General features: G+C 57.7%; 2 protein-coding genes across 2 annotated transcripts; both read left to right on the top strand.

The window, feature by feature from the left end:
* Positions 1-48,440: 48,440 nt before the first annotated feature.
* ADAMTS2 (ADAM metallopeptidase with thrombospondin type 1 motif 2) lies at positions 48,441-210,337 on the top strand (the record flags this gene model as incomplete). Its single annotated transcript, XM_080699349.1, has 24 exons — positions 48,441-48,642; positions 48,691-48,956; positions 49,247-49,948; positions 106,126-106,285; positions 157,025-157,227; positions 171,850-171,933; positions 182,317-182,473; positions 184,929-185,034; positions 185,765-185,908; positions 186,082-186,214; positions 187,004-187,117; positions 188,332-188,477; positions 190,135-190,310; positions 191,269-191,402; positions 193,519-193,642; positions 194,695-194,775; positions 196,882-197,048; positions 198,480-198,639; positions 200,281-200,413; positions 200,805-201,012; positions 202,249-202,378; positions 203,014-203,103; positions 209,528-209,967; positions 210,020-210,337. The coding sequence occupies 24 exons, from the start codon at positions 48,441-48,443 to the stop codon at positions 210,335-210,337; spliced, it is 4,578 nt and encodes a 1,525-aa protein (XP_080555475.1).
* Positions 210,338-251,579: 41,242 nt separating this feature from the next.
* On the top strand, positions 251,580-263,910 carry GRM6 (glutamate metabotropic receptor 6; the record flags this gene model as incomplete). Its single annotated transcript, XM_080699350.1, has 10 exons — positions 251,580-252,053; positions 254,330-254,546; positions 254,925-255,060; positions 256,075-256,229; positions 257,267-257,407; positions 257,561-257,761; positions 258,896-259,041; positions 259,115-259,738; positions 262,120-262,431; positions 263,716-263,910. The coding sequence occupies 10 exons, from the start codon at positions 251,580-251,582 to the stop codon at positions 263,908-263,910; spliced, it is 2,601 nt and encodes an 866-aa protein (XP_080555476.1).
* Between the last annotated feature and the right edge of the window lie 17,154 nt (positions 263,911-281,064).

The raw sequence follows: 281,064 nt of genomic DNA on the forward strand, positions 1-281,064 counted from the left end.
GGAGTCTGCGAACCGCGATCCTCTGGTCTCAGCCTCCGGAGTGCTGGGATTACAAGCGTGTACCACCATACCCGGTTGTGTGTAGAGTTTTGACCGCTGTGGGTGTAGACGGAGGGATTTTCTCACCTGAGCAGAGAGGAGCAGAAGATGCTGGGCACGTAGAGTCTACAAACAGGAGATTTGTGTTAGAAATAGAAATGGAGGAAAAGCCTCAGGGTGCGAATTAGAGCCAATGGGAGAGGCCCTGCCCTGGATATTGCGTGGGTGAAGATGAAACCACGGAGGTGTCTAGGATGGGAGGGAGGCTGGAAGGCGGACCTCTCATGGGCGTAAGCTGGGTCAAGCAGGTTTTAAAGGCCGCCTGGGTAAACCTAACAAGCTATGGCGGTGCCTGCTCGCCCAGGAGGGCCCGGGACGCGGCTCTAGGGACGGCGGGGTTTGGGTGCCAGGCTGCGCATTCCGATTCCCTGATTTCCATCAGAGCCTGGTAACGGCGGTGAAAAGTCTCCACGCTTCACAGCGAGTCGGTTGAGTAAACTTTGGTCATTAAAAAGCAGTAACGAGCAGGTACTGATGTGAGAAAACGCTCCTGATCAGCTATGAAGCGGGGAAGGCGGCCATAAAACGGCGGGAACAGACGAGCCTCGCTGCGCAGAGGCGGGACGGCGGGGCTGCCCTGGGTGCCCGGCTCTCTGGGCCAAGCCCACCTCTCCCCAGGACCAGCCCCTACACGGGAGCTGGTGCCTGGGCCCGGGCCTCTGCCCTTCAGCGGCCTGGCGGGGAGGGACCTGTGCCAGGAGGCCGTCCTGAGCCTCCACCTGGTCCCGGCCTCGGCCTCCGCCCTCCAGGTGATGAGCAAGGGCGCTCCCATCTGGTCTATTTGTCCCATGTTTCATTGGCCTCCCGGCCTCCAACTTCATTTTCAAAATTACACTCGATTAATTTGGGTACTGGGGACTGAACCCAGGGGCATTCTATCTCTGAGCGACACCCCAAGCCCTTTGTATGTTTTTATTTTGAAACCCAGTCTCACTAAGTTGCCAACGGTCTCACTAAGTTTCTGGGGCTGGCCTTAAAGCTGTGATCCTCCTGCTGCGGCCGCCCAAGCACCAGGTTACAGGCGTGCGCCACCGCGCCCAGCTCTGCAGCTTCCTTTTTGACCCCTGTACTGGGGATTGAACCCAGGGGCACATTACCACTGAGTTCCATCTCTGGCCCTTATTATTATTATTATTATTTTTTGCCCAGCTGGCCTTGAACTTGAGAACCCCTGCCTCAGCCTCCTGAGTTGCCAGGATTTCAGGCGTGAGCCACTGCGCCCAGCCTCCCTGTCGTCTCCTTGAGAAGCTCTCGGCGGAAGGACGGCAAGGTGGAGGATTCCTCAAGCCCACCGTGAGGTTTCCCTGTATTTTTGAATCTTTCCTTTCTGTTTTAAAGTTCAAAAAGCACAAAAAGGTATATAGTGAGAAATATGGTTTCTAACTGTGCCTTCTGGCTCAGGCACCGATGTTACCAGTTTCTTTTGCAGCATTCCAGGGATGTTTTATTTAGAACTTTTATAGTTATCCAGACAAATACGTGTGTGCAATTCCTCCTCCTCACCACTTGCACGGCAGCGGCAGTGGCTGAGCAGCGCGCACAGCTCTGCGTCCTGCTTGTCCCCGGGTGGATGGTGACTCCTTGCTCACCAGCCCTGAAGAGTTCCCCTTTTATGGCTGTGTAATACTCCACCACACAGAATATCATACAGTCAGCCTTCTGTTTCTGTGGGGTTTATGTTGTAGGTTCAATTAACCTTGCAGAGAAAGTAGCGGGGATGCCAAGAACAGTGACTTCTCAAAATCTTTGATCTTTGAAAAACAGTTAAGTCAGGTGTGAGTGTGGTGGTGCACACTCATAATCCCAGTATTTGGGGGAGGCTGAGACAGGAGGATTGCAGATTTGAGGCCAGCCTTGCAATATAGGGAAGCCTTCAGCAACTTAGCAAGACCCTGTTTCAAAATGAAAAGTAAAAAGGGCTGAATCTTAGAGTAGTCCAATTCTGTTAGTGGTCACTCTAGAAATCACTGTCCATGTCCTTAACTTACCAGAGCCTGGGCTCCATCAACACCCACGTCTCCTTCCCGGATGGCGCAAACGCCAGAGCACACCCCGCGCGCCCCGTCGCCAACCCACGGGCCCTTGTGCTACATTCGTTTTGTGTGTGGTACTGGGGGTGGAGCCCGGGGGCATTCTGCCTCCAAGCTACACCCCAGCCCTATATTTTAGTCTGTTTATTTTTGAAGCGGGGTCTCCCTGAGTAGCGAAGGGCCTCACCAAGTAGCTGAGGCTGGCGCAGCGCGATCCTCCTGGCTCCGCCCCAAGTGCTGGGATCCCGAGCGCGCCAGGCCTGGCCTTCCAGCCCCTTTCAATTCTCTCCCCTTCCTGTCACTTCTAGAATCTGCTTATTATGAAATCAGCTCCTTGTCAGTGATAGGAATCACAGCTATTTCCCGGTCCATCCCTTTTTACAGCCCTGATTTAGCCCTAGATGGCTTTTTATATTATTGTGCAAAAACATAAGAGACCCGCGGGTGGAACACCCAGAGCCGCCCTCGCTGCAGCGGCGGAGGTCGGGATGACGTCCGTGTCCTTTGCATTGTCATTTCTTTTTATGGAGGGTGTATTAATTTTATGATTAAGAAAAAACTCCAAACCCCAGATGTTCACGCGCGACAGGGCCGTCTGGGGCCCCAGGTGGCCTTGGGTCCCGCCTCCCCTCTGCCCAGGGCCCTGCCCCGGGGCCCTGTGGGGTCTCTCTAGCCTCAGGCTCCGCCCCATGCAGCCTTGGACCTTCCCTCCACGCGGGGACACTCTGGAGGCAGCTGGGTTCCCCCCACTCTGAGTCACCTCTTAAAAGGCTGAAGCGGGCCGGCGTGATAGGATTATGCACGCTTGTAATCCCAGCATTTGGGGGGCTGAGAGATAGGAGGATTGCGGTTTCGAGGACAGCCTCAGCTACTTAGCGAGGTCCTCTGCAACCTAGTGAGACCTTTTCAAAATAAAGAATGAAATAGGGCTGGGGGTGAGCTCGGAGGTAGAATGCCCTGGGTTCCTGCCCTGGTGCCACAGACACACAAAATAAATAATAAAATAAAGTAGAAGTGGCAGCAGGCGGCTCTTCTAGAAGAATCTCTCCCTTTCCTTTTCAGTCTTCATGTCCGCAGGCTGTACCCAGCAGGGGATTAATAAATGCCTGCAGGTTAAATAGGCGAGGGAGTGCAGATTGGGTCCAAGGAGTGGATGGGGCTCTGGCGGGGACTCCACCCCAGGGGGGCGGAGGAGGGGCGGCTCCGGCTCTGGGCAGCTCTGGGACCCCGTCCTCCGTCCTCCGTGTGGGCAGAGCCGCCACCAGCCCAGGCTCGGGCAGTCCAGCCTGCTCCTCAGGGGACGCCGGGAGCCCGCGGCCTGCGCGGCCTCCCGCTCCCTCACTCCCGGCACGGCTCCGTCCCCCATTCTCCTTCTTCTTCTGCTCCCACATTTAATTTATGCAATCTTGTTATATGTGTGTATCCTCGTAAGTACCTTCAATCCTTTCCAGAAGCGTTGGGTAGAAATCATAAATACCATTTCTATCTTCATCCGGAGTCTGGGGGTGGGTGCATCTTAGTGACAGTCAATCTTCTTAACCCTTACCTGGGCGGGAGCAGGGCCTGGGGAGGAGTGAGGAGCTGGGCTTGCAGAGGGGCCGCGGGGGGAGCTGTGGGGTGCTGCTGAAGGCCTGGGCCTGGCTCTGCTGGGGACTCCGCAGCCACAGCCCCTGCTGGCTGGAGAAGGGCGCCATGGCCCCTGCTCTGCGAGCTGGCACCGCGGCTGACCCCGTCCCCGAAGGGCGCTGTCCTGGGTCCAGCGGTCTCCAGGTCGGCTGTGGGAGAGGCCCGCGGAGGGGCGGCAGAGGCTCCTGGCCGTGGGCGGGCCCCTTGCTGGGAAGTTCAGGCTGGTGGAGCTGAATGGGCAGCCCCGGCTGGTGACGGGCGCTGAGCTCTCGCCTGTGAACTCTGCCTGGTTCTCGGCCATTCTCACTTCTCCTGGGGACAGTGCTCGGCCGCTGGTGGGGGCCTGTCGCCCTCCCACTCTCAAGCCTCGTGGTCTCCGTAGGGTCCCCCTGCTCTGAGCTGCCCTGGGTCCACAGTAGGCTCCCCACCACCAAGGTGGTTCCCTCGGACTGTGCCCTGGGCCCGCGTGGGGACCACTGGGAAGGAATGCTTTCTATTTTTTTGAACTTAAACCCGGGAAGAGGAAGGCCTGGAAGTGGGGGCAGCACATGGCCACCATGAGGATGCCAGAAGCAATCCTACCTGGAAAAGAATAGAGAAGAGGGCCTGGAGAGGGCCCGGGAGGGGCTCCTGGGGAGGGTTTTAAGCTGCCGGCCCAGCTGTGCCTGAAGACAAGTTCTTGGTTTATGTAACCGAAGTCCTGGGGGGATGTGGACTCCAGGAAAGGCTCGATGGAGCGGCTCAGTTTCCCCTCTACTTTTGACCTCAATGATGTTGGCATCGGCCCAAGGCTAGATCTCCTCTTGCTGGCAGAGCGAGCGGCTGCCAGTGCAGATGCCATCATGCTCTTCTCACACAGAGCAGAGGAAGAACCTTTTTTCTCTCTCCTTAAATGCTTCTGTAGAAGAGGCAAGTGTCACTCCTGGGAGATCTGAGCAGACAGTGTGTAGAGTGTCAATTGCCCAACTTGGGTCCCGGGACCGCGCCTGGGCGTCCTGGCGTCAGGGAGCCGAGATGTCCTGCTTGACTGGTTCCAATGGGGGCCCACGGTGAGGCTGGACATCTTGGGTCTGCTTAGAAACGGGAAGAGGTGTGCGGGGGAGGAAGCTGCTGCCTGGTTCCTCAGTCGCCCTTGGGGAGCGGAGCCCAGAGTGGCCGCCGCCACTCCCTCGCTGGGGCTCCCCTGACCTCTTCCTTCAAGAGGGACCTCGTGGCCTAGACTCTTCTCTGTCTCCGATCAGTCTTTGGTTCTGAGCCCATTACGGGGCGATGGTGAGGACATCGCCATGTAGTGGGAGGTTGTGGTGTTTAGATATGGAATATCCCCTGAACAGCTCAGGCTCTGGCATTCGGGGTTGCTGTGATTAGCCCTGGGGGCTATGATCTCATCAGTGGATGGCTCCATTGTGATGGACTTACTGGCGGTCACCTGGGGCTGGGGTGCTGCTGGGGAGGGTGGTCCCTGGTGCGCCTGGCGACTGTGCTGCGTCTCTGAACCCCTGGCCGGCTCTCTGGCTTCCGGCCTCCGTGATGTGAGAGCAGAGCCTCCCTCTCTCCTCCCTCTCTCTGCTCCCCACCGCCATCGCTGAGCTCCGCAGACCTGGCCTCACGTGGACTGATGCTCCCAGATCTCCAAGAAACTTCGAGCAAATAAAACCTTCCTTCCTCTGAGCTGCGCGGTCAGTTGTTTTGGTTACAGCAGTGAGAATGTTGACCCGGATGGAGGTAGAGTCAGGACCCGCTCGGAGTGAGGCTCCGAGGAGCCGGGTGGGCGGCTGGCAGGGGAGGAGACGAGTTCTTTTGAGGAAGGGGAACTACACCCACAGTCTGGAAGCAGGAGAGTCGCGTCCAGAGCCCTGGGCCCGCACTGTCTTTCTTACTCCACAAACTCTCCTGAGCTTGTGTGACACACACGTGACAAAACTTCTCTGGAAACACGAGTGAGTCATCGCCGAGGCTGACACGCCTTGCTCACATGGGGCGGAATTAGCAACCACGGCTTCAAGGCTCTGGATGCAGATGCAGCTCATCTGCCCAGGCCCAGGGCCACACTGCGGCCAGCGCAGGCCACCGAGGGCGGTCAGGGCTGGGCTGGACGGCCAGCCTGCTGCTGCTTCCTGGGAGCACCACCGTGGAAATGAGCCAGGGCTGCGGGGTGTCGTGTCCGCGGTGGACCGCAGGGAGTCGGGTGGAGACTGGGGGTGGGCCGGGGGTGCGGTCTCTGGTGTTCAGATTGCAGGCGGCCACGGGGCTGCCTGGTTCCGTCATGAAGCGGGGCGTGTGCCTGCACTGGGCGCTTGGGTCGGGGAAGTTCAGGCCAAGGCTTGTGCTGGGACTGAGCAGCCAGGAGGTGCCCATGCCCGGGACTTGCCCCTGGGCCGGGGAGGCTGCTTTGCTTGGCCTGAGCCCGTCAGCCCACTCTTGGGGGGGCTGGGGCCTCGAGGTCATCAGCAGGGCCAGGGCTGAAGAGGGGCACCTGCTGTGGATTCTGACTCTACAGACGGAAGACCCTTATCTGAAATGCTGGAGACAGGCAGCATTTCAGATTTTCTATTTTGGGGGGAATTTGGACATAACGAAATATCTTGGGATGGGACCCAAGTCCAGACATAAAATTCACTCACGCACGTAGCCCGAAGGCAATCCTGGATGACGCTGTCGCACACCTGTGCTTTCTCTGTGGCCCCTCCGTGAGGTCAGGGGTCAGGGGTATTTCATATTTGGCCTGTTGGACGGGGTTGCTCCCCCGTCCCGGCAAGCGAGAATCGTGGCACTCACACCTGTGTTTAGGCCCCGTCCTCTGGCCCCCCGCCCGGCTCGGTGTGTGGCTGCCCCCATTTTACAGCCGAGACAGCTGGGCTCGAGGCAGCAAGGGCCTGGGAAGGTCACAGGAGCCAGGAGCGGTGGCCGCACGGGAGGCCAGGATGCTGCCAGCTCCAGGCGCAGGCCCCGGGGGAAGGCTGGCAGGAGGCCAGCCTCCTGGGAGGGGTGAGGAGGCTGCGGTGGGAGCTGCCCACGCCTCTCAGCGCTGGGCGCTGGCCAGCCCGGAGGCCAGGACAGAGCTGCAGACCTGGCGGAGTGTCCTCTTTGGGGCGTTGTTTTTTTCCATTGCAGTAGAAGAAGCTCGCTCCTTTGAGCGGGGCTGGGGCCGGGGCCGGGGCGGCCTCCCCCGGCCTCTCCCGGCCTCCAGCATCTGAGTTGCCCCCGAAACCCTGACCGGCTTGGGCCCCAGAAGGCGCCACGTGCACCTCATGCAGCAGTTGGCCCTGCCCCCGGTGCTACCTCAGGGACAGGCCCAGCCAGACGCCAGCCCTGGGCAGGGGTCCGGGGCTGGCTCCCTGCTCCTGTCTCTCCGCCAGGGCCGGCTGTGGTCTCTGCCTTCACCCAGCTCTGGCTGCTCACGTCGGCCTGACCGGGGCCCCATCCTGCGGAGCTGCAGCGCTTCAGCCAGAGCTGAGCTCAGGCACCGGGCCTGCCGCTTTGTGGGTCCTTCCCCTGGCCCTGCCTGCCCCAGGGAGAGAGGGGAGAGGAAGGAGGCCTGGCCAGCCTGCCGCCCTGTCCCCAGCAGTCGCAGCCTGGGCCCTCCTCTGGCTGGGGGCCTGGGCTCACCTCCTGCCTGACCCAGGCCGGCGAGCCTTCCTGTGCACCAGTCAGCCAGGTCCAGCGCTCACCTGCTCCTGGTGCCCGCCTTGGACGTCCCAGTCCTTGGCTCTCCAGAGAAGACGGCCTGGTCCCCGGAGCCAGCCCCTGGCTGGCCAGAAAGCCACAGACCTGTGCCTGCTTCTGTCTGCCATCACCGCGGCTCCCCAGACCCCGGCCCCTCCAAGACTCCTCAGAGAATGCTCTACAGAGAGCCCCTGGCCGGGCACAGCCAGGCAGAGGAGTTACAGGGAGCCGGTTTAGGGTGTAATCCAGCCCCAGGACTGTGCACAACCCCCTCTGCGGGCCCGCTTTCCCACCCCAGACCTCATGCCTCTCCCGAGGCCCTGCCTTTTAAAGGCACCCCCTTGACACGCCCCAACTGGGATCCAAGCTTCCAGTGTGTGAGTCCTGGGAGACACCCTAAACCCTACTCAAGCCATAGCCCCCACTCCGTCCCTTCCCCGGAGGCCCCGTCTGCCGTCTTCTTTGTGTTGGGTTTAGGGGCAGCAAGGGGCTCAAATTCCTTCCACGGGAAGTAGCTGCTCAGAGTAGCTCATTTATAAGTATCTGTGAGGCCAATAAGCCAATCAATAAATTAGTGACGGCAGCAAAGAGGAAAAAGTATCAGTCTTACAGACAAGGGAGAAAATAAAATAAAAAGCAGGCGAGAGCCAGGCTCTGTGGTGCGCACTTGTAATCCCAGAATTTGGGCAGCTGAGGCAGGAGGGACACAGGTTCGAGGCCACAGGTTCAAGCAACTTAGGGAGACCATTTCAAAATAAAAACAAACAAATAAAATAGGGCTGGGGTGTAATTTCAAGGCAGAGTGCCCCTGGATACTCTCCAGTACCAAAAGTAAAAATAGAAATGTAGATGAAGCCGGGCATGGTGGGCACGCGTGTCATCCCAGCACTCGGGAGGCTGAGACAGGAGGATCGCGGTTTGAGGACAGCCTCAGCTACTTAGTGAGGCCCTCCGCAACTTAGTGAGACCCCGTTTCAAAATAAAGGATAGAAAATAGGGCTGGGGTGTAGCTTGGAGGGTAGAATGGCCCTGGGTTCAACCCCTAGTTCCGAAAAAAAAAAAAAAAAAAAAAGTAGATGAGAACCAGGGCAGTGACATAGGCCTGTAATCCCAGTACTTGGGAGACTAACACAGAAGGATCCTAGGTTCAAGGCCAGCCTCAGCCACATAGTGAGACCCTCAAAAACTTAGTGAGATCCTGTTTCAAAATAAAAAATAAAAAAGGGCTGGGGGCGAAAGGAGGTATAGTTCACAGGTATAACGCCCCTGGGTTCTACCCCAGGGACCCGCTCCATGGTCCGGTCAATGCCCTTACCTCGCCCCTCCCACCCACTGTCCCACCCCACCCCAGCCGTGACATAATTGCTGGCTCAGGGGAAGCGTGGCGACGTGTACACAGTCCAGCAAAGTCCTTACCACGACTCAGGGGAATCGTCCAGTTCTCCACCCTCTTTCCCCGGGACTGGCTCGGGAGCGTCTAACTGCTCTCCCAGGTACTCAGCAAGTGCGTGGACGCCAACAGAAGGCCAGGCCCTCCGCTGGCGAGCCCGGACTCCGGCTGGCCAGACAGTCCTGCCCCCGGGGCCCATATGTTTGACACATTATCTCAAAAGTTGGGGCCAGCAGAGCCAGAAAGGCAGAGGCCTGGCTGAACCCCGCTCGGAGGACCCCTGCCAACACTTCAGCAAGGTGCGTGGTAGGAAAGAGTGAAGCCACAGTGTGTGGTGTCGAGGACTGGACCCCGCGCTGGCGTCTCCAAGCTTCCCGCCCCCCGCCCACGTGTTTCTTTATTCTTTTTTCTTTTTGCAGTACTGGGGATGGCACCCAGGGGCATTCTACCTCTGAGCTCCACCCCCAAACCTATTTTTTATGCTTAAGTTTGAAACAGGGCCTCACTGAGTAGCTGAGGCTGGCCGCGAACCGTGATCCTCTGGTCTCAGCCTCCCGAATGCTGGGATGACAAGCGTGCCCACCACGCCCGGCTTGTTTCTTTATTCTGAAACCAGATCTCAACCAAGTTGCTACGGGTCTCCCTGAGGTGCTGAGGTCTCCCTAGGGCCCGGCCTCCCGAGCCCTGGAGCCAGTGTGAGCCGGCACTCAGCCCTCTCGAAGGCCTTTGTAGCTGTGTAGTTAGGTGCCGGAAGCCCACGCGTCGTCTGATTTTCTTCCCCTCTCAGGCTCTGCCTTTAGAAGGATTGGCCATGGGTAAGTGGCGACTCTCATTCAGTCCTGCTGTGCCCTACGCCCTGGTTCGCCGCTGGTGCTGGGCCGCGAGGGGAGGAGGGAGGGGAGCACGGAGGTGCTTCAAGGCATCGCCCAAGAAGGTTAGGGTGCTTGGGCCACACCCAGCGGGCTGCGTGGCCCTTGTGGCTCCCACAGAGGGCTCCAAGTTCTCTGCCCTCAGAGAGACCAGAGTTCCAATCCTGCTCCACCTCCTCCTGGCTGGTTGAGATGGCTGCCCTCTTCCCTGCGCCTTGATGTCCTCCATGAGGTGGGCTAACACCGCGGGCCTCCGTGAGGGGCCGGAAGCCACAGTGGGGCGCCAGACCGCCTCGGGCACGGCCATGCTTATTAGGAAGTTGTCTGGGATGGTGGCCCTGTGAAGAGGGAGGCTCTGTGGCCAGGCAGGGTGGGACCAGCTAGGGTGCCCAGCCGTCCTGTCCTCCTGCGCCCACAAGCCCAGCCCTGCCGCCAGCCTCTGGGCAGCCTGGAGTCGCGGAGGCGGCCATGACGTGAGGGGTAGTCTCTGGTACGTCTGTGTGTTGTGTCCTGTGGACTCAGGTTTCAGCAGAGGCTCCGAGGGAACCCAAACAGGCCCTCGGGAGGATGAGGAAGAGGCCCGGAGCTGGAGGGATTCCCCACCATCCCAGCGTCTGCCAAGGACGTAACGGGCACAGCCAAGACCTGCCCACCGCGGAGCCGTCTGCAGCTGGCTTCTGCCCACAGTCACCGACCGACCATATCTGTGCACCGGCCTGGCCTGTCCTCTGGCCCTCCCCAGAGTCCAGTGGAGCTGGGCCCCGGACCCCCACCGGTGGACCTGCATCCCCGTTGCCAGACCAAAGCCGGCTTTGATGTCCCCGCTGCCGTCTGCGCCGGGGCCTCGGGGACCCCGGCCTTCCCCAGATAGGCCTCCGGGAGCGGCTTGTCACGATGGAGAAACTTTTTTACAGATGGAAGTACTAATTAAGACGTTTGAATATCTTCCACATCGCCAGTCTTTGTTCTTTCCTTTATGTAATAGAGACGATCCTGCCTAGCTCATTACCAGCTGGTGGAGTAAACATCTAGAGACTAAGGGTTTTTATTTTAATTGCCTGAGCCTCAGGATTATGGAAACAAGATGGTGGGGGAGGGCCTCGCAGCGAGGCTGGGCTGGCCGTGCTCCCTCGGAAGACAACAGCCGCTGGGTTTCCTCTGCTGTTTGCTGGGCTTAGAGTTTTTGACCCCGACCCAGGAAAGACCGAGAAGAATTTGAAGGCTGCAGTCGCTGCCGGCTGACGCAGGCGCAGGTTCCGAGCCAGTCCATTAAAGGCATTTCTCCCTGATAAACGCGGCGGCGTGGCCGGCGGCGTGGAAACGTGCTCGTTTTCGAGTTGCGTGAATCAGGCTGGCGCACGGCTGAGAGGCGAGGGCTGTTGCTCTGCGACAGACTCGCACGGCGTCCTGACAGGAGCGCGGCTTTCCAGAGCAGTTGTGGAGCCGGCCGGGGCGCCCGGGGTGGGCGAGGGTCTGCCTTCCCTCTGGCCCCGGAGCCGGCACCTGTGGTGCTCTATGGAATAGAGCCTGGAATGGAACCTGGCTCCCTTCCGCTGCCCGCTGCCTAGACAGGGAAGCTGAGGGGCAGTGTGACCCCGCCAGTGTTATTAAAATAGGGTCCCAACCATCCCCGCGCAGGCGGAGGAGCCCAGGAAGACGCGGGGCTGGTGGCCTCCCGTGGTGTCCTGGCGGTCATTCCCTGGTCTGGGGCTGGAGGAGCTGCAGGGCCACGTGGCAGCCCGGCACCAGGGCTCGGAAGGTGCCGGCCCCTCCTGGCCCGTCGTGACTCGCCCAGATTGGCCACAAGCTCCTGGGCTGGTCATCCTCCCGCCTCAGCTCCTGGTAGCTGGGACCACAGGTGTGTGCTACTGCGCCCGGCTGGGTGCGTGGTTCTCAAAGTGGGTTCCCCGGAGCCGTTGTGGCAACAGGCGGGCAACTCCTGGAATTGCCACCCGGCCGGCTATCACTGCCCTCCAGGACCTCCACGCACCCCCCTCTGGAGTTGGCTGGGATGGCCCTGGGCCCTTTGTGGTGGGCAGGGCTGTGGGAAGAAGAAGAGAGGGGTGCCCGCGTGGAAGAGGTCACACACCCGCGTGGATCACCTCGGCATCCTGTCCCACAAAGGCTGCCCCGCCCCGCGGGCACGCGTCTCCCATCAGCGAAGAGTCCCTGCTCTGCCTCGTCAAGACTGGGGTCAGCACACGTGTGGCGCACACCTGTAATCCCAGTTCTCGGGAGGCTGAGACGGGCATCGGAGGTTTGAGGTTAGCTTCAGCAACTTAGGGAGACCCTGTTTCAAAATGAAAAATGAAATAGGGCTGGGGGTGCAGCTCAGAGGTAGGATGCCCCTGGGCTCAGTTCTCAGTACCACAAAAAATAAAAATAAAAGAGAGAGAAAGAAAGAGTGAGGGCTGGGGGTATAGCAAGAAGGAAGGGCGGGAGGGCAAACCTGGGGTCCAGCATCAACGCTAATCCCCATTCTTGACCCCAGCTGCGCGCCTAGGGCTGAGGAAGCTCATTAGGGCCCAGGGAGGACGTGCGGGCTCATTAGCGAGGCCAGCCAGCCAGGTGGTTTTAGGTGAAAGTCACGGCGGCAGGAGAATCAGCAGAGCAGTGCCTTTGAATCCCCAGAGGGGCTTTTCTTCCAGTTTTGGAGCCCACGGGCCAGGGTATTTCATGGGAAAGGAGCTACCCACTGGATCTTGTCATTTATTTATTTATTTATTTATTTTGTGGGTCTGAGGATGGACCCAGGGGCATTTGACCTCTGAGCTACACCCTCTGCCCAATTTTTAATTCTTTATTTTGAAAGGGTGTCACTGAGTTGCAGAGGCCTCACTAAGTAGCTGAGGCTGTCCGCGAACCGCGATCCTCCGGTCTCAGCCTCCCGAATGCTGGGATGACAGCGCGCCCACCGCGCCCAGCTTGGATCTCGTCTTTTAATACATTTTTTCTTTCAGTACAGGGGATGGAAGCCAGGAGCACTCTATCTCTGAGCTACACCCCCAGCCCTATTTTATTTTTATTTTGAAACAGGGTCTCACTGAATCGCTGAGGGCCTCACTACGTTGCTGAGGCCGGCCGTGAACCTGTGATCCTCCTGTCTCGGCCTCCCAAACACTGGGATTACAGGTGGGGGCCACCGTGTTCTGCTGAGCAGAGTCTTGGGGACAGAGTTCTGCTGCCGGAGGTGCCTCCGTCCTGCTCTCCCCAACTTTTGGTTGGGAAGGAGAGATGGCGGAGGGCGGTGGCCATGCTGGAGGCCACGAGCCTCTCGGTTCGAGGTGGGGCGTGTGGAAGCTGTGTGGGATGTAGACGGGCCTCCGGGGATCCAGACTCAGCCTGCCTGGGCTCTGGTAAGGTCCTGGGTCATGGGCATGAGCTCCTCCCCAGTGCTTCCAGGAGACGTGGCGACTGTGGGTGTCGTCCCCCACGGGGGCCACTGGTCACGCCCACCGCCCGAGCCGGAGACCCAGGACTCGCCGCCCCGGTGATTCTCGAGAGGCGCATCCGTGAGTGCCTCCTGAAGCCTGGACCCCTGGCGTGGAGTTCTGCCCCGCTGGCCAGGTTAGCGTGATCACATGCTTGGGCAGGCGCTCAGGAGGCTGTGTGTGCATACGTGTGCACACGTGTGTGATAAGCAGGCCTGCCCTGGCTCCAACTCTGGACGCATCCCTGCCTCGCGTGCGCTCCAGACCCTCCGTGGGAGCTCTGCACACGGCCTCTCTGCAGGGCCCTCACTGGCTCCTCGGAGCCCCGGCCTGCTCTCTGCCCCGGGGCTTGCTCCTTCTCGGCTCCTTTTCTGCTCCCTCCTTTATCCAGTCTTTTTATTTTTTATTTTATTTTATTTTATTTTTTGTGGTACTGGGGGTGGAACCCAGAGGCTTTCTACCTCTGGGCTATACTCCCAGACCTATTTTTATACTTTATTCAGAAACAGGGTCTCACTAAGTTGCTGAGAGCCTCACTAAGGAGCTGAGGCTGGCTTCGAACCTGTGCGATCCTCCTGTCTCAGCCTCCCAAGCGCGGGGATGACAAGCGTGCGTCAACACGTAGCCAGTCTTTTTTGAATGGAACCCAGGGGTGTTCTACTTCCGAGGTACATCCCCAGCCCTGTTTTTTTTTTTTTAATTTATATTTTGAAACAGGGTCTTACTGAATTGCAGAGGGCCTCATTAAGTAGCTGAGGCTGTCTGTGAACCTGTGATCCTCTTGTCTCAGCCTCCCAAACACTGGGATTGCAAGCAGGCCTTCTCCTCCTCATCCCCACGTTCTCCTGGCCAAGTCATTCTCCTCCCTCCGACTCTGAGTCACCTCGAAGTTATTTCCCCATGTTTTCTTTTAGTGTGTGTGTGTGTGTGTGTGTGTGTGTGTGTGTGTGTGTGTGTGACTGGGGTTTGAATCCCAGGCAGGGGATCAACCTCTGAGTTACGCTCTAGCCCTATAGCCACATATATCCATATATATATATATATATATATATATATATATATATATATATATAATTTTTTTAATGTTGAAACAAAGTCTTGCTAAATTGCCGGGGCTGGCCTTGAACCTGTGGCCTCCTATCTCAGACTCCCAGGTACTGGAAATAGAGATGTGTACCGCCGCATCTGCCCATCCAGGTCTTCACTCTGTTTCCAGTTAGCGTCAAGCACACACTCCCAGTGCCGAGTGCATGCTCAGTTGACCTTTCGGCCATGGAGGAACAGTCTGTACAGGACCCCTGCAGGAGCTCTGCTTCTGAAGTGTATTGCACATGGCAGCAATTAGTAGAATTACTTTTTTTGGTAATATAGGTCTACTGATGAAACAATAAAATTTTATTTTGGGGGGAGATAATTTTTTAGTTTCTTGGGGTTCAAAGTTGTGCTCCCCATCACCGAAACCTCTTCCACATGCTGACCAGTCACAGTGCTTTAGGTATTTCATCTTTGAAATTGTCTTTTCACAGAGAAAAGGTGCTGATAAATACTGACACAGTCCATAAATACATGACTTCCACTTGATTTTTACTGAGGTATTGAAACAGGGGGTTTCTTGCGAGAAAACCCCGGCGAGTTCTTGTCTACGGAGAGCGAAGAATGACACCCGCAGACCTCAGGAAGGGGAGTAAAAGGTTTATTGGAAGCAGCAGGGAATGGGGCAAGGGTGGCTGAACACCCCCAAAGGGGCTGGAACTCTGGGTCCAGCAGCTGCCTTCAGGACAATACTTGAGAGTAGCCCAAGCCAATTGCCTTCAGGTGCAGGCTGCTTTCTTCCGGAGTCCACGCGATCTGCCAGAAGGGAATAGAGAAAAGTGGCCAAACACCCCTAAGGGCTGTCGGGTCTCTGTTGTCCAGTAGCTGCCTTCAGGTCACTACTCGAGTGTCGCCCGAGCCAAGTGCCGTCAATTACAAACTACCTTCTCCCAGAGTCCACGCGATCTGCCAGAAAAGAGGTACAGGTCACCCCTAGGGGCCTGGTCAGCCATGATGTCCAGCAGAGGCCTTCAGGTTACTACTCGAGAGTTGCCCAAGCACGTGCCCTCAGATGCACTCTGCCTTCTCTCAGGGCCAACACGACCTGCAAGAGAGAGAACAGCTCCCCAAAAGGGGAGGGGGTCCCGAGTGGGAAAGTGACCCACTTTTGCCATCTGACTGGCTGATGCCTGACCGCTTGCAAGTCCGTTTGTGGTTGTGGTGACTCCAAGGAGAATTTGCATAGGACATTTGCAAGTCCTTTGAAGGGTCTCCTTTCAGGAATGCCAGACTTGCTGGGTGGGTTTGTTGATTAGGAAACTCAGGATGGCTTTGTGAAGCTCTGGCCTTCTTATCTCCTGAGCCTTTGGAATTTCAGGCATTTGTCGCCCCTCAGGAAACTCAGGAAATTAGCTTTTTTCTACCAAGGCCTTTTTCCTATCTGCCTATTTCCTTTCTATCTCCTCAGTATAATCTGCACGACGTTTACCATTTAAAAATGCGCATGCCGGCCATCGCGGTGCACTCCTACAATCCCAGTAAGTAGAAGCTGAGACAGGAGAAAGAATGATAGGTTGGAATCAGCATCAGAGCTTGGTGAGACAATTTAGCAAGACCCTGTCTCAGAATAAGAAAGAGCAGGGCTGGAGGCCTAGCTTGGAAATAGGATACCTTTGGGTTCAATTCCCAGCACCCTCCCCCAAAAAGTACACAGGCCAGTAGTCTTTGCATATTCACTGTGCTGTGCGGCATCTATTAACACATTCTAATTCTAATTTGGGGTATCTCATCTTCGGAATTATCTTTCCGAGTTTCAGAGTGCAGCTGCCTCATTCTGCTCTGTGATGAAGGGGGTCTGTTGTTTGGAGATGCAGTGGGTTTTTTCTTTTGGTACTGGTGTGGAACCCAGGGCCTTTTACCTCTGGGATACACCCCCAGACCTATTTAGTTTATTTTATTTGAGAGCAGTGTCTTGCTAAGTTGCTGAGAGCCTCACTAAATTGCCGAGACTATCTCAGCCTCCCGAGTACTGGGATTACGCGTGTGCACCGCCGTGGCCGGCCTGCAGTGTATCGTTTATCTGTTCTTTAGCTGATAGACACTGCAATTGTTTCTCCTTTGTTTTTATTTTTTATTTTTAGTTGTGAGGATTAAACCTAGGGGCATTCTACCCCTGAACTACATTTCCAACCCTATTTTTTAAATTTTGAAACCGGGTCTCACTAAGTTGCAGAGGGCCTCACTAAGTAGCTGAGGCTGGCCGCCAACCTGTGATCTTCCACGCCCGGCTCGTTGTTTGTCTTTTATTTATTTTTTTGCCATTGTGGACAATGCCTCTTTGAAACTCACATGTGAATTTTCATGTAAAGATATCTTCTCAGTCATCTTTGCTATGACTTGCATGTCATTGTCCCTAATGAAATTCTTGTGGCAACTGGATTCCAGTGGAAGGTGTTGGGAGGGGCCGTTAGGGGGGATCTGAGCCCCGAGGCTTTACCCTCATGAATGGGTTCATGTCTTTCTCTGTTTCTTGTTGGAACTAGGGGTTGGACCCAGGAGTTTTTTTTTTTTTTTTTTGGTGGTACTGGGGTTCCTGGAAGCCCTTCTACCTCCGGGCTACACTCCCAGACCTATTTTATACATTTTTATTTGGAAACAGGGTCTCCTAAGCCAGCGCGCGGCTGGCTTTGAACCTGCGCGATCCTCCTGTCTCTGCCTCCCAAGCGCGGGGATTACAAGCGTGCACCACCACGCCCGGCTGACCCAGGAGTATTCTGTCTTTGAGCTACACCCTCGGCCCTATTTTATTTTATTTTATTTTATTTTTTGGAAACAGTGTTTCACTGAGTTTCTGAGGGCCTCACTAAATTTCTGGGGATGGCTTCAAACTTGTGTTTCTCCAGTCTCCGTCTCCCAAGTGGATTGCAAGTGAGCGCCACCACGCCCAGCTTGGGTTGCCATGGCTTTTTAGCAAGTCTTGAAAATTCAATACTCAGAGTCTTCCTCCAACTTTGTTATATTTTTTAAAAAAAATCCTGTGCCAAGCTGGGCGTGGTGGCGCACGCTTGTAATCCCCGCGCTTGGGAGGCTGAGACAGGAGGATCGCACAGGTTCGAAGCCAGCCTCAGCTACTGAGTGAGGCTCTCGGCAACTTAGTGAGACCCTGTTTCCAAATAAAGTATAAAATAGGTCTGGGAGTGTAGCCCGGAGGTAGAAGGCCCCTGGGTTCCACCCCCAGTACCACACACACACACAAAGAAAAATCCTGTGCCTTTGCCTATATATTTTAGAGTCAGCTCCTGCTTTCTCTCTTTGCGCCAGTTGCTGTGTCAAAAATCTGATGGCCAGCCGGGCGTGGTGGGCACGCTTGTGATCCCAGCACTCGGGAGGCTGAGACCAGAGGACTGCGGTTCGCAAACAGCCTCAGCTACTTAGTGAGGCCCTCTGCAACTCAGTGAGACCCTGTTTCAAAATAATAAAAAAATTAGGGCAGGGGGTGTAGCTTGGAGGTAGAATGCCCCTGGGTTCCAGTCCCAGACCTGAAAACAAAAATCTGAAGACCTTGGGGCCACCACGTTAGCAGGAAGTTCATGTGGGAGGGTTGTGTCTGTGTCGTGGGAGTGCTGAGGTGCCAGACCTGTGGATAATGTTGCTCCCCACCCTCCAGAGGCCAAGGCCAGCTGAGGGACAGAGTCACCTTCTGCCCATTCGGAGGAGGACCGCCCAGCTCAGGTCAGCTACCTCGGCAACAACAAGGCATTGTTACTGTGAGGTGACTACGTTTAGAGCTGGCTATGAAGCAGGACCATGCAGAATGGAGCTATTTACTCTTTCTGTCTTTTCTTGTGTCATATCTGGCACCTTGTGGGTTTCGAGTAACTTGTCGATTTAATCTAAACGGTTGCATTTATTACCATAAGTTTTTTTGTGGCATTCCAATATTGTTTTTAGTATCTGTTGGAGCTGTAGCGATGCCTCTCTCCCGTGTTTTAAGTGGGTGTATACAGTATATATAAATTATGTATGTGTTATTCATCATAAGTATATATCATTTTGTTGGTCAGCTTAAAAATAAAATTTTAAGATATTTTGGAAATTTTGCTTTTTTCCTCGGTAAATCTTTCTACACCCTCAGACCTTTTTAAATTTTTGGTGGTACTAGAGATTGAACCCAGGGGTATTCTATCTCTGAACTATACATCCAGCCTTTAGAATTTTTTTGTTTGTTTTGAAAATCTCACTAGGTTGTTTAGAGTCTCACTAAGTTGCTTGGAAACGTAGGGAGACTCTAAGTATACCTGGCTTTAAAAAAAATTTTTTTAAGCCAAGTATGGTGGCACAAATCTATAATCCCACTACTCGAGAGGCTCTCAGGAGGATCACAGGTTCAAAGTCAGCCTTCGAAACTTAGTGACATTCTCAGCAACTTAGCGAGACCCTGTTTCAAAAAAAAAAAGTAAAATAATGGAGGTCTAGCATAGAGGTAAAACGCCCTGGGTTCAATACCCAGTCCCCCTCCTACCTCTTTCACACACACACACACACACACACACACACACACACACACACACACCTTTTTTCCTTTTGGTGGTAGTAATGGGGATTGAATCCAAGATCATTCTACCTCCGAGCCACAGCCCAGCCTTTTAAAATTAATTACTGAATTATGGTACTGGGGATTGAATCCAGAATTAAACTAAGTTGCCGAGGACCTTGCTAAAGCTGGCCTCAAATCTGCAATCCTCCTGTTTCAGCCTCCCAAGTACTCCCAAGTACTAGGAGCACAGGCATGTGCCACCAAGTGGTTATTTGGTTGTTTTATACTTTGATTAATTTTGGCTCCTTATGATTTCTTTCCTTCTGTGGGTTTGGTATATTCTTCCTTTTTATATTGTTATTGTATAAATTCAAACTACTAATTTTAAATCTTTGCTTTTTTTTCTGTTGTGGACACTCACAGTTATAAATTTCCTTCCCAGATACTGCTCCAAACACATTAGATAAAAATTGATTTTTAAAAAATTATTATTGCCGGGCGTGGTGGCACACACTTGTAATCCCCGTGCTTGGGAGGCGGAGACAGGAGGATCGCACAGGTTTGAAGCCAGCCTCGCTGGCTCAAGAGACCCTGTTTCCAAATAAAAATATAAAATAGTTCTGAGAGTGTAGCCCGGAGGTAGAAGGATTCCATCCCCAGTACCACAAAAAAAAAAAAAAAAAAAAAAAAAATATATATATATATATATATATATATATATATATATCAGCTAGAATACTTTTTAATCTAATGTGGTGCTGGGGCCTGAACCCAGGGTGTTCTAGGGGTTCTTGGGCGCCAAGCTGCACCCCAGCCCCTCTGCCGATTTCTTCTTTCTCATCATATGAGTTATTTAAAAATATGTTGCTTATTTTCCAAATGTTTGGAGGGATTTTCTAGATGCTGTCTTGATATTGATTTCTAACTTAATTCTACTGTGATTAGAAAACATATTCTATAAGATTTTAATCTCTTGAAGTTTAGATAAAATTCATTTTATGGCCCCAAGTATGGTTTATTTGGGTGAACGTCTCAGGCACTCTCAAAAGTAACGTGTGTTTCCCAGTTGCGCAATGAGATGTTCCAAGGATGCTAATTAAGTCAAAATTATCGATAGTGTCGTCAAACTTTTATACCCTTTCTTATTTCTGCCCCCTTGTTGTTTTTGTTAAATCCCCAGCTATTGGGAGGACGGTCTGTTTCTCTTTCTTGCAGTCCGCTTGCGCTTTGTGCCTCTGGAGGCCGGCTGTGGATGGAAGCGGAGCGGGCCGAGGGCTTCCCGCCTGGGCCGTGTCGGGGCAGAGGCCCCTCTACCTGCGGCGTGGCCTTCATCTTGAAGCGCTTCTTGCCTCATTCTAATATAACCATGCCTGGCTTCTTACTGGTTGGCATTTCCTTTTATGTTAGTCTATCTGCGTCTTTATAGTTTATATTCTTTTGTGCGTGTGTGGCACTGGGGATGGAATCTAGGGGCATTCTACCTCTGAGCCACACCCCCAGCCCTGTTTTATTATTTATTTTGAAACAGGGTCTCACTAAGTTGCCCAGGGCCTAAATCCCTGAGGCTGGCTGCGAACCTTCCATCCTCCTGTGGCAGCCTCCTCAGCACTTCCACGCCTGGCTCTATCTCATAGTTAAGCTTTTTACTGGGGGTGGAACCCAGAGGCTTTCTACCTCTGGACTACACCCCAGACCTATTTTGTATTTTATTTGGAAACAGGGTCTCACTAAGTTGCTGAGAGCCTCACTAAGAGCTGAGACTGGCTTCGAACCTGCGCGATCCTCCTGTCTCAGCCTCCCAAGCGCAGGGATGACAAGCGTGCGCCACCACGCCCGGCTATTTTTTATTTTGAAGCAGGGTTTCACTAAGTTTCAGAGGGTCTTGCTAAGTGCTGAGACTGGCCTCCAACCTGCGATCCTCCTGTCTCAGACTCCCAAGAACTGGGATGACAGGCGCGTCACCACATCCAACTGAGTATTGCTTTAAATTTTTTCTAACAATCACCACCTTTTAGTTGGTGCCGAGCTTACTTATACCAAGTTGTTGGTATGGCTGGCTCACATCCCTGGCTGGATATTTGCCCATCTGCTCCACCTCCCTCTTCCTCCTTTACAGCCTCCTGCAGAGACGATTTTGTTGTATTCTCTTTAACACCCTCCCAGGGCACTCTACCTCTGAGCTGCACCCCTGCTCTATTTTTTATTCTTTCTTTCTTTCTCTCTTTCTTTCATCTCTTTCTTCTTTTGTGTGTGGTTCTGGGATGGAGCCCAGGGGCATCCTACCTCTGAGCTGCGCCCCTGCCCTATTTTTTTATTTTCTTTCTTTCTTTCTTTCTTTCTTTCTTTCTTCCTTCCTTCTTCCTTTTTTCTTTCTTTCTCTTTCTTTCATTTCTTTCTTCTTTTGTGTGTGGTTCTGGGATGGAGCCCAGGGGCATCCTACCTCTGAGCTGCGCCCCTGCCCTATTTTTTATTCTTTATTTTGAAGCAGGGTCTCACTGCGTTGCAGAGGGCCTCAGTAGCTGAAGCTGTCTGCGAACCGCCATCCTCCGGTCTCAGCCTCCCAAGTGCTGGCCTATAGGCGTGAGCCACCAGGCCGGGCTCATCGTGCTTCTGAAGCCGGCTTGTCCAACATCCTTGGTTGTCATCTTCCCCGTCGTGAGTTTCTCGCCAGACCACCTCATGCGCCATCTCCGCGTGGCCCGCTGCGCTCTGTGGCTGCGCCCTCCTGTGCCCGCCGCCCTCTGCTCGGCTCCTGGTCCTCGCGGTCGTGGCCCCGCAGTGCCGCAGCGCGCTTACCAGGTCTCTGCTGCAGTGGCCCTCGGGGCGCGCTGAGTTTTTAAGCACGTTTGGGGAATTTCAATCATGATTTCTTCAACATGCCTTTCCCTTCCGTTTGCCCTGGCTCGTTCCCTGAACCTCGCGTCAGGCCTGTGCTGGGCGTTCACTCTGGTCCCCGGTCACCAAAGTCCTGTTCATGTTCTAGAATTATTTTGTACCTTTTCGATAAGAGTGCAGATCTGTTCAGAGTGGAGATCTGTTCAGAGTGCAGATCTGTTCAGAGTGGAGATCTGTTCAGAGTGGAGATCTGTTCAGAGAGTGGAGATCTGTTCAGAGAGTGGAGATCTGTTCAGAGTGGAGATCTGTTCAGAGTGGAGATCTGTTCAGAGAGTGGAGATCTGTTCAGAGTGGAGATCTGTTCAGAGTGGAGATCTGTTCAGAGTGGAGATCTGTTCAGAGAGTGGAGATCTGTTCAGAGTGGAGATCTGTTCAGAGTGGAGATCTGTTCAGAGTGGAGATCTGTTCAGAGAGTGGAGATCTGTTCAGAGAGTGGAGATCTGTTCAGAGAGATCTGTTCAGAGTGCAGATCTTCTGTTCAGAGTGGAGATCTGTTCAGAGAGTGGAGATCTGTTCAGAGTGGAGATCTGTTCAGAGTGCAGATCTGTTTGCATCGATCTCTACTTTATTGGCTGCTTCTCCTGCCTGGTAAATTTTTGATTTTTCATATTTTCTTTCAATTTCCGGTTGTCCCTTTCACACAATTTCCATTGCTTTGTGGAAATTCTCTACCTTTTTACTCACTAAGATAGGATTTTCCTTTAAGTTCTTAAACATATCTTTCCTCCTCCCCCTCCTCCTCCTCCTCCTCCTCTCATTGTTGTCACAATGGGGATGGAACCCAGGGGCATTCTACCTCTGAGATACACCTTCAGCCCTTTTTATTTTTTATTTTGAAACAGGATCTTGCTAAGTTGCTGAGGCTGTCCTTGAACCCAAGCTGGGCCGTGCATGCCTGGCTGCCAGTTGCTGGGCTAGACATGGCTCCTCACTGCCACTGAAGGGTTAGGCAAAGGTGGGATTAAAAGAACCCCTCAGCGCCCTGCGGGACCCGGGCCGTAGCCCTGTCTGGTGCTGTGCTGGGCTCCCCGGCGTCCCTGGGTGGACCGTAGGCCACAGCGCCTGCCTCTTCCTGCCCTGCCTGAAGCCTCTCTCGCTGGCACGGCTGCGCCTGGAGGATGTTTGTTTCCAGCTGGGCTCTGGCAGCGGCCCACGTCTGGTGGCTGGTGGCCCTGTGGGGACAGTCCACAGCCGGGATCCCCAGGGATCCCCAGTGGGCCTGGGCCGGCGTGGGGCAGAGGCTTGCCCCCGTTGGGCTCCACTCGGGACCCCGGGGACCCTCCACTCAGCAGTCCCTGACATTTCACATACTGTGGGTGCTCAAAGGAATGAGCCTCCCCACTCCTGAAACTCCCCCGGACCCTTGATGGGGCCTGCATCCCGGCCTGTGTCCAGGGCCCTGCACCCCAATCGGCCAGTCTCCCCCAACCTCACCAGCTGCTAAGTGGGGGCGAATATTTTCCCAAACTACCATGTGGTGTCTAAAGTGTGCTTTACTGGAACAACGGAAAATTGTGGTCAGACTTAGGACACCCAAGCCTTCCTCTGAGATTCCTGACAAGAATTCTCCCAGGGTGACACCCAGACCTCGCTGGCTGCTCAGGCCCAGACGCAGACGCGCTCAGGCCCAGACGCAGACGCGCTCCAGCCGGAGCCCCAGCCCGCGGCCCCGCCAAGCGCACCTGCCGCCCGCACAGGAGCCCGCGGGGAGCCCAGGGTTTGTTCTCTCAGAAGCTGCAAGCTGTTCTGGTGCCAAGCTCCTGGCTCCTCCCGCAGCTGCTCTGAGGGCCTCGCCCCCCCCCTTGTTATGTAAACGGGACCTGAGACATTTTTGTGGTCCTGGGAAAAAGTACAGGATAGCCCTTCCTGCTTTCATTTTTCCTTTTCTTTCTGTCTTTTCTCCTCCTTCTCTCTCCCTCACTTCTTCCCTTTCTTCCTTTGTACTGGGGATGGAACCCAGGGTCATTCTACCTCTGAGCCACACTCCCAGCCCTTTTTATTTTGGAACAGGGTCTCACCAAGTTGCCGAGGGGGCTCACTAAGTAGCTGAGGTTGTCCTTGAACCTGTGATCCTCCTGTTAGCTTCCCAGGGACTGTGACACCTGGGCCTGAGGCTGGCTTTTCTGAGCCGCCTTACCCCGGGGGGGGGGGGGGCAGAGTGCCAGGAAGAAGAGGCTTCGGGTCAGAGGAGTGTAGATGACCTGTCCTCCTCCGGGCAGTTCCGCGGCCTCCGTGTGGCCTCTGGGAGGCCGCCCTGCTCCCAGCTCTTGGTGGCCGACCTCTGCTCCCACCTGCCCCCTCCTCACATCACGGCATCCCGGGAGGCACGCAGCCACGCCTTTCTCTACCACCAAAGCTGTTGAGCCTGCCCTCCCTCCTCCTCCTCTCTCCCCTTCCCGCCCCTCCCCAAGACCCCCCACTCTTCACTGGTCTCTCTGCACATGATCCAAGTCCGTCGTTTCCAGTGTTCTCTGGGCTTGCGCATGTGAGAGGACACACAGCCCTTGACCATCTCAGCACAGCATTCTCTAGGCCCACCCTTTTTCCTGCGAATGACACAATATTTCTCTTCTTCAACACCTGGATTGGGGAGGGAGCACATCCCATCCCTGCCTCTCCCCAGATTTATGTTCTCCTTGTATGCAAAATATATTTATTCCATTCTTTTTATTTTTATGGTACTGGGGATGGAACCCGGGGCATTCTACCTCCAAGCTACACCCCCAGCCCTATTTTTTATTCTTTATTTTGAAACAGGGTCTCACTGAGTTGCAGAGGGCCTCACTAAGGAGCTGAGGCTGGCCTTGAACCGCGATCCTCCTGTCTCAGTCTCCTGAGTGCTGAGATTACAAATGGGTGCCACCACGCCCGGCTATTGATTCCATTCTAATAGCCCGTAAAACCGTAACTCATTCTAGCATCAACTGATGAGTCTAGACTCCAGCCTGGCGTGGGGGCGCACACCTGTCATCTCAGCTAGTTGGGAGCGAGGCAGGAGGAGCGCAGTCTAGGCCTACCCTAGGCAATCTGGCAGAGAGCCTGTCTCGAGATGAAATCAAAGGGGCTGAGGATGCGGCTCAGTGGGAGAGGACTAGCCTGGCATGGGCAAGCTTCTGGGTTCAATCCCTAGAACTGAAATCAATAAGTAGATAAACAAGAAACAGAATCCAAATTCCAGATTCTCATCTCAAGCAGATGGGTGAGACAGACTGAAGGCACATGGTCCCTCCAGCTGTGAGCCCATAGAAAGAAGACTGGCTCACCTAAGGGACCGGGTCAGGAGCGACCCCACCCACCCCGCCTACCGGCTCCACCCCAGGCCACGCCCTCCCTGCCGGCTCCCTTCAGAGTCTCTTCCAGAAGGAAGTGACCCCAAGCCTCAGGTCCAATTAAAAGTCACGGGGAAAATGCTGATTGGCACTGACAAAATATAAGGATAGTTCGTCCAACCCCTTCAATAACCCGTCCAATCCCGCGCGGGGGCGGGGCCCTGTGCTTGTGTGCCCCCCCCAGCCAGCGTTGTGCGAGCACCAGAGGAGGAGGGTTGAGCGGAGCCAGGACTGCGCATTATCTGTGCCCACCCACCTGCACTAGGCTCCCTGGCTTGCAGCTGAGACCCTCCTCACAGCTGCCCAGCTGTGAGAAGGAAGATGAAGAAACCGCCATGCCGTGACTTGGTACACGCCAAACCCGAGGGCCGCAGTCATTGCCTGCAGGCAGTGCCCTTGCGCCTGTGGTGGACGGGCCCGTGCCAGGTGCTTAAGTTAGCAACGCTGGCCGGGTGAGGTGGTGCTCGCCTATAATCCCAGTACTCGGGAGGCTGAAACAGGAGGACCACAAGTTTGAGGACAGACTCAACAACTTAGTGAGACCCTGTTTCAAAGTAAAAAATAAAAAGGGCTGGAGGTGTAGTGCAGAGACAGAAGGTCCCTGGCCTCAATCCTCAGAATGAAAAAGGCAGCGACTCTGCACAGGAATGAATCTTCCCGCGGGATGACTCTCCTTTTCTGCACAGAGAGGCCGAGGCTCAGAGACTCACAGACTTCAAGAGGCTGGCCGACTGCCAGCCTGGCCCGGCTGCGGGCTCCAGACCCGGGGCTCTCCCTCCCCAGATGCCCCCACAGGACTCATCAAAATACAACAGGAGCACGTCAACAAAAACCGGACATATAAGAAAAGAGAAAGAGCCCGGCGTGGTGGCGCACGCTGGTCATCCCCACGCCTGGGAGGCGGAGGCAGGAGGATCGCGCAGGCTCGAAGCCAGCCGTGCTGGCTTAAAAGACCCTGCTTCCAAATAAAAAAAAGTATAAAATAGGTCTGGGGGTGCAGCCCAGAGGTAGAGGGGCTTCCAAGAACCCCAGTACCACCAAAAAAAAAAAAAAAGGAGAAATCAATGAGCCAGCCGCAGTCAGAGCTGTGCTGAAACAGGCTGAGGACCGCAGCAAACCACAGCGCGGAGGCCGGGGGTGGGCAGCGCACGGACAGGCCAGCACAACGGCAGTCGAGGGCTGCCGCGGACCCGCGCATTGCACAGCGGGAGCCCGAGGCGGCACCCCGGGCAGGTGCCTGGCTCCCTGGCTCTGGAGCCGGTCGCCGACCACCCACGGCCAGGCCATGTGACGGCCGGCAGGGAGTGGTGGGCCGGACTCTCCGCACCCGGGGCCTCAGCTCCCGAGGCAGCCCTTGCAAGTCGACGCAGGGAATTAATAGCTCCCGATTCTGGGGTGCCGCATGCCTCCAGGGGTCCTGAATGTGCACTGATGTATGTATGTATGTATTTGGTGGTACTGGGGGTGGAACCCAGAGTCTTCCTCCTCCGGGCTATCCTCCCAGACCTTTTTTTATATTTTATTTGGGAACAGGGTCTCACTGAGTTGCTGAGGCTGGCTTCGAACCTGTGCGATCCTCCTGTCTCAGCCTCCCAAGCGCGGGGATGACAAGCGTGCGCCACCACGCCCGGCTCGTGTACACTGATTTAGAACCTCTCCTGTGGCAGACAGGGCTTCCCACAGCTGGCCCATCGCAGAGGGTTAACTGGCCACCAGGAGGGGAGCCCGTGATGGCCGCCTCTCCCAGACTGGCCTACTGGAGGTGTCTGGCCCAGAAAGTGAGCAGAGGAGCCTGGGCCCGCCCCGTGCAGTCGGCCTGGGTGAGAGCGGTGTCTTCAGCGTCCTCTCCGGATGGAGCCTCAGGCAGGGATGTGCGTGTTGTTGCTGGGATACGGCGGAGCCCCGGGAAGCGCGGTTCAGCTGCTCGCTGGCAATGGCATTGATTTTTACCAAGGGCTGTGCCGTGTCCGCGGCTCTGCGGCGGGCACCTGTGCTTGGGCAGGCCTGGGGCCCGGGGAGCCAGAGGGCGCAGCTCTGAGCTCAGCACAGGGGGGGGGGTGGCTCCTGGGGCCGCCGTCCTTAAAGGCCGTCCTCGTGTGCCATCTGTCTCCGGCTCCTTCTCTGTGTCAGGAGTCAAGGATGGTGCCATCATACCCTACCCTCAGGGAGTCCACGTTCAGGGGGAAAAATAGATGAAATGAAAGACATAGGCACAAAGGGGGCACACAGGAAGAACAAGGGAATGCAACTTCAGTACGGGAGCCGGTGTGTGGGGCTGACAGGTCTTTACTCGCCACCCCGAGCACTGTTCACCATCCTCCAAGAGGGGCCGGGCACCGGACAACAACAGAGACCACAGAGGCTCAGGGACCGTGGCGGGCCCATGCCGGGACTCAGTTCCAAGACCTTGAACTCTTAATTACCCGGCAACCGTTCAGCTGGAGAGATGTACTGGGCAGAGGACAGAGATCACACAGACTCGTTTCCGTGGACACTGGTAACCACCCCAGGACCCCGGTGGTGCCCAGATCTGTGCCCAAGGGGCTGATGTCGCCCCACGCCCCCCACTCCTTATGAGAGTCTCATAGGAAGGAGCTGAGAGCCAAGGTACCTTCCACCCTAGGGTGCCCGCGCTCCTGTGCGTGTGTCTGCCTTACTTTTCCAGATCCGTCTCTATGTCTTTGACTGGCTCTGCTGAACTCTGCCACCACGTGAGCGAAAGACCCCGCCCGTCCTGCGCTGTATCCCTCTTGCTCCTCCACTGGGGCCAGGTCCACAGGATCCGCCCTTCTCCCGGGATGGGTACACATTCGAGGGTGGTGCTGAGAGGGCCGTGCAGGAAGGAGCAGCCCAGGTGCCTGTCCTGCAGCACAGGAGGGACTAGGGTGCAGCCATTTATTAGGCACGCTATAAAGAACAGAGAGAAGGCGTTTGCAGGCTCCCAGTTCTCTTGGCTAACGCTCTCACTGTTGGGTCCACAGCCACTGGCCACGCAACTAGAGGAAGGAGGATGGGTCTGCTCACAGCTGTCGGAGAGTCGAGGGTTCAGTCCAGGTGAGGCCGGGTCTGCGGAGCTCAGGGATGGCGGCGGGGAGCAGAGGGAGGGAGAGAGCGGCTCTGCTCTCACATCATGGAGGCCGGGCAAGAGAGCCAGCGGGGGGGTCAGAGACACAGCACAGTCCCCAGGCCGCAGCCAGGGCCACCGCTAGGTGCCCACCCAGTAAAGAATTTACCCATTGCACTGAATTTCCCCACTGGTGAGAGTAAACCCTCATGATTTAATTCTACCAACTCTGAACATTCGCACATGAGCTCTTCAGGGCGTTCTGCATTCACTATACCACAGTGCAAAGGATGACGCTCGTCTGAGGACACGGGAACGCTCACTGCCCTGAGCTGATCAGTACACACTGTGCACAGATGTCAGATCACCATGCTGTGCCATAAACAGTCACGACGTGTTCACCATGCCGTGCCATAAACACAGTCACGACGTGTTCACCATGACGTGCCATAAACACAGTCACGACGTGTTCACCATGACGTGCCATAAACACAGTCACGACGTGTTCACCATGACGTGCCATAAACACAATCATGATGTGTTCACCGTGCCGTGCCCATAAACACACAGTCATGACGTGTTCACCATGCCGTGCCATAAACAGTCACGACGTGTTCACCATGACGTGCCATAAACACAGTCACGATGTGCTCACCATGACGTGCCATAAACACAGTCACGACGTGCTCACCATGACGTGCCATAAACACAATCATGATGTGTTCACCATGCCGTGCCATAAACAGTCACGACGTGTTCACCATGACGCGCCCATAAACACAGTCACGACGTGTTCACCATGACGCGCCCATAAACAGTCACGACGTGTTCACCATGACGTGCCCATAAACAGTCACGATGTGTTCACCATGACGTGCCCATAAACACAGTCACGACGTGTTCACCATGACGTGTCCATAAACACAGTCACGACGTGTTCACCATGACATGCCATAAACACAGTCACGACGTGCTCACCATGATGTGCCCATAAACACAGTCACGACGTGTTCACCATGACGTGCCATAAACAGTCACAACGTGTTCACCATGACGTGCCCATAAACATACAGTCACGACGTGTTCACCATGACGTGCCCATAAACAGTCATGACGTGTTCACCATGACCTGCCATAAACAGTCACGACGTGTTCACCATGACGTGCCATAAACAGTCATGACGTGTTCACCATGATGCGCCCATAAACAGTCACGACGTGTTCACCATGACGTGCCCATAAACAGTCACGACGTGCTCACCATGACGTGCCATAAACAGTCACGACGTGTTCACCATGACGTGCCCATAAACAGTCATGACGTGTTCACCATGATGCGCCCATAAACAGTCACGACGTGCTCACCATGACGTGCCATAAACACAGTCACGACGTGCTCACCATGACGCGCCCATACACAGTCACGACGTGTGAGTTTTAAATAGGAAAAGTAGTTGAGGTAGTTACAGTGGCGAGGACGTCAGTGCTACGTGGCTGGTGACTCTGGATCTCAGTTTCGGTTTTTCTCATCTGCAACCTAAAATAAGAATAATTAAAAATAGTTAAAATAATAATAAAACACCTGTAATTTTAAGTAAGATAAGACAGACCATCGCCTCCTGCGTAGCCTATGGTTTGGATTTAGAGCGTCCTCGCGAGGCAGCCATGCTGGGCGGGGCTTGTTGCTGGGGAGAGCCCCTGGGGCGCCTTGGGGACTGTAGCCCTCCTCCCTGCTCCCTCTGCTTCCGACCACACGACCTCCTGACCTCACGTGGACGGAAACCTGCGGCACTGTCAGCAGTAACTCTCTCCCTCTGAGTTGTGGTCAGCAGGCATTTGGGGCCACACTGTGGGAACGCTGACTGAAACACACAGTAAGCGTTTGACCAGTACTATGAATTGTAACACGCTCCTCGGTTCATCCCGCTGCAGTCTTAACTCTGGGTACTCAGCACGTAGAGAGCAGTGCAGGGAGGTAGGGCACGTCCGTTTGTGTTTTCTGCAGTGCTAGGGCTCAAACCCAGGGCCTTACGTGCTAGGCCAGCACGCCGCCAACCACTGAGCTACGCCCCCAGCCAGACATAGGGCTTTCGAGGGTGATTGAGCTAAAGAGAGAGCATCAGAGCGCGTCCTAATCCAACAATCTCCTGTCCTTATAAGAAGAGGAGCTGGGGACACAGACATCAGAAAGGGAAGCCCAGGTGAGACCGGCGACAAGAGGCATCTCCAGGCCAAGGGGCAGGCCCCAGGCACCCAGCTGCCCACTCCTGACCCGGGCTCCAGGCTCCAGAGCGGCGAGAGAGTAAACTCCTGTGGCGTACGCCCCAGTCTCTGGACTCTGCCATAGCAGCTCTAGCAAACTAATACTGCTAATAAAAAGCAGCTCCGTAGCCACTCCCAAGCCCCTCCTCCACCCAGGGCAGTTCCTTAGCAGGCTGGGCTCTGTGACCCGGACCCTCGAGTGTGAGAGCCGGTGGCAGAGGAAGGCCCGGGAGTGAGGGAGCGGTCAAAGGTGTGCACGTCACGATCAATACCAATGTCGCCTATAATCACAGGGCACCAGAAACTAAAACTAAAAAAGAAAAGGTGTAGTAACAGTCCAAAGTGCCGCGGCAAGGGAAGCCTCAGCCCGCGGGTCCAGGAGTGCCGGGCGCCCGAGGCGCGGGGAGGGCGCGAGTCACCCGGGGGGAATCACAGGCCTCTACAGCGCCGCCTCCCCTGCGCTGGTGTGCTAAAAAGTGCCACGGAAAGCCCAGGTTCCGTGTATGTCCATTAGGTCAAGCTTATTGACGGCATTCTGTGAATTTTTTAACTGTCAAAAACTTCCCGTGTTTTATCTGAAAAAAAGAAAAGAGACAGTAGAGAAAGCTGTGTTGGTGTACCTGGGCCTCTGGCCCGGGCCGCTTCCTCCTAGCTGTGCACTGGAGGGGACATTTTCACCCTGCCCGGGGCCCTCTCGGCCCACAGGGGAGGAGCAAGCCCCGCGGGCCCTGGGCACGTGGCAACCTTTGTCTCACCAGGTAGGTGTGAAGAGCCGCTGCCTCGTGGGCACGTGTGGAGTGATAGCTTCAATCTTAATACATTTTTCTTTTAGGTTCTTCTTCTTCTTTTTTTTTTTTTTGGTGATACTGGGGTTTCTGGAAGCCCTTCTACCTCCGGGCTATACTCCCAGACCTATTTTTTATATTTTTATTTGGAAACAGGGAATAAGGCCCAGCATCTGTGCCAGGGCCTATGGTCTTCCCTCTTCTTAAGTGGGTGGGCTGGGGCTAGAAATTAGGGTGGGATTCCAGGTAAAAGCAGCAGCCCAAGCCAGGTAGAGACGGGGGTGTCTTTCAGGAATAGGGCCTGGGTTGGAGCAGGAGCTGGGCTCCAGCGGGGCAAAGGCATTATGAAGGGCAGGGCAGGCTGCAGCTGTGGGCTCTGCGTGGGCCGGCTCCAGGGCGGGAGGCAGCAGCCTGTCTGGGGTTGCCAGAGTGGCTGAGGGCGGATGCCGGCTTGCATGTGCAGGTGCAGGTGGTAGGCTCCGGCCCGGCTGGCGGCGGCACCGTGTGGATTGGCCTCCGATGCCACTCTGTCTCCTTCCCTGGCCAGAGGGGCTGTGCCCACACGCAGCACCCCGGCCGCGGTTCCCTTCACCCGTCCACCAACGCCACTGGCCCTGGCCTGGCATTCCTGTAAGCCGCTAGCGTGTCTGCTCTGCCTGCCCCAGGTCCTGCCTCTCTACCGGCCTTAGCAGCCCTCCAGTTGCTCTGCAGGACGGGAATAGCTGCAAGCCACCTCATGGGCCCTGCCTGTCCGGGGAGGGCAAGACGAGGGCCCGCCTCCGGCTCTGGGAGTCAGCCTGTGCCAGGGCCCTGAGCAGCCTGTACAGCTGGGCGGGCCTAGAGCCACCTGGACGGAAATGTGGCTGTGTGGCGGGGCTGGTATCCAGCACAGCACAGGCCCACGCTGGACCCCTGCAGCTCCGACAGGTGCAAAGTTCTCCACCCGCCCACCCCAGGTGGGGCTGGGATAACTGCCTCAGGGCTCCTGGCGGGAGTCCCGCCCGTCCACCCGCAAGCGGGAGGAATACTCTTCCTGGCTGCATTTTGATGCTCCAGCTGGCCAGGCCTGTGCAGTCCCTCTGCTGAGGCCTTGGGATCGCACACCAGGAAGTCCCCGGGACCAGGGGCCCAGGTGGGCAGAGGCACGGGGCCTGCGGGGACAGTGGGTCCTGCTTGGTTCCGGCCGGTTGCTGCGTGCCCCTCTTCGGGCTTTCGGAGAGAAATGGTAGATCCGGGTTCCACTGTGAACTCCTTTGGGCCAGGTCACTAGAGCTGCCGTAACAAACGCCCCACGCCGGTGGCTCCCAGCACAGGTGTTTCGTTCCAGAGGCCTGGTGGCGGGAGCCAGGTGGGAGGTGTTGGCAGGGTCGGCCTCTCCACGGCCTCTCTCCCAGGCTCGCGGCTGCCTGTCTCTGCAAGACCAGGTGGTCACCACTGTGGAAGGCAAGGTCTGGGTCCTCTTCTTATCTGAACAGTAGTGTTTGGGCTCGGGGTGCATTCAAGTGACCTCGCCTTACTGCTTTAAAGGCCCTACTCCCAAATACAGTTGCATCCTGGAGCAGTGGGGGTCAGAACCCCACACGTGAATCTGGGGAGGGGGTGTCACACTTGGGCCACAGCACCCCCGCCATGGGTAGGCGGCAGCCTTCTTTTACGAAGTCGCAAAGCTCTGTGGGCACGCCGGCCCACGCTCACACCGGGTGGCTCTTGGGAAGGGCAAGTCCAGTCGAGGCTCTGCCCCAGGAGCCCCGCCTCTGGGCTGGGCGCTGTGGGGTGGGCTTTGGGCCGAAGCCTGGGGCCTGGCCTGGTATCTGCAGTGGGGGTGGAGAGGAGGATAAAGACGGGGTGGCTGTTGTGTGCAGGGCACCCTCGGGGCTCAGCGGTGCCTGAGTCACCCCTGCTCCACCGGAGGCCCTCACGGGCTGTGGTGGTCGCTCTGTGGACGCGAGTCTAATGCATGAGTGAGGGGCCCGGGTGAGGGTGGGGTCAGGGGCAGCACCACAGGCGGCGGCGTGCAGGGCAGGGCGGGGGGCGCACCTTCTCTTTGGTCGAGCTTGCTGTAATGCGGCTTCCTGGCCAGTGCCTGTCTCAGGGCCTCCCTGTGCCGGCCTGCAGCGAAGGCAGGACTGGGTGTCCCAAGGCGCCTGAGGGGCCTCGCCTTCGGTGCCCAGAGCGCGGGGCCACCCAGGTGAGAGGCGGCTGGAGCTCTCCTTTGTGTCTGCTGTGCTCGGCCTTCCCCTGGCGTCAGGCAGCCTCCGCGCCGGCCGTGTGGGCACAGGAAGGAGCCGTCGGGGGTTCTAGCAGGGGAGCCGCCAGGCTGGCTGTGCCCTGGTGGTGCTGAGCAAAGCAGGAGGCCCTTTCAGGCCAGCAGCTCCAAGCAGAGCCCGGCACGGGCTCGGGCCCCACCACCCACCCCACAGGCAGAGCTACGGCCAGTCTTGACGGGGGAGTGGGCACAGGAGGTCGGGAGGAGCAGCCCTTCCCGGGAGCCCGCAAAGGGCGGCTGAGGCTGCAGGCACAGGCCGAGGGGCACCGCCTGGGGCGTGAACCCTGAGGGCCTGTGGAGGTGCTGTTCCCCAGGGCCCTGTCACTGCACATGTGCTGTCCTAGGCGGACTTAGCCTGTCTGTCTGTCTGTCTGTCTGCCTGTCTGTCAGGGACTGGGCTCTACAGCGCTCAGGTCTGTGCTCTGACGGGCTCAGGGCCCAGGTCTGGGGATGTGGCCGTGTGGAGAAGGTCTCTGAAACCCCCAGGTGCTGGCACAGAGGGATCCATTAACCTTTCCACCAATGGTCCGCATGGCCAAGGACATGGCCATCTCCCTTACAGCCGGAATCAGCAAAGGAGGCCGTTCCAGGCCTCGCTTGGCCGGCGGAGGCAGGCGGGTGAGGGTGGGAGCTCTCCTTCCTAGGAGAGCCTGGAGGTCCAGCCGCGGTCCCGTGGGGGCTGGTCCTGCTCTGCTCAGCCAGCCTGGGGCCTGCCGGCTGTCACCGGGCCTGACCTTTCAGTGACGAACAGTCGGGGCCCATCTGCGTTCTGTGGCTATCCCTAAACGCCGTAGGCTGGTGATTTCTAAAGAACAGAGGTCTATCTGGCTTGTGGTTGTGAAGTCCAGAAGCGGGCGCTGTGTCTGGGGAGGGGTCCCGTTGCTTTAGACAAGACACCGCAGAGCAAGTGCTAGCTTGGACCTTCTTCTCTTTGGGGGGCCGTTCGACCTCTGGGCCACCTCTCCATTCCTGTTTCATTTCTTAGTTTGAACAGGGTCTCTCTTGTTCAGTTCTGAGGCTGGCCTCGAACCCCTGGCTCTCGGGTCTCCGCCCCTGCGTCCTGCGGTCATAGGCGGCAGCACATACCCTTTGCTCTTTGGTCGTCCCGGGTGATGTTTCTGTGTGGGGTGAGGGACTTGTGTCATTGTTCTCCCATGAGGAAATCCACTCTTTCTTTCTACTTTTTTCTTTTGTGTGAAACCGAGGATTGAATCCAGAGGTGTTCTACCTCAGAACCACACCCCCAACCCTGAATTATGTTTTATTTTGAAACAGGGTCTCATTAGGTTGCTGAGATCGCTGAGACTACGAAGGCTGTGCCTGAGTCTGCGATCCTCCTGTCTCAGCCTCCCAAGTACTTGGGATTACAGGTGTACGTTACCACACCTGGCTGATAACCAATATTCATCTCACCATTTATTGAAGAGACTATCCTTTCTTCAGTGTATGTGCCTGGTGCCTCTGTTATTTATTTATTTGGTGGTACTGGGAATGGAACCCAGGGGCCTTCTACCTCCAGGCTATAATCCCAGACCTATTTTATATTTTATTTGGAGACAGGGTCTCTTAAACCAGCTGAGGCTGGCTTTGAACCTGCATGATGCTCCTGTCTCAGCCTCCCAAGGGCGGGGATTACAAGCGTACGCCACCACGCCCGGCTGATGCCTCTGTTAAAAATAAAGCTGGAGCTGGGTGTGGTGGCACACGCTTATAATCTCAGGAGGCTAAGACAGAAGGATTGTGGTTCGTGGACAGCCTCAGCTACTTAGTGAGGCCCTCCACAACTCAGTGAGACCCTGTTTCAAAATAAAGAATAATGCTGGGCGTGGTGGCGCACGCTTGTAATCCCTGCGCTTGGGAGGCGGAGACAGGAGGATCGCGCAGGTTCGAAGCCAGTCCCGCGCGCTGGCTTAGGAGACCCTGTTTCCAAATAAAAAGTATAAAAATAGGTCTGGGAGTGTAGCCCGGAGGTAGAAGGGCTTCCAGGAACCCCAGTACCACCAAAAAAAAAAAAAAAAAAACCTGGCAAAAAATACTTTTATATTTGTATTTCTCACGCGTGCACGCGTGCATACACATGCCCGCACAGTATCTTACTCTTATTAACGCTGACGTGACCAGCCTGCTTGTCCAGGCTTCTCCTGGATCACTCAGAATATTTTAGAGCTAAAAGCACAGAGAAGATCCACCGGGCCAGCTTCCTGAGTCTCCAGAAGGGGAGGCCGAGGCTGGAGCCTGGGCCGTGCCGGCGAAGGCCAGAGTGTGCATGGAGCTGGGCTGGGATGGAAGCCCGAGCCAGTGCAGGGGTCCCTGCACAGGTGCTCCCAGGGCGGCTCCAGCCCCGCCAATGTGCTCGCTGACCCCTGGCGCTGGCCTGCCCTCACCCGCTGGCCACTGGGCACCGTCTGCTCCCCGTCTCTACTGCTCTCCTAGCCCACCCCGCTCCCCTCCGAGCCTCTGCCCTGCGGGTCTCCGAGGCTCCCCTCCCGCCTCCCCCCAGCCTCCTCTGACCTGGTCTCCATCAGCTGCCTCTGGGGCTGAAGCACTCACAGCCCCCTCCGGCTCGCAGCTGTGGCCGAGCGGTGCAAATTAACACAACGAGGTGTTGTGTTCACAGGTCAGGCTGGCGAGAGCCACACTCGCGCGGCGGCAGGAGGAGCCGAGCCAGGCCGTCTGCAGGGGAGGGCAGAGCGGGGTTGGCACCCAGGGAGCCAGGCGGCCGCAGCAGGGCAAGGCCTGGAGAGGAGAGAACTGAGTCAGGTAACCCCCTTCTGTATACACACACGGGCCTCGGGTAGACAAGGGAGGCTGGAGGGCTGAGCCAGGGATAGACAGGGTCTGCGAACCCACCACGCTGCGCCAGACACGGCCTCGTGGGCCGGGCTCCCCGACGGCCAGCCTCCGATGGCCAGCCTCCAGAACACCAAAGGTCCCCTTCTGTGGCCTAAGCCACGGTCTGTGGCAGGGTGCTAAGGTAGCTCGAGAGACCAGCAAAGGCATAAGCTGGACAATCTAGCTGCCCCCCCCCTCCACCTCCTCCTCCTCCTCCTTCACCTCCTCCATCATCATCATCGTCATCTTCTCCTTCTTCTTCTTCTTCTTCTTCTTCTTCTTCTTCTTCTTCTTCCTCTCTCTCTCTCTCTCTCTCTCTCTCTCTCTCTCTCTCTCTGCTGTACTGAGGATGGAACCCAGGGGCATTCTACCTCCAAGCTACACTCCCAGCTCTTTTTTTAAAAATAATTCTTCTTCTTCTCCTTCTCCTTCCTCCTCCTCCTATTCTTCTTCTTCTTCTTCTTCTTCTTCTTCTTCTTCTTCTTCTTCTTCTTCTTCTTCTTCTTCTTTTTTCGGTGGTACTGGGGTTCCTGGAAGCCCTTCTACCTCCGGGCTACACTCCCAGACCTATTTTATATTTTTATTTGGAAACAGGGTCTCCTAAGCCAGCGCGGCTGGCTTCAGACCTGCGCGGTCCTCCTGTCTCCCCCTTCCAAGCGTGGGGATGACAAGCGTGCGCCCCCATTCCTGGCAAATCCTTTATTTTGAAACAGGGTCTCACTGAGTTGTGAAGGGGCTCACTAAGTATCTGAGGCTGGCTGCGAACCGCGATCCTCCGGTCTCGGCCTCCCGAATGTCGGGATTACCAGTGTGCCCACCACACCCAGCTATTTTTCTCTTTTGAAACAGTGTTACTAAGTTGTTGAGGCTGGCCAGAACCCGAAATCCTCCTAAACACTGGGATTACAGGCGTGCGCATCCGCCTGGCCGACAGTTCAGATTCTGAGAACCAACTTCTCTTGTGTGTAATGAGCACTCTGCAGTGGGAGACATTAGTTAGACAGAAGACACGTCTGCTTCTCTCCTGGGTCGGCCCTGGCTTAGGGCTAAACACTGTGGCCTGGCCCCTCAGTGAATTCCTGGCCCTGGCGTAGGAGCCGTGGGCACTTGAGCCTATCGGGGCCTGCCAGTTGCCTGGGACTCGGGTGAGCCCTAGGGGAAGCCATCTGTTTTCTCTTAAGTCTTAAGCTTGTGAGAACAAAATCCGGCACTGCAGCAGCCCTCTTGGCACCATGAGGAGATTTATTTGAGAAGGGCTTGACCTACGGGAAGGGGCCAAAGAGTTGAAGGGAAAGCCCCTGGGTCCTAGGGATGCATCTCAGATGTCCACGGCCGAGCCCTCCCTGCAGTTTTAATTTGTGAAATAACTTCCCTTTTTTTGCCCATGTTAACCCGTCGGTTTCTATTGCTTCCCACATAAGCACGGTCGATCTGCCAGCTGCACGGCTGGGCAGAGCCCCCGCTGTCCCCGAGTGAGCGAGCCGCTGCCGCTCCGGTGGCTCCTGCCCCGGCCCGAGCTAAAGCCTGGCCTGCAGGAGCAGGAGGAAGGCTCCCCCAGAACAGCCAGCGAGCCCAGTCCCCGCGGTCCAACTGTAATTTAACTGGCAATTTAAAAACTCAAAAGCAGCGTCTGGGGCGTTCAGAACGTCTGTCTTCCCGGTTTAATTTCATGGGGAGCGTGTTACGGCTTTGGATAAGATGTTTCATTTTAAAGAACTTGCTTCCATCAAAGCAGGGCTTTCCTGCCGAGGGGACGCTCCGCGGGTACAAGGTGTTTTCATCAGGGAGAAGCAGGCTGGGCTCCGGCTTCATTGTGCTTCAGAGAACAGAGCAGAAACCTCCTGCCCTTGGGCGGCCGCGGTCCCTGCGGAGGGAGCAGGGAGCGGCGGAGCTGAAATCCGGGCTAGTCTTTACACGCGGGGCAGTCTTCTCTCCCTCTCCCTCGGCGTCCTTCCTGACCCTGTTCTGGGCCGGCCTTGGCTAGCTCCTGTGGTGCTGGCCCATGCCTGTAATCCCAGTGCTTGGGAGGCTGAGGTAGGAGGATCCCAGGTTTGAGGCCAACCTCAGTAAGATAACAAGACCTTCAGCAACTTAGTGAGACCTTGTTTAAAGTAAAGAATAAAATAGGGCTGGGGGGCTGCAGCTTGGAGGTAGAGTGGGTTCAATTCCCAGTAAGAAAGAAGGTGTAAATGTTATCTTGCTGGGAAAAAGATATGATTCCATCGATGATTTTGAGAGAAAGAAATTATCCTGTAAATACAAACATAAGGGGAGACTTGGTGCGCACGTGCTCATGTAGAAAAGGGGCCCCGGGGCCTGGAGCGGAGGGCAGGCAGGGGGTGGGCAGGGCCAGGGCACGGGGCGGGCAGGGGGCAGGGCACGGGGCAGGGCACGGGGCAGGGCAGGGGACGGGCAGGGGGCGGCCGCTGGCGCCTCACCATGGGCTCCTCGGGACTAAGCATCTGCCCTCCTGCCCAGGAAGGAACTCCTGCGTGCCAAGTCCACCTTGGGCCTGACCGCGCCGCAAGGCTCCATGGCAGCGGGGACGGCCAGCTCGGCCGGTGGGCCTGATGCTCAGAGGAAGATTCCTCCGACTCCTCCCCTCCTCCTCCCCTCCTCTTCCTTCCCTCTTCCTCCTCCTCTCTCTCCCCTCCTCCTTATCTTCCTCTTCCTCCTTCCTCCTCTCCTTTTCTCCTCCCCCTCCCCCTCTCCCCTCTCCCTCCTCCTCCACATCCTCCTCCTCCTCCTCTTTGTGTGTGGGTGGTGCTGGGAATGGAACCCAGGGGCACTCTACCTCTGCTCTATACCCCAAGCCCTTTTTATTTTGAAACAGGATCTCACTGAGTTGCTGAGGCTGGCCTCGAGCCTGCGATCCTCCTGCCTCCGCCTCCTGGGTGCTGGGATCCCAGGCGCGTGCCGCTGCCTGTGGCTCCTCCATTTCTTCCAACGAGGCGGCGTGGGGCTCACGGGCAGGCGACCGCTTGCTCTCCACAGGACTCGAAGCATTTCACCTGCCAGGAACCGGGGGACCGCAGGTGCCCCGCGCCGGGCGGCCTCGCCCTCGGGTGGGTGGACTGGGCGTGGAAATGCCGGGCGCTGGGTTTGGGCCCAGGATCCGCGAGGTGGAGAGCCTTTCTGCTCCGTCCTGGGGCCCTGACCCCACGGCGGGCTGCCGGGCTGCCCCCGGCGGCGACGGAGGCGGCCGTTAACTGCGACAGAAGCTGGTCCCAGAGCCCACCGCGCCGGCTCCGGAGCCAGAAGCCGTGAGGGGAGCCGGGAAGGCGGCCGGGGCTGCGGAGGCTGAGGCCTGCCGGCCACTCGCCCCCGGGGGGCAGGGCGTGGGTCCCCGTGCGGTCCGCGGTCACGAGAAGAGACAGCCCGGGAAGCATCGGGAGGGAAACGGGAGTTTGGAAATTCAGAGACTTGCTAGGGTAGAAGATAAAACTGTTTCCAGTCTCGGGCCTCCCATGCAGGCGCAGATTGTTAGGCCGCAGCGCGGGAGAAGGGTCCACCAGAGGCCGGCCTCCGCCCGTGGAGGGCTCGACGGCGGCCACTGGTCCGGGAGGGGCCGGCGCCTCTCCAGGACTGCCGAGGGCCTTGGGCACCCGGGAGCAGCCGCGGGACCCGCGTGTCGACGGAAGCCCGCCAGGCTGGACTCGGAGAAAGGCCCCGCTGGGGACGGAGGGAGCCCCGCGACGGCGCCCCAGGGCCACGCGTGCGCCTTCCCAGCGTCCTCAGGGAGGCCGGGAGGGACGAGGGAGGCCGAGGCCCGCGCTGCTCGCGGCCCGGCCGGGGTGACGTGCAGGAAGGGAGCCTGGCGCCCGCGCCCGCAGGCAGCCCGCAGGACTGCTGCCAGGAACGCTCCTTCCACGGGACGCTTGCTGTACGGCCCAGAGGCTGCTGCCGGCCGCCTGTCCTTCCTCCCTTGTAAGTTTTTTTTGGGTTACTGGGGATTGAACCAGGGGCACTCTATCTCCAAGCTGTACTCCCAGCCCTATTTTAGATTTTAAATTTTGAAACAGGGTCTCACTAAGTTGCAGAGGGCCTTGCTAAGCTGCTGAGGCTGGCCTCCATCTGTGATCCTCCTATCTCAGCCTCCCGAGTACTGGGATTACAGCGGCGCACCGCCCCACCGGGGCTCTTGCTTACGTGTGTCTGAGAGGGCAGTGTGGGGTCCCTTCGTTCCCCAATTCCTCGCCATCCTACAGGAGTTTTCGAGAGCTGCCGTTGACGGATGACCACACGCTCCACCGACTGGAGGCAACGGATTGGTTTATTTGTTTGTTCATTGCAGTGCTGCGGGCTGAGCCCAGGGACGTGCGGCCATGGAGTGCCGGGCCTATCTCATCTTGAAGCAAGGACTTGCTAAGTTACCTTGCGCTGGCCTCTAGCCTGCAATCCTCCCGTCTCAGCCTCCGAGTCCTGGGGTCGCTGTGCTCGGCAGCCGCCTAAGTCCTCCTCTGGTCTCACAGTCCTGGAGTGGGGGGAGGCGGCTGGGAGGTGGCTAGCTGGTCTCTGGAGCCTGCAGCGGGCCTCCTCCAGCCTCTCCTGGCTGCGTGTCAGCATGGGGCGTGGCGGACATCAGAGTGGCGCCCTCAGCACCGGGCGTTTACTCTGACTGTTCAGAGGCTGGGCGTCTGAGACCAAGATGCCAGCCTCTCAGATGCTGGTGCCGGTGCTCTACCTGGCTGAAGGTGCCATCTTTTCCAAGTGAGGGTGGGAAGGAAGGAGGAAGAAGGAGGAGGAGGAAGAGGAAGAAGTGGGGGAGAGGGGACGGAGGGAGGAGAGGAGGGAGAGGAGGGAGAGGGGACCTTTGTGTTCTTTCAGGGCCACCGACCCTGCAGAGTTAGGACACGCCCTAATGGCCTCATCCACTCTCCCCCCAAACCCCATCTCCACACGGAGCCCGCGGCTTCAGCGGTCACATTTTGGGTGATGCGGTTCGCTGGCCCACAGCCCAGTGTCCCTTGGCTTGTGGACGCATCGCTCGGTCTCCGTCTCCACTGACACCTGGCAGGGCGTGCCAAGAATGTGCTCCCAGAGGGTGCTCCCAGAGTGTTCCCAGAGGGTGCTCCCAGAGGGTGCTCCCAGAGTGTTCCCAGAGGGTGCTCCCAGAGGGTGCTCCCAGAGGGTGCTCCCAGAGTGTTCCAAGAGGGTGCTCCCAGAGGGTGCTCCAGGAGTACCCCAAGAGTCGTGTCCACGAACATTTCTATCACTCTGCCCCAGTATGATGTATGGTTACCATGCACTAAAAAGAAGAAAATAGTTCAGACAAAAAAAAAGAAAAAAGAAATATTTGGCAAGAAGATGCACATAGAATTCCTGTAACAAAAATGATGGGGTTTTGGGGGTGGCTCACAACAGAAAAGAAGACGACTGGCCACGAGGGAAGCCGGCCACGGAGCGGAGGCTGATCTGCCGGACGCGCGCCTGGCTCGGCGGTCAGCGGAGCCGCAGCGCCGCCCAGACGCCCGGAGGTGGCCGCCTTCGCAGTGTTTACTCCTGTTTCATCTGCCTTTTTGCCGAGTCTCGTCCCCCTCGGCTTCGCACTTGCCGTCTCTGCGCATACATATGTTCCTCTTAATATTTACATAGATACGGTTTTATATATGGCTTGTGAGATCTGCCAGACGAAGAAACGAAATAGTCCTGAAACAGCTGGGAACTTATGCAACCGCGCGGGCCGGCACGCGCACATTCTGTGCCGCGAAGTTTCACAACACACTGAGTTTGTAACGAGCGAGGCTGCGAGGTTTTTATTTTTTCTCCAGGACAACAGCTTGCTTGGTGGAGCAGGCCTCCTGGCAGGAGGGACTTCTTTCCCAGGCAGAGAAGAAGGTGAGACGGGGCTGCGGTGGGCGTGCAGGTGGAGCTGCGGGCTTGCTGCAGGAGCAGGCGACGCCGGACTCCCGGGTCCAAGGTCAAGGAGGTCGCGGTCCACGGGGCTGCAGGGAGGTCAGCTCGGGCCAGGAAGGCAAAGGCCGGCATCCAGCCCTGCCCAGCTCGGCCCCGCGTGACCGAAGCTCCCTGTGCAGTTTGGGGCTGGGTTGAGGCGCAGGGAGGCCCAGGCCCCAGGCCCAAGGAGGCTGAAGCTGGGCCTCTGAGAGCTGAGCCTCGGGGCCCAGTGACCAAAGCCCAGGCCCAACCTGGCCCGAGGCTGAGATTTTAGGCTCAGTGAGGCTGAGGCCGGGTTCCAGATTCTAGTGAGAGTGGACACCCGTCTCCCTGCTGCCCTGGGTCAGCTAGGCAGAAACGCCTATAAAAAATTTTTTTTATGGTACTGGGGATTAAACCCAGGGGCATTCTACTTCTGAGACACACCCTTATCTTTAGATTATTTTTTTTTTTAATTTTGAAACAAAGCCTAAGTTGCTGAGGCTGGCCTCTAACCTACGGTCCTCCTGCCTCGGCCTCCCAAGAACTGGGCTGGCAGGTGTGCGCCCTGCACTTGCTCAGCTCCCTGCAGACTCTTACTGACTCTGGAGCCAAGTTGGCCCTCACCCGAGTCAGTCGGTCTCTGTCACTTGGACCAAAACACGAGTGACGGAGACTTAGGGGAGAGGTGTCGGCTCCTGGCTCGGGCTGGCTCTGTTGCTCTTAGGCCTGTGGGGAGACAGAGCATCGTGGAGGAAGGGACCGGTGGGGGAGCTGCTCCACTCATGACAGGAAGCAGGGGGGGGGCAGGACAAGATGTACCCGTCCAAGGCGTGCCCCCTGAGACCTGCTCCTCCAGCTGTGCCCAGCAACTACAGCTTTCACAATCACGGGCCATCCGGGGATGAAACGATCCACTCTGGTGATGTAATCCATCCTGAACTGCCCCTTTCTGAACGCGGCTGTAGGGGGCCTGGACCTTGGGGACACTCCGGATCCACCCTAACACCCCCTGCTGTTCCCAAGCTCAGGGTCCCCCTCTTACAACCTCAGGTGTAAGAGTGAGGCTGATAACCCAGACCTGTGTGCTCAAAAACTGAAGACGGCCAGGCGTGGTGGCGCACGCCTAGAACCCCCGTACTTGGGAGGCTGAGACAGGAGGAGTGCAGGTTCACAGCCAGCCTCAGCAATTTAGCGAGGCCCTCGGCACCTTAGTGAGACCCTGTTTCAAAATAAAAACTAAAGGAAGGCTGGGGGTGTAGTTAGAGGTTGAGTGCCCCGGCTTCAACCCCCAGTGCCAACTCACACAGAAAAAAACAAACGAAGACTCACTGTGGCCGGCAGCGACCTCGCCTGGGTCTGTCTGAGATTCCAGGTGGAATCGGGGCTCTGGCTGCGGCTGGGGCGGGATCTGCAGGAGTCCCAGGAGGTGGAAGGACCCACCGCGGTCTGGGAGGCCCCGGGGGAAGCAGCTGTGGACCCCAGGCACCGGGGCTGGGCTCACAGCTAAGGCCCTGCGCTCTCGAGGGTCCCAGCTGCAGGGCCGCCCAGCGCCCGCCCTCACACAGCTCCCTCTAAAGTCTTGGGGGCTGGGGCGGGGCGGGCTGCAGGGGCTGGGCCGCGGGGTCCCACTGAGGTTGCTAAGGAGCCTGGGCTCAGATGAGAAGGAGGCCACCCCGGCCCGCGGCTCTTCAGAGCAGAGCCGGGAACGCGCGCCATGGGGAATCGCAGCGCCTGAAACTCATTCGATTTTCTCTTTCTCATTTTAGGAAATGCAATTAGGGAGGCCCGGGCGCTGCGTGGGCTCGGCGCTGGCCTGCGCGTCTGGGTCTGTGCTGTGCTCGTCTGTGGGTCAGCGTGTCTGCGTGGATGTCTGCAGTGCATGCCACACGTGTGCGATGCTCTGCGTGTGCGTGTGTGAGCACGAGCAAACGCGTGCCCTCATCTCTGGCCGCCTCCTGGACTGGCCTCGTGTATACACCTTGTTAACTTGTCGGCAAGCGACGGCACCTTGAAATGTAGGCTGTGCCGCCCGGCCGCCCACCCGCCCAACAGCTCCGGCCGGCCGGTCCTTCCTCAGCCACTGTGGGGCTGCAGCAGCTGGACAGCAGGGGCTGCTGGCACCGGGCCGCGACCCTGGAAAGGAGAATTCTAGAGTGTTCCAGCACCTGAGGTCACATGGAGGTCACGGTGGGCGCTAACAGAGAATCTGGGGGCGAGGGCCTATGGGCTGGAGAGCTGCCCTGGCCGGCACAGCCCCCCACCCACCACCACCGAGGGGTGACGCCCAGCCCTGGAGGCGGGAGGCCCAGGGCGCAGAGGCTGGGGAGGCTGGGAGGCTGGGAGTCACTTGCGGGCCTGGGCGGCCTGGGCTGGCGGGCCGACTGGCTTCTTTCTCACCAGGGTTCTTCGTTCCCTGTAAATACCTAGAGCTGTGTATTTTCACAGGAAACCTGCACTTTCAAGTCTTAGCAAAGAATTCGAGATAAAAACCAAAGCCCCACGGGCCATGATGACCCCTCCACCGTCGGCGAGGAGCCTGAATCTTCTATGCCAGCTAAAGACTTCACAGCTTCACAGCTACTCAGGCCGAGGGGGAGAGCACCCCACCCAGGAGGCCGGGTCCCCGCTGGGGAGCACCCTGGTGTGGAGCTGTGGAGCGGCGCTGTCTGGCTCTGTGCCCTCGGGCCTGCCACCCCGGGCTTCTGTTATTTTATCCGCAAGGGGGAGGCCACAGTTCCCCCTGGTAGGGGCCAGGAGGACCCTGGAGGTCGTTCCCTTGAGAGCCCCACACGCAGCTCTCCACTGACTTTATCTCCCTGGCTCAGAAGCAACGGGAGGGGGGTCCAGCCTGGCCGGTTTCCTTGGACCAGAGCAGATGCAGGTGGCCAGGATCCTGCGTCCTCCTCCTGGGAAGGAGCTGGAAGCCCCGGCCCGTGTCCAGCGAGGCTCCTGGTCAGCAGAGTGCTTCGAGAGGAACATGGTCTGGTTATATTGCACTCAAAACAAAAGGCGGACTCCTACCTGCGAAGAGTCCCTGGCCGCCTCTCCCTGCACCTCCTCTCCCGGTAGTCCTCGACTGCCGACGGCTTGACATTGGGTCTCTTGGCTTTATGATGGCGTGCAGGTGATACACGTTCAGCGGAAACTGTATTTCATGTGGTGAACCTGGGTCTTTCTCTGGACTTGCAGCCTGATCCTCTCTCCGGGGCTGGGTGGTGGAAGCAGCCCCCGGCTTCCCGTCAGCCCCGCGACTCGGGGGGCTGGCGGGGACTCGACCGTGGATGGGGGCTTCACAGTGTGTGCTGCTGCCAAGCCGGCGAGCTCCGTAGGTCAGGAGATTCAATTTGGTCTCGACATGCGGCCATTTGTTTTCTTGACTCTTTTTCTAGCTGGGTGTGGTGGTGCACACCTGTAATCCCAGTACTTGGGAGGCTGTGACAGGGGGGTCCCAGGTTCACGGCCAGCCTCAGCTACTTAGTGAGAGGCCCTCTGCAACTTAGACCCTGTTTCAAAAATAAAAGATAAAGTAGTGCGGGGGTGTAGCTCAGAGGCAGAAGGCCCAGCCTGTTTGATTTATTTTTTATTTAGAGCGTCCTCTCTCAGCCTCCCAGGTAGTGGGATTGCAGGAGTGCGCACCACCCCGGGCTGTGAGCATTCCAGCTCACAGTGGGCTCACCGGGGGGACATGATCCCTCTGTGACGTGGGGGCCTCCGTCTCCTGTCTACAGTGCAACTTGGTCCTGTGCACAACAGCCGAGTACGGCCGCCATGAAGCGCGGACGTGGCTCTGCTCTGTTCTGAGCCGTCCTATGGGTTAAGTCGTTTGATCCTCAAAGCCACCCTGTGAAGTAGGTGATGCCGGCATGCCTATTGTATAAAGACAGCAGGCCGGGAGGTTAGGTAGGCTTCCCAGGGCCGACTGAGCCTGGGCAGCTGGTCCCCAGACCTCTCGGAGGAGCTGAACTCATCTCTGCCGACAGCCAAGGTGCATCTCCTCCCAGCAACCCCAGGTAGCGGCCCTGCTGCCCGGGACAGCGGTTCGGATGGCGGGAGGGAGCGGTCTGGTCTGGATCCACCTCCTTATGCCAAAGGGGCACCTGGACGCTCAGCCACAGCGTGGCTCAGGGCTGCGGACCTCTGCGGAGCGGATGCCAGGCCCCGGCTTTGGCCGAGGCAGCGGGGAAAGCGCGTGATTCCATTCTGCAAAGGAGAGGACGTGGGCACACAGGAGCTAGGCGAGGCCCCGTGCGCCCCCGGTGGGTACGCCCTGGGGACACGCGCGTCTCGCCCGGACAAGGCGTGTTTCTAGCAGGAGAGAAAGCTCCTCGGATCCGTGGTGGATTCAGTTGGAGGTATTCACCATCCAGCTGGGATGGTCATGGGTGCACGTCCCAGAGAGGTGCTGGGGCCTGGGCAGAGATACGGCGGGAAAAGAAGCCGCTTTGATGTGGGGTGCGGGAAGGGAGAGGCTGGGGTGCCCCTGCTCCTGCGGGGGCCCTGCCCACAGGGAGAGGGGAGGTGCAGGAGAAGCAGAGCAGGGCTGGGGGCTGGGGCAGCGAGTTGGTGGTTGATGGAGACGTCGACACTTATAGATTGGAATGAACTTGGCGGGGTCACGAGCATACTGAGCCCGGGCATACTGAGCCCTGGGGAAGGTGAGATTGCCCAGGAGGGGGAGGGTCGGGGCCAGCCCTGAGGTGTGGCCAGGTTTTGGGGACCTTGCAAAGATTCCTCCTCCTGAGGGGCTGCAAAAGCGAGCAGGTCTTTCACTTCCAGGCAGAAACGATGGCGGCGGGGAGGGACACCCGCTCCAGCGCCACCCCGTGTCTCACCGCCCCGTGTCTCTTGCCTGACACAGCTCCCTGGTGGGGTGTGTGGGGAACGGTGGCTCTAGAGACGGCAAGAGGCCGCTTGCCGAGGGCCACCGGCCGTGGCTTCTGTTCCATTGCGTCCTGACAGACCGCTTAGCCAGGCTGCTCCGGCCAGGACTGTCAGAGCTGACGGCTACTGCACCTGCCGCTGGCTGCAGTGGGCCCCGACAAGGCCGCCTGGTCCTCACGGCCGGAGAGTCTGGGTCCTTCCCCCGACCAGGCTTGTTTGTTGGCAGGACCCTGAAATCCTACTGCCAAGGGAGATGCCCTTGACCTCGGGGCAGACCTGGTTTGTGTGTGGACGCCAGGGACAGGGATGGCTTCCAAGGGGCCGGGCGGGGCAGGGCCCCGACCCTCCTCTGCAGAGCACACAGCTGGGGACAGTCTCCTTTCTTTTTACTTTCTCTTTCTTTCTTTCTTTCTTTTTTTTTTTTTTTTTTTTTTGGTGGTACTGGGGATGGAACCCAGGGGCATTCTACTTCCAAGCTACATCCCCAGCCCGTTTTTTATTCTTTATTTTGAAACAGGGTCTCACTGAGTTGCAAAGGGCTTCACTAAGTAGTTGAGGCTGTCCGCGAACCATGATCCTCCTGGCTCAGCTTCCAGAATGCTGGGATTACAAGTGTGCGCCACCATGCCCGGCTGGGGTTCCTGGAAACCCTTCTACCTCCGGGCTACACTCCCAGACCCATTTTTATATTTTTATTTGGAAACAGGGTCTCTTAAGCCAGCGCGGCTGGCTTTGAACCTGCGCGATCCTCCTGTCTCTGCCTCCCAAGCTCGGGGATCACAGGCGTGGCCTCCACACCGCCTGCAGCGGAGGTAACTTGTTTTTAAAGCAGCATACCACCAAGAATCAGCCGGGATGCTTCCTTGCCCGCCTGCCCCCAACAAAGTGTTTAATTTTACTTTGTTTTGGGTGCTGGGGATTGAACCCGGTGGTGTTCTATCTCCAAATTATACTCCCAACCTCATTAAGAAAAAAATTTTTTTAAAACAGGGTCTTGCTAACTTGCCAAGGGTCCGCTAAACCGCCGAGTCTGGCCGCCTGCCTCTGCCTCCCAAGTCCCCAGACGCAGGCGCGCACCCCGCTTCCCCGCTGAGGCTGCGGCTTGGTGCATGCGCTCCTGGGTCTGCGTGACTCTGGCGTCTGCCTGCTTTCCTTCCTTCCTTCCTTCCAGTACTGAGGATTAAACCCAGGGGCATTCTGCCCCTGAACCACAATTCCAGCCCTTCTTGTTACTTTGGAACAGGGTCTCCTAAGTTGTGCAAGCCGGCCTTGAACTTGGGCTCCTCGGCGCCACCACACCCAGCTTGAGTCACCCCTCCTCTGACACACTGGGATCCCAACTCCAACGTTTTCTGGAACCCCTGGGTCACCCGAGGTCAGCCTGTGGGCTGGGTGGGGTGGGACCGTGAGCACGGTGCAGGACCCCTGGCCCGCTTCGTGGTGTCCACGCAGGAATGCTGGCCGGGCCTGCGGCCACACCCCTTCCCATTTCTCAAGTTAGAAATCTGCATTTTTTAAAAATGTGAAATCTCACCATTTTTTTTAAAGTGATGATAACAAACACCCGCTATGCCTGCGGGCCGGTGCAGGCTCAGGGCGGCGGCGCTCATGCGGTGTCCTTACACCCAGGCCCCAGGACTGACGGGGACCCAGGGCCCAGCCGGCCACTTGGGCAGAGGGTGCTTCCCCAGGGAGGGGCCGGAGTCGCCTCTGGGTCCTTGTCCTGGCCGCACAGGCCTGGGCGGGGCGGACGGGAAGAAGGAGGGGACAGGTGTCCATTCTCTGGGACCGTGAAGCAGAAGTTGGGGTCCCACTGCAGGGCTGTTGCCTGGGGGCCCGGGAGACCTGGGAGGTGTCACGGAGCAGGGCGGGCAGCAGGCCCGGGGACGGCGACCCCGGGAGGAGGGCCGGGACCTTGCGGGAGGGGAGGGACTAGCTGGCGACCCCCGGACCGCGACCTCGGGGCGGTGGGCCGGCGCAGAGCGGCCGCTAGCGGCGGGGCCGGGAGGCGCAGGGCAGGGAGCCCGAGGCCGGGAGGCCGGAGCCGCGGAGGGGCCGGAGCCGCGGCCCGAGAGGCCGAAGTGGGTCCCGCGAGCCGGGAGCCGGGAGCGCGCGCCCCGCCCGGGGAGGGGCGCGGCGGGGGCGGGCCCGCGGGAGGCCCCGCCCACCACCACTCGCCCCGCCCCGCCCGCCCCGCCCGCCCCGCCCCGCGGCGCTGCGGCGGCCGCTGCCCAGATGTGGGCTGGGCGGCGCGCGGGGAACTTTGGCGCCGGCTGGAGTGCGGGGCCGGCCGCGCCGCCCGCCATGGCGCTGCCGCTGCCGCTGCTGCTGCTGCTGCTGCCGCCGCCGCCCGCGGGCGCCCGGCTCCCGGGTAGGCGGCCCGGCCCGCCGCGACTTGGCCAACTTCGGCCGGGGCCGGGCGCGGGAGGACGGCGGGAGGACGGCGGGAGGACGGCGGGAGGGCGGCGGGACCCCAGCCCAGCGGCGCGGGAGGACGGCGGGACCCCAGCCCAGCGGCGCGGGAGGACGGCGGGAGGGCGGCGGGACCCCAGCCCAGCGGCGCGGGAGGACGGCGGGACCCCAGCCCAGCGGCGCGGGAGGGCGGCGGGACCCCAGCCCAGCGGCGCGGGGCGCGGGGCGCGGGCTCGGCCGAGCGACCCCCCTCCCCTCCCCTCCCCTGCCCCCCCCCGCGCCGGCTGACGCCCCTTCCCGTTGCAGGCGGGCCCCCGGGGCGCGGGGCCGAGCGCAGCCTGGCGGTGCCGGTGCGCACGGACGCCCAGGGCCGCTGGCTGCCCCCCGCCGTGTCCGCGCCGGGCCGGGCGGGGGTCCGCGCGCGCAGGGCCGCCCCGGAGGACCCCGGAGGCCGGCTCTTCTACAACGTCACCGTCTTCGGCCGAGACCTGCACCTGCGGCTGCGGCCCAACGCCCGCCTCGTGGCGCCGGGGGCCACGGTGGAGTGGCAGGGCGAGGGCGGCGCCACGCGCGTGCAGCCCCTGCGCGGGACCTGCCTCTACGTCGGGGACGTGGCCGGCTCGGCCCGCGCCTCCTCCGTGGCGCTCAGCAACTGCGACGGGCTGGTGAGTGCTCGCCGCCCGCCCTCAAAGCGCCGGGAGGGTCGCCCAGGGCTGCGGCGGCCGGCAGGTCGGCCCGAGGGGTCTGCCAGGGGGTTTGTGCAAGCGAGGGTGGGTCCCCGGCACTCCAGAGCCCTTCCAGAGAGCAGGTGCGTCCCCCGCCCCGCCCTGCGCCCAGGTGTGGCTGGCACACGCGTGCGCCTTGCATGTGTACGTGTGTTGGAATGCCAGCGCACACCTGTAGCTGTGTCCGTGTGCCTGTGTGAGCATGCTAGCGGGCGCTGGCTCTCGTGCTTGCACGTCTGTGGGCTTCTGCTCATCCCGGTGAGCGGATCTGTGGGGCGTGTGCCTGTGTGTGCGACACGCGTGCGGTGGGCGTGTGCTCCGGTAACCCCAGGGCGCAGGTGTTGTTGCTGAGAGCCGGTCAGCGCCCTGCCCTGGCTCACGGGAGCCTCTGAGTTTTCGACTGTGGTTTCCTGATGAAGTCCAGGTGGTAATTTGAAAAGTCAGTGTTCTCTGAGCCAAGGGGAGCATTTGGACATGAAAGCTCCAGACCCCGCTCGATCTTTTGGGCACAGCCCCTGAAAGATAGGAGAGAGGCTGGGGGTCCCTTTGGGGCCTCCTGGGCCCCCCACTGTAGCTGGAGCCCTGGGAAGCTCAGCTGCTACCAGGGAGGGACCACGCGGCCCAGGGAGCCTGGAGCGAGCCCGGGTGGGCGCTCGGGACGAGGCTGGCATTGGCGGGGCCTGGCGCGCAGCGAAGCCGCTGCAGTCTGCTATTTTGGACTTGGCGTGGGGTGGTCAGGCCGGCGGCGCTGGCCAGGCACCTGAGGCCGCCCACCATGGCTTCCGCACCAATTGCTGCCCAGGGCACCTCTGCTCCCCGGAGCGGCCTCTGCCAGCCCCGCGGCCCTGAGCTCTTCCTGCCGTCTGCGGAGCGGAGCCGGCAATTACCCCGGAGCCCCGGAACCGCTGGCGTTCTTTTTATGGACACACAGGAAGCGGCACTTGTTGCTCTGGAAAATCTCCGCCTCTGGCTGGGTTTGCTTAGAAGCCAGGCACAGTGCAGACCGCTGCGGGCGTCCTTGGAGGGGTGGGCGTCCGCAGGGCGGCCGAGCCGAGGGCACCCGGGACCCGCAGGTGTGTCTCTTTGGGTGCGGGGTGAATTGCCTCCACCTTGAGGAAGCGCGGCTGGAACGTGGGCCGGCCAGCTCTGTAGCACTCATTCCTGGTGGGGAGCATCTGGGCGTCTGTGTCCCGCGCTCACCGCTCTGGTGAGTCATGGCTTAGGCCGCACTCCATAGCGTGCAGAGCCTCTGGCTGCACGGGTGGGAGGCGTGGCTGCCCGGCGCCTACAGGGCGCTGTGGCGTGGCTCTCGGCGCTATTTCGGTGGGGTCTCGTAGCATGAATGGCCAGCTGGCCGGGCTGCAGGACCGCGCTGGGGTGGAGAGAAGGGCCCGCAGAGGTGCGGGTGGGAACCGGCCAGCAGGATGGCTGAGCGCTCACGGATGTGCACGTCCACAGTGGAGTACCAGGTGGGGAACCTGGGCCTCGCCGAGCGGCCCCTCTGACCTCCCTTTCTTGTCTCTGGGTGTGGACGTTGTTCCGATCTTAGAGCAATCAGTTCCTTAACGCTGTGGATTCCTCCGCGCCGCCATGAGAGGCCGCTCACGGAGGGCCTGGGTTCTACTCTGGTTCTAGCGGGGACCCCGTTAGAACCAGATGGAGCCGAGAGGCCGAGAGACTGGCCCCAGGCCTTGTACCTGCCGATGGCAGGCTCGTAGCCTGCTCGGCCGAGCTCTCCCGCCACAGCGCTCCTCCGGGTTGGGGACAGATGCTAAGATAGGTTAAAGCAAGAAATCCCCACCTGCTCCCTCTCCGGGGCCGTGCGGGTACATGCACCTGGTTCTGCAAGCCCAGGCACCTGGCCGCAGCACCCCTTCCTCTGCCCCCGGGCTTTTGTGGGTAGGTTCCTAAGCACTGCAAAGCTCGTGCCAGGCTCTGCTGTGCGCGGTGCGTGGGCCTGGGCGGGCCCGAGGCTCTGCATTCCCAGTAAACTTCCCCAGCCGTGCTCTGCTCCTTGGGCCGCCCGTCGAGGATCAAGGCTCTGCAGCGTCGTGGCGCCAAGACCGTTCTGCAAGTTGCTGCGAGCCAGTGGGGTTTCCTGGGCAGAGCAGCGTGGGCAGGCAGCTGCGCTCACCCTGGGAGAGGCAGGGGCCCGTCCGAGAACTCTGCGCTGTCCAGCACTTCCCGCGTGGGTAGGATCACGCAGCCCGTTGGGCATTCCACCTCCAAGCTGCACCCAGCCCTACTTTATTTTTATTTTGAAACAGAGTCTTGCTATGTTGCTGAGGGTTTGCTAAGTTGCTGAGATTGGCCTTGAGCCTGCATTGCTCCTGTCTCAGCCTCTCGAGTCCTGGGATTACAGGTGTGCACCGTCGTGTCTGGCTGAGATTGCTTCAGTCTTGACAGCCAGTGTTTGAACATGTATCTGTCCAAGTCTAAGGTCACGTCCACTACGATTTATTGCATATGTATTTTTGCATGCCAACAACAAAGAATGAAAAAAGGAAAAAGGAAAAAGGATTGCACCACTTTGAGCATTCTCATCCTTCCTCTTCCGTTTCTGGGAGACGGGCGCAGCCAGGAGCGTGCGAGGGGCTAGAGCCCCCGTGGACCTGGCTTCAAGCAGACACAGGCCCTTCTGGGTGACCCTGTATGAGCCCCGGGGCCTCCTGGGCAGGATTCAGGCACCCCGCCTGGGGTTGCCGTCGTCTTTAAGCTGCTGCTGTGACACGGGGGCTGAGGGGTCCATCAGTCTGACCTCTTGGCCTCCAGGTGCCTTCTCTGGGAAGCCCCACACTCCTCGGGTAGAGCACGGGTCTCCCTGGTTCCCTCCAGACCCTACTTTTCACTGGGGCAGGAATCCCCCCATAGCCGCCATCCTGGGGGCAGTTTCGTCCCGCCCTCCCCTGGGCCAGCGGCTCTCTGCCTGCCCGCGGTCCTCATCGCCAGCCAGGTGACCTCTATAAACCACACGTGCATTGCGTCACTCCTGTGCACCTTAGTGCCTAAAGAAGGACGAGCCCCGAGCCCCTGGCCTGCGTGCCCTTCTTCCCACGACCAGGCCTGGGGCTCCGTCCTCACCTGTCCCGTGTCCCCCTCGGGCCTGTGTCCAGCAACACTCGGCGTTTGTTTCCCCCATGCTGGACACCAGGGCCTGGCCGTGCCATGCCCGCTGTCTGCCAGGCTTGCTCTGTAGTTCTCAGAGTGGCGGAGCTCAGCTGGGGTGGGACAGGAGTGTGCCCGGGATGGCGGGCCCGAGCTCCTACCTGCTGCCGCCAGCACGGTGCGGCCTCGGGGAGTGGCTGCCAGCTCTGCCTCCCACTGGGAAGCACGGTACGCTTTCTGCCTGGCTCCGACCCTCGCCAGGGTTTATGGAACCTGGGTTAAAATGTCCTGGCTTTAATCAAGCAAGGCAGGGAGGGCAAGCGCCTGGTACAAGTGGGAAAGGGCTGATCAGGGATGAGGGGGCTCACCTGTGACCTGGGCCACGCACAAGCCTCCAGGTGGACAGGGATGGGAGATGTCCAACGCTGGGATCCCCAGGAGTCCAGGGAAGCTGGAACTACCAGTCCAGGTACATTCATGGGGATGGGACCGTGCACAAGCGGGGTCAGGTCATGGGGGAGGATGGGGATGCAGGCTGCCCACCCCCTTGGCCCATCCTTGTCCTGGGAGTATTCTCCCAGGGTTACCTGGCCTGCTTCTCATTCCCTTCCCCTCGTGTGGGCAACAGTGGGAGGACCCATGCCCCCTGTGGGCCCCTGAGGGAGGTCTGGGGCCTGCAGTGGCAGTGGGATCCTTGGGTAGGACTGGGCTCCCGCAGCAACCAACTGGGCTGCAGGGTCTGCCCAGCACGCAGCCTTCCTCCATTTTGGCGGCCGTCCCCGGTTCTGAGCGTCCACACTCCCTGGCTGGCCTCTTGGCCCCTTTTCTCTCGGGCCCTTGGTGAGAGGGAAGGGGTCTCCCAAGGGTCCCCTTCTCTCCTGGGACTCTTCCCTGGGGCACTGCTGGCTGCCGGGGACTGGCTGATGGGAAGGGGAAGGGCTTATTTGCTGGAAGCTCCACCCCTGCTCTGGTTATCCCTCTGATTGGACAGGCTCAATCTCTGTGGCTCTGGAGCGCAATGTGCTGATTGGTTCAGCCTAGTCTGGAATGATAATGAGGGAGCAAGGGCTGCTGGGAGCAGACCTCCAGGTTTACCTGGGGAGGGGGTGTTCAGGGTCAGGGAGCTGGGCCCTCCACACAGGAGGTTCCCAAGGAAAACCAGCCCGTGCAGCTTGTTCACCGGCCTCCCTTGGAGCGTGTGCCCAGGCCCTGCAGTATTCTGGTACATTGGCCGCTGCTGTCCCCATTTTACGGATAAGGACACTGAGGCTTTAAGGATTTTCTAGATCTCTGGGCCACCTCTGGGCGGGGCGGCCTCCCCTTGGAGTCCTTGAGGGAGGGGCGTGGTGGAGCCTGTGGCTGTCTTGAAGGCCAGCGTGGTCAGCCACCGGTCCTCTGCCTGAGCCCCAGGAGGCCCTCGCTCCGCCCTAGTGGTCTGTGTGGCTGAGCCCCCTGTTGCGCATTGGCAGACTTCAGGTCTCCTGCCTGGTGGCTATCTCAGGATGCCCCAGACCCTCTGTCCCCTGCAGCTGGGGCCTGACGGCCGAGGTGGGAGGGGAAGGTTCACCCAGGCCCCTGCTAGGACCACGAGCACCCCCCAGCTCCCGGGAGCAGAGGCTCGGCCAGGCGCTCGGGGGTGTGCCCCAGGCTTGGCATGGCCCTCGGCACCCGGGAAGGGTCACCCTCCACCCCCCCAGGACCCCCAGGGCAGGAGTGTGGGCCCCCTGGGGAGGCAGCCACGTCTCCTGCCCTTGCCCTTACCCTCTACTTGGGCCGCCCAGGGAGCCCCATGTGAAGTGTTTGTGAGCGTACATATGTGGAGAGAGGGTGTGTGTGACTGCGGGCGTGTGTGTGCATGAACACACCCATCTTCCTGTGTGTTCACAGGAGTGAGAGGGTGTGGGCGAGTTCGTGTGTCTGTGGGTAGGTGTGTGTGGGCACATGTGTCCTCAGTGGAGGCGCCCTGCAGGCCTGGTCCTGAAGTGGGTGGGGCTGAGGAGGGAAGACCCCGCCCTCTGGACTTGGGGACCCCGAGTCCCCCGCCGGCCGGCGGAGCGGCTCCTTCTGCCCCTACGCTTCATATTAAATGTTAGCTGTCCACCGGGCCTGCGGCCGCCGTTGACATGAAAAGTCATTACTGAGCCTGGAGCCGGCTCCTCGGGCTCATCCTGGAATTTCAATGACAGTGCACGTGCTCTCCAGGCAGGTGAGCGGGCACGCAGGCAAAGGGACCCCGCGCTGGACGGCCAGGTACTGCCTGGAGGCCCGCCCTGCACGTGGGGTCCTGGTCGAGGGGGAAACTGGGCGGGGCCGGGGGCTCAGGCCGCTGGGGTCAAGGCCCACTCTGCCTGGGCCAGGGCCGCCACCAGGAGACTGCGACAGCCCAGGAGGGGTGGTGTGCCGCCCCGGGGCCTGGAGGGTGGTGCTGCCGCATGTAGCTCGGGCGGGATGGGAACAGCACTGCTCCGCGTCGCACTGGCCCTAAGGTGCCATCGATCAGAGGACAGTCTGCTACTTTATATACCACCAAGACGCTCTGATTTCACCGCGAGGTGGTGCCTCGGCGGTCCCTTGAGGCCGAGCGCCGCCCCCCAGCGGCTGCCCCTACCGCTCCTCCTCGGCCCAGGGAACGGGGTTCTCGGGCCTCGAGTTGTTCTGCGTGGGTCTTGGTCACTGTCGTGCACGCCCCGTAATGCCATCACGGGGTGACTTTTCAAAGACCCCTTGAGTGGCAGGGGCCTCGCAGGGGAGTGCCTACGCTGTGTGGCAGCCCAGCGGCTTGCCCGGGCTCCGTCTGGCAGCTGGCCTGCAAAGTCCAAGGTGGATCCAGGGCTGTGTGCCCCGAGGGACAGAACACCAAGGGTTCACCCCTCGGTTTGGGCGTTTCTCCCTCGCGAGCAGAGCTGGAGACCACGCAGAATAGGAGATGTATGGATCGTCCAAGCGCGCAGTATTTTACAAGTGGCCCAGGAGCCGGGCCCGTCTTGCTACCTGCGTGCGGCTGTGTGCTGCGTAAGCACAGGGGTTTGTTCTGGGAAATGGTTGTTGTTTGATTTTGTCATTGCGGAGACATCACGGAGTAAGCACACGATCCAGGGCAGCAAGCTGTCACTCGGTGTTAAGTCCACTGTCCTATATGTGGCCGGTCACTGGCCAGGACGGCGTGCGGCGTGCAGTGTGTGCATTTCTTTTTAGATTATGCCACAAACCATCTCCAGTTGGTTGCAAAGGAAACCTCAGGTCAGGCGATGCCTCAGATAGATTGAGTTTTTCTAGTAGTCTGTCCTTGTGCCAATACTGAACTGTGTTTATTATAAAGCTCTGAAGCTCTCACATCCAAAGTGTTAGATACTTTGAAGCCGGCTGGTCTGAGTTAAGAGGTACTCGGGTGTAAACTACAGCCGGTTCCAAAGACTTACTACCACAGTGGGGAAAGAAAACAAGAGGTTTCACATAGTGTTTCTGTGTTATTGGTGCACCGGAGTCGGACCTCATAGTGAGGCTCAAAGTCCCGCGTGCAGAGGTGTACACAGATCATCTGATTTTGCAGTGCTGGGATCAAACCAGTTCTCACACCTGCAGGGCAAGCGCTCTGGGGAGCCGCACCCCGGCCCTCACAGGTAACGCTACCGAACTGCAGGGAATGATGCCAGGGATAGTTGCAGTGCTGTTCTTGCGGACATACTGGGTTGAATCAAATACGTGCCAGCAGTTAACTTCACCTGTCTTTTGAAAACGTGGCTGCGGGTGAGGCGTGCCCCCTGCCCCCTTGGCCAGGCCGCGGGGTAGCGGCCGCCTTCTCCCTCCTCCCTTTGCAGACATTTCCTTGGCTGGTCGGTCACATCTGTTTATTCTTTCACATGAATTTTAGAATTGTTTTGTCAGGTTAAACAATCCCTTGTGAGTTTGATTGACATTACATTAAACTTAGAAGCTAATTAGAGGGGGAACTGGCATAATTTATGGTATTTACCAGGAACATGGTGTAGCTTCCAGTTTATTTAATTCTGCCTTCACGCTGCTCAGTAAAGTATTATACATTTTTTATACTGGACATCTATTTTTTAAATCAGGGTTATTTCAAGGATTTTTTTCTCTTTGCCTTTGCAGATTGAACCCTTTCCACCCATCGTTGGTACACAGGAAGGCTATTGATTTTTATATAATTATGTTTTATCAAGCGGCTTGATTGAACTCATTAATTCGAATATATCTTTGTGCACTCCCTTGGGCTTCCTGGGCACGCAGTTGTGGTGTCTGTAAGCCATGATGATCTGGGTTCTCATTTCCAATCCGCACTGTCTAGAACCTTCAGAGCGATCTTAAGGAGCCAGAGGCGTCCTCCTGCCTCCCCGGCTGCGGCTGGCTTAATGGGAACGCCCCTGGCGCTTCTCTGCTGAATAGAATGCTTGCCGGTGGATTAAGATGGATTTCATGTGAAGGCAATATTCTCTGAATTCCAGTCTCCTAACGTCCTGTTTTTATCAGCAAAGGAGCTGAAATCTAGAGAAAATGTCCTAACTTGCTATCCTCCCCCTCCCCCAAGCCAGCTGGCCCAGAAATGAAACCCAGTCCCTGTCCGCGGCCAGCAGAGGCCACCCCTGTAGGAAGCCTGTGGGGAGAGGGACCCCCAGGAGGGCAGGAGGAGGTGGAACCGGGGCTCGGCGGGGGGCTTCCCACCGGATTTTCCTTTCCTTTCCGGGCTTCCTTTTCTTCCTCCTGAGGGTGCCTCCCCGCCGCCCCTCGATCCTCCTCCTGGACCTCACAGAAGCCCCCGCGCTTTGCTCTGACCCACGAAGACCCTCTTCCGAAGCCTGCCCAGGCCCGCAGTTACCTTTAATTCCATGTGTTTCTCAAAAAGATTTTTCCAAACAAAGACCGGTCCCTCCTTGGGGGAAGTCTCTGGTCCCATCCTGCAGAGAATACAGCTGTTTTCCTTCGCGTGGGCTCCGTGTCCTCTTGTCAGGGGAGAAGAGATGATTCTGTGAAGGGTCTGAGGAGTTCAGCCGGGGGAGAGGGATGGGCGGGCCCTTGACTTGCCAGCGGGGAAGAATTCAAGCACACATGGGTCAGAGACAGAGATTTTCTTAGAATACCCTGGAGGGAGAACGCGCCCACCCGGGAGAGAGGTGCGCTTTGGGTGCGGGGCTCTTAATCTTACTTCTGCAGTACTGGGGACTGAACCCAGGGCCTGCGTGTGCTGGGCCAGTGCTGTAGAGGAGACCACGGGGGTGGGCGGAGGCGGGTCGTCTCCCAGACCCAGGGTCTCCATTGTGACTTGGGGGCAGGCCACAGCGCCTCCGGGGATGGCAGCCAGTGGATTTCCAGCAGCTCAATCCGGCCACCTCCCGGATCTTCGCTGTGGTCTCTGTTGTGGGATCGATAGCCCGTGCTCCTGCTCCAACTATTTATAGGTGGGACAATGGCCGGTTCTCAAGGTGGATGTCACGAACCGGTAAGACTGGGAGGTTTCCCAGAAAGCTGTGCGTGGCAGGCTGGCCTGCGTGGTGAGGAACAGCCCAAAGCTCTCATTTTACTGGAGCCTTCTGTCCCCTTCCCTTACCACCTCCTTCCTCCCACTTCGTAATCTCTTCTCTCCTACCTCACACTGACTGACGGCCGGCCTGTGGAGTCTGGGAGTTTTGAACCGCATCCTGTCCAGACCCCGCCCGGAGAGATTCTGACTTAGCGGATTTGGATTTGGGTAGGACCTGGGGTCTGTAGGTCTCAAAGGCCACACGGGGCAGGAGTCACTCCCGGTAGGATGGGCGCCGTGAGCCCAGCCGCGAGGCTTGAGGTCCCGTAGGAGCAGGTCTGGGCCTGCGTCTCCTCTTGCTGGCCGCAGCAGAGAGGGAGCTCAAAGGGACAAGAGAAGGGGGTGTGGGGCCCAGGACAGTGATGGTGCCCGTGGCTGGGCTGCCCGCTCCTGGGCACCTGGAGCTTCGTGGGCACCGGGCACCGGCCCTGCGGTCCCGGCTGCACAGGCCCTGGCTCCGCAGGCCTCCCCGCCGCCCGCTGCCTTCTGTTCCTCCCTTTCTGCACCTGTGGCCCCTGCCAGCCCGGCCTCTGCTTGCAGCTCACTAGCTCTGAGCTCAGCTCCCAGCCTGGGGGCAGCATGAATCTGTATAGCCTGGGGTGGGTTGACTGAGACCCTGTGAGATAGTGTGGTATAATAATGATCCTTAGCACTGCAGAGAGGGACGAGACAGAGACAGAGACAGAGGGAGGGAGAGAGAGAAGAGCGCGTTCTCCAGCCCTGCCTCTGGTCTCAGGATTCCTGAAACTCTTGCAATTCCCTGCGATGGGCCCTGGGCACATCCTTTATTGCAGGGTCTGGTGCTAGGCCCGGTCCCTCTAAGACCCTTGGAATCTGAGGTGTGATAAGAGCGTCTTTTTAGATGCCAGCGGGGTGACTGTGCAGGGGCCCTGGAGAGCTTCGGGGTGGGGGCAGGACGGAGGGCCGGGGGTCCAGAGAGCTTCTGGGGGCTCCCATCTCTTCCCTCGGTCTGCTCCTGAGTGAGGAGAGCCCCGGGCGCTTCTCCCTCAGGACAGAACCGGGCCAGGCTCTTGCGAAGCCCCTGGTCCACGGTGAGACCTCAGAGCAGCGGGGGCCCGTGGCCTGATCCTTGGGCCAGTACTGCCCTGAGCTGCAGGACGCTGAGGGGAGCTGGAGAACGGGAGGGTGTAAGGGGAAAGCCAGGTGTCAGAGTGTGAGGAGAAACAGACCCTGGGCGGCGAGCCGGGGTGGGCTGGCCTGAGGGAGGTCGCTGCAGAGGCCTGGGCGGGGTGGGCCAGGCTGGAGCCTTTCTCAGGCCCCTGCTGGGCCCGCTGCCCCTTCCTCTCTGCTCCCTGCCCCCTTCCCTCCTCTCTCCTTTTCTCTCTCTCTGCCCCTCCCTGTCTGCCTCTCTTCCGTACCCTTTATCCCCAGTCTTCAGCTGGGCTCTTCTTCGGGGATGCCCCCACCGAGCCTACCTAGGCCTTACCCTGTGGCACACCCAGGCACACTTTGGGAATGCCACGGTGCTCCACCCCCCGAGCTGGGAGGAAATGGGGCTCAGAGAGGGGAGGAACTCCCAGGTTCACCGCAGCTGGCCAACGCCCCAGGTGAACCCCAGCCGCCCGAGTACAGGTCGCTGCCCACACAGTGGGGTTCACCGCCGTGGAGGGGTCTCCTCCATCTCTGGCCAAGGCCAGCCGCCTGCCAAGCTGGCTGAATGCTTGGTGTGCTTTCTGCCAGTATGGTCCTCACCTCAGATGAGGTGGCCATCATCTGTCCAGTTGGGGCCCAGGTCCTCACCGACCGTGCTCTTGTTGGGAGAAGCTGCCCGGTGTCTGTTTCCACCATCGAGGTGGACACATTGGCTGCCCTCTCTTTGTGGGGCCACGCCTGCCGGGAGGCTCCCGTGAGGCAGGCCCACCCGCGGTCACTCTGCAGCCGTCTGCCACCGTAGCAGGTACCGGGCCTGCGCCCTCCTGGAGTTGGGCTGTCTGGATTGGCCGCGGTTCTCCAGGTGCCCCTGGGCTCCCATGGACCCAGCTCCCTGGGGCTGGATTGGCCGGAACCCTTGGGAGCCCTGGCTATGCTTCCAGTTGACTCTGTGGACGCCAGGGCCCGACTGCTGTTGAAGCTTGTGTTTCTGTGGGGTGGGCGGCCCTGCAGCCTCCTGTGGCCGGTGCTCCTGAGCCCTTGGGCGGGTTTATGTTTGTGGGGCTTCTCCTGTTGACTTTCATTTCTTCTGTTCGGACTTCAGGCCTTTCCTGCTGATTTCTCCTGTGGACTCAGGCTGTAGAGAACTAGCAGCCTTAGCCTGGCCTGACGACACGTCTGCCTGTCATCCCAGTACTTGGGAGGCTGAGACAGGAGGATCGAGGGTTTGAGACCAGCCTCAGCAACTTAGGGAGAGCCTGTTTCAAAATAAAAAATAAAAAGGGCTGGGGGAGGCGGATAACTGGAGGTAGAATGTCCTGGGTTTAGTCCCTAGCACCTTCCCCAAAAGTAAGGAAGCAGCCTTTCAAATAGATGCTGTTGTAATGTTTTGTGGCCCCCACATTTGATTTTGAATATTTAATTCCTTTAATTCAAATGAAGCATGCGTCCTGTACTGCCTAAGGGTTTTAGGTGTTCATTTTTGTGGCCCGGGAAACTGAGCCCAGAGGTATTCTATCTCTGAGTTACACCTCCTCTTTCAATGTTTATTTTGAAACAGGTCTCGCTAAAATTGGTGAAGCTGTCCTCAAACTTGTGATCCTCCTGTCTCAGCCTCCCAAGTCGTGGGATTGCAGGTGTGGCCGCAGCCCGGCACCAGTGTTTATTTATCTCCTAATCGCTGTCCTGGTGTCCCCACCCGGTGTTTATTAGTGACAGCTTTCCCCGACACTGGGCGGCCTGCTCCTCCACCATGGGGTTCCCGGAGATCGGGCGTGTGTCTGGCCTAACCAAATTTCTTTTTTGTGCCAGTTCCAGACTTTTAAATTACTGTTGCCCAGGGTTGTGTTTAAATATCTGATAGGGAGAAATCATTATCTTGACTTTAAAACAATGTTTTGGTTACGTTTGTCTTCTGGATGGGTCTGGGTTTGTTTCCATATGATCTTATTTTCACCAGAGGACTTTATTTTGGGTAATATTGCCCCAAATAGAAACTGGCCGGTGGTGGGGCCTCGGTCAGCCTTTGCCCAGCGAGTGAGCGGTACCTTCTTCATGTTTAATTTGCCAAGGGAAATAAGAGCATCTATTCCAATTCCTTAAAATATGTCCCAGGAGGTTTATTACCAGGAGTCTGGGAGCTTTATTGACTTTGTGAATAGGCTCTTCCGTGTCCGCTTACAGCAGGTTATGGCAGCCTCCAAGGGGCGCCGAACGTATGACAGGCACAGGGCCCTTTACCAGGACTGCGTGGGGCCCGCTTGCTCCAGATTAATGAGGTTCTCAGTTTAGACGTCTTCGTTCCTAACGAGCAGAGCTAAAAACGACCTGTTAACACGAATTATATATGCGTTTGCAGAACCGCATCAAACGTGTGGCAGCAACGTGGACCTGCCAGCCCGAGCCCGCGTGGTCCTGGTCGCTGCGCACGTGCGGGCCCAGCCCCTCCCTGTGGCCGTGAGCTCCCGCGCGGTCCGGCGACCGAGGCCCTGTCATTATGGTGCCTGGATGTGAACGCGGCTGATCACAGACGCCTTCCCCAGAAAGCTGCCGCCTGACCGTGTCTCGTGTGTGTCCTGGACGTGCGAGTGGAGTTTGCTTCCCGTGAGATGCTCTCATGAACTTCTCTGTGACGGGTTTGTGGTGTCTTCTTGGGGAATGTTCGAACTCCGAGTCGTCGCCTGCAACTTGTAATACTCTCGTCTCTTCTTTTCAATACTCGTTCGTTCCATGTTTCATTACAGAGTGATTGGCGTGTACCATGGAAGCTCGTGTGATTTTTGCGTGGGGACTGCAGGGTGGCTGGACCTCCGGCCCACTCCTGAGGGGTCCCGCCGGGCCCTCTTGCCTATTTTATTTTTTTCGGTATTGAGGATGGAACCCAGGAGCATTCTACCTCTGAGCGACACCCCCTGCCCTATTTTTGATTTTTTATTTTGAAACAGGATCTCACTGAGTTGCAACGGGTCTCACTAAGAAGCTGAGGCTGTCCGCGAACCTGTGCGATCCTCCTGTCTCGGCCTCCCGAATGCTGGGATTACAAGCGCACCACCACGCCTGGCTCCAGCTTTTCTTTCTGTGCTGCTGCTGGGCCCAGGGTGGACACGTCCTGGCTAAAAGGGCATCCAGGTCCACTGCCGCATGTGGGGCTTTTCTTCCTGTTGCTTCAAACACCGGCCACACCTGTGTGGTTGGGGCTTGGTGGGGATGAGTAACGGGGCATGACCGCCCGCTTGGGCCGGGGCCTCTCCCTGTGGTGTTAGGTGGCCCTGCACCGGTAATCCCAGCGCTTGGGAGGCTGACGCAGGAGGATTGTGGGTGAGAGGCTGTGTGTGGAACTTAGCAAGGCCCTGTTTCAAAATAAAAAATAAAAAGAGGTGTCGTCCAGAGGCTCGATCCCCAGCACTGCACACAGGAAAGAGGCAGGAAGCAAGGGGAGGCAGGCGGGACGAAAGGACGGACAGACGCAGGCCTGCTCGGTGCTTCTGTGGGGGAGGTGGCTTACTCTGGGAAGACAGGCAGGTGGAGCCAGTTTGCAAGCCGGCTGCTCTCAGGGGTGGACCCCGGGTCCCTGCCTGGCCCTGTCCTGGTGAAATGACTTCATGAACCGCAGCGGCCTGCTGGTGCTGGGCGCGACTTGCAAACCAGCGGGCCGCGCCGCGTCCCCCACAGATGGGTTCTGTTTGGCCATCTCAGTGTTTGACAAACTGCTCATGACGCTCCGGATCCCAGTTTCTCTGAGAACTTGGGAGGACGGCTGGGCCGCGTTCCCGAGGGCTGGACGGAGCAGGGCCAGAGCCCTCCGGGGGCCGCCGCCCTCCCTACAGGCCTCGCCCGCTCTCTCTGCGTGTCCTGCATCGCCTGCGCAGGCGCCTGGGACTCTTCCCTTACGGCTCATCCCCCTCCCCAGGACCTCGGCGTGTGGACCACCAGCCTCCCGAGGCCCGAGTGCCGTCAGGCACGTCCCGCTCCTCCGCTCTCCGCCTGAGCTTTGGTCCTCTTCTGTGGAGGGTAGAGTGGCGTCAGTCGCTGCTTTGGTGGTGGTGAGGACGGAGGACAGGAAGCGGCCCGGCCCGCGCTCCGCGCTCACGGCCCTGTCTCTGTCAGCTGGTGTTCTTATCCTCACACGGGTGCGGCTGCTGGAACCAGCGAGGACGTCTTTGGAAGTGTACAAAGCACAGCCCAGACCCTGCTGGCTGCCGAGCTCTGCGGCTGACGGGCGGGCGTGGGGAGCAGGAGGACGCAGGGTCTGGAGGATGCTCTCCAGGCCCAGGCCCCAGACCATAACCGGCCGGCGGGGTGGTTGCCAGCTGGGGCCATGACTCTCTGAAATGGAATTCCTGGGTCATAAGGAGGAGAACAGATGTTTACTGGAAGAGGCCAGAGCCGCTGACGTCACCCAGCCCCTCAGGACGCTGCCGAGCCTGGGGGTCCCCGTCCTTCATGCCAGCGAAGCATTCCCGGGCAGCGGCCGGGGCGAGGGGCGGACACTCACCCACACGCCATTCCGCCACCAGACCCCACCTGAACACAATTAGTCGGGATGTGGAAAAGATCTGCAGTCTGGAGGGAGGAGAGAGCCCTGTTGGTGCGCAGGGAGAGGGGAGACCGGGCTCTGCGGGAGAGCGCTATTCAGGCTCATGGGAGCAGCCTGGGGTGGTCAGCCACTGGCCAGGGAGCTCGGGAGCTATGGCCTTTGCTCCCAGGTGGGGAGGTTCCCCCGTCCACTCCGCCCCAGTAGCAGTTTGTCCCATGATCAGCTACAGAATTCTCACAGTGCTGTTTGTTCTTTGGTCTTGGGTCTGGAAGAGTTTGGGCTGAGAGGCGGCTGGGGCCTCTGCTGCTGTGCCCAGCACCTGTGTGGCCGCTGCCTGTGGCCCTGTCCCTCCCCTTTCCCCGGACCCAGATCCTCAGGACAGCAGTGACAGAGGCCAGTGCAAGCCAGCTCAGGCCAGAGAGGACAGCATTGCGGCCCAGGCAGGGCTCCGGCCTTCCATGTGCAGCCTCACGGCTCACCTGGGGAACCTGCCCACCTGCTGCCGCAGCCACCCCAGCCACGTGGCAGCCCAGGGAAATCTCCGGGATTTCCTGCCAGAGTTCTGAGACTGGTTCTCATTGGCTCATGCTGGGTCATGTGCTGTAGCTGGAGCAGGAAGCAGAGCTGTGATTGGCCGGGCTTGGTTGCAGGCCCACCCCAGGGCGGAGCCTGTTGCTTGGGCCTGCAGGAGGGGTAGGGTTTGGTTTGAGTTTGCATGTCCTCAAGGGCTCATGTGTTAGGAGTGTGTTCCCAGCGCAGCAAGGCTTAGAGGGCATGGCTGGGTCACTGGGAAGTGATCTCGAGGACTCTAAGCCCCTGGTCTTGTGCCTCTGTGTTTCTGGGGGCCATGATGTGTCCTTGTGCCACCTGCCCTGCCTCCTTGGTGCCCACCAGCCATGGACCGAAACCTCTAAATGGCGAGGCCTAATCATCTTTCTTCCTCTCGTGGTGCTTGCCAAGAATCTTGGTCACTGCCACAAGAGGGGCTGACAAGGTGGGGAGCTGGTGGGGGCCCGGGCCTTCAGAGGAAAGCTGCTGTTTTCAGGGGAGCTGGGCCCACTGACCTTCCTGCCTTCCCTAGATCCTGACCCGGCTTCCTGGCTCCCTCCCAAGCTCAGCTCCATGTCCCTGTGCCGGGAGTCAGCACGGCAGCGTAGCTGTTCCTCTGTCACCCGCCTGGTCCGTGTCACGACTTTCTCTACAGTGTGCTGAGGCCCATGAACTCCCTGACTCAAATAATGTTTGTAACTCGTGGTGAAAACCAAAAGAAACAAAATCTACTGAAACAAGGCTGTCAGCGTGGGGCACTCAGAAGGCATCCAGGCGCGTGTTGAGGAGGGAGACTCGCCTGCCTGCTTACCTTCTGGGTCGTAGCTTTGTTGAGATGCAGTTCACACGCCAGCGATTTCAGCCGTGCAAACCACACACTCCTGGCTTGGTGTTTACCGAGTGGTGCGGCTGTCACCAGGATTCACCTGAGGAGAGGCTCCTCACTCCAGACAGAAGCCCCACACTCCTATCCCGGCTCCCGTGGGCCCAGCCAGGCGCCCCCTTGTCTATGTTCTGTCTCCAAACACTTCCTATGTGTATCATGTGACCTTTGTGCCTGGCTTCTTTCACTAGTATATAATATTGTGAAGATTTGTCCATGTTGCAGAATGTACCAGAACTTCCTTCCTTTTTACAGACAGGTTCTATTCTATTGTATGGATATACCACTGTGTGTGTGTGTGTGTGTGTGTGTGTGTGTGTGTGTGTGTGTAACTAGGGATTGAATCCTGGGCTCTTCTACCTTGGAGCTCCATTTTTAATATTTCATTTAAAAACAGAGAATCACTAAGTAGCGGAGGCTGGCCTCGAACCTGTGATTCTCCTGTCTCAGGCTCCTGCGGATTGGGATTACAGGTGTGTGCCACCATGCCTGACTGTACTATGGTTTTTTGTTTTTGTTCTGTTTTTGGCAGGTCTGGGGATGGAACCCAGAGGTATTTAACCTCTGAGATAGACCCTCTGCCCTATTTTTTATTTTTTATTTAGAAACAGGGTCTCGTTAAGTTGTGGAAGGTCTCACTAAGTAGCTGAGGCTGTCCTTGAACTGTGATCCTCTGGTGTCAGCCTCCCGAATGCTGGGATTACAAGCGTGCCCACCACGCCCGGCTGTACTATGTTTTTAGGATGTACTCCTACTTAAAGTCTACTGTGAAACAGCGCCGGGTGCACATGGTGTGGCCACGTCTCTGCATGGCGGTGCGAGGCCTCACGGAGTGGCTGCCCTAGCCTGTCTGGGTCTGTGTGAGTAGTATGGTGGTCATCGGCCGGGCACTCACGCAGCACGTTTCTTGAGCGACCGGCGACTGATTGAAGGGTCGCTGGGTGTAAACACTAGTTGGTCACATCTGTGACAGGCGACGGGGGCTGTTAGTGCCCGCTGGCTGCTCTGTGATAACTCAGCTGCTGCGGCCACCGTGCGCTGACCACCGCCCACCCCCGGTCCAAGGAATGCCAGCGCGGGTTTGCAGTTAGCGGTGGTGACGCTGAGCCGGGCCCTTCCTCCACGGGAGGGAGCCCCCGGGAGCTCCCGAGGGCGTGCCAGGCGTCTGCCCTGGAGGCCTGTGTGTGCTGTGGCCTCCGGCAGGCCATCCAGATTGGAGGCTGAGACAGGAGGATCACGGTTTGGGGCCAGCCTCAGGTACTTAGTGAAGCCCTTTGCAATTCACTGAGACCCTGTTTCAAAATAAAAAATAAAAAATACGGCTAGGGTGTAGCTTGGAGGTAGAATGCCCCTGGGGGTTCCACCCCCAGTACCCAGTACTGCAAAAAAAAAAAAAAAAAAAAAAAAAGCAAAAAGTGTCTCCTGCTGGGTGTGGTGCGTCAGTAACTTAGTGGGTTCCTCGGCAACTCAGCCTGCCCGTTTCACAATAAAAAATACAGGTCAGGCCTGGTGGTGCACAGCTGTAATCCTAGTACTTGGGAGGCTGAGACAGGAGGATCCCACGTTTGAGACAGCCTCAGCAACTTAGTGAGACCTCTTTTCAAAATAAAAAATAAAATAGGGCCCAGAGATAGGGGTGTAGCTCAGAGGTAGAATGCCCCTGCGGGTTTAATCCCCAGTAACAAAAACAAATACATAAAAATATAAGATAAATTACACACACACACATGCGTGCACATACACAAACATGCGTGCACACACACACACATGCGTGCACACATACACAGGGCTGGGGTCCTTGGAGGTTCACCCTCAGCTAACCCACCACAGAAGTGTCTCTGCAGCTCCACAGGGAGCAGAGCAGGTGAGCCAGCCCAGCAGTGGGGTCCCTGTACCTCTCACCTCTTACCTGTTGTTCTTCTACCTCTCTGCAAGGTGGACACTTTACACACGTGCATTCTCTTTGTGACCAGCTTTTATTGGGTGTGCATGCATGTGTGTGCATGTGCATGCGTGTGGACATCAGACGTGTTTCTGGATCACCTGCCCCAGTGCTTGCCTTCACGTCTTTGACCAGGGGACAGAGCACTGAGGAGCCGTGGAGAGCCCTGGGCGAGGGGGAGGAAGGAGGCTGGAGGGGCTTGGTGTGGGGGTGTCGCCTGGCGCTCCCTGGAGGAGAGGCGGGGCTTTGGAAGTGTGTTGGCGTGTGGAGGGCTGTGGACGTCACCGCCTAGGACGGGTGGACCCAGAGGACGGCGCCCTTGGGTCCCCCCACGCAGAAGACAAGCGAGGCAGTGTGAGTTCGTTAGGTGGCCACCATGTGTGGAGGACCAGAGGCCCCCGAGGACGGGCCCAGCCGGAGGGATGCAGCGTGCGTCCTGGGCCCCACGGCTGGAAGGGCTTTGCAGGTGGCAGGGCCGGGGCTGTGGGGAGCGGGTGGCAGCTCGGCTGATGGCCCAGGGTCAGCCAGAACTGAGGCCGTGTGTGTGTGTGTGGTGTGTGTGTGTGTGTGTGTGTGTGTGTGTGTGTGTGTGTGTGTGCGAGCCGTGGGCCACATGCTGTCACAGGGGGACATGTCAGATTGGAGAGGGTTTGCTCTCGGGGAAGCTTTCAGTACACATGTGCGCACCTAGTGTTGAGGTGTGTTTGAACTCCGCCGCTGCACAGAGGATTCTAAGTGGCTCCAGTTTGTGCAGAGACTGAGAACAAGGATTCAGGGGAGAGAGAGAGAGAGTTTGAAGCAATGGAAGAGAAAGAATCCGGGCTTAAGGAGAAAAAAAAGAACTTACTGGTTAATAAATCTGCAATAAGCAGCCGGCCCCCAGGGCTTTCAAGTGTGGCTGGATCCAGGTGCCCAAAAAAGACTTCAGTCTTCCTAGTCTTTTGCTTTCCCGGCCCCTGGCTCCCTCCCCTCCCCTCCTCCCCTCTCTTCCTCTCTCCTCTCTTCTCCTCTTCTCTGTGTTGATTTCAGTCTCAGTTTTTGGAGGGAAGAAGGAAAATGGCTGCAGGCCTCTGCCGCACACACGTTCACAGCGTAACACCCGAGGAGACGCCCTTCTTTTCCAGCAGGAGCTCCCGGGTTGGAGCTGCTGGTCTGGTGTCGTAGTTTTTTTTCTGCTGCTGTACTGGAGTAGCTGAGGCTGGCCCTCTCTGAAGACGCGAGGCTTACCTGGGCCCGTGCTTCCGGGGCCGGGAAGCCCAGGTTTGGGCAGCTGCACCTATCTGGTGAGGGCTCCTTAGCGGCCCCAACTCAGGCTGGAAAGCCGAGGAGCAGGTGGTGCACACGAAAGAGGCAGCTGACCTCGCTCTGCGCTCCTGGGACCCATCCTGTCCTGGGTCACTCCCAGAGGAAGGCCTCGGCTGGCCATGATCCGGACCCTCCAGGCAGGCCGCCCATGTTCAAGCCGTAGCCACGCGCTTGCGGCCCGTCCTCTGTGCTGCGTCACTGGCCAGTGGTGGCACATTCGGCCCCGCCTGGGCTGTGTCCTGGGGCCCCTGCCTGCACCGTGACAGGGTGGAGAGCTGGTTCCTAAGAACATGAGGGGGCACCCAGACTGGAGGCTGGGGCAGGACTTGAGGCCCAGGGAGGCTGGAGGGGGGCACTGGTGCCCGGGATGATGGGGAGCCAGGGAGGGCACGTGGACGCAGTGCGGAGCGCTGGTTTCCTCCCGGCTTCTCCTCCTGGGCAGTCCTGGGCCAGCACGCCGCTGCAGAGGGGCTCTCCAGCTCTCTTGGGGCATGGCTGCCCACTGCCCGCTCTGGAACCCTCAGGGTAGCAAGGAGCCCTGAATACACAAGCAGCAAGCCCTGGGCCCTTGCAGGGCAGACTCCTGCCTCAGGAGCCAGAGACCAGCGGCAAATGTCCTGGCCAGCAGAGACCCACGATGGCCGTGCTCCTGGGACAGGCACAGAGCGCTGAGTCCAGTCTTCAGATTTGTTCTGCATGGCCTCTGTGCAAAAAGGGGGTCTCAGGCTGTGGCAGCCGAGGGGGGCGTGGATTCTGCTGAGCTGAGGGCAGGCTGGGGAGGGCGGAGGGACAGTAAGCCGAGGTCAAGGACGCAGCTGAGGATCGCTGAGAACTCAGAAGCTAAGTCCACGGGCCGACGGCAGCTGGCAGGGCAGGAGGGTGCGTGCGTGCACATAGGTGATGCACGTGTGTGATACATGCATGTGAGCAGTGTCCCCTCTGCTGGATGCACATGTGATACACATGTACATGTGTGAGGGCATGCGTGCCTTGTGTGCATACATGTGCCATGCATGTGTGTGGGCATTGAACACCCGTGTCTGCATGTGCCATAGGTGGAACTTGTACATGAGTCATACAGGTGTGCACAGACGTGTCTGCATGTGCATGTGGCGTGTGATACACGTGTGATGTGTGTGGGAGTTGGCGTGAGTGTTGCACACATGTGTGTGGGTGCCCATGAATGGGTCATATCTTCTGGGACTCGCTGTCATGGCGGAGGGCAACCTGTGATTTTTGTTGGTTTTTGGTTTTTTTTTTTTGGTGGTACTGGAAACCCTTCTACCTCCGGGCTACACTCCTAGACCTATTTTTATACTTTTTTATTTGGAAACAGGGTCTCTTAAGCCAGCGCGGCTGGCTTCGAACCTGCAGGATCCTCCTGTCTCCGCCTCCCAAGCCCGGGGATGACAAGCCACCCGGTGTAACCTGTGATCTTTAACCCCTGCCTCACCGCTAGAGGAAAGAGGAATAGCAGCAGCCGGCAGGGCAATGCCCGGAGTGCGGCAGAGGGCTCCTCAGCCAGTGGCCCGTGGCTGAGCCTGTCTGCTGGGCCTGGCCTGCTGGACCGTCAGCCCTGCTGCCCTGGGGACTGGCTGCAATGCCACACAGCCTGGGTCCGTCCGAGGGGCCAGGAGCTGACCTCTGTCTCTGTGGCCTCGTGGGGACAATGGCCAGCTGCTAGGCTGTGACCCTTGTCATCTGACCATTAAGATCCAAGACGGTGGAGCTGGGCGTGCTGGGGCCGGAGCCGCGCCTCTCCGGCGGCCGCCTTCTTAGCCCTGCAGTTAGCGGCGGGCGGTCTCCTGGCAGTGTCCCCGCCTGTCCCCTCTGCCGGCTGCAGCTCCTGCTGTTTTAATGAGGGCTGGCCTCCTGCTCAGCGGCAGCGGATTTAATTAATAATCTTACATCGCTTCTCCAGCGCAAACGCTGCCATCTTATCCCTCGCTAATTGGAAGAGGCTAGTTAAGTTCTGAGACAAATGGCCTTTCTGACGGGATCGTCTCAGCCGGAGTCTTCAGGGTGGCCAGGCGGGAGGAGGCTGGGAGGACAGCTGGCCCGCCCTGCCCGCCGCCCGGTCGGGGAGGGCGCCAGAATCTGGCCCAGGCTGAGGGCCTCTGACAGTTGGTGAGGGGTGTGTGTGTGCAGACCCCGGCCACCAGCAGGGCCCCTGACTTCCATAGCCCATCCCTACCCAGCTCCAGGGAGCCTTGGTGTGGTTTTCTGGAACCTTCTCTCAGTCTCATTACCTACCTTCCCCAGGCGCTGTGACCCAGGCCTTCTGCCCGCAGGCCTGCCTCACAGTCCTGGTCTGACATTGGTTGGCCTCCGCTAGCTGTGTGCTGAAGTGGATGTCTCCTGCTAAGTGTGCGCCTCTGGTCCACTGATAGCCAAGGACACATAAGACACGCAAGGCCGCCGTGCTGGCCACCACGGAGCGGGCCGCAGGGCCAGGGAAGGACCTGCCCAGGGCCGCTCGGGCAGCTGGGCTCCGGCGGGTAGAGCTTCAGTGCGCACTTGCCCGTCCCCAGCCTCCAGAGCGCATGTTTCCCCAGTTGTGATTGCACAAGATCAAACATTTGAAACCGCCTGCTCGGCCCAGAGGAGAAAGATGGAATAAACGTCAACGCCGAGAACTGGAGCTGTGGCTTCTGGGGTCTTCAAGCTCCTTTCCTGTTGCGTTGGTGACAGGAATTGCGGTTGGAAGGGTATCACCCGAAGCCCGGCGTGGCAGTGCACGACCGTAACCCTGGGACCTGGAGGCTGAGATGGAGGTCAGCTTCAGAACGTACCAGGCTCTCAGCAACTCAGCGAGACCCTGTTTCAAAGTAAGAGCTGGTCATGGTGGCACATGCCTGTGATCCCAGCTCTCAGGAGGCTGAGACAGGAGGATCACAGTTCGCGGACAGCCTCAGCTACTGAGTGAGGCCCTTTGCAACTCAGTGAGACCCTGTTTCAAAATAAAGAATAAAAAAATAGGGCTGGGGGTGGAGCTCAGAGGTAGAGTGCCCCTGGGTTCCATCTCCAGTACTGCCAAAAGTGAAAAAAGTAAAAGTAAAATAGGGCTGGAGTGTAGCCTGGGGTAGAATGCCCTAGCACTACTAAAACAATAACAACCACCACAGGTGCACCCCGCAAGCAGGCCATGTCTGCGGTATGCCCGGTGTGGTGTCTCCTGCCGCCGAGACAGTCTGCGGTGCAGGCAGGCTCTGGCGAGAGCCTCGCACAGGCGGAAGAGGCCGCCCCGGGGGCCCGGCGGAGCTGAGAGCCGGCGCGGGCAGAGGCTGCAGACGGCTCCGGACTCCCCCAGACGCTCTGGCCGAGGTGGCGGGAGGACTGGCCGAGGGCACCCAGCAGCTCCCAGCTGGGGACTCGGCTTCGCACCTGTGCTCTGCTGCTCAGAATCCGCGGCAGTTTCTTTCTTTCCTTTTAACTTTCTTTTGCAGTGCTGGGCATCCGGTCAGTGCCTCCTGCCTTCCGGGCGAGAGCCGGCTGCAGCTGCCCCACCTTTTGCTATTTCTTCTCTCCACCTTCCCTCCGCTCCCCTCCTTTCTCTCTCCCTGCGCCCTCTCTGTCCCTTGTCAGCAGCACTTCTTCCTGCCGGAGTCCTGCCTGCTCCCGTGGAGACATGGCAGGAGGGTGTCAGATGCCGGCCCTGGGAGCGAGGAGGGTGTTCTGTGTGTGTGTGGAGCCCCTAAAGGCTGTAAGTGGGGGCCCGGCGTACCTGCAAGGCGTGAACCCCAGCTCTGTGGCTGGGACCCCTGCACAAGCGATCCCACACCCTCCTGTTGTGGCCCTCCCAGGGGCTTCCCCACCGGCCAGTGTGGCCTCGGCCACTGCAGCCCCTGAGGGGCACGGCCATCTGCTGCTGCCGGCTGCTGTCCTCCACGCTGGCTTTGGGGGGTCGCCGCTTCCCCCAGGACCCGCCTTCTTCTTTACTGCTAACAGATATTACTTCCCAGAACTCTCCCCCTCAGGTGCCCGCCCTTGATGGCCGCCCTCTTTTCATCTCTGCGGGGATCTGCCCTTTCTCTTTGGAAGCTTTTAGAACGTTCTCTTTGTCTTTGACGCTCCTAGGCTCCGTTGTGGCCAGCCCAGGCATGGACCTCATCCTTGGTCCTGGCTGCGCGTTGACAAGCCCTCTGTGAACCACTGAGGCTGCTGGAGTCTTCCACCGACCCTGGGGTTCTCGGCCGCCGCTTTGTTGGAGCCCCCCCGCCTTCCCCTCCGGCCTTCCCGGGATATGTCCAGCTCACCCCGCTTTTCTCTGTGCCCTTCTTTCTCTCTTGGAGCCTTCCGGTGAGCGCAGGCCGCGCGGCCCAGCTTCTGAGTTGCTTCTTTGGCGCGTCCGTGCCGCCGCCGTGCGGCTCAGCCAGGGCGACCTTCTCCCCGTCGGGACGCTGGCACTCACGATGCTCGGCGGCTGCGGTTTCCGCTCTGCTTGTTTCTTGGAGGGTCCGTGTCCTGTCCTGTGCATTTTCTCTCTGTCGGGACGAGGCTGCTCTGGCTGTGGTCTTTGAGAGGCACGGTGTTGCTTGGCTGTGACTTTTGCTCCCAGGGTGGGGGGCTGTCCGAGGCGGCCACTGGCCCCGGGGAGGGCTCCTGCCAAGCCTAGTGAGCGGGACGCGGGAGCTGGCCTCCTGTCTGTGCATGCGGACCTGAGCTCAGAGTTCCCGACCGCCTGGGAGAAAGAAACCCCTTGGGGGTCACCTCCTGGGTGACTCACCCTCCCACGGGACTCTGCCCTTTGTGTGTTAGGGAAGCTGAGTGTTTAGTCTTGTCCCAGGGGCATGTAGCCTGTGTCTTAGGAAGAGCTCTCTGGCGTTGGGCAGGGGCTGAGTTTGGGGGACCTGGGAGGATTAGAAGTGTGGGGGAGGTTGTGTGGGGCAGGAGGAGAAGGATGCTGAGCCTGGTGATGCCGGGGAGGTCAGAGTGAGGGAGGAGGCGTCCAGGCTGGGACCTCCAGGCTCCAGCTCAAGTAACTGCGTGCGGCCGACCCTGTTAGGCTGTGGGAGGAGCCCTCTCCAGGATGAAGGCCCTGGACGTGAGGCTGCCGGCCGGGCTGTGCTGAGGGGACATCCCTGGTCCTTTGTGGTTCCTGGTGGGCCCTGGCTCACGGGGGTCGGCAGGACCGGATGGCCTGGCTGGGCCCTCTGTGCATGACGTGCAGAGCCTGCCGGTGTGGAGGCTGAAGGTGCTGGAGGCTGGGATGAGAGGCCTGCCTGGGCTCCCAGAGGACGCCCAGGTCAAGGCCTGGGGCTCTTGGGATGCATGCCGGCTACTGCAGGCCTCATCTCTCTCCTCTTTACGTAAAACGAGGTCTTAGTCCTGAGAGGACCCGGCCCTGGCCAAGCTGAAGAAGGAGGAGCCCAGCCCAAAACTGCAGAGGGCTGAGCAGGCGGGAATCGGGGAGCTAAGCTCTGGGGCTCTGAGCAGAGCGCAGTGGATTCACTACTCTTGTTTCAAAAAGAAAAAGAAAAGCAGTGTGTGCTCGGCCTCGCTGTGGGGTGGGGAGGAGCCCCGGGCCAGCTCCCTGCACACCCCTCCCACACTCAGCTTGGGGCTGGCGGCCTCCCAGCCCCAGTGAGACGTGGCAGCCAGGAGGCGGAGGCCAGCCAAGCCCCAGATGGCTGGCGCGAGGTGCTTCCCCGAGCTGAGCAAGGCAAGGACGGGGACAGACGGGAGGGCCAGGAGGGATCAAAAGCCTCGGAGCCGGCCCCTCCCAAGTCTCCCGGTGGGCACCAGCCACAACAGCGCCTGAAGCCTGGGTCTGGCCTGTGGGAGGAGCCCAGGGAAGCCCAGGTCCTGGAGCTGACACCCTGGCGGGGGCAGGCCACCCTCTGACTCTGTGTGTGTGCGCATGTGTGTGCATGTGTGTGTGCTGAGTATGTGAGTGTGCATGTCATTATAGGCCATCCCGAGAGGGGGACCTGGTGGAGATCCAGGTCTGGTAGTTGCTACTAAGCCTCTCCCCTCACCCCCGGGGCTAGAACCAGGGGCGCTCTACCTGTGAGCTACACCCCCAGCCCTACTGGATTTTTTCTTTTGAGGCAGGGTCTCTCTAAGGGCCTGAGTTGCTGCCCCTGGCCTTGAGCCTGCCATCCTCCTGTCTTGGCCTCCTACGTGCTAGGATTCCAAGTGTGTGTTGCTGTGCCCGGCGCCCGCCAAGGGTCAAATCTATAAATAGTACAGTGGCTCCTTGACCTTTGAGGTGGCATCTGTCCAGATAAACCCATCATGAACGGGAAACATGGGGGACTGAAAGGGCGTTGGACATACGTGACCGACCAGCCGTTGCAGCTCAGTCTAGGCGGTCCTTGACGAGCCCTAAACACCCACCTTAGCCACAGACGGGAGAGCTCGTCCACCACGCGGCCCGCTTAGGGATTGCTCGTGTGAGGGGTTCACCGTGGCGCCCTTAGGGATTGCTCGTGTGAGGGGTTCACCGCGGCGCCCTCAGGACCTGGTCATGTCCCCCTCGTGATCCTGTAGGTCACCGTGACGCCCAGCGGCGTGACGGAGGACCGACTGTGGACTGCTAGCCTGGGCACGGGTCAAGTTCGGAACTCGAACTTGCAATCTGCTGAGGGCGTCTTTGCAGGTCAGGCAGGTAGAAGTCCTGAGCGGCTCTTCACCGCCGCTCCTTGGCGTGTCCGGTTCCAGCCTCGTCCCTTGACTTCCTGCGAGGGTGGGCGGGCACTTCGCTCAGCGGCCACCCCGCCGTCCCTCCCGCCACACGCTTCTAGAGCAATTCTGTCACCACTGTCTCAGTCCCTGGCTGTATCAGTCTCCTCTAGCCAAGATAACAATTACCGTAAACTTACTGGTGGGGGCAGTAGAGGTTTCTCCCCGCCCAGTTCTGGGGCTTGCGATGGTTTCTGAAGGCGCGCGCCCTGGTCTGAGCAGTCTGGGGCTTTCCTGGAGGGCGGTCCCTGCCCCTCCAGCTCCTGATCGCTGCCGGCACGCGTTGGCTTGCGGCCTCATCCTCCGGCCTTCAGAGCCAGCACCTTCAGTCTCTCTGTGCTGCGTCCACACCACCTTCCCTGGGCAGCGCCCCGCCCCCCTCTGCCTGCCTTTTATAAAGATGTGAGTGGACACATGCTCGGGGAGCAGCCAGCAGCCGGCGGGGTACGCCCCGGAATCCCATCGCCCAGCCTTCTCTGTGCCGCGATCCGAAACAACTCAGGAAGGAAGACTGATTTGCTCAGTTTCTTGGTGATTCTGAGCTCAGTCCATGTGAGGCCAGGTCTGCGGCGTGCAGGGATGGCAGCGGGGAGCAGAGGGAGGGAGAGAGCGAGGGCCTGCTCTCGAATCACGGCGCCCAGAAGCACCAGAGAGCCAGCGAGGGGGTTCAGAGACAGAGCACAGTCCCCAGGCCACAGCCAGGGCCACCTGCTGGGTGCCCCCAGCAGCCCACCAGGGTGAGTATATCCACTGATCAGCTGCGACCCTCACGACTCAACGCTGTCAACCTGAGCTCTTCAGGGGACGTCCCGTATCAGACCATAAGATCCAGGTTCCTGGGTGGCTGAGATAAGAGGGTCTCAGGTTCGAGGGCAGCCCTAACAACTCAACGAGACCATTTCGAAATAAAAATTAAAAAGGACTGGGGGTATAGCTTGGAGGTAGGATAACCATGAGTTCAATCCCTAGTACCCCTAAAGAGATAGATAGATAGATAGATAGAGGAAGGAGGAGGTGGAGAAGCAGTAGCCACCAGCCGCACCTGCCAGGCCCATCACCCAGCACCCCCAGGAGGAGCTGCTTCCTTGAGATGCCCGAGCACCTGACACCCCTCTGTACCCGCTGCCTTATTTGGGGAGAAGCAACTTTTTGAATACAGTTTAAAATGACTTTTCTTCCAGTTTTTACTTAGAAAAGAGAATGAGGAGCTGGGTGTGGTGGCACATACCTGTAACCCCAGCACTTGGGAGGCTGAGACAGGAGGATCATGGGTTCGAGGCCAGCCTCATCAACCTAGGGAGACCCAGCTTCAAAAAATAAAAAGGAAAAGCATCCGATTTCTTATTTTTTGTGACTGACTAATCTCACTTAGCATAATGTCCTCCAGAGAGATGGGTCATAGGAGGAACTCTAGATGAAAAAGGAGATCCTATAGAGGAGCAAACACGACGGCCTGAGGGGATGGGAGGGGAGAAGGATCCTCTCTAACGCACACAACGCACTTAAACAGCGAGGGAGGCCAACGGCCAAGCCGAGCGTGGCAGGAGGGCGGGCGGGGTTGGGTAGGGCTAACTGGGCGGTGTGTGCATGTGTGTCCACACAGGTTCTTACCCCACTATGATGTGTGAATACAGTGCACCAATAAAAAATTAAAAGAAAAACAAAAAGGGCTGCAGCGTAGCTCGGAGGTAGAAGTTCCCTGGGTTCAATCCCTGGTAGAAAGAGAAAGAAGGGAGGAAGGAAGAGAAAGGAAGGCGGCTGCGCGGTGGGGTCTGCAGGGCAGCGTCTCCCGTCGCAGGGCCCTCAGCCTGGCGTGTGCGGGCGAGTCCCGGCGGCCCAGCCCCCCTGCAGCTGGCGTGCCGACCTTTCCAGCTGGGGTTTCGAGTGACCGAGGCTGTCATTTGTCAGATGCCCCGTGCCTCGGGCGGCCCTCCAGAGCCTCCCGTGAGACAATCAGACAGCGCCCGTGCCAGCAAATGCACCCTGTCCCCTGGGCGGGCACCGTGCGAGCAAATGCACCCTGTCCCCTGGGCGGGCACCGTGCGAGCAAATGCACCCTGTCCCCTGGGCGGGCACCGGCCTCCTTGGCCGCATGTGTTCGCTGGGGCACGTGGTAGCTCCAGGAGCAAGTGTAGTGAGCGGGGTGCGGGGGCCTGGAGCTCCGGAGGGCGCGGCTCCCCACGCTCACGGAGTGCCCGGGTGCCAGGCACTGGTCTGGCTGTGTGCATTTGCTTTTACTATAATCCGTGCCACCACCACGTAAGTTATGAAGGCGGGAGGCTGGCGGCCCCAGGCACCTGGCGAGGGCCCTGCTGCAGGGTTCTGAAGCACCGCGGGCATCCTGTGGCCGAGGCCGAGGGTACCGGTGCCTGAGCGCGTTCTGGATTCCCCCTTCTCACACACTCTACCTCCGGGCCTGTTTTATTTTGAAGCAGGGTCTTGTGACGTTGCTGAGGGTCCCGCCCCCTGAGTTGCTGAGGCGGTCCTCGAACCTGCAGTCATTTTGCCTCAGCCTGTCAGATAGTGGGATTAGAGGCGTGAGCCGTGGCTGCTGGCCTCGCTCTGTTCTATGAAGCCACCAGGGCTCCGCCATGGGGCTCCACCCTGTTCACCTGCCACCCAGGGGCTCCGCTTTCTGTACCTTGGGGTTCACGCGCCCCCTTACAGTAGCCGGGTGAGCTGGGGTGGGGGCGGGCCGAGCCTGCGCAGACCCCGCAAGAGGCAGTGAGTGGATCCTGTGAGGAGAGCTGCCCTCGGATCCCCTGACCCAAGAAAGCCCCCACGTGGATGCCTGGGGACGGGTGGTGGCCAGGCAGTGGAGCGGAGGGACGGAGGTCGCTCTGAGGAGGAGGGAGCGCCTGGACTTTTTAGGGACAGCAGGTGCAAAGCCCGGGCCGCGCTGCAGGGGGCCAAGGACAGCAGGAGAACCTTGGGGGGGCCTCAGTGGCGGGGCCTGCGGAGCAGTGGGAGCCATGAGGCCGGCCGCCTGCCCGGGCCGTGTGCAGGCGACCACAGGTCGGATTCCTGTTTCTGAGGATCCGTGTGTGGCCATGTGGAGAACGAGGTCACGGGCTCGCCCCCTGGCTGCCGGCCTGGCGGCTCCGCGGCACCCGTGGCAGATGGCGTGGCCTGGCCCAGGAAGCCCCTGCAAAGCGCTGAGCGGCGTCCAGGCCACCAGACTCTGCAGACGCCGTGTGCTTGGGATGCACAGGGCCTGGGTGATGGCCGAGGGTGGCTGTGCGCACCAGGCGGCGTCGCTGGTGCATGGAGGGAGGGTCAGCCATGGGGGCGCCCTGCTGGCTCTGTGCCGGCAGGACGGGTCCCCGAGGGCTCAGGCTACTGGCTACAGGCTTTTGGGGCCGCTGGCCGCCCAGGCGCGTGCCTGCCCTCTGCGGGTGCTGGGCTCGCCAACAGCCACCCGAGGTGGGTGCTGCCAGGCGGCCACAGGTTCTGGCCCTCCGTGAGTCCTCCCAGCCGGGGTCCCCACAGTGGCCCGATGACCTCCGTCTCCCTCGGGTGGCTGGTCGCGCCTGCCCTCCATTGGGGCTGGGTCCCGCGAGCCTGCGCTGGGCAAGGCTGGGCCCCAGCGCCTGCCGAGCACGTGCTTCAGACAGCAGGGCCCGCCATACCCGGGTGCCTGAGGGCCGCTCACCCCCCAGCATGGGCTTTGGGAGGCCCTGCCCACGGCCGCCCTGGTCCGGAGTGTGTGTGTGTGTGTGTGTGTGTGTGTGTGCGCGCGCATTCGTGTGTATGAGTTGTGTATTTGTGCATGTGTGCCCATGTGATTGTATATTGGAGTGTGCCTTGTGTGCGGGAATGGCATATATGTGTGCATGTTTGTAAGCGTGATTATGTGTTAATGTGTGTGTGAACGGCATGTGTGAATGTGTGTTGCATCTTAGTCTATAATTGTTTGCTGTAACAAAGTGCTTGAGGCCAGGTCATGCACAAACACGAGAAGTTGGCTCGGCTCCCGGTCCTGGAGGAGGGAGGCCTGATCTGAGCAAGGATTGCAGGCTCTCCTGGCCCCGCCTCCCCAGGGCCCGCCTCCTAGAGGCCCCGCCTCCCCAGGGCCCGCCTCCTAGAGGCCCCGCCTCCCCAGGGCCCCGCCTCCCCAGAGGCCCCGCCTCCTAGAGGCCCCGCCCTCGGGGCCCCGCCCCCTAGAGGCCCCGCCTCCCCAGGGCCCCGCCTCCTCGCGGCTGCCTTCCCCAGGCTCAGCCTCCTCCCTGCCTGCCTCCAATGGACATCAGCCTCCTCTGGGACCCCGGCCGGTTGCTCCCAGACACCTCCTGTCTCCCCGGCTCCTCGCTGTGGTCCCCGCCACCCACAGCAGCCTTGCAGCCGTAGCAGATTCTTCTCTTGTGAAAACATGTCCAATTCAACGAATTCGTGGCCTTTCTTCCTATTTTAATCTCCAGGTCATGTGCATACATTCTTGTAAAGCTGCGCGGTGTGCAGATTGGGAGGCCCCAGGGCACCCAGCCTTCCTGGCCTCTCAGGGACATTTAAAAATGTCTGCGTCCGCCTCAGTCCTCGGAGAAAGGAGTGTTGTTCCTTCCGCTCTTTAAAAATGTTACATATGTATGTTTGAAACACACTGTGGTTACCGTCTGTAATTTGCATTTTCCACTCAAAAATATATCCCAGAACCCAAGCCAAGTTGATGTACAGAGACTGAGATCGTTTTATTATTATTTTATTGGTACTAGGGGTCCAGCCCAGGGGCATTCTACCTCCCAGCCACCCCCCCATCCTCTTTAGGTTTTATTTGAAACAGTGGCCTGCTAAGTTGCTGAGGCTGGCCTCAAACCTGCAATCCTCTGGTCTCAGCCTCCCAAGTGCTGGGATTGCAGGCGCGGGCCGCCGCGACCCTGTGAGCTCATTTTCAACCCCCACACTGCACCACAGAGCCCACGAGGGCTGTGTAACACTCTCCTCGCCGGGTGCTTGGGCCCTTCCTCTCTTTTTGCCTTAGTCAAGGCCCAGCGGGTCAGCCGCCCGTGCTCCGTGGTTGTGGCGGTGCTATCCGTGGAGTGTCTGGGAGCGGCACCGCTGGGGCAGGGAATTTGGCTGTTTTGCTGCTGTTGATCGTTTTCTGTTTTATTTTTTGGTCCTGGGCATAGAACCTGTGGCCTTGTGCTTGCCAGGCAAGCACTCTACCATGGAACTACACCCACAACTCCTTTTAATATTTACTTATTTTGTATTTTTATCATCACTTGACACTGCAGATTGAACCCAAGGGCATTCTACCTCTGTGCTACATTCCTAGGCCTTTTCTGAAAACTTGAACCAGGGTCTCGCTAAGTTGCAGAGGCTCTACTCCAACCTGAGATCCTCCCGTCTTAGCCTCCCAAGTGCTGGGATTACAGGCATGTGTCACCATGCCTGGCTTAAACTTTACTTTAAAATGTATTTATTTTGAGAACGGGTCCTGCTAAGTTGCCCAGGCTGACCTTGAACTCATCCTCCTCCTGCTTCAGCCTCCCAGGTCGCTGGGCTCACAGGCATGTGCCGTGTGTCTCCGACCTGAGGTTTGGTGTGGGGCCTGGTTCCTGCGTGTCTGGCCTAGCGGACAAGGGGGCTGGGGGTGCTGGCAAGTCCAAGCGGCTCAGCTCTCCTGGCCGTCTCCAGCCACAGTGTTTGTTAACCGAGTTTTCTCACTGTTGCCCTCCAGAAGTGTCCCTGCCCCGACCTTCTGTGTAGGCCTGAGGCTTTGTCTGGGCGTGAGGAGGGGCGTTGAAGCTGGTCCCCGAAGGCCAATGGTTTCCAAGTTGGAGAAGGAGCCAGGGCATCTGGGGAGCCATGCGGGGCTTCCTGGACTGAGTGTGGTGGGCGTGGCTGGTGCCATGGGGCCCACGGGGCTGACGCCGGGCACACAGAGCCCTTGGTGGCTTGCAGCACCTCGTGGGTCCTTGTGAAACACACAGGCAAGTCCTGGCTGTGCCCCTTTGTGAGTAAAAGCTGTATTCTCCCTCGAGTCACCCCTGAGAAAGCCCGTGAGTGAATGTGATCAGACTCTGGGGTGTCCGCAGACCCGCCGCACTTCCCGCTCGGTGCCCCTTCACACCAGCTGCACCCACCCGCTGTGGCCCGTGGAGCCCCGGCCACTTCGTGGCACTCTCTCCACAGCCCCGTTACCCCGCTGTCACCGTTACCGTGGACTTACACTAGGCGTCGGAATCAGGAGGCAGCTCCTACTTCTTTCTTCTTTTTCACAAATTGTCATAGCTGTTCTCATTCTGTTCTCTTCTCATACACATTCTAGAATAACTTTCTCTGAATCTGTGAAAGATTCTAGCCACATTTTGATTTGACCTGTCTTATTTCTTCAGGCCAGTTTGTGGAAAACTGAAATTTTTATGTTGAGTTTTTCAATCCATGAACATGGTATGCCCCTCCATTTATGTAGGTTTTCGCTGCTTTTTCTTTATCAGAATTTTGATGTTTTCAGGATACACATTCTGCACATTTCTCCCCCGCCCCCCTCTCCAGTGCTGGGGATGGAACCCAGGGGGCATTCTACCTCTGAGCTACACCCCCAGCCCTATTTTTTAGTCTTTATTTGAATTGGGGTCTTACTGAGTTGCAAAGGGCTTCACTACGTAGCTGAGGCTGTCTGCAAACGGCGCGCCTCCCTGTCTCAGCCTCCCAAAAGCCACCACACCTGGCTTCCTGCACATTTCTTAAATGTATGCTTCAGTGTATTGTTTTCACTTTAACTTTATAAATGATTTAGACATTTATTTCCATTTCTAAGAGTTCGTTGGTAGAACACAGAAATATGGTTTTTTGTGTCTTTTATGACTTTGCTGAACTCACTTATTCTAGAAGTTTCTTTTATAGATTTTTAAGATTATCTACATAGGAAAATCATGGTGTCAATTAATAGTGACATTTAAAATTTTCTCACTTTCCAATTTGCATGCTTTGTAGATATTTTTCTTGCTTGATAGGCTGTCTAGGAGTTTTCATTACAAGGCTGAAGAGTGTTTGAAAATGTTCCTGTTCTTAGGGGAAAGCAGTCAGTTTTTCATGACGGTATTTCTTGTTAACTTTATTTTTTTGTAGACTCTTTTTAAAAATCAGATTGAGGAAGTTCTTTCCCATGTGAGCTGAGAGCTCTTTATTTTGTTCATGAGTGAGTGTTAAATTTCATTGTATTTTTTTGTTATTTAATATGATCATGTGTTTTTCTTTAGTTAACGTCGTGACTTATCTCAGTCTACTGTTGTCCCAGCCTGTATGTCCAGGATAAATTGGCTTGTTTGTGATGTGCTGCACTTTGTTTGTGTTGCGAGGTTGGAGCTGACAGTACTTTATGAGGAGCTGTCTGTGTTCGTGAAGAACAGTGGTTTACAAGTTGTTTTCCTCTTCTGTTGACCTCAGTTATCTTCGTGTGGTCTGAGTATCAGGGCGGTGTTGATCTCCTGAGTGGACTGGGGAGTGCTCCTTCCTCTTCTCTTTGGTAAAAGAGATGGTGTAAAGTCGGTGTGATTTCTTCTTTGCATGCTTAGTAGAATTATACAGTCAAACCATCTGAGCCTGGAGGTTTCTGTTTTGAAAGCTTTTATACAATGGATTCGTTGTCTTTAATAGTTATTTGGCTTTTTCAGGCTATCAGCTTTGTCTTGGGTGAGTTTTAATAGTTTGTGGTTTGGGAAGAAATTGTGCATTTCATCAGAATTGTTGAATTTATGCACTTAGAGTTGCTTGTGATAGTCCATTACTTTTTTAATGCCTATCAGTGATATCTTAAAAATTTCTTATATTAGTAATTTGTATCTTCTTTCTATCTCTCTCTCTCTATATTTTTTTTTTTGTGTGTGTGGGTCTGGGGATGGAACCCAGGGCCATTCTACCTCCAAGATACACCCCCTGCCCTATTTTTTATTCTTTACTTTGAAACAGGGTCTCACTGAGTTGCAGAGGCCTCACTAAGTAGCCGAGGCTGTCTGTGAACTGTGATCCTCCGGTCTCACCCTCCCAAATGCTGGGATGACAAGCATGCGCCACCACACCTGGCTTCTATATTTTTTTTTTAGCAGTATCACTGGTACAAAGAACAAACTTTTGGTTTCATGATTTTTCTCAAAATTTTTTTCTACTCTTTAATTGAATTTTTACTCTTATTTTTGTTATTACATTTCTATTTATTTTTCTGCTTATTTATTTATTAATTTGTGGTATTGGGGATTGAACCTGGGGCATTCTGCCTCTCATCTACCCTCTCAGCCCTATTTTATTCTTTATTTTGAAACAGGGTCTCCCTGAGTTGCAGAGGCCTCACTACGTAGCTGAGGCTGTCCATGAACCGCGATCCTCCGGTCTCAGCCTCCCGCGTGCTGGGATGACAAGCGCGCCCGGCTATTTCACTCCTTTTGCTTTGGGCTTATTTTGCTCTATTTCCAAATATCTGAACATCTTTAGTATTCCATCCTACTTTATCTATTGTATGTGTCGCATTTCTTGGAACAGTGCTTTTAGTGGTTGCTCTAAGGATTACAATAACATCCTGAACTCTTCACCCCATTTAGAGTCAGGATTCACCATCTGCAGCGACGCACTGAGCCCGCCCAGCGTAGGGCCTCTTCTCTTCCCCTCGCATTTCAGTTGAAGCCGTTCCATCTTATTCTTTCGGACGCACCCCACTTCTCTTGCTCATCTATTGTTCTGGATGTTCAAAAATGTGATTCTTAAATAACTTTCTTTCTGAAGCACTTCTTTAGCAACCCTAAGCTTAGGGTGGGCCTGCGGGCAATCCATGCCCTTAGTTTTCCTTCCTTTGAGGATGTCTTATTCATCTATGGTTGTTGTTGTTCTTCTTATCATTATTTATAATTAATTAATTAGCTAATTGTTTTTGTGTGGCACTGGAGATTGAACCCAGGGGCCTTCAGCCTCTGAACTGCACACCCAGCTCTGGTTTTAAATTTTATTTTAAAACAAGGTCTTGCTGGGTTGGTGAAGACCTCACTGTTGCTGAGGCTGTCCTTAAACCTGCGATCCTCCCGTCTCAGCCTCCCAAGTACTGGTCTCACGGGCGTGCACCACTACGCCCGTGACACTGACTTTCCTTTAGCATATAGGCACTGTTTCCCTACGTTCTTTGGATGCCTGGGTTTTGGTAAGAAATGTGCTGTTATCTGCGTCCCAACCTCCACACACCAGCACTGTTTTTCTCTGGCTACTTTCAGTCCTGTTTTGTGTGTAGTTTTCAGCAGATTGGGGATAGGATGTGTGGGAATGTATCTCTTTGCATTGATCTCATTTAAGATTTGCTGTGCTGCTGAATCTGTAGGGTTATGTTTTTCACAGGATTTGGGAAGTTTCCAGCCATTACTTATTCACATATTTAAATGCACACGCGCTCTTCTCCTGGGACCTGGATGTTAGATCTTTTTGTATTTTTCCACAGGCTCCTAAGGCTCTTTTCATTAAACATATTTTTACTCTCCGTGGTTCAAATTAGATAATTTCTATTGATGTATTGTCAGATTCATGGACTCATTTCCCTTTCATCTCTGTCCTGCTGTGGAGCCTCCCCAGAGAGTTTTTAAAGTTTCTGTTATTGTCTTTTTCAGTTCTAAAGTTTCCATTTGGTTATTTAAAAACCATATCTTGTATCTCTTGCCGAGAATACTTTCCTTTAGTTGCAAGGGTTTCTTTGCCTTCACTTTACTGAGTCCTTTAATAGTAGCTGCTTTAAAACCACATCAGGTAATCCCAACATACGTGCTGTCTCTGTATTACTTCTATTGATTGTATTTTCCCTGAAGAGTGCAGATGTTCCTGTTTTTTCAGCTGCCAGATGTGTTAGTCAGCTTTCTGATGCTGTGACAAAATACCTGAAGCCATCCACTCACAAGGAGGAAAGGTTTATTTTGGCTCATGGTTCCAGACCAGGGATCGCTGGCTTCACGTCATGGCAGGGAGCCCACGCCACGGCAACCAGGAAACAAAGAGAAGGAAGGGGCCGGGGTCCTGTACCCTCTGAAGACGCACTCCAGTGAGCCAGCTTCCTCCTGCCAAGCCCCATGTCGTAGGCTCCACCGCCTTCCCACAGCACCACGGGCTGGGGCCAAGCCTTGGGGGACGTTCCAGATCCAAACTACACAGTTTTGGGGTGTCTCCTGAGCATTTTAGTACTACACGGCGAGACTCTGGATCTTGTGGAGATGAGTGGAGAAGAGTAGGTCTCTGTCTCTTCGGGTCCGTGGTCCTGTGGGGCTCAGGCTGCAGGCTCCAGCTTGCCCATCCACAGTGGTTTCAATGGGCCCTGTCTGAGCCCTTTCAGGGACCTCTGCCTTAGACCATGTCCTCCTAACCCAGGCACAAACCTGGCACCAGCACTGGCCAACCACCAGAAGGCAGATCTTAGAGTCTGCGGTGTGTTGTTTAGGGTCAGATTCACACGAGCTCAGCTCAGGGGTTAGCCCAGGAAAGTTAGGCTGGGAGGCAGCTCAGAGGTAAAGCACCCGTGGGTTCAGTGACCAGCCCCCCCCCCCCTCACACACACACACACACACACACACACACACACACACACACACGGCGATGTTTGTTAATTAGCCTGATTGAATATTTTAGAATGTATACATAGATCAAATGATTACATTATACCTTATTAATATATTTGTCAATTAAAATAGATTTTTAAAAGGCCTCATACCAGTCTCGACTGGGCTATCTTTTTCTCCTCGCCCAGGGGGCTGAGGGTTGGCAAAGCCAGGTTGGGCGGAGAGGTGCCCCTGCTGCTTGGGGCGAGGTAGCCGAGGCCCAGGGCCCGGGGCCCGCAGCGGGGACCAGCTGACCCGCTTGGGCCAGGGCGAGGAGCGGGTCCCGCCCCAGGGCTCAGCCTCCGCCCGTGGCGCTGCTGCCTGCCCTCGGCCTTGGGCCTCCTCCTCTGACGCCGTAGGGACAGAGGGCTTGTCCAGGGCCAGAACAATAACGCTTTATCTGTCTGCTGGCTTCCACTCTCCAGACTGTTTCCGAATTAAGTTTTATGTGTGAGGATTCTTAAACAATATCAGCATGTTTATTTGGAGCTCAGCCTTTAAGTACATTTTTGAGTGTGCACAGCATTCTTCCAGAGCCGAGGCCTCTTTGAAAACAGGATTTAGCCTACGTTCAAGGAACAGTGTCTGGAGCCTGCTGTGCCGGAGGCTGTGTGCTTGGTGCGAGGGACACAGAAACCCAAGGCCTGTCCTGGCCCCAGGTGGCTCCTCTTCAGGGGAACCAGGGAGGAAGGAGCGGAGGCCGGGGCCGAGAGGGGCTCAGGAGGCGCCCTCCCAGGACTCTGCGGTTTCACTCCGAGTTTTCCATTACATTTATCAAACGTTGTAATTGGGACATGTGAAATATATGCTCATTGTCAACAAAAACATCAGTGTACAAATGCACGTTGGAAAAGAAAAAACAAGCCCACAGAGCCAGCCAGACGTGGCGGTGCGGGCCTATAGTCCAACACTTGGGAGGCCAAGGCCGGAGAGCGCAAGTTCAAGGCCAGCTTCAGCAACTCAGCAAGACACTGTTTCAAAAGAAAAATAAAATAGGGCTGGGCATAGAGCTTAGCTCAAAGTTAGATACTCCTGGGCTCGATCCCAGAACCACACACATACACACAAAAGCCCCAAACACGAGACCTCACCATTTTGAGACGGCTGCTGTGGGAGTCACATGGCGCTCTCCCCTAAGCTGTCCGGGTCCAAATCCCCGGAACGTGTGGATTTTTATACTCCGTGGCAGAGGAGAATGAAGATTGCAGATGAAATTAAAGTTGCTGCCTCGGCCAACGTTCCCACTGCTGCACCCAAGAAGCCTGACCACACGCAGCTTGGAGGAAGCACGGTTCTTTCGCTTACGGTTCTGGGGGATTCGCGGCTCAGCCCACGTGAGGCCTGGCCCGCAGAGCTCAGGGCTTGGTGGTGGGCAGTGGACAGGGGAGAGAGCGAGGCTCTGCTGTCACTTGTGGAGGCCATAGGCAGAGAGAACGCGCGAGCAGGGAAGAGAGGCCACGTATACTCCTCAAGGCACCCGGGGCCTCTCCTTAGCAGTGAGCCACGCACACACACCCAGCTTCCAACCTTCTACCTTGCTCCCATGAGGACTAGAGGGGCGCCTGAACCAAACCACTATAGTTGCTAATCAGCTGGCGTGAAGAAAGCGCAGATCATCCTCGACGATTCAAGTGAAATCGCAAGGATTCTTCAGAGAGGAAGAGTGAGGCGGAAGGTCCGCGGGGCTGGAGGATGCCGCGCTTTGAAGAGGAAGGCGGAGGCTGCCAGCCAAGGGCGAAGGCAGCGGGCTCCCTCAGAGCTCTGCCGAGGAACGCAGCCCCTCCCGTGCTCTGCTCGATCGTAGCCCAAGGAGACAGACCCGGCTCGGACTTCTGAGCTGCAGAACTCTAAGATGATGCACTTGTGCCGTCTTCAGCCACTGAGCGTGTGGCGATTTGTTACAGAAACAAGACGTCCCGTGGCCGGTGTGTGGATGACCACGCCGTCTGCGAGCCGTGCAGCCTCGTACAAGTGCAGTCCCGATGCGCTGCTCGCCGCAGGTTTATTTTTGCTCTTTTCTGACTTCTTGTTGCGAATGCGCGCTTCATTCGTTTTGGTCTGTAATTATGAAGCGTTTTAGGCTGTGAATTGGCTTCTGGTGGCGGCTTTGGTCTCACCCACAGAATAGGATTTTAAAATTCTCACTGCCATCGTTTCTGACTTGTGATTTCAATCTTAGTTATCTAAGAGTGAATTGGGGAAATTTTTCTTAAGTTTTAGATGGCCAAGCTTTGATGTTAACTCCTAGTACAGCCCACGTGTTCTCAGACAGAAGGCTCTTCTGTGCGTTTGTCAGGTCTTACGCTGCACAGGTGGCGGTACATGCTCGTAAACCCTGTGTTGGGAAGGTTAAGACAAGAGAATCACAAGTTTAAAACCAGCCTCAGCAACTTGGCAAGACCTTCAGCGGCTTGTTTCAAAGTAAAAGGGGCTGGGGGCTAGCTTAGGGGCAGCGTGCCCTGGGTTCAATCCTTGGTATCCAGCCTTGTTAGCGTTTACATTTAGATTCCTCCACTTCAGTGATGCCGCCCCCAGCCCCCTTCCTTCAAACATTTCTAGGCACCTCCACATTCTACGTGCCCACCTGCCCCTCCTGCCGTATGGGTGTCCCGGGCACCCCTCACCTCCCATCCGCCGGCATCTTATGCCATTTGGGCTACGATAATAAAGCACTCTGAACTCGTTACAATGGAAACGTGTCTCTCCCCGTTCTGGGGCTGTGAAGTCCTAGGTCAAGGCGTCAGCTGACGCGGGTCTGCTGAGGGCCCCCTTCCCAGTTCCCCATGGTATCTCTGGCCTGGTCCTCATTTGGTGAAGGGTCTGAGGGACTCCTCGGCGCCTCTTCTAAGGACGCCAGCTGCATTCTGGAGGCTCAGCCTCGTGACCTGATCACCCCACAGGCCCCACTTCTTTAGGCCATAACATTGACCCCCTAACACAGAGCGCGCACTGGGGGTAGCCTTTCAGCACTGGGATTTTGGGGGACACAGACATCCGGAGTTCCCAACAGCGGGGCACAGGCAGCTCCCCTAGCCACCGAGCTCTGGCGGGATGGGGAGGGCTGGTTTCCATGGAGACCTGGCAGAGCGGCCCTGGTCCAGGCCCAACACCGAGCTGCGAGCTCAGAGGCGACTGGGGTGTTGAAGAACCCGAGATTGTCTCCAGCGCCCCGTGTTTGCTCAGCCTTTGTGAATGTTAGGTGGCTCTTGACGGGAACGTGTGTTCCATGTTACAGGGTCAGTGCGGTACCAGGGAGCCAGTAGCCTCTGGTGTCATGGAAACCGAGGAGAGCCAGAGAGAGGCCGCGGCAGAGGCGCCGAGGTCCCTGGTGGCCTTGGGAGGAGGGTTGAGGCTAAGGGAACGGCGCGGGGGAGGCCGGCCTGCGAAGGGCAGGGTGAGGGGCAGGGGAGCGCCAGGGGTCGGGAGAGGAGGACCCTGTGGCTCCAGACCAGGGGTGCGCTGAGACTGGAGCGGGGCTGCCGCGGCCTGGAGGGAGGAACTTTCCTCTTCTGAGGTTGTGTTAAGAAGGGTGGGGGCTGCTCCCGAGAAACTCTGTGGGGTGGGGAGTGGGCATTAGGACACAGGAGCTCAGGTGGTCCCTTGAGAGTGAGGCGGGGGTCTTGAGGGAGGGTCCTAGGAGGCAGCACAGGCTCGTCGATATGAAGAGGGCCCAGGGGAGAGGAGCGGCTGTGCCGGGCTCGTGGCTGGGACCACGACACAGACAGGTGGGTCTCCTGCCTCCGTGTCCACCTGTGTCTGGGCCCTCAGCATGGAGCAGGCTGGCCATGGTCTTGGCTTGTGGCTTTGCTGAGCCGGTGGGGGAGGCCAAGCGTGCAGGGTCGGAAGCCCAGGGCGCAGGCGACAGGCCCAGATCCGCGTGTGGGTAAGGAATGCCCACTGACCCGGTTATAAGTAGTCATGTCCACCATAAATCACCAAGTCGTTCCTTATTGAAGTACCAGCTGCCCCTCTGCTGTGGTCCAGGACATCCATCATCTCTGAGAGCGGCCTGGTCAAGTTCCCCGCGCAGCTCCTGGGCCGCTGTCTCCTGTATCAGCACAGTGAGATGCCCGTGTGACTTGGTTGGTAAGACGAGGTGACTTTGCGTTTTTGTCGTGGGTCGTCAGACCAGGGGCCTCTTGCAGACCTTTTGTGTTTATCTCTTACTTAGAATTCTGCTTTATGACACTAAAGGCGTTTTGCTCTCTTTTTGTATGTTTTCAATAGCATGCCGTAAGCCAGGTGTGATGGCGCATGTCTGTAATCCCAGTACTTGGGAGGCTGAGGTAAGAGGATTGTAGGTTTGAGGACAGCCTCAGCAAGTTGTGTTCATCAACTTAGTGAGACCCTATTTCCAAATAAAAGTTAAAAAATAGGACTGGGGGTTTTTGCTCAGAGCCAATCCTCAGTACCAGAAAATAAATAAATAAAATAGCATGCCTTTTGTTTTATTTTTTGCGGTACTAGGGATAGAACCCAGGAGATTCTACCTGTGACCTACACCCCCAGCCCTATTTTTTATTCTTTATTTTGAAACAAGGTCTCACTGAATTGCAAAGGGCCTCACTGAGTAGCTGAGGCTGTCTGTGAACCTATGATCCTCTTGTCTCAGCCTCCCTAATGCTGGGATTACGAGTGTGCTCCACCACGCCCAGCTAATAACGTGCCTTTTAAAAAACCACACACACACTGCGATCCACCTTTAAACCCACTGACACTGGCTATTTCTAGTGATGTGGGTGGTCTGTGATTATCTTACTCCTTTTCTGTGACTAATACCATAATAAATATATAGACTTGCCTTGCTAAGTCTAAAGAAAAGACTGTGGTCCCAGGTTGAGGGGCTGCACCCGGTGGTGCCCGTCTCGCCAGCGAGTCCGCACATGCTAAAAGTTGGCACAGGCGACTCCTGGCCAGGCTGGCCCTTTGATCACTCCCAGGCTGGAGTCTACCACTGGCCGGAGAATCCGTTGGCCCCGTGCGCGGGCCAGCGGTCCTTCAGTCTCCTGGCTTCCTCGTGTCCTGATGCGGCTCCATTTCAGTGCGCCCTCTCCCCCGCTCTGTCTTCTATGGATCCCTGGGCGACACCCTGGCGTCCTGCTCTGAGGAGGGAGCCCCAACCCGGCCAAAGGGTTTACTTCACATTTCTCAGTGCACGCTCTCAGGGGTAGGGGCGCTGACGTCTCTCTGTCCCGGGCCGGGGTCTGGCCGCAGGAGCTTTCTTATCCACGCGCTCAGGCAGCTGACCGTCCACATGGCCGTGTCTGCAGGTCGAGGGAAGTGTCGTTTCCGGCCTGTGAGCGAGGCCTGCGGGAACGAGCCGCTCCTGAATTTGACTGACCTGAGGAACACGTCACGGCGCCCAGTCTCTGGTGAAGATTGGCACTCTCTCAGCAAGCGCCAGCGTTGTGAGCACAGGGCAGCACAGTAACGTGCCCCTTGCCCCTCGTTTCAGGAGACTGGAGGAAAGCGGGCCCGGCCGCCCCTGCGGGGAGGGCCAAGTTAGCACTTACACAGAGTACTGTGAGCGAGAAGCTGGCTGTCGCCGCCGCTGAGGTCATCCTGCCTCCCAGGGAAGATGTCACAGCCCAGGGGACCCGGTAGGTGTAAGCTGAGCTCCCGACAACCTTTAGGAACCAGGCCGCGAGCCACTGCCTGTAGGGCACAGAAGCAGAAGCAGAAGGGGGTTTAAGTCGAAGCCCCAGCCAGCCACGGTGCCACACACCTGTAATCCCAGTAACTGGGGGCCGGGAGAGGCCAATTGCAGGTTCGAGGACAGCCTCGGCAGCTTAGCGAGACTCAGCAATTTAGTGAAACCCTGTTTCAAAATAAAATAAAAATATGCCGGGCGTGGTGACACACGCTTGTAATCCCAGCATTTGGGAGACTGAGACAGGAAGATCGCGGTTCGCGGACAGCCTCAATTATTTAGGCCCTTCGCAACTCAGGGAGACCCTGCTTCAAAATAAAAAATAGGGCTGGGGGAGGAGCTTGGAGGTAAAATGTCCCTGGGTACTGAAAGAGAGAAAGAAAGGAAGGAAGGAAATAAAAAGTCAGTGAGAAGCTAAGTGCTGATAATGAAGTGGATGACGAGGCTCGGGATGGCCGAGGCGGCCTGAGCGCGTGCTCTCCCTGCCCCTGCCCGCAGCTCACCCTGCTGTCCCCGCGCTCAGGGGACTCTTTTTTTTTTTTTTTTTTTGGTGGTACTGAGGTTCCTGGAAGCCCTTCTACCTCCGGGCTACACTCCCAGACCTATTTTTACATTTTCATTTTGGAAACAGGGTCTCCTAAGCCAGCGCGCGCGGCTGGCTTCGAACCTGCGCGATCCTCCTGTCTCCGCCTCCCAAGCGCGGGGATGACGAGCGTGCGCCACCACGCCCGGCTGAGGGGGACTCTTGAATTTGTCCCTTCTTAATGAAATCTCTGGCGGGAGACACTCGGGGACGTTACAAACGTCCCGACTCTCCTCAGACCTCGGCCCAGAACCGTGGCGTTGCCTGACAACCCGACCGTGACAGGTGTCTGCTTACATCGTCTACGAAGGCCATGCTCCGTCTTTACATCCACGGAAGAATTCTGCTAGGAAGTAGAGCTGCCCCTCCGCCCCCACTTATCTATTACTAAGTCCTTGTGTATACCAATAAATATTTATGGCTCCTAACCTATTACCATCACTATTTAATGTTTTGTTTACATCGTCTTGGTTTGGCCCTCGCGAGCCCCTTGGCACTGGCCCCGTCCCTCCGCGGAGCTCAGGCTGTGACCTTGCACAGCCAGGTTGTGAGCAGGGAGTTCAGAGCGAGCAGAGGAAGGAGAGGAAGGAGAGGAGCAGCCCTGGCCCATGGCTGTCCTGCCGTCCGCAGGCCTGTGAGTCTGGGCTTGGCTGGGATCTGCCCGGGAGTCCCAGGGGTCTGTGGGCTGGGGTCTGGAGCAGGCAAGAGTCCCGAACATCCCTCCTGCCGCCTTTCCTACCAAGACCAGCCGCCGTCTCCCGGGTACTGCCAGAGGCTCGGTCCCCTGCGAGGAGCGGGGCCGGGTGGGTGGGCTCGCTCGGCCTCCAGTGGCACCCAGTGACTGTGTGCTCCCATCCTGTATCCTGGGTCACTGCTGGTCTGATGGGGGCCACACGGGCTGCTGTCTTGCACCAGTGGGGTTATGGTTGTGTCACCAGTGGGGATCGCCGGGGCCAGGGAGCAGCCCTCCCTGTGGAGCGCCCGTTCCCAGGCAAGGGCACAGGACGGACGGTGTCTGCAGGCTGCAGAGCCTGGTTGCTGCCCAGACAACCTGGCCCTGAGATCCCCGGCTCTTCCCAGAAATAGACCAGACGGGATCCTTCGTCAGATGGTGTGGCCTGGTTTGGGTTTGGGAAAATCTGGACAAAGACACCTCAGGCTATGGCCGGGCTGCCACTTGGGAGTGACAGCTGGGCACTCGGGCAGGGGGCAGTGGACGGTCAGCCTGCCCCGATACCACGCTGGGCCCAGAGTTCGGCACAGGAAAACAAGTTGGATTTGAGCCGGGCGTGGCGGCACACGCTTGTGATCTCAGTACTTAGGAGGCTGAGACAGGAGGATGGTGGTTCCTGGCCAACCTCGGCTGCTTAGTGAGGCCCTCTGCAACCTAGTGAGACCTTGTTTCAAAATAAAGAATAAAAAATAGGGCTGGAGGTGTAGCTCAAAGATAGAATGCCCCTGGGCTCCATCCCCAGTACCGGAAAAAAAAAAAAAAAGAAGTTGGATTTGAAGGAGACCGAGGCAGATGGCGTGCTCAGCCTGTGATGCTGGACACCCGCGACCACAGAGGCCCAGGAGGAAGTGGAGGCAGGTCCAGGGGGAGGAAGCCTGCACCCTGCCCCGCAGCAGAGGACACAGCCCTGGCCTCACCACAGGCCCTCAACACCTCAGCCAGCCGACCCGCAGGGGTCAGAGCGGCGTGACCGTCCCCGCCAGCCCTCCCCAGCGTGCCTGTGCGTCCGCGCCTGCGTCGAGGGCACCTCCACCAGCTGCGGCCTCGGTGACCCCGCCTGCCACCGAGCAGACGTGTGTAAGGTGGGTTTCGGGTTGGGACCAAGGCTGCGGCCACCCTGCCCACCACACCTGCCTCTGCTCACCAGCCCGGCGGCCCTTGGTGAGCACATGTCTCCCTCTGGCCACCGGGACCCTCCCGGAGGGGCCGCCGCTGGGCAGTGGCAGGGCCATGCCCCTCACAGCCTAGGACCGAGGACCCCCCTCGGCCTCACTGCCCAGGAACATCTTCAGAACCTGCTGCCTCCGGAGCCGCCAGCCTTGTCTTCTGACAGCGGTATAGACGCAGCCTTGGCATCGCCCCCTAATTCTGGGGTACTGGGGTGTGTGGGGAGCTCCTTGAAGGGGCCTAGCCTGACTCCCCACAGGGACAGAGGGTGCTAGGTCGCAGCTGGTCCCTGCAGAGAGTGGAGGTGGGTTGGAAGGAGGAGACCCTGGCAGCCGCTCACTGTCCACGCGCCCCGCAACATCTGGATCTGCGTCTGCCGGGTCACCCGGTCCCCGTTAGGAGGGGAGCACCCCGCGCGGCCAGCCCGGGCACTGCGGCCCTCCCACCTGCTGATCCCCACGTGAGCTGCCTAGTGCCCCTCCTCCCCCTCAGCCACAGCCACGGGCCAGAGCCGGAGCGTGACGCCGTGTGGTGCTGGCCCTGGTGCTCTTCGGGCTGAACTGTCCTGTGTTCAAGGCCTGAGCCACCCGGGCTCAGCCCTTCAGATACTTAGGAGCGCTTAAGGGGATGAAACAGGAGCTCGCAGGTTGAGGCCAGCCTCAGCAGCTTAGTGAGGCCTTGCTTCAAAACAATAAAGGGCTAGAGGTGTCGCTCAGAGGTAGAATATCATTGGGCTCAATCCCCAGTAAGGAAGGAAGGAAGGAAGGAAGGAAGGAAGGAAGGAAGGAAGGAAGGGAGGAAGAGAAAGCAGCTAGGATGAGGCCGTTCCTCCAACGCGACCCGTGGCCTTGTAAGAGGCGGTGCGCGTGCAGGCCCACAGCGAGGGCAGCCTGCGAGACGCAGGGACGTGACACTTGCACCACCACGCAGAGCGGCCTCGCCTCAGGGGCCACCTGCCGCCCTGGATCCTGGACTCCACTCCTGCCTGGGGAACAGAGAGGATGCGCTCCTAAGGTTTAGACGGCCGGCCGGGCTGCAGCAGGCCTGGGTGCCAGCCTCACTCACTCGTGGCAGCTGGACGGCTCCTCCTGGAGCGCGGGATCTGGAGATACAGGGTGCCGGGGCCTGGTCCTGGGGTCCCCGCACCACGAACTCCTGGAGGGAGGCTGGCAGGCTTTCTCTGCTCATCAGCGTGGGCCTCCTGGAGGGGAGCCGATGGTGCAGATGGCGGCGTGTGCAGGTCAGGTCCCAGGCCCTGGGGCTGGAGGTGGTGCTTTGGCCGCGATGTCACCACCACCAGTGATGTTTGTTTTGGGGGTACTTAGCTCCCTCTAAATCTTATCTAGCTCCCCCCCAAATATATATATATATATATATATATATATATATATATATCTAGATAGGAAGGACAAACTGGCCTCTCCCCAGCCTCCTGACCAGGCCGTGCAGACTCTGCCAGGACGGACTGGGGCGCTGGTGTGCAGACGTGCTGGCCTCCAAGGGCCGGTCAGAAAAGGGGGGCAGGTGTGCAGGCCTCCAAGGAGGCAGGGAGGCTGGCCAGGCCTCTAGCGGGTGTCGGCTGCTCCCTGGCCAGGCACCACTAGCGAAGGTGGAACTGGGACCCACGCTCAGCCCCTGAGCCCCCATCGCAAGGCCACGACCCGCCATGGTCCAGCTGGTGAGATACGGTCGCTGAGAAGGAAAAATGCCGCTTTTTGATGGTTTGGCAAATGTTCCCGCAGCAAGAGTCATTTTTCTTCTTTAGTGGAGCGCGCCCTGTTATTTATGTGAATGTTAATTCGCGACTGGGGACATTCCGACGCGGTCTTCATGCTGAGCGGGACCTGGGAAATGTCAGCCGGCGCGCCTGGCGGGAACGTGTCAGTTCTGGTGATGGATGGGCAGGCCTGCTGGGGTCCCGGGCTTTGAGTCTGCCGCCGACCCCTCTGCCCTGGCGGGCCGGCTGTGTCCTGGGCCTCCCTGGCGTTGGGGACTCGGGGGCCGCTGGGCTGGGGGCTGAGCACGAGAGCGCTAGACTGCGGTGCCCCTGGCCCAGCGGGAAGGCCGGGCCGCCCGACGCTGGACCGCGAGGCCCCCGAGGTGTCTTCTCCCTCTCTTCATGTCCCGACCTCTCCCCGCCTCCTTCCTGTCTGCTCTTCTTCCAACAAATGGTCTGTTTTGATCAAAAATCTCAGAAATTGAAGAAAATACAATAAAAGCGTGAAGCTCGCTCCCGAACTTAAACACGGAATCTTCCTAATGCCACGTTTCCAAGCAACTGCGTGTCTTTGTCACAACAGTGATAAGGACACCCGGCTATCGACGAGGCCCCGGGCTCAGTGCCGTCTGCGTGGACCTTCTCCACAGCAGCGCAAATCCCACTAAGAACCCCAGGCCCAGCGAGGCCTGAGGCCCAGAAGGCGCTGGGGGCAGCGCCTGCCGAGGGGCGCACGCCGCGCCGAGGTGCAGAGAGAGGGGCCTCGCCCTGGACGCGGCTGGCAGGCCGCACTCACCTAATGCCATGCGCATTTGTTCCTTAAGGATGAAAAAACTCTTCCTTGCCTAAATTTATGAATTTAGTCAAACTTTTTGCAAGGCGTGGGGCTTCCTGAAACAACGTAACCATTTGCACTACTGTGAGAGCAGATGCATTTGTTCTGACTCACAGGTCTGTGTTTTGGTGCCTTTTTCCTCCACGCTTTCTGCGGCTTCTCTGACTTCAGTCGTGCTCTTAAGTCGTGACTTGGCTTTAGGAACGGTGGTAACTGTTGATGCCTCTGTGGAGACGAGAAGTTCAGACAAGCTGGGCTGGCGGCGCACACCTGGAACCCTAGCGCTTGGGCTCAGATGGGACGGTTGCAGCCTTTAGGCCAGCCTCAGCAATGTAGGAAGACTATGTTTCAAAATGACAAGTTGAGAGTGGCGCACGCTTGTCATCCCAGCATTCAGGAGGTTGAGACAGGAGGATCGTGGTTTGCGGACAGCCTCAGCTACTTAGTGAGGCCTTTTGCAACTCAGTGAGATCCTGTTTCAAAATAAAGAATAAAAAAAAAATAGAGCTAGGGTGTTGCTCAGAGGTAGAATGCCCATGGGTTCCATCCCCAGTACCATAAACAAACAAATAAACACACAAGTTAAGTAAAGGCTGGCTGAGCCAGGCGTGGTGGCGCGTACTTGCAATCCCAGCACTCAGGAGGCTGAGACAGGAGGATCGTGGTTCACGGCCAGCCTCAGCTACTTAGTGAGGCCCTGTGCAGGTCAGTGAGACCCTGTTTCAAAAAAAAGACTAAAAAATAGGGCTGGGGGTGTAGCTCAGAGGTAGAATACCCCTGGTTTCCATCTTCAGTACCATAAATAAATAAATAAATAAATAAATAAATAAATAGGGTGGTAGTATAGTTCAAAAGTAGAAAGACCCTGGGTTCAATCCCCAGTGCCGAAAGAAAGAAAGAAAGAAAGAAAGAAAGAAAGAAAGAAAGAAAGAAAGAAAGAAACATTGTTGGTCCTGGCAGAAGGATAGATATATATCAATGAATAGAACTGTGAGAATGAATTCTCAATTGATTTTGACAAAGATGAAAATTCAATCAAAGCAAAGGTAGTCTTTTCAACAAATGATGTTGGTACAACTGGTCTCCACAAGACACAGCGCGAAGCTGGATCCTCACGCTGGAAACAAAATGGAGTGAACTTTGGTCGCTCTGGGTTAGGTCTTGAGTGTGACACCAAAGGAACAAGAGACAAAAGGAAACCTAAGCTGGGCTTCGTGCAGATCTCAGTCTCTCCCCAGCACCCTTCTCTCTGGGCTTCTGGGGATGCAACCCAGGGCATTCTACCTCTGAGCTACACCCCCAGCCCTATTTTATTTTATTTTTATTTTTGTGGTGGTACTGGGGTTCCTGGAAGCCCTTCTATCTCCGGGCTACACTCCCGGGGCTATTTTTATATTTTTATTTGGAAACAGGGTCTCTTAAGCCAGAGAAGCTGGCTTCGAACTTGCGCGATCCTCTTGTCTCCGCCTTCCAAGCGCGGGGATTACAAGCGTGCGCCACCATGCCCGGCTACTTACTGAGCACTGCCCTCAAGCCTGGGACCCCGGCTCAGCCTTGCAGGCACCGGGATCACAGGCGTCGGCCCCAAGTACTTTATGACTCCAGTGGACACTGTCAAGAACGGGGGAAGACAATCCACAGACAAGAGGGAACGTTTGTAAATCACCTGTCCAGGAAGGACTTGTGTCTAGAACACGTGAGCAACCCCTATGACTTTGTAAAAAAAAAAACAATTCCACTTAAAAACTGTTGAAGGATCTGAATAGATGTTTTTCCAGAGACGATAAACCAATGTCCAAGAAGCACACGAGAACATGCTCAGCATCCTGGTCCGTCAGGGAAATGCAAATCAAAACATATTGGAGTGGCACCGCACAGCTGCCGAGATGCCCAGAATCAGAAGGCCAGATAATAAACGTGGGCAAGGAAGGGGAGGCGTTAGGCCCTCCCCCAGGACTGTGGCCTCGCCCGGGGTTACCATATGGCACAGTTCCACCTCAAGAGATATGAAAACGTCAGTCCACACCAACACTTGTACACAAAAGTTCACTACAGCGCGAGGCACAGGAGCCCAGAAGTCAAGGCAGCCAGCTGTCTATGCCCCAGCGAATGGGCAAATCAAACGTGGTCTGTATGAATGCTGGAATACGATTTGGCAACAAAAAAGGAGTGAAGCCCTGATGCATGGACTGTGAACCTTGAACACATTATACCGTCACAGAGACGCACGTGTTACGTGGCTCCGTTTATATTTAGTATCCGGAACAGGCTAATCAATAGAGACACTGCGGGTAAGTGGTTGCCTGGGCTGAGCAGCAGGAGCGGGAGCTGGGCAGAATGGGGAAATGACTGCTAATGTGTGTAGAGTTTCCTTTTGCAATGATAAGAGTGCCCTCAGACTGATAGGAGGGTGGCTGAATGTACACGTTCAGTGTGTCTTTTAAATACGTGAATTGTGTGGTCTGTGGATCACAGCGCCGTAAAACTGTTAGATAATTTAAAAGCATCGAACCTCACAGTGAAAAATTGTTCCCTTTGCCGGTGTTTTAACTCTCTCTTGGAGTCTGGGGGGTCTCATTTGGTGCCGACAGCTCTTTAACGCCTGTCTAAGACTTACCGATCTCTTTTTTATAACTCAGAGGGATCAGGGTTCAGGCTCCGAGTCTTAGCGGGCAGACGGGCGCATCGGCTGGAATTTAATAAAATCGGGCCAGGCAGAGGTCGCAGTGGCATTGAACACAGCGCCGTGTCTGGCAGCCCCACGCGCGTCTGCAGGGCCGCTCCTGGGTGGTGTGGGTGCAGCAGGGCTGTGTCCCCAGCCTGCACACGCCCCGCTCGGATGTCGGAGTGAGTGGTTTAACTCCTGTCCCTGGAGAGCCCTGTGAATAGTGCATTCTGCCTCACAGAATCTCAGGGACTCCGATTTCCATTATATTGCAAGCCCATGGGGAGAACTTAAGCCCGGGAGTCCCTCGGGTGATGCCCAGTCCCTTGGGGCAGCTGCACCGGCACTGAGGTGCCAAGAAGCCCGGGGCACCGGGGAGGGGACTCGGGGTGTCCCTGGGGGAAAGTGGCTGCGGGCCCTGGGGACAGCCCTGGGACGCCTGAGCCTTGCCTCGTAGGCCGAGTTCCACCCCAGGGAGGCCGGGTTTCTCTTCTCAGTGTGTCCGTTGCGGGCCCTTTCTCCTGGCTCTCCTTGGTTCTGCTGGAATTTCTCAAGGATGGCTGGGCACCCGACTCACCCTCGTCCGAACCCTCCCTTTGCAGAGGGAACTGGGGGCTGCAGAGGAGGCGGGCTGGCCCGCGAGCCCGGCGACCTGGCTCTGTGTCCCTCTGTGGGCCTTGCTGACCGCTCCCTTCCCCAGCCCTGCAGAGCAGAGCTCAGCTGAGCCCGCCTGGGCCCGGACCTGGAACTAGGGGCTTGCAACCATTGGGCTCTGGCTAGTTTAGGCCCAGAGAGGGCGTTTCTGGAGTAAAAGGACTGCGGGCCTGGAATGATGTCCCGGAGGTCAGGGATACCTCAGGAGGGGAACGACCTCAGGATTCTGGGGCACTTGGGACAGCCCTGTCCAGGTCACCATCGAGTCAGCCTTGAAGGCCCAGCTCTGGCCATGGCTGCCCTGGCCAGCTGCTCTAGAGGGAGGAGGGAGTGGCCAGCATCTGACTTGCCCACATGCGCCCACCCCCAGGCCAGGAGAGCAGGACAGCCGGGGCTTTGCTAATGGATGTCCAAGACACCCTTCCCAGGAGAAGCTCCGGAAGGGCTGGAGCAGGAGCGGGTAGAGATGCAGGTGGGGGCAGATGCCTCCCGACCCCATGGACGGCCTTTGCTTCTGGTGGCCAGCTACCCGTACAGATGGCTGCCGCCTGTTTTGAAAAGGTGGAGATGTCCGTTGGTGGAGGCGTCCTGTGGGGGCTGAGCTGGAGAGCGGCCACGCTGGTCAGGGCAGCAGTGAGAGCCCCGCTCCTTTCCAGGGAGCTCCCCGATGCCCTCGTCCTCCCAGGCCGCGGGGTGGGGCAAGGCAGTGTCGCCCAGGCCGGCTGGCCAGGTGGTGTCCCGAGGGCGTCAGGCACCTGCGGCCCTCCCTGCGAGGCCGTCCCTCTGCAGGAGGCTGGCTGGCCATCGTCCCGCATCCAAACTGCATGGCCACAAGGAATACAGGAGAGTTGGCTCCCATTCTCTGAGAGCTAGCAAGTTTCAGGAATGGGCGTGTTACCAGCTGCCAGCATTCGGGACTCCCAGGGTGCGCGTGTGCGCGCGTGTGGCTGAGCGTGGCGCATCAGGAGCCAGCGCTGCCTGCCCTCTGTCACCGCCCAGTTCCCTGTGCTCGGATCAACTTCTTTATTCTCGGTCGTCATTAGAACCTTGATGGACACCTGGCAGTGTTTGTGCCCGAGGCTGCACAGATGCCAAGGTCAGGTGCAGGCCGCGCTGCGGTCGTGCCCTTGCCGGGCCGTGTGGGACGGGAGCAGGGTGCTGACTTGCTTTTCTAGAGGCCTCTGACTTGAAGGGTATCAGTGTTTTGAATGCTTTAAAATTCAAAGTCACGGAGGATGGCTATTTAAGCCTTTGGAGTATTATAAAATTTCTAACTTTTAGTTTTTATTTCTAGTGACTGTTTCCCCACACATCAAATAGCACAGAAGCGGGCACAGGAGAAAGAGGTCGGGCTGGTGTTTTATAATTCACCAAGGGGCCTGAGCACTGGTGACTTGCCGTGGTGACCAGGATGTTGCCAGCTCTGGCCCCTGCAGCTGTCCCGAGGCTGGGGACAGAGCTGTTTCTGGCAGCTCCCTCCGTCCTGCAGGGAGAAACCTGGGTGGGCTTGGCAGACAGTCACAGACGCGCAGAGTGACAGCTGGGTTAGGGCGCCAGCCCAGTGCAGGACACCGGGCTGGACAGATGGTTGGGGCAGACGGGCCACTAGCTTTTTGGGCTGGTGTGCTTGAGTGATTTCTTTAATATTTATTAAGTTGAGAGATGGAACTGATTCTTATTAATAAAAATTACATGTAAAACAGATCGTGCTTGCCACTGGCAGCAGGAGAAGCTAAGTCCTGGACAAAGCTCATCGGAACGTGGCTCGTAGCTCGCGCCTGGTTCTCCTGTCTGTTTCTCTGGGCTTTGGACGGGTTGTTCCTGGGATGCATACTGAAGTGTGTGGAGGGCAGTACTCTGTGAGCGCCTTCTGGGCGGAGAGCCCCTCGCCCAGCATGTTAGGACGGTGGCTGCTGGTGGGCAGTCTGTTGGCCTCGGGTAGTCGGTGCCTGGCTGCAAAGTGGTCACGTATTAATTTCAGGAATAGTTACCCCTTGGTCTTGGGTGGGTGTTCATTGCACTGGGATGGTCATCTGCTGGCCTGAGTCACCAGTCCCCGGCTTCAGTGATACTCCCCATTGACCTTGGGGTGGCCTCCATTGACCTTGGGGTGGTCCTTCAGTGGCCGTGGGGTTGGTTCTCTATCGGTCTGGGGCAGTCCTCCATTGGTCTGGGGTGGTCCTCCACTGGTCTTAGGTGGTCCTCCACTGGTCTTAGGTGGTCCTCCACTGGTCTTAGGTGGTCCTCCATTGGCTGTGGGGGTGGTTCTCTATCGGTCTGGGGCAGTCCTCCATTGGTCTGGGGTGATCCTCCACTGGTCTTAGGTGGTCCTCCATTGGCCATGGGGGTGGTTCTCCATTGGTCTGGGGTGGTCCTCCTCTGGTCTTAGGTGGTCCTCCATTGGCATTGGGGGTGGTCCTCCACTGGTCTGGGGTGGTCCTCCCTTAGTCCAGGGTGGTCCTCTACTGGTCCGGGGTGGTCCTTCACTGGTCCGGGGTGGTCCTCCCTGGTCTGGGGTGGTCCTCCCTTAGTTCGGGGTGGTCCTCTACTGGTCCGGGGTGGTCCTCTACTGGTCCGGGGTGGTCCTCCATCGGTCGGGGTGGTCCTCCATCGGTCTGGGGTGGTCCTCCATCAGTCGGGGGTGGTCCTCACCATGGTCAGCGTTACCTGTGGTCCAGTGCCCTCCAGGTAGATCAGTAGAGCAGGCTTGCATTTTAACACACATGGTGGAGATGAGCTGGTACTGACAAGGAGTAGTCAAATACCTCCACTGAGGACTCCGTCTCTCAGAGCATCCAGTGTGTGAGGGTTCCTGGGTGACCGCCTCACACGTTGTTCGCTGGGGTGCGCTTCAGTGCCCTTCGGGCAGCACCGGGCAGCCTGGGCTCTGGCCTCTGGACCACGGCTGCCTCACGTGGACCCGGTATCCTCACGTCGGCCTGGTGACCTCCCACCTGGAGCCTGGCTGGAGGAAAGCGGCACCTGACCTCCTGTGCGCAGGGAGGCCCGGCCGTCACCCAAGGCCACGCAGCCAGGGAGTGCGCGCCTCACCAGGCTGGCAGGGCAGACAGTCTTCTGAGGGCCCCCAGGGCCCGTGCCGTCCCTGGCGTCCCACCTGGGGTGCAGCGGTTTTCCCAGAAGAGTGGCCGCCCTACTGCCCTGCCCTAAGTGGTGCAGTGGTCAAGCTGGCTAGGGCCATCCAGGAGATCCCTTCCCGGTGGACTCTGCACATCCTGTAGGCCCGGCCCTCTGGGTCTCTGTCTCTGTTTGGGAAGCAATCCAGCTGGGTGGCAGGAGGCGGCCGGAGGTGCGTCCCAGCTCTGGGTGTGTCCCGGCTGCAGATGCTCCTGCTGGCCTTGCAGGGGGAGGGTGACCAGCGCATGGTCTGTCCGAGAGCTTACGCTGCTGCTCTGCAGGGTTAGTGCCCCCGCTCCCTCGCAGGAGTTCCATCATGAGCGGGGGTTGGGACCCCCAGCTCAGCACCACGCAGGCGCGCAGCCATGATGGCGGCTGAAGGGCGCTCACGGTGTGAACATCCTCACCACTGCAGCGGCCGCCCATCCTTCCCGCCCATGCCCCCATGGGCCGCTCCCAGTGCTCTCCTGTGGCTGCTGTATCAAGTTCCTTTAAAGAGCGGGCAAGTATGTGATCCCCGCGCCTGGGAGGCTGAGGCAGGAGGATCGCACAGGTTCGAAGCCAGCCTCAGCTGGCTTAAGAGACCCTGTTCCCAAATAAAATATAAAATAGGTCTGGGAGTGTAGCCCGGAGGTAGAAGGCCCCTGGGTTCCATCCCCAGTACCACCAAAGGAAAAAAAAAAAAAAAAAAGGACGGGCATCTGTTCGCTCCGGGTTCTGGAGTCAGCGGAGTCTGGCTGCAGTGGGGGCGTGGGCGGGGCCGAGCACTCCTGGCCTCGGGGGGCACTGGCACTCCTGGGCTCATGGCCCCCTTGCTCCCTGGCTCTGCGTCCTGCTCAGGTCGCCTCCTTTCCCAGGTCACATCTCCTGGGCCTTTCTCTAAAGGGAAATGGGCCTCGATGGTGCTTGGGTGCGCCCCGACAGCCGTCCGCTCACCTAGGCTGCAGAGCCTCTCCTCCCCTCACCCTGGCCACATCTGCAAAGCCCCCTTTTACCATAAAAGCTGCTGCGCACAGGTGCCGGGGCAGGACCAGATACCCCACTGCCTGGCCCAGGGAGCCCTCTGTGTGACGTGACGCATACTCAGCACCTTGCCCCGCGTTCCCAGCACCCCGGGACGGTCCTCCCACCGGCTGCGGCTGGCCTCCTGATGCCCCCTGCCCTGGATACTGTCCCTCCCTCGGCTTCATCTGGCCGGTGCGGAGATTGGGCAGGCAGGCTCCACAGAGCAGGGCCACTCTCTGCTGACCTCGTCTCCCCAGGCTGCTCCTGACGCCGCCTGGTGTCCCTCTGCACCTCCGCCAGCCCCTGCCCGGAGCTGCTGCTTCCCGAGGTGCCGTCCACTTGCCCGCTGCCCCTCGACTTCCTTGGCCTGGCTGCACCCAGCACCCCACACTGGACTCCGTGCTAATGGCCGGTCAAAGCCACCTGCACCACTGTCCGAGGGCTCCCAGGTGGCCGTGAGACAGGACCCACAGGGCGCCCTGGGGTCTGGGAGAAGAAAGGCAGCCTCTGTCCCCTCTCCTAGCCAGGACCGTGAGGGGCCACCAGGAGCTGCAGGGAGCCCTGGCTGATGCCGGCAAAGCCAGAGTGTCGCACAGGCAACAGAAACTCCCGCTTCTCTGGTTTTTGAGGTGGCCTGGAAATCGGTCGTTAATGTGGGCTCGTAAGCCTGACCAACCAATTCAGGCTTTGCGAGGAAGCAGCCCGGCGCCCCGCAGGTCGCCATTGCGCCCTCTAAAGGAAGTAGAGAGGAAGTGGGTACAATCTGAGCCCCCAGCGTGAGACCTTTGGTTCATGGATAATGGAACTAAACACCCAAGTGAGATGCTGGAGCTGCCACCACGGGGCAGGAGACCAAGCGGGGTGCGGGACGGCTGGGGGCAGCACCGCGTGGCTGCACTGGAGGGGGGCGGGGTCTGAGCCAGGCGTTGAGAGAGACAAGGGTTTACCAGATGGCCGAGGTAGAGGTGGGAACGGGCTCCCACGCTGAGGGACAGCGGGTTCGGGGTCCAGGGGCTCCCTGTGCACACACAGCCAGCCTCAGCTACTCAGTGAGGCTTTCTGCAACTTAATGAGACCCTGTTTCAAAATAAAGAATCCTCCTCTCTCAGCCTCCCAAATACTGGGATTACAAGTATGCGCCACCACACCCAGCTTTTTAAATTTTAGTTTGAAACATGGTCTCTCTAAGTTGCTGAGGCTGTCCTTAAACCTGCGATCCCCTGTCTCCGCCTGGGATTACAGGTGTGAGCCACCATGCTGGGCTGAAATTGCATTTTTAAAACCTTGAAATCGTATTATTTTGAGAGTTGGATTCAGAGCTTTGAAAACCTCACTTGTCCCAAACTGAACTTGCTTGCTGTGGATCAGACCCTGGCTGACGTCGGGGTCTTCGCCGTCGACTCTGGGCTCCTGCGGCTGGGGGCTGGGGCCTGTCCCTGATGGACCGTGCCATCTTCCTGGGGGCGCACGCACGGCTGGAGCTGCACTTAAGCTCCTTCAGGCTGTTGTTGGTGTTTGGGCTTTTCCAAGCATGGCGAGGAGGGTCGGGATGTGGAGGTGACCCGGGCAGGACCCTGCTTAGATGGTTTCAGCGGTGTGGGAGGGTATGGCAGGCGAGTGAGCAGATGAGGAGTCACCTGTACTGGCCCCTGGCCAGCCCAGGGCTGCAGTGGAGGACGGCTGGGGTGGCAGGCACGCCCGCCAGGGCCCAGCTTCGTCTGCGGCACACCTGGGATTTGAACCTCTCAACTTTGCCCCCTCAGGCTGGTCTGATCCGGGTGGAGGAGGAGGAGTTCTTCATCGAGCCCCTGGAGAAGGGTCTGGTGGCGCAGGAGGCTGAGCAGGGCCGCGTGCACGTGGTGTATCGCCGACCGCCCACCCCCCAGACTCCTGCTCTGGAGGGGCCGCAGGCCCTGGATACAGGTAAGGCTGCGCAGGCGGGCGGGCTCGCGGGGGCACTGGAGGCCCCAGCTCTGAGTCCCCTCCCCAGGCCCAATCACAGCTGAGGCTGAGCCCAGGGCCAGCTGCCTGGTGGGCTGTGTAGCACTAGGGAGCTGGGGTGCTGGGGCTCTGTTCTGGCTTGTCTCGTGACAGGCAGCCCAAGCACCCACTGCTGCAGGCCTGGGGTTCCCTCAGAGGAGAGCAGGGCACCCCAAGGTCCGGCAAGTGTTGGGGAGCAGGGAAGACCTGCACCCCGGCCCGAGCGCTGTGCCCAAGCAGAAGGCGTCTCGTGCCCGAGACAGCCTCTGCCTTCTGCCTCTGCGCTGCAGGTCCCATGATGGCACCTGCTGAGATCAGCACCCTTCCGGGCTGCTCCCAGGGAAAGGCGGGGTGCTCTTCCTGGCCCCCCAGAGCACGGGGCCCATGGAGACTGGAGGTGCTCCCGCGGCGCCTGAGGCCTCTGTGCATAACTTTGCACCAGTGTGCTTGGGCCTGGGAGTGCAGAAGGAGCTGCTGGGCGGCCAGGGTGGCTGGCCACCTGGCCATGACCACACAGAGCCAGCCTCAGTGGCCAGCCCACCCTCCCCAGCGGTCTCTGGGGTTCCCGTCTGGTTGTAGCAAGGCCAGGGCCTGGTCCTGTCAGCCTCACGGTGCCCAGGGGCCCGCTGTGTAGACGAGGCCACCGTGGGTGGCTTTTGCCAGGTGGGTGGGAGCTGGGAGCTCAGCCCTCAGCCTCTGCCCTGGACCTCTGCCGGAGGAAGGCCTGACGGGACAGCAGCCACACAGGTGGCCTGGGATCTCGGGTCAGGCTGGGCTGGCGGGGTGTCTACAGTGAATGTTCTAGAGACCCCCACTGGGCCGGCCCCCAGCGCCGTGATTACCTGCTGTGCACATGCCTCCCGAGCTCCGGCTCACTTATTCTAGGCCTCCCTGACTTCCCAGCTTGACAGATTAAGTGGGCACAGTTTGGCAGGGCACCATTCCAATTTCAGGAAACCATGTGAGGTACCTTTGGAAAGGAAGGAATCCCTGGCCACCTTGGCCGTCGGCAGCTGGGCCCCTGGGTGCTGCTTGCGCAGCCCGTCCCAGCCCCGGCCTCCACCCCTGAGCTTTCCTGCGATGGTGGTGGTGGGGATGTGACCTTGGAGACAAGATGGAGACAAGGCCAGGGGCGTCCCGCCCAGGCCAGCCCCTTCCTGCTGCCTGCTCGCCAGCCGACCCCGGGCAAGGTCTGGCCGCCAGCCTCCTCTTTCTCGTAAGTCGGGGGGTTTGAGATGCTTGACTGACCCTCAGGAGCTCAGAGCCTGGCCGCCTTGAGCTTGGCTCTTCGGGGCGGGCTCTACTGCAGAACGGCTCCACCCCGGCCATGTCCCCGATTCCAATTCCATATGGTGCTTATCTGCCTAAGCACGGCCGCCCTCCCCCGGGCCTCGCAGTCTGATTTATTCTCTGGACTTTGGCGGGTGTTTCGGCATCTTCTGCTGAAGCCTCCCTTGTCCTCAGTCCACATGGACCAAGAACACGGGAAAGGAATCTGAAAGGCAGAAAAAGCCCAGAAACCGCTGGCCCTGGAATCCGCGGCGGTTCTCCGCCAGCCAGGGGCCAGGCTGGGCTGGAGGGTGGTGGGTGACCAGCCGTGGGGAAGAGCGAGCCTGCCAGGGTGGGGCTCCCCGCCTCCATCCCCGGCTGTACGCCCAGGGTCTCCAGCTGGGAGCTGGGCTGTGGGTGTGTGGAGTGGGGCGCGGCTGCTAGTCTGGACCACAGGATGTGGTCCGGGGCTTCGTCCTCTCCTTGGACACCCGTGCCCGGTGCCAGCACGACCCTGCATGAGGAACCATGGTCCACAGAGAGCCCGCCTCTCGTCCTTGCTTGGCCCAGGGCTGAGGTCAGCTGGAGGGGCCCACGCTGGGCCGAGGCCCCGGCGACCTCAGGGGCTCCGCGCTCTGTCAGCCTGGCCTCGCCGGGTCCCGAGAGGCAGCCAGGGTGCGGAAAAGCTGAGCCCTGTGAGTGGGCATAGCAAGGGGCACAGGGCCCCAGGACCTCAGCACAAAGCTGTGCGTGTGTGCACGTGTGTGTATAAGTGTATGTATGTGTGTATGTATATATGTATGTGCATGTGTATTTGTGTGTACATGTGTATTGTGTACATATATATGTGTATATGGGTGTGTGTATGTGTATTGTACATGTATATGTGTGTGGGTGTGTATGTGTGTACATGTTTATGTGTATATGGGTGTGTATATGTGTATGTGTGTACGTGTGTATACATGGGTACATATGTGTGTATGGGTATGTGTACATGTATATATGTGTATGGGTGTATGCATGTGTGTAATGTATATGTGTGTATGTGTGTACATGTTTGTGTGTGTATATTTGTACATGCATGTACATGTGTGTATATGTATATGTGTATACATGTATATGTGTGTAGGTGTGCGTATGTGTGTGCATGTGTGTATATGTGTACATGTATATGGACTTATGTATATGTGTGTACATGTGTGTGGGTGTGTATGTGTATATGTGTGTATATGTATGCATATTTGTGTATATGTGTGTACATGTGTGTGGGTGTATATATGTGTATGTGTGTATATGTATGTACATGTATGTGTATGTGTATACATGTATATGTGTGTAGGTGTGCGTATGTGTGTATATGTGTACATGTATATGTACTTATGTATATGTGTGTACATGTGTGTGGGTGTGTATGTGTATATGTGTGTATATGTATGCGTATTTGTGTATATGTGTGTACATGTGTGTGGGTGTATATATGTGTATGTGTGTATATGTATGTACATGTATGTGTATTTGTGTGTGCGTGTGTATATGTGGGTGTACATGTATGTTGCGTTGTATATGTGTGTATGGGCGTGTGTATATGTGTGTATGGGTGTGTGTATGTGTATGTGTATACATGTATGTGCATTTGTATGTGTGTGTACATGTGTGTATATATGTGTGTATATGTATGTACATGCATGTGTATTTGTGTGTGCGTGTGTATATGTGGGTGTACATGTATGTTGCGTGTGTATATGTGTGTATGGGTGTGTGTATGTGTATGTGTACACATGTGTGTGCATTTGTATGTGTGTGTCCATGTGTGTGTGCGTGTGTGTGTGTGTGATGCTGTGGTTTGGGCGTGCTCTGTCCCTGGGGTTCATGTGTGGAGGCCTGGTCCCCAGTGTGGTGGTGTTGAGGTCGCAGAGGCCTTCAGAGGTGGGGCCTGGTGGGAGGTGGTCAGGTCTTGAGGCCCTCCTCAAGGATGGTTCCGTGCTGGCTTCAGGGCGTTGACTGGGCTCGCAGTGAGTTGGTCCCACGAAGGCAGGGGGCTGTGAAGCAAGCCCACCCCATGCTGGGTCTCTCCCACACGGCCTTTCCCTCCCGCCCCCAGCCCAGAATCGGGGGCCAAACACTCTCGACTTGTAGCGAGCTCCGCCTGGTGCTTGGCCGCAGCAGTGGGAACAGACCCGGACCCTGGGGAGCGACTGTGGCTTGTTCATGGCTGTGATAGAATCCCTGAGGCACGTAGCTTTATAAAGAAAAGAGGTTTATTTAGCCCACGGTTTGGGAGGCTGAAAGTCCAGGATCTGGAGAGGCCACTGGCTTGGCCGCTGGTGAGGGCCCGAGAGCCCTTGGTGTTACAGTGGCAGGGGTCCGTGTGCCGGTGAGGGAGCCGTCTCCAGCTGGAAGCCAGAGCTGACCTAGGAGCTGGGCCTACCGGGGGGTCGAACCCAGGGCACTGGGCCTCTGGGCTCTACCCTCACTCCTTTAGAAAGCCATTTTTATTTTGAGACAAGGCCTCACTAAGTCGCTGGGGCTGGCCTCAATACCCTGATCCTCCTGTCTCAGCCTCTAAGTACTGGGTTACAGGCAGGTAGCACCACGCCCGGCTGGCCCACTCTTTTACCAGCACAGTCTGCAAGAGCACAGGGATCCTGCCGGAGCTACCTTACTCTCTGCTGAGGGCAGCCCCCCTCGTGACCTACAGAGCCCCCAGCCCAACCTCTCCAAGGCCACACCACCCCCACATCACAACCCCAGGGACCAAATTCCTAGTGCATGAAGCTTGGAAGACAGATCGCATCCAAGAAAACTCTGGCTGGACCCTGATATACCACGAGGTGCTGGTAGCGGGCGGGAACGTCCCATTTATCCATGGGGAGTGGGTATGTTGGGTCCCACGGGCAGGGGACCAGGTGGCCTTTGGGGACAGGAGGTGGAGCCATCTCCCAGGCCTCCTGGGGACTGTAGGCCTTTATCAGGCGTGAACGGAAAAGTGTCCAGACTCTGTTCTCTGCCCCCAAGGCCAGCCTTGTGCCCAGGGACAGTGTTTGGGGTGGGCATTCACATGTGTGTGCGCACGCGTGTGTGCACACGTACGTGTGTGCGCACTGATGCGTGTATGTGAGCCGGTCCAGTCCTGCGTTCTGGGCCTGCTCCTGAACCTGGGGCTCTTGGAGGGAGCCAGAACGCAAGTGTGGCTGGGACAAGGAGCCCTGCTCCGCACTGGGCACTGGTGGCCCTCAGGCCCCGCCCTCTGAGCCCAGGCCCTGCGGCACAGCCCCTGGGGGAGGGCGGGCTGAAGTCGGGACTTCCTCTCTTCCTGCTCAGGCTAGAGCCTGAGGCTGGTGGAGGTGGCCTGGGCTGTGCTTCCTTGGGAGGCCCTGGGAGCCTGTCCCCGCCTCCCTCGGCTGTGGCTCCTCCCCGTCGGCCCGTGGTCAATCTCCTCTTCTGTCTGTCCCAGCTCCCTCTGCCGCCCTCGGTGACGTGCAGGCCATCACACTGCCATCTCAGCGCGGTCATCCAGCGCGGTCATCCAGCGCGGTCATCCAGCGCGGTCATCCAGCGCGGTCTCCATCTCAGGCCCTCACTCTGATCCCATCTGCGCTGTCCTCTTGCTTTATCTGTTTCTCTTTTCATGTCATATAAAGTGACAGGAATCTGGGCCTGGTATCTTTTTTTTTTTTCAGTACTGGGGATTGAACCCAAGCGTTCTACCGCCAGTCCTATTTTTTATTCTTTGAAACAGAGTCTCACTAAGTTGTGGAGGGCCTCACTAAGTAGCTGAGGCTGTCCTCGAACCCTGATGCTCCTGTCTCAGCCTGCCAAGTACTGGGATTACGGTGCACCACCATGCTCGTCTAGGGCTCGGTATCTTTAGGAGCCACCAGTCAGACAGTTGTGGGCACCACAGGCTGGCTACACAGTGCACGAGGCCCGGGTCTGTGAGCACCATGGGCCGGCAGTCAGGCGGTGTCACACCTGGAGCCTGTGGCTGGGCTGCCGCCGGGCAGGGCGTAGGGAAGCCGGCCTTGCTGTAGGTGTTGGGGGCCTGGCCGTCCACGCCTTCAAGGGCTGAGCCTGGGGTTCTGCAAGGATCCCTGGGTATACCCTGGGCGTGTGGCCTCATCTCAGGGGTCATGCGTAGCATCCTGACATCCGGGGCAAGACTGCAAACTCAGTGTGCCGCAGACAAGACGGCAGCGGGAGGGGAGCCGCACCCACCTGGGCCTGCCTTTTCTCTCACAGCTTTAGATATAAACAGAGAATAGTAAAAACAGTGTGGATGCTGACGGCAGGCGGCCTTGGTCTGGGCAAGGGGTGGACTGGCCACGCCTTCCGCAGCCAGGCCCTTGACCTTGCGGAAATGTGAATTCTGAGGCAGCTGATTATCTTTCTGTCAAGAGAATTCAGATATCATAATTTATGTGAACCCTCCTGAGTTTAGTGTGGTTTCACATTTCTGAAAAGCACCATATGGCCCAAGCAAAATATGCACCTCCCCTCCCCCGCCCGCCCACACCCGGTGGCCTCTGAGCATCCTGCATGGCGTGGCGGTCCCGGGCATGCCTGGGAACGGAGGTGGGGCAGGTGGTTCCCCTCCTAGGGATGTCTGGCCGCAGTGCCCTCGGCTCCAGTTGCACGCTGCCCCGGGGCTGAGGAAGGAGAAGTCCGGTAGCCTTGCCAGTGACCTTGGCCACCTTCTTCTCCAGGAGCGGTGCCAAGCCGCCGCAGCATCTGTCAAGCCCGGTGTCCTCCCTGACGGGTGGAGGAGGCAGGACACCGCGGGAGCCGCTCTGCCCAGCCGCTGCCAGCGCAGGCCTGCCAGGGATTGAGGATGTGGCTGGGCGCTGCCGGCTGCCCGCAGAATCCCCACCTGGTGGCCCGCAGCCAGCCCTTCCCCACCCGGGCCCGGGAAGCCAGCTCTGCGCCCTGAGCCAGATAGGAGTTTTCCAGGCTGCTAGGGAACCCGTGATGGGCTGACTGGGGGCTGCGGCCTCGGGTGACCCGGGGCTTGGACAGCTGCCCGCGAGCGAGCGCTAGGCAGCCACACGGGTGTCAGGGGAAGGGGCCTGAGCAGGAGGTCTGTGTTTGGGCCAGCCTGCTCTGCTTGCAGTTCACAGGAGGAGGCCGGGAGGTCGCCCAGGCAAGAGGAATGCCCTCTCTGGATGGGCCGCAGGGCTGGGAGGTGGGTAGGACCCCACTTAGTGATAGCAGATCGCAGGCCTCGGGGCCGCGGTGGCCGTCAGGGTAGGGGCTAGGGGAGCCTAGCCAGGGCAGGCCTGGCAGGGTGGGCTTGAGAGCATGAGGTAGGAGAGATACATCGGGCCAGGCGGCCGTGTCAGGAAGCCTGTCCTCTAAGCAGCTCTTGGCATCTGCGTGTGCTCCCCGTGGCCGCAGTAACAAGTCTACCAGCTCAGTGGCTCAAAACAGCAGGATCGATTCTCTCCTGGTTCAGGAGGTCGAAATTCAAAATGGGTCTGTGAGCCTCCACCAGGGTGTGGTGGGGCTAGTGACCTCTGCAGACTCCAGGGAGAGGCCGTCCTGGCCTCTCCCGGCCTCCAGCCTCCTGCCTCCCTTGGCTTGTGGCTGCGGCGTTTCAGCCTCCGCCCCTGTGGACCCCGGCCTCCTCTTCTGCAGCCTCTGCCCCCTGCACCCCCTGCTCTCGCAGGATGCCATCACTGTGATGGGTCCGCTGGAGTTTCCAGCAGTCTCCCGGTCTTAGGACCCTCGTGGACTCAGGTCTGCGAGACGTGTGGGGTGGGATGTGGACAACTCCCGGGGTCCTGGGGAGGGTGGAGAGGCCTGGGCTGGACTTGCAAGCGGAGCTGGCACCCATGCCATGACCTCTCGTGTGCCTAGGGGCCGGCCTTTCGGAGGTGGCCCCAGGGGCTCTGCACAGTGACTCCACTCTGTCCTGCCAAGCTGACCCTGGCTGGCTCACTGCCCGTGCCTTGGTTCCTCCTCGTCCTCCTCATTTCACCACGGTCCGCTTCCACAGCCCAGGGCCCCGGGGAGCGCCAAGGACAAGCAGCGATTGTGAAGCCCAAGGCGCTGGCCCGGCTCCCGGAGGAGGCGCTTGAGGGCCGAGCACACCCTTGGCCGAGGGCACGGTGCCCCCGTCCCTCTGCGGCCGGGCCCTGGGACAGTTGCTAGGGATGCCAGGGTGGTGACGTGGCCTGTGCCGGGAGGTGGGCGGGGCTGCACTGGGAACGCCGAGGCTGCACATTCTCAGAGCCTGGAGTTGTCTGGGGTCAGGGCCCAGGTCCCTGTGGGCTAGGAGGCCGGAAGCCATGCAGGCACCAGGCGGGGGCTCGGGCCCTCCTCGGGCCCCAGGGAGACGCTATGGGGCCGTGTGTCCCCCGCAGTGCCAGCACATCCCTGGGCAGGCTGTGTGCTGTCTCCCGTGTCTGGCATAGCTTTAGCTGTCCCGGGTCTCAGGCTGCCTTTTCCCCGGGCTCCTATGGGGCATGTTTTAGGAGTGGAGTCACCAGACCTGAGAAGGCCCTGGTCATTGTCACCATGGCCAACGTGACCCAGAGGGCTTTGCATGTCTGACATCTGGAGACTGGCCAGCTGGGCCCGCTCAGGACATCCTTTGGGACTGGGGGAGGGAGGCTTTCTCTGTGCCCTGGTTGCCCCCGTGGACAACTGGGAAAGACACACGGCTTCCTGTGTGGCTGGGACACAGGGAGAGCCCCCAGGGTGGGGCCCTGGACAGGGGCCAGGTCCCATATCTTCCGTGACAGCGGCCACCATGACGGGACTGCAGAGACAGCTAGCGAGACACCCAAGGGGACAGAAAGCTCTTTCCTGGACGCAGCAGGGACAGGCATGGCTCAGAAACTGGGTTTGGTCTCAGGATCCAAACACTGCCAATTCGTACCGGCCGGAGGCCTCTGACCACAGGCTCCATTTCCTCTCCGAATTCGCGGCAGGATGGCAAACACTTCAACGCGCTCCAAGTGTTTTCTATAAAAATTTCCTATTTTCCTTGACCCATTTCTCTTTGAAATTATTCCCAAGCAGGCAGAGCTGTGTACTTGGCCCTGAGGCACTCCAAGCCGGGAAAGGTCACGCAATTAGGTAGAAACACGTGTCGGCTCTGCCCTCCCACCCTTGCCGCCCTTCTCTCCTCAGTCCTCTCTTGAGCCCAGAGCCATGGGGGCCATGGCTGGGGAATCGGGGCACAGGGCCCATCCTGCTTTCTGTGCTCACCCCGCACCCTGTGAGGAGCACACCAGCCTCAGGGCCTCCGCACCTGCCGTTCCCTCTGCCTGAAACAGGGAGCTGCGCTGGGTTCTTTGGGTATGGCGATTGAACCTGGGGCATTCTGCTTCCAAACTACATCCCTAGCCACATATATATTTTGAAACAGAGTCTTACTAGGTTGCTGAGGGTCTAAGTCGCTGAGGCTGGTCTCACACGCGTGATCTGCCCGCCTCAGGCTCCCAAGTAGTGAAATCATGTGCCTGTGCCCCACACCTGGCTCGCTGGGTCTCACGGAGTGGACACCTCACTGAGCCCCTGTCTAGGTGCTGCCTGGGCTTGGTTCTGGGGTCCTGTGTTGGGTGGGGCCCCCCAGAGGCCCGTGTGTTGAAAGCATGGTCAGCAGCCCTGTGGCAGGAGGAGGAGCCCTGGGGTGGGGGTGACAGGAGGGCGCTGGCCAGCGGGCGTGCTGCTGGGGCCCTGGGGACCCCACCCCGTCCTCATCATTCCTGATACCACGAGCTGGGCAGACCTCCCGCCACGTGTTCCCGCCGTGACGCACCGTGCTGCAAGGCTGGTGGAGACAGGGCTGAGGGCCGAAGCCTTTCCTCCGTCGGTCACGGCGGTGGAAGGCAGTGCATGGTAGGGCCGCCGAGACGCCCAGCTGCGGCGCCCCACGGGTGCCGAGCCGGTAGGACCTACAGGCGTCGGAGGCTTGGTGCCCACCACCTTGCGCTTCCCAGGCCGCAGGAGGCGTAAGAGCAGCAGTCACTGTAGTTCTTAGCCGAGAGGGATGGAGGACCTGGAGCTACAGCCCCCTTCGTCCCGTCAGTCCACTCTGGGGTCAGCACTGGGGATCTAGCCAGGGCAAGCTCCCCACCAGAGGCCAGCAAGGAGGGAGGCGCTGTGAGCCGGGCTGGACAATGGGGAGGCCAGCAGTGGGAAGAGTGTGCTGGGCAGAGGGACGGCAGGGCTGAGGCCGGAGGCTGGCACTGCCCGCAGGCTCAGCGCGGAGGCTGGCACGGGCCCTGTCCCCTGACTCCACGGCCGTACCCTCCCACCAATCTGCCCCACCTCAGAGGAAGCCGGTTACCAGGAGACAAGGTGCCGGCCCCGGGGCCTAGCGTCTCCGCCCCTGGGGAGCAGTGGGTGCCCCAGACGTGGCCCCTTGGGCAGGCGGGAGCACTGGCGGCTCCTCTCGCCCAGGCGACAGAGGCCGTGATTTGACCTTGGGTTATCAGAATGATGCAGTCCAGGCGCAGTAGATGTCCAGGTGCCCTGGCTTCTCTGGCAGGCCAGGTCTCCCTCCCTCGGCCGGCCCCCTTGCAGAGGCCCCGGGGTGAAGGGGCGCTGGGACTGTGCAGCTGTGTTGGGGCTGTGCAGGCCGAATCCTGGCACCCACCTGGCCCGGTGTGGGTGCTCTTGGGATGGGGCTGGGACGTCCCGGCAGCTGGCTTTGGGTTCTGTGTGAGTACCCATTGCCGGCCTGTGGGTGGAGGCCTGCGCCGCCCGGGTGCCCTGGAGGCCTGGCACAGAGCAGCCATCAGGGCTACTTGCTGAGTGACGGAAGGCACTGCGGAATCCAAGCGGCCAACAGACGCGCCGTCGGCCGGCCGGGCTGCCTCCCGTGGCCGCTCGCGGTCCCCAAATCCTTACCACTGCGGAGCTTTGCCGCTGGGTGTTTTGCTGGTCTGCCTTTAGTCCGTGCTGCTTTCTCCCTTAATTCGAGCTTTTGGTTGCTGGCGAGGGTGGGTGAGCGTCCCCTTTGTGACTTCCCCTTGAAGTGCTCGGCGTTTCTCTGGGGTCTCCGGTGTGGGTGAGCCTTTTGCTGTGTTAGAGACTGGCTTTGAGTGGCGTGGGTGCGGGCCGCCCCGGGCTCTGGTTCTCCTTTCCTTTCCAGTTTTGTTAGTGTTTGCTGCACAGAGACCGTCTCTCCGGAGCTGGGTCTGCACGTGATCCTTCCCCAGCCGCCTCCGAGCCCGGGGGGTGGGGGGGTGGGGGTGGGGGGGTGTTGCTTTAGGCTTGTCGGAGGCTGGTGCTCTGCGTCTGGGGGACACTTCCCCAGGTGAGTAGCCGACTAGTGACGTGGAGCCGTAGTCATAGGCGCGCTGGGTCCTGATGGGCAACCCCGCATCGGCCACGGGGGGATGCTGCCCATGGTGGACAGACCCACATTCCCGCCCAGAGACACCCCAAGGTCCGGAAGGAGCCAGAGCTGCCACTTCCAGTCCACCTGTGCGATGCTGGCCAAGCAAGGAGCAGGCGGCAAGGGGAAGGTAAGGGGTTCACCGCACCACCCCGGGCACCTCAGCTCACAGGGTCCTTGTCATGAGCGCCTAGGGTTAGCTGGGTTGCCGTGGTGCCCCCCATACAGGTGCAAAGTCCAGGCTCCGAGCCGGGCGTGGTGGCACACGCTTGTAATTCCAGCATTCAGGAGGCAGAGACAGGAGGATCGTGGTTGGAGAACAGCCTCAGCTACTTAGTGAGGCTCTTTGCAACTCAGTGAGACCCTGTTTCAGAATAAAGAATAAAAAATAGGGCTTTGGGTGTAGCTCGGAGGTAGAGTGCCCCTGGGTTCCATCCCCAGTACCGCCAAAACAAAAGAGTGCAGGCTCCGACAGGTGCCAGGTGCCAGTCGTGGGCCAGGTGGACACCAGGCCGTCTGACTCCTGCGCAGGTCAGGGGAACGGCTGACTCCGTGCACAGCTCCTTCCTGTCCATGCCAAGAGCTGGGGCTGGCAAGGCTTGGCTAAGAGCCCCGCGTCCTTGGGAGGCATCTGTGCGCCGAGCCAGAGCTCTCTTCATGAGGCAGAGATGCGCGCGCAGCAAGGTCGAGTCTCCGGGTCACTCAGCACATTAGCGGTGGGGAGGCGCCTTCGCTGGCGGCGGAACTGCCTGGCACAGTCAGCGCCTAAATAGCCGTGACAAGCGAGAATGAGCGTAGCGAGCCTAGAAAGCCCGGCCTCGTGGCCTCGTTCCTGGAGTTTCTCGAAGGTGTCCGAGGGCCGCCGCAGAGGCCACTTTTATTGCGACAACGTCGGGAACCTTCCGGGGCCTGCACGCTGCCTGCGCGCCCGGCTGCGGGCTCTTAATTCCATGGCGGCGGGCTGCCGCTGGGCCATGGGCATCGGGGCGTGTGGGCCTTTCCTGGCTCCATCTCCTCGGCTGTGATCAGGGCTGGCTTCACGGGCACCACCTGTCACCCAGGGCCTGGCCCTGGGGCCCTCGCTTGCTCAATGTCCTGTGGTCGTCCACCTGGCTTTTTGGCGGTTTCTGCGGCAGGGATCTGGTGTTGCCATCTTGCACTGGACCCTCCCTGTGATAATGTGGCTGGCTCTGCACAGCCCTCTACCGGGGCAGCGTCTCTTCCTGTGGCCACCTGGAGCTGTGGCCACACGCGGAGGTGAAGGACACCAGGCAGGGATGAAAACTCGGGGCTCCAGAGGTGCGGAGCCCCTTTTCCTGGTGCCCAGGGTCTGGGCTAATGGGTCACTGTTTAACCTTTGTCTTAGAAGGTGGGCACCGTCCTGCTGAGGCACACGCCTGTGATCCCAGTACTTGGGAGGCTGACACGGGAGGATCGCAGGTTTGCGGTCAGCTCAGCAACTTAGAGAGGCCCCTGGCAACCTAGTGAAATCTTGTTTCAAAATAAAAAATTAAGTAGGGCTGAGGATATACCGTGGAGTTAGAAAGCCCCCACATTCAATACCCAGTACTAAATACATACATACATACATACATACATACATACATACATATAAAAAAGAAATTATGCCCCATTTGAGAGAGAACTGGGGACAGCCTCTGCCCTGGGGATTCTGTGGAGCTGGGATTCGCAGCCAGGGTGGCCATGGCCTGGCTGCCCCGCCTGCTGGGCAGACCACACCCCAGCCTGATCACCCCAAAGTCCTGAAGGCGCCTGGCTGTCAGCCTGGCTCCTGGCCACGGGGTAGGAATGGGGCATCGTGGCCTGCTCAGTTCTGCCCCCAACCCAGAGGCTGGACTGTGGGCAGTCAAACAGGGCGTGCACAGCAGGGGTGAGGATGGGGACCCAGCCCTTGGGGTCAGGTGGGTCAGAGCTGGGTGACAGGGATCCTGGGACGTCCGGCCCTGAGGCCAGGAGTTGGTATCTGTGACCCTGAGGACGGGAGCAAAGCCGGAGGGCAGTAGAGGTCGACTGGGCCCAGTATGGGGCGCAGGCAGATGTGGGGGTGCAGAAGGGCCCCTGATGTTTTCAAAGAAGTCTGAAATCAAGATTTCATGTCAAACTTCTTCATTTTTAAAATGCCGGCAGTTAATTCAAAATTTTCACATCTGTGTACGGGCCGGGCGGCTCCGGGCAGGGGGGGGGTGCCGCCCGAGATTTTCACCGGAGCCCAGGACGCTCAGGGGTGGCCGGGCCCTGGCCTCCTGGATGTGCCTCGGCTGCCTCGGAGCTGAAGTGGACTTCAGAGGAATTTTTATTTTCATTTCGGGAACATTGTGAGAGACCTTTCCAGCGGCTCTGTCTGTGAGGAGAAATCTGTGGTTGTCCTGTTTTTCTTGGAGGCGGTGGCAGAGCTCATCTGCACCGCATTAGCAGGGTGTGTGGGGTGGGGGCTGTGAGGGAGGCCCCCTCCAGGCCGGACAGAACCTTGGATGGGATGGAGCACCCTGGAGCAAAGCTGGACCAGCCCCAGGACGGGGCCGCCCACCCCACAGGCCAGCCGAGGGAGCCTGTGCCTTGGTGTGCAATCCCAGGGATCTGAGGTCCAGTTTCCCTCTGGGCCCGTGTGCCAGAACATTCTCCAGACCCTACAGCTTGGACAGCAAAGGGCTGGACAGAGATGGCTCCACGCCCGTGTCCAAAGCGCAGGTCAGACGACAGTGTTCTGTGTGCTGCGTGACATCCTGGAAGTTGCTTTTATTCTTGACCTTTGTCACCAAGACTGGGCTCAGATTTGTCCCAGGACCTTGGGCTATGAAGGAGCATGTTGTCTTCCCGCACCCAGAAGACAGGAGCCCCATGGGCCACCTTAGAGAACTCGCGATGTGGCCTTTGGACTCCGGCCAGGGCTGGTCCTCCTCCACAGCCTCCTCCATGCCTGGGAAGCCAGGGTGCCCCCAGCCCAAGAGCTGCGCTGGGTGGGAGGGGCTCGGCTTGGCTCTGGCTTGCTGGGTGTCTGCTCTGGGCCCCCTCAGCTTCCAGGTTTGTACAACGGGGGTGTTGGACTAAAGCCGGGCATCCCATAGGAGGGGGGCTGTACCCAGGCTCCCTCCCCACCCACACCGAGTTTAATTTGACTCATGATGTCTTCATACACTTGAGCGTAAGCCGGGCGCGGTGGTGCACACCTGTAATCCTAGTCCCTCGGAGGCTGAGCCAGGAGGAGCCCAGGTTGGAGGACGGCCTTGGCAACATAGTGAGACTTAACAATCTAAAGAGACTGTTTCAAAACAAAAACAAAACAAAAGGCCTAGAGGTATAGCCCAGAGGTAGAATGCTCTGCTCCAATCCCCAGTACCCAAGACAAAACAAACAAACAAGAGAAACCTGGGTGTGTACTTAACAATAAGGCGCTGTCATTAAAATCTCACTTTTTGGTTTCCCTGGGAAGATAAGAGGCTGCCCGCAGGCCACGGCGGCTGTGTCTCTGGCCAGGCGCAGAGCCTGTCTCCTGCTGTCCTGCGTCATCCTGGCGCCGCCGGCCTCGCGGGCAGTGGAGACCTAGACTCCAGGACGGGTCACCTGTGGCTGCTGTCCTGGCGTTTCCAGCAGCTGGCTCTGGCCTGTGTCCTCAGAGTGCCCTGCGCCCTGATTCTGGCTCCTCGAGCAGGGTCCCCTCCTCCCCCTTCAGGCGCTGTGGTGGCCCGACTTCTCTTGCCAAGTTATGTGGATTCCAGATTCAGGGGGAGGTGGCCCCCAGGCAGCCGAGTTGGAGTTGAACTCGCCCTCTCCCCTCCCTCCTTGGGCTCTGCTTCCTGTCCTGCTCTTGGTCCTGCCCACCCCTTGTAATGGTTTGGATTTAGGATGTCCCCTCGGCCTCACGGAAACCAGGCAGCCATGTTGGAGGTGGGTGTGGGTGCTAAGGAGGCCCTGGGGTGTGGCCTCGGGAGTCTTTAAGGTCCCTCCTTCTCTTGTTTTGGCTTCTGCCTCGCTCCCTGCCGCCATGCTGTGAGCGCCACAGGCCCAGCCTGTTGTGGACTGAACCCTGGAATCTCCAGGACCGTGATCAGATCAGTCTCCCTCCTCTGCGCTGAGTGCTCAGGCCCATTGGGTCACCGCGGTACAATGCTGAAGGGAGGCAGTCGGTCCACACGTGCGGACGGGCATCCTCAGCTTCTCTTTACCCTCTAGAGCTGACCTGTGGTCAGCCCGATCAACCCCCACCCCAGGATGCCTAGAAATCGTGACAGAAGGAGGGAGACAGCACAGCCTAGCTTCCCCCCGACTGTGGCCTAGGTCAGCTGCCACTGAGTGAGGTGGAGAGTTGCTCACCGTCCATCTGCCCCTCCGTCCTCTGTCCACCCACCCGGTCAGAGCTCACCTGTCCATCCGCCCCTCTGTCCTCTGTCCACCCACCCGGTCGGAGCTCACCGTCCATCTGTCCCTCCGTCCTCTGCCCACCCACCCGGTCAGAGCTCACCGTCCATCTGTCCCTCCGTCCTCTGCCCACCCACCCGGTCACTCAGCAGGTTCTGGTGAGCGAATGTGTATGTGCCCCCCGAGGCTGTGAAGAGTGAGAGAGACAGGGGCGGGGGCCTGGCGTCAGCACGGGGAGGTGTCCGTGGCCTAGTGGCTTAGAGAATGTGCCTTGGGCTCGAGTCACACCCCCAGCTGCGCGTTTATGTCTCCGGGGCGCACATGAGCCTCGCCTCTGGCCTTTGTTTTTAACTGACTGATCATCCCCGTAGCAATGCGTGGTGCGGAGCGTGCGGCCCCGGCAGCACTGTGCAGCCGCCCTCTCTCTCGGCTCCGGAACATTCTCAGCAGCGTTGGGAGACCTCGTCCCCATTAGCAGTCGCTCCCCGTCCTCTCCCCGCGGCCCGACAGGCACAGATCCGCAGCCTGTCGCGGCTCTGCCTGCCCTGGACTTTCTTAGGGTGCAGCCGTCGCAACAGTGGCCTCTGGGGTCTGACTTCATCCTCTGTCTTTTAAGAACAGCGTGTCCGCCGGTTGCGGCCTCCGCTTCACCAGCACGGCTCCCGTCACTCGCTCTCTTCCTCTATGCCGGCCGCGGCTCAGTCTCCCCCTCACCCCAGAGGCTCCGAGGCCCCGCAGGAGCCATGCTCTGCCCTTCCTTGCCCCGGCTGTGTGGGTCCTGGGGCAGGCTCCCTGGGTTCCCTGCAGGGCGGGGACCAGGACCAGACCCACGCTCCTCCGTGGCTCAGGACCACGGCACTTCTCTGTTCACCTCTGGGGCCCTCCTGAATCAGAAGTGAAGGGGCCGCGTTTGTTTCTTCGGAAAGCCTCTGCTTCTGGCCGTGTCGCCCACTTCTGGGGTCAGTCCTCGGGACTCCGTGGAGGAGTGTGAGCCAAGGACGCCCTGCACGGGCATGTTGGACAAGAATATGCAACAGGAATGCCGAGTAGTACCATCACCGCGGCGTGCTCAGGAGCAGAAGGAAGTCCCCGCGTGCCAGTCGGGGCTCTGATGCCCCCAAACAGCTCTGAACTGGCCAACGTAGAGTCAGTGTGGAACACGGCAAAATCGCCACTCTCAGCCCTGCCCCAGACGAGGAAAAGACCCCGGGCGCACCGGCCTGGCAGAGCTGCCACGAGGTCCAGATCCTGAGCTGGCCTGCATGTGTGGTGTGAACCGGCCCTTGGGGCCACGGCAGGGTCGTGCAGACAGCCCTGCCAGAGAAAAGGGGGGATCGCTTTTATACGGAAAGCTAGGAAGGAGAAAGAGGAACCAGGAAACACCAAGACAAGCTGGAGCCCTAGAATGAGGGAAGCAGGTGGTGCTGTGTTAGCGATTGGCAGATAGCGATGGGGTAAGCCTCGGGATCACGGGGTAAGCCCCCGGGTCAAAGCAGAGGTCGTCGCAGCAGACGAGCACAGACACGCACATCGCCAGCGACCCAACTCCAGTGTCAGGGCCGGGAGAGGCTGGAGGCGCGGAGACAACTCCCAGGCAGCTGAGGACAGCTGGCATCGCTCTCTCAGTCTGACTCAGTAGACTTGGAGACAGGAGACGAGGCTGAGGAAGACAGGTCATCGCTTAACGAGGGAGGGTTCAGCGCCCAGAGACGACGCAGCGGCTCTGAAGCTACAATTCACTTAATCACATAGCCTCTGAATTCCATGCAAACTCTGCTAGAAATAGCGGAACAGACCCATCTAGCCTCATGTTGGGGAGGTTTCACCCATTTTTTCCAATTAGCATTAGATTAAGTAGACCAAAAAAAAAAAAATCACCAAAGATAAGTAAGTTCTGAATAACAGAACTTAATAACCAAGATTAATTTAATAGGCAGGGATAAATTTTGCATCTGACCAAGAGAGGTTACGTGTTTCTCTCAAGCAGAGACACTACTTGTAAAAATCCATCAATTAGGTACAAATCTCATGAAAATTCAAAGAATAATTATGATGTAGGTCTTGCTTCCTGACCAGCATGCCTTGAAGTTAGAAGTTAATATCCCCCCCCAATAAAAATCTATATTACTTGGAAATTAAAAAAGAAACCTCTTAAATAATTCATGGGTCAAAAAGAAAAATCAGTCCTAGCATTTGGGAGGCTGAGACAGGAGGATCACGGTTTGCGGGCTGCCTCAGCTACCTGGTGGGGCCCTCTGCAACTCATTGAGACCCTATTTCAAAATAAATAATAAAAATAGGGCTGGGGGTGTAGCTTGGAGGTAGAAGCTCCTGGGTTCCGTCCCCAGTGCAGAGAAGAAGAAGGAGGAAGAGGAGGATGAGGAGAAGGAGGGAGAGGGAGAGGGAAAGGAAGAAGAGGAGGAAGAATTAAAAACAAAACTTTAAGCCAAGTGTGGTGGGCACGCTTGTAGTCCCAGCATTTGGAGGCTGAGATAGGAGGATCACGGTTTGCAGTCAGCCTCAGCTTCTTAGTGAGGCCATTTGTAACCCCAGTGAGACCCTGTTTCAAATTAAAGAATAAAAAAATAGGGCTGTAGGAGCTGGGTGTGATGGTGCACACTTGTAATCCCAGCATTTGGGAGACAGACCTGAAGATTGCAATTCGTGGACAGCCTCAGCTACTTAGTGAGGCCCTCCGCAACTTAGTGAGACCCTGTTTCAAAATAAAGAATAAAGAACAGAGGAAGGGGTGTAGCTCGGAGGTCAAATGCCTTTGGGTTCCATCCCAGACCCGCAAAAAAAAAAAAAAAAAAAGGGCTGTAGGGTAGGCTCAGAGGTAGAATGCCTCTGGGTTCCACTCCTGGTGCTGCAAAAAAAAAAAAAAAAAAAAAAAAAAAAAAACCCACAAAACAAAAACAAAAACCCAGAACTACCCAAACTCAACAGCAATAAAAGCACTAAAGCACTAAGTAGCATAACTGGGGCGGACATTTAAATTGAAAAAAATTAAAGTGATCCATCTCTAAGCGCAAGAAGTTAGGGAGGAAAAAGCAAACTTGACCCAAAGGAAGAAGGAAGTGGAAGGGAGTGGGATACAAATCGTACAGGCAGAGGATAGAAACCGTGGAGTCTTTTGTTCTGATGGTTGTCAGGAGGGCAGAGGCAGATGGGCAGAGCTTCTGCGCTTTTCAAGAGAAGTCAGAAACGTGTCCTGCAAGAAAGTCCAGAATTGTGAAAAAGTGACGCGGCGGTAGGAGCCCTGCCGGGCAGGCGGACCTTGCCTGCGGCGTCTTCTCTGACTCCTGCCTCCCCTTCGACAGCTCTGGGCGCCATGTGCCTGGGACTCCACAGGTGACTGGCTCAGGACACTGGCCAGTCCCGAACTCCGCGGACAGCCAGAGGTGCGCGCGGGGACAGAGCCGCATCCCCAGCCCCTCTGCGCACACGCCTGCTCCAGTGACCTGGCCTGTCTTCTGTTGCCGATACACAATACCAGAGACGGGGCAGGTGATACAGAGAAGAGGTTTATTTCGGCTCAGGGTTCCAGTCCAAGGTGGAGGGACCGCGTCTGGGGAGGGTCTTCTTGCTGGGAGGGTCCCAAGGCCAAAGACATAGAATAGTGCGTGCTTCTTCTGGTCTCTCCCTGTTCTTGACTCAGCTGTGGGGCTTCCCCCTGCTGACCTCGGCTCATCCTTCAAGGACCTCCCCCTTTGAACGCCGCCTCCCACTGGAGAGGAAAGCCCAGCATGAGGTTTGGAGGACGAAACTCATCCAGACCGGGCAGCCCGTGTCTCCTCTCAGAACGTCTATCTAGACAGGTGTTTTGTGTGGACAGACACTTTCATCACTTTTGAGTCCATATCTAAAAGGAGAATTTCTGGGGCCCAGCGTAAATTTATACATTTTGTTTTGAAGCCAAGCATGCTGGCCCATGACTGTGATCCCGGGCCTTGGGAGGCTGAGACAGGATCGCAGGTTTGAAGTCAGCCTCGGCAACTTAGCGAGGCCCTCAGCAATTTGGCGAGATCCCATTTCAAGAATAAAAACTAAAAAAATGGGGGAGGCTGGTGGTGTAGCTTCAAGATGATGGAGCGCCCCTGGGCTTAAACCCCAGTACCAAAAAATTTATTTTATTTTCAATTATCATGTATAAATTCTACATACTAATGAGATATTTTGTGTAGTAAAATTAATGGAGATGAAAGACGTTATGCTAAGTGGAATAAGCCAGTCATGGGGTCTTTTTAAGAACTGTCAGGCTCTTTCCCGTAATGCCATGCGGTGCGGCCCCCAGGGCCAGGACTGAGGACACCTGGCGCACATTCCTTCTGACAGAGACCAGCTCCGTCCTGTGGGGTCTGTCCTGTGGTCTCTGTCTCGTTGGATGACTCTGCCTTCTCAGACGTGCCCCATCTATTTCATCTGGAAGCTGGCACGGTGGTACCACCTCTCAGTGGGTCCTTGTCTTAAGAAGTAGAAGAAAGATTCGCAGACATCAGGACGTGAAAGTGGGGAGTTTATTTTAAAGGGGGCAACAAGCGAGGCAGGTTGCCCCCGGGGGCCTCGCGGGCGCCAGAGCCCAGCAGAGCCTCCTGGCACTGCCCGAGCGTAGCCGGGGTCACCCTCTGTCTGCGCACCGCCTTTCCCCAAGTCACTCGGCCGTCAGAGAGAGGCAGGGCTAAAGCTCCAGCCTGGTGCTGGGCACGGGCGTCATGTGTGTCATAGACCTTGTGTGTGTAGACATTAGCCCACGGGCAAAGCCCCTGTTGTGTGTGTAGACAGTAACTCATGAGCAAAGCCTGTTTTCCGTCTGTGTTTCTTGCCGTAGTTCCCTGAGGTCACGAGGCCGTGTGTTGTGTTTGCTCCCTGGGCTGCCCGTAGCAGCAGTCTAAGGCCCTGACATGTTGGCCCCGCGTCTCCACGTGCAAATGCTCCTGTTCAGGTCAGATGGGCAACACAGGAACTCTCCTTGGGGGCGCGGGGCGGGCGTCTGTGTCCCGCGAGCCGCGTCCTCGGGGTGCCCAGTGCCGGGCTCCTCAGGAGGGTCGAGCGCTGCTCCCGTGTGAGCCATTTCTCCCGCTGTCCATGCCGAAGTGCGCCTCCCATCGGCAGAAGAGCAACCCCTGAGGTTTTGGGGGCCGCACGGTCAAACCCTGCCTGGCTGCGAACGCTTCGCAGAGCTCTGCTGCTGCTACAACAGGAGGGCTGTTTACACACAATATCAAAAGGAGAGAGAAGGACCCCTCTCTCCAGACACGGGGGGCTCAGAGACGGCAGGGTTAGAAAGCACAGTGGTGCACGCCTGCAATCCCAGGACCAGGGAAGCAGAGCCAGGAGCATTGCAGGTTCAAGGTCAGCCAGCAACTTAGCCAGGCCCTGTTTCAAATTAAAATTTAAAAAGGATGGTGGGTAGACTGCAGAGGTAGAATGCTCTATGGGTTCAACCCCCAGGTCCCCCCAACAACAAATAAAAAGAAAGAAAGAAGGTGGGTCACGTGGCTTGAGCCTGGCCTGTCTGACGCTGCACGGGGTCTCTGGAGCCTCGGGCATTTGTGGGCCCGTGTGAGGGGCCGCGGGTGAGTGGACATGGCTTTGCCTCTGTGCACAGTGCCCCCAGAGGTGGCCAGGGACCGCGGGCATCTGTGGGTGTCCCTGTCCTTCCCCTGCAGAGGCCGCAGCGAGGGTGATGTGGACAGTGCCGTGGCCGTGGGGACGACGCTAGGCTGTCGTGTGAGTGACATGCTGGGCATGGTGGACATCAGGCGGCCACGCAAGGCTCGTCACCCAGGCTGCTCACTCCCCCTGCTGGCAGTGCAGCTGCCGGCGGCCACCCGGGCCTGGAACTGTGCAGCTCTAGACAGCCACACGTGGCCCAAGGCTCTGTTAAAGGGAGGGCGGCCGCCCGAGCCACCCACAATGTAAATTAGATTTTCCCACTCCTCAAGGCTTGTTGCTTGCTATGGGTTGATATTGCCTGCACCAGGAATGCTCGTCTAGTGAATTTTCCAAACTGTTTTCATAAATCTTGAATTCTTTATTGTTTTTAGCCACTGAAGTCTCTGTTTTCTTGGCTTAATAGTCAGCGTTGACAGGCATTTTCTTTTCTTTTCTTTTCTTTTCTTTTCTTTTCTTTTCTTTTTTTGGTGGTACTGGGGTTCCTGGAAGCCCTTCTACCTCCGGGCTACACTCCCAGACCTATTTTTACATTTTTATTTGGAAACAGGGTCTCTTAAGCCAGCGCGGCTGGCTTCGAACCTGTGCGATCCTCCTGTCTCTGCCTCCCAAGCGCGGGGATTACAAGCGTGCGCCACCACGCCCGGCCAACAGGCATTTTCTTAAATGCCTGAGACGAGGTGGGGTGGGGACGCCGGCTTGGCCTTTATAGCTTGGCCCTGTTGGAGCATTCGGTGCTGAGCCAGGCTGTTCACGACTCTCAATCAGCCTTCGCTTCCTGCCAGCTCAGAGCCTAAGGTCAGCAGTTGGGGTCCTCTCAAGGGGAGCACTCACTCAGCCCTACACACGTGGTCTTCCAGGATCCCTGGAATACACAGGAGCGTTCCCAGCCTCTTCCTTCCCAAGCTTCTAGATCTGTTTATTGAACACCCTGTCCTGACTGTTACACTATCTTGTCCCAGGTGGCTGGAACTAATATATGTGCCCCGGGGAGGTGTCAAGGCAGGGCAAGCAAAGGCAAGCTTCCAGACAGGTCAAAACACGTCACCAAGCTGGCTGTGGTGGCACACACTTGTGATCCCAGTATTTGGGAGGCTGAGACAGGAGAATCACAGGTTTGAGACCAGCCTCAGTAATTTAGTGAGACCCTGTTTCCAAATAAATAAAACAGGCTGAGGGTATAGCTCAGAGGTAGAATGCCCCTGAGTTTAATCCCTAGAACCCCCCCCAAAAAAAACCCAAAACAAACAAACAAAAAAACATGCCACCACGATTCTGTGGGACACCGTTCTTATTGCTTCCCTCTAGGACAGTTAACCTGAAACTTAAGATGGAGAGGAGCCTGTGGTAGACAGGTAGGTTAAGCACAGCAGCAGCCAGGTGTGGCGGGCGTGCCTGCGACCCCAGCACTCGGGAGGCCAAGGCAGGAGGATCACAGGTTCAAGACCAGTCTCAGCAATTTAGCAAGACCTCATCAATGTAGTGAGATCCTGTTTCAAAATAAAAATTAGAATAGGGCTGGGGGTGTGGCTCGGAGGTAGAATGCCCCAGATTCCATCCCCAGTAGTGCGTGTATATGCGGACACACGCACACGCCCCACCGCGGCACTGCTTTACTGAAATTCAGCAGTTTCTTTCTTCATTAAGTATTCCCTGCTTGTTTTAAGTTTTTGATTAAATTGTGGAATTCCACAAAAGCTCGTTCTGATAGATTTGGTGGCTTGCTACTTTTGTGAAGGAGCCAACCTTAGGAGTTCTCTTTTATGTCATTTTGGTGATATCCACTCCCTTTTATATATCTCTCAACGTATTAGGGTTGACTGTGCATGCCTGTGCGTGTGCGTGTGTGTGAGCCCACAGGTATTCTACCTCTGAGCTACACTCCCAGACCTATTTTATTTTTACTTTGAAATGGTCTCGCTGCGTTGCTGAAGCTGGCCTTGAACCTGCGATCCTCCCTTGTCGACCTCCTAGGTACTGGGATTACAGGCATGTGCCACCACACCCAGGTTGCTTTCATATTTATATTAGCTTAATCCAGTGAGCTAGAGGAATACCGCTCTTCTACGGCATGATTCCTTCGTCCCTCCCTTTTTACTTTTTTTTTGCCGCACGTCTTGTGTTCGCTATCTATTGCTCTCGTGACCAGTTGTCGGAAACGTAATGGCTTATGTAACGGGACTTTATTATTTTACAGTTTTCAAGGTCTGAAGCGGGTCTCACTGACCTAGAGTGGAGTCTTGGCGGGGCTAGGCTCCCTCTGGAGGCTCGGGGAGGCCGTTTCCTCGCCCTTTCCAGGTCCGGCGCCCAGCGGCATTCCTTGGCTCCGGATGGCCTTCTCACCTTCAGAGCCATGCACCTCGGCCAGGACCCTCCCGTGCCGTCTCCCTTCTCCCTCTGCTCCCCTGCGCGCACCTGTAAGGCCCCCGAGGCTCCGCCAGGCCACCCAGGACAATTCTGAGAGTAGACGCATCTGACTTAAGCCTTTAGCTCCCCCCGTCACGTGGTCTGACATAGTGACGGTTCTGGTGAGGAGGACGTGACGTTTTGGAAGGCCCCCACTCTGCCTGCACACGCCGCGTGCCCCGCAGCCCCAGCCACACGTCGCTAGAAGCATTACCTCGTGTAATGCGTATTCAAAGACGCCAAGGAGGGAGCAGGGCCTTCAGTGGTTGACATCCAGCGGGGCTTTAGCCGCCCGTGCAGGTGCTCGTCATGTCCCTGGGGCTGGTCGCTCTCTGCTGTTCTGTTCTTGCTCCAGGACAGCTTTGCTCTCACCCACTTCCCGCTATTATTATTAACTATATACATTCCGCAGGGTGGGGGTCCAACTGCACACACATGTACACACGTTTACGACTGTTCTTCAAGTCAGAAAAGTGAAGAAGAGAAAGAAATATCCACATATACTCTTACGCTTAAAGATCCATTTACTGCTCTACCTATGATGCTCATTGGTTTTTGTGTCTGAGAACTCAGATTAGCCTCTGGGGTCATTTGCTTTTACCCTAAGGAACTTCCTTTAGTATTTTTTTTATACTGGAGATTGAATCTAGGGGCATTCTACTCCCAAGCTGCACGCCGAGCCCCCTTTTTATTTTAGTTTTATTTTATTTGACACACAGCCTCACCAAGCTGCTGAGGGTCTAGCTGTGTTGCAGAGGCTGGCCCGGAACACTGGGTCCTCCTGTCCCAGCCGCACAAGTACTGGGTTTACGGGCATGTGCGAGTGTATTGGGCTTAATTTCCTTTGAGATGAGTATGTGCTCAACAAATTCTCTGTTGTTATGTATTTGGGACTGGCTGTGTATTTCACCTTCCTTTTGAGAGAGAGTTTTGCTGGCTATCAGAGTCTGGTGTGATGGTTTTTGCTCTGTTCCATTGTCTTCTATCTACTATTACTTTTTAAAGCAAAGTCAGCTGGTTTTTGTTTGTTTGTTTGTTTTGCGGGTCTGGGGATGGAACTCAGGGACATTTGACTTCTGAGCTACACCCCCTGCCCTATTTTTTATTCTTTATTTTGAAACCGGGTCTCACAGAGTTGCAGAGGGCCTCGCTAAGTAGCTGAGGCTGTCCGCGACCCGTGATCCTCCAGGTCTCGGCCTCCCGAATGCTGGGATGACGAGCGTGCCCACCACGCCCGGCTCGCAGTCAGCTGTTCATCGCTTTGGGTTCTCACATGTGACAACTCATTTTTCTCCCGCCACTTTCAGAACGTTCTCTTCTGTCTTTCAGCATTTTCCTATGACTTTTGTGGTGCAGAGATCTGTATTTATCCTGTTTGAAGTTGGTTGAGTTTCTTGGCTACATAAACCAATGCTTTTCATCAGATTTGGAGAGTGTCCCGCTACTGTGTCTTCTGCTTTGTTTTTCCTGGTGTTTTGTTTCCCGGTCCTCCTCTGGGCCCCGTGTCCTCTTGGCCTACATCCACTTTTCTTCATTCTTTCCTCTACCACCCTTTAATTGTGTGTCTGTGTATCTATTTTCAAGATTCTTTCTTCTGCCAGGTCAAATATACTGTCATGTCTCTTGACTCTTTTACCTTTTAGCTCCAGGCTAGCATTTGATTTTTAAAAGAAATTTCTTTCTCTTTCTTGATGTTCTGTATTTGTTGAGACTTTGTCATTGTAGCTCCTTTCTTTCCTTTAATTGTGGTCTTTTTTCAGTCTTTAAATATATATATTGCAATACTGGGGATGGAACCCAGGGGCTTCTACCTCCGAGCTACACCCCCAGCCCTATTTTTATTCTTTATTTTGAAACAGGGTCTCCCTGAGTTGCAGAGGGCCTCGCTAAGCAGCTGAGGCTGGCGGTGAACCACGATCCTCCTGTCTCAGCCTCCCGAATGCTGGGATTATGAGCATGCGCCACCACGCCCGGCTTTCAATCTCTAAATATATTTTAAACAGCTTCTCAGAAATCTCCCTTGAATTTGATTTCTGACCCTTTTTCTGGCATGTTCTTTGGCCTGTTTTTTCCCCTGAGTGTAGCTAGTGCTTTCTTTCTTCTTTGTATGCCCCATTTTTGTCACTGAAAGCCGGGTGTTTTAGGGAGTATGCTACAACTCGGCGTGCTGAGCACCCTTCTCCTTCTCGGGGCTATTGTCTGCTTATTTATTCATTTCTTGACTTGGCTAGACTCGTGTGGCGACGTCTGTCTCCCCACAGCACGAGCCTCTGCTGTTTCTCCTTAGCGGGCACAGACGTCTGGGGAGGACGGTGGCCCTAACAGAGCTCTCTTTGATTGACTCTTACTAGGCCCTCCAGGGAGCTGTCCACCACATCTGACATCACACCCAACTGCTGGGAGGCTCTGCATGATGGCTGGTTTCTCTATTATGCTTAACTCTGTGTGTGTGTGTGTGTGTGTGTGTGTGTGTGTGTGTGTGTGTTGCGGGGGATTGAACACCTTTGACCCCTATTTTATTTTGTTTATTTTTGTGTGTGTGGTACTGGGGATGGAACCCAGGGGTGTTCTATCTCTGAGCTACACCCTCAGCCCTAGTTTTTATTCTTTATTTGGAAACGGGCTCACTGAGTTGCAAAGGACCTCACTAAGTGGCTGAGGCTGTCCATGAACCGTGATCCTCCGGTCTCAGCCTCCCAAGTGCTGGGATTACAAGCGTGCCCACCACGCCCGGACGAGCCCTATTTTATTTTACAACAGGATCTTGCCGAGTTGCTGAGGCTGGCCTCAGACCTGACCCTTCTGTCGCAGCCTCCCGAGTGCTGGGTTCCGGTGTGATCCAGCTGGCACAAGTCCTTCTTCAGCTCTCTCTAGGGCCTCCGCAAGGAGCGAAGGTCAGAGGACTCCTACCGGTCAGTGAGTGACGTAACGGAGAGCCAAAGTCACAAAGAGAAACGCCTTGGCAGGTGTGAGCGAGGCCGCAGACACAGCGGCCCAGGAGGAGCTGCCGAGAGGCGCCGCTCCTCCCTGGCCGGGCTCCCTGCCGCACACACCCCAGGGCGCCGCTCCGGGCTCCGCTTACGGACCCAGGAGGGGCTAAGGCTCCCAGGAGCCGCCGATTGGCCTCAGTTCAGTGACGTGCCCGCCCCTGGGCCAGGCACTGGTGAGGAGACAGTAGCGGGGTCGCATGCCCCCTGGAGCCTCTGGGGCCAGGTGGGCATGGCTCGCAGCCCCAGAGCCACAGCACATGGCTGCGACCTTCCCCAACACAAGTAGCAGTGCTGGTTTGAAAAATACCAACATCGTGGCCCCCACTTGCCCCTTAAAAACACATACAGAGGCGGGCGTGGTGCTGCACAGCCGCCACGCCAGCGCTTGGGAGGCGGAGACAGGATGATTGCAGTCCAGGCCAGCACCAGAGCTTAGAGAGGCCCTCTGCTCCTTAGACTCAGGATGCCTCTAGGCTCAATCCCCAGTGCCACACACTCCCCCCCCCCATGTATACATAGGATATACATAGGTACACATACAATTTTGCATGTACAGATAGTTCCTACATAAATATGTATATATACATACGTATATGTATAACTTTTTCCCTTTTACAGCGATACAAAAGCAATATACAAAGCCGAGCGTGGTGGCGCACGCTTGTCATCCCTGCGCTTGGGAGGCGGAGACAGGCGCAGGTTCGAAGCCAGCCGCGCTGCGCTGGCTTAGGAGACCCTGTTTCCAAAAACAAAAAAGTATAAAAATAGGTCTGGGAGTGTAGCCCGGAAGTAGGAGGGTTTCCAGGAACCCCAGTGCCACCAAAAAAAAAAAAAAAAAGCAATACACATTGTGTAGAAACTGTCCTTTAAAGTTTACATTTGCTCTTGTCCCAGGATAGCGATATGTGGTCATTTATTATACCCGCCATCTGGGCAGTAGCAGTTAGCCCTGCAATCAAGACACAGAACAAATTCTAGTTGGGCATGGTGGCGCACACACGTCGTCCCCTACTCACGAGATGGAGGCCAGAGGATCGCAGGTTCAAGGCCAGCTTCAGCAACAAGGCAACACCCTTAGCAGCGTAGTGAGGCCCTCTTTCAAAATAAAATAGGACTGGGGGTGTAGCTCAGAGATAGAGTGCCCTGAGATTCAATCCCCAGCACCACCAGGGAAATAAAAAAGAAGAGATGGTCTGCAATATACTGGAGTGGCGGCAGGTTCAGTGTTTCTAATGCATTTTCACTTAATAGTTTTCAATAGTGTAATGCTAAAGTTCAGTAAATGTGTTAGGTTTAACGGGATATAATCCCATCGTAAGTCAGGGAGCATCTGTAATTAATTCTCATGCACCACGGCTCTCTTTAACATACTCAGAACTTAAAAAACAGACTTCGTCAGAGTTATCTCTTTCCACGCAAAGCAAAGGGCCGCTCCCTGGAAGCCTGGAAGGAACTGGAATTGCGCAAGCCGGAGAGCCGGACTTGAGCTCTGCCCAGCAGGAAGCTTCGCCAAGGAGCCGCCATGCCAGCTTTCAAAACTGCAGACGGCCTCTGACCCGGCAATTTTCACGTCACTGAGAACCTCAGATTGAGTTTGACTCTGGATGGCCGGAGGCGGAGAGCTCTGACTCACAGAGGCACAGAATAGCAGGCCAGGCCGCCTGCCCCGCCGGGCGCGGAGCCTCGCTGCGCCATCGCCTGTCGCCTTCCTTGTTTTCCACAAGCGTGAAGTCATTTCTGGCAATGTGTGTCTCATGGAATCCGGCCGGGGCAGCAACACCGGCCTCCAGTCCCTGGTCACAGATGACAGCTGCTCGAGATGAGGGAGGCGTCTACACCATCAGAGAGCGTCCAGGGAGGTGTCCACGCTATCCTGGAGAGTGCCCGGGATGGCTTCAGCATTCTCACCTCCGTACCCCAAACCTGATAACGGCAACTTAGACAAAGGGGGTTTGGTCGCTCACCGCCCTGGGGCTTCAGTCCGCGTCGGGCCAGGTCACACCTGCAGAGCTCAGCGTATAGTAAAGAGAAGTAGAGTGAGGGGTGAGAGCGTGTGTTAGCTCCTGGTGGCAGAGAGAGAGGCCTGTGGACATCTAGAGTCCCAGGGCCTTCCTCCTGCCTCCTGACCCCCCAGTAAATTCTTTAACCCATCAGTGGATTTATCCACTCATGAGATCAAACTCCCACGACTCCACTCTGAACATGCGCACGTTGCCAGTGTGGTGCCCTCCTCCTTGGGCTCGCACTCGTTTCCTCTTGGCCAAAGGACACCCTTGTTCTCTGGCGCCTTTTGCGTGGGACTTGGCTTACTCCTCCCAGGGAGCTTGAACTCCCCTGTGCGGGCGACCAGGACTCATGTAACTATCACTTCTCCTGAAGCTGGATGCGCTTCTCTTTCAGAGCCGTGGAGCGGCCTCCTGGGCCGCATCAGCGTGGTCCTCCGCACCTCCATAGGGCTTGGCCCGGAGGGGTGAGCCCCACCTTCCTCTTCTCTTCCAGGGGAACCTTCTGGAAGAGGTGGGCTCACGCCCTGACTGTGATCGCCTGTGTGGTCTCTGCAGTGGGAGCCAGCACGTCGCTCAGTGTTTCTATTGGCTTTGCCTGCGGGGTGGAGGGAGTTCAGTTGTAGGGCACACGGAGCGGGTGTCCTCACCGCGGCAGCGGAGTCCACCCTGTGACATGCACCGCGGGGACGCGGGTGACCAGGATCACGTCCTGCAACCTTCCCCTCCCATTTGACCGTGGAAACAGCTGCTAAGTCTTTGAAAAAAGGCTCTCTAGGTTGACAGGGCTGGCCTCCAGCCTGCAACCCTCCTGTCTCAACCTCCAGGTCCTGGAGCACAGGCGTGGGCAGCCATGCCTGGCCTCTGGGCTCTGGACCCCTCAGTCGGGTGTGACGTCAAAGACTCCGCTCTGCATAACCAGCTGTCACAATCCCAGTGGCTTCCAGGCCTGTCCCTCCAGCCCAGGCCTCACTCTTAGACCCAAAGCCCGTTCCAGCTGTGACCTCAGCCTTGGAACCCAAGAAGCCATGTTCAGCTCAGCGTGCCCTGAGCCGACCTCTCTGTCTGGCTCTCTCTCCCTCGTAACTGGAGATTGAACCCAGGGCATTCCACCTCCAAGCTCCACTCCAGGCCATATTTTATTCTTTTATTTGGAAACAGGGTCTTGCAAAGTTGCCGAGGGCCTCGCTAAGTTACTGAGGCTGTACTTGAACCTGCAATCCTCCTGTCTCAGCCTCCCAAGTCCTAGGATCACAGGCATGCACCACCATGCCCTGCAAGTTTTTAAGATAGTCACAGGGCCTGCGACCTTTATCACCGGCAACTCACAATGTTGTCACCACCCCCACACCCCGCGCCCCTTAGCTGTGCCCTCGCCCCTCCTCCTCCCGACCCCCAGGTAGCCACGAATCGGCTTCCTGCCCAGGTGGGTGTGCCTGTTCCGGGCATCTCCTGGCAATGGGGTCCTGGCTGTGGGTCTTCCGTCAGTGACGCTGATTCGGTCTGTTGGATCACGTCTGTCTACCGCACAGCTCCGCGGCGCCCACCTGGTTCACTCAGCTTAGAAGTGAGTCCGTGTCCCCAGGTGCTTGCCGTCTGCCCCGTGGCCCCACAGCCCTGCTCACTGCGCTGCTGACCCCGGCCCTCGCCCTCTTCCCGGGCCCGTGGGGGATATGGTCCCTGAGACACCGGGGCCATTGAGCAAGGCCCTCTGCAACCGAGCGAGACTTTCAAAATAAAAAATTAGCTATGGTAGGGGTGTAACTCAGGGGTAAAGAGCCCCCGGGTTCAGTCCCTAGGGATACACGCACACACACTCACACACGCGCATACCTAGCAGTATTGATGACAGTCAAGATGGGAGGTCAGTGAAGTGTCCATCTGTGGAGGGCTGTGTGTGTGTGTGTGGTGTGTGTGTGTGTGAGTGTGAGACAGAGAGAGGGAGTCAGCTTTCTGTTTCTGTGATAAACCCCTGAGGTGAATCAACTTAAAAGATGAGAGGTTCCGGAGCGGGGGCTCCAACCCACGAGGAGGAGAGGCTCCAGAGCGGGGGCGCACGCCCGACCCACGAGGAGGAGAGGTTCTGGAGCAGGGGCGCATACCCCGATCCACGAGGAAGAGAGGTTCCAGAGCAGGGGCGCACGCCCCGACCCACAAGGAGGAGAGGCTCCAGAGCGGGGGCGCACACCCGCAATCCTCGTCCTGGGGAGGCCGAGACAGGTCTGAGGCCAGCAGTGTGTAATTTAACGAAACCCTGTTTCCAAATAAAATCCTAAAACAGAGCTTGGAGTGTAAATCAGAGGTAGACATGATGGCCCATAGTGCAGAAGTTCCTGGGCGCGGCCACTCGGCCACTAGCCTGGTCACTCTGGGCACACCCTGGTGAGGATGCCCGCCCACCTCCTGACAGCCAGGAAGCAGAGACAGGAGAGGACTGGCTCCTGGTGCCCCAGGACATCCCAGAATCCTACTGCCTTCCACCAGGCATCCCCAAAGTCCACCGCCTCCCAACAGTGCCCTAGGCTGGTGGCCAAGCCTCCAACACAGGGTCTTCAGGGGCCAAACTCAGTAATGCACACAGCGGAGTAGTATTCAACAGTGAAAAAGAGTGAAGTTCCTTCACTTGGGGCAGTGTGGATGGAACCGGAGGACACTGGACAGAGAACAAACCCTGCATGTTCTCCCTTCTATCTGGAGGCTCAGGGAGCTGACCTACTAGGACGAGAGAGCAGAGTCATGGTGACTAGAGACTCGGGCGGAGGGACGTCGAGGGCGTGGATAGCAGGCGCCCCACGAAGGAACGAAGGAGAATCAACTCCACAGACGTGACCAGAGCGTACCACAATTTATTGCGGGATTTATAAAGAACTGGAAGAGAGCTCACGGATTCCCGCACAGAGAAACGAGAAATGCTCAGAGATGAAAATGTCAGTGTTCGATGTGGGCAGGACACGCTGTGCGCACGTAGACAGAGAGCAGCTACTTAGCCAGGCGCGTGCTGTCCCCGGTGACCACCCTGCCCCACAGATAAGTGCGCCTGCTGTGCATCGATTAGAAACAAGGCGAGATTCTGCACTATTGACGACACACGGTGGGGCAGGAGTGGCGGCCCCCCCGGGCCGGCCCGGGCTCGCTGTCAGGGAGGAAGCGGCACTCCACCTGCTGCGTGTTCAGGGAGCCAGAGCGGCTTCCTCGGATCAGAAGGGACACTGTGGCCCAGAGTCCGTGCAGCTGCTTGAGTTTACTCAAGCTCCTTCCAAGCCACAGAGATGCTGGGCGCCTCCAGAGCGTCGGCCCAAGGCCGCTCCAGAACGTCGGCTCTGTGCTGTTCAAGGCATCCGTGCGGAGGGCTGGCAGGGCTCCTGGCCGGCGAGGCACTGGCCTTTAGCAGGCACAGCCCTGCCCCGCCGCGTGCGGGAGACCTGGGCGTCGAGGGCCGCGTTTGCTTGTCTGGTCAAACCCTGCGCAGTACAAGGACGGGGCTTTGTGTCCTGCAAATTGAGGGCTGAAGTCAAAACCGGAGGCCGCAGCGGGCCCAGCGGCCTTTCCCCAGGCGTTTCCCAGACAGGAGACACACAGGGTCGCAGAGGCCGAAGCCCCGCCCCGCTGCACTTGGTTAACGCCATCTACACAGAAGCCTCCCAGACACCACACGGGCCGCGCGGGGCTCCCTGCCCCCGTCTCCAGACTTGTTAGAAACGCCATGTTTTACGGTTCTAATTAGTCCGGCGAACAAATGGCTAAAGTTAAACATTTGAGCCGTAAGAGTATCTTGAAACTTTAATGAAAGAAGCCCAAGAAGAGTGTGTTGAGCTCCACCATGGGGCTGGCAGTTGGACCGTGCTTTATTGAAAAAACACAAAAACAAAACAAAAAAACCATATTGTGTTGCCAGTGGGATCAAAGACAAGAACGAAACAATTGCCGCGTACAGGGCACGGGCGCTCGGCCAGCCGACTCCTCCTGGCTCGGCGGCCCGCGGTCCTCCTAGCGAGCGGCCCTGCGCCGCAGACAGGGCGGCCCTGTTTGGCAAGTCAAAAACTGAGAAATACTTTCTTTTAAAAATTCCAGTAGAGCCGGGTGTGGTGGTCAAGCTTGTAATCCCCGCGCTTGGGAGGCAGAGACAGGAGGTTCGCGCAGTTTCGAAGCCAGCCGCGCTGGCTTAAGAGACCCTGTTTCCAAATAAAAAAAAAAAAAAAAAATATATATATATATATATATATATATATATATATATATATATACATAAATAGGTCTGGGAGCATAGCCCAGAGGTAGAAGGGTTTCCAGGAACCCCAGTACCACACAAAAAAAATTCCAGTAACATCCTTAGAATGTTAGAGCTAAAATGGACAGCCTCCCAAGGCCCAGCATCTGGGAGCCCCGTCTGTGCAGAGCAAAACCTGGTGTTCAAATTCTGCTTCTAGCCGGGCGTGGTGGCGCACACTTGTAATCCCAGCATTCGGGAAGCTGAGACCTGAGGATCGCGGTTCGCCGACAGCCTCAGCTGCTTAGGCCCTCTGCAACTCAGTGAGACTCTGTTTCAAAATAAAGAATAAAAAATAGGGCTGGGGGTATGGCTCAGAGGTAGAAGCCCCTGGGTTCCATCCCAGTAACACTAAATAAATAATAAATTCTGCTTGTGGTACTGAACAGCTTTGTGGCCCTGAGCTGGTGTCCTTGGTCTCCTTATTGGCAGGAGGAAAATAGCCCCGCTTCTTCCTGTGACTCTTCCTACCGTGCCGTGAGGTGACGTGCTGGTAGCTCTCTGCCTCTGTGAGGCTGAAGGTGGAGTGTTGTCAGGGTCGGGATAGCACGTGGGCGCTGTGTAGCCGGTGCACACACACTCGCTCACCAAACAGCGATTTTATGTGTTCATTTCATGACACAGCAGAGTACTGAGAGGGCGTAGGAAGCGCAGGATGAACGTACAGCAGTCTCCTGGGAGCCTCGGTTTCGCGTTAAGAGGATGTGTAGCTTGCGTGGCCCTTTTCCGAAATGCTTGGGACCAGAAAGATTTACACTTTGTATCTTTCTTCAGATTTGGGATATTCACATATGCCTAAGGGCATGGCTGGGGCTGGGACCCAGCTAAGCACAGAATTCGTTTCCGTCTTACATACATCTTCTCCACAGAGCCAGAAGGCGGTTTCATGTGCTATCTGGGCACACCTGTGTTTGACCGCGACCCGTCCCGTGAGGCCACGGTGAGGGGTTTCCACTCGAGACATCGTGTGGGTGTGCGGAAGCTCTCCGGGTTTGGGGCACTTCAGGTTTTAGATTTTCACAGGAGGAATGCTCAGCCTGTACCTTATTCCATAATGTAGAATTCATGCGTTTCCGAAGAGAGAATCACGGAGCAGCAGTAAGGGTGCAGTGTTGGTGAGCTGATGTGGAGTCTGCCCGAGCTTCCTGGGAGGCCGGCTGATTTCCTACTGTTTTTTGGAAATATGGATAAAAAGTTTAGACAAACTGATAAGTATCAAATAGACAAACGTGATTTAAATGGTGGCTGCATATTGTCTTGGAGTTGAGAAACAACTTAGTAAGCCAGCGTGGTGGTGCACGCCTGTAATCGCAGCACTTGGGAGGCTGAGCACTTGGGAGGCTTGGCAGGTTCGAAGCCAGCCTCAGCTACTGAGTGAGACCCTGTTTCAAAATAAAAAAATAGGGCTGGGTGTTGTAGCTTCTAAGTGGAACATCCCTGGATCCCCTCTCCAGTACCATACAGGGAGGGAGGGACGGAGGGAGGGAGGGAGGGAGCAGCTCATTATATGTCAGTTGTTTGGCTTTGGGTTGGCCTGTTGAGCCTTGGTGTGTTCCAGTGTCAGAATTCTGGACAGGACTGAAGTCGAGATGCTCTGTGGTGACTGTTTGCGACCCAGCACCCGTGACACTCTCCCTTCTGGGCGAGTTTGTGATTAGATATGGCAACATATAGGTAACTTGCTTCTTACAAAGACTTTTTTTCTTGGTCATTTTTTGAATTTTTTTTCTTTTCTTTTTTTTTTTTTTTTTTGGTGGTACTGGGGTTCCTGGAAGCCCTTCTACCTCCGGGCTACACTCCCAGACCTATTTTTACATTTTTATTTGGAAACAGGGTCTCCTAAGCCAGTGAGATCCTCCTGTCTCTGCCTCCCAAGCGCAGGGATCACAAGCGTGCGCCACCACGTCCGGCAAGAAGGGAAAATTTCTGTCTCAGTCAGCATTCCCACTGCTGTAATCCAAAATGACTGACCACTCACTTTAGAAGAGGAAGGTGTATTCGCCCTCCATTTGGGAGATTTCAGGGTTCCGGCCATGTGAGGCTGGGTCTGCAGAGTGCAGAGAAGCAGAGAGGGAGAAAGTGAAGCTCTGCTCCCACAGCGTCGGGGCCAGCAAGGGAGGGGGTTCAGAGACACAGCAGGGCCCCATGGCCACAGCCCCGGGGCCCACCCACCCTCCTAGGTGACCCCCAGTAAAGCCATTGCTGTGGCTTACCCACCCATGCCATCACAGCCCTCAGGCCTACCTACCGACACTGAAGATTAGTGCACGCGCTGTTCAGGGGACATTCTCTACGTAGCCAATCGCATATCAGAGATTCGAGGCTTACAAAGCGTGTGAGCATAGTCACACACACAAACACAGATATAACAGTGGTTGTCAGGGGCTGGAGGGAGGGGAGGGGGCTGCTTCCCAGTGGGTGTAAAGCTTTGGCTGTGATAGAGGACTGAGTTCTAGCGAGGCGCAGCTCGTCCCGCCTCAGGTGAGCGTGTTGTGCGCTGCAAGATCGGCTAAGAGGCCATCCTGCAGGTGCTGCGTGTTCTGAGGCTGACGAGGGAGTGTCTGAGGGCTCCGTGGTAGAGCACTTGTGATATCCCAGCCCCTTATCTGCTGGAGTTACACACCAAGACATTCCATGGACGCCGAAAACTGAACCCTACAATTGCCGATTTTTGCCCATACACGCATACCTACGATGAAGTTTAATTTATAAACTAGGTACAGTAAGAGATTGACACAGAGCATACAAGATTATATAGCAAGATACCACAGTAAACGTTACTTCAAACTTAGGAACTGTTTATTTCTGCAATTTTCCGTCTATACTGTGGAACCTTGGTTGACCTAGAGTAACTAAAACCCTGCAAGCGGGATCTTGGATAAGAAGGGACAACTGAACCTCACGGAAGCCGTCCAGACTCGGTGTCAAAGACAGACCTGAATCCCTCCGTTGTTTGAGAGCCCTGTCGCATTATAAACTAATACATGAATGTTGGTCTTTTTTAAGTACGTGCATGAAACGAAGTTTTGTACAGACCCTCAAGCCTGCAGCAGTGTCTCAGCCAAGCCCACGCCCGCCAGCAGGCACGAGCCCCAGAGCCACCCGCCCAGAGGTGGCAGGCCCAGAGTCCCTCTGGGCTTCAGCCTCACGGGCAGGCGCAGCAGTGTCCAACTCAAGGACGGGACCAGCACGTACGGTTCACACGGGAGTCCCAGGACGCATCTCACGGCCGGCCCGTGGTGCTCAGAGCTGGTGCTCGACGCCCACTGGCTTGGAACGGCCGCTAATGCACCCGTCCTTCTGTCCTGCCCATCCACCTGACTCTGTGCCCTGTGCACCCTGCTCCCCCACGCAACCTGCCTGCCAGCCCCGGGGTCTGCCCACGCCGCTGCCTCCGCTGACCTACAAGTCCCACCCACCTGCCCACCTCCGGCTGCTGCCGCCCTCCCCACAGCTCATCTGCTGCTGTCTGCACTGCCCCTGGGCTCTGTGCTCAGGCTCCGCAGCCACTGACCCTGCGATCTGCCCAGCCCATCAGTCCCGAGACTCAGGGATTTGAGTACAGTGTTTCTAACAAAGTCAAAAGCAGGCTTCCACCAGAGGCTCATGATTAAGTAATCACGGCGCTTGGGTGTTGTGTGCAGAGGCACGGGAATGGAGGGGGGCGTGTACCCAGGGAAAGGTCAGGAAATGAAATTAGAAAGCAAAGGTGAGCTTTGGCCAGCGAGGCCTGGTGGCGCAGGGCGGCGTGAGGTGCTGGAGAGCTGCTCACGCTGAGTCAGTGCCTCCCACAGGTCCTCAGGCTGCGCCGAGCTCGGACAGCGGCGTGATTAAACGTCCACGGGGCTGCACGCTTCCTGCCTGGGGCAGCTTTGGAAGCGCAGGAGTCGCCTGTGGGTGACCTCAAGAGCAGCCTGTCGGGGAGGGTTTGCTGGACCTGAGGGATGTGCTGGGCTGGGCGGCGGGGGCGGAGCACGGATGCCGCTGACCCGTGTCCCGGGTATGCGCTCTCGATTGGCTCCCATACTTGGTGGGGTCCAGGTTACTCCAACCACGACTATCGGGTTTCCTTCCCTCCTCCGCTCTCTTACACGGGGACCTTGGGCCTCTTGGCTTCGCGGAGCCCAGGCGTTTTTATGCGTGTTGGACACCTGCTCCGAGGACTGTCACCAAGACGCTTGTGCCTGGTTTCCAGATGGGGAAACGGACGGAGAGTAGCACTTTTTCCCTCAGCCCCTTGGGGTGGGCACGGGGTCTCCCCTGAGGCTGGTTTATCCTAGCCCAACCACCAAATCTCTTCTCAAGGAAGGGGCTGGGGCAGGGTGCTCATGGGTGAGGTAGGAGGTGGGAGGCGTCACCCTGGGGCCCGTCACCCGCAGGCGCTGAGGATGGCAGGCCCTGGCTTCAGCTGGGTTGAGACCTGGCCGGTGCCCAGGGCGGGAGACCCGGATGTGGCTGGCCTGTGCGCAGGGCTGAGGGCGGGCTCCTCCCCTCACAGGGTCACACCTGGCTGTCCTTAGGGCGGGGCAAGGCGACCCCACCTGCCCGTGGGCTGGTGTGGGACTGGACCCAGGGAGCGAGCTGGAATCTATAAGCTCCATCCTGGCGCCCCTTAAAGTTCTTATCACATCCCTCCAGGATATCCAGGAGGCAAGCCCGGAGCCCACCGGGGCCTCCCCGCCCTCTGTCTGCGCTCGACCAGTGGTGAATGTGTGCCCCTCCCCAAGGAGCCTGCCGGGTTCCCGAGGCCCAGTGCGGAGGCTTCCCAGGGCGGCCTGGCGTCCCGCTCCAGGGCTCCTCCTGCGTCCGACTGGCCTCCACCTCCTAACTTGGGTCACCACGTCCCTTCTTTTTTTTTTCTTTTTCTTTTTTTGTGGTACTGGGGGTGGAGCCCAGGGGCTTTTCTACCTCCAGGCTGCACTCCCAGACCTATTTTATATTTTATTTGGAAACAGGGTCTCACTAAGCTGCTGAGAGCCTCACTCTGTAGCTGAGGCTGGCTTCGAACCTGTGCGATCCTCCTGTCTCAGCCTCCCATGTGTGTGGATTACAAGTGTGCCCACTACGCCCGGCTGACCACGTCCCTTCTTGCCCCCTCTGCAGCCCCATGGCCTCGCTGGGACCGGGCGGCCTCCTGCGCAGAGCCTGTGTCTGTGCGTCCTCCCCGGCTTCGGCCTCTGGGGCATCCTGCCTCCTCCTGGCCTCACTTCTCCTCGGCCCACAGGGTGCCCTCTGCATGTTTGTTCTTTCAGGTCCCTGGGTCATGGGCACCCTGCCCACTCTGCTGCCCGGGCGGGAGGGCCGCTGGGGCCCCGGCTGTCTCTCAGCCCCCAGGACCACCAGGCCTCCCCAGCGCGGCTCTGGGCCCCGCAGACCCGGAGGGCATGGGAGGTGGGGAGGCCGCTGCTCAGCTGTGGTGCGATGCCTCAGCTCCCTGGCTCTGAGGTTCTGGCGGTAGCCCGCGCTGCCACAGGCCCTGCCACGCTGGCGCGCAGAGGCAGGCAGGGGAGAGGGCACCGGGCACTTCTGCCACAGCTTGTCAAGTGCAGAGCCCTGGGGAGCCCGGCCCGGCTGGGGACAGATCCCTCGGCCACCCCAGGCTGCGCAGAGCATCTCGGCTTTTCCTGCAAGCATGCGGCCTGCTTTGGGGTGGAGCGGGGCTTCCAGCTCCGTGGGGGGGGCTGGGCGTCCGGCCTCCGTCCTAGGCCCAGCTCCCGCCTGCGTGCGTCCGGTAATGCCTAGAACTGCGCGCTCTGAGCCCGGGTTTTGTGTTGTACGTGTCCGTGATTGTTATTTTACAGGGACGCGGACACGCCGCACGCAGAGCTACCGCCAGGGCGTCCGTCTTGGAGATTCCGGCGACTACTCTCAGATCTGTCCATTTCTTCCTGCATGCGCCGTCCATCGCTGCCCGCTTATTTGGGGCCTTTGTTTCTTCCAATACCTGCTCTTCGCAGCTGTGCCGCGCCGCGTGTGTTTGGGATCACTCTGATGTCTGCATGCTGAGGACATGACAGGATTAAACTCTTCACGGCCGGTGCGGAGGGCGTGTGTGTTTTGGGTGTGGGCTTCCCAGGAGGACTTGCTGGGCACGGAGTTCTCAACACTGACTAGTGCGGCTCTCCTCTGACAGTTGGATGCAGGTGTTTATTGTATTAAGGGTGAGGCTGAACATCTTCTCGCGTGTTTAAAAGCCACGTGGACATTCCTCTCCGGGAGCTGTCAGCTTCCCTTTGACTGTCAGCCGCTGCCTGCTGATTTAGAGGAGCTCCTATTAATATTAAAGGCGTTCGTCCTGCGTCTGAATTGCAGGCGGTTTGGACGCGCTCGGCTGCGCAGGGCTGGCCACAACCCCGCGCAGGGAGGGTGTGTGGTGCTCGCCAAGTGGCCGCTGCTGTGCGGATGACCGGTGAGCATCTCTTGGGTCCCCGTGTGAGACTCGCTCACAAATCAACCCCAGGAGCTGTCCCCAGGAGGGAGGAGGGGGCCGGCTGACTGGGCCGCGGGCGGTAGCCTGGGGCTGGTGGAAGCTGGGTTGTCGGAGCACGGCTGCCCCAACGGTCTCCAGCGAGGAGGAGGAGGGCGCCCAGGAAGTGGGCCCGGTGTGGAGCCGGGCTGCAGAGGACCGGAGCCCAGCGTCGGCTCATTTCGTGAACACCACTGTGCTTCCATTACGGTTTAAAGTTGCTGGTCAGTATTTAAAAACCACAGACTTGACATGCAAATCCAGATTTGTAACTTCTTTACCAATATAAGAAGACCCAGCAGCATGGACTCCTGGCCTCTCCGCCACTGCTGGAGACAGCCTTCCCCAGCCCGCGGGAGGGAGAGCACCCTGGGCCCACGTGAGGGAGACCGCCCCACGCACCCCCGCTGGGGATTGAACCCGGGGACATTCTACCTCCAAGCTACACCCCCGCCCCCCTTCTTTTTTTAAAATAGGGTCTTGCTAAGTTGCTGAGGCTGGCCTCAACCCTGCGATCCTCCTGTCTCTGCCTTCCAAGAGCTGGGAATTCAGCTGAGCGCCCCCACCCCTGGCTCCTAATGGCTCTTCTTATGGGAACAAAATATTTCTATTAAAAGTAAAAAACAAGAGCTAAGCCCAGGCGGCCACCTGTCTCAAGGAGCAGTGGGAGAGAGCGTATTTCCTGGTGGGAACACAGCTCATGTGAGCAGGGTGCGCCATGGCAACAGCTGTGGCCAGGAGGGGAGCACCGGCTGCACGGCCTCCCGCCGGTCCTGCGCCCCACGGTCCCCTGTTCTCCACTGTGCTTGGTTGACTGTCCCGCAAGGGCGGTGCCCACGGCCCAGCCCCTCCTGCCTCTGGCCTGCGGCTGCGCAGGCCCAGGTGAGGAGACAGGCTTCTGCTGTCTTGCCTCAGGGCCTGGGGGAGCCAGAGGTCAGAGGTCACCTCACTCTTCCAGTTCACTGTGGGTGGGTGAGTGCTAGTGTGTGAGTGAGGGTGCATGTATGAGCATGTGCAGGTGTATGAGCAAGTGTGTATAAGCCAGGGCAAGTGTGTGTGTGCTCTCTGAGCGTGCAGTCGGAGTGTGTAAGCCAGGCCAAGTGTGTGTGTGTGTGCTGTCTGAGAATGCAGGAGTGTGGGCCTGAGTGTGTAAGCCAGGCTGCGTGTGTGTGTGCTCTCTGAGTGTGCAGGGGTGTGGGCCCGAGTGTGGGTATGCACACCCAGCTCTGTCGGTGGGGGGGAGGCTGTGTGTGGAGGTGTGCAGACTTGCGTGTGTGTGGCGGGTGGCCAGACTCAGTGACCTGGCCCTGGGGGTGGTGCCGAGGTGCGGTTGCCCAGGGCCAGGCGATGGCTTCATAGATGAAGGAACCGGGCGGGGGGTGGGGGGCAGGTGTGGGGCCGGGAGGAAGGAGCTGCTCTGGCAGGGAGGACAGCGGCCAGGGCATGCGGGCGGGCCCTGGCCCCCAGAGCAGGGCAGTGGGCTGCCTTGGAGGGAGGAGCCGGTGGCCAGGCAGAGGGCAGCGTGGGGCGCGGGCTCTGGGCTCTGGGCTCTGGGGGCGTCCCCGCTGCACCTGCGAGGAGGCCAGGGCAGGGGCTGCGTGTGCAGGGCCTGGCCATCCTCTCAGTGCCTCGGTGGGGTCAGAGCAGGTGCTCAGGGCAGAGGGACCCTTGTGTGCAGACAGCTGCTCCAGCTTTAAACAGGAGGAACCCCGAGCCTTCTGGAGTGGGGTGGCGTGATTGCTGCAGTCCCTGCCTGGCCAGCACCTTGGGGTGCCGGCGCTGGGGCTCCATGCGCTCCGTAGGAACTGGGGGACTTGTACATCCCCATGTCTCCCCACAGCTTGCTGGGAAAGGCCTCAGGTTAAATTACAGGGCTCAGCACTTCCTCGATTCCCCCTCCCTCCCTTCTCTATGGGGCTGATCAAATTAAGCCAGGTCAACACTGGGCCGAGGGGCCTGGCAGCGCCCGGGTGGGAGGGAGGGAGCCTGTCCTCACCCTCACTGCAGCCGGGGGAGAGGGGCCCGGGCAGGACCCATGAGGTCCACCAGGGCGAATTGGCACCCCTCCCTCTCTGCAGCACATGGGAGAGCTCAGGGGCGGCGGTGCCTGTGGGGCTGGCGAGCAGGGCCTGGGCTCAGGTGGCCTGTCTGGGGGTCTCCAGCTCCAGACCCCCCGTCTGCACCTTGGGACTGACCTGCGGGAGAGGCAGGTCTGAGGGGAGATGCTGGAGGGCCGCTCTCCCTGTGCCTTCTGCCAGTGGAAGACGAGAGGCCAGGAAGACAGAAAGGGTGTCCTGGGGGCCTGGAGCCCACGAACGGGAGAGACACGGAGTGCCGCGGGGTCCCAGGCCAAGCGCTGTGGATGTGCGGCCGCCTTGGGCTCTGCTCCCAAGCCCAGCAGCTGCCCAGCCAGCCCCTGCTCATCCCAGGGGGACGGCCTCACAGGGATGCTCTGCTGCCCCCTACCCGCAGGGCATCCCTGGGACCGTCCTCGGTCAGCTTTGAGCAGGCTGGGGACTGAGGACCGCGGAGCAGCAGGCAGCTGGCCTGTCTTCCCATTCCTGCCCACTTCAGATTCTCCCCGACTGGGACCTCCGGGGGTCCCTCCCATTTCCCAGGCATCTGCACACCACTCCACGCACCACACGCACACTCACGTTCCAGGCGTGCGCACACCAACACAATCCCCTTGACTGGCGTTCCCCGAGCCGTGCGGGCACCACTGTGCCCCCAAATGGACTGACACCATCCAGTGCACCCTGGGCGCAGAGCGTCCAGAAGCTCAGGCAGAGGCAGACCAGCAGGCGGCCTTGAGGCCCACCTGGGAGGCCTGCACCAAGGCTGCCATCGCCAAGGCGCTTCCCGCTCCTCCTGCCCTCCCAGAGCTCCACGCACAAGCTGCCCATGTCTGCTGGACCCCACCAGGGCTCCAGGGCGCAGTCTGGGCAGTGGGATTGCCCTGCCTGCCTGCCTGTTTCTTCATCTGTGTGACAACGTCCCATTATCCTGCTGGGCTGCTATGAAAACCAGGAGGACGTTTATAAAGCTACACACACACACACACACACACACACACACACACACACACACACCTTCCTCTTTTTTCTGTGGCTAAAACACAGTATCACAGACTGGGTATGTTATAAAGACGAGAGGTTCGTTTTGGCTCACCGTTCTCGTAGACTTCCTATTGGCGCGGTCCACAGGCGGCGTGGGCCTGCGGGAGACCCAACCAATCCAGCTTCTGTAGCAGACCTGCTCCTTAGCCACAGGCCCATGCATAATGTGATGGAGTGCTCCGTTCAGGAGAGCAGCCCTGGCCACCTCTTAAGACTCCCACCTGGCCCACCTCTGAATATCTCAGGGTCAGGATTAAACCTCAGCGTGAGTTTCGGGGGAGACAAAGCTCATGGAGCCACGGCACCCTGGGTGATGTGATGTCACCGGCTCTGCTGCCGTCCCCTTGCCACCCCCGGGGGCGCCCTCAGGTCACACCGCTGCAGGACACCTGGAGGATTCTTCCACATGCAAGCCACCCCGGTGCCATCCACGGCGCCAGGAGGAGCCACGTGCCCTGGCCCAGTCCCCGCGTGCCCAACTCCACGCAGGACCAGGAGAGAGGAGGAGCCGGCTGCTGCGGGCTCCTGACCTGCAGGAGGGGCCTCAGCCTGAGGGCCCGGCGGCATGGAGATCCCCATGTGTGCCCTGTGCCCTGGACCCCATGTGACAGGGGGCTCAACCTCTCGCGGGAGGCTGCCGGCCAGGGACTGAAGTGGGCGGTAAATGAGGCCCTGAGGCTTGGGCGGGAAGGCAGAATGGATGACGTGCGTGTTCCCAGCGGAGGCCCAAGGGGACGGGGCGAGTCCCAGGGAGCCTTGGGAGCGAGGGAGGGACAGGCGGCCCTGGCACGGGGCCAGGGGCACACGGGCACACTGCCCGGGGTGCACAGTGCAGATCGGCCCGCAGGCTGTCCTGAGCATGCTGGGTGTGGGCTACCTGAGGGCCTTTGGGGTGCAGGGTCCAGGGGCTGCCAGATGTCCCCACCAGGGGCTCCGGAGTGTGCTTTTACCAGCCGTGCGTGGTGTCCCCCAGGCCGAGGCTCTGGCCACAGGACTGTAGCGCTGGCTGCGGCACCCCACTTTCCAGGCTCCTGCTCCCCACATGCTGATGGACCGTCCCTTCTTTTGGGGTGTGTGGTGTCTGTGTGTTGTTCTGATGTTAGTATCCCCACAGGGGCCTGCCAGCCTCTCCATCGGCTCCCTCCATCTGGCCACTGTGTGCCGACATGAAAATAAAGCTTAGGGTCTGTTCCCTTCCGGGCGGTGGCCCAGCAAAGAGGAGGTGGCCTCGCAGGCTGGGCTCTGCCCAGCTGCCCCTCGAGCCCCCAGCCCCGGAGGCCAGGCCCTGGTTGCTGAAGGAGCCCTCCCTCTGGGTCCTGGGAGCGAATGGCTGCCAGGGATATGGTGTGGGCAGGAGCGGGCAATTTGGCTGGAGAGTCTGGTAGCATGGACGGGTGTTCTGGAACCTCTGGGTGAGGGCTTAGATGGCCCTGCTCCAGGCAAGGCGCTCCAAGGGCTCCCGGGCATCCAGCAGGGCCCCACCACTGGCTCCGGTCCAACCTCGGTGCCCTGCTCCCCTCCAGGGGCTGAGTTAGAGCCCAGCCCCTTTCCTGTGCGGCAGACCTTAAACACGCGCAGGCAGGTTCTCGCCCTCGACACTGGGTCCCTCCAGGAAGTCCAGGTGCAGGCCCAGGGCAGAAGAGTGGCAGGGCGGCACCTTGACGGTCGCAGGGAGGTCCAGCTGCAAAGCCAGACCTGTGGGTCTAGACGAGGCCAGAGTGCATGACCATCTATCTGCACGGCATCGCGCTAAGAACCTTGCGGTTGCAGGAAACAAAAAGTCAAGTGAAGTGACTCAGAGAACCCAAAAGTCAGCCGGGAGTGGTGGTGCGTGACTGTGATCCCAGTGTTTGGGAGGCTGGGACAGGAGGATTGCAGGTTCCAGTACAGCCTCAGAATTTTAGCAAAACTGCAAGTAACTTAGTGAGACTGTTTCAAAATAAAAAGGGTTGGGGTGTATCTTGGGAGTAGGATACCTCTGAGTTTATCCCCTAGTACCACACACACACACCGAAAAGAAAAGAAATAACTAAATAATTCAGAAATGTATCAGCTTCTGCCACAGCTAAAAAATTTGGGGACGTACCCATGTCGTCAGCTGTTTTCATCCATTTTCTGTTGCTATAGCAAAACACCCGAGGCTGGGTGCTTTATAAAGAAAGAGGGTTATTTAGCTCGTAATTTGGGATGCTGAACGTTGCGGCTTGGCCCTGTTTGTTCAGCATCTGGCCAGGACCGTGGGCATCACAGAGGTAGGAGCACTTGAAGAAGACATCGCATGCTGAGGTGGGAGGCCAGCGGGACTTGAGGACCCACCTCCTCTTTTATGGCAGTGGCTGCCACAAGGACCGACCAGGATTCAGTGAGCTACGCCATCCTTCCTGCGGTCGTGCTATGGTGACCACGACACCTTGCTCTAGCCCCGCCTCTTCACAACCCCAGGGGCAGAGCTCCCGGCTCCTGAACTTGGGACACAGTTCAGGAGGTCCCGACCCCGGCCCAGCTCTGGGTCTGCTTCCCAGGTCTGCACCCACGAGGGAGGGAGGGGGCAGCCGGCCGCCTGGCTCGCTGTTCCACCCCAGCAGCCCGGCACAGAGGAACGGGAGTGTTCCCACATACACCAGCTCGTGGACCCAGCTGGGCCACTGGAGCGTTCCTGGGGCGGGGCTTCCGCGGGCCCCCTGGACCCTCTGCCAGGGAGATGGGGCCACCAGTGCTCCCTCCTCGGCCCTGCCTGGGAGGCCTGCTCAAGGACCGCAGGGCAGGGGTAGAACACGGTCTCGCTGCATTGCTGAGCCCGCCGCTCTGCCGTGAGCAGCCCCGCTCAGGGCCGCTGCTGGGACCTGCAGCTGCAGCCATGGTGGCCTCGGGCCCGCCCCGCTCCCCTCCCCCTGAATCGTAAAGACGAGCTGTGTCTGTTGGAGTTGCAAAAATTAATTCAGATTTGGTAATAAAGTCATAAAGGCGGGGATGAAATAATCGTTAATGAGCTCCTTTTAATAAAGCTCACCAGCGGGGCTCTGTGCTGATGGCCCCCGAGGGGCCACGCCTGCTTTCAGACTCCCAGAGGCGCCCGCCTGCTGCCAGCGCGCCCCCATTACGCTTCCACGGAAACATATTTTATCTTAACGATCTCGTCTGGGGGAATCTGGGCTCCAGAGCGATTGTCTCTTGGTATTTAACAGATGAAGGGGTGACCTTGCTCCGGGAGACCCCGCCCAGGCTGTGGCCCAAGGGTGGCTGCAGGTGCCCAGGAGCAGCCGAGGCTTGCAGGAGGGGCCCGAGAAGCCCTGCCTGGGTCCTGGCTCCATCACGGCCTCAAGTCCAGTTCAGGAGGCCAGGCTCTCTGCTGGTTAGAACCGTCTGCATCGCAGGGCACTTCAAAGAATTGAAGGGGGGCTACTGAGCCCCCGGGGAAGGGAGAGCCATCCCTTCTCACGCCCTGGCGGCGGTGGCAAGAACACCACGGGACGGGACGGCGGCGTTCCCCCAGACACGGAACACTGTGTTCCACTCTTCTGTTGGGCTATTCTGCGTGTTTTCTTCCAGGTGAATTTTGGAATGATTTTGTTGGAATTTATAACAGTTCCTGGATGGCGGTGGTGGTAAATTGATGGGTGGATTTGGCCTTCAGTCGCTGAGGGCTTGGTTTGTGTTTCTGGAGAGTTTTAGAATGCCTAACTCTGAGTCAGGTCATTGGTTTTTACTTATTCCTGGGCATTTGGGGGTTTTGTTAGAGTCGACAAGCTTCCCCCATGCTGCTTTCTAGTTGGTTATTGAAAGGGTCTAATCTGACAGGTGTGGTGGCATTGGGAGGCTGAGACAGGAGGATCGCTGTTCGAAGACAGCCTCAGCTACTTAGCGAGGCCCTCCATCACTTAGTGAGACCCTGTTTCAAAATTAAGTATAAAAAAATAGGGCTGAGGGTGTAGCTTGGAGGTAGAATGCCCCTGGGTTCCATCCCCAGTTCTGCCAAAAGAAAGGAGAGAGAGAGAGAGAGAGAGAGAGAGAGAGAGAGAGAGAGAGAGAGAGAAGGATTCTAATCTTCATACACTCTTTTGATGTAAGGTGAGAAGCCTCTGTTCTTTATAGGTTTGGTAATTTTTTTCATAAAAGTGTCTGGGCTCTCCTTTGACCACTTCTTCATTTTCTTTGAGGTTATTGGTTTACTTGGGTTCGTATTTGTTCACTCTCTCTCTCTCTCTCTCTCTCTCTCTCTCTCTCTCTCTCTGTCTCTGTCTCTTTCTCCTTTTCTTGTGGTACTGGAGATTGAATACAGAGCTGTTCTAACCCAAGCAATGCCCTGAACCCCTTTGATTTTTCATTTTAAACAGGGCCTTGCTGCACTCCTGAGGGTCTGCTGAGTGGCTGAGGCTGTCCTCGACCTGTGGTCCTCCTGTCTCAGCCTCTCCGGCGTGCGCCCACATGCCCGGCTCAGTTTCTCTTGTTGAGCCAACAGCTGGAATTTATATTTTCTATTTAGACTTATTAGAACTGTGTTTTTTGTTCCTGGCACGTGGGGTTTGAGCAGCTTCCTTTATTTATTGACACATTTTAATTGTACATGGCAGTGAGATCTGCAGCACACATTGTATTTTGGCGGGGCACTCGGGATTGAGCCCAGAGGCCTTCTACCGCCAAGCTACACCCCCAGCCCGATTGCATTTCTTATTTGGAAAGCGGGTCTGATAGGTTGCTGAGAGCCTCGTTAAATTGCCGAGGCTGGCTTGGAACCTAGATCCTCCTGTCTCAGCCTCCCAAGTGCTGGATGACGAGCTGCACCACCATGCCGGGCTCGCAGTGATACGCTGATAATGCACGGGACATTGGGTGGACTTGCCCTGCCTCACCTCCAGGGCCTCCTTCCTACCGTTATTTTTTATTTTGTCTCAGTGTTACTGATGGCGGATGCAGTGCTAGAATTTTCTTTCTGTCCGATTTGGAATTACTTCATGGGATGTTTTCTGCTTGGGGCTTAAACACTAGGTCATCTTATTAGCTCCAGCCCGTCACCTCCTTCCCTAGCGCTGCCTGGCCCCTCTGTCCTTTTCTGGACTAACTCCCAGAGTGCAGTGCGACTGCAGCCTCCTGCTCGCTGGCATCTGTGGGGAGCGCTGCGTTCCTCTCTCACTTCTCCAGGTTGGCTGCCTTAGCAGCCCGTCCCGTTGCGCACCTCGGAGTAAGCTTTGCCTCATGAATATCATTACAATGCCTGGGTTCTTTTCATCCGCGATCACGTAGTGGAGGTTGGCCTCATTTACTTCAAATCCTCCTGGTAATTCAGTCCTAGCTGTACCTTGTGCAAGTAATTTATATCTGGATATTGTCCCAGCTCTTGGGTTTTTTGTTGTTTTGTTTATTTTTTAATTTTTTTGTGGTACTGGGGGGCATCCTACCTCCAAGCTACCCCTCCAGCCCTATTTTTTATTCTTTATTTTGGAACAAGGTCTCTCTAAGTTGCAGAGGGCCTCACTAAGTAGCTGAGGGTGTCCGTGAACCGCGATCCTCCAGTCTCAGCCTCCCAAACGCTGGGATAGCGAGCGTGCCCACCGCGCCCGGCTCCAGCTTCTGTGTTTTTATACATCACCTCATCTGCGCTCCTGCCAGCCACGGCCGTCCGCCCTGCCTCACTACCTCGCCTTCCACTAGCTCCAGCTCCAGAAGGACCGTCCCTCCCCTCCACTGACCCTCTGTCCCAGCAGCATCTCTTACCCCTCAGCCTGTGGTCACCTGTGCAGGCACTAGGGAAACTGAGGCACACATGGCCCTGTGATGTCGTCTTCTGGGGCCTCCATCCAAGGTGGGGGAGAGGCAGCAGTGTCAATCGATTCCTAAATGAGATGGGAGCTGCACGCAGTGGCCCAAGTGACATGAAGGAAGGGAATGGGGCCGCCGTGAGCCTGCAGGCCTTCTGTCCCAGCCTCCCACGTCACACCTGGCCGGCCCCACCTCTTAAAGTTCCCTCATCCTAACAGCACCACGCTGGGGACCAAGGTCATGAACCTGCTGGGTCAAACCCATCCAGAGCAAAGCGCACCACCAGAATGAGAACAGCCAGAGCCGGGGTGCGGCTCACAACCATGACCCCGTACTCTGGGGGCCGAAACAAGAGGGCCGCAGGTTCACAACCAGCCTCAGCGACTCAGCAACTTAGATCCCACTTCAAAATAAAAACAAAGCGGCTGGGGTGTAGCGCAGAGGTAGACGCACCTGGCTTTGACCCCCAGTACACCCCACACACAAAAGACCAGTCCGGAGTCTCCTGCTCAGGCCGAGGAGCAAACGGGGCTGTTGGAGGTGACAGACGTCCATCACTGAAGGGCTGTGCGTGTATCCCTGCCCCGGACCTGGACTCCGAGGGCCACACCCAGGAGGCGGGCAGGCGCAGCCCCCCTGCAAGCTGGGGCAGGAGGCCGCTTGGCTGCGCCCTTAGCCCCACTAGCCCCACCCTAGCCCTGCCCTGTCCACCCCTAGCTCCGCCCTTAGCCCCACCTTTAGCTCCACCCCTAGCCCCTCCCCGTCTTCACCCTAGCCCCGCCCTTAGCTCAAACCCTAGCCCGCCCCACCCCACCAAGCCCCGCCCCATCTCCACCCCAGCCTGGCTGCTGTGGCCCTGTGTCCTGCACAGCCGTGGCTGCGGCCTTCCCTCAGCCGTCCCTCCTGGCGTCCACGCTCCTTGACAAAGCCTTCCTGTCCTCTCCTCCGGGAGCCTGTGGACACACGTCCTGCTGTGTCATGCTCTGCCCCAAACAGGAGGACAGTGCCGCGGCTGCCCTCTGGAAGGTCTCCAGGCAGTGGGCACACCAGGCCTCTGTCCAGTCACTCCGGACGTGGCAGGCCTTCCCGGGGGCGCGGTGCTGGGGTCCCAGTTTTCTCTGCCGTCTCTGGGCCCCAGGTCCAGGGGCTTCTCCTTGGGGGCGCTGCCCAGAGGGGAGGCAGCTGAGGGTGCCGTTCCTGCCCAGCCTGTAGCAAGGAGGGACGGAGCAGAGCCAGGGCGCCGGCCAGTGTGGCGTGGCCAGCCCAGGCTGCTCCAGGGATCTCCCCAGGAGGAGGGGGGGGCGAGTCTGCTGCCCCTGGCCCAGAGGGACCCAGTAGAGCCCGTCAGTCCAGGCGGGTGGCCCCGCAGAGGCGGGCAGCCCTGGAGGCCAAGGTCGTGGCCCATGGGTCACTGGGAAGCTGACTGGGACCATGCCCATCTTGCTGCTGGCCAGCGCTCCCTGCAGCGGGAGCCCCCAGGGCCAGCTGTGGCCTGGGCTCCGGGACACAGGGGCAACCGAGGGCTGCCCTAGGGGAGGGCGTGCTCTAGAACAAAATGTCCACGTTGCTCCCAAACAGTCATGGTTGGAAAATGATGGCGCCTGCTGCCCTGAGTGCGGGGATGGACAAGCCCTCCCCCAAAGGGGCGTCTGAGGCCTGAGGGGCCGGCGGTGCCGCCTACCTGGCCCCATGCTCCCGGAGTCATGCTGGGGTGCCCATCTCATTCCTCTGGACATCCTGCATCCTGTACGGCTTTACCGTCACATCTCCCAGTTGTCAAACGCTGTCAGCCCAGCCGCGGCGCCCATGGGCCCTGGCTTTGCCCCGGGGCTCCCAGGCAACCCCTCAGCCCCACTGGGAGATCAAGCCCCGCTTCCCCAGGGGAGGCTTCCCATGGCAATCACCATCCCAAGGTGGCTCTGAAGGTGAGCTGTCCCTGCTTGCTGAAAATGCACAGAAATAGACGTATAAAAATAGAGGAGCCATTCCTCAAGTGCTCTGGCAGGCCCGCGTCCCGTCTCCTCTGGGAGCAGCAGGCGGCCCTGAATCATCTCCAGGCAGCTGAGCGAGCCTGCAGGGCCGCCTGCCACATGTGTGCGTGTGCGCCTGTGTGCGAGTGCGCGTGTGCACGAGGGCCAGGGGCCCCAGGGCGCAGGCCCTCCATCTTGCCCCCCACCACGCTGCCGACTGGAACCTGTAGCCTGACAGGTGCCCCGCCAGGCCAGCAGGATGCGAGGAGGCTGCTCCCGCAGCCGGCCACGCCGGGCAGCCCGGCCTCCTCGTCTGTACCATGAGACGTCTTTCACATGCGGTGCCTGTGGTCTGCACTGGAGGAGAGGTGTGCGGGGCTCTCGGGGAGCCGCGTCTCCACCGCAGGCCCAGACATGGGGGAGGGGCGTGCACAAGCCCCATGCCTGGCGAGGCCACGGGGCTGGGTGGCCAGCGGTGTCCTGGAAGACTGCCGACAGTGGTGTTGCGGGGCGGCCACAGCTGAGCGGACGTGGTGTGGGCCTGGACACTACCCCTGGGTTGGTGATGCCACGGTGACTTGCGGGGGTCACCAGCACCCGTGGCGTGGCGCTGGCTGGGACAGAGGCCTTCAGAGGCGGGGGCTGGCCGCCAGGCCGAGCCAGGTGCATGGACGGGGAGGTGCACCTGTCTCCTCGGGAAGACTGCGCAGACAGTTCTGGAAGCCAGGTCCTAGGAGCCGCTGCGGGCCACACCCCCGGGGCTAGACCTCGGCTTCCCATTATGACAAGGCCGCTGCGCGGCGGCACCCTGGGCTGCTGGCCTCCGCCCGGGCTCCCCGACGCCGCCCTGGTGGCTGAGTCTCCGGGGGCCACGGCCCTCCTGTGGCCGGAGCCGCGGCCTGGCCTGGGGAAAGCCGGGCTCGGAGCCGCGGGTCTGCGGGGTCCGCGCCGCGGTCTAGACCGGCCTGTTCTGTACGGGGCAGCGGCGGGTTTTAAACGAGGGAGGCGCCGACCCCAGCTGACCGCGTGTCCTCCCCAGGGGCCTCCCTGGGCAGCCTGGACAGCCTGAGCGCCGCGCTGGGCGTGCTGGAGGAGCGCGTGGACAGCTCGCGGCGCCGGACGCGCAGGCACGCGGCGGACGACGACTACAACATCGAGGTCCTGCTGGGCGTGGACGACTCCGTGGTCCAGTTCCACGGCCAGGAGCACGTGCAGAAGTACCTGCTGACGCTTATGAACATCGTGAGTGCGGCGCCTGCGCGGCGGGCACGGGGGGGCGGGGCTCCGGGGGCACTTGCGGGGTGAGTGGGCGTGGGGCTGGAGGCGTGGACTGGGCGGGGCTCCCGGACAAGGCATTGGAGGGGTGGGCGGGGCTCCAGTGGACAGGCATTAGAGACGTGGAGTGGGCGTGTTTTGTGCGGAGTGGGCGTGGTTTGGGTGGAGGGCGTGGCTTGGGTGAGCTGGGTGGGGCTCCAGGGCAGGGTGTTTTGGCGCGAATGGGGCAGGGCTCCAGGGACGGGGCATTAGAGGCGTGGAGTGGGTGTGGTTTGGGTGGGTGGGCGTGGTTTGGGTGGGTGGGCGTGGCTTGGGTGAGCTGGGTGGGGCTCCAGGGCAGGGTATTGGGGGTTCGGGAATGGGCTTAGCGTGGGCGTGGCATTGGTGGCGGTGTTGGGCGGGGCGATGGGGGCGGGGTTCCACAGTGAGCAGGTAGGACAGGTCCCTGCACTTTCTTGGAGAGCCAGAAGGCTGCGCTTTCCTTCCGGAGCTGGAAGTGAGTGCGGGCCTCCGAGGGAGACCCTGGGTCCACAGGTGAGACAATCCGAGCATCCTGTCTACCCAGAGATGGGAAGGCGGGAGGAAGCGGGGTGCTTTGTGGGAGGCGGGCAGAGCCTACCAAGGGCTGGGGGCCGGGTGCGAGCTCCCCCCAGCGCTGACCAGGCTAGTGAGGGCGCAGAGGTCTGCGGGGGCTGTTGAGCCCCTGCCAGCGAAGTTGGCACGTTGGTCGGGGCCCTAGCCCTGGTGAGAAGACGCAGCAGGCCGGTGCACACACCTGTAACCCAGGGCTTGGGAGGCTGAGAAGGGAGGGCCACGGGTCCGAGGCCTCAGCAACCTGGCAGGACCCTCAGGAACTGAGTGAGACCGTTTCAAAATAAGAACTAAAAAGGAATAGAGGTGTAGCTCAGTGCTAGAATGCCCCTGAATTCACTTCCTGGTGAAAGAAAGAAGAAAAACCACATTGTGTGAAACAGAGGTGGAGAGTGAGCTGGACATGGCGTGGAGAGGCCCTGCCCGGCGACTGCCTCCTCCCACCCGCCGCATGACTGACTCACGGCCCTTCTCATCTGCACGCGGGGCTGACGTCCTCTGCATCGTAGAGGCACTCATTCATTTCTTTGACTTTGAAAAGCACCTTTACTGTAATCCTACTACCAGCAAAACCCTCAGGGCCACTGCTGAGCTCCGGGTACGAGTGTGTGTGCCTGGCAGGTACGCATGTGTGTGCCAGATGGGTACGCGTGTGTGTGCCAGGCAGGTACGAGTGTGTGTGCCAGGTCGGTACACGTGTGTGTGCCTTCTCAGAGGCTCTTCACCCGAATGTGTGAGAGGCGGGAGAAATCTTGTCTGTCTTCAAAATATGTGTTCTGTTCTCCCGCTAAGCATCCGACTGCCTTCCAGCCCGGAAGCAGCCCTGAGGCTCCTGGCCCGGCTGCCTGGCTGTGCCGCGCCTCCCCCAGCCTCAGTGTTCTTGTCTCACCCAAAATGGGCCAGTAATTTCCATCTTGGGCATCGTAGCACGAATTTAATGAGATAGGGAGCCTTGTGCTTTGAGTCTCTGGATAAGGTGGACACGCTTTCTGTCCTCTGAGTGAGACGCGTCGTGCTAACTTGACAGCGAGTCTGATCTGGGCCAGCGTGGAGGAGCTGGGCTTGAGCCACCCATGGGCTCGCCCGGGGCGCGTCCCCAGGCCTGGAGGACTCGAGGAGGAGAGTCCTTGCTTTGTCGCGTCACAGAGCTGCTGGGCTGTGCCAGTGAACTGCACCCATCCAACTGTCCCTTGGGCCAGAGACTGTTAGTCTAGGAAAGTGTGAGAAAGATAAAAATTGTTTACTCAGCCACCGTGTGCTTGTCCTAGGCACAGTGGAGGGTCTCTCGAAGGCAGAGGGCCTGGTGGGAAGTCCTGGGGCTCATAGGGCTCTAGGGTGGGGCCGGAGGGGGCTTCCACCTCTGGTCTGAGCTCCATGCCACACTGCGTGGACAGGAGAGAGAGGATTTGGCCCAGCTGGTTGCCCTGACAGTGAACATCTTGCATCCTCGCCGATGGCGTGTGACCCAGAGTGCTGACCTAAGGCACGGGGACCCTTAGGTGACCTCGGGGGAGGGCCTCGAAGAAGTGTGACCATGAGAAAGCACGGCCTTCTAGAAATTGCCGTCTCAAGAGCTTCTGAGTTAGAGGAATGCTCTCAACGGCCCTGTCCAGTGCAGTAACCACTCGCCACCCCGGCTCCCGGGCACTTGAAATGTGGCCTGTACAGTTGAAGAACTAAGTTTTTAACTTTTTTTTCCCCATAGAGTTTTTTTTTTTTTTTCTGTACCAGGAATGGAACCCAGGGGCTATCTCTGAGCTGCACCCCCAGCCCAATTTTGTATTCTTTATTTTGAAACAGGGTCTCACTGAGTTGCAAAGGGCCTCACTAAGTAGCTGAGGCTGGCCGAGAACCGTGATCCTCCTGTCTCAGCCTCCCGAATGCTGGGATTCTACGCGTGCGGCACCACCACCCATCCGCAGAGCTCTAATCATCTTATAAAACTGATGCTTGGTAGGGTGGTGCACACCTGTAATCCCAGTACTTAGGAGGCTGAGACAGGAGGCTAGCCTCAGCAACTTAGTGAGACCCTGTTTTCAAATAAAAAAAAATAAGAAGCAAGGGGGGCCCAGCTCAGAAGCAGAATGCCCCTGGGTTCAGTCCCTAGTAACCCCCCAAAAAGGCAGAAAGATCCATAAACTTCATTGTCTATTAAATACTATCTCCTCATCCTCTCTCCTCTGTCTCTGAATTTGTCCATTCTGGATAACTCATGTGAGTGAGACCAATCACACCATATTGGTTCTTTTGTGATTGGTATGTATCGTATAGTATGGTGACCTCAGGCCATCCCTGTTGTATTAGTAGCTTGTGTCAGAACTTTTTCCTTTTTCAGGACTGAATACTCTTCTGTTGTAGGTAGAGGCCATATTCGGTCTGTCCACACATCCATGGTTGAGCACCTGGGCTCCTTCCACCTTTTGGCTGTTATGAGTAGTGCTACAAACAGGCACACAAAGACCCCACTTCCCACTCTTTGGCGTACACATGCAGAAGCGGACATGCTAAGTCATACGTAATTCCTTTTTTCACATACTGAGAAGCACCGCACTGTTTCGGGCAGCGCTGCGTTACTCACGTCCCACCGGTTTCTCCCCCCCACAGCTCCTGCTTGTTCCCTTTCATAGTAGCGCCCTCCCCAGTGATTTCTTTGTAGTGAATCTGTACTTAGATTTAAATTGCACGGTGGCCCTTGGCACCCGGCTCGGGCGGTGCAGTCCTGGGAACGCCTCCTGTGCCCTCCGTCTGAACTTGAGCTTGGCCACCGTGTATGAACAGCCACGCGGGCCAGCCCCGGACGTGTGGGCCCGAGCCGCGGCCCCAGGGGTCCTGGAAGGCTCGGCCGGGGCTGGTCACCTTCCTCTGAGCACCCACAGCTGGTTACAGGCTCGCCAGGGCTGGGCCAGAGCAACAGCATAGAAGCACAAATGTGGCTGTGGTTGCCACACTGTTCCCAGTGTGGCATTTGGCTGGCCGTAACCGCAGGCAGGGCCGGGCAGGGGCCAGGCCTGGGGGGCATGCTGCCCGCTGAGCTGGACATGGTGCACACAGGTGCACATGACCCTTCAATGTGGCGGAGCACCGGCCGGAGAGGAGAGGCTGAGGGGGAGGCTGCAGGTGTGACTCCTCCCTGGCCCCTCTGAGCGGCCTTGCTTCCCCTTACCGTCCAGGGTGAGTTTGCCTGCAGGACACCCTCCGGGGTGTGTATGGGCAGAGCGTGGGTTGGGACGAGGCCCATCTGTGGCACAGACGGTCCAGGCTCACGTGGTACCCAGCTCTCTCTTGCACTGCCCAGCCTTGAGGCTCTGTGTCCCGCAGTCTGACAAGGGACTGAGACCTATGTTATCATGAAGTCAGGTGCTGCTGAGGCCCTCATCTTCCTTCCCTGGGGCCTTGGAAGCGGCACATCCTGGCAGGTGTGGCCAAGGGCAGCTTAGGGCCACCCACTTCCCACCGGGCCAGGGTGTAGCAAGAAGGAGCCTGTTAGGCCACCGAGAGGAGGTGGAGGACTTGTTGCCACAGACAGCCCATCTTCTGCTGTCTAGTGCCTCTTTCTCCAGTTGGTGCAGACACCAGATGTGTATCAGGCACCTTCTATATGTCACACAAGGGGCACTGTCGTGAGTAAGGACGTAGTCCTCGTTACCGTGCGCCTTTCTTCTAGTAAGGGAACACACAACATTCAAGCAAAAGCTAAGGGACATCGTTTCAGGTAACGACGAGTGCAAGGAAGGAAATAACAGCTATGAGACGGAGAAAGAAGAACTGGGGAGGGTGGAGGCCAGGGAGCCAGCTCACAGCAAGTAACAGTGGAGCCGGGACTGAAGGATAATAGGATGGCTGTGGGGACACATGGACAAACGGCTCCAGGCTCACCCCGTATCCACATTCTCTTTCTGCTGTCCAGCCTCTCTTGCGGCTAGGTGCCTAGTTAGAGGCAACAAGTGGCGCAAAGGCCCTGCGGTAGGAATGGGCTTATCTGAAGAAGTGAAAAGGGCTGGTGTGCTAAGCAAGGGGTATGGGAAAGCTGGAGGCCAATCGCTGTGGCTTCTAGACATGGAGAGGGCATCGGGAGACCACAAGAAGTGCCGCTTCCTCTCCGTATTCACAAGCAAGGTAGTTTATCCTACCCTTTTAAAGAAAAGTGAGACCTGGTTGCCCTCCCCTCTCTTCCAGTCCCTCTGGGGGTGAGAAGGGCTGGAAATGTTTGCTGAGCAGTTCAGGAGAGGGCCGGGTGTGGAAGGCGTCCCTGCATGCTGAGACCCACCGCCCCACAACTCATTCCCAGCCAGGCCCACTTTCCTTCCTTCCTCCTCAAGTCCAGAAAGTAACATTTTTTAAAAAGTCTATTAAAATATTCTGTATTTAACGAAGGCAATGTATTATTTATGCTACAGTATTGGAATAAATTCACAGAGGTACGTCCAGTTGACTCTCAGCAAGTGCAGTCTACTATTTCACTGAATGCTTGCGTAACACCGCGCCACGTGACTACAGCGTGCCTTTTATATAACTTACTATTTATATATGACACGTCCATATAACAAGACCGATTCCCCCCTTAGAGGTCAGATGTGCGAGTAGCGGTGCCACATCCTTGGAGCTGAATCTACTGCTCAGCCTTAATTATTTCCCAAGCTCAGCTCCTAAAAGTGGAACACCTGGTCAACAGAGGTGCACATTTTAAAGTTTTTTTTTGTTTTGGGTTTTTTTTTTTTTTTTGGTACTGGGAATTAAACCCAGGGGAATTCACTACACCCCCAATACCTATTTTATTTTGAAACAGGATCTAACTAAGTTTCACTAAGTTGCTAAAGCTGGACTCAAACCTACAATCCTCTTGTCTCCCCTGTCTCAGCCTCCTGAGTACTGGGATTACAGGCATATACCACCACACCCAGCCATGTTAAAGTCTTCTAACAGGATATTCTTTTTTATGGGCTCAACTGTTACATTCCCTTGAGCCCAGGTCACCGCTGACTTGGTAAAGCTGTGGAGATTTGAGAACAGCAACTGGGATATACTTTTTTTGTTGCAAGTTGTATATATGTGATGGTAATAAGGTTGCAGGAGTGCACTGTGCGTGCGTGGGTGCCTGCCTGCGTGTGATGGTGTGATGCTGAGGATTGAGCCTAGGGGCGTTCTTCCTATAAGCTACACTCCCAGTCCTATTTTTTATTTTTAATTTTTGAAATAGGGTCTCACTAAGTTGCTGCATGTTAGGTTGTTGAGGCCAGCCTTGAACCTGTGATCCTCCTGTCTCAGCCTCTCAAATACTGAGATTACAGGCACGTGCCACACAGCCAGCTTGAATATGTATATTTTAAACAGTTACTTTATTTTGGTGGTTGGCTATCTGTGCACTGTCTCATTCCCTTTTGGTTTCTCGTCAGTCTGAAGAGTCGTCGTACTCAGAGGCTAGCCTTTTGTCTGTCGGCTGAATGGGAGCTACTTCCGTTTTTGTTTGCCTTTTCTTTTGTTCTGCTTGGAGTGGTTTTGATGGCTTACAATTTCATGTGTGGTCACTCTCACCCTCCTTCCCTGCCGGCTTGCTCCCCTGGGTGACGGGATGAGCCCCTCCTGCGGTCCCCAGGGGTTAGCCTTCTGCACCTTTGCTCATCTGCTCCCTGGTGGTGGCACCCTTGTCAACAGCAGCACCTCCCAAGCTCTGACCGCACTGACCCCAGGCCACCTTGTCACACCTGTGTTCAGCCATCGCAGCCCCGTGCCCAGAATGTCACCAGAACGGGACAGGTGGACAGCTCGAAGGGGCTAGCTTTCTGTGCGTGGCCACTTAGTTTTTCATACAAGATCTGGCGTCCACAAAATGGTCAGGCTATTACAGTAATCGGACTTAATGGTTCAGGTCTGAGGTAAAAATGAAACTACTCTCGCACCAGCGATAGCATCAGGCAGTTTAATAGAGAAAAGAGCAGAGACTCGAGGAAACTGGGTGCTCCAGTATCTGGGGTCAACGAACGTCACAGAGCACGCAAACTGGCCAGAGGAGCCGCATTTGTGACCGGATCCAGAGGCCTCGGCCCCTGCTGACCGGGGGCTCCCGTCAGCAGCCCTCTGCAGGCCTGTGAGAGCAGACCATCCCGGGCAGTGCGTCCCTCCCTGCTGACCGCACAGGGAGGCTCAGCTGTCCAGCCTTGCCAGGGACGGCTGCCCACACTTCGTGTGAACCAACCAAAGCCAGCCTCTCGGCAGTCTGCCCGAGGTGGGCCAGTTTCCCTCCGACGGCTGGGTCGTGGGAGATCTACGGTCAATGGCTTGATGCATCAAGTGGCAAAGAGACAAAGGAATACATCGCGGCAGCCAGGTCCGCACGGCGGGCGGCCCTCCGGGCACGAGGGCGTAAGGCCTCCGACCCCCAGCACAGGCTGAGCTTACGGGTGGGAGGGGAGGTCGAGGCGAGACGCCTCCGCGAGCGATACGCCCCGGCCCTCCGCTCCAGGACCACCGGCTGCAGGCCAGGCAGCGCGATCCCGCCGCTGCAAAAAGAAAACATCGCTCCCGTGCTCAGAGCAGGTGGGGGAGAGTGCCGTGCAAAGTTCACACGAAGTGGTTCCCTTTCTGCGCGCGTGCGCGCGCGTGTGTGTGTGTGTGCGTACTGGAATTTCAAATTATTAGCATGGATTTCACCACTCATGTCTTTGCTGTGCTCTCGCCGAGACATCATCGCACCATTGACGTGCGGTTTACAGAACAAATCTACCTGTGTCAAAACGTAAGAAACGTAACACTCGGCCCAAAGCCCATGTGTCCTTCATGGCTTCGGCAGCATTTCCTGGAAGCTTCATGTCAGCCCTGAGCTTCCCCAAGAAAACCTAAGGCCTCTTCAGTGTTTTGCTTAGCTCTCCATCCACGAAGACCTAGACGCCTCCCGGCTGCGGGAGCCTCCACGGCCCGGACGCGCGCGTCTCCTGCTGAGATGCCAGCTCGGTCCTGGACGACGAGCATCAGCTTTATAGTAAACTTGGACATTGCACTGCGCTACAGCAAAAGGCACGTGAGTTTTTCAAGATAAACTCGAGGTTCTAAAGGAAGGTTGGCAAGCCATTGTCCAAGGGACAGATGTGCCCTTTGTGGACAAAGCCACACCCACTCGCGCCACTTCCGAGCTGCCGCGAGAGTGGGCAGGACCGTGTGGCCCCAGCCCTGCAAATTCACGATTTGGTGCTACAGAAATAGTTGCCCTCCGGCTTTAAAGGTCCCCTTGCTTACTGCCGCCCTGGACGCGGCGTTCGCTGAGGGAAGCCCGAGCACATGAGCGCTCGCTCTGGAGCGAGAAGCAGCTCGGTTCTAATCCTGGCGTCACCTGTTTGGCAAGGCTCCCCTCCCCTGAACTTGCTTTCCTCGTCTCTGAACACACTCCGAGCCTCCAGGAAGGCCCGGCTCCTGGAAGGAGGGAACCCGGCAGGCAAGTTCTGCGACGCCCTCTTCAGTCCTCTGGGCCCTGCAGCTGGAGCCGCCCTTTCCTGAAGGCCAGGGCAGAGCCCTCGCACCTGGCTGAGCTCCGCCCTTTTCCTGCTCAGAGCCCGGCACTCCCCCAGCTCCACTGAGCCTGGCCAGCTCAGAGGACCTGTGAGGTCACTTTGAGGATTCTTTTAAAGGACTAAATGCTTTGACCTTACTGACCATTTTTAAACAACTGAGAGGAAGGAGCAGATACCTGGCCAGGCAGAACTGTCTCCCATAATGTCCACTGCCTGTGTTCTGGAAAAGCCCTGGAGCCCCCCCCCCATGTCTGCTGAGGACACACACGCTTGGCGGAGCGGGACAGCGGAGACCGTGGGGTCTGAGGTCACCCAGGCTTTCAGAGCGGAGGCCGGAGCCTTTGCTGCCCCCGAGGCTGAGGACAGCCTGCTGCACAGTCTGTTCTGAAACAACTTTGGTTGACTGGGTGATTTCTCTGCGCCAGGACTCAGATATTTTTTTCCTCTTTTCTCATCTAATTTAATCCAGAACTTGGCCTTGACTTTCAGAAGCTCTGCCAGGGTTTGCAAACAATCAGAAGGCAGATGGGTTCAATTTCTCACCAACTTTCAAGAGCGCCGGGCTGCGTGGTGGCCGCGGGGAAGGCTGCGGCAGGAGCTTTGTGCCGGTCACGGGGAAAGAGGCTCGTGCACTGGCCGGCGGGCGGCGGCACCCGAAGCCCCGTTCACGTGGCCTTGGCTCTGCTTTCTGGGAAAGAAAAAAACATCTCTGGATACTAAGACTTAGTTCCCTTCAATTGGGAGAACGCAGGCGGCGCCCCAGGTGATGGCAGCGTGCCGGGCTGGGGACTGGCCAGAGGCAGGACAGAAGCAGAAGCCCGGTCCTGCGTGGCAGTGCCCAGCCTGGGGTCTTCCTGGGCCAGGCCTCTTGCCTGCAGTGTTCCTCATGCTTGTGCTGCTGGCCTGAGCCCCAGCCCAGGGCCACTGGGAGGCAGCTGCCCGGCCAGGGGTGTCTGTGCCTGCGAGGGCTGGACACCCCGATGTGGGTGGGCAGGCGGGAGCCAGGCTGCGGGGTGCGGTGGCTGCAGGCTGTGAGGGGACTGGGCGACAGGAGGAGCCCTGGCCCCAGGAGTCCCTCTCACTCGCAGTCACAGAGAAATAAGCAGGCTGCGGCTGCCGGCTCTGTTTCTAAACCAGAAGCTGGTGATCCCGTTTTCACGGGAAGTCTAATTAGCTTTCAACGTGGGCAACAAGTTGGAATTAAGAGTCCACGCTGCCCAGGTGTATCGGGCGCCGCTGCGGGACACATCTGGCTTGGAGGCGAGTCCTGCCCTGCGTGCCCAGGATGGGGTGCTGTGAACGAGACTCCAGTCAAACAGCAGAGAGCACTTGGCGGGCATCCCACGGTCCCGCGCAGCCCCCGGAGCCCCTCGCCAACACCAGCCCCTCTGGGCACGGGAGCTGGGGCGGCTCCAAGCGCAGGGGGAGGCCACTTGCTGACCCTCAAGGGGAGGGGCGCAGGGCGGCCGGCCAGGGGGCGCCTCGGATGCGGGCCCCTTTGCCCGCTGTGCCTGGCTGGGTGGTAAGGCTCCAGGGAGGCGCACGTGGAGTGGGTGTCCAAAAGGACAGAAATGCTGCTCTTGGGGAAGCTGGGGCTTATACCTTCTGCTCCTGGATGTGCCTGGCCCCAGGCCTGCGGAGGGAGGCACCCACATCGGCTAGGCTAAGCGTCTGAGCTCCAGGCACTCAGGTGACCTCTGACCTCCACGGTGGGCCTGCGAGGGGCCCTTTCCCCTGAACTTTGCTCTGGATTTAGAATGTCCCCTACCCCGACCTCAGTGATGGACACTGAGGCCTGTGGAGACGGGGCCTGGTTGCTAGGGAGGCCCCTGGGGGCCGGCTGGGACGGCGTTTCCAGGCAGCTGCTGCGGTGGCTGCCCGTCTCCCTCTTTCCTGCCTCCGTGAGCTGATAGCAGGCTCCCTCCCTCTCTGGTCCCCCTCATCATGAGGACCTGCCACCCCTGCTCCGCTGGGAAGCTGGCCTGACATGGACGGTGATCTCCAGGACAATGAGCGGATCTTCCTTCCCCTAGGCGGTGGCTATCAGGTGTTTTTATATCACAGTGCTGAGAATATGGACAGAAATACTGGATGCAGCTGGGCATGGTGGCGCCTGCCATCCCAGGACTTGGGAGGTTGAGACAGGAGGATCACAGGTTTGAGGCCAGCCTCAGCAACTTAGAAAGGCTTTCTGCAACTTAGTGAAACCCTGGTTCAAAATTAATAATAAAATAGGGCTGAGGCCAGGCGTGGTGGTGCATGCTTGTAATCCTAGCATTTGGGAGGCTGAGACAGGAGGATCGCGGTCTGTGGACAGCCTCAGCTACTCAGTGAGGCCCTTTGCAACTCACTGAGACCCTGTTTCCAAATAAAGGGGGAAAAAAGCAGGACAGGGGGTGTCGCTCGGAGGTAGAATGCCCCTGGGTTCCATCCCCAGAACCAAAAAAATAAAAAATAAATAGGGCTGGGGACGTAGCTCAGGGTTAGAACACCCCTGGGTTCCTTCCCTAGAACCACAGAAAAAATAAGATGGGGGAGGGAGAAGAAAAGAGAACCAGGCGTGTGCTCTGAACAGGGAGCGGCTGGGCAGTGTGGCGAGGCCTGCAGGGGGCCCACGCCGCCCTGGGATCCCAGGAGCCCCGACGCCGCGTCACCCAGGCCTGCTTGACTTCACTGGATCAACCCTTTCTCCCAGCCACTCCAGAGCCAGCTCCTCTGTCTGCTCCTGGGCTTCTCCTGGGCTCCTCCAGCGATTGGACCCACCCTGCCTCCCGGCCTCGGCCTCGGTCACTGTGGGTCACCTTACAGTTTATGGAGCACTTTGGTCTGCCAGGTGGAGCCCGGTATGCTGCAGGAGTCGTGCTGGGCCTGGGGTTCTGCCTCCCGCCGCGGAGCCCCCCCCCCCCCCCGCAGGGCGGTGCAGTGCGGTGAGGCACACGCCCGCGGCCCCGGCCGTCCCCACTCTGCCTCTTCCTCCCTGGCGTGTGGCTACCCGTGTTCCCCGCTCGGTGAGGCCTCCTGACAGACCCCGTGGGGAGCCGGGGCGCCTGACCTCGGCCTCCCCCTGGAGCTGATGGTTGCTGGGTGCCGGAGCGGCACTGGAGTCCCCATGGGCACAGGCCAGCCCGTCACCTGTCATCCTGGGGCAGCTGCAGAACAAGGAGGTGACAGCTGGCCGAGAGGCAGAGGCGACCGGCACTGGGCTCCGGGCCGGGCGGCATGGGCCGCCTTCTGCCCAGGCTCCTTGGGGCTGGCCCTGAGAAGGGCAAGGGGCTCACAAGGGCCCCCAAGCCCTGTGTCAAGTTCAGAGCTAAGAAGCCCACATACCCACCTGACTCGGCGCGTGCAGCCCTGGCCACGGCCTTGCAGGTAGCAGGTTCTCAGTCAGTTAACACAGGAGCCAGTGGACTCCATAGAAGAGTAGCCTGTAAGCTTGGCATGGATGCCGGGCGTGGTGGCAACATTTGGAATCCCAGGACTTAGGAGGCTGGGACAGGAGGCTCTGGGTTCGTGGACAGCCTCAACTACTTAGGCCCTCCACAACTTAGTGAGACTCTGTTTCAAAATGAAGAATAAAAAATAGGGCAGGGGTGCCCCGTGTCCCCTCTGACCCTGAGCAGAGTGGTCGAGGGCACCTGTGCCTGGGCTCTGGGTTCTCTGGGTAGCAGAGGGTGGGTTTTAGGCCCATCCACTCACCTGTTCCTCTTCTAGATCCCCGCTTGGCGCCCAGCTCCTAGGGCCACCTCTGGCCAGGCAGCTAAGCACATGCCCAGAGCTCCGCGGGCGCGGGGGACTGGAGGTGCGCACAAGAGCTCGTCCCAGCTGTGGCGGAGGTGGCGCTGGACACATCAGTCCTGGGTTAGAAAGCGCCCTAGGCCGCTGGACAGTGGCGCACACTGCAACCCCAGTACTCAGGGAGCGGAAACGGGAGGACCACAGGTTTGAGGCCAATTTCAGCCAGATATGGAGACCAGGTTCATATAAAAAGGGCTGGGGATGAGGCTCAGAGGTGGAACGCCCTGGGTTCCATGACGGAAGCCCGAGGGAAGGACCCGCTGGCGCCTAGTTTTGTGCACCGAGTTCCTCGCCAGCCCCCTGCCCGTGACCACACGGCGCGGGCCCTGCTGTGCCCGTCTGCCCTGGTCCCCGCCCGCTCTGCCAGGACCTTGTGCTCGCTCCCGTGGACACTCAGACCCTCAGGGCATGGCGGATGCCCAGCTTCTCTCCGCCCTTCCTCTGGCGGGCGGCTGGTCCAGCCCCTGGGCTGCCCAAGTGTGCCAGGCGGCGTCTGGCCCAGGCCCGACTCCTTGATGGGCCGCCCCCCCCGCACCCCCAAGGTCACGTGTCACGTTACCACCTGACCCACTCACCTCCATTTCACAGATGGGGAAACTGAGGCCTACACAGGTAAGTGACCAGTGCAGTCAGGAGGGCGTCTCACCTCCACCGTTAGCCCCAACTTCAGCAGGGTGGGCAGAGTCCTGCAGTTGGGTTGCAGGGGTCTCTGTCAACGCCCCTGACCCATGTAACCTCGCGTTGCCCTGAGGCAGCTCAGCAGAGGATGTGACCCTCCTGGAGCTGGGGTTTGGGGTCCGCCCCGGCCTGGCCCTGCAGCCCGCCTGCCCAGCAGCCCTTCCCTGAGAGTGCCAGCCCCACACCCTGCCATGGGCTGGGCACCGCCGGCTCGCTGGCGCCCCCTGGTGGAACTCTGCCGCGCAAGAGGCAAACCTCGGCCTCCACGGAGCCTGGCCCTTCCTTATTGCTATCCCAGAACCGGAACTTGGCTGGGTCTTGCAGACGCACAGCGGGTCTGCAGTGTGTCCCCAACAGGACGCCCTGGGCCTCCCGCGTACCTGGAGGGGCGTTGCGGCTGTGAATGACTTCCCCCAGGTTTAAAGACTCCAGGATCAATTTCTCAGGGCTCCTCCCCACGGAGGTGTGGCCTCTGAGCAGCTTCTCCCAGCGCCCCTGCCCGTGCAGGAGGGGTCGCAGGGCCTCAGTGTGCCCAGGCACATCCTTCAAAGTGGCAAGCGCATCCATTCATTCATTCATTCATTCACACAGCCACTCCTCATGAGCATCCTCCATGGGCTACATGCCGCTGGCACCATGGTGCTGGCGAGGTGCAGCGGGTGCAAAGAGGCCCGTTCAGGGAGCCTGGAAGACCAGCCCGCCCACGCCTGGCCTCGGCTCACCCTGAGAAGATTCAGCCTTATCCCAAGTGCAGTCAGGAGGCCCTGGGGGGCTTCCGCAAGGGGCAAGCTGGCTCCTCCCTTAAGACATGCATCCCTGTGACTTTGTTTCCCCAGATGCCCTTCAGCTAGCTGGAGAACTGGGGGGCTGGAGTGGGAGTGTGGGGATCCTGGCCCCGGGCGGCCGAGCTGCCAGGAGTAGATGCTGGGTGCAGCCTGCGCACAGCCCAGCCCCATGGCATCCGAAGGCACTGGGCAGCCACGGAGGCCTCAGGCAGCGGAGGAAGTCGGAGCTGCTCTGAGAGGCAGGCTGCCAGCCTACCGTCCTCCTGTCTCTGCTTTCCTTCCTTCTTGACCGCCTGGGCTCTTTGGCCTCTGTGCCCCAGCTTGAGGCAGGACCGTGGGGAGGGTTGCAGGACTGAGGGGCACCTCCCCTCCCACCTACGGCCTCTCTTTCCTCCCCTTCCTGCTAAAGCAGGGCCGTCCCAACCCCGGCTTCTGCCTGCACCGTGATTGGTTTTTTCATACTAGGGATTGAACCCAGGGGCGTTCTACCTCTGAGCTACACCCCTAGTCCATTTTAAATTTTTTTCATTTTAAAACAGGGTCTTGCTAAGTTGCCAAGGGTCTGGCTGAGTTGCTGAGGCTGGCCTTGAACCTGTGATCCTCCTGTTTCTGCCTTCCATGTACCATGATTTTTCGTGGAATTCTGTGTGCCCAACCAGCTGGGTTTTGCTCATCAAAGATAAGCCATACTTGCAAACCAGAGAAAAAAGCCTGCCTTTAAGGCTTTCATGTAAGCATAGCCTGAAAGAGAAAATGAGTCTGACCCCTGAAGCTGACGCCGCCGTGGTCCGCGGCGGCCGCCCTCCCCTCGTGTGGGTTACTGGTGATGACAAACACAGCTTGTGGTCCACAGGCCCCCTTCCAGTGCACGTGTGTGGAGACGCGTCCTCGCCCCAGCCTGGTGACGCAGGCGGTTCCCCGACTTTACAGAGGGCGTCGCGGCGACAGCGTGGGCAGAGCCTTTGGGAGGCAGAGGTCCGCCCGCGCCTGCCTGGTGCGCGAGGCCACACTGGGCCGTGGGCTCTGTGGGCGGCCCCTGGGGCCCTACAAAGCGGGCTTGGCCACGTCCACAGTGCGGACTCACAGTCACCGTCAGACCCGTGCGCCTGTGGGTCTGCTCCGCTGCCCCTTCCCGCGGGTGAGCGGGGAGGAGCCAGACTAGCAGGAGGAGGGCCGCGGGCAGATTCCGAGCCACCTCGGCCCACAGCGCTGCTAAGGCCGCCCTGGTTGTCTTACAGGTCAACGAAATCTATCACGACGAGTCCCTGGGGGCCCACGTCAACGTCGTCCTTGTGCGGATCATCCTGCTGAGTCACGCCAAGGTGAGTGGGCACGGCCCTCCTGGAGTGGAGGTGAGTGGGCACGGCCTCTCCTGGAGTGGAGGTGCCCGCGAGGCCGGGCCCTCCTAGAGTGGAGGCGAGTGGGCACGGCCCTCCTGGAGTGGAGGTGCCCGCGAGGCCGGGCCCTCCTAGAGTGGAGGTGAGTGGGCACGGCCCTCCTGGAGTGGAGGTGAGTGGGCACGGCCCTCCTGGAGTGGAGGCGAGTGGGCACGGCCCTCCTGGAGTGGAGGTGCCCGCGAGGCCGGGCCCTCCTAGAGTGGAGGTGAGTGGGCACGGCCCTCCTGGAGTGGAGGTGAGTGGGCACGGCCCTCCTGGAGTGGAGGCGAGTGGGCACGGCCCTCCTGGAGTGGAGGTGCCCGCGAGGCTGGGCCCTCCTGAGCCTCCTGGCTCACAACTGCCCATCTCCACCCAGACGCCCTGCGGTTCTAGAAGCAGCAAGACGCTGTGAGTTGTCCCTAGTTCCTGTTCTCGTCCCTAGTTCTTGGCCTCATCTTTTAAAATGTGGGCTTTTAGCCAGGCGTGGTGGCGCACGCTTGTAATCCCCGCGCTTGGGAGGCTGAGACAGGAGGATCGCACAGGTTCGAAGCCAGCCGCGTGCGCTGGCTTAAGAGACCCTGTTTCCAAATAAAAACATAAAAATAGGTCTGGGAGTGTAGCTCAGAGGTAGAAGGGCTTCCAGGAACCCCAGTACCACCAAAAAAAGAAGGAGGAGGAGGAGGGGAAGGGGAAGGAAGGAAGGAAGGAAGCTGGAGACCAGAGAGGAGAGAGTTGCTGGCGTGGGGAGCCAGCTGAGTGAGGGACAGCCCAGAGACGCCAGGGGCCGAGGCCCCCAGAGAGGACGAGGACGGGCGGCAGAGCGCGAGGTGAAGCCTGGGCGGCTGAGAGGGCTCCTGATTTAGGGTTTTGAGATAGCTGGTCACAGAGGGTGCTTGACACTCACCGTTTTGGTTTATGGTGGAAAAAGATGCTCACCTGAAAATGTTGTGTAGGGCTGTCGGGAGGAGCATCACACAGGCACTAACGGGGCGGACGGCGCTCAGGCGCCCGACAGCAGCAGCAGCAGCTCCCAAGAGCACCCTGTGCGTCGTTTCTCAAACCTTTTCTCAGCGGAACCCTTTTCCTCCTGCAATCCACTCACTTTGGGAAAGCTGCCTTGGGGGCAGGGGCGGGGAGACTGGAAAGGAAGCTTTGTGAGCGCGTTGTGGCCCTGGAGACTCCAAGCAGGCTTACGTGACATGAAACTACATCAGAGAAGAGCAGCCCAAGTCAGAGTCGCCATGGACGACGCGCCGAGGAAGCCCAGAGCATCCTGCAGCGGGCGCGGTGGCCACGCTCGTCATCCCAGCTCTGGGGAGGCTGAGACCGGAGGACCGCGGTTCACGGACCGCCTCCGCTACTTACTGAGGCCTCTGCAACTCGGTGAGACCGTTTCCAAATAAAGAATAAAAATCGGCTGGAGGTGGGGTTTCCTGGGTTCAGTCTCCAGCACGAATCCACTGCGAAACCTGGAGAGTTATTAACAAGAAGCTTAGTGACGGGCACAGACACGGTCGTGCAGCGCTTGAGGACGAGGACGCTTCCAAGAAAGGCATCACTGGGATTTCGCTGCTGCGCAGACCTCGGGTCACCGGCACTGTTGTCTGCGCGGGCTGTTGCTGGCCGTAGGGCGCTGTGTGGTGCACGGCTGTATAAGATAGTTGTGCGGAAGTCAGTAGCTCCCGTGGGAGCCTGTGCCACCCTGGGCGTGGGTGATGGGGAGGGATGAGCTCTGTGTTATAGTAACCAGAAACCAGGAATGGCTGAGACCTACAGGAAGGAAAGGACACTTTGGGGAGGGGGAGAGGAGGGGCACAGGGAGACCCGGCCACGCCTCCCCAGGAGAGGCTGGAGAGTCAGGGCCCCTAACAACTGGAAATTTGAAATGATTCTGAGGTTTACTTAGAAACATGAGCAGTCAGCCACACGCGGTGACGCACGCTCATCATCCCAGTGATTAATAAATAAAGTGCGGCAGGTCCCTCCGGCTCACAGATACGCGGGAAGCCAGGTATAAATTCCACCATAAGCCTTTATTCGTCCAGAGTCGGCCGCCCGCCATCGCCCGCTCCCGCGCGTCTGTCTATCCCTGGGTGTCTCTCTCGCCTGTCTCTGGCTGCCTGCTTGGGACGGAGAGGACCCTTCCTTTTAGGAGGGGTCGGTCACCCCACCCGTGGGAAACACAGAATTCTCACGAGGTCAGGAGGCGGGTCCTTCCTGCCTCCTGGGCTTCTGGTCCCTCCCCCTGCGGGGCAGCGGCTCAGACCTTTCACCCAGCACTCGGAGGCTGAGACAGAGGACCGCGGTTCGCGGCCAGCCTCAGCTACTTAGTGAGGCCTCTGCAACTCAGTGAGACCCTGTTTCCAAATAAAGGATAAAAAATAGGGCTGGGTGCAGCTTGGAGGTCAAATGCCTCTGGGCTCCATCCTCAGTACCGCCAAAAACAAAGAAAAGAAGAAACATGAGCGTTCAGGACCAGGAGCAAGACAGAGAGGCTCACGCCCACCATCTTGCAAAGTAAAAACGATTAAAATGACTCCACACACCGGTGGCAGGACAGGCAGAACCGTGAATAAAGTCGGCAGCTGAGAGCGCCCCGCCCACAGGTGACGCGGGATGGATGTCAGCAGCCTGGCTACCGAGCATCATAAATAAGGAATCACGACGCGTCAACGGTAAGTTTAATCACCGTGTGGTAAGTACAAGACAAATGACACTGAGCTATTGAAGTCTACGAGCCGCGAGGATACGGCCGTCAGGTCAACCGGGTATGAACCCAGCGAAGGGCTCTAAAGGAGACATTGGCAGGGCTGGGCGCTCCCTGGAGAGCCCCGTCGGATCACGTCTACAGACCTGGACATGTCAAGTGCCCTTCAGATGAGCAACTGCCGAAGGCCTACGTGTCAAGCCCCAAGAAATAATAAAGAAATCCTACCTGTCCTGTTTTTTACGATTGAATTTCATAAATTTCACAGTAAGCTCGCTCCATCCACTTGCTTATAAGAGCTTCTAAGTTCTGTATTTCTCTGTGGGGACCGTGTCTGTGTCCACCGGCAACACCTTTGACACTTGGACGGCCGGAGAGGCCCTGTGTCTGTGCCCCGTGTCCCCGCAGCCTCCGAGGATGCAGCCGGCCGGAGGTCCTGTGACCTGAGCGGCCTCTGGGGTTTACCCTGCCACGCCTGAGGATGCACCATGGTCAGGACTCTGGCCAGGAGGGCAGGGCAGTAAACCAGACCTGGCTAGCACCACCGAGGACGGCCGAGGCGGGACCAGCCTGGGCGGAGCGGCTAGGAAGGTGACGTCGCAGGAGACGGAGGGGAGAGGACAGTGTCCCCCACGGAGGCCATGGCTTTGCCTGGTCGTGGGGGGACGCAGGGCTGGAACTTCTAGTCAGGGCTCTGGGGGAAGGTGAAACCTTGAAATTAAGGTGTGTTGTCGGGACTCCTGCTGGGGAGTGAGGCCTCCGTCTCTGGAAGAATTTAAACATGAGAAAACCAAGCTGCTCCAGCCAGGTCAAGGTGAGCTCTGCGGGGCAGTAGGTCATAGCCGGCTGGGCAGAAAAGTGGCCCAGGTAACCAGATCCTCACGCGGCTGCTAGGCGTGGCTGAATCCCAGCACCCCTCGCGGCCATGGCCCTGTCGGCTCCGGCAGGGGTGAAATTGGTCATGCTCCCTCGAGTGACATATTGTCTTCCAGCTTATGAGAAACCTCAATTATCACAAGTTTTTCCTAAAACAACATTTTTATCCAATTCTTAAAAAAAAAGCAGAAGAAAAGAGATTATCTTATTTCCCACAATACGCCGCGGGCGGGCTCGCTGGAGTGTTACATAGCAACCGCTCTGCAGCCCATTCTTTGAGGAGGTACCAAAGCTACCCCACCGTTCCCATCTTAAACATTTCCTGGGATTGTGAAAATCAAAGCAAATGGAAACCAGAGACGTGGGGACAGTCAGGAAGAAAGAAAAAGACGCAGGCGCCTCGGGAAAGGCCAGGTCAGGACGCGGCGCCCGCCGTGCTGGCCGCATCCTCCGGCCGCGGGCGGTGGACCTAGGCAGGTCCAGCAGGTCCGAGCCCTTGCGGGAGGCGGGAAGGCGGTGCCTGGGCGAGGCCGCCTGCGGGTGGGAGGCTGGGAGCCGGCCCTGAGGCGGGGTCGCCCAGTGTCCTCCGAGTGGCTTCTGGCCCACCCCTGACCAGATGCCCCAGGCCCAGAGAAGGACCAGGAGTCTCTGGGGCCAGATACTGCCCCGGGAGGTCTCCGTCCACTGGGGCTGTTCTAAGAAAAGCACCTCAGATTGGCTGTTTCTAAACAGAAACATGCTGCTGGCCGCTCCCGGGGCCAGGAAGCCCACGACTGCACACCAGCGGGCTGCGTGTCTGGTGAGGGCTGGCTCCTCGGCGGCCTGGTGGCTGGGCCTCACAGTATGACGGGGGCTGACTGCCCCTCAGGCTTGCCTGCCCGCCTTCCTGGTGTGGTACTGGCCACCTGAGCACAGGGCTGTTCTACCTCGGAGCGACACCCCCAGCTCTTTATTATTTTATTTATTTTTGCTACTGGGGGGGTTGAACCCAGGAGCAGTCTACCTCTGAGCTATCCCCTCAGCCCTCTTTTATTTACTATTTTGAAACAAGATCTCACCAAGTTGCTGAGTCTTGTTCAGTTGCTGAGGCTGACCTCGAACCTGTGATCCTCCATCTCAGCCTCCCAAGTCCTGGGCTCAGAGTGGACTGCGCGTTACCTGCAAGCTCTCCAATTACCGTGGCCCCTGGTCAGCAGAGGTCTGCAAATTGTAGAGAGAGACCACCACATAACTCTCATGACGATAGATTGTTCTGTTTTATTACTGAGTCTCCGTAGCCTCTTGTGTGCCTAATTGGTAAATGGCCCTCGCCACAGGCACACGTAGGAAAGCATATTTACGGATGGGGCTCGGTGCCATCCTGTGTCCCGGGTGTGCCCTGGGACTGCGGAGCCTCCCCCAGGATGGTAGGACAGCGGGGCCCGGTCATCATCCCCCCTGAGGACGCCGGCTCTGGGGAGAGCAATCTGCCGGGCCAGAAGGCGCAGGGGCACCTTGGGACTCCTGGAAGGACGGAGCACCCGCTCCTGGGTGGAGGCACAGCGTCAGGCTCCAGGCCCCTCGTGCCAGCGGGCATTCCCTTTTGCCAAATTTTCCCAGCCAAGGGTGAGACTGCCTGCCCTGGGGAAGGCTCCACAAAGCCTGGAAATACTTTCCATTGTCACAACCAGGGAGGGCGCTACTGGCTTCCAGCCTCCTACTTGGGAACCTGCAGTGCGTCTTGGTGTCTTGTGAGCGTGCTCCCAGCCCCTCCCCACAGACAGGCCCGCGGCAGCTGAGCAGCAGAAGCCAGCCCAGCCCACCCTGGACCTTCACGGTCCTCTTTTGTGTAGGTCTGGGAGGCTGGCCTCAGGCCCTCTGGCCAGGGTGACGGCTTCTCCTCCTCCTCTTCCTTCGTGCTGTGTATTGAACCCAGGCACATTCTACCTCCAAGCTATACCCCCGGCCCTATTTTTTATTCTTCATTTTAAAATAGGGTCTCGCTAAGTTGCAAAGGGCCTAAGTAGCTGCGGCTGGCCATGAACCTGCGATCCTCCTGTCTCAGCCTCCGAGTACCGGGATCGCAAGCATGCACCATCACGCCCGGCTTGGCCAGGGCATCTTGAGACCGCTCTGGCACCAGCGGAAGCCACATCCCCTCAGCATGAGCCTTGCAGGTGCAGGCCGGCTGCCCCAGGACTGACCATCTTCATTGTCCCCGTCATCAGGGCAGACAGGGAGACTCGTGGGTACTGACCGTCTCTCCTGCACTGTGCGGATGGTGGTGCCTGCTTGGCTCTGGGGAGTCCAGATGGAGAGGTCACTTTTCTAGGAGCACAGAGCAGATGAAGGCCCGTACCAGGCCCCCAGCCCCGGGTGGGCCCCGCCTGCCCCCTGCCCATACCCGGGTGGACGTGTGGCCGGTGGGCTCCTGGACTCAGGCACCAGCCTGCAGAGCTGCTGTGTGCCAGTGCGGCTGTGGAGAGACTGGCGGCTGGTCATGACCTCCTATCCCCTTGACTGAAGAAAGACCAGAAATAATCTAGTTAATCCTCCAGCCAAGAGCAGCAGGAATGTCAGAGAGCAGAGCCTGGAACACAGCTTCCTGTGCCGGTCTACTTAGGGTGGGACCCCAGAGGGCCCGCGCACCTAGCCCCTGCAGGGAGCTGCGCCCATCTCAGGGATCTGGAGGGACCCGCCCCGCCCTGCTGTGCCGGGCCTGCGGGTCTTGTGGCAGCAGCGCCACCTGCTGGCCGGCCACCTTTCTTTGCCTCTGTTCCGCGCAGGCCTGGAGCCGCCTGGGTCTCAGGACCCCGGGGGTGGGGGACCTCTGCGATGGCTTCCCCATCGCCTGCACCTCTCCTGGTGTGTCCTGTTCCTGCTTTGGCCACCTCTCAGCCCTTGTGAACCTCCACCCAACAACTTACCTGGGGTCCCAGGCCGCCCTGGGCTTCGCAGCAGAGCAGCTGGTCAGCCCCTGAGGGGTGCACCCCAAGAAGTGCAGGAGCTGCTGGGCTCTCACCAAGTGGGCAAACCAGGCGAGAAAGGCGGTCGCCGCGACCCATCCCCAGCACTGCGGTCCCCGCACGCCACGCCTGCCTCCACGCCTCCATTGCCACCTATGATTGGAAACTGAGAGCCGGCCGGGTGTGGTGCACGCTTGTCATCCCAGTGCTCGGGAGGCTGAGACTGGAGGATCGCGGTTCGCGGACAGCCTCGGCTACTTAGTGAGGCCCTCTGCAACTCAGTGAGACCCTGTTTCAGAATAAAGAATAAAAAATAGGGGTGAGGGTAGAGCTCGGAGGTAGAATGCTCCTGGATTCTACCCCTAGTACTGGAAAAAAAAAAAAAAAAGGAAGGAAGGAAGGAAGGACAGAAGGAAGGAAGGACGGACCAACGAACGCGCCTGAGCCGGCTGCTCTTTGACCTTGCCTGCAGCCAGACCAGCAGCAGCCACCCTGGCTGCCCCTCCGCGGTTCGCCCCTCGTCACTGACCAGGGCCGGCTCTTTTAAGTGCTCTGGCCGCACTTGCTGCTGAGCACGGGGTTGGCGTCTGGCCACAGGCTCACCTTTGGGCGCCCGCAGCCTCTCGAATGCTCCAGAAGGTCCGCTGAGGACACAGTCTTGCCCCTTGGCTCTTCTGTGCCCGTCTGAGATAGGCCAGACCTTGAGCGCCCTGGGGTGTCGCAGGAGGGTGGGGGGCCCAGCCGCCCTCCCTTCAGGGGGATCTGCGTCTGCGGGTTCAGCCGAGTACCGGGTGCAGGGGAGCAGATTACACCTGTACTGCAGTGTACAAGCCTTTTCTCCTCGTATTTCCTAAACAAGGCAGTACAGCCATACTTGCATAACATTTACACTGAATTAGGGATTGTGGTCATTTGTAATACTCTGAAGGATGTGGAAGGGCGCGCGGAGCTTCTTTGCGAACACCACAGCACTTTACAGAAGGCCTTGAGCATCCCGGGGTGCCAGCGTCCGCTGGGGTCCTGAGCCAGTCCCCGTGGGCTTTGCCCCCCACTTCCCAGCGACCGGCCGGGTGCTAGGTGCACACCTGTGATCCCAGCGCTTGGGAGGCCGTGACAGGATCGAAGGTTCAAGCCAGCCTCAGCATCTTAGTGAGACCCTAGGCAACTTAGACCCTGCTTGAAAATAAAAAGGGCCCGGGGTGTAACTCGGAGGTAGAACGCCCTGGTAGAATCCCTAATCACACACACACACACACACACACACACACACACACACACACACACACTCCCAATGACGGGTTGAGCCACAGGAGGCCTAAATATTGAAAGGCCCTCTTCTTGGCTTCTTGGGGTGCCCCGCACCCCAACCTAGGACTGCAGGGTGCAGCACAGGGCCTATTTTCTGAAGTCCTGCCCCCAGGCTCCCTCACTTACTGCCCCCCTCCTGCGGAGTCTGCCCAGGAGCCTAGAGCACCGCAAGGGACCCTGCAGCACAGGCCTGAGGGCCGAGACAGCAAGCGGCCAGAAACAAAACCAAGGCGGCACAAAACACAACCAATACTCCAATCAGTTACCCTGGCTGTGGCCAGGAGGGGCCGAGGACTGGGGAGCAGGAGGGGCTGGGCATCTGGAGGAGGCCGGCCAGTGTCCGCCGGGCGAGGCTGGGCCTTGTTCTGGGCTCTCACCTGGTGGCCTGGGAGACATGGTTTGTTTTGCCCACAGAGTCTATTTTTATCCACGCCAACATTCCTGTTAAGTCGAGTCTTTGTAAACTCGAGACTTGCCGATTGGCCACCTGGGACTCGCCGCTGCTCCATCTGCGGACCCCCAGGAGGAAGGGTCCCTGTGGATTCTCCTGGCTGGAGGGACAATCTCACCAACAAGGGATTTCTTTATTATTATTATTATTTTTTTTTTGATACTGGGGATGGAACCCAGGGGCACTCGACCTCTGAGCTACACCCTCTGCCCTATTTTTTATTCTTTAATTTGAAACGGTCTCACTGAGTTGCAGAGGGCCTCACTAAGTAGCTGAGGCTGTTCATGAACTGTGATCCTCCTGTCTCAGCCTCCCGAATGCTGGGATTACAAGCATGTGCCACCGTGCCCTGGCAGAAGGAGCGCCTGTGGCAGGCAGCCCCTCCGAATGCTCGGGGAGCCTGTGTCCTGGACTTCACCCGGGCCTCCCTGCACCGGGCTGGACTGGCCCTGCACAGACCACGGCTCCCATCCTGGACATGCGTTCTCTTGTTCCCATGGTTCAGTCTGACTGAGGGAGCCGCCGTGTATGGGCCGGCCTGCTGGGACCACGCGAGGAGATCCTTCAGCCGAGACTGAGGCTCCACCGTCAGCACAGTGGCCATCTGGACAGAGACCTGGAGCTGGAGGCTCCAGAGAAGCTGCCCACTGAAAGGCCTGAGTCCCCTGCCAGTGCAGGGGGGCGGGGCCGGAAGGCAGGAGGCAGAGCTCCGTGATTCCCACAGAGGAGACCACTCCCCTCCATTTAAGGTAGACGCTGCTACCTCAGAGACACACAGACACACAGAGACAGACAGGCGTGCGCTCACTCACCCCGCGGGCCCGGGGGCGGGCGGCCGACTCGCATACGAATAAAGACTTTTGGCATCCTTATATCGGACTCACGCATATATCTGGGACCCGCCACACCTTATTTATCGATCACTCACATGTTTCTTTTTCTTTTTTTCTTTCTTTTTTTTTTTTTTTTTGCGGTTTTGGGTGTGGAACCCAGGGGCATTCAACCTCTGAGCTCCACGCCCAGCCCTATTTTTTATTCTTTACTTTGAAAAGGGGTCTCACTGAGTTGCAGAGGGCTCACTAAGTAGCTAAGGCTGTCCGTGAACCGCGATCCTCCGGTCTCAGCCTCCTGAGTTACAAGTGTTCCAACTGTGTGCCTCCACGCCCGGCCGGCCTGCTTTGGGGTTTTTGACCATGAGATGATCAGTGTTTGAATTTTTTTTAACCCTCCACTGGTTAGTATGGAACCCAGGGCCATTCTACCTCTGAGCTACACCTCCAGCCCTATTTTATTCTTTACTTTGAAAAGGGGTCTCACTAAGTTGTAGAGGGTCTCACTAAGCAGTTGAGGCTGGCCGCGAACCTGTGATCCTCCTGTCTCAGCCTCCCAAATACTGAGATTGCAGGTGTGCACCAACGAACGGGCCAGTGTTTGGATTTTGTAGAATATTCCATCTGGGGTAATCTGCTAGGTATCCACGTATAGCCAGCTCCAGGTGTGGGTGCACCCGGAGCTTGCGAGAGCGTGCCAGGCCCACGTGGCCAAGGGCGGCGGCGGCCGAGGCACTGGGCTCACGCCCACCTCGCTGCCGGGCTCCTTGACTTGCCCCCGGCTTTCTCTGCCTCCTGTGCTGCGCGGCTGCATTTCTCTTCCTCCGCTGAGTTTGCATCTGTCCAGCGAGGGGTGCGTGGGGGCGAGGTCCACGTTGCGCTTGCCCCCACGTGGCCAGGGCTGCATGGGGCGGGCCCAGGAAAACGCAGGGGCTCCTGGAGGCGAGGGAGTGATGGGGCCCAGCGGCCTTGGAACCTGCCTCTCCTCTCAGGGCCTGGCACGTGGTGACTGCGTGGACACGCGTGCAGGTGTGTGTGACCGGGAACCTTGATGACACCAAGTGGCAGGTGGGCCCTGAGAGCGGTGGACAGGGGACTTAGGGCCACCCACATCTGTCCTCAAAGGTGGCGTCTGCCACCGCTGCGGCCGGCCCAGCCCCGAATTGTCTACCCGACCCCATCCTCTCTCCCGTCTCTCCTGCACCCCTGCAGTCCATGAGCCTCATCGAGCTTGGGAACCCCTCTCAGAGCCTGGAGAACGTGTGCCGCTGGGCATACCTGCAGCAGAAGCCAGACACGGGCCATGATGAGTACCACGACCATGCCATCTTCCTCACGAGGCAGGACTTCGGGCCTTCGGGCATGCAAGGTGAGCCTCACCCCGCGGGGCACTGAGGGCACAGGGCAGGAGGCAGCCAGCGGCCACGCAGGGCCCAGGCCAGGGAGGCGTGTCAGGGCGGGTGGTGCTGTGGCCATGCACCTGGTGACTGTTGGGTCGTTACTACAACCTCCTGGCCTCGGAAAACCGCCAGGGCCTCTGCTGTCCAAGGAAGACTTTTATAGACAGAGACTGGGCCTGGCAGTCCGACTGTGAGACAGTGGCTGAGTGTGGGTCTTGGGGTCACAGGCTTCCACTGGTTTCTAAAACAAAAATTTGAATAAGTTGCCACAGGTAAAAGCTTACAGATTTGTACATGAAATTCAAACTATATAAAACTGATGGATCTAAAAAAGAACTCAGTGAGTCTACAATCAAAAAGATGTGAAGCCGGGCGTGGTGGCGCACACTTGTAATCCCTGCGCTTGGGAGGCAGAGACAGGAGGATCGCGCAGGTTCGAAGCCAGCCGCACATGCTGGCTTAGGAGACCCTGTTTCCAAATAAAAATGTAAAAATAGGTCTGGGAGTGTAGCCCGGAGGTAGAAGGGCTTCCAGGAACCCCGGCACCACAAAAAAAAAAAAAAATGTGAAGACAGTCTTCTTAGTAACTGATTAACAGAACAACAGAATACAACATCGGCAGAGATAAAGATTGGATTGAGCAACCTGACCTAGTCAGTGTATGTAGAACCCTACACCAAGCCATTAGAGAATTCATATTCTTTATGAACACACATGAAAGCTGACCAAGACAGGCCGGGCGTACATCGGCTGGTAGAACGTGTGCCAGACGTGTGAGGACGGTCCGTCCTACAGCCTGGGTTCCATCCCCAGAACCAGAAGGAAAGACATGGAAGCAGACTACGCAGGACCACAGAGAGGTCTCCACAGAATGTAAACAGTCACACAGAGTGTGTTCTCTGACCACACTTGGAAAGAAAGACAAGAAATCCTGTATGTTTGGAAATTCAGCCGTATGCCTATGCACAACCCGCGGGTACAAGAAAAGCAGTGGGTGAAACAGAAGACATTTCTGCTCTATCACTACTCATGGATGTAACCAAGTTAACAGTTAGGTTGCTGGAGATAGCGTGATGTGCCTTTGTTGGGAAAAAGGACTGAAAGGCCCATCGTGTATGCATATACTGAAAGGACTTTGAGAAAGTACAGCAAGTTAACCAACAGCAGCAGGAGGCTCGGATAAGAGCAGCCGGGCGCAGCGGGCGCGCTGTCAGCCCAGCACTTGGAGGCTGAGACCGGAGCATTACAGGTTCTCAGCCAGCCTCAGCTACTTAACAAAGCCCTCTTCAATTTACACCCTGTTTCAAAACAAAACAGGGCTGGGCGTCTAGCTCAGAGGACCACACTCACACACACACACACCTACATAGACACACAGTGTGGAAGGCAACCGAGGATTATGAGACATGGGGGCGCTTAGAGTAGACGGGGAAACACAAAGCCAAACCTAACCTCATGATGGACCAGGAAGGAAGATAAAACGACAGGCTGACAGGCGCCAGAGAAAGCAGAGGACATGTAGGAGACGGAAAAGAACATCTCAGCCGGGCGCGGCGGGCACGCTCATCATCCCCGCGCTTGGGAGGCGGAGACAGGAGGACCGCGCAGGTTTGAAGCCAGCCGCGCTGGCTTAGGAGACCCTGTTTCCAAATAAAAATATTTTTAAAAAAATAGGTCTGGGAGTGTAGCCCGGAGGCAGAAGGGCTTCCAGGAACCCCAGTACCACCAAAAAAAGAAGAGAAAAGAAGACCTTACAAAGCGGCGCTCCCAGAACGTTTGAGAAGACCCACCCGCACGCTCAGAGTGCGTTGGTGCGAAGCGCTCAGGGACAGAGTCTTCATGGAACTAAGGCTATGAGGAATAGATAAAAACTTCAAAAACTGGAGCTAAAAGGCAAACCCTGAAAGGAAGCAAAGAGCCCAAGAACTAGAAAGAGCACAGCTAGGGGACTCGGAGCTCCCCGGGAGGTGCGACGCCATCCACGGCTTCCAGAGCGCGGCCGGCAGGTCATGGAGACACCTTGCTGGCGATTTTGGCGGTCAGCTCATCAGACTCCTCCACACGCCTTGACGTCCGGCAGAGCTGCGCGGGATGAGCGTGGAGTCCGCGGGGCAGCTCTGCGGGCACCTCCAAGTCTGCCCGGGGCCTGGCTCGGGAGCAGTCCCCCGGATCTGCAGGCATCCCGTTTGTCCCAGGAGGAAAAGGCCCAAGTGCCCTCACTCTTATTTAAACAGGCTCGTCAGACGCCAGCACAGCCCAGGCCACGGGGACGTCCTTCCCTTCTGGCAGGCCGCGAGGTGGCCGGCGGGCAGCACCTGGGCCAGAAGTCCCCCAGCGGCGGGGACCGCCCAGGGCTTGCTGCAGCCCTGGCGGGTCTGGGGAACAGCGCCCCAGGGCGGGGCTAGAACCGGCTTGTCTCCCCAGGCTACGCCCCCGTCACTGGGATGTGCCATCCAGTTCGCAGCTGCACCCTCAACCACGAGGACGGCTTCTCCTCCGCGTTTGTGGTGGCCCACGAGACCGGCCATGTGTAAGTGGCCGGGCCACCCTCGTGCGGGACGGTGGGGCCGGAGAGGCCGCCCACCCAGCCCCTCCCAGCCGCCCGGGGGTAGGGCCCGCCCCCTGCACTGCAGCGCGGGCTGGGGCCTTCTGCTGAGGGACGTCCAGGGGATGCCTGGGCCTTGGGCTGTTGTCTCCCTCGAGCTCTGGGGCGGGCGAGCTCCCCAGCCCACCTCACAGATGACCGCCGAGGCTCTGCGGGACCCGCTTTGCTGGGTCTGCTGGAGCCGCCATCCTGGGGAAGGAGAAGGGCTGTTGGGGCTTGGGCCCCCCCACCCCCCGCGGGTGTGTAGGGTCAGCGTCTGGGACACTCGCTTGGGGTCGCAGATGCCTGCCCCTACTCACACTCTGAGGCCCTTCTTGGGGTCGGGCTGGGGGGACTGCCCAGTCTGGCTTACGATCTGGCAGATGGAGCCGGGGCTGTGACATGCACCTCTCATCTCAGTACTTGGGAGGCTGAGACAGGAGGATCGCAGGTTCGAGGCCAGCCTCGGCCACTTAGCGAGACTCTTGGCAACTCTGATTCAAAAGTCTTTGGGTGTAGATCAGAGCTAGAACGCCCTTGGGTTCAGTTCCAGCACGAGAGAGACAGACAGACAGACAGACAGACAGACCAGCTGTGGGGAGTGAGCATGGGCTGGCTGGGGCTGGGGAGGCCGCTGCAGGGCCTGCGAGGGCCCAGCCGCTCTCGCTCCACACAGGCTGGGCATGGAACACGACGGGCAGGGAAACCGCTGCGGGGACGAGGTGCGGCTGGGCAGCATCATGGCGCCGCTGGTGCAGGCCGCCTTCCACCGCTTCCACTGGTCCCGCTGCAGCCAGCAGGAGCTCGGCCGCTACCTGCAGTGAGTGCCCGCCAGGCTCTCCCGTGGCCCCGAGGGCGGGCTCGGCACGCCCCGCTGGCCCCAGGGTGGGAGCGGGTGCGCACCGCGCGGCCCCGGCCTTGGTACCCTGCACCGCGGAGGCCGCAGGGCCCGGCCGCCCCGCTGAGGCTGCCGGCGCCCGCGTGTGCCCACAGCTCCTACGACTGCCTGCGGGACGACCCCTTCGCCCACGACTGGCCGGCACTGCCGCAGCTGCCGGGGCTGCACTACTCCATGAACGAGCAGTGCCGCTTCGACTTCGGCCTGGGGTACATGACGTGCACCGCGGTGAGTGTGCGGCGGGAGAGGGCACCTGTCGCAGCAGCCGCCTCAGCCTGCTGGATCGGGAGGGCTTCCCGCAGGAGGAGGGGAGGGGAGGACTCGCGCACACAGGCTGGGAGCACCCAGTCGCTCACCAGGACAGCCGTGGCGCAGCCCCTAGAGGAGCCCGGTGGTCAGCACCGGTGCGGCAGGTGCATCAGGCCAGCGCCGGGCGGGCTAGCCAGGCGGGTGAAGAGCGCACGCCTGTAACCAGCTTGGAAGGCTGAGACGGGGCATCACGGGTTCATGGCCAGCCTCAGTGACTTAGCAAGGCCCTTTGCAATTTAGTGAGACCCTGTTTCAAAATTACAAAATAAGATAGGGCCAGGGTGCTCCCAGAGGTCAGAAGTAGAATGCCCCTGGGTCAACCCCAGTAACACACACACCCGGAGAGTGAGCCGAGTCGTCCACCTCCCAGGTGCAGAGCCCGGGCCGAGCGGCCAGGGGCCAGCCGGAGCCACGCAGGACGCGCGTGGGGCTGGGGTACAGGAGGGGGCGTGGGAAGCCCAAAGCCCAGGAAGGCTCAGGGAACGAGGCCAAGCGGAGAAGGGCGGGCTTCGCCGGCTTTAGGGAGTGGGGTGCCTGGCAGGGAGACCGCAGCCACCCTCATGAGGCCTGCGGTGAGGGCCCTTCAAGGTAGGGCCCTGGGCTCCCGGCCACCTGTCCTGGAGCGGGAGGGGAGGAGCTGGAGGTCACAGCGATGTGTGCAGCGGGGCCGGGCGGGGGCCGCCTGGTGAGCGGTGGGCTCCCTTGCAGTTCCGGACCTTCGACCCCTGCAAGCAGCTGTGGTGCAGCCACCCTGACAACCCGTACTTCTGCAAGACCAAGAAGGGCCCTCCCCTGGACGGGACCATGTGTGCACCCGGCAAGGTGGGTCAGCCTCGGGGCCTGGGGCACGCCGCTCTGGGGGGCCCCGGGTGGCCAGGGTGGGGCCTGGTGTCTGCGGGGCAGGGCCCGGGGGCCCATGAGCCCTACACCAGCACAGATGGCTGGAGCCATAGCTCAGAGCTGGGCTGCCCCTGGGTTCAGTCCCTAGGACCACGAAAAATTAAAAATGTTAAAAAGGTGTTGGGCGGGAGGCTCCAGCTAAGAGATGGGCACGTTCCCCTGGACAAAGCAGGCCCGGTGCGCCGGCGTGGCGGCCTCCACTTGGAGCCCAGCACTTGGGCGGCTGAGACAGGAGGATCGCAGGTTCCAAGCCAGCCTCGGCTACCTTGTAAGACCTTGTTTCCAAGTAAAAATAAAGTAGGGCTGAGGTTTAGCTTAGAGGTAGAACGCCCCTGTGTTCGACCCCAGCACCACAAACAGAAGACAAGGGGGGAGAATGTGGTCAACCAGGCGGGGCCGCGCCTGCAACCCTGGCGCTGGGAGGCTGAGAAGGAGGATCACGGGTTTGAGGCTAGCCTCTAGGGAAACCCTGTTGCAAAAAAATAAAAAATAAAAAAAAATTTAATGCTGATGTTAGCCAGGCGTGGTGGCACACGCTTGTAATCCCAGGATTTTGGAGGCTGAGACAGGAGGGTTATGGTTTGAGGACAGCCTCTGCTACTTAGTGAGGCCCTCTACAACTCTGTGAGACTGTTTCAAAATAAAGAATAAAAATAGGACTAGGGGTGTAGTTTTGGGGGTAGAATACATCTAGGTTCCATCCCCCGTACCGCAAAAACAACAACAACAAAAAAAGGGCCGGGGTTGTAGCTCAGAGGTGGACTGTCCTGGGTTCAGTACCCAGTACTGAAAATGGAAAAAGAAAAGAAAGGCTGCGGAGTGCGGCGGCTGCGGGCGTGGCTGGGGAAGCCCATCCCTCAGTCACCTGTGCCCTGGCGGGCCTGCACCCCCGGGGCCTTGTGCCCTTCGCCCTCAAAGGGGCTAGCCAGCTTCTCGGCACCCATGGCTTGGAGGAGGAGCCGTCCTCTGGGGCTCACGGTTCCGAGGTTTGGGCCTGGTCCGCGGCAGATGGTTGAGGAGAAAGCCGCTCCACCGCGCAGCCTGGACGCAGAGAGGCCCGGCGCCGGGGGCTCTGTTCCCCTGGAGCGGGCGTGCACGGGCCGGAGCGGCGGGTCAGGCGTGACTCCGTCTTCCAGCACTGCTTCAAAGGACACTGCATCTGGCTGACACCCGACATCCTGAAGCGCGACGGCAGCTGGGGCGCCTGGACGCCCTTCGGCTCCTGCTCCCGCACCTGCGGCACCGGGGTGAAGTTCAGGACCCGCCAGTGTGACAACCCGCCGTGAGTGGCCCCGACCCGTGCCCGGCGCCCCCAGTCCCTCGCAGCGGCCCCACCACACGGCTGCCCGGGTCCACGCCCTGCACAGGGCTCCTGTGTCCTCCCGGGCAGGTCAGGAGGAAAGGAGGTGGACCGATGGGAAGCCAGGGGCCCCCCCAGGGGCAACGTAGCTCGGTAGCGCGCTATCTGCAATCAGGCCTGAAGCAGGGTCAAGACGGGCCGCCCAGGCTCCTGGGGAGAGCACCGCAGGGCCCCCCAAAACCAGCCAGGCGCCCCGCCCCTAACCCTCCTCAGATTACAGCCTCCCCTCCGCTCTCCTGGACTCTTCCCCGAGGCTGGCCCTGCGGGCACCCCGGGGAGGGGAGGCGGGGCAGGGACGGGCCCTTAGCCCAGAGCGGCAGCAGAACCTGCCCGAGGTCTGCCTGCCTTGGCTCTCCACGGGCCACCGGGGCTGGGCTGCGGCCGCGTGGACGAACAGTGCGTCTTCTGTCTTACTGGGTTTTGCCTGTCCAATGTCTTATCCTTTGGAGGAGGTACTAGAGATTGAACCTAGGGGCCTTCTACCTGGGAGCTCCATGCCCGGCCCTTTTTATTTTGAAATAGGGCTTTGCTAAGTTGCTGAGACTGGCCTTGAACCTGCAATTCTCCTGTCTCAGCCTCCCTCCTCCCCACCTACCAAGATTACAACAGGTGTGCACCACCGAACCCGTACCCAACTGTCCCCAGTGTTTTAGCAATTTTTTTATTTAACTGAAAATACTGAAAATCTGGAATTTCACATAAAAACATAAACAGATTCCCAGCTTCCAAACTGGGCCAGACCTGGGCTGGTGGCGGCCGCGGGCACATCCAGGCTGTTTGTGCTCCGGCACTGAGCCGTTCCTGTGCTGTGTCCCTGACCTCTACTGTCCCTCTGGCCAGGCCTTGAACTGGCCACCGGCAACCAGAGGTCAGTGTGCACAGCCATGGCGAGTGTAGGCGCCCCGGGGCCCGGCAGGGGACTGCTGCCGTCTTAGGCACGGCTGCCTTTGCCACCCCGGCCGGGCTGGAGGCCCCGCCTGCCCAGGGCTCCAGCTTCGTTCTGGCTGGACGCAGAGGCAGGAGGGACCTCTGCCCCCTCGGGCAGCCCTAAGGCTCCTGCAGTTGCGTTGGCAAGAGATGGGCGTGCTGCGGTCAGAGCCCCCAGGGGCAGTGGCGGCCTGGGCCTGCGGCCGCCTTCACTCTATGCAGAAGTTATAAATGTGCAGCCGGGACTCTCCCATGTGGCGCAAACCCCGCCAGGCGGAGGATCCGTCACACGCCGGACAGGGGTCACCAGCTTAAGGCCTGGGATCCCACGAGGTAGAACCGCCTGGATGTTTTGTAGGGCATGGCAGGCTCAGCCCTACAAACCCAGGGCCCAGCCAGCCAGCCCTTGTCACCCTGGGCCTGAGGTCCAGCAGGGAAGGCAGTGTCTAAGCACCCAGTCCCCGCCGCGCCATCACCTGCAGGCCCGGGTGTGGCAGAGGGCAGGGATGCCTTCTGCCCCAGAGCCCAGGAGGGAGGGAGTCTCTGAGGCCTGGTCCTGCAGCTGGGACACGGCAGGGCTGGGTCTGCAGCCCGTAGCTGGGGCTCCAGGATCCCCCAAACGTCCCAGCCCAGGGCCGTCTCTCCCCTGCAGCCCAGCCAACGGGGGCCGCACCTGCTCGGGCCTGGCCTACGACTTCCAGCTGTGCGGCACCCAGGACTGCCCTGATGCGCTGGCCGACTTCCGCGAGGAGCAGTGCCGGCAGTGGGACCTGTACTTCCAGCACGGCGACGCCCAGCACCACTGGCTGCCCCACGAACACCGGGACGGTGAGCTCCCACGGCCCCCGGCCCACCTGGGCCTCTGAGCCTGCTCCTTGGCCGCCTGGCTCCCGCCAGCGCCACCTGGTGGACGAGGCTGGGGACCTGGCCCAGCAACCACCACGCAGACCCCTTCTTGTCTCCTTAGTTAGCGCTCTGGGCGGCAAGTGCCAGAAAGGATGGCTTGAACTGGTTTAGGTTTTAAAAGGCACTTACGGAGTCTTGAAACTGAAATTCCAGTAGTGCCAGGTTGTCCCTTGGTGTCCCCGAAGGTCGGGACACCCCACCCAGCAAACCAAAATCTACAGTGCCCCGATCCCTTCTATAAAACGGCATCATTTGCATGTAACCTACACACACCTCCTGTATATATATTTGTGTGTGTGGTCCTGGGGATTGGACCTAGAGGCTTTCTACCTCTGAGATACACCCCAGCCCTATTATATTTTCTACTTTGAAGCCCAGTCTCACTAAGTTGCAGAGGCCTTGCAGAGTTTCTGAGGCTGGCCTTGAACCTGCGATCCTCTTGTCTCAGCCTCCAAGTCCTGGGATGAGAGGCGTGTGCCAGCACACCCAGCCCTGTGGGGTCCTCCCCTCTTTTGAGATAAATGTTGAGCAGGACGATGCCAGAGACCCGATACTGACTCAAAGAGCACCGGCTCAGACTGGGGCCTCAGAGGTTGGCTGAGGAGGCGCTTTGGCAGGAGACCCGGCAGACAGCCGTGGGCCTCTGCAGAGCCCAGGGTCTCCGCTCCGTGTGGGGCACAGGGATGAGCTGTGCCGGGCCTGGCTGTGGCTCCACCGAGGCAGCACCTTCAGGTCCAGCAGCGCCCCAGGCGGCAGGAGGCCGCCCCGCCTGCCCCTTGACCTCCGTGTCCCGTGTGCCCGGGGCGGGCTCCATGGGGCCGAGGAGTTCTAAGAGACCCTCTCCCGCACGATCTCACCGCCGCCTGCCACTTCCTTCCAGCCAAGGAGAGGTGCCACCTGTATTGTGAGTCGAAGGAGACCCGGGAGGTGGTGTCCATGAAGCGCATGGTGCACGACGGGACGCGCTGCTCCTACAAGGACGCCTTCAGCCTCTGCGTGCGCGGCGAGTGCAGGGTGAGTGCCGCGGCCCGCCTGCCCAGCTCCTCTCCCTGGGACAGAAACTCATGGGCTGCGGTCTGCGGGCTCGCGGCAGTGTGGCTGCCCCTCCTGTATCAGGGGTCTCAGTGTGACAGGTGTGTGTGGAGTTCGGGGACTTCACTGAAGATGTCCCTTCCGGGGCTCCTGAGGGTAGCCGGGAGCATGGGCTTTTATGAGCAACCTGGGTGATTTCGGAGGGCAAGACCCACCGCTGGCCTCGTGAGGCCCTCGTGAGGCTGCTCTGCACCCCACAAAGCGCGGGGTCCTCTCGCACCGCGGAGCGCTGGGCAGCCCTCCCTGGGAAGGACGTCCTCCCCTGGGCTTCAGTGGTTTGTGTTTGCAGAAACGCCACTCCATCTTTATGATTATAGATGTTTCTAGACTCATGGCGGAGTTTCTGCCCAGTAACCCTATTGTAAGTTGAAAATGTCCCAAGTTGAAAACGCACTGACCTGTGGAACGTCCTGGCTCACCCGGGAGGCTGAGACCCGAGGAGCACGGTTCACGGACAGCCTCAGCTACTTAGCGAGGCCTCTGCAACTCAGAGAATAAAAAAGGGGGGTCTGGGAGTATAGCTCGGAGGTAGAATGCCCCTGGGTTTTATCCCCAGGACTGCAAAAATAATAAATAAATAAATATAAATACCGTGACAGAGAGGGATGCAGATTGGAGGGAGAATCTGAGCCATGCACCTCCCGGGGCCACGGCTGTGGGGCTCTGTCACTGCCGAGGGCCAGCATGGCTGCGCAGGGCCCTGGGGGCTGTGGCCAGCCTGGCCTGCGCCTCCTGCCTCCGTGTCCCCAGGCTCCCTGCAGGGCTCCAGGCCAGGAGGAGCCAGGCCTCTCACGTTTCTACACGGTTGAAGTGTTAGTAACGTTGCCCCTCAGTTCAGGTACCGAGCACCAACACTAAACAGTACCTTGGGATTCTCAGGCACGAGTCAAAGGCAGACGTTCACCACGCCAGAGATGGTGCTTGCCTGGCCACCTGGAAGACCACCTGAGATGAACCCAAGCAGCCTTTGTCCGTTTTCTGTTGCTATAACGACCCGCCCAAGGCTGCTCTATAAAGAAAGGAGAGCTATTTAGCTCTCCACCTCGCCCGGTGGGAGCCTGAGACTGGTCCTGTTGGCTCGGCTCTGATGAGGTCTCGTTAGTTGGGTCCTAACATAAAGGAAAGCAGAAAGGAGACCTCCAAGGGCAGGGAGGCCAGGCCCAGCGGAGGCCTGGCCTCAGGAAAGCGGGAAACTGACTCGCCAGAGACCAGCGTGAACCCCCGGGGCGTGGCGGGCACACCTGCCACCCCAGCCTCAGGAGGAGACAGGAAGATCGCAGGCTCAAGGCCAGCCTCACAGCTTAGGCCCACAGCACCCAGTGAGCCCTTACTTCCAGATCACAGAAGGCCCCTGGGTTCAGTCCCCAGTACCAAGGGGGCAATGCCCCGTGGCCTGACCCCCTTCCTGAAGGAACCACAACCTCAGCGTCACATTGGGGACCGAGCTTCCAGCACCTAAAGCCTCGGGGTGCACTGCAAGCATTGCCGCCCCGCCCAGCAGCTGCGCAGACCCCGCCGCCACGTCTTAGCGCGCCTCTGGTGGCAGGCAAGAGCCCTTTGACTTGCTTAGCTACATCCTGGTTTCAGAAATAATGAAAGATGCCGGCCGTGGTGGGCACGCTTGTAATCCCCGCGCTTGGGAGGCAGAGACAGGAGGATCACGCAGGTTCGAAGCCAGCCGCGCGCGCTGGCTTATGAGACCCTGTTTCCAAATAAAAATGTAAAAATAGGTCTGGGAGTGTAGCCCAGAGGTAGAAGGGCTTCCAGGAACCCCAGTACCACCAAAAAAAAAAAAAAAAGAAATAATGAAGGATGAGAACAGTGCGTGTTCGACTTGAGGGCACAGGCCGATGCGCCGCGTGTAGTGTCTCGGGGTGGGACAGGCCAAGCGGCCGTTAACCCCTCCCCATGGGCTGCACCTCTCTGACACTTGACCTCGGAAGGACGTCTGAGGGCAGGGACTGCGAGTGCCCCCGCTGCGGGACCTTGGCCGTGGGGGGCGAGGAGGGCGGCTCCAGCGTCTGCCCTCTCCCTGCAGAAGGTGGGCTGCGACGGAGTGGTTGGCTCCAGCAAACAGGAGGACAAGTGTGGCGTGTGCGGCGGTGACAACAGCCACTGCAAAGTGGTCAAGGGCACCTTCACCCGCTCGCCCAAAAAGCCCGGTGAGTCCCGCCTGGCCAGGCGCCCCTGGCTGTGGGAGAGGAAAATGGCGCAGGCCGCAGGGAGGGGCAGGACAGGGAAGGCAGAGCTGGCCTCCGAGGCTCTTGCTAGCGGTTGGGGACTGTGGAGGGCACCACCTCCTGCCTGTCCCTTGCTCCCTCCCTCTCTCTCCCCCGGCTGACTGTCCGCAGGACTGGCCTGGGCTTGGCTGCAGGGGACACCGCTGGCCTATCTCCCAGGACCACAGGAGGGGGGAGGGAACTTGGAGGCTCCTGGCACATTGGGCCATTTTTTTCATTACTATAACAAAATACCCGAGGCCAGATAACTTATAAAGAAAAAGGTTTGTGTAGCTTTTTGAAAGTCCATGTGGCAGGGTGCCAGCTCTGGGCAGGGCCAGGCCCTTGCGACCTCTTGATCGATGACTCCACAGTGGTAGGCGTGTGTGAGAGGGAGGGGCACAGGGCAAGAGAGAAAGCCCGAGTGGGGAACAACCACTCACTAGGCCTCCGCCCACCGTCCCCACCACCCTTCAGTGCCAGCACACAAAACCGGAAGGGACCACAGTCTCAATGGAAGTGGCTCTGGGACCCTCCGCATGAGCCTCTGTCCTCTCTGGTGTGTGTAATAGAATGCCAGAAGCAGGGTGTTTTATAGAGTAAAGGTTCTTCTGCTTCACAATTCTGGTGGCCAGAGGTTCCAAGAAGCATGGTGCTGGCCTCCAGGCGAGAAGCCCCTGGAAGAAGCCGGCTTTGCTTCTCTGAGGCTGCAGGGCAAATGTACGGTCTCGGCTGGGGCTGGGGCTGGGTGCTCGGCGCTGGGCCTGCTGCGAGGGGCACTTGAGGTTTGAAGGGCGGCAGGGGGGCAGGAGGGGCACCGCTGAGCCTGGGCTGTGGCCTTGCCCTTGTCCAGAGCCCTGCTGGCCCTCGCTGGGCCGGTGGCCAGAGCCCAGGCAGAGGCCCCGGATGGGCGGTGCGGAGGGCACGGGCCGGCGGAGCCCGCCTGGCGTCCACTCGAGCGGCCCCTTCCACTCTCATCCACACCCCACCCCCAGGCTACATCAAGATGTTTGAGATCCCTGCGGGGGCCAGGCACCTGCTCATCCAGGAGGCAGACGCCACTAGCCACCACCTGGGTGAGTCTCAGCCCGCCCACGCCGCATCGCCTCTGACCCTTCCGGGATGGGCGGGGCGAGGCCAGGGTCACACCCTCCCTCCTGCCCACTGGGCTTCCTGGGCTCCTCTCCCAGGGCATAAGCCGGGGTGAGGCGTCGGGACTCCCCAGCAATGGCCCAGGAGGGACAGCTGCCCAAGACAAGCTGCACCTCCAGGCTGTGAAGGGTGGCCGGCCCCCTGCCCTCGAGAAGGCCGGCAGGACCTGCCTACAGCAAGGTCCTGGACAGCCCGTCCCCACATTCAGCAGCCGGGGCACCAGAGCCAGCCACAAACTGTGTGCAGAGGAACTTCAATTTGCTTATTTCTTTATTTGTTTGTTTATTTTGGAGTTGGGGGCTGAACCCAGGCCTTGAACATGCTAAGCACACCTTCTACCACAGCGCTACACCTGCTCCCCCCCCAGCCCTTTAATCTTAAATTCAAGAGGTTTCACCTAAAATAGAGATTTCTAGCATCCTCGAAAGCGTGGCTGTTCTCAGCTCTGGGTGCCCCTCCCACCACATAATGTGGTGCTCCCTGGGCACCAGGAGCACCCGCCCCAGAAGGGGTCCCCGGGGCCATGGCCCTGGACAAGTCTCTGACCCCTTTCTGGGTCCCACTTAGTCCTGTCTCCTGGAGGCCCTGCTGGGTCAGGGGCTTCTACAGCGCCACGTCAGGCCCCCTCTTGCAGAAGGGAACAGGTGCTAGAGAGGCCTTCAAGACCTGCTGGCACCAAAGCACAGCTCTGCCCAGAACATGGAGACTGCAGGCACTTGTATGGGGAGTGGTTTTCTCACCCAGGCCCTGCCCGCCATCCCTTCTACAATCACCCAGCTCACCCGGACGGCGGCCTTCCACACCACAGACACGCCAGGTCATCCCAGACTGTCCAGGGGCCTGGTGGTCTGAGAGCTCAACTCCCAGTTGGGCCCGGCCACTTTGGGGAGAGCAGGGAGCCTGTGGGGCCTTGGCCAGACCGGTCACCGATGGGAGCCGCCTTTCCAGCTGCACCCACGCTGCCGTCACAGAGGGAAGCCCCAGCCTCCGCCCACCCTGGGTCCTCATGTCCAGCAGGTGCTGGGCGTGGTGGTGCACACTTCGAATCCTGTAGATGGGAGGCTGACACAGGAGGATCGCAGGTTCTCAGCCAGCCTCAGCTACTTAGTGAGGCCCTCCAAAACTTAGGGAGACCCAGTTTCAAAATAAAGGATAAAAAATAGGGCAGGGCGTGTAGCTTGGAGGTAGAATGCCCCTGGGTTCAATACTCAGTACTACTAAATAAATAATACAATCGGGCTGGAGGTGTAGCTTAGAGGAAAAATTCCCCTGGATTCAATCCTCAGCACCAAAATCTGAGGGGGGAGGGAAGGGTTAGTTGGCACAGTGGCGCACACCTCTAATCTCAGGATTTGGAAGGCTCAGACAGGATAAGGTCAGGTTTAAAAGGCCAGTTTGGACAACTTAATAAGAGCCTGTTTCAAAATTTAAAAACAGGTGTAGGGGTGGGGGCTAGGGGTGGGGCTCAGAGGTAGCGTCCCCCTGGGTTCAGTCCCCAGCACCACAATACATAAATGTTTAGGGGAAAAGAGAAGGTTGGTGTGGTGAGCCCGGGCCCAGGAGCTTCCAGAAGCAGGCTGTCTGGACTCCCTGGGCCCTAGTGATGGCACAACCTGGTAAACGCTAAACATTCACATCTGGAACCACAGCATAGAGGGGAGAGGTGGACTGGCTCCCACCGTCCCTTTCAAGGGCACGTCCCTGATGCCCTCATGACCCCCACGGGACCCCCTCCCACTGGCGCCCTCGGGGACCCTCACCCAAACCCAATGAGCTGCCCCGGGGGCTTTGACGGCTCAGAGCTGCTCTGGAGGGACCCTGTGAGCCTCTGGACCAGCAGGGGGGCCAGAAGGGGCGCGGGGCTCGGCCAGGGACATGTGGAGGGCAGTCTAGTCACCATGGGGGTCCGGCGTGGTCTGGGCATCCACGACGCAGACAGACCCCGTCACAGGGCAGGGGCAGGACTGGGCCCTCATGTCGTGTCATGTCATGTCACTGTGGGGCTTGGGGGCTCCTCTTTGCCCCCTCAGCCGTCAAGAACCTGGAGTCGGGCAAGTTCATCCTGAACGAAGAAAACCGCGTGGACCCCGACTCCAGGTCCTTCATCGCCATGGGCGTGGAGTGGGAGTACCGGGACGAGGAGGGCCGGGAGACGCTGCAGACCATGGGCCCCCTCCGCGGCACCGTCACCGTGCTGGTGAGTGGCGGCCGGGGCGGGCCTGAGCCCAGGCCTCCTGCAGGCTGCCTCTGGACGGCCCCTGGCCTGCGGGCTGCCCGCATCTCCACCTGCATCAGAGCTACAAACGAGCCAGAGCCTGCCTGGCCTGCTCCCTGCCCGACCGCTCCCATCCACGGCGCTCACGCGGGGCTGCTGAGCCCGCGGCACCCAGGGAGCCAGTCAGGGACCAGGCCAGGTCACATCAGACTTTGTCTCCAAACAAGACGGGCCCACACCCCAGGGCCCAGGATCACGGGCTGCTCCTGAGTCCAGAGAATCCTGCGGGGTGGGCTTCCAAATCACTTTTAATTGATTATGTGATATATTTTATTTGTCAAAAAACTTCAAACAGTACGGGAACTCTCCAGTCCCCTGGAAGCCCTCTCCCGAGGGAAGCGTACTGGGCTTGGGGCTAATCCCCAGACCCCAGAGCTCTGTGTCAGCATGCGCCTGTGGCCGGGTGGGTGACACTAAGCTTACCTTGCCTGCAGCCAGCACTCGTCACCAACCAGAAATGCCCCTGGTGAGCTGGGCATCCCAGTCCTTGGGAGGCTGGATCACAGGTTCAAGGCCAGCCTCAGCAATTTAGTGGGACCCTATCTCAAAATTAAAAAGTAAGAATAGGGCTGGGGGTGTAGCTTAGAGGTGAAAAGCCCCTGGGTTTGACCCCAGTACCACCAAAGGGAAAAAAATCACCTGTACACGTACGGTCAGCCCCTGGCATTGGCTTCTGCGTTTACAGATTTGTCGATTCACAGATTTGTTTGTAGCTCCCAGATGGGCGTTCACAGAGTGCTGAGGGCCGCGGTGCCTGCCATGACCATGAGATCAGTCCATGCGGCTCTTTGTGGCCCTTCACAGAACCACACATACACAAGTTCGTGTATTGAGTGGTTGATTAAAATGCTGAGCAGAGGCTCACAGGACCCAGTCCTCTACAGATGGCCCGGGGCTTGTGGTGCGTTCCAGCCCCACAAACCCAGCCTACGCTGAAAGCATGCGGGACCCGCCTGTCCAGGTGCGTCCTCGCTCAGCGGCACAGCGCCCTGCGGACGTTTCCCGGGACTGTGGCGGCCGTGGCCACCCTGCGCTGTGAGGGGACTGGACCAGGTCTAACTCACAGAAGACCCACATTCCACATCCGAGGTGTGGTTCCCACCAGACCTCGTCACTGTTCTGATGTCATGGAGCAGACGTTTTTAAGTCAAACCACATAAGCCGGGGATGACTGTGTTCCCTGGGGGAGCAGTTTGATATTTGCAGATTCTGTGTTTCTGGAGACTGTAGAATCCAACTCCATGAGTAACTAGAAGGGACAGTAAGCCTCCCTCGGCTACCATCCTGAGCTGGCTGCCGGGGAAGCTCGATGGCGAGGCAGACCTGCTCACTGCCATCTTGGGCCGGGCACAGGTTATCCCGGAGGGAGACTCCCGCATCACGCTGACGTACAAATACATGATCCACGAAGACTCGCTCAACGTTGACCACAATAACGTCCTGGAAGATGACTCCGCGAACCATGAGTGGGCGCTGAAGAAGTGGTCCCCCTGCTCCAAGCCTTGTGGCGGAGGTGAGGGTGGGGCCCTGGGCGGTGACAAGAGGACTGAGCTCCTCAGATGCCCAGGGCTACCCTGAAGGACAAGGCAGAGCTCACGGAGGGTGGGGGGACCTTGTTCTGGGCGGCCACGCCCGGCCTTCCACTGCACCTGCAGGACCCCATCTCCGCACCCACCCACCCACCGGGTGGGTCTCACCAGCATGTCCTTCTCTGGTCCCTCCTGCGTGTCTTTGGGACCTGTTCCTGTTTCCCAACCATGCCCGGTCCTAGCACCGGCCTCCCGCTGTCTCTCTGGGCCCACTCTTGGTCCCAGAGTGACCTTTCAAAGGGAATATCGGACTGTGTTCTTTCCTGGTGTCAGGACACCTTCAGTAGCTCCCTCTGTCCTTGAGGGGCTCACACTTGTGAGCTGAGGCCAGAGGATCGCAGGTTCATGGCCAGCCTCAGCTACTCAGTGAGGCCCTCCACAACTTAGTGAGACCCTGTTTCAAAATAAATAAAAACCAGGGTTAAGGGTGTAGCTCACAGGTAGAATGCCCCTGGGTTCAATCCCCAGTACCACAAAGAAAATTAATAATAAATAAATAAATAAATAAATAAGTCTCAAATATTCCCTGTGGCCTCTGAGGTCCCAGCAAGGTGCCGACCTCTCCCTCCATGTCCATTGCTCAGCCCTGGATCCCCAGGACAGCTTTCGATGTCTTGTTCGTCAGTTTTTCATTACCATATCAAAATGCCCAAGGTAATCAACTCAAAGCCAAGAGGTTTCCTTTGGCTCAGTCTGGAGGCTTCAGCGCTTGTCCTGCTACCTTGGGCCTGGGGTGGGGCAGGGCATCAGGGTGGGGGAGCTGGGGGTGAGGGGGAGACACTGGATTTCCCCTTTAGGACACGCCCCAGTGGCCTAACTTCCTCCCACTAGGCTCCGCCTCTTAAAGGGTCCACTACCTCTCACCAGCCCCGCAGGCTGTGACCAAGCCGTTAACACCTGCGTCTTTAGGGGACGCTTATCTAAACCATACGGGGGATTTTCCTGGACAGCCTGGGTCACCCTGTCCTCCACTGCCTGTGGTGTCTCCAGACTCACAGGCCCGGCTGCCTGGCTGTGGCTGTATCCTACCACGCACACGCCGGGCGCCGTCTTGTTTTCCCGCCGTGGGTCGCCCTGAGCACTGTAGGATGTTCAGCTGCAGCCCCAGCCTCTGCCCACGGGTACCCAGCCCCAGATGTGTCCAAAAGTGTCCCAGATGTTACCCCGGAGAAGAACATTCCCCCACCGAGAACTGCTGGGCAAGACCCACCAGAGGAGGAGGAGGAGGCTCATGGGCCCCAGGCAGTGCTCACCCCTCCTGGTCCACGCCAGGCCCCCAGCACACAGGGCAAGGTGGAGGGAGGGAGTGGGTGAGGGAAGAGGAAGGGAGGCTTCCCTCTGCCCCGGGAAGCCAGGAAGGGACCAGGAAGCAGCAGCCGAGGGCGAGGATGGCCGCTGTCCCTGCCTGCGGCTGGCGGTGCTGGGCGGGCACCATGCTGGACACTTCTGCAGTGTTCTTCAGCCCAGGAGCCCTGTCCTACCCTCTGTTGCTGGATCCCACCTTCCGAGCCCATTCGGGGGCCCCGCCACCCCACCGAACCCCTGACCAAGTGCTCTGTCTCCAGGGTCCCAGTTCACCAAGTATGGCTGCCGCCGGAAGATGGACCACAAGATGGTGCACCGCGCCTTCTGCAAAGCCCTCGCCAAACCCAAAGCCATCCGCCGCGCCTGCAACCCACAAGAGTGCTCCCAGCCTGTGTGAGTGCGGAGGCCCGTGCGGAGCCCACTGGGGAGGCTGAGGCACAGGCGCTCCTGAGGGGAGGCCGGATCCGGACTCGAGGCAGCTAGCTCCCCACCCACTGGAGGGTCCTTGCTCTCCTACCAGGTCTAACAGAGCCTAGCTGAGGGTGGAAAGGTGCACCCAAATCCAGACCTGTGGCCCGACACTGATGGGGGACTGAGGTGCAGAGGGCTGGGGCTGGCTCTCGGACAGGCAGCCGCTCGGATCTCCGGGTCAGGCAGGGCTGCATTTGTGGGCCCAGGTTCCTTTGTGCAAAGAGGGCCAAGGGTCAGGCCGGGGAGGGGTGCTGAGGAGGGCCGGGGCGGGGCCGGGAGCCAGGAAGGGCCTGATGGCCGCTCTGCCCCGCAGGTGGGTCGCGGGCGAGTGGGGGCCTTGCAGTCAGAGCTGCGGGCGGACAGGCCTGCAGGTGCGTCCCGTGCGCTGCCTCCAGACGCTGCACAACAACACCACGCGCTCCGTGCACACCAAGCACTGCACCGACAACCGGCCCGAGAGCCGCCGGGCCTGCAGTCGCGAGCTCTGCCCCGGCCGGTGGCGCATGGGGCCCTGGTCCCAGGTAAGCAGCCGCTCCCCTCGCCCCCCCACTGTGTTCACAGGAGACAGGTGTCCGGGTGCCCCACGTGGGCCCCGGGCCTGGACACAGCTCCCCCGGGCCGCGCAGCCTCACCGCCTGGGCCGTGGCTCCTGTGTGCCCTGGGGCTCTGGAGTCCCAGGAAGCTGAGGGTAGCGATGGGTGCTCGGGCTCCAGTGTCCCCGAGGAGGCCCGGGCTCATAGCTCAGAGGCAGGAAGGGCCCCAGACAGGCGGGGAGGGGGCGAGTGAGGACGGGCGGATGCTGAAGGGAGGCCAGGCCAAGACATGGTGCTCGCCTGTCTTGCCCTGTAGAAAGAGAGCAGGGGCACCCAGGGCAGGCCCCACATGGCGCAGGGCGCACATGCGAGGGCAGCGCAGTCGGCAGAGGAAGGGCACAGGAGCCCCGCCCAGAGCCCGGCAGGTCGGGCATAGCTGCCGGCCGAGGCGGGCGCCTGAGGCCTGCCCTGGCCTGCGTGCCCGGTGAGGGCCCTCGAGGGAGAGCAGTGTTGGCTGGAAGTCAGAGGGGCTGGCGCAGCTCCTCCAGCCTGCACAAGCAGGGCCTCAGCACCTTCCAGAGCTCCTTGGGCTCATGCTTGGGCAGCCCAGGCCTGCTGGAGCCTCCCCGCCCTCGGGCGGGGCCGAGGAGGGGCTGTACAGGAGTCTGTGCCACTGGAGCTGGTGGGAGGACCTGGTGTCCTGAGGAAGGCTGGGGAGGGCTCTGCCAAGCTTCCTGGGCTCACCAGAGATTTGCCAGGAGCCCAGCCCACACAGCTGCTCTCCTGGGTCTGGGGCCTCCTCCAGCTAGAGAAGTGTATCCGTCCCCTTGCCATTGCCATCATGGAGGGCTTGCGCGGCTCTATAGAGAAGAGGTTTAGTGGCTCACGGTGCTGAGGCTGGAGGGCGTGGTGCCGGGTGGCTCTGGGGAGGCCCTCGCGGGGCCAGTGGACACCCGCCTGCTGTCACGCCTTCACTCAGTGCCGCACAGTGGGGACAAGCTTCCAACACGGGCCTTTGGGGACCCAGACAAATCCAAACCACAGCAGGACGGCTCCCACTGAGCGCCCGGCCGCTGCGCTGGCTTCTGAACGCAGCAGAAGACGGCGGCGGCCGTGAGCCCCGCTCTGCGCCTGCCCCACACCTCCTCCTCGTGCGCGGCTCACAGGCTGGAGCGAGGGGGCCATGGCCCCAGAGGCCCCTCACGGGCTGCGTCTCCCCTGCAGTGCTCTGTGACCTGCGGCAACGGTACCCAAGAGCGGCCGGTGCTCTGCCGCACCGCGGACGACAGCTTCGGGGTCTGCCTGGAGCAGCGGCCCGAGACGGCCAGGATCTGCAGGCTCGGCCCCTGTCCCCGTGAGTCCTTGGCAGCCCCCACCCCAGCACACAGGCCAGATCAGGGCGGGAGGGGCACGGCCGTCTGGACTCGGCACACAGACGTTTGCCGTGTGCATCTCCCGGCCGGCCCTGTGGCGGGGGCAGGATGGCACAGGCCATCGGTCCCCTCTGGACTCTACACTCAGTGGCCACACGGCGGGTGGGGGTCCCGGCCCGTGTGGCTGAGTGCCCCTTGAGAAGAAGGGGCCTGGCCTGGTGCCCACGCCCTGCCTGTCTCGGACCCATGACGGCCCCAGCCTCCTGCCACGGTTCCCCTCCATGGAGCCAGTGCCCTGGCCGGGGAGGGCGGTGCCAGGGCTCCATTCTGAGCTCCGCTGGAGTGCCAAGATGGAGAAGGCCCGGGTGAGGGCTCGGGGTACAAGACGGGCACGGTCGGTCGGGAGGCGGCAGGACCTGTGTGGGGGCAGAGACAGGCACAGCTGAGACCTCTGGGCACGGAGAGGGTGAGCTGGCTCATCCCGAGGGAGGGCCTTGGATGCCCCCGGGGAGGGGCCCTACTTCCACCTCCTGGGAGCCGACTGAGCGCTCTCTGGGGTGGTGGGCCCCCCAGCCGGCCCCCCCAGCAACTGCAGCCCCCTCTCTCTGGTTTCCAGGAAACGCCTCCGACCCCTCCAAGAAGAGCTACGTGGTTCAGTGGCTGTCCCGCCCCGACCCCGACTCTCCGGGCCAGAAGATCTCGTCAAGTAACCGCCCCGTTTATAACTTGGCCTCTGCCCTCGCGTGTGCGCCCTGCGCCGTGTGGGGCCTGCCCTGGGCGCCCCTGCTCTCTTTCTACGGGAAGCTTCCCTGACTCCCTGAGCGGCGGGCGCTCTGGGTCGCATCTGTTTCTCCTGGGCCTCCTGCTGGGCGGTCTCCTCCGGAGCACGCCGCCTGGCCTGGCCTGGCCGCCAGCGAGGGCCCGCCTCCAGAAGGAAGGGCCCGGGCACTGGCCTCTTGTCGGGGCCGGGACCTGGTTGGCGATGGCTGAAAAGGGGCAAAGATCTGTTGTGGTGCTGGAGGGGCCGGAGGCCAGAGCGCACACGTGACCACTTCGCCATCTTCCAGGCTGAAGCTACAGGTCGGAAGTTGAAGGGAGGCCCGCCCGCCCCTCTCCGAGGCGCCCACCGCGCACACGCGGCTGCAGGGGCCTCTGGGGCACGTGTTGATTGTCACCCCGCCGGGTGACCGGACCCCAAGTTTCCGGCAGTGTCAGGGGCTTCCCGGCTGCCATTGCTGCTGCTGCTGCTGCTGCTACTGCTGCTGCTGCTGCCCTGCTCCCTGTGTCCTTCCGACTCGTGAACCTGTGCCCGCTTCCGTCCAGCCGTCCGGCGCGCCCGACCTCCGTGGCCCACGGCCTCGCGCCCACCGGCTGGGTCTGGCCGTGCAGAGGAGGCGGGATGTCGGCGGGGACGCCAGCCCTTCTGTTCTCTTTCCGTGGGCTCCAATGGCCTTTTCTCATTGTGTGTATACGACCCCGCACACGGCTGAGAGAGAGAGTGTGTGAGAGGGTGGCTGCCTGGTGTGGTGTGCCTCAGCCACGGGTGTGAACAACTACAGAATTACCTCAATTTTTATTGCTTTTATTTATTTATTTATTTATTGCTTAGAAAAACTCTGTAGAAAATGCCTTAAAGTTGAAAGGTAACAGGATTGGCTGCTAAACCCAGCCTCAGCAGGGCGTGGTCCGCGTAGACGCAGGCACTAAAAGTCCAGGGGAGCGTTTTCCAAGTCCAGACCGCCTCGCTCCGCCCGCCGAGCTGTCCCTGCGTGTGGAGGCGCAGGCGGGCTTGCTCCATTGGTCCCTGAGAAAAGGGGTCCTGCCCCGACCCCCACCTGGCCAGTCGGCGCTGACTGTTGCATGGAGACCCTGTCGGGCTCCAACAGGTGGCCTTACAGCAGAGGTGGCACGCCTGGGCCCTTAGCTTGACCAGCAGAGCACCCCGCCCGCCCCAGCCACCTCCTGTGTACCGCGGAGCCCGCAGCCAGCCCTCCCGGCACTAACAACTGTTATGTAAATATCCGGTGTCCCTGCGTACTAATCGCACGACTGTTAACTTCCAACTTTGAGAGGCAGCCGGAAGGCGCGCCCGCCGGTGCCGTGCTGTGTCCATGTGCACTCTGATGTATCAGGGATGTTTTATTAGTGTTTTGTATTTAATGACTATCGTAGAGGTCCCATTGCCGTTGCTCTTCCGTTCTCTTTCTTTTTTAACGAGACGACGTGTGTGCCAAAGTGACTGTGAAATGACTTTTATTCTCACTAAACATGGAAAGACCTCTTGTCATGCATCCACAAATAAATCAATAAACGCTCAGTGGCCTGGGTGCGTGGCTTGGGTGGCTTCCTGGTCTCCTCGCCTTCGTGGCCCGCAGCGCGAGGACTCCTGCGGCTCGCTCTCCTTTTCTTTTTCTTTTTTATTTCTTTTTTGTTTTGTTTTGTTTTGTTTTTTGGTACTGGGATTAAACCCAGGGCATTCTACCTCCAAGCTACGCCCCTAGCCCTTTTTATTTTTTATTTTGAAGAGGGTCTAAGTTCCTGAGGCTGGCATTCAACCTGCGATCCCCCTCTCACGGCCCCCCAGGTGCACCACCCTGCCCTGCACGTGGGGCATCATTCTTAAGTATTAATTGCCTGGGCTCAGATGCAGACGACTTCTCTGCCCTCCTCCTCCTGCCCCAGGTTGATCTTTAGTGCCCCTCGTCTGCTAAGACTCGCCCCCAAGCACCTTCTGCGCCGAGAGCAACCTGCGTAGCGACTTTACATTTGAGTTGTAAGCGCTGAGTGCAACCTGGACGGAACGCCAAGGTTCTGTTTGTCGGTGGTGGTCTCGCAGTCAGGAAAGGCACCTGGGATGGGCTTCTGCCCACGGAATGGGGCTTGGGGCCACCGTCAGGTCGCTGCCTGGCCCCCGGATGGGTTTCGCCTTAGCTGCCTACGGGGGTGAGGGGAGGTGCCCAACTGGCCCATGCGGGCAGGAGAAGGGCCGACAGGGGCATCTCTCTGGGCACGCAGCCTGCCAACAGGCACCCGAGCGTGTGCTCAGTCCTCCCTGCCCGTGTCTCCCAGGACTGGCCCTCAGCAGCCTCCAGGGCTGTGTCCTCTCATCTTGTGACCGCGACCTGGGCCCTCTGCGGTGTCCCAACATGGGGGCCTCTCTCCTCCCTTGTCCAGGCCGGGGCAGTGAGAAAGCTCACCTAGCATCATGGCAACCAGCCCCAGGCCCCAGGGAGGTCACAGCAGCTACAGCTGAGTCCTGCAGCCCACAGCAGCTCTGGTCATGAAAGGAATTGTAGCTAAAGAGAAGCAAAGGGCAGGGTGTCTGACTGTGCTGCATTCCACTGAGCCCCCCCCCCCCAGCGGTGTCTGGGGGGTGCTGTGTTCCATTGAGCCCCAGTAGCGGTGTCTGACAGCACGGTGTTCTACTGAGCTCCTCCTAGTGGTGCCTGACGGCGCTGCGCTCCACTGAGCCCCCATACAGGTCAAGGTTGCTCCCCTTGGGGGCCCCACTAGAGCTGGGCCGACTCCACTGCCACGGGGCTGTAGAAGGCACTGGTACATATGGCGGAGGGGGTCCCACTCACTCTTCACTGTCACCTGACCTTGTGAGTAGCGAAAGGAACACATGAACCCACCACCTCTGAGAACAAAAATGAAACCCCTTGCCGGGTGTGGTGGCACACGCTTGTAATTCCTGCTCTTGGGAGGCAGAGACAGGAGGATTGTGCAGGTTCAAAGCCAGCCTCGCCGGCTTAAGAGACCTTATTTCCAAATTAAAAATATAAAAATAGGTCTGGGAGTGTAGCCCAGAGGTAGAAGGGTTTCCAGGAACCCCAGTACCATCAAAAAGAAGAAAAGAAAGAAAAAAGAAAGAAATCCCTGCCAGAGTGCGGGAGGGAGACAGGGTGATTGAGATGGTGCATAAACATAGCCTAAACCCCCTGGAGCAGTCCCTTCCTCCGGCCCCGTGTAATGACCGGGGTGTCTTAATTGGTACCAAGTCCGGCACCTCCTTCCCACCCAATTGTCTCCAGATTCAACTCTGCGGGCCGTTCACTCCCTGCAGGTTTGTTGGTTCATTTGTGGTACTGGAGATGTGACCCAGGGGCCTTCTACCTCTGAGAGCTATGCTTTCAGACCTATTTTATACTTTATTTGGAAACAGGGTCTCACTAGGTTGCTGAGAGCCTCACTAAGTAGCTCAGGCTGGCTTTGAAATTGTAAGATTATCCTGTCTCAGCCTCCCAAGCGCCGGAATTACAAGCACATGCCACCAGGCCCAGCTTCCTGTTACTTTTTTTTTTTTTTTTCTGGGTTTGGGGATGAAACCGAGGGGCATTTGACCTCTGAGCTACACCCCCTGCCCTATTTTTTATTCTTTATTTTGAAACAGGGTCTCACTGAGTTGCAGAGGGCCTCACTAAGTAGCTTAGGCTGGCTTCAAAACTGTGATATCCTCCTGTCTCAACCTCTCAAGTGCTGGGATTACAAGCGTGTGCCACTACGCCTGGCTTATTAGAAATTATTAATCACAGGAAATAGCAAAGCAATCATGGGGTGAGCCAGGGATAACACCGAGGCTGTCACAGATGAATTAGGGAAGGAAAGGGTAAGCAAGGAACAGGTCAAGGTGCCTGGTTACGGGTCCCATTTGGTCTTTGGAAACTTGTCTGTGTGCAAACAACTTCCACTTGGTGGGCAGTTTGTGCCCATCCCAAGCTGGACCGAGACCTCAGAGCGGACGACTAATAATGCTCCCAACACCCCCCCCCCTTTTGTGGTACTGGGGGTGGAACCCAGAGGCTTTCTACCTCTGGGCTACACTCCCAGACCTATTTTATACTTTATTTGGAAACAGGGTCTCACTAAGCTGCTGAGAGCCTCACTCAGTAGCTGAGGCTGGCTTCGAACTTACACGATCGTCCTATCTCAGCCCCCCGAGCGCGGGGATGACAAGCATGCCCACCACGCCTGGCTACTCCCTGCAGTCCGATGCATTTGGCTTTAAAATCAACTCAACACTCAGTTGTTGCTTTTCTGTATTCATATTTAGGGTTATTTTTACATACTGAACTCATTTCCATAAATGAGAGTAGTGAAGTTTTCTTCTAAAATAGAGTATAAGCCTGAAATGAATCAACTTAAAGGCAACTGCTAAGTGAATCAGTCCAGACGGTGTTTAGGTACAGCCCAGATGGAGAGAGCGGCACACACAGGCCATGGTCTGTGCAGAGGTCGTCTCCTCTCAGGGGCTCCCCGTCCCCCGCTAGAAGCCAACAGGTCTGCCGGAAGTGGCAGGAGACCGAAGGTTTTAAAACCAAAACTACTGTCTCAGGGGAGATCCTGGGCCGGTCAGCAGGCCTGGACACCTCCTCCCACCCTTCCAAGGTAGAACTGTCCTCTCAGTCACCTCAGAGAGCTTTCTGGTCAGTGATATTACTTAAAAATATACAACCCAGCCAGGCGTGGTGGCAAACACCTGTCATCCCAGCACTTGGGAGGCTGAGACAGGAGGACTGCAGGTCCGAGGCCAACCTCAGCAACTTATGAGGCTCTCAGCAGTGGGCTGTTTATGTCAGTCACGATGGGCTGCCCAAGCTGAGGGGGTTTGCTTTGGCTCGTGGCATCGAGGTTCGGTTCATGGTCGCTCGGCCTTCTTGCTCTGGGCCTCTGGGATCTGGGTGGATCACGATCGCGCCCATCCCCTCATGGCAGCCAGGAAGGAGAGAGCCAAGGAGGGACATGCCCCCACGACCTCACTTCCTCCCACCAGGCCCCGCCCCTTAAAGATCCCAACCCTCCCAACAGCCCAAGCTGAGAGCTATCCTTCAACACACGAGCACTTGAGGAAGGGTCCACCTCCAAACTGCACCGCCTGTGTTCCCAAAACCTTATTTAAAAGGCCAGGGAGGGCCGGCTTCGGCCCACACAGTACTCCCTGGCCCCAGTGCTGGTCCATCATGGCTTCTCAGGGCTCCCAGCCTGGGGGGAGATGCGGAGTTGAAGACATGGCACCTGCCCACTGCTCACCTTGACCTTGTGTGAAGGAAAGGCTGGGGACAGGCGGGGGTGTGACCGTGTCGTGGGGCCATCAACGTCACCTCCCAACCACCAGGCCCTGGCTCCTCCCCGTGGTCAGTGCTCTCCTGAAAAGTCCCTTTGTGTCCCCGCGAGGCCTAGCACCAGCAGGCTTCATACCACCGGGCCTCAGTGGCCGCGGAGAGGGAGAGGGTGGAGTCGGGGAGGGAGGGGCGGATGGGGCTCCACCCAGCCCCAGCAGGATACCTCTGATTTTACCTGTTTTACACACGAGGCACCTGTGTGAAATTCTTTGGCTGTGTGTGTGTATGTGTCACTGAGGATTGAACCTAGGGGCATTCTACCTCTGAGCTACACCCCCAGCCCTTTATATTTTTATTTTGAAACAGGGCCTTGATAAGTTGCTGAGGGCCCCACTAAATTGCCGAGGCTGTCCTCAAACCTGTGATCCTCCCAGCTCAGCTTCCCAGTACTGCGACTACAGGTGTCACCTCCACACCCTGCTGTCTGTGTGAAATCTTATTTGGGGAAAGCTTTCTGCCAGCTTTTAAACCCTGACAGCCCCCTCTCAGGCTGTTTTCTAGTAGCTTCCCTCGTGAGCACGTTCCTTGGCCGACCCGTTTAGCCCTCTGCATGCCGCGGAGTGGCGGCCGGTCGGCCCTTTCACCTCTGCCGTGCCCTGTGGCTCACTGTGCTTGGCTGGGGCGGGAGGGAGGGCGGCCGGACGCTGCTCTTCGGGGCCTCAGGACCGTCTTGGCTGGGGTTTGATCCTGCGGTAGCTGTTCCTCACGAGGGACTGTGGAGACAGAACTCCACCGGGTGACCGCTGGGAGACATAGGGCAGGCGAATGGCAGCCCGGTCCTGGTCAGTGGGCCGGGACTCACTCTGTAGGAACCCACAGGCCTCGCTCCCTCAAGAGCCACTCCAGGGTCAGCGGGGGCCGCTTGGAGGCGGGAGCCTCGCTCAGCACTCCCGGCTCCGGGCTCACCGCTCACGGCTCATGGCCTCCCTCTGCGCTGTCTCTGGGCTCCCCTGCGCCGCCTCCGCTGCCTGCCGCCGGTCGGTCACGTGCCCCGCTCTTCTCTTCCAGAGGGCCACTGCCAAGGGGACAAGTCCATGTTCTGCAGGATGGAGGTCTTGTCGCGCTACTGCCCCATCCCAGGCTACAACAAACTCTGCTGTAAGTCCTGCAGCCTGCGAAGCAACCTCAGTGACGTGGACCACGGCGCCGCGCCGCCGCCAGGGAGGTCCAACGACATCGACGTGTTCATGCCCACGCTCCCCGGGCCCACGCTGGCCACCACGGCGCTACCCTCGCCAGCCAACCCCCTCAACGCCTCCAGCACCAACGCCACCGAGGACCACCCGGAGACCAATGCAGTGGACATGCCCTACAAAGTCCACGGGCTGGAGGACGACGTCCAGCCGCCCAACCTCATCCCCCGACGGCCGAGCCCCTATGAGAGGACCAGGAACCAGAGAATCCAGAAGCTGCTCGACGAGCTGCGTGAGAAGGCGGCGCTGGGGAAGGCCTAATAAAGTGGGGAGCTAGCATCTGGAGCACTTTTCTTCTTGCTTATAGGATATTCCATGGGTCGGTGCTGAATCCTGTGTCGTGGAGATGAAGCCGAACTTCCTGATCCCAAAAGGCTGTGCGAAAAGCGATCAGGGGCTGGACGTGGATGTGTGCACACAGGCGGGGCAGGCGGCGGCCAGGGTAGCGCGGCCCCACCAGCCCGGGTCCCACCCGAACCCCTTGGCGGTGCTGGGTATGGAATGCCGGGAACACGGCTCCGGCAGCCTCCAGGAGCCAGGGGGGGCCGGGAGGGATAACTCCAAGAGGAAAGACGCGCCCCGAGTTTCTGAGTTGTGGCTGCGGATCCACCGCCCTTGGGGGTGACCGAGGTCTTTTCCTACGGACCCCGTGCCTAGAGGTCCTCCAGGAGCCGCAGGCGGCAGGACGGTGGGGTAATAGCTGGGATGGGCTGATTGCAGCCCGTGCGGTGGCTGCCACGGTGACATCTGTCCTCTTCACCGGCTTGTGCCTGGCCAGATAGGGTGCTTTTTCAGAAGCCCGGATTTTCATGTGAAAACTCTCCATCTGTAAAGGTCAACTCCAAATGGTTTGGGGAGGGGGCGGCTCTAGACCCCCTAGAACTTCTGTCCTAAGGCCTCTGCTCGCCGCTCTTGGCCTGGTGTGGCTTTATTAATAAGGATGTGGGTACTGGCGATGTCCTGTGTCTGACAGCTCCCCGCCTTGGTCTGAGCGGCTATGTAGTTCCTCTGGGGAGAATAATGAGAGCCCTTCATGGGGACTCAGGTGCTCGCTCCTGGCCTGCTGGGCCTGGGTCTCCAGAGCCTCTGGAGACTCTCCTTCCCGCCAGGACGGTGGGTGCTGAGGTGGGCGCCTTGGCTCCTGGAGACTGGCTCTGCTTCCCCGGCCTCGCCTGCCCCGCCGCCTGCAGCCCGCAGATGCCCAAGGCGGCCATAGTGGCCTGCAGACAGGCCTCTGCGGGAGGGCAGGGCAGGAGGCGGGCGAGGCCCACTCTCCTTGTCTGGTCAAGCACTCCTGAGCAGCTGCAGGAGGCGAGGCAGCGGCGAGGGGTGGGCTGCGGGGAGGAGGGATGCTCCCGTCCGCCTCTGTGAACCTGCAGCGCCAGCGTCCCCAGTGGTGAGGCCCGGCGTTATATCTCGAGCTGGGCCTCGCCTGACGTATCCTCTGGGATACGTTCACGTCTGGGAAGGTTCTAGAAGCTCTGTATTCTTACCAATCGTAGGAATCGGAGGACTCTGCTCGTGCACTCCCCGCTCCTGGGGGAGAGTGCCGCGGCTCAGCACAGCCCCTGGGGCTCCCGTAGGGCTGAAGTGCTGCTTGCTGCCCGGGGCCAGAGCGTGTGCAGGCGGATGGCTGAGCGGAGAGGCCCCTGGGCAGCCAGAACAGTGCCCAGGAAGAGGGGCATGGGCACAGGCGCTCACCTAATCTCTGCCTGGCCTCCCACCTCTGCCTCCGCGCCACACACCTGTCCCTCGCCAGCCTGTGCCAGGTGTCCCAAATCCAAAAAAATCTTTTCTTCATCCCCGCCCCGGTGTGCGGGTGGGACATTTTTGCAGCCCTGCCCCCCCATGACGGTGGGCTGGACCTGGTGCTGGCCCTCATCTGAGAGTCCAGTGCTCCCTGCCTGGATGTGGAGGGAGGACAGGGCGGGGCGGGGCTAGCCACGAGAATCACTCAACTAATTACCCAAGCTAGGTGCTCGGGGATCCCAGCAAAAGCGGGCTTCCTGGAGGCCACCAGCCAGCCATTGATCCAGCCTGCCCGGCCGTTCCGGGCCCTGGGAGGATGTCCACTGAGTCCTCTAGAGCTAAACGCTCTTCAGAGACGTCTCTCTGTCCAAGGAACCCGACGTCCACCGGGCTCTGAGAAGTTGCCGATCCCCCGAGCTAGGACTCCGTGGAGAACCAGCTCCGAAACAGTCCTGGGCTTTCCAAACCGGCTGCGTGTGGGCGCCTGGAGCCCCAGGGAGGCAGAGGGCGCTGCTAGCAGAGGTTTCCAACACCGGCACCGCGTAGACGCTCCACTGTCCGCCTGGCCCAGAAACTCTCCTGAGGAGCTCCCGGCTTCTTCTCGGGAATGCGCTGGATTTGGGGGGTCTGACACTCTGGTTTACACCTTTTGGAAAAGCCCATGGAATTTCACATATGAGCCTTCCATTTGTATTTTAGTTTTTCACTTTGTCTGTCTTGAGTATATACACACGTGGTGCTCAGTTGCGGCGTCCCTCGACTCACTCCTGTGGCGGGCTGTCGTTACACAGCCCAGCACGGTGCTAATCGAGTCGGTCCCTCCGTCCTACTCCTAACGGCCGTCGATACAGCTCTGGTGCGGTATAGTGCAATTTGACTCCTCACTTTCCTAACTTATTAAAGTTAAAACAGCTGTGTTTTTGCAAATCACAATGTGTGTGCATCTTGACTGCTTTCCCACCCACCCAGCTGAAGGGCCGAGGGAAGAGGCTGCCTCTGCGGGCCTTGGGGTGGGGAGGAGGCCCGGCCCTGGAGCTCAGGTCAGACCCCGGGGGGAGGGGGCGCCTTGCCCAGCACGGGAGCTGGCCTCGATGGGCATGACTCAGCCAGAGCCCAGATCAACCACCTTCCTGATGCTTTCTCTCCAGTGATTAAGGCTTCTAGAAAATATACTAGATACCGAGCTACATTTGAACCTCAGAGAAACAACAGGCACTTTTGACTTAACTGGCAGCCCTACATTTTTGTTTGCAAAAATCCAGCATGCATTTGTCACAGAAACCCCACTCTCTCCAGTCCTTCTGGGTACTGGAGAAAGAGGGGCTAAAGGGCAGAGATTTCCTCTAGTACTTTTTTTTTTTTTTTTTGGTGGTACTGGGGTTCCTGGAAGCCCTTCTACCTCCAGCCTACACTCCCAGACCTATTTTTAAAGACTTTTATTTGGAAACAGGGTCTCTTAAGCCAGCGTGGCTGGCTTCAAACCTGTGTGATCCTCCTGTCTCTGCCTCCCAAGCACAGGGATTACAAGCGTGCGCCACCACGCCCGGCTAGTACTTATTTCTGTGTGTATTTTATGGGTGATTTTATTTATTTTTTACTTTCTGGGGCATTCTACCTCTGAGCCACACCTGCAGCCCTATTTTATTTATTTTTTTGTGAGCCTGGGGATGGAAACCAAGGGGCATTCAACCTCCAAGCTACACCCCCAGCCCTATTTTTTATTCTTTATTTTTGAAACCGGGTCTCACTAAATTGCAGAGGGCCTAAGTGGCTGAGGCTATCCGTGGGCAGCCTCCCCGGTCACTGATGGTGCCGGCTTCATCTACCTGGCCTGTAGGTCAGAAGCCAAGGCTTCAGGGCCTTCCCTCAGCACACACCCACCTCCAGCTCCCAGGTGCAGGGCAATGAAGTTCTAAGCAACGGGTCCCCTGCGAGGCGTCGAGCCTGGCCCACTGCAGGCATCCTCCTCATCACGGGAATGCCCTGAGGGCCAGATGGTCCGACCTCAAGCTCCGGCTGCCTCCAAACCGCCCGCTGCCCCTGCCTCTCAGGATCCCGGGCGGGTGTCCTGCGGTCCTACTCTGGGAGAGAGGAGGATTGTGCTCACACCATTTTAAGTAGAGCTGGTAATAATTCAAAGGCACTTCTCTCCAGTGACCACCCTGCTGGAAGATAAACTCCTAGGCCGGAATTACATCGAGTGCAGAGGGAGAGTCCTGGCGGGGAGCGTCACATTCACCACGGCTTTCAATCACTTTTTGCCTCGTTTTTATTAAAAGCTTAAACATACAGACAAGTTTAAGGAATGACCAATATTCATCATAAAGGTTCAACCACAGCTAATGTTTGACTTGACTTCTCAAACTTTAAAACTTCTGCATGCACCTAACAAGGGCACTAGCCTATACAATCCCAACACTACCATCACCTCTATGCGCATTGAACACAGCACACTAATTCCTAGCTTCACACCTCCCCCAACAGCCCCCAGACGCCTTCTGGAACTTTCATCTTTTCTCAACTGGAAGCCACTGAAGGACTGCACACTGCATCTGGACAGCTTTAGCATCCTAGCCTAGAGGAGTCCACTTTCGTTTTTATTAGAGGCTTTTGTAGGAGTCCCATTCAGTTTTCCTGTACGCCTCCAACTCTGCAGTTAAGCTTGGCCCCTTGTCGAGAGGAAGACGTTGTCTAGACAGACTTGGGTTTTCAGCAGACCCGTCCGCCTCACAGTGCAGGGGCCGCGTGCACTCCCTCGCTTGGCAGGAGGCCACGTGATGGCCGGGTCTCGTTAGGAAGCGGGTCTCTTCTGCAGCTGCTCTGTGCTCCTGGACATCACATACGACATTCCCGCAAAGGTTTCTCTCCTAATGGGTTTTGCCATCCATTGACTTTTTTTTTTTTTTTTTTTTTTGCAGGTCTGGGGATGGAACCCAGGGGCATTCTATCACCGAGCTACAGCCCCAGCCCTATTTTTTATTCTTTATTTTGAAACAGGGTCTCACTGAGTTGCAGAGGGCCTAAGTAGCTGAGGCTATCCACGAACCGCCATCCTCCTGTCTCAGCCTCCCGAATGCTGGAATCACAAGCGTGCGCCACCACGCCTGGCTTCTATTTATTATTTTTGTCAGACTTACATTAACAGTTGTAAAATGGTGGTTTTTATTTTTCTTTCATTTATTTATGGTGCTGGGGACTGAACCCAGGGCATTCTACCTCTGATTTACACCCCACAGCTTTTAATTTTTCATTTTGAAACAAAGTCTGTTTCATTTTTCAAAATGTTTTCATTTTGAAACACAATCCTTCAGTCTCAGCCTCCAAATACTAGAATTTACAGGCATGTGCCAGGATACTCAGCTTGATTTTTCTAAATCCATCATTCTGGGTACATTCTTCACATAACTTTATGAAGCTTGTTTGTCTATTTTCATCAGTATGAGGTTTTCCCTTCTTGGTGTATCACAGCCAGCTCGTGACCAAGCTTTGTGAGGCCTAGGGTCCTGTCTGGCCAGTAGAGTGCCTCTGACTTGGCCCCTGCAGCCGTCTTGCACCACCCACCCCTCAAATGCCTTCTCACATCTTCATGACATAAATAGTCCAGGCACATCTATACCTTCCCTGCTCCAAACATGGAACTGGCCATTTCTCCAAGGAGTCCCGGTTCCTTTTACTGAGAAATGGCATCTAGAGACCAAAATTTGGGTACTACGCATGCTTATCAGCCTTGGGTACAATGTTTGAGGTCTGTTTAAAGCCTCACTTTCCTTGTAAATATAATTAAATGCATAAAAATGATTCTTCCTGATGAACAAACAAGTCAATCAAGAAACCTATCACTCTGAATGCCTGAATTTGTTTAAAAACCTTTCTCATACAGAAGGGCTGGAGCTAATTAAAACAATAATTTTCAAAATACTATCAATGGTGAGTCAAATATAGAACCAAAGGAACTAGGCCTGGGGGGATAAGATGTTAAAGCAGTGAAGAGAACATTTAATAAGAAAAGGCTAATATACAAGTTTACACATAGCAATGCCCAAAAGACGCATCATAAAGAGGAGACCTGACATGGGAAAGAGCCCAAAGCAACTCTGCCATGTGGACTGCAGCTGCGTCTGAGGACTGAGTCACCATTATCAACGCAGGCACAACTAGAGACAGAAGAAAAGGGACTGCGATGTAAGTGAATCCTTAAGATTAAACAGAGAGGAGTCCTCAAAGAGAAAAAAGATACCCCATTAAATTACTGCATGGTGTCTAACCGGGAACAAAACAAAAAGTGCTCCTGGGACTTGAGGAGAGAAATGAACCTGTAGTTATCAGAGGTCACCTGAGCTGAAGATCTTAATTCCAGTCTCAACTCAGCCCGCTACACTCAGATTCACACTCAGCAAAATGAACAGCTATAATTCTGTTAAACGGAAATCTCTCTGGCTCTAAGAAGCTACTAGGCATACAGTCTAAGATTCTGTCAAATACTTAGTTTTTGCAAAGGAAAACACAGATGCTGCCTTCCAACCTGCTTCAGTACACTCTACTTTCTATAGTACAACAATAGGACACTATTCAATTAAGAAACAATATAGGAAGGCCAAAGGAAGTAGGTCTCCCTTAAGGCAAAATTCTAATTTAAAAAACTAAATTCTCAATTAGGAAAATGCACGTTTTAATCATCAAGGACTTTTGAAAAGAGTTTCCAAAGCTAGAGGGATCCACACCTGTGCAGAGCCACGTGCCACATGGCAATGCTTGGTCAACGACGGACCGCATCTTGGACAGTGGTCGAAGATTATAGTGGACCTGGACCATTCCTAGTGCTTAGTGACACTGCAGCTGTGGTGATGTCACGGTCATCCTAACTTTTTTTTCATCTCATCAGAAGCCACATGTTAGCTTAACCCCCCTCCCCCATGGCACTGGGGAGCGAACCCAGGGGTATTCTACCTCTGAGCTACACTCCCTCCAACCTATTTTATTTTTAATCAGGCTCCTGCTAGGTTACTGCACACTGGCCTCAAACCTGCAAACCTCCTGCCTCAGCCTCCCAAAGACCGGGATTAGAGGTGTGTGCCACTGTGGCCAGCTCGGTCATAACGTCTCAGCACAACACATTACTCAGCTGTGGCAATGCTGGTGCAAACAAACCTACTGTCTGCCCGTCAGAGGAAAGTACAGCACATCGATACCCACAGTCCAGAGTACTCGAGAATGGAATAAACAACTGTCACTGGCCTACCTACTACGACTACTACACTATACTTCTTAAGGTCATTCTAGAGTACATGGCTTCTACTTACAAAGAAGTCTACAGAGCACTGCAGGGCCGGGCTGCGGAAGCCCGCAGTCTCAGGCCGACAACTCACGACCGCAGCTGGGCCACGGGGACTGACTGACCTGGACCACCCGAGCTTGTGCGCACTTTCTATGATGCTCGCACAGTTTTCAAATGCATCCCCACTGTGACATATGACTGTATATGTACTTACATACGTGTACGTGTGTATAAATATATACATAAATTAATTTGCTTACGGGACAAAAAGCGCTTTATTTCCCTGTGAGGAGTTAAATTTAATGAACTGCCTTTTCTTTTTAGTATCTCTTTATAAAAAGGAGAAATCCCTATTTCAGCCTACCATTTTAGAAAAGGCCACATCCCGAGCGTTTGGCTTATTCACATTAACTTGGTGATTTTTTTTAGGAAAAAAATGCACATACTGAAGCTTAAGAAAGCTTCTATTCAGCTACTACTCGTGCTTGTTAGCAGGCGAACCTTTACACGTTTTCTGATTCTCTTTAAATGAGAGGTGTTGCGTAACCTTAGGAGCTAACAGTTCTCATAAGACGTGTGAGTCGGCGCTTCGGGTTTGCACTGGCCAGACCGCCGTGCCTTCTGGTCACCGGCACTTTCCCTAGGGGCTGGACGGTGAGCCCACGAGGACTCCCGGCACTGTCTAGCTAGGAGGGGCTGAGCCGAGGCTCCCAGGCTTGTCTCCCTTCAGAAGCCTCTGGTAATGAGGGAGGGAGGAGATGAAGATGAAGGGCTTCCCAAACTCCTTCCACTTGTAGAGCCGCTCTTTGCTGTGGACCTTGCGGTGCCGGCAGAGGTTCGAGCGGTAACTGTAGGCCTTCCCGCACTCCAGGCACTTGTAGAGCTTCTCCCCGGTGTGGATGCGCTCGTGCTCGGTGAGGAAGGAGTACTGGCTGAAGGCCTTCCCGCACTGCTTGCACTGGTACGGCTTCTCCCCGGTGTGGATCCTCTGGTGCCTGTAGAGGTTGGATTTGCAGCCGAAGGCCTTGCCGCAGTCCCTGCAGGTGTACAGCCTCTCCCCGGTGTGCACCTTCCGGTGCTCGTTGAAGGACGAGTACTGGTTGAAGGTCTTCCCGCACTCGCCGCACCGATGCGGCTTCTCCCCGGTGTGGATGCGCCGATGCTCCATGAGGGTGGAGACCCGCGTGAAGGTCCTCCCGCACTCCAGGCACTGGCACAGCTGCTCTCCGGTGTGCAGCTTCTGGTGCTCCGCCAGGGAGGCAAACTGGCTGTAGCCCTTCCCGCACTCGCCGCACTTGTAGGGCTTCTCGCCCGTGTGGACCCGCTGGTGCCGGTGGAGCTTGGCTCGGCAGTTGAAGGCCTTCCCACACTCGGCGCACTTGTACAGCTTCTCCCCGGTGTGGATCCGCTGGTGCACGGTGAGGGTGGAACACTGGCTGAAGGCCTTCCCGCACACCCTGCAGGGGTAGGGCTTCTCCCCGGTGTGCACCCGCAGGTGCTTGATGAGGGTGGAGCTGCTGCCGAACGCCTTCTCGCACTCGCCGCACTTGTAGGGCTTCTCGCCCGTGTGCACCCTCTGGTGGGCCAGAAGGGAAGACCTGTGGCTGAAGCACTTCCCGCACTCGCCGCACTTGTAGGGCTTCTCCCCGGTGTGGAGCCTCCGGTGCTCCACAAGGTGAAGATTCTGGGTGAAGCCTTTCCCACATATATTACACACATGAGGTTTTCCTCCTGAGCTAACCTGGAAGCATTTCATGAGATCAAAATCCTGCGTACAGTCTTTCTCCAAAGCGTAGCACACACCGGGCATCTTTTCTACGGGAACGCTCTGTTGTGGAACCAGACCGGGGTCCACAGGTGAGCCTTCGTCTAGCTCAACACTGGCAGGGTCTTCGTCCCCACTGTCGATGACCACGGGGGCGGCTGGCACTTCGCTAGGAGGTTTCTTTTCTTGTTCTTGGTTTAGGTTGCTCTCAGACCTCACTACTACTCCCAAGTTGGTGTCCTGGTGACCATTCTTAGCAGATGTTTTCTTTATTATTCCATTAGATGTTTCTTCAATAAAAATATCCTGTGCGGGAGGCAAGGATTCTGTCTCAGGCCAAGTCTTGAAATCTGAAATGAATCAGAAAAATTAGTACTTGCTCTGTTGGAAGAGACAACCAGGTGCATCAAGGGGATAATAAAACCAGGCACAATACCTATGGAAAGGTATTGATTCACATTTGATATCTAATACGGCCTTGAATCTGGTTCAAGGTCAGATGCGACAACTTAACAAAACCCTCGGCAACTTAGTAAGACCTTGTTTCAAAAAGAAATAAGTAAAAATATAGCTTGAAGGTAGAATACCCCTGGGTCCAATCACTAATAACAACACACAGAAAGGAAAAACAAACAAATAAACAAATGCAACTGGCCCAGAGCATCTCACTGGCTCAGTATTCCCGAGGAAGCCCCCAGACCACAAGCTCCTTCGCCCTGCTCGTCGGCAGGACGTGCCGTGCCACTTCCCAGCGTCTCGCTCACCTGGAGAGGGGTCTGGAGGGTCTTCTCTCCCCACCAGGCGGGGATCTTCTCCTTGCTGCAACTGGCAAATCACCTTAGGTGTTGCAAATGGAATCCCTGCTCGTGAGGAAGGAGATGGAGTCTGAGCAGGGCTCGAAGCACTACCCATCCCGAGCCCACCCTCTGAGCCAAAAGGCAGGGATACAGCAGCGGAGGGAGGAGCAGCGGGAGGTGCGATGCAACAAAGACCTGCTTCTGAGAAGGGCCTTGTTTCTGAGGGCCGGGCCAGAGCAGGGCTTAGTGTGACAGAAACATGTGTTCTTAGAAAGAACACCGGCTCTGGCAGCGCACATCTGAGACAGGGTGTCCCTGAGTACTCAACATGTGAATGGCCTGTGTCTCTCAGAATTTAAACATATCCAACCACCCACCTACTGCACAGAGACAAACTGATTAGTAGTGGAGCGGGTGTGAGAAAGGCACAGCAAGGAGGAAGAAGAGCCTGCAGGACATCCCTACGAAACATGCCAAGCTTCTACTTCCCAGGACTCCGCCCTTCCCAGCCACACCAAGAGCCCTCTCCCGAAATTCTCCAGCAAGCCTTCCTTGTAGGCAAAATCCTCACCCAGCGAGACCAGGTGGCTGCAGGTCTCCAGCATCACCTCGCGGTACAGGCTCCTCTGGGCAGAGTCCAGGCGCAGCCACTCGTCCTGGCTGAAGAGCACGGCCACGTCCCTGAAGGCCAGCGGCTCCTGGAAGGCACACACAGTCCCGCTCGCCCGGGGCTTCGATGCAAGACGCGGTGGAAGGCGATGCAGGACGCACAGCTAGTGATTCTACAAGTGTCTCAGGAGTCTGTTTCAGCTCAGATCTCGCTGTGTCTCTCACTAAGCAAGTACTCGTTGAGTACTGGTTGGGAGCAAAGGCATGCTATGGGAGTGTCACAGGGACTTAAACCCATTCTGGGGTCTTTCACAGAGACTGGCTAGTACAGTGACCTCCTCCCTCCCAAAATCCAAACTTAAACTTGGAAAAATAGCAGTAACTGAGGATAAATATAAAATAATTTCTGAGCCAAAAATCAAGTAATAAAATAAAATTAGTTAATACTTATTGAATATGGGAGGGATTATAAGAGAAACTGTTGTATTACCTAATCTCATAACAACCCTATGAGGAAAATACAGTTGAGTCATTCTGCAGATGAAGAAACGGACAGAAAAGCTAAGCCATGTTGAGCACAGAGGCACACCGGCCATCCTAGCTTCTATGGAAGTCAAGGCAGGAGAATCACAAGTTCAAAGCTAGCCTTTGCAAATCCCTGAACTCCAGTCTCAAAATAAAAAGGGCTGTGAATGTAGCTCAGTGATAAGTACATCTGGGTTCAATCCCCAGTACCACAAAAAAGAAAGGTCAGGTAAACTTTCCGAAGTAATCCGTAGGAGTGGAAGAACTGGGATTTGATCCAGGCAGACAGTCCTCTGAGCGACGCTGTGGTGGGTTCCCACTGACTACGGGGAGTGAGTCACAGACCTCTAAGACTACTCAGGTGCAAGAGGGAGCCACAAGGCAAGGAACTTCCTAGTTATTTGGGTTTTGTGGTACTGGGGATGGAACCCAGGGGCATTCTACCTTCGAGCTACAGCCCCAGCCCTATTTTGTATTCTTTATTCTAAAACAGGGTCTCGGTGAATTGCAAAGGGCCTAAGTAGCTGAGGCTGTCCACGAACGGTGATCCTCCTGTCTCAGCTTCCCGAATGCTGGGATTACAAGCATGTGCCACCGCACCTGGCTCAAGTTCCTAGTTTTTAAGGGAACCCCCATCAAAGCCCAAATGAGAGAAGGCGTAAGCTGGGCAGATGGTACACTTAAAAGAATATAAACTGACTCAGTGCTTTTAGGGGGTGTTTAGCTGAGAATCTATGAAAATTAAAAGGCACCTTATTTGACCTTGCACTTCTACTTCTGAGAGTCTACCACAAAAACAATCAGAGAGCTGGGTAGGGACACTGGCTCAGGATGCCTACCACAGCATGACTTACAGCCAGCGGCTATGCGAGCTGATGCTGACGAGAGGGCATCGGCCGAGGGCTGCAGCCCCAGCAGAGCCGGCCGTGCTTCCCTGGCCGGGGCAGGGGTCTGGCTTCCACGTGCGCAAGCGGTGGTGCTGCACTACTGCACTTGCAGGGCACGGGTACAGCAGCAAGAGAACCCAAAGGTGAGGGCAGAAAGCCACACGTGCGTCTCTCAGCAAGGGACGAACCAAATCCAAGTACGTATGCCACGAGAAGCTGCCCACACACTAAACAGGATGCGGGAAATTTGTGTGATATTGGACTGTGATCTTAATGTTACTGACGAGTATGAAAGGTAAGTTGCAAAACAATCCCTACTTGCTGAAACACTCTGTGTGCATACACATGTGCGTGAACAGCTACCCAGAGTGACTGGGGCCCCGATTAGTCTTTCGTAGCTTGGAGGGGCCGAAGAAACAATCTTTTACTTCCTTCCTTTTCCTCCTTCCTTCCTTCTCTTTTTGGTGGTACTAGAGATGAACCCAGGGGCAATCTACCCCTGAGCTATTCCCCCAGCCGAATTGTTTTTGGAAACAGGGTCTCGCTAATTTGCTTAGGCTGGCAAGAACCTGTGATCTTCCTGTATCAAGTACTGGGATTACAAGCTTGCACCAGTTGGCGCCCAGCTACGTATTTCTTTATACTTTTCCATTAGGCTAAAATTTGCTCGTGCGTGTGTGTGTACACATTCCTTTCCTTCAAATTCTTTTTATATGGTGCTGGGGATCAAACCCAGGGCCACACATGCGAAACAAACATTCTACTACTGGGCTACACCCTCAGCCCTTGAATTTACATACCATTTTAATTTACATAGAGACATTTCAGTGTATTAGAGGTTGCTCTGAGAAATATAATATACAGTCTTGTTATTCCCAGTCTATTTAGAGCAAATAGATTCCTTCACATAGAGTGTAAAAATCTTACAAGTTCGTAAGACACCATCAGCCCTTCCTCACACTATGATTGCTATAAACATCTTCCCATTTCCGAGCTGAGCGGACCCACCAGACTTTGGGGACATACTTGTGTAGGGCAAAGGCACACCCAACACAGCAAGAGAAGAGCACACAGGAAGCGCAGGGAGGCCGGGCCTTGTACGTGAAGGCCTCACGCAGCATCTCTGCACCTGCGTGAGGAACCCTGGGTCCTGGGAAAGCTCCAGGAGGGACTTTCACCAGGACCCTCTATGAAGCCAAGTGAGGCATGTGACATGGGTAAAGAGGTTTACTGGTCATTGCCGGTGTCTTTAGGGTCTAAGCAGCACATACACAGCCCTTATCTTCTTTGGCAAAAGGTCAAAAAACAGACATCTGAGCATTTCCAGAGGTCAAGAGCTTTTCCAGCCCAGCTGTGAATGGATTCCATCCCCACGGTTGTCATACAGATTGTATCTACTCCCACGATAAGCTCCTAATGCACCACTGTACTTTTGCGTTAAGCCATCACATGCTCTTTAAGGGGACTGAAAGCTTTTTACCCAAGCCGCCCTTTCTAAGGCTTGATGAGAACTCCCATCTGGCGTGTTTTCTTTTAGCTTCAAGAACTTCCTGTAGAATACCTCATGGCGAGGCCTGTTGTGATGCGTTACAATGTCCTTATTTCATGATCGGTCTAGAACATTCTCACTTCAGACTTCTGGGCTGGATGTGAAGAGTTATTCTACTGTGTTCTGGCCTCTGTTGTTTCCGTAAAAGTAGCCAGTGGTCACTCGCATATTGATTCACTGCATGATTTTTTTTGTCCGCCTTGAAATCTTTGATGTTTTTGATTTGCTTAGGACTTTTCTGCCCAATGTGGCCAGCCACAAGTCACTACTGAGTACATGAAATGCTGCCACTCTGAACTGAGATGTACTGTACGTGTAAAGTGCATGTCAGATGACACACTAAATACACATACACACAGAAACACACACGGCATCTAATAATTTACACTAATTACGTGTGCACATAACATTTGGGTCTACCGGGTTAAAACACTGACGTCCACTTGCTTCTGTTTACTTTTACCTACTAGAAAAATTACTTTAGATAGATTACATTAATGGCTCTTATTATATTTCTATCGCACAGCACTGACCAATGGCAGGTTAACTGTCACATAAAAATTCTTTTTAATGACTGCAAATCTATTCCACTATACAAGTATCTTAACTTCTTTGTGTGTGTGTGTGAGGGGGAGAGTACAGACATTCTACTTCTGGTCATACGCCTATTCCCATTTTTAAATTTTCTTCTGAAACAGGTTCTCACCAAGTGGCTGAGGCTGGCCACAAACCTGTGATGCTCCCGCCTCAGCCTCCCAAGTACTGGGATGAGAGGTATGCACACCACGACTGACTTATCATAACTTATTTGACCACTTCTCTTGCTTTTGTGTCCTGAAATGATTTCTGTTGTCTGTTTGTTTGCATTACTGTAACAAACAGCCCACAACATGCAGATAGTTATAAGATAAACTATTAGAAATTGAACTCTTAGGTCCAAGCATATGTGCATGTTAAATTCTGGCAGACGGACAACGGTATTTTCTCAAGATGACCACATCAATTTTTTCTTTTCGCGGTACTAATGATTAAACCCAGGGGCATTCTATCTCCACACTACACCCCAGCCCTATGTTTTATTCTTAATATATTGTGATCAGGGTTTTACTAAGTAGCTGAGGCTGGCCGCGAACCTGCCATCCTCCTGTCTCAGCTTCCACAGTACTGGGCTGAAAAGGTCATGACGTCACCGTTGGAACCTAGCCACTTTAAAAAGTGCTAAAGGTATAGCTCAGAAACAGAATGCTCCTGGGTTCAATTCCCAGCATCAGACATATACACAGACAGACAGACAGACAGACACACACACACACACACACTGGCCGCGGGACCATTGCCAAGTACGTTCCCTCACTGGGGGCTTACCATTGTCACTGGAGCAGGCAGCAAATCCATAGCCATCCCTCTCTTAATCTTCCTGTCAAAGGAGAGCAGAGAACTGACGAAGTAGGTCTGGAAAAGAAAAGTGTCCCAAAGAGCCCTGGTGTCGAGGGGCAGCTTGGAGAGGGAGATAAAACCAGGCTCAATGCCCATCGGGCCCTGACAAAGCCACCTCGTGCAGAACGCAGGCAAAGTGAGAAGAGCGTGGACAAGCCGTCTGCCAGTGTCTACCCCTCCCTGTATGAACCACACTCCGGTTCTGTAAACCCATACTTTAACGTCCCTTAGAGGCCTTCTAGCTACTCCAAGCAAATTAGGACTCATCTGTAGATACTGACAGTCCTTTCATAAATAGGGTAAGCATCAATACCAGCCCATGGAACCCTGAAAATCCTAAAAGCCGGAGTGATGGTGTACACCTGTAATCTCAGTACTTGGGAGGCTGAGACTGGAGGATCGCAGGTTCAAGGAGTCTCAGGAACTTAGAGAAATCTCAGTAACTTAGCAAGACCCTGTTTCAAAACCAAAAAATAAATAAAATAGGGGTGTAGCTCAGGGGTAGTGTCCCCAGCTTTAATCCCCTATACCCCCCTCTGGCTCTGACAGTCCGAGCAACCACAGGTTGTTTGCAGACCTGGTGAGTGAGCCTAAGCCCATGGGCACTGCCGCACCGTCCTGCCTGGGGAAGCCAGCCCTTGGCACAGTGCTGTGCGCTCTGCAGGAACTATGAGCTAATGCCTGCCTGACTTCATCCTACCTCGCCCAAGACAATGGACCAAACACAGCCCTGGCCGGAGACACACACACCGGACTGCGGCTTGGCTGCCCCTCCCGGCACTGACCCTGCTGGCCCCAGGGCTTCCAGCCCCTTCCCTCCCCACACACATGCCTGCGGGGAGGGCCGGGAACCCGCTGTGGACCCTGGAGTGTAGCTGAATGGGCTACGAAATCGCTGGCTGGGACAGAGCGGTCGCTCCAAGGAAACCACATAGGAGCAAGCAGAGCTGCTCCAGATGCACACCTTCACACCAAGGACCTTGGGTGCTTTCTTCTATTAGTACCGGATCGAAGCCAGAGGGATTCTACTCCCCTGAAGGTCTTACCAAGTTGCTGAGGCTGACCTCAAGCCTGAGACCCTCCCGTGTACTGGGATTCCAGCTATGCGCCACCACGCCCAGCTCTGAGTGCTTTTTATGTACTATTTTAAATCTTTGCAACAGTTAAAGGTGAATATATCAGCCTTCCATCTCTGCGCGTTCCAAATCCACCAACTCAGTCATCCTCAGATCTAAAAAGGGCGTGGTGGTGCACATTTGCAATCCTAGCATTTGGGAGGCAGGAGGATCGCAGGTTCACGGCCAGCCCCAGTTCCTTAGTAAGGCGCTCCACAACTTAGTGAAACCCTGTTTCAATGTAAAAACATAAAGAAGTAGGGCCGGGCACGCAGCACAGCGATGGACGGCCCTGGCTCAATTCCCGGTGCCACGAACACGCAGCGCTCTCGCTGCTCCTAACAATGCGGCGCAGCTGTCTGCGCGGCGTCACGGCACGGCACCCCGGGGCGTCTCCCGGCCCAGCAGGGCGGCGCGCTCGGCGGCGGGGACGGCGCCGGTCCGCCCCTCGCACGCGCCAAGGCCGGGCCCGGGAGGGCGGGCGGGCGGGCGCCGCGGGGGCCGCCGGGGCCGGAGCCGCAGGAGGGCGCCCGCCGCCTCCTACCTGCCGCCGACGCCGCTCCTCCGCCGGCCGCTCAGCCTGGGGCCCGGGGCCGGCCGCGCCGCGCCGCCGCCAGCCACGCACGCACGCCGCGAGCCACGCACGCACGCCGCACGGCCGCGAGCCACGCACGCACGCACGCCGCGAGCCACGCACGCACGGCCGCCAGCCACGCACGCACGCACGCCGCGAGCCACGCACGCACGCACGCCGCACGGCCCATGACGCACGACGCACGCAGACGGCAACGCCCGCGGCTCCCGGCATGCCCCGCTTCCCAGTGCGGGCCGCTGAGGGGCCGGCTTGCGGCAGCGCAAGGCATGACGGGCCCAGGCTGATTGTAACCATCTTCCCGCCAGCCGTACATCTGAGGCGGCGCGGCAGGGGCGCGCGTGCGGCCCGGAGCGGGAGGCCGCGGCGGGGGCCCGGGGGTGTAGCTCAGAGGCAGAATGCACCTGGCTCCAATCCCTAGTACCACCAGCCCCAAAAGAAAGAAAATACAAACCAAACATTTGGCCCAGGAAAGAACTTTATCAGGATTCTGGAAGCCTGTCCACAGGCTCCGCTAGGCATTTTTCTAAAATGTTTTCAGCAGTCCCTTAGTCTGATGGCCACGTGGTATATACGTGTCCCTAAGCCCGGTTTACTTTTTCAGAGTTTTTGATCTTCGTATAAATGGCATATAAACTTGGTCCTATCTGCTTGTTCCCTCGTCTATGGAGCCAACCAACTACACATAAATGTGTTCAGAAAGAAAACTTAGAAAGTTTCAAAAGGCTATCACTGGTGTCCTCTCCCATTTCCCACCAGGCGCTCTCTTAATGGCCACAGCACCTGTCCTTGTCACGAGGCAGACGGATCTATGCAGGATGCGGCGTCCACGTCAAAAACCAACATCTGGCCCGAGGGTGACTGTCTGACCTGCCTCCCTCAGAGGCAAAGTGCCTGCTAGGGAAAAGAAGAATGCACCTTGAAACGTGCCCGCGCCAAGGGACGTTCCTGGGCCAGAGTGCACTGCCGACAGCCCTGCCTCCTGCGTACAACGGGCTCTGGCTGTATGTCTTACCCTGGGCGCTGGCCTGGCCGCTCCTGTCCTGGGTCTCCCTTCTCGAGTCAAAGCCCTGACTAGAACCTCGCCGTGCACTCATGTGCCGGACGTTTGTTTCTACCAAATTGAAGCTCTCCAAAGTCACCAAATCACAGTTCTCGTGTCCAGCATCGCTGGAGCTACCTCGCAGAACCAGGCCCGAAATAGTGACCACCCAAAGTCTGACCAACGCTGTGCCTTCATGCAAACCTCCCGCCCCTTCCTGTCAGACAGGGCTGAGAAGCTGGCTCTCACATTGCCTCTCCTGGACGGCCATGTTGATTAGTCTCCTTGCCTGCTCTTCACTGTTACTCCTCTGCTGGGACTTTTGGAGGGAGCGGCTGGGCTTGGTCTGTTGGGATCCCTGCAGTCCTGTGGCCTAGGATTCTGGCACCATGAGCAGCAGAGAATGGCAGAGGCTGTCTCCTTGACCAAGCATTAGTCCCACCCCTCTCAGCCTGCTTTGTGACTAGCCCCCAACCTCCGCCCCTCCTGGCTTGGCCTGACTGCCCTTCCCTGCAAAGAATCCTGACATGTCAGCGTAACAGGAATCCCTCCGCTCTGGATGCCCAGCCTTGATGTAGTGCAAGAGTGCTATCAGGCGGTTCAGCGACCCCCACCTGCCGCCCCCACTTAGTGCTGTTCGGTCCCCTGACCCTCCCCCTTCCCTCAGCCTCAAATCGCCACTTGTCCCTGCTGTTTGGAGCTGAAGCGGCGCTCTCGCAGACTGCAGTGCCCTGTTGTAGGAGCCACCAGGAATAGTTGACTAGTGTTTGCCAAGCGTGAGAATACACTTTCCTTATCAAGAGCCACATTCTAGGGTTGTTTCTAAATGAGCCCTATGACTGTGGTGCTGAAAATAAACAGAAGGGTCAGAGGAGAAGCAGACAGACTAGGACCCGTGAGGTTTGAGGGTGCCCTCGTTAGAGAAGGCAGCGGCTGAGAATAGGGTATGAGAAGTGGGCTGCTTCCAGGCCCCAGACACGAGGGCTGGGGGATGTGCACGAGCCTTATACAAAACGCACAGTATTTGCATGTAGCCTGTGCACATCTTCCTGTACACGCCATGTGTGGTACTGGGGATGGAACCCAGGACCTACATCCTCAGCCTACCCCCTTCTTTTGAAATAGGGTCTCACTAGGCATGGTCTTCAGTCTGCAACTCTCCTGTCTCAGCCTCCCAGCTACAGAGTCCTGTACACTTTACATCATCTCTACATACTAATAACACCCAACACGGTGTACCTGCTCTGTGGGTGGCTGTTATAGTAGGGTGGTTAGAGATTAATAGCAAGAAAGCAGTCTGTGGTTTTCAGTACAGACACAATTTTGTTTCTAATATTTTCCACCTGTGGTAGGATGAACCCATGGATGCAGAGCCCATGGACAGTGGGCGTTTACTGTATGGTGTTTATAGTGTGTGTGTGTGTGTGAGAGAGAGAGAGACAGACAGACAGACAGAGAGACAGCTAGCCAGCCGCTGGGGATGGAGCCCAGGAGCTCTCCATGTTGCCTGCATTCTTGAGCACCTCAGAGCCACACGAGGCAGGCTTCGGTGTGAGGACTGGGGATTATAGCTGAAGGAATAGCAAACTCCAGACCCTCTGAGTCTCTAGAGAAGCCCCAAGATAAGGAGAAAAAGATACTTGGAGGTGACATCTATAAAATAAACAGTAAACACAGCCTAACTCTCAGCCAGATGGACACAGGCTCTCACAGTACAGCCTGGATACCCTGCTGCTACTGTCGAGCGTGTTTCAAACCAACCCACTCAGCCAGGGCAAGCGTGCCGGCCAGCAGAGAGGTCTGAGCGAGCACTCGGCAGGATCCTCCTTAGAATTGATTCTGGATCCATCGAGGGTCTAGGTTTTAGTATTTATTCCAAATGCCTAATCGATGTCACTTGCTGCTCCTAGAACAACTGTGGAGGGAAAATGGAAGACCAGATTTGTCACTGCTGGAATCGCTAGTGTCCTGCACACGTTGATTCTTTTTTTTGGTAGTACTGAGGGTGGAACCCAGGGGCTTTCTACCTCCGGGCTATACTCCCAGACCTATTTTATTCTTTATTTGGAAACAGGGTCTCACTAAGTTGCTGAGAGCCTCACTAAGGAGCTGAGGCTGGCTTCGAACCAGCCTCACGATCCTCCTCTCTCCGCCTCCCAAGCGTTGGGATTACAAGCGTGCGCCACTACACCTGGTGTTTACAATATTTCTTTTTCTTTTTTTGTACTGAAGGTTAAACCCAGAGGAAGAGGCCTTCTACCTCCAAGCTATATCCCAGAGGCTGGCCTCAACCTGTGATCCTCCTGTCTCACTGTCCCAAGTACTGGGGTTACGGGTGTGCGCCACCACGCCCAGCTGACAGGACTGGTTGATGAAATGAGGAGACAACTGCAGAGTCAGAGGAGAGGATTCCGAGCGGTGCCACTGTTGCCCCAAGACAGCAGCGAGCGGAAGCCGCTTGTTGTCGGCAGCAGAGGGCTGAGAGCCCTTCTGGAGCTGGTGAGCGGTTCAGGACAGGAGCCGTGCCACAGTGGAGGAGCCCGGAGCTAGCTCTACAAGAGACAAGGACGCTCAGGGCTCATACCATGGTACCAGGGTCCTGGGCAGTCAGTGAGGCGGCCAAGGCTGTAGACCCTGGTGTGGGTGTGCTGGTGTTTTCTGGAGGCTTCTGCATTCTCATTAGAAGAGTTGTTTTGTCTTACCATCAACCCGGATCTCACCAAAAGCAATGGCGGGGGGATTCCCACGAGGACATGCCCTAGACGGCCCAGAGGAGGCTGGCGGAGACTCAAAGAAATGAGCACAGCGTGCCCAGCCATTGGCGCAAAGCATTTATTAGTGAAATGGGCGTACCTCTGTACACATCGCTGCTTTTCCAGGTAGGCAGAGAAAAGGCGGAGCTGCCTGGGGAGTGCACAGCTCAGACGGGACGCGTGAGGGCTTGAGGAGCCTGGGCGCGGGGTTGGGGCCGCTTTCTCTGTGTTTTGGCCAACAACCTAAGCACTCTCCCAGTGTCGGTCATATTTAAGGCCCTGGCAAGGGCGCCAGCCAACCAGGGAAGCACTTGATTTTTGAACAGGACACAGAAAGGAAACTGGGTGGAACCGTGAGACCCTAAACATCAAGGAAAGATAACGGTCATGACGAGGTAGGTAGAAGTTTGCGGCCTTGGCTTCACCCTGGAAACACGCAGAGGCTCAGCCGCATTCCATGCTGGTCTCATCCCGCGGTAACTGGTGAAACCCAGGCTGAGCACAGGCTGGGCTTCGGGGATGTAGGGCCTTACTCCCCAGGGATGCACGGGCAGCAGCCGGGGACGCACTGGAGACGGACAATTTCATATTCTGCACGCTGAGACCTCGAAGGGTTCATACGCACCACTCCCAGTATGGAGTTTTCTAACTTTTTAAAGCTCACGGACAAGAAGGAACCCAGCACTTTATTTTTATGAAGTGGGTGCTTTAGCTCTTGAGTACTGCCTACTGATAAAACTTGGCAGACTAGATGATGTTAACCTCTGTACAACACAATGCTTTTCGTCTGATTTGTGAGATAACTTTCAAGCTTGCTGATACTCTGACTGACATTCTGGGAATCCTGAATGAGCTAAGTTGTCCAGGTTTTGAAGGATCCTGAACTTTTGAAGGATCTCTGAACTCCAATCCTGCATTTCTGCCCGGCAGCTTTCCGAGTATAGGGAGGGATGATGGTTTTCTGATGGGCGAATGTGGCCCGTCAGGGTGAGTGGCCTGGTTCATTCCGCCGCTTGGGAGCACCTCCTGAGCTCCACGTCGACCCGGGGTCTCCCTGTTGGCTGGTAACCAGAGAGCTGAAGGGGCAGGCACAGCCCGGGGGCCAGGCATTCAAGCTCCCTATGGCTACAATGTGAGGTAACTTTAACTTTTAACACTGACCAGCAAGTTAAATTGTAAACACAGTAGCCTTGATAATCCTTTACTTTAAAATACAGAAAAGTAATGACTTTCTTTTTTTTTTTTTTTTTTGGTGGTACTGGGGGTGGAACCCAGAGGCTTTCTACCTCCGGGCTATACTCCCAGACCTTTTTTATATTTTATTTGGAAACAGGGTCTCACTAAGTTGCTGAGAGCCTCACTGAGTAGCTGAGGCTGGCTTCAAACCTGTGTGATCCTCCTGTCTCAGCCTCCCAAGCGTGGGGATTACAAGCGTGCGCCACCACGCCCGGCAAGGTAATGACTTTCTGAGAAAAACAAGTGAAACAGCAGGCACTCTGTGATGTAAAGTGCCCTCAGGTCTGACGTCAGGTTGGAGCAAGTAATTGGAAAGAAAACTCAAAGGACATTACAGCTGCATAGCTGACAGGGCGATTTTCCTCTCAGATGAATGTCTTGGAACAGTGAAGAAAGGACCCAAAGGTTTAGCGACAACCATCCGTTTTCAGAATATTAAAAATCAAATGTTAAGGACGCTGAGGTCCCTACAGGTTACACCTGTGCGTTTCTGCTCCAAACACTGTTTCTGGTACAACTGGTTTGCATACACTTACATGCACTTTCCAGAGGTGGACTCCTAGACTTATCCGAAGCCTGGCTTCATGACTGCTCCTCCACCTAAACGAAAGCTGGTGGCCGTTAAACATCGCCAGAAGGAAAAGAAAGAACACTAGCGCTTCACTCTGCCGCGGTCTTTGGAGTCGCGGTCAGCGGCAACCTGAGGACGTGTGAAAAGCACTTCCCAGGGCCGCCTGCGTCACGTGTGACGTCTGAAGAGGCCCACCTTCTCCAGGTGCCCCACCACCCTGCCTGCCCAGGACGGCTCCCGGGCCTCCCGTCTGGAAGGCGCCACAAGCATCTCCTTACCCAGTGTCAGGTGTGAGTCCTCTGATGGTTGCCGAGGGAAGAGCTCTGACTGAACGCTCTCCCACACTTGCGGCACTGGTAGGGCTTCTCCCCCGTGTGGGTCCGCATGTGGGTCACGAGGGAAGAGCTCTGTCTGAACGCCTTCCCACAGACTTTGCAGCCGAAGGGCTTCTCTCCGGTGTGGATCCGCTGGTGCTGGGTCAGGGCAGAACTTTGGCTGAAGGCTTTCCCACAGTCGTTGCACCGATACGGTTTCTCGCCAGTGTGGACTTTGCGGTGCGTGTTCACGGCCGAGTGGGAACCGAAGGCTTTCCCGCACTCCTTGCAAGGGTACGGCTTCTCCCCGGTGTGGGTGCGGCGGTGGATGTTCAGCCGGGAGGCCCAGGAGAAGGCCTTGCCGCACTCCTCGCACCGGTACGGCCTCTCCCCGGTGTGGGTCCTCTGGTGCTGGAGGAGCGCCGAGCTCTGGCTGAAGGCCTTCCCGCACTCCCTGCAGGCGTACGGCTTCTCGCCAGTGTGGATCCGCCGGTGGATAACGAGGGCCGAGTGGTAAGTGAACGCCTTCCCACACTCGTTGCAACAGAAGGGCTTCTCCCCGGTGTGGATCCGCCGGTGCCTGCTGAGCTGCGACACGGAGGTGAAGGCCTTCCCACACTGGCCGCACCCGTACGGCTTCTCCCCGGTGTGGATCCGCCGGTGCTGAACGAGGGAGGAGCACTGGCTGAAGGCTCTCCCACACTCGGAACACGCGTAGGGCCGCTCCCCGGTGTGGACGCGCTGGTGGTTACTAAGGGAGGAGCTGCCCTCGAAGGCCCGGCCGCACTCCTGGCACGCGTAGGGCCGCTCCCCAGTGTGCCTGCTCTGGTGCCCGACAAGCGAGGTGGTGAAGCTGAAGGCCTTCCCACACGCGTAGGGCCGCTCCCCGGTGTGGATTCCCAGGGGCTGTGTGAGGGAGGAGCTCTGGCTGAAGGCCTTGCTGCACTCCGTGTACTTGCGGAGCTTCCCTCCAGTGTGGCTTCTCTGGTGCTTGTTCAGGGAAGAGCTGCGCAGGAACGCTTTCCCACAGACGTTACACTCGAAACACTTCCGTGCCATGCTGACTCCCGTTTGTTTGAGTAGGATCGAATACTGCTGTGAGCAGGGGCTCCTTCCCCTGGAGGCCATTCTGCCTTTCCTAGCAAGTGACGATTCTGGACCAAGACTCTTCCCCAGTTCCGTGCCTGCAGGGCGCCTCTCTTCCACAGAAGTATCTCTGATGGTGGCAGGCCCTTTCCTGAAGGCCCTGCGCTTTCTGCCTGGCCGCCTCTCTAACTTAACGGCATTCACGCAGGTTTTTCCCAGCCCGAAGTCAAAAGGGCCGCCAGCTGTGAGTGTTTTCACGGCTTCCTGGCTTTCGTCTTTGGACCCGGCAGCTTCAGACAGGCTCTCCCGCCCTAAAGTAAGAAGACACACCGGTCTCTCTTGAGAAAGCAAGTAACATCCAGACCCTTAGGGATGGCGAATAAATATGCCTGGAGGCCTCAGGAAGGGGTGGGCAGTGGGTCTATGGCCTGAAAACCGGGGGTGGGGGTCTTCCCACAGGAGGAGGAGCCGGGCAGATCAGGATCCAAGCCCAGGCCGTGTGGGGCCGAGCTTCTGAGCACAGCCCTCGGTGCTGCTCTACTTCATCTCCCAGACGGGCCGGCGTCAGTGCACAGGAAAGCTGGGCAGAGTTCAGGTAAAAGGGGAGTGCCACCTACCCAGGGCACTCGTGAGACACAGGTGCTGCCCAGGGGCTCCTGGAATGCTCCAAGGCTGTGCCACCCGCCCACCACCCTCCCTGCACACCGAGCGCTGCCCGGGCTCGCGTCCTCGCAGTGGGACCCGGCAAAGGCCACGGAGCCGGCGCTGCAGAGAGGCGCCGGGACGGTTGAGCACGGTCCACACAAAGGCGGCACCCACGCGGGAAAGAGTGAACAAGCGGATGTTCTCAGGGTGGTGAGGAAATGAAATGCCAAATAAAATCTAAACAGCGGAGCAGGCCAGGCAAAAACGTGGACACTCAGGGCCTGAGAGAGACGCAACGTCCGTGGCGCGGGTCAGAAGGCAGCCGGGGAGGGGGGCGTGCTGAGGAGAGCAGGGCCGCACCGCAGACCTGCGGGATGGCACCAGGAGCACCGGGCTCCCAGGGCTGGCATGGGTTCTGTTTAGAGGATGTCTGGCTGCTGTGCGGGAGGTGGGCTAGGCTGGGGAGGGAGGCCAGGAGGGAGCCGCAGGGCAGCATGGAGGGGCACACCTGGCACTCGGGAGGTGGCGGTTCAGTTGCAGTACTCTACCCTTACGCTCTAATTGTTTACTCTTTGGGAATAACTAAAATTCCAAAAAGGAAGACTGTCTAATGAAAGATGGCTTGGCAATCCAGCAAACCGGCAGGCCTGTTGGCCTAGGAGCAGAGTGCACGGGGAGGGTGCGCGCCCGGCTGCGGGCCTGGGCAGCTCACGGAGACCGCAGGCACTTCTGACACTGGGAAATAGTGGAAGAGCACATTCCTGAAAATGACACTGTCCACCTTTTGATTACTGAGATACACTGCAAGAAATGAACCCACTGTTTCAAAAAATGAATGTACTTTCTGAAAGAGCTTTTATTTTCTTAACTGAAAAGGAAATGTACAATCATTGTACAAAAATCCAGAATACTATAAAAATATAAATGCAGCTCCCTTATAAGCACATCATGAAAATACATGTCATCTTTCTATGTGGTACTTAGCTCACCAGAATTTTCTGTATATATAAAAAAAATCACTTATAAGCCGGGCATAGTGGCGCATGCTTGTGATCCCAGCATTTGGGAGGCTGAAACAGGAGGATCGTGGTTCATGGACAGCCTCAGCTGCTTGGTGATGCCCTTTGCAGCTCAGTGAGACCCTGTTTCAAAATAAAGAATAAATGAAAAATTGGGCTGGGGATGTCACTCGGAGGTAGAATGCCCCTGGGTTCCATCCCCAGTACTGAAAAAAAAAAAAGCTCAATAAAAGAACACGGCCAATTGGGTACTGGCTCTACCAACCAGCAAACTCAGAGCCAACTGTGAGCACATCTACAGCTACCACTCTAGTCCTCACAAGAAATCTCTTTCTTTCCTAGGCGTCTGCTTGAATCTGTTCTATTTAAATAGTCCCTCAACATCTGTTCTCCCACGTTGTTGGCAAAATGTGGCAGGATATACACGAGATGCAGGAGAAACAAAGATTCCTGAAAGCACGTGACCCCTCCAGCAGAGGGCCCAGGAGGCTGCCAAGAAGGCCGTCAGAGAGAGTGCTCCATACGACCGGTGGGTCCCTGGACTCCCAAGACAAAGGAGGTACCCGAGAAGGTTCCAAGCAGAAGACAGAAAAGAGAAAAGAGCAAACACGAGAAACAGAATCAGACCGAGGGCTTTTTATCAACGACACTCAGCGCCCAAAGACAGTGGGGCGAGTCTGGAGACTCCAGCTGGGGAATAAAAGGCTGTGCCAAGTACCAGATCAAAGACACATTCCCAAAGGAAAGGAAAAGAGCTCGTCTTAGATACACACCAACACTGCACACATGAACCTCTCTGGAAAAAAATCATTCATGAAAATATTGTGGTGAAACCCAAGGGGAATCTGGGGGCAGAGGTTACAAGTGAAGAGAAGACGGAACTGACTGCAGGCCGTCTCCTGGCAGGACTGCAGGCCATCTCCTGGCAGGGAGAGGCGCAAACTCGGGGGCGAAGCTCGCGGCAGCGAAGCCCTGGTGCCGAAACCAAGACAGAAGGACAGCAGAGCCCAGAGAGGCACCAGGCCGCAGCGCCCCACAGCCCGCGGGGCCGGGCGCCACCGTGTGCCCAGGGCCAGGATCTGCAATGCATTATTTTGAAAAATTTCCAGAGAAGAGGATGGCATGAAGAATACTTGCAGACCCCTTGCTTCAATCCCAAAACTGCCCCATCTGCCACGCCCAGTTTCTTTCTTTTTTTGTTTTTTGGGGTACTGGGGTTCCTGGGAGCCCTTCTACCTCCAGGATACACTCCCAGACCTATTTTTACATTTTTATTTGGAAACAGGGTCTCCTAAGCCAGCGCGCGCGGCTGGCTTCGAAACTGTGCGATCCTCCTGTCTCTGCCTCCCAAGTGCGGGGATGACAAGCGTGCGCCACCACGCCCGGCTCATGCCCAGTTTCTAACATGTCTAACTGCTTTCTTTCCTTTCTCAGTGAACCATACATATGACAAATGGCAGCCAAAAAGTCAAAGCAGCTGGGCATGGTGGGGCACACCTGTAATCTTGGGACATGGGTGGCTGGGACAGCAAGACTGCAGGGTGTGTGTGTGTGTGGGGGGGTACTAAAGATGGAACCCAAGACCTTTCTATCTCTAGGCTACCATCCGGAAACTCATTTCTATATTTTATTTGGAAACAGGGTCTCACTAAGTCACTGAGAGCCTAAGTAGCTGAGACTGGCTTCGAACCTGTGCAATCCTCCTGTCTCAGTCTCTTAAGTGCAGGGATTACAAGCGTGCGCCACCACGCCTGACTTTTAACAGCCTTAGCAAGTAGTGAGACTCTCATTACCCAGTAAGGCCACTTCAAAATAAAAATAATTAAAAAAAATAAGGTGAGCTGGGAGTGGTGGCGCACGCTTGTCATCCCCGCGCTTGGGAGGCTGAGACAGGAGGATCGCACAGCTTCGAAGCCAGCCTCAGCTACTGAGTGAGGCTCTCAGCAACTCAGTGAGACCCTGTTTCCAAATAAGGTATAAAAATAGGTCTGAGAGTATAGCCCGGAGGTTGCCCCTGGGTTCCACCCCCAGTACCATTGAAAAAAAATAGAGGGCTGTGGGTGTAGCTTGGAGGCAGAATGTCCGTGGGCTCAATCTCTAGCACCACACACACAGAAAAATCAAGGCAAAAAGGAGCCCACTAGAGTGGAGCAACTTAACAATCATTCCAGTAAGAACAGAGGAAAAGGTGAAGACCAGCGCGTCTCCAGCGTCTCCATCTCAATGGCACTACATCTCCTGCAAGTTGCGAGACTTTGCAGAAGCGCAGCCCACGGGAGGCCCCATCGCTTGGACCCCATGGACCACGCGACCAAAAGCGTAGGGGGGGCGGGGACCCACCTGGAGGGGCGACGGCCCGTGGCACTCAAGACTCACCGGCTGCCCACACACGCAGCGCCCGCCAGGCCAGCCAGCATGCACCACTGAGCCCAGGCAGCTGGACATGCCCCGCCCTGCAGGTCCCAGGGGCCCTGCACTCACCTGGACGTGCACCTCGCGGCCCTCTGTCTCCCACAGTCCGGGGCTCTTCTGCTTGCTCCAACTGGGAGATGGCCTTTGGCTTGGACAGTGGAATCCCTGCACAGGAAGGAGAGGACATGAGCAGCTGCCCTGGCCGGGCAGGGGGACAGGCAGGAGGGAGCAGGTCCGCTGGGGAAGGACTCCTGGGCTTTGGCTGACAGCCAGAGGCGGCCGCAGCTGAAGTTAGGGTTCTGGCTGCGCACCCCTCGCAGATGGAGCTGGGGAGGAGACAGGAAGAGCACAGCGCCAAGCCCAGATCCCCGCACACCCAAGGGGCTGTGCAGCTGCCATTCCGGGGCCAGATGGGGCTGGCCTGGCACCCCGGCAGACCACGTGGAGGGCACTCCTCACCCAGCGAGACCAGGTGGCTGCAGGTCTCCAGCATCACCTCGAAGTACAGGCTCCTCTGGGCAGAGTCCAGGCGCAGCCACTCGTCCTGGCTGAAGAGCACGGCCACGTCCCTGAAGGCCAGCGGCTCCTGGAAGGCACACACAGTCCCGTTCTCCCAGGCCCAGGCGGGGCAACCGAGGGGCACCCCTGCCCCCCTCCGCAGGAGCCCTAGTACGGCAAGCCCAGTGGCTCTGCCACGGGACTTGGGCTCCCCGTGAGCGTGCCGGGACTGACACGCTGCGCCCTCAGAGAGAGATGGCCAACCAAATGGCACGGGCTTGAAGCCATAGGACAGCGCCGGAGTGACGTGACACCCGCTTGGGAGGACGCCCGCAAGCCAGCAGCCCAAACGCCTGTCCTGGGGTGACCGCAAGCTCAGGTGCCGAGGCGCGAGCTCCCTGGCTTGGGGCGGAAGGTGGAACAGGAGGGGCTTAGCCTCTGAGCACAGACCAGGACTGCCTGCCCTCCCTCCGCTCTTCTCTCAGCCAGTCACCAGTCATGCTCTGAGCCAGCAGCCCCTTCTTTGCTTAAGAATCTTTTTTTTTTTTTTTTTGCAGTACTGGGGATGGAACCCAAGAGCAGTCTACCTCTGAGGTACACCCCCAGCCCTATTTTTTATTCTTTATTTGGAAACAGGGTCTCACTAAGCTGCAGAGGGCCTCACTAAGTAGCTGCGATCCTCCTACCTCAGCCTCCCAAGTACTGGGATTACAAGGGTGTGCCACCACACCTGGCAAGAATCTTTTTCTTTTTAATATATCTATTTCTTATTAACAGCATTCTATTCAAACAATAATAAAATTGCATTACACAGACAACAGAACTGTGGCCAACCTTTGTTTGTTTGTTTGTTTGTTTGTTTTTGCGGGTCTGGGGATGGAACCCAGGGGCATCTGACCTCCGAGCTACACCCCTTGCCCTATTTTTTTTTATTCTTTATTTTGAAACCGGGTCTCACTGAGTTGCAGAGGACCTAAGTAGCTGAGGCTGTCTGAACCGCGGTCCTCAGCCTCCCGAGTGCTGGATGCCAAGCGCCCGCCACGCCCGGCTCGTGGCCAGCCTTTTTTAACTTGCTGCCATACATACATCCCTATGCGGACGAACTGGTCTTGTTTAAATAACCTACAGGTAAACGTTTAGGTTGTCTCTCTGCTTTTGGGGGGAGCAGGAGCTGAACCTAGAGGCATTCTACCTTGGAGCTACATCCCAGCCCTTTTTCATTGCTTTGAAACAGGTCTTGCTAAGTTGCTGTGGCCATGAATCTGTAGCCATCTTGAGTCAGCTCACCAGTGCTGACTGGAGGTGTGTGCCCAGCCATTTCCACTTTTGTAACCCTCCTACAAATGCCAGGTTTGGACAGCCACACATCAGTAAAAGCACACAGGGCTTATTCCTTAACAAGCACTCTGAGAACAAGCCGCGGCAGCTCTCGTCTCACCATCCCCGGGCCCAAGCCGATCACAAGGCCACAGCCTCGACCTATCAGGCAAAAGGGGATTAAAAAGAAAAGGCCTGCCCCGCCAGGATGGCACACACCTGTAATCCCAGAGGCTGAGACAGGAGGCTCGCAGGTTTAAGGTCAGCCTCAGCAACACAGTGAGGCCCTCAGCAACTTAGCGAGAACCTGTCCCAAAATAAAATATAAAAAGAAGCCGGGCATGGTGGCGCACGTTTTCAATCCCAGCATTTGGAAGGCTGAGACTGGAGGATCGCGGTTTATGGACAGCCTTAGCTACTTAGTGAGACCCTGCTTCAAAGTAAAGAACAAGGCCGGGCGTGGTGGTGCACACTTGGCAGGCAGATAGGAGGATCGTGCAGGTTTGAAGCCAGCCACGCTGGCTTAAGAGACCCTGTTTCCAAATAAAAATATAAAAATAGAGCTGGGCATGGTGGCGCACGCTTGTAATCCCCGTGCTTGGGAGGCGGATACAGGAGGATAACGCAGGTTCAAAGTCAGCCTCACTGGCTTAAGAGACCCTATTTCCAAATAAAAATTATAAAAAAAATAGGTCTGGGAGTGTAGCCCAGACATAGAAGGGCTTCCAGGAACCCCAGGACCACCAAAAAAATTAAAAATAAATAAAAATAAATTTAAAAAATATAAAAATAGGTCTGGGAGTGTAGCCCGGAGGTAGAAGGGTTTCCAGGAACACCAGTACCACCAAAAATAAAGAAATAAAGAATAAAAAATAGGGCTGGGGGTGTAGCTCAGAGGTAGAATGCCCCTGGGTTCCATCTCTAGTACCCCCATATATATATATATATATATATATATATATATATATATATATATATATGAAGAACCTACCTAATGTACAGGGTCCTGTTCACTCAGCTATGGAAACTGAGCCTCCCGGTCTGAAACCTCCTCACCAGAGTGTTGCTGATACGTCATGATCTGGTTTCTTACTCAATAATAAAATGACCTCTGTTCTCGTCTGTGGGGAGGCTGCTTTCATCAGTGATACAGTGTCAGCGTTGTGAGGGGCCCCTCGGGAGCGCTGCCCGAACTCTGGCTTCTGGATGCCTCCCACCCACGGCGGCCCAGGAGTGCCCTGGCTACACCTGCTGGCTGGGAGGAGCCTCCCGTCAGTCCTCCTGGGCATCGCCTGGGCACTTACTCTGTCCAGCCGTCTCTGTCTCGACGGGTTCCAAGACGTCATCCCGGAGGGTAACAAGCTCTCAGGATGCCCTCCTAAGTCCCTCATATAAAAGCACATACAGCTCATACACAGCCTCCTGCACGCGTTAAGTCACCTCTGATCATTTATAATAGTATGATACAAATGCAATGTAAGTCATTGCTATAATGAACTGTTTAGAAAATAATGGTCTGGGTGTGGTGGCCGTACTTGTACTCCAGCACACGGGAGGCTGAGGCAGGAGGATCGCATGGCCAGCCTCAGCTACTCAGTGAGGCCCTATGTAACTCAGTGAGAACCTGTTTCAAAATAAAGAATAAAAATAGGGCAGGTGTATAGCTCGGAGGTACAATGCCCATGGGTTCCATCCCCAGTGCCAAAAAAAGTCTGTCCACGTCTGATACACTTTTTTTTTTTTTTTTTGGTGGCACTGAGGTTCCTGGAAGCCCTTCTACCTCTGGGCTACACTCCCAGACCTATTTTTTTAATATATTTTTATTTGGAAACAGGGTCTCTTAAGTCAGCACAGCTGGCCTCGAACCTGCACCATCCTCCTGTCTCAGCCTCCCAAGCGCGGGGATTACAAGCGTGTGCCACCATGCCCGGCCACAGACACAATTTTTTAAAAACAGTTTTGGCCCACGCCTGGTTGAGTCCGGTATGTAGAAGCCAGGTCTGGACTCCTGTATGCCGGCTCTTCTCCCTTCCTGAGGGCCGCTGCCACGCCTCTCCTCTCGCATCCCCCATGCTCAGGAGAATTGTGTGATCCTCCATGTCTCTGTCCCCCTCGAGCCTGGATTCAAATCCTGGCCAACAAGTACTTAACTGTCGAGGGGAGACCATGCCGAGACCCGCCCGGCGTGAGGGAAACCTTCCTTCCACCACGGCCTCCGGTCCCCCAGGCTCCACTCTCAATGGATGCCGTAAGTGGTTCAAACAGGAGCCAGCTGCACTCACCGGAACCAGGGCAGGGAGCATCCCGCTGGCCATCTCTTCTTCCAGCAGCACTCCTGAGAAAGCTCCTGAAAAGAAGAAGGAAGCTGTGAGGCCTCTCCCTGCCTGCGCTCCGCCCTCAGGAAGGCCACAGCCCAAGGCATTCCCTGCCACAGGGCCCTGGGCACGGCCACCACCGGCCACCACCGCCAGAATCAAGCTACAGGATTAGGCCAGCTGAGCTGGTAACGATCATGGAAAGACAATCCAGACACGTGCACCTGAATACTGCGCAAGGTGAAACAGTGTTGGGAGAATAAGCGCCTTTTTCTGAAGCAGACCACTCTTCACTTCCGCTTAGAAATTGGGCTTTTATCAACAAAGGGTAGCCTAAGTTGGTTGAATCCAAAGGAAGCGCCCGCCCCATCGCCCAGGCACACACAAGCTCAAGAGGGGCAGCACCACTGGCTAGAAACAAACTTAAAATTGAAGTCAGGTGTGGTGGCGCACCCTTTACCCCAGTACTCGAGGGGCTCAGACAGGAGGGTCCTAAGTAGCGAGACGAAGCAACCTCACAAGGCTCGGTCTCAAAAAAAAGTAAATGAAATCAGGCAGTGGGTTATAGCTCCAAGTCAGAACGCCCCTGGGTTCAATGCCCAGTACCACAAAATCAATAAAAGTAATCAAGTAAGTCAGAGAATCACTGCGTGGCAGCACAGGCCTGTCATTCTATTAGTATGAGGGAGCCTGAGACAGGAGGATGACAGTTTGCAGCCAGTCTCAGAACACAGGGAGGCTTTCAGCAACTTAGTGAGACTCTGTTTCCAAATAAAACATAAAATAGAGCTGAAGGTATAACTCGCAGGTACAATGAGCCTATGTTCAATCCCCAGCGCCACCAAAAAAAATTTAAGAGAAAAAAGGCTGGGAGTGTAGCTTAGTGGTAGACAGCACAACGTTGGAGACGCTAGGTACGTTTCAGGGCACTCCTCCACCCAATTCTAATAAAAACTAGTCAGGCATGGCGGTGCACACCTGTATTCCCAGCACTTGTGAGGCTGAGATAGGAAGGTTTTCAGGTTCGAAGCCAGCTTCGGCAATGTGGAGAGCCTCTCGGCAACACAGCAAGACCCTGTTTCCAAACAGAAAATGAAACAGGGCTGAGGGTGCAGCTTGGAGGTAGAATGCCCTGGGTTCCATTCCCAGCGCCACTAAAATAAAGAAAGAATAAAAACTTAGAGAAAAAGGAAATAACTTACCAAGGGGCAGAATTAGCTCTAAAAAGTAATTAATTCACAGTAGGGCTCACTGCCAAAGAAGCAGGACGGACAGTCTGGCGCCTGGGCGGAGGGCGCGGGAACCTGCCGGAGGGGCCCAGGCCGCCGCGGGGGCTGGCTGAGCCGGCCGAGGCTCGCGGCCACCGGGTCCTGCCCGGAGCCCGCACCGCCCCGGGCGAGCGAGCGGGAACCCGCGCGGTCCACGCCGCGCGACTGCGCATGCGCGCCGCGCAGCAGCCCGCCCCCGGGAGCCGCCGCGGCCCTGGACTACATTTCCCAGAAGCCACAGCGACGCGCATCCTGTACGGTGTCCGCGAAGACCAGAAAAGCGATCTGCCTCGTGTGCCGGAGGGATTGCCTGTGCTCTGGGCGTCCGCGGTTCTAAGGGCAATGATATTAGAGAGGTGAGTATGGCGTCAGCGCTGTGGGGCTGGCCGCTCGCTGCGGACTCGTCTCGGTGATGAGACTCACAATCCGCTTTCCAGCTTTTCCCCGTCCTGGGGCGCTGAACCCGGGCACTCAGCCCCGGAGCTGCGTTCCCCAGCCCTTTGTACTTTTTATTTTGAGAGGTCGCCAAGCCAGCTTGGAATCTGCCATCCTCGTAGTTGGAAGTAGCGACGTGGACCACTGTGTCACACTCCACTTAATTTCTTTAATTAAAAAGATCTGTTTGGTAACCTACTATATATCGTAATACATTTATGTATATTTTGCATACGATATTGTACATACATTATATATAATCACATATGCTATATATACATATATGCACATGTGTGTACATCTATATGATAAGTTGGGTCCTGCACGCATGTGACTGCGTCACATGACCTCTGCAGGGCAGCGGGGGCCAAACCCCGCCACGGGCGTCCCGAGAGACGCCCTTGAGAGGGAGAGAGCCCGTCCTCTAGCTTTGGACAGGCGGCCGGTGCCTCGCCCTGACCCCGACGGCCGTGCAATTAAAGCTTCACATGCCACGCGTACTCAGCCTCTCGTGCCTTTTCACACTCCGCCGTACTCACATATTTTTATTTTACTTCATATTTTTTATTTTACTTAGCAATATACACATATATAAATTACACATATACATACATACATACATACATACATACATACATACATACATTCACAATTTTGGCAATGCTGGATGGAACCAGGGACTGGAGCGTGCCGGGCAAGTGCACCGCCACTGAATGTCACCTCCAAAGCAAAAATTGTATTTTAAACGGATACTCGTATTGAGTAAAGGAGACATAACCTCGGTATTTCCTTCTCCACCACACTCACTACTTTTTTTTATTATTATTATTCTTTATTTTGAAACCGGGTCTCACTGAGTTGCAGAGGGCCTCACTAAGGAGCTGAGGCTGGCCGTGAACGGGTCTCAGCCTCCCGAATGCTGGAAATACAAGTGTGCGCCACCACGCCTGGCTTACGTTTTTTTTTATTTTAAAGGGCTCCTTTTAGTCCAAAACTAAAGCTGATTTTTCAGAATTCCCCGCCCCTCTTCACGATTTCCACTTCTGTATGTACAGTTCTTTGGACTGATTTTAAAAATCTTATCATTCTCTCATGATTAATGAGTGTACAAAATTCCTTGACGTGTTTGTTTTATAGTTGTATGAAAGTTATTTTACCTTTTTCTTCATTCATAAATAAGGCCTTAGTGCCTTTCTTCAACTATAAATCATTTTATTGCAAATATTTCATTGGTCTTTTAATTTTTTATAATCTTTCATGACATCTTACATAAAAATAATATGCAAATACAATAATAATTCTAATTTGGTAATAGTAATTTTGGGGGTTTTTTTGTGTGTGGTACTGGGGTTCCTGGAAACCCTTCTACCTCCAGGCTACACTCCCAGACCTGTTTTTTATATTTTATTTGGAAACAGGGTCTCTTACGCCAGCGCGGCTGGCTTCGAACCTGCTCCATCCTCCTGTCTCTGCCTCCCAAGCGCGGGGATCACAAGCGCGCCACCGCGCCGGCTGATCTGAAGATTCTACGTAATCATGAACTATGTCCCAAGGGGTTGAAATGTAATATATTGATTCTAAAGTTAATGTAAAAAATAGAAGGATTTAGGCGGGCGTGGTGGTGCACGCTTGTAATAAATGATACATCTACACAGAATCCATATTAAATATGTGTGTATATTCATTTTATATTTGTATGAGAGTCTTCCTTCCTTCTTTCTTGTACTAGGGATTGGACTCAGGGGCATTCTACCTCCAAGCTACTCCCCAGCCCTTTTCCTTTTTTCTTTTTTCTTATTATTAGCGGTACTGGGGATGGAACCCAGGGGCATTCTACCTCCAAGCTCCCCCCAGCCCTATTTTTTTATTACTGATTTTGAAGCAGGGTCTCACCGCGTTGAGAACAACCTCACCAGGTGGCTGAGGCGGCCCTCCCGTCTCGGTCTTCCGGATGCTGGCATTACAAGCATGCACCACCACACCTGGCTCTCTTTTTTATTTTGAAATCGGGTCTGGCCAAGTTGCCGAGACTGGCTTTGAACCCGCCAAATAGTGGGATAACAGGCGTGCACCGCGGCAACGGGCTCCATGTCCACAGAGTCGCACGCTGGGTGTCGGCGCCGCCGTCAGTGGCAGCCTGTACGGCGGTGCCCGTGTCCAACGGCCTCGTGTGGCGGGCTCCGCCGTCTAGGTCTGTGTAACTGCCCTCCACTGCTGCTCATGCCAGGACGAAAACCCGAGCGGTGCATTCCTCACGATGTACCCTTGTCACGAGCAGCAAAAGGCCGTATGCGGAAAAGCGACATTGCAAGTCAGAGAAAAAGACGGGTCGTCTTGTCTTATAACTGGCTGGGTACACGGGGCGGTCACCACGGACAGGGATGGGGTGCCAGGCACTCGGCGAAGCATGACTCCGGGTGTGTCTCTGAGGGTGTCTCAGATGAGAGGAACACGCACGTCAACAGGCCAAGGAAAGCAGGGCTTCAATCTAACGTGAGTGGGCCGCAACCGTAGCACCGGGCAGGCCGAGACGGGGCCGCAGGTTAAAGGCCCGTCTCCGCAACTAGTGAGCCTGTCAACCACCTAGTGAGATCCTGATTTCAACAACAGCAGCAACAACAACAGGGACGGGTGTAGAATGCTCCTGGGTTCAGCCCCCGTACCAAAGGTGAGCCAGCCCCGTTCAGTCACTGGAAGGCGTACTTGTGACAGGCTGACCCCGGGCAGGGGAGGAGGGAGCGCTCCCGCCAGGCCGTCTCGAGCGGGACGTCCGCTTCGCTGCCTGTGGACGTAAATGGAAAGGTCAGCTTCTTGGATGTCTAGCGAGAAGGCCGGCTCGAAACCACACCACGGGCTCCCCGCCTCTGGCCTTGGGACTCCCCCTGAAACCACACGACTGGCTCACCCCGGGCTCCAGCTTGCCGGCGGCAGATCTGGGGAGCTTTCGTCCTCCCCAAGGACACAAACCATTTCCTCCAAATAACTCATACAAATCTGTATGATACATAGAAAACAATACACTCATAAACATCTACAAATCATGTATGAGCCAGGTGTGGAGCCACATGTCTGTAATCCCAGGAGTTGGGAGGGTGAAATAGGAGGACCGCAGGTTCAAGACCAGCCTCAGCAAAGTAGCGAGCATCTCACCAACCTAGCAAGCTTCAAAACAAACTAAAAAATGAGCTGAGGGTGCAGCCTGGATGTAGAACGCCCCTGGGTTCCAGCCCCAGCCCCGCCCCGCAAAACAAAATAAACATCACATATGAGCTATATTTCTCTGGACAACTCTAACAGAGCAGGGAAACATCTCTAAATGAAAAAAACTATTTTCCAATTCAGTCACCATGCTTCTTTTTATCCTGACCTTTTTATACTTAGTGAAAGTCATAACTGGAATTACTGTTTTGTTCTGACTTAAGAGAAAATAAGTGCTTTGAATGTCTCCCTGGGTGAAATATTGTCTGCAGGCTTTTAGCAGATAACTTTATCAGGTTAAAGATCCCTAGCTGTCTAAACTTAAAACCATGAATGAATATTCGACATTACCAAATGTCCTCTCTGCACCCATTTAGATAATCATTTTTCCCTTTAATCTGTTAATGCAGTGAATTTCATTAGTAGATTTCCTAAGTCATTAATCCGCTAATGTGCATTTCTGGGACAAGCAAGACATGTTTATGACATTTTTATATGTCAGTTTGCAAATGTTGAGCTAGGATTTTGTGTCTTTGTTCCAAAACAACTGACCACACCACTAGAGGAAGGGAGGTTGATTTGCCAAGTTTCTTGGCAATTCTGGGTTCGGTCCAGGTGAGGCCGGGTCTGCGGAGCTCAGGGATGGCGGCGGGGAGCAGAGGGAGGGAGAGAGCGGCTCTGCTCTCACATCATGGAGGCCGGGGCAAGAGAGCCAGCGGGGGGGTCAGAGACACAGCACAGTCCCCGGGCCGCAGCCAGGGCCACCGCTAGGTGCCCACCCAGCGAGCCCATCAATGAGGCCACACACTAAGGAGGTTCCAGCCCTTGTGGCAGGACTGCATCAACTGCCCATCACCGCAGGAGCTCTTCAGGGACATTCTGTCTAAATAGAATTTACTTTTGCCTGTCTTTAATTTTCTTGCACCGATTGTGTATTTGTCATAAAATGTATTGCCATTCTTTTCTATCCTGTGATGTTTTGTGAAGAGAGGAATGTATTTTGTTGCAACACCTGTCTGTGTGTAGATTAGTTTGGTGTTACATGGCAGGCTGTGGTTCCTGGGTTTTGTTTTTGCGGAGCTGGGACAGAACCCGGGCCTGATGTACTGTGCTAAGCACTCTCTGCACAGCTGCCCAGGTCTGCCGTGCTCTCCATAGTGGAAGCAACTCTGTCACGCTTTTTTCCCTAAGGCACTTTTACTGTGTGTGTGTGTGTGTGTGTGTGTGTGTGTGTGTGTGTGTGTATGAGAGGACTGAACCCAGGGGCATTCTGCCTACAAGCTACACCAGTCCTATTAATTTTTTGCTCTGAACAGGGCCTTGCTAAGTTGCTGAAGCAGTCCTAGAACCTGCCATCCTCCTGTCTCATTCTCCCAAGTCCTGGGATTCCAGGTGTGCTCCACCATGCCTGGCTACTTTTAGCTTTCTTAAAAGGTGAAGAAAGTCCTCAATCTACCATCCCATACATGTAAATAAAGTATGTATATACATAGTTTTGAGAATACGTATCGGGCGTGGTGGCCCACGCCTGTAATCCCAGTACTTGGGAGGCTGAGACAGGAGGATCACAGGTTCAAGACCAGCCTCGAGCAAATTAAAAATAAATAATAATAATAACAACAACAACAACAACAACAACAACAGGTGTGGGGCTGTAGCTCAGAGGCAGAATGCCCTGGCTTCAACCCTCAGCACCACACGCACAGGGAGAGCATGTTTATAAAACAACCTGCTCTGCCCTTGAACTTTGCAGTTCCCCCACTCTGCTGTGAGTTGAACCCAGGGCCTGTGAACGCTGGGCGAGCTCCCACCCCTGGGCGACGCCCCCGCCCGCTGTTATTTTCAGTAAGATTATGGCTAAGCGTTCTTGTTCCAAATCTGCTTATGGCTTCAGTGGCTGTCCCCCTTTTACCCCCACACCCGTGGTCACTTTCCATCTGCAGTTTGAGCCCACACAGGCAGGAGCGCTCAGGGGCGGCGCTCTGCGGCCACCCCTGGGCGACCCTGGAGTCTCCAGCTGTGCCCCGGAGGCGTGTGGCGGTAAGCTTCATCACACCCCGGAGGCCAGGAGGCCATCGACACCCTGACCTCACATTACACAGAGATGGGAATGCGGGCTAGAACTGTTATGGCCCAAGAACAAAACCTAGGCGCAAATCACACGCATGCGCATGTGGGGGTCACTGGGGACGGAACCCAGGGCCATCCTACCTTTGAGCTATGCCCCCATCCTGTTCTTTATTTCTGTGTGTGTGTGTGTGTGTGTGTGTGTGTGTAGTGTTGGGGATGGAACCCAGGGGCACTCTATCTCCCAGCTATACTCTCAGCCCTATTTTTTATTCTTTATTTTGAAACAAGGTCTCACTGAGTTGCAAAGGGCCTAAGTAGTAGCTGAAGCTGTCCTCTAACCATGATCCTCCTGTCTCAGCCTCCCCAAGGCTGAGATTACAAGCGTGCGCCACCACTCCTGGCTTCCCAGCCTTAATTTAATTCTTTATTTTGAAACAGGGTCTCACTAAGTTGGGAAGGGCCTCACTAAGTAGCTGAGGCTGCCTGCAAACCCGGATCCCCCGTCTCAGCCTCCCAAGTACTGGGATTACAAACGTGGGCCACCACGCCCGGCTTATTTCTTATTTTGAAGCAGGGTCTAAGTTGCTGAGGGGGTGAGGGTCTCCATAAATTGCTGAGGCTGGCCTTGAACCTGTGATCCTCCTGTCTCAGCTTCCCAAATCCTGGGATTGCAAGTGTGCACCATCACACCAGGGCACCTTCCACTTCCTTTACTCAGGCAAAGGATCCCTCTGGAGCTGACCGCAGGCTCAGGAGCGAGGGCTGCCGCCTTTTCAACCCCAGCTTGCCTGCGCGGTGTGGCCGGGGGATCCACAGCTCCCATCGCGTGGCCTCCCTGCGGGGGTGAGCAGTGACCGGCTCCGAGCGGGGCGGAGTTGGCTCTGAGGGGTTTCTTGGCCTCTCTTCTCCATGGCCGCCCCTCCCAACCCCTCTCCTGCGCAGCCCCCAGTACCAGGCCTCGCCTTCTGTCTGCACCTTGTCCACCTGAGCGAGCCCCCCCTCGGTTCCAGATTCATCAGTCGTGCCATGGACTGGACCTTCCATTAAGTCTAGAATGAGGGGCTCAGCCTCCTGCGCCTGGACGGCACTGCTGGTTCCCACCCTCTTGGCCGGGTCCTGGTCCACCCGTGCTTACAGCCCGGCCAATGCTGTCCTCTCTCTCATCCTCAGACCCTCCACCCCAGTGCCAGGTCCCGACAGCCCCACCCTCCAGCACCTGCGAGGCCAGGCCGCCCGTGGCTCTGTGGTCCTCCACTGGCTCCCCCTGGCCGTCTTCCACTCAGGAGCCAGGGCGCCTGCTCAGGTGAGCCGGTGTCCCGGGCCCAGCTCAGTGCCCCCTCCCCAACTTACAAGAGCCAAGGGAAGAAGGCACAGGGTGCACCCGGCTTCCTCCTGAGATGGCTGGGTGGCTCTGGGGTCGGGACAGCGAGGTCCATGGGGAGGCGGGGCGAAGGGCAAGAGCTGATTCCTGGCCCCTCTGCCAGCCGTGCCCGGCTCCTCACCACCTAACCACCCTGTTCAGCCCAAGTCCCTGTGGCTGGAAGCGCACCACCAGACGCCAAGGTCCATGTCCACACGGGAGACCGGGCGCAGCGCCTTCTGGGCCAGGCCCGTCCTGCGGCCCCAGGAGGTGGGCAAGTCTAGCCCAGGGAGGCCCACACGGAGCCAGCTTCAGGGCCACCGCTTCAGGTCCTAGTGCCCAGGCAGCCTCTGCCCAGGAGCACAGGAGCGGGTCCTTGGGTGGGATGCGAGAGACTGGAGCCGCAGGGTCAGAGCCGGCCCGAGCTCCCTCCGCCAGGGCGGGCTGTGTGCCAACCCTCGCGCTGCCAGGCTCTCCTGGAGCAGAGCCAGGTGGTCCTTGGACGCCAGCTCCTCGTCTGCAAAGGGGGCCCAATGGCGACACCTCTTCTTTTTATGGGGGAGGGGTCCTGGGATTGAACCTAGGGGCATGCTACCTCTGCGCTTCGCCCAGCAGTTTTCATTTTGAAATAGGGTCTTGCCAGGTTGCTGAGTCTCATTAAATTGATGAAGTTGGTCTTGAACCTGTGATCCTCCTGTCTCGGCCCCCAAGTAGCTGCAGCTCTCGCTGGTGGGGATGCCGTAGTGGCTAATGTCGTGCGTCTGCGGGGCCTGAGTCCTTCATCCCAGCCTCGTTCTGGCCTCTGGTGCTCACGGCCACTTGCGGACTCCCTCACCTGGGCCGGCCGCTCTCACTCACGGGCTGCGAGAGGGTGTGGACAGGAGGCCGGGAAGCCCTTAGACAGCTGAGGGAGGCTGGTGGCCAGGGAACACAGAGGCAGGCAGAAGGTACACTCCCAGTACCTGGGAGGCTGAGACAGGAGGATGGCAGGTTCAAGGCCAGCCTCAGCAACTTAGCAAGGCTCTTGGCAACTTGGACTCTGTTTCCAAATAAAGAAGGAGATCATTCTGGGGGGTGGCTCAGAGGTAGACTGCCCCTGGATTCTATCCTCAGCACCAGAGAAGCAGACAGACAGACGAAAGCAGAAAAGTGCAGAGAAGCTTGGTGCTGCCATAATCCCAGTTTGGGGAGGCCGAGACCGGAGGACTGTGAGTTTGAGGTCCGCCTGGACAACTCAGGGAGACCTAGTCTGTTTCAGAATAAAAAAGGGCTGGGTATGTAGCTCAGATGCAGCACCCTGGGTTCAGTCCACAAAGAAAGAAAGAAAAACCTCAGAACAGTAGAGGCCGTGAGAGACAGAGTTTGGAGCGATAGCCAGCCGGAGACAGGGAGGAACAGGCGTAGGGACAGGGAGACAGAGAGAAGGCCGGGAGCCTGGCGGGCGGGGGGCTGTGGGGCCGCTCAGGAGGCCCCCTCCCCTCCCTCCCTCCCAGAAGCTAAGGCTTAAATCCTCTCCCCTCTGGCTCCGCGGCATCTGTCGCAGACTCTCCTGGACAGCGGGTGAGTGGGGCCTCCCGGGAGCCTGGGGCGCCAGGGAGAGGGGACCGGGCTGCGCCTGTGTGCATGTGCGCGCGTGTGCGTGTGTGCATCGTGTGTGCATCTGTGCACGTGCGTGTATCTGCGTGTGTGTGTGCACGTGCGTGCGCGCGCGCGTGTGCATGTGTGCACCGTGTGTGCACTTATGTGCATGTGCGCGCGTGTGCATGTGTGCACGTGCGTGTATGCGCGTGTGCACCGTGTGTGTGCGCACCGTGCGCGCATGTGTGTGCATGTGTGCACCGTGTGTGCACGCGTGTGCATGTGTGCGCGTGCGTGTGTGCATGTGTGCACCGTGTGTGCGCGTGTGTTCCTGTGGCGTGCGCGTGTGCATTGTGCTGGTATGGACACACGGTGCATTGTGCGGGCACCGTGCGCGTGAGTGTGCGCCGGCCCGGGCCGGCCCTGCTCAGCACCCTCCCCTCCGCAGCCATGGCGCGGCCTCTGCGCGCGCTGCTGCTGGCCTGGCTGCTGCTGGCCCCGGCGCGGGCGGCGGGCTCGGTGCGGCTGGCCGGCGGGCTCACGCTGGGCGGCCTGTTCCCGGTGCACGCGCGGGGCGCGGCGGGCCGGGCGTGCGGGCCGCTCAAGAAGGAGCAGGGCGTGCACCGGCTGGAGGCCATGCTGTACGCGCTGGACCGCGTCAACGCCGACCCCGGCCTGCTGCCCGGCGTGCGCCTGGGCGCGCGGCTGCTGGACACCTGCTCGCGGGACACCTACGCGCTGGAGCAGGCGCTCAGCTTCGTGCAGGCGCTCATCCAGGGCCGCGGCGACCACGAGGCGGGCGTGAGCTGCCCGGGCGGCCTGCCCCCGCTGCGCGCCGCGCCCCCCGAGCGCGTGGTGGCCGTCGTGGGCGCCTCGGCCAGCTCCGTCTCCATCATGGTCGCCAACGTGCTTCGTCTGTTTGCGGTGAGGCTGCGGCCGCGGCTCCCGTCTGGGCCTCCCTCCCGGCCTCCCCTCCCAGGCTCGCGGGATGGGGGTGGCAGTGTCCCTCTTCCCCCTCCTGGGGGGGTCTCTGCTTGAACCACAGACAGAGAGCCGTCCCGAGGGGCAGCCGCGGGCAGGAATCGGCCGGCCTCTCCAGTCTGCCCTGTGGCCAGCCCCTGCGCAGAGGGCGGCCTGGACCGCAGCCGCTGGGGGCTCCAGAGCCTGGTTCTGCACTCGCTGCACAGCAGCAGGGCGCTCTGCCTCCCCGCCCTCCTGAGCACGGTGTGGAGGGTCTTAGAGCCCCCCCCCCTGGGCTGCCCACGGCATGGAGGGTCTTAGAGCCCCGCCGGGGCTGCGGCCTCCCCAGAAGCCCTTTCCGATCAGTCCCTCTGTTTTGATCACCATTCAAATTCGATTTCACAATGTCTTACGCTTCACGGTGGCACAGGCCTGTCATCTCAGCACTTGGAGGCTAGCCAGGAGGGTGGCAGGTTCACAGCCAGCAACTCAGTACCACCCTCAGCAACCAAGCAGACCCTGTTTCAAAATAAAAACAATAATAAGCCGGGCGTGGTGGCGCACGCTTGTAATCCCGGCACTTGGGAGGCTGCTACTTAGTGAGGCCCTTTGAAACTCAGTGAGACCCTGCTTCAAAATAAAGAATAAAAATAGGGTTGGGGTGTAGCTTGGAGGTAAAATGCCCCTGGGTCTCATCCCAAGTACCACACACACAAAAAGATTTAAAAATATGGTTATAAGGCTGGGGGTGTAGCGCAGAGATAAAATGCCCCCTGGGTCCCGTCCCCAGTACGCCAAAGAAGAAAAGGAAAGCAATAGCAAGAGATGGAGGTGTAGGTCAGAGGTAGGAGGTCAGGGTTCAACCCCAGTGAAACACACACACGCCCCTGCCCTTGGCCCGCCCATGGGGCCCTGGAGGAGGCGCTGTGACCCTAGTTTCGGGGGGCTGGGCAGCACCCTGCCCTCACCGCAGTCCTGACTGGCTCTGCCCGGCCTCATCTCTAGGGGACGACGGGCTCCTGGGGACAGACTCTGGAGCCACAGACACCAGGGCGTTGGCGTCTCTCGGCACCGCGTTGGGGTGTCTATGGTGGCCATCCTCCGGGGACGCTGGGGCAGCTTATCGACTGTCCACCACTGTGCAGGGAGGGCGGGCTTCTTCCATCGCTCCGTCCCGTCTCTGGAGCGCTCTGGATCTCCCAGGAGCAGTCTGTTCTACCATGGCCGCTCCCACCGTTCCCTCTGGGTGGCGGAGCTGGTGTGGAGCGGCAGGCGCTCCCCGGCATGAGCGGGGCTGCGTGGCCACCGCCCGTGCTTTTATTTGTCCGCGTCCCTGTGGACCGGCACCTGGAGCTGTGCTTTCTGCTCTTTGGTTTTGGTACTGCTGGGATGTGCGCCAGGCAGGCACGCTCCCACTGAGCTGCATTCCAAGCCCTTTTTATTTTAGAATTGCTATGTCGTTATCATTAGGTAAAGGGGATGAAATCAAGGGTTGCTCTACCTTGGAGCTACACCCGCAGCTGCTTTGAAATGTTTTATTTTGAAACAGGGTCTTGCTAAGTTGCTAAGGCTGGCCTTGAACTTGGAACCCTGCCTCAGCCTCCCACCACGGGCTTGTGCTGCGGCGCCCGACCCCCACACGCTGTCTTTCTGTCCAGCTTCAAGCATCCTAGAGCCCCCCCCCTCCCCGTTCAGCCACCCCCTGGACCACCGCGGAGCCCCTGGCTCTCCTCCCCCACTCCGGACTCTTTCCGGCTCTGGCTGCCCAGCCCCAGCTCCTCTGGATGGGCTCCCCTAATCCCTGCCCTTCACCCTTCTAATGCACACGACAAGCCCGGGTCTAGCCAGGCCCCTTCGTTAGGCGGCACTGCCTTGAATCAACGGCCCCAGCTCCCCTGGCTGCTCTGAGCCTCCGGGGCTGCCACCTCAGGGCACCCCATGGCAACCAGGGGAAGGTGCTTCCGCTGGGGTCTTCAGGACGCCCTCGCCTGGGGATGTAGTGCCCAGGGCTTGGGCTGGCCGCAGTCTGGACTGCAGGGCTACTTTCCTTTGTCCTGATGCCCCTGCTCAGGCCTGGGCCCTCTGACCTCCTCCCGGGCTCTCTGTGTGGACCCCGCTCCCGGCCCGAGCCTCCCACGTGTCACTGGTGCCCCCGCGGCCCCCGCAGCTCTCCCAGCCCTCCCTGCCTGGGCCGGGGCTGCCCATCCACAAGCCGGCCCTCCTCCCGCCGCCGCCGACAGATACCCCAGATCAGCTACGCGTCCACCGCCCCGGAGCTCAGCGACTCCACACGCTATGACTTCTTCTCCCGCGTGGTGCCCCCGGACTCGTACCAGGCCCAGGCCATGGTGGACATCGTGCGGGCGCTGGGGTGGAACTACGTGTCCACGCTGGCCTCCGAGGGCAATTACGGCGAGAGCGGGGTGGAGGCCTTTGTGCAGATCTCCCGGGAGGCCGGTGAGCTGGGGCGGGAGGCCCGGGCTGGGGGAGGGCAGGAGCTGACCAGGTGGGGCTCGAGGTGACCAGACCAGACTTCACCGTGCAAGCCAGGCATGGCCGCACGTGCCAATAATCCCAATACTTGGGAGGCAGAGGCAGGATGATCGCAGGTTTGCGGCCAGCCTCGCAACTTGGCAAGACCCTGTTTCATAATAAAAAATAAAGAAAAGCGGGGGCGTGGCTTGGGAAGCCCTGGGTTCAATCCCCAGCACCCCCACACCCACATGCAAAGGCCCCCTCCGGCCCCTGGGGGCTGTGTGTGCTCCCGCCGCACACGCAGTCCTACGCGGTGGGAGCCGCGGGGCCGGCGTGGACCTTGGCTTCCCCGACACCCAGGTGGGGTGTGCATTGCCCAATCCATCAAGATCCCCAGGGAGCCGAAGCCCGGGGAGTTCCACAAGGTGATCCGGAGGCTCATGGAGACGCCCAACGCCCGCGGCATCATCATCTTCGCCAACGAGGACGACATCAGGTGGGCGCGGCTGCTCGGACTCACCTCCCACTCGCCCAGCCACGCACCCCATGCCTCCCTTTCTCTCTTTTCCGTCCTCCCCTGCTTTTCGGGCTGCCTCCTCCGAGCCTGGTGTCCCGGAGATGAGCCTGGCGGGTCGAGGCTCCACGCCTAGCCGGGAAACACGGAACACACGTGTTTTATCATTCATCCTGGGAGACAGATCAAAGCACAGAAAAGGAGCGGCCAGGGACAGCCGCGGGCAGCACGGAGGGTGTCCGGAGGGGGCACAGCCCAGGCCAGGGCCCCCGCCAGCCTGGAAGTTGGCCCGACAGTGGCGGGGCCGCTGGGGAGGGGCCAGTGGCTAACGGGCCCCGCCTGTCCTCAGGCAGTCCTCTGTATTCATACACTTTCTGTTACTATATATAACAAAGGACCCAAGGCTGAGTAACTTGTAAAGAAAAGAAGTCCATTAGTCCATTTAGCCCACGGTTTGGGAGGTGAAAGTCCAAATGGCATGGCACTGGCTCTGGCGGCGGCTTCCTCGCCGGAGCATCACATTTTGGCAGGTGGCATCATGGGAATGGGGGGAGAGAGGGAGAGAAGGAGAGAGGGAGGGAGGGAGGGAGACAGGCTCATGGAGAAGGAGGGAGGGAGGGGGGAGGTGTCGCAGGGTGAGGAGGAAGCAGGGCCAGGCTACTGTTTTCCAACAGTTCACTCTCCCAGCCCTAACCAGGGTCCCGTGAAGACTTCCTAATCCCTCAGTCCCTCCGTGAAGTGCCGCAGTAGCTTAAGCTACTGCACTAGCCCTCAAGGCGCCGCCCCTCGCCGCCATGCTGGGGACCAAGTGCCCCCCACGCACGGCCTTAGGGGGCTCGCCGGCACGGCTCCCTGGAGGGCCAGCGCCGGGGCCTGTCGTGGCCGCGCAGGGGCAGCCCGGGAGTGTCCCCAGCAGCCTGGCCCCCGTTCTCCCGAGAAGCAAGGGCAGGCTGAGCGGGGAGGACCCAGGTCCCCTCAACCCATCTCTGCCCCCAGGAGGGTCCTGGAGGCCACCCGGGAAGCCAACCTGACCGGGCACTTCCTGTGGGTCGGCTCCGACAGCTGGGGCTCCAAGACCTCGCCCATCGTGGGCCTGGAGGACGCGGCCGTGGGGGCCATCACCATCCTGCCCAAAAGGGCCTCCATCGATGGTGAGTCCCGGGCGCCCCGCCCTCGCTGGGGGCGCTCATTTTCTAAACCTGTATGATGGCTACATCTGGGCCCGTCTGGGGCTCCCAGACCCTAACTTCTGAGTCGGCGACTCAGCCCTCCGCGTGGCGCTTGAGTGCAAAGCCTGGCGGGTCGCCTGCGCCTGTTGTTTTAATTTGGTACCCATTTTTTTTTCTTTTCTTGCGATACTGGGGATGGAACCCAGGGGCATTCTACCTCTGAGCCACACCCCCACACCTATTTTTTATTCTTTATTTTGAAACAGGGTCTGAGTGGCAAAGGCCCTCACTAAGTAGCTGAGGCTGTTCATGAACCGCGATCCCCCGGTCTCAGCCTCCCAAGAGCTGGGATTACAAGTGTGCCCACCACGCCCGGCTTCAGTACCGCAGTTTTGGAGGGCGGGAGGGAGAGGAACCAGGATGTGGGCTGTACGGCCTGGTGGTCAGGGCCCTGAGGCCGCCGGCCCGCCCTTGGCCCCCCCGCCTGCAGGTGGACCAGTTGAGGGGCGCCCTTCCCAGCGGGCGGCCCACTCGTCTTCCGAAGATGCTGCCGCACAGCTGTGGCTTCGAGGCCAGGCCCTGGTGACCGCGCTCCAGCCCTTCCGGGCCTCTCGGCCTTTCCTTCCGCTAGAGTGCGTTTAGTTGCAAGAGACAAGTAGGGCTGAGCGAGCTTTGGCCACAGAGGAGTTTTGTCGCAGGCAGGAGCCCTGAAAGGAGGCGGGCGGGCAGCGAGCCGGCGCCCTCTGTCCCCGCTCGGCCAGCTTTGTGTCCTTGTGCTCTGGGTCTGTGGCCTCGTGGTTGCAAGGTGGAGGCTGAAGGCCCCTGGCCCGTGGGCACAGCAGCGGCCGGGCTCTAAGTCTTGCAAGCAGGGTGGGGTCTGAGTTTCCAGGGACCCATCCCCCCAGGAGCCCCCGGGTGGTTATGATGTCACAGAACACGGTCACTGTCACGGTCACCGGATGCAGGAAAGTGACCCGCTCCCTGATGGCCGCCGCCCTCCTCCGCTCCCTCCCACCCAGGTTTCGACCAGTACTTCATGACTCGCTCCCTGGAAAACAACCGCAGGAATATCTGGTTCGCTGAGTTCTGGGAAGAGAATTTTAACTGCAAACTGATCAGCTCAGGCAGCCAGTCAGATGAGTCCGCCCGCAAGTGCACAGGTGAGGGGGTCCAGAGCGGGGTGCCGAGGGGCTCAGGAGGGGTGCTGAGCCCTCCCACAGTGCCCAGGTGAGGGGGTCCAGGACAGGGAGGCTCCCACGGAGGAGGGGGCTGGCGTGGGCCCGGGCCCACTGCCTCTGGGTCTCCTAGGACAGGTGAGGAACGCATCGGCCAGGACTCTGCGTACGAGCAGGAGGGGAAGGTGCAATTTGTGATGGACGCGGTATACGCCATCGCCCACGCCCTGCACAGCATGCACCAGGCCCTCTGCCCGGGGCACACGGGCCTGTGCCCGGCCATGGAGCCCACGGACGGGCGGACACTGCTGCAGTACATCAGAGCCGTCCGCTTTAATGGTGAGCGGCGGCAGAGCCTGACGGGGCAGTGGAGACAGACTTCCCCGCGGGCCCAGGACCCCTCGCAGGCGGGGCAAGACAGAGCGGGCGAGGGCAGGGCCGCGCTCTGGTCCACACCATTTTGTACTGGACAGTGAACCCAGAGGAGTTCTGCCTGAGTGACACCACCGCCCTACTATATTTATTTATTTATATCATTTTTTTGTGGCACTGGGGATGGAACCCAGGGGCATCCTATCTCCGAGCTACACCCCTACCCTATTTTGTATTCTTTATTTTGAAACAGGGTCTCTGAGTTGCAAAGGGCCTAAGTAGCTGAGGCTGTCCGCGAACCGCGATCCTCCGGTCTCAGCCTCCCAAATGCTGGGACTACAAGCGTCCGCCACCACGCCTGGGTTTACTTATTTTAAACAGGGCCTCACAGCTGGGCGTGGTGACGCACGCTTATAATCCCCGTGCTTGGTGCTTGGGAGGATGAGACAGGAGGATTGCACAGGTTCGAAACCAGCCTCAGCTGGCTTGAGACCCTGTTTCCAAATAAAAAATATAAAATAGGTCTGGGAGTGTAGCCCGGAGGTAGAAGGCCCCTGGGTTCCATTCCCAGGACCACCAAAATAAATAAATAAATGAATAAATAAATAAATAAATAAATAAATAAAATAAACAGGGTCTCACTACGTTGCTGAGGCTGGCCTCAAACCTGAGATCTTCTTGTCTCAGCCTCCCAGATACCAGGTTTACACGCTTGAGCCATCATACCTCACTCTAGTTTTGGGGTTTGGTGTTGTTTTGGGTACTGGGAATTGAACCCAGGGGCAGTCTACCTCTCAGCTATACCCCTAGCCCTTTTTAGTTTTGAATTTTGAAACAGTCTTGCTGAGCTGCTGAGCGTCCAAGTTGGCTGAGGCTGGCCTTGAACCTGTGGTCCTCCGGTCTCGGCCTCCTGAGTACGGTGTTTTTGTTTCCTATCAGTAGCCACCCCGGGGGGGTGCGGGCATCTCCCCTGCTGAGGCCGGGCCTGCGCAGGGCGTCTCAGGAGCCCCTCAGCCCTCCCTTTATCCCGCCGGCCTGGAGGCCTCTCAGGAGACGGCCTCGGGGCTGAGGCCGGCTAAGGCTGGCCGGCTCTCCCTCCAGGCAGCGCGGGCACCCCCGTGATGTTCAACGAGAACGGAGACGCGCCGGGCCGCTACGACATCTTCCAGTACCAGGCCGCCAACGGCAGCGCCCACAGCGGCGGGTACCAGGCCGTGGGCCAGTGGGCCGAGGCCCTCCGACTGGACGTAAGGGCCGGGCGAGGGCCGGGGTGGCGGGCGCGGCCGCGGGGCGCTCACCGCCGGTGTCCCCGCCCGCCAGGTGGAGACCCTGCAGTGGGCAGGCGCCGCCCGCGAGGTGCCCGCGTCGCAGTGCAGCCTCCCCTGCGGGCCGGGCGCGCGCAAGAAGATGGTGAAGGGCGTCCCGTGCTGCTGGCACTGCGAGGCCTGTGACGGGTACCGCTTCCAGGCCGACGAGCTCACCTGCGAGGCCTGCCCCGGCCACATGCGGCCCACGCCCAACCACACGGGCTGCCGGCCCACGCCCGTGGTGCGCCTCACCTGGTCCTCGCCCTGGGCCGCGCCGCCGCTGCTCCTGGCTGTGCTGGGCATCCTGGCCACCACCACCGTGGTGGCCACCTTCGTGCGCCACAACAACACGCCCATCGTGCGCGCCTCCGGCCGCGAGCTGAGCTACGTGCTCCTCGCCGGCATCTTCCTCATCTACGCCAACACCTTCCTCATGGTGGCCGAGCCCGGCGACGCCGTCTGCGCCGCCCGCCGGCTCTTCCTGGGCCTGGGCACCGCGCTCAGCTACTCCGCCCTGCTCACCAAGACCAACCGCATTTACCGCATCTTCGAGCAGGGCAAGCGCTCCGTCACGCCCCCGCCCTTCATCAGCCCCGCCTCGCAGCTGGCCATCACCTTCAGCCTCGCCTCCGTGCAGGTGCGTGAGCCTCGCCGCCGCCCGCCAAGGCACCCGCCCGCCGTCCCGCACGGGAGGCTGAGACGGAGGACCGCGGGCTGGAGGCCAGGCTCCGCAACTTAGGGAGGCCCTGTTTCAAGATACAAAGGGCTGGGGGTGTAGCTCAGAGGTAGAAAGCCCCTGGGTTCAATTCCCAGGAAAACACACACACACGCGTTCCAAGCTGGGTGAGGTGGTGCACACCTGTAATCCCAGTACTTGGGAGGCTGAGACAGGAGAATTACAGGTTTGAGGCTAGCCTCAGAAACTTTGTGAGATCCTGAGCATTTCAGAGAAGCCCTATTTCAAAATAAAAAGGGTGGGCGCTGGGCCTGGTGGGCACGCTTGTGGTCCCAGCATCGGGAGGCTGGGACAGGAGGATCCAGGTTCGCAGCCAGGCTCAGCCACTTAGTGAGGCCCTCAGCAACTCAGTGAGACCCTGTTTCAAAGTAAAGAATAAAAACAGGGCTGGGGGTGTAGTTTGGAGGTAGAGTGCCCCTGGGCTCCATCCCCAGTGCTGCAAAAAATAAATTAAAAAATAAGAAAGGTAGGGTGTAGCTTGGAGGTAGAATGTCCCTGCATCCAACGCCAGTACTGAAATAAATACAAGTGCTAGGGGTGTATAGCTCATAGGTGGAATGCCCCTGAGTTCAGTCCACACACACACACACACACACACACACACACACACACACACACACACTCTCTCTCTCTCCCCTATAATGACAGTATTACATAGGACATGACGTTCACGCTCTCCAAAGCCCCGATGGCTTCTGTGCAGGGCTAACTGGGAGGCGCGGGCCTGCGAGGTGCCCGGGGCCATGCAGACCCAGCCGTGCCTCTGGTGCCCAGGGCATCCTGCTCAGCGCTCAGCGGGCTTGGCATGGCGCGCTCTCCCTGCGCAGAGCCGCGCCCCCCTGGCCCTGCCTGCGCCATGCCACCCCTGTGTGGTCTGCCTCACACTCTCCACGCCGCTCGGGCTTCCCGTTTGCCTGGTCTCAGGACGCAGAGCCCCAGAGGAGGCGCCATGATGCCACAGAAGGAGCTGCTTAGACCACATCCATGCCCCTGACCCCAGGCCATCGCCCAGCCTGGCCCCGTGGACCTCACATTTCACCCCACCTCCAGGTGTAGCCGGCCTCGTGAACGCCGCGGCGTCCTGGGCGTTCCCAGCACACGGTGGCCATCCTGTCCCTTGCCCTCGCCTCTGGAAGCTCCTCCTCATGCCCTTCCGAGGCTGGAGCTCGTTCCCCGTGCCAGGCCCGGGTTCGGATCTGCTGTCAGTGACAGGGCTTCAGAGCCGGCCGGTGCCGGCCAGGTGCTGTCCCTGCGCACCACCAGCCTCGGGTCTCAGTTCCTCCTGCGTGACTTCCCGGCCGTCTTGTGCTGAGGCGTGCCCCTCTTGTCTTGGACAGGAGCAGGGAGCATGTTGGTTAGTTTGTTCTGGTCCCGCCTGTGTGGAGCGGCCACCGCTGAGAGCCACAGAACGGCGTTGGTTCTGGGCGCCCACACAGGCGGGCCGCTCCAGGAGGCACGACGGCCCCAGGGTTTCAGCCCACCTGCCCTGCTCGGCCTGTCCTGGGGGCCTTGGTCTCCCTCCTTAGTGCCCCTGGCTCAAGGCCATGACCCCGTCACTGTGAAGGCACTGAAGTTCTGTGGCCTCCCCAGGGGTGTCGGCTCCGATGCCCTCCAGGCCACCTGGTAGCGCTTGGCTGTGCCCGTTTCCCCTGGCCATGGGTGCCCGTTTCCCCTGGCCCGTGGTGCCCATTTCCCCTGGCCCATGGTGGCCGTTTCCCCTGGCCCGTGGTGCCCGTTTCCCCTGGCCATGGGTGCCCGTTTCCCCTGGCCCGTGGTGCCCGTTTCCCCTGGCCATGGGTGCCCGTTTCCCCTGGCCTGCCGGGTGCCCTTGTTTTGAGTGAGGCATTCCCAGCGTCACGACATCTGTCTGTAGGGAAGGGTCCTTGGGTAGTAGGGTCGCCATGTTGCCAGATGTGGCTGGGCTGGCGTTGCCACACCTGCGGAGCGGAGGTAATGGTGTCTACTGGGCTTTGGGGGAGAGGACATCTCTTGGGGCCTGGCCAGGCCCTAGTGAGTGGCCCTGTGTTTGCTGCTCCCCCAAGATGGCGCTGTGTCCCTACAGCAGTGAGGTTCACCCTGTAAGTGGGAAGCCGAGGCTTGGAGGCTGGTGCTCAGCTCAAAGGACCCCAGGGTGTGCACTGATAACGCATAGCACGGGGAGGATGCCCCTGCCGCGTGCGCTGCCCCTCCCCTCTCGGGGCTCTGAGGCCTGCGCACCCCATGCCCCCCGGCTGGGCTGGTGGCCTGGAAGGGACGCGCCCTCACTGGCCGGCCCCCTGCAGGTGGTGGGAGTGATCGCGTGGCTGGGGGCCCGGCCCCCACACAGCGTCATCGACTACGAGGAGCAGCGCACGGTGGACCCCGAGCAGGCCCGCGGCGTGCTCAAGTGCGACATGTCGGACCTGTCGCTCATCGGCTGCCTGGGCTACAGCCTCCTGCTCATGGTCACGTGCACCGTGTACGCCATCAAGGCCCGCGGCGTGCCCGAGACCTTCAACGAGGCCAAGCCCATCGGCTTCACCATGTACACCACCTGCATCATCTGGCTGGCCTTCGTGCCCATCTTCTTCGGCACCGCCCAGTCGGCCGAGAAGGTACCAGGCTCGGCAGCCGGCTCCCCTCCTGCTCCTGCCCTGCCTCCCGCTGCGGCTGCCCCCTGCGCAGGCTGCCTGCTTGGCTCAGGCGGTTCTGGGCTGGTGCATCCACTCACCTGTCCAGCTGTCCAGCGCCTACCTGTCCCTTGCCGTCCATTCCCCAGCCCTCCTCTCAACTTCCAGTTTTGCCTGATGCATCTTTTGTGGGTTTTTTTTTTTTTTGTGGTACTGGGGTTCCTGGAAGCCCTTCTACATCTGGGCAACATTCCCAGACCTATTTTTACATTTTTATTTGGAAACAGGGTCTCCTAAGCCAGCGCGCGGCTGGCTTCGAACCTGCGCGATCCTCCTGTCTCCGCCTCCCAAGCGCGGGGATGACAAGCGTGCGCCACCACGCCCGGCTCTTTTGTGTTTTGGAACTGGGGATTGATCTCAAGGCTATTCTACCTCTGAACTACACCCCCAGGTCCCCCTTTTTACGTGGAAACAAAGTCTTGCTAAGTTGCTGAGGCTGGCCTGGAACCTGCAGTTCTCCTGTCTCACCTCCCAAGTACTGGGGTTACAGGTGTGCGCCGCCACGCCTGGCTATCTGCACGTTCCTGGGGATTGAGCCGGAGCAGTCAGCCTTTGAGCTACATCCAGCCCTTTTTATTCCAAATCAGGGCCATGTAGACTGACCGAGGGTCTCGCTAGGTTGCTGAGGCGGCTCTGGCCCTGCCGTGCTCCTGGCTCGGCCTCCTGGCTGGGGTTAGGCCCTGCCATCCTCCTGGCTGGGATTAGGCCCTGCCATCCTCCTGGCTGGGATTAGGCCCTGCAGTCCTCCTGGCTCGGCCCCCTGGCTGGGATTAGGCGTCCTCCTGGCTGGGATTAGGCCCTGCCGGCCTCCTGGCTCAGCCTCCTGGCTGGGGTTAGGAGGCGTCCTGGCTGGGGTTAGCCGCCGCTGCAACTTCTTCAGGTGCCTTGTGCTCAGCTCCGGCCCACCCGCTCGGCCACTGTTCATGGATACGGCGCGGTGTTAGTTTACGGCGCCCGCGCTACCCACCTCTGCCCATCGCTCCTCTGGGAGCGTTCACCGGTGCGCCGCAGCCCGCTGGGCAGAGGCTCACGGCCCCAAGCGCCTCCCTTGGCCCTTAGTGACTGTGTCCCTCGCCGCCTTGCTGTCCACGCCGGGGCCGCGCTGGCTGCCTTTCCTTCCAGCAGCTGGAAGGCCGGGCTCCTCCAGTCCGCTGGGCAAAGGCGGCGGGTGGCGCGGGCAGGGCCCACCTCACGATCCGCTCCCCTCAGATGTACATCCAGACCACCACGCTGACGGTGTCCCTAAGCCTGAGCGCGTCCGTGTCCCTCGGCATGCTCTACGCGCCCAAGACCTACGTCATCCTCTTCCACCCGGAGCAGAACGTGCAGCGGCGCAAGCGGAGCCTCAAGACCACCTCCACCATGGCCGCCCCGCCCAGGGAGGACGCGGGGGACCCCAAGTAGCCGGGACAGGAGGGGCGCGGGGTCCAGGACCCTCGGCAGCTTAGCGAGACCCTGTCTGCAAATGAGAAATAGAAAGGGATGGGGGTGTGGCTCAGAGGTAAAATGCCTCTGGGTTCAATCCCCACACCTACACACACACACACACACACACACACACACACACGAGTCTTGGGTCCACAGTAATCAGGATCACTGTTCAAGACTAGCCTCAGCAACTCAGTGAGGCCCTGTTTCCAAATAAAGAATAAAATAGGGCAGGGAGTGTAGCTCAGAGGCAGAATGGCCCTGAGTTTAATCCCCAGCACCAAAAGGGGGGGGGGGGCTTGGAGTGTAGCTCATAGAAGCCCTCTTAGCTCAATTCCTAGTACCAAATATAATAAAATAATAAAATAATAATAAATTGCTCCAATGTTTAGAAATTCTCACTCCTTTGAGTTAGTGGCTGAGCCTAGGGCAGGGTGGCGTCTGCCGCCCCTGGTGGCTGTGTGGGGCTGTGTTCAGGGGGTCCCCACTGGGACCCGTGAGAGGAGTAATTCCAAGTGTGTAACTTAAGATGTGGACAAGAACATCTCTTTTCCTGTAATTTCTGGGAGGTTCAAGATGAGCCCGAGATGGGGGACCCATGCCTGGAGAACAGACACAGGGACATCGCCAGTCATCTAGTTAACAGCTGGCTTTCAGTTACGGAGTTTTGCTTCCCTGGGAGTAGAATTTGTATTAAGTTGATTTTTATTTACCATAAATTCTCTCGTATTCAATGTTTGCAACTAACCTGCAGATTCTCTGACACACAGTAAGTAGCGACCCGGGAACGAGGCCCTTCTGGATTTTCTTAACGGTATGCGTAAGCTCCTCCCTCCCTTCCGTGGCCCCCCGGGCTTCTGCTCCGTTGGATTATGGCGCCTCACCTGCAGCTGAGTCTTTCCCGAGCGCGCAGGGGCGTCTGGCTTCTCTCTTGGGTCCTCCGAGTGGCGGGACGTGCCCCTTCTAAAGCGTTCCCACGGTGAGCCCGGCCCCACAGGAAGGGCGTCCTTCACGTTCTTTTCTTAGCATTTCTCCCGGTATAAATTTTCTGATGTGCAATGAATCTTGACTTCTAGTTGAAAACTTTCCCCATTCCCCTCCTGCTGCTGAGGACTGACCCCAGGCACGTTATCGCCGAGCCACATACCTTTTTTTTTATTTTGGGTCAGGATCTTGCTGAGTTAACTGGGCTGGCCTCAAACTGGCCATCCTCCTGCCTCTCGAGCTCTTTTCTTCTCCTTTACATTTGTGAGTTTCCCCGACTCTGAACACAACTTAGAACGAGTTGTAGGAACAGCGTTTCCAAAACCGCACGAAGGACCGCACGGAGAGGACCCCCGAGGTCTCCGCGCCCTCTGGGGCCTCCCATGTGGGGTGGCGGGGCGGGGCCTGGGGCAGGTGCAGGCCAGGCAAGCGTCCTCCCAAGCTGCACCTGTGGGGCCTCCGTCTCCCCTGGGACTCTGTCTCGTGTAGGCCGTTTGTGCAGCGGGGACGCTGTGCGCTGGGCACCTCTGTAGCTCGGGTTGCCTGGCTTACTACGTTCACGACGCTTCTCTCCTTTCTGAATTCTCCAGTGCAAGCAACGTACACTTCTGAAAGGGCTTTTCCACGGTCACTTTTTGGGGGTGCTCAGTGGAGGGCTCCGTGGGCTTTTCCTTTCTGCATAGTTTTGAGTTCTGATGTCCAACCGAATTGAAATCCTGAATTAAGCTTTGCGCCTTCAGCTTCGTGACCTTATAAGGCGCCCGCACAGCTTCTCTTTGTGGCATAAGCTGCTCTGCACCTGGGGCAGCTCTCAGACTCTGCCCTCGAATGATTTCTACCTGGAATAAATTACACGCTCCAGTGAAAGCGGGGCTCTGGTTGAGGAGGCTCAGTCCACTTCCATTACAGTTACAGTCCCTCTCTTCAGGAGGGGTCCCCAAAGCCGAGTAAGACCCCGCCCTGATAGAAGCTAAGCTTCACCACCCGCCCGCCACCTCGCCACCTGCGCCCACCGTGCCGAGACGTGTAGCGCTTTCCCAGACTCCTCATGTTCTTACACTTTCTCACTGGTGTGAATCTCGGCACACTCACCACAGCTTTATCCCATTTATTACTTTTTTTGCCTTCTAAAAACTTATAAAAGTTTAAGCCACGCATGGCAGCACACACCTTCAGTCCCAGGTTGAGACTGGAGGACTGCAGGCCCGAGGCCAGCCTCCGCAACTCAGTGAGGACCTTCGTAGGACACTATTTCAAAATACAAAAATAAAACAGGGCGGAGGGTGTAGCTCAGAGGTAGACCACCTGAGGTCCAATCTCCAGTACCACACACAGGCATAAGCTAGGTTTGTGCAGGAGTGTGCACACTCTCCACGCCCTCTTACCTCTCTGGCACTGGGGATTTGAGCCAGGAGCACTCACCTGAGCTACACCTCAGCTCTTTTTTTTAAATTTCAAAACAGGGTTTTGGTGGCGCACGCTTGTAATCCCAACATTCGGGAGGCTGAGACCGGAGGATCGCAGTTTGCGGACAGCCTCATCTACTTAGTGAGGCCCTCCGCAACTTAGTGAGACCCTGTTTCAAAATAAAGAATGAAAAATTGGGCTGGGGTGTAGTTCGGAGGTCAGATGCCCCTGGGTTCCATCTCCAGACCTGCAAAATAAAAAAATTAAAAAAAGCAAAACAAAACAGGGTGTCACTAGGTTGCTGAGGGTCCTCCTAATTTTCTGAGGCTGTCCTTAAACCTGAGATCCTCCTGTCTCAGTCTCCCAAGGACTAGGATTACAGGTGTGTGCCAATGTGCCCAGATAAAAATGTAAGGCTCTTTTATAACTTCTAGAGTGCTAATTCTATTGGTGAGGGACCCACCCTCATGAAACTCCCCAGGACATCACCCCCTGATACCATCCTACCTCCTGCAATCTCAGAGCTGGAGATTCCAGCATGTGAACTTAGGGTGAATCCCAGTGCATACAAGTGCGGGGACAGGATAGAACTAGTCTCTCCCCTCTCATCCACCCTCCATGTGAATCAGAACCAGTTGTCCGCACTGGCGTGGTGGCGCATACTTGTAAGCCCAGCGCTCAGGAGGCTGAGACAGGAGGACTGTGGTTCACGGCCAGCCTCAGCTACTTAGTGAAGCCCTTTGCAACTCAGTGAGACCCTGTTTCAAAAAAAAAAAAAAAAAAACAGGGCTGTGGTGTAGCTGGAGGCAGAATGCCCCTGGGCTCCATCTCCAGTACTGAAAACAGTTGTGCGTGGCCCCATGTTCTGTGAGCCCTGCTGTGGCCTCTCCCATGCCACCGCCTGGCTGCAAGTCTCCTGAATGTTTACCCACAGACTCGGAACCCAAAGAGCAGGTGGGGCCATGTCGAGAGGCTCAGGCCCGGGCTGATCCCTGGCCTCCTCTGCTGGGTCAAGCGCCTCGTGTTAGTCCACCAGAGCCCTGAGCCAGGCAGAGGATGTGCGGGGCGCACGGTCTGGCCGCAATGTAATTCCTAGGCCAGCGGTCACGTCCCGGAGCTGTACGCGGCCAGCCCCAGCTCAGCCCTCGCTAGACAGGCGATTCGTCTCTCAGTTACCGATGAATGGTCTCTTTAGTGACCCATGGCGATGTCAAATCACTGACCCCACGCACCTGCCACGTACTGTCCATGGAGACCTTGCTCATTACCACCCTCACAGACCCTAGGCCATCTCACCCAGGGCCCCTCGTCCTGACCCTCACAGACCCCAGGTGGTCTCACCCGGAGCCCCTCGTCCTGACACTCATGGACCCCAGTCCATCTCACTCGGGGCCCCTCATGGACCCCGGGCCATCTCACCCGGGGCCCCTCGTCCTGACCCCTCACGGACCCTGGGCCATCTCACCTGGGGCCCCTTGTCCTGACCCACATGGACCCCAGTCCATCTCACCCGGGGCCCCTCGTCCTGACCCTTACGGACTCAGGGCCGTCTCACCCGGGGCCCCTCTTCCTGACCCACACAGACCCCAGTCCATCTCACCCAGGACCCCTCGTCCTGATCACAGACCCCAGTCCATCTCACCCGGGGCCCCTCATCCTGATCACAGACCCCAGTCCATCTCACCTGGGCCCCTCGTCCTGATCACGGACCCCAGTCCATCTCACCCGGGCCCCTCCTCCTGACCCCTCACGGACCCTGGGCCATCTCACCTGGGGCCCCTTGTCCTGACCCATATGGACCCCAGTCCATCTCACCCGGGGCCCCTCGTCCTGACCCTCACGGACCCAGGGCCGTCTCACCCGGGGCCCCTCTTCCTGACCCACACGGACCCCAGTCCATCTCACCTGGGGCCCCTCATCCTGATCACGGACCCCAGTCCATCTCACCTGGGCCCCTCGTCCTGATCACGGACCCCAGTCCATCTCAACCGGGGCCCCTTGTCCTGATCACGGACCCCAGTCCATCTCACCCGGGGCCCCTCGTCCTGACCCTCATGGGCCCCAGGCCGTCTCATCCAGGGCCCCTCACCCTAACCCTCACAGACCCCAGACCGTTTCATTTGGGGCCCCTCGTCCTGATCACGAACCCCAGTCCATCTCACCTAGGGCCCCTCTTCCTGACCCTCATGGACCCCAGGCCGTCTCACCCAGGGCCCCTCATCCTGACACTCACAGACCCCAAGCCATCTCACCCTGGGCCCCTCGTCCTAATCATGAACCCTGGTCCGTCTCACCCGGGGCCCCTCACCCTGACCCTCATGGACCCCAGGCCGTCTCACCCAGGGCCCCTTGTCCTGATCATAAACCCTGGGCCATCTCACCCGGGGCCCCTTGCCCTGATCATGAACTCCGGTCCGTCTCACCCAGGGCCTCTTGCCCTGATCATGAATCCCGGGCCATCTCACCCGGGGCTCCTTATCCTGATCATGAACCCCAGGCCGTCTCACTTGGGGCCCCTCGTCCTGATCATGCTCCCCTCCATACTGCCCTCCCCCATGGTAGGGGCTGAGCCCAGGGCACTCTACCACTGAGTGGACCCCCAGCTCTTTACATTTTTATATTATTTTTTGCAGTACTAGGGATAGAACCCAGGGTATTCTACCTCCGAGCTACACCTCCAGCCCTATTTTTTTTTTTCTTTTGAAACAGGGTCTCATGGAGTTGCAAAGGACCTCACTAAGTAGCTGAGGTTGTCCTTGAACCTTCCTTGATCCTCCTGTCTCAGCCTCCCAAATGCTGGGATTGTAACCGTGCACCACCACGCCTGGCTTAAAATTTTTTTTGAAATGTTCTCACCAAATTATTGCACTGGCCTCGATTCTGGCCTCAGCCCCTCAAGTCCTGGGATTGCAGGCGGACTCCACGAGCCCGGCCTTCTCCATTGACTTCCCGGGGGCTGTGTGCGCGACGCCTCGCTTGTCTCTAGGACTGTGGCACACTAAAAGCTGTCTCGTGGACCTCTGTCTCCACATTTGACTGCTGGTCTTAGAGCAGAACCGAGGAGCGGAAGCTAACATGGTCACTGCGGGCAGAGCACCCACAACAGCACCACACCAGGCCTGCCCTCGGGCTCAGTCGCTGTCCAGCGAGGGACACAGTTCTTTATACTCCGCAGCCTGAATGCTACGGTTTCTGGGACCACAGAGGTTTGGCTGGCTGCTGGGTGAGCCAGCCAGCCAGAAGAGCTGGACACACGGAGGAGCGTGGCTGCATCCAGGCCTGTGGGCGCAGCGAGGCATCCAGCCCACACAGCTCAGAGCGCGCACCGCTCCGTTTATTTCAAGACACACCGATGAGGAATCCTGTCAACAGCCTTTCTTCCTTCAGAACAGTGGTGTGCGGTGCGTGGGGCGACTCAGAACACAGAGGGGCCTCAGCACCCCAATCACTGCCCCTTGCAGGGATGAGCGTCGGCACGAAGGGCAGCCCACGGGTGACGAGAATCGGCTCACCGGCACCTCCCCCTCCCACAAACCGGAATACCTACTAAGAGCGAAGACACTGCCAGAGGTGTGCGCCGCGCCGCGGAGGCTGGCCAGGAAGCAGGGCGCGCGGGTCTGGCAGGGTAGGGTAGACCTCTGTCCCTCCCTGCGTCCTGTCGGATAATCCAGCAGTGCGCAGGAGGGCGGGAAGGTGCAAAGGGGAAAGAGGACAGGTGGGGTCTCAGGTAGCCGGCCATGACGGTCTTTAATTTTGGCATTGGAGACGGAATCCAGGGGCATTCTACCTCCAAGCGATGCACCTAGCGCTTCTTATTTCTAAACAGGGTCTCACTTAATTGCTGAGGCCCTCACTAGGGTGCTAAGGCTGGCCTCAGACCTTGCAATCCTCCGTCTCAGCCTCCCAAGCACTGGGATCATAGGCACGCACCCCCACACTGGGCTGGCTGCGATCACCTTGCTGTTTAGGCGAGTTAAACTGCTCTGTCCTCACCGAGGACAGCTGGCTGGAGGCTCCTCTGTTCTGTGGCTCTGATGCTTGGGTATGGTGACCTGGAAGCTCGAGTCCGGGAAGGTCCGAGCGCCACTTCATAAGCAGTCTCTGACTGTGGAGGCAAGCCACCGTAGCGATTTGCCACCCTCAGAGCGGGGAGAACGGGCCCAGGGAAGAAGCAACGGGAGCTGAGGAAAGCAGGAGAGGAAGCATTAGAGAAAGCCGAGGGCAAGCGTGGAACAAGCCTCCCTTGGGCGGTTCCAGCGGCTGACCAGCCAAGGGAGCCTTCAAGCCCAAGAAGCCAGGTGGGTGCTCGGCCCTCAAGCCCCCAGGCAGGGTGCTCAGGGCCCAGACTCCCCAGGAGACAGCGCCTCCTCCCAGACTTGTCCCCTAGGGCTGACGAGGTCCTGGGGTTGCTGGGAACCGCCTTTGTTCCGTGCACGCGGCGGGGCGTGGCCTGAAGGCTGGATGGCGGAGGTGGTCATTGTAGCCCTGGAGGCTCCCAAATGGTGGACCTCCACTGGCCCAGTCAGGGCATCTCCGGGACAATCTGCAGTCACAGATTGAACCGCGCTCCCGGTGCATCGGGCTGACCCGGCTGGGGGTGGGATGGGGGGACATCCTTCCCGGTAACTGCTGACCTCACATGCCACGCAGCCCAGCTGGTAGGAGAGATGGGGCCGAGGAGCTCTCGTGAGGCTGTGCGAGTCACTCTGCTCAGGCCGACAGCCACGCGCCTTCTGATCAGAAGAGCCCAGGGCAGTAGCGAGGCAGCGGTGACTCACTTGATGAAAATACACTGAGTCGCGACAAACGCACACCATCTCCGCCAACTGTGAGCTGGCACGGGCGTGCTGCCGGGCCACCTACTTACTTGTGATCTCAACAGGGCTGCGTGGACACGGACCCCAGGTCTGACTTCACACAGATCTGCCGTCCTGAAGGAGGTGGCTCCGCAGAGGCCTGCCGGCTGCGGCCACTGTTGGGGACTGCTCCTGGGCCGTCACCGAGACGCAGGATGACAACCTGGTGCACAGAGGCCCACGCCGAGTGGCAGCGGCTCCCTGCTTTCGACAGACAAGATGAACGGCACACTCAGCGCAGCATGCGCCTCAGGGGCTAGGTCAAGGCAGGGAGGACGCAGCTAGCACTCGCAGGTCACAAGGCCCTGGAGCCGCCGGCACGCGAGGCCACGTGTGGGCACATGCACAGTGGTGACGGGTGACACTGCAGACCTTGCTCCCCAGACTGGGGTCACTGGGCTGCTGGCCACCTAGCGGGAGACCTGCCCACAGTGGCCTTTATCACTGGAGCCGAGCTGGGCGTGCGTGGACTCTGCAGCTGCCGGGCACTGGCCAGTGTCCAACTTGACGCAGAACACCCTCTTCTTAACCTGGGGCAGTACAGGAGCCGCCACTGGAGGGAGAGCGCGCATAGAGCAGCACCCGCCGCTCCACACACCAGCTTCTTGCCAGTGGGCTGGAGCGTCCCGCAGCCCAGGGCTGGTGGTGAAAGTGGCGATTGCTGGCGGGAGTTATGCAGAAGCCAGTCCTTTGACATGAACTGCCCAGGAAGAGAACAGACAAGGAGTGGGAGGCCAGGGAGACGCGAGAGGGCGGCGTGAAGGACGAGGCGGACGCGCGGGTCACCGTGCCTCTGTCCCCAGGGCAGCAGCGCCCAGGAGAAGCCAGGTTTCCATCGGAGGAAACTCCCACCAGAGGATCTCGTACAACGCAACGCTCACAGAGCACTTTCTCACCCTTGTGTTTCTTTGCTTCTCAACCTTATTACAATTTTATAATTCTCTTAAGCTGGAAACCAATTTTTACACTGTTGATGACGCTCCATTTTGGTCCTAACTCTGTGTGTGTATGTGTGTGGTGTTGGGGATTGAGTCCAGAGGCATTTGACCTCCGAAGTACACCCCCAGCCCTATTTTTTATACTTTGAAACAGGGCCTCACTAAGTAGCTGAGACTGTCCGCGAACCACGATCCTCAAGTCTCAGCCTCCCGAGCGCTGGGATTACAAGCGTGCCCACCACGCCTGGCTCATGGTCCTGACTCTTGATAATTCAGTCTATTAAAAAAAAAAGTACTGTCCTTCGACCGAAGCTGTGCTACACACTGGGGGTGTCCGCCATTCCTAAACCCTCAACACCCGTGACACTGTGAGGTGTGACTCACAGCTACAGTGACCACCGCCACGTCAGACCTCACAGCCCTCCTCCACAGCGGGTTCCCGCACACTGAAGGAGCCGCGGACGGCGCCGCGTCACTTTGCCCCGATGTGGTGTCTCTGGTGCTGGATGAGGTTCGCCGTCTGGCTGAAGGCCTTCCCGCACTCGGCGCACTGGTAGGGCTTCTCGCCGGTGTGCGTCCTCTGGTGCTGCGTGAGGTGGGTGCTCCGGAGGAAGGCCTTCCCGCACACCCTGCAGGCGTAGGGCTTCTCGTGCGTGTGCGTCCTCTTGTGCTGGGTCAGGGCCGAGTGGTCGCTGAAGGCCTTGGCGCACAGGTTGCAGGCGTAGGGCCTCTCCCCCGTGTGTGTCCTCTGGTGCTGGGCCAAGGCCGACTGGTCCCGGAAGGCCTTGCCGCACAGGCCGCAGCGGTACGGCTTCTCGCCCGTGTGGATCTTGCGGTGCCGCGCGAAGGACGAGTTGTCCCGGAAGGCCTTGCCGCACTCGCCGCACGCGTACGGCTTCTCGCCGGTGTGGATGCGCTGGTGCTCGGTGAGGGCCGAGTTCACCCGGAAGGCCTTGCCGCACTCGCCGCACTCGAAGGGCTTCTCGCCGGTGTGGATGCGCTGGTGCTGGAGGAAGCTGGTGCTCTGGTGGAAGGCCTGGCCGCACTCGGCGCACTTGTAGGGCTTCTCGCCGCTGTGGAGGTTCTGGTGCTTGGTGAGGTGCGCCCGGCACACGAAGGCCTTCGCGCAGACGCCGCACGCGTACGGCTTCTCGCCGGTGTGGGTCCGCTGGTGGTGGGCCAGGTGTATGCTGCGGATGAAGGCCTTGCCGCACTCGCCGCACGCGAACGGCTTCTCGCCCGTGTGGATCTTCTGGTGGTAGGCGAGCGAGGAGCTCACGGAGAAGGCCTTGCCGCACTCGCCGCACGCGTACGGCTTCTCGCCCGTGTGCACGCGCTGGTGGTGGAGGAGGTGCGTGCTCTGGTGGAAGGCCTTGCCGCACTCGCCGCACGCGTACCGCCGCTCTCTCACGGGGCCTTTCGGGGCAGGCTTCTCAGAACAACCCTGGAGCTCGGAGAATGCCGGTCCACACTCGCTGCACCCCGAGGCCTTGCTGCTGCCGCGCAGCTCCCCGCCTGGCTCGTGAGAGGTGCTCGCGGCGCGGCCCTCGCCAGGGACCCCCGGCCGCGGGTGCTGCCCGGCCGTCCCCGCTGGCGGCAGGCGCATCTCCTCTTCCTGGCCCTGCCGGCGGCCGGGGCCGCTGGGGCTGGCCCTCACCGTCCAGGGTCCTAGCTCTTCTTCAGGAATATCTGCCCGGAGAGCAGCTTTCTCACCCGCGGGCAGAGTCGTCCAGTCTGAAAGACATTAAAAATCAAAATGTCTGCTTGACCCTGGTGCTCATGAGATGATAAACCTGCAGGCTAACAGAGGGAGCAGCTTGGAAGCTTTCTCTTTCTATCTTCTTTTCCATTTTTTTTTTTTTTTTTTTTTGGTGGTACTGGGGATTGAACCCAAGGGAACTTTACCTCTGAGCTGAGCTAAACCCCCAGCCCTATTTTATTTTTTATTTGGAAGCAGGGTCTCGCTAAGTTGCTGAGGCTGGCCTCAAATCTCGATCCTCCCCTCTTAGGCTCCAAGTACTGAGGTTGCAGGTGTGCACTGCCACACCTCCACCGCCTGGTGAGAGGGGTGCAAAGTCGCACTGGCGGACACAGCTGCGGGCACGGAGCCCCGTGAGCACCGGTGTCCACGGTTACAACCCATCTCCAGAGGCGGGAAAGGCTCTGGTGCACTCTGCACCTGCACCTGGAGCAGGGCCTGCTGACTTCCTGCTGGTGGGGGCATGGAAGCACTCCAGAGCTGGGGTTTGGGAGCATTTCAGACTTAAAGGTTTTGGATCAAGGAGGCTCAATCTGTGTTTTGAAAATCAGAAATAAAGCATATTACCATTATTCTATACAGTCCTTTTTTATTTCTTGGTATTAGGATTTGAACCCAGAGGAGTCCTACCTCTGAGCTACATCCCCAGCCATTTACAGTTTATTTTGAAACAGGGCCTCGCTAGGTTGTTGAGGCTGGCCTTCAAATTGCAATCCTCTTATCTCAGCCTCCCAAGTACTGGGATTATAGGCATGGGTCACCATGCTCAGCTCCACAAACACTTTAAAAATGAACGTGAGTTAGAGAGTGCTGGGTGTGGAGTAAGCACTGGGAAGACCCTGCCTTCGCTCCTTCCTTCCTTTTTTCTGTGGTAGCAGGAATTGAACCCAGGGCACTTTACCTCCAAGCCACATGCCCAGCCCTTTTTATACGTTTTGTTTTGAAACAGGTGTCACTAAGTTGCTGAGGTTGGTCTTGAACCTGCGATCCTCCTGCCTCAGCCTCTCAAGTACTGAAATTACAGGTGTGCCACTGTACCCACATCTTCTAGCATTTCCTTACAGCATCATTTTCTAGTGGAAAAACAAGAGGAAATGATTTTATTAAATATATACTATGACGTACATATGTAACTGAAAAAAATTATGACTTTAATGGGAGATGGGGCAGGAAGGAGGCCCTATAGAACTTTACTGGGAGATATCAAATACGACTTCTTTCCTTGCCCGGGCAGAACCGAGCCACAACTCTCTCATCACTCACATCTGACTATAAAACCCCTCCAACTTCCGGGAAGATGGCGACGGAGAAAAGCGGGGCTCACGAGCCCCGCTAACAACCAATCTCTATTACCACAAAATCAGCGCCTTTCATAGCCAGAAAACACCATCAGCAGAGAAACAAAAAATGTAAGTACAAGGGACAGAGAAAAAGAGGGCTGGTAAAACAAGACTCCAGAAAGAAACCAGACCACAGTGCTGCAGCTGGAGCCGCGGCGCGAAGCAGCGGGCGCCATCTTCCCTTCCCTTGCAGCACCAGGCCCCAGAGAGGAGGGGGACTCAGAACGGAGCTCAGAGCCACAGAGGAGATACGCCAGCCTCATGGCCGAGGACGTGGCGGCAGCGGCGACTTCACCGAATGGCTCCAGACCAACGCACTCAACAGCCCACCAAGCTCCAGAGAGGAGCGGCGGACAGCGAGCTGAGGTGAGCCGCTGCGGATCAGCCGGGAGGAATTCGGCAGATTTCTTGGCGCAGGGAGCATCTAATGCTCCCAGGGGCTGGGCTCAGCACACCCTGCAGGGACTCAGAGCGGAGCTCAAAAACAGAAAAGAAATACGCCAGCCTCACGGCCGAGGGCGTTGAAGCAGCACCATATTGCCACCGGCGGCAACAGCAGCAGTGAATTCACTGAGTCCACTACAGCTCCATCTGCGAACTCAACAACAGTGAGTCAAACTGCGGGCCCCAGAGGAGAAATCCCAGTACTGTGCTCCCAGGGACTTGACCCAGTGGGGGAGTGGTGGTGGCAGAAATATCACACCATAGGAGAACGCCCAACCTGGCACCCCCCAAGGTCTAAAGCAGCCTCTATTGACTCCCTGGGTCTGAGACTCTGTGATACAACCCAGTAAAGGAGTAGTGGGGACTGAGATACCACAGACTCGAGATCCAGAACACCTTAAGTGAATCAGAGTGACCCAAGGGAAGAACCCAGAGAAGACACAAACTTCCGAAATCATGGGAAAGAGGAATAACAATGGAGCAATGAATGCCCACAACCCCACAACATCAGAACCCGATAAAACAGATTTTAGAGATTTCTAGAAGATCAAATCAGGAAAATAACTGCAGAAATAATAGAGGTGTTTCGAAAAGAATTCAGAGAGAGCTAAAAAGAGATAAAGGATGCAATTAATGAAGTAAAGGCCTCAATTCAAAGTACAAACAACCGATTAGACCACATGGAGAATAGAATCTCGCTCTTAGAAGATGACCTTTCAAAAAAAGAATGCATAGTTTCTAATTTAGAAAAAAAAAATCCGACAGCAGGAATCTGACATTGAAGAAATATGGGCCCATTTTAAGAGAGCTAACCAAAGAATAATTGGAATAGAGGAGGGAAAAGAAAGTGAAACCAAAGGGATCAACAATCTCTTCAAGGAAGTAATAGCAGAAAATTTTCCAAACATAGAGCAAGAGGTTGATACACAGGTCCAGGAAACTTATAGAACTCCCTTTAGACAGGATCAGAGAAGAGGATCCCCACGCCACATAATTGTCAAAATGACCAATGTGGAAGCCAAGCAGAGAATCTTAAAGGCAACAAAAGCAAAGGGCCAAGTGACATTCAGAGGCAAACCAATTAGAATCACTCCAGACTTCCCAAACCAAGTCATGAGAGCCAGAAGGGCTTGGAGTAACATATTCCAAACTCTGAAAGAAAACAACTTCCAGCCAAAAATTTCCTACCCAGCAAAACTTTCTATCAAATTAGATGGGAAAATAAGAAGCTTCCACGACAAACAGAAACTGAAGGAATTTATGTCTTCAAAACCAGTGCTAGAGAAAATACTCAAAGAGATTAACTACAAAGAAGAAATAGGTAACACTCACCAGAACCAGAGAAACAAGACTTTCCATCCAACAGACAACTAAGATTGGTTATCTGTGGAGATTCATTATTTATGTTAGTCTTTTACCTATCTCTAAATGGTACTGTTTGCTTTTATTGTTGTTAATTTTTAGGATTTCTAGTTGGAATATTAATATACCTTCAGATATAGCATTTGGAAATATTTTATCCCATTCTATCAGTAACTTTTAACTCTGTTTACATTGTTTTTGGATATGCAATATTTTTTAATTTTTTAGGGAGTTTGTTTACCCTTTCGTTGCCTGTGCCATGGAAATCATATCCAAGAAATCACTGCCAATTTCAATGTTGTTAGGTTTAATGACCCAGATTCTCTTCTAAAAGTTTATAGTCTTAAGATTTATATTTAGGTCTTTTATCTATTTTGAGTTAATATTTGTATATAATGTTAAGTAAGGGTCCAATTTTATTCTTTTTCATGTAATTATTATTTTTCAACAATATTTAGTTAAAAGATTATTATTTCCTCCACCAAATGTTCGTGGAAACCTTGTCAAAAATAACTTGACAATATATGAAAGAATTTAGCTCTAGGCCTTTATTTAACTCCAATGGTTTATATATCTGCCTTTAAAACTGTACTACACTATTTCAATTATTGTAGCTTTATATGGTTTGAAATCAGAAAATATACATCTTCTAGCTTTGTTCTTTTTTTGAGATCATTTTGGGTATCTAGAGTCCATATTCCAGATTAGGATAGATTTTTTCTGAAAAATAAATAAATAAATATATGATAGTTTCACCTAAAAAAAAAAAAGAAAAAATATTCTCTGATAAAAATGAAAGCAAAAAGAAATATTGAAATGTTATCTTTAAGTCATCAAAAGCTTGGTATCAGACAAATGAAACTGTTGTTATGTGAGATTATCACTTTTAATTTTGGATAAATTGCTATAATACTAGATGTCAACCACTAAGCCAAGCATGGGAAGGTGGGATGGGGAGGCAACGGGGTGGGGATCGGGTAGGGGCTAACTGGGTGATATGTGCATGTATGTCTACAAAAGTATTTTTTTATCCCATTATGATGTATGAATACAGTGCACCAATAAAAAATAAATAAATTTTAAAAAATTTTTTAAAAAAAGATAAGCTAGCTAAGATGGTAGGAGGGGTCGACCTTCATGAAAGGAGACACCTTGCCACACCTTGCTGGCGGAGGTACCTTACAGGGTAAGTGGAAGTACCTTACAGGGATGTTCACTATATCAGAATTACGTAAACAAGATGGAGGTCATGGGTATAAAAAGTCCGGTCCACGTGCTGTATCTTGGGGGTGGTGAATTGGCTCGGACCACCCTCCCCCCATGCCATTTTGGCATGGGGCTGTAACTATTTTCTGTATTTCTATCTCTTTAATAAACTTCTTTAAATCTTCAAAAAAAAAAAAAAAACCCTCCAGGAGCCGGGCGCGGTGGGCACGCTTGTTACCTCAGCATTCGGGAGGCTGAGACTGGAGGATGGTGGTTCGCGGACAGCCTCAGCTACTTAGTGAGGCCTCTGCAACTCCGTGAGACCCTGTTTCAAAATAAAGAATAAAAAACAGGGCAGGAGGTGTAGCTCGGAGGTCGAATGCCCCTGGGTCCCATCCCCAGTACTACAAAAATACAAAAATAAACAAATAAAATATATAAGTAAATAAATACCCCCACCCCAGGCACAGAGATCCTTCTCTACCTGTGTGCTTCTCCCACCAGGAGCAATCAGATGAGCAGGGAAGGGGACTAATGGCTGACGGAATAAACAGAAATCATTAGACAAGACTGGCAGGACCACAGACAAACTCTGCCTCCCTCTCTGGTTAAAACATTAAAAGGCCTCAGTTCTACCAGGCACGGTGGCGCACACCTGTGATCCGAACTTGGGAGGCTGAGACAGGATGGTTACAGGTTCAAGGCCAGCCTCAGCAACTTAGTGTGACCCTGTTTCAAAATTTAAAAATAAAAAATAAAAAGGGCTGGGAGTGTAGCTTAGTAATTCAATCCCCAGTAAAACACACACACACACACAGCTTTAGTTTGGTTATAGTAAAATATACGAATTCAAAGAATATTCAGAATTCTTTTGGACTACGTTAGAACTTTTCTGTGTGTGTGGTACCGGGGGTTGGACCCAGCAATATTCTACCTTCCACACCTCAGGGTGTCACTAGGTCGATGAGAGTGAACCTACGATCCTCCTGTCTCAGCATCCCAAGTACTGGGATTACACGCGTGGCCACCACACCCAGATCAGAACTTTTTTTGATAACTTTATAGTTCTTTATAGTTAGAAATTTAAATTCCAAGCTGGGTGTGGTGGCTCAGTGGTAGAACACTCTGGGTTCCATCCCCAGCACTACACACACAAAAGTTTAAATTCCACACAAAACTGAGTCCTAGGCATTCTGGGTGAGTAATTATTTACTGTAATATACAATATTCCTGCCAACATCACTGGTTACTGTGAAAAGTCAGTAATAAAAGGTTTCTAAAAAATACTTTACAGGAACTAGGTATACTGCTGCACACCTGTAATCCCAGTACTTAGGAGGCTGAGACAGGAGGATCGCAGGTTCATGGACAGTCTCAGCCACTTAGCAAATCAGGGCTGGGGTACAGCTCAGAGAAAGAATGCCCCTGGGTTCAATCCCAACTCCCACACACACAAAAAAGGTTTTTTTATAGGCTGCAAAAATGCTAGAAAAATTCCAGTATCGTAGTCCCTTGGATAAGGCAGAGAGTTTTCCAGATAGAACGAGGCACCCTGTCCTTAAGCCACCAGACCCAACGGGCTCCTCAGACAAGTGAGTCGAACTGCGTGTCCTCTGCACCCTCGGGGGACGCGTCCCTGCCGCTCACTAGGTACCACGCACCGAGCTCGCTGAGCCGCACACAGGACACCAGAAACCCAGCCTCGTGTGCGTGGCCCAGCACGGGGCATGCACAGGGAGGACGCTCGCAGCCAGCTAAACGCACGTCCACAGCGAGGAAATGAGGGGCTGAAGAAACGTGCAAAGCTATTCTAGAGAAATAAAAGCTGTGGTGGGCACAAGACTGGCTCCTCGGCTCCCAGCTGGGACAGGGGCCATGGAGGGGCGGGGCGCTCATGCGGGGCACTCCTGCCCACCCCCACAGCTGAGCGCCTTGCTAAACCACACACTATTAATCTCTGCCAAACAAGGAGAGAGAGAGAGAGAGACAGAGAGTGACAGAGAAAGAGAGACACATTCAGAGAGATGAGGAAGGAGCGGGATGGTTCAGCAATGCAACCTGTCCCGCGAGCTGAGGCTTCCTGCCTCCCCGGAGCAGGCGGGCCTCCCGACCCCTCCCACGGTGGCTCTTACCAAGACAGAAGTCCCTGGCGGCGTCCCCCGCACCCCCTGGTGTCCACTCTTCCCCTTGTCCTGGTCCTGAACACAGGTCTGGTCTGGGTCCTAAGAGTCCTGCTTTTTTTAAGGGAAAAAAACCAGAGCATGTCTGTTCGTAATAGTGGTAAACGTCAGTGCCAGGGCTCTGCCCGGCCCTTGGAACCTTTGGAAAAGGGGTTGGAAGGGAAGGCCCAGGTGGAACAGCACATGTGCAGAAGAGGGAGATGGCTCCGGGCTCAGAGAGCCTGTTCCCACCCCCCCTCCCTGCCCAGAGGCACACTGAACCCTCCCTTGGCATGTCTACTTGAGACTCCATGGCAGCCGCGGCCACCACAGCTCAGCTCGTGTGGCACCACTGCAAGGGTCCCCGTGAGATGGCCAAAGCGCGGCCGAGCTTCCAGGCCCCCGGCTTACCCAGCGAGACCAGGTTGCGGTAGTTCTCCAGCATCACGTCCCTGTACAGGGCCCTCTGGGCCGGGCCCAGGCGCCCCCACTCCTCCTGGGTGAAGAGCACGGCCACGTCCTCGAAGGTCACCGCGCCCTGGAACTGCAAGTCCATCCTTACTGATGGGCTGCTCCGGCGTCCCCAGGAGCTCCAGGGAGCACAGGATGCTGGAGTTCTGGGCCTCTAGGCCGCCGAGGGCCCAGCTTTGTGCTAGACTCTGCCTCACTTGAAAG

Source organism: Muscardinus avellanarius (genome assembly GCF_963383645.1).
Source record: "Muscardinus avellanarius genome assembly, chromosome: 7".
Lineage (NCBI taxonomy): Eukaryota > Metazoa > Chordata > Mammalia > Rodentia > Gliridae > Muscardinus > Muscardinus avellanarius.